Genomic DNA, 232160 nt, shown 5'->3' with positions numbered 1-232160 from the left:
TGTTACCAGCTTCCTTTTTGCTCTTTGCGCCGATTTCTTTGGCTTTCTCCTTTTTTAAATAATTCTACACTTGTACTCTGAACTATAACAACTAAGAAATCGATTTTTTACTAATAAATTTACAGTTTGACGTTAACAGATTATAATAAATGCTATATAATATATTTTACAACAATATCCAGCGTTAAAATTGTTTATTTACTGTAAAAAAAGGATTTAAAAAATTTCTTTGTTGAAACAGTACAGTTAGCTTGGATATTTATTAATTTATACATAATTTGATGATACAGAATCATTGTAGAGTTTTTATATATCACTGCGCAGCAATAAAAGTCGATAATTTGTCTATTTATTGCAAAAATAGAATTTGAAATACTGCAGTGAAAGATAATTGGAGTGGCGCCATCTGGATCGGACCTCTGTTTTTGACACCCAATCGCGACACTGGCGCCACCTAGCGGTGAAACTCTGGAACTAAAAGTAGGAGTTCGAAATTTAGTTCCAGAGTTTCACCGCTAGGCGGCGCCAGTGTCGCGATTGGGTGTCAAAAACAGAGGTCCGATCCAGATGGCGCCACTCCAATTATCTTTCACTGCAGTATTTCAAATTCTATTTTTGCAATAAATAAATAATTCCGGCGTTAAATATTGTTGTATGATTAATTATAAAGCCCCTTCAATTATTCTACAGTGAAATTATGGACGAATTTGTGAATAAATTAGTTTTTATAGTGAATGCAGGTTATTGAACAAACCATGTTTTTAATGTGCTTCAATATCACATAAACAAATGATTTCCTTACCTAAAGTTATTGCATAATACAATATAGAGAGCCGAGAGATGCAACAAATGCTCAGGTTTTATAGAAATGAATAAAACAACAGTTTATTAAATGATTTATTATGTGTAACCTCTGCACTCTTTTAAAGCCATTTCTTGTGAGTAATTAAACAATTTCTTTATTTATTGTACATGCATAATCATTTATTGACCTTATATAATACATCTACATCTTCACATTATAAATAAATTGATAAACAAATAAGTTTTTATTATTACAAATAGATCGAAACAGGCAATTTAGTTCAGGGATATCACCAGTAGATGGCGAGAGCATTTGTGTGTCCACAAAATAAATAAATTTGCATTATAAAAGGAATTACGATACAGTCTTTAACTAATTCTTCACTTCTGATTTCTACAAATTATTAAACAACTAAGATTTTCTTCAAAACACATTTTATTTAAAAAATATCAAAGAACAAACATTAATACAAGGTTCGCTGGTTCACAAATGAAACGAATGTTATCACAGTACAGTACACAACAGAGAATTCGTTGTTAACAATTACAATTTCTGTAACTCTTTACTGATATTTACAAACTAACTAACAAACAACCACAATATTGCATTTTCAATAGAAAATTAAGCCACAATGATCCTATGGGCTCACAAAGTACATACAATTATTCACTGATTCGTCGAACTATTACAAGCATGTAATTTCTTATCATAAAAACACAATGAATACACATCAAGGATGTCACACATCCTTAACGAACATGGACAGTATACTACGTAAATAAATAAGCTTACTAAAAGAAAATACAGTATATAAAAAAATTTAGAATTATATTTTATGTAATGACTCGCAGGTATTGCGCAATACCGCAGGTTTATCAAGCCGACTAGCTATCGATAGTGTCTTCTGATTCAACGAAATCTTTCAACCCTAAGTTTAATTAAAAACAGTTGATTACTTGGTTCACTGTGTTGATAGCCATAGATACAGATGAACCAACTTCTTAATCGCGTAATTTCGGTCGGCGAACGATCATCGTTCAGTTGTTTGGTGAGAGGGTTTCACGTCTCGTCTCAAAACATGGTTATCAGTGTAAGTTATTTGTTGTTTAGAACTGATCAACGCAAAAGTAGAAAATCTTTGATCATCTATCGTTCATTCGTATCTGTTTATATATGAATATTAGACTAATTTATTCAACAGCGCGCTTAACATTTTCTGCAAAGTAATCAGTCTATAATGTTTTTAGGTAGGTGATAAGCTACCCGCCGTTGACCTCTACGAGGATTCGCCGACAAATAAGGTGAATCTCGCGAAAATTGCAGCAGGGAAAAAAATCGTGATTTTTGCAGTACCAGGTGCTTTCACACCAGGATGTTCCAAAGTATGTATTATTTTTAAATATCCATTTAATAGGATAAATGTCCTGATGCATAAGCTTCGCGAAATTGAAAAAAAGATACTTACGATATTTATAATATTTTTTCAGACACATCTTCCAGGTTTTATTCAAAAAGCTGGAGAATTAAAATCCAAAGGTGTTGCAGAAATCTTCTGTGTTGCAGTGAATGATCCATTTGTAATGTCAGCCTGGGGTAAGGAACATGGAGCAGAAGGGAAGGTAATGTTGCAAGTGTTTTAGTATACATTGTACATATTTTTTATAGAAAATAGTAATGTATCCTTTTTCTAAACAGGTACGCATGCTAGCAGACCCTGCATGTCAATTCACAGATGCATTAGAACTTTCTGTGGACTTACCTGTTTTGGGAGGAAAGAGAAGTAAGAGATATTCTATGATTCTTGAGGATGGTGTGGTGACAGAGCTGAATGTGGAACCAGACAACACTGGCCTTTCTTGTTCTCTGGCAGAACATATGAAGTTGTAAAATGCATATTATTACATGTTGTGTAGTAAGTTCATTGCTTTAAAAACTACAGACTGATGCCATGTTCAATTTATCAATCCTATTACATGTTTGTATACATGATAGAATAAATATTCATTCAGTTCAACTATAAATTATTACACATTACTTGTATTACTCATTACAGACTAGATGCTATTACATGGAGTATTTATGTAAAATCACAATCAAATATTAAATAAAGTAAAATTAACATAATAATAATCTAATCTGGATTAAGAAATGTTATTTTTGCAATAAATCGTGTTAACGTCCTATCCTAAAATTTGTATAATCCAATGATAAAATACTATTTTATATATATGGTAAGTGGAATAGTCACAATAAATATGTGAAAAATAAAACTGTGAAAAAATATTTACAAATATATATATCGAAAGATACAGCTGTGTACGCGATAATGTTATGCGACTACCTTCAGAGCATATGGGCCAGAGACCAATTGTTGATATTTGATACTTGTTTGTGTTGGAAACTTTATGGCGCCAATTATGCCACTTCGTTGTTGCTCGTGAATTTTTTTAATTCTATCAAAAATGCCAGCTTTTTTAAAGCATATCGAGGTAGAGAATTTTAAATCGTACAAGGGAAAGCTTATTATAGGACCTTTGAAATCTTTCACCGCTGTCGTTGGGCCAAATGGATCCGGTAAGTTCTGTTTCTAACCTATAAAGAGTTAAACAGACTTCAAAATAATCTGAAATTTACATGGTATTATCTGCCTTCTTTCGCTACAGGTAAATCTAATTTTATGGACGCGATTAGTTTTGTTATGGGAGAAAAAACAAGTAGTTTGCGCGTAAAACGATTTAGTGAACTTATTCATGGAGCCTCAATTGGAATGCCAGTTGCCAGAAGTGCATCTGTCACTGCTGTATTTGAACTGGAAGATGGTTCAGAAAAAAGTTTCATGCGTTCTGTGCAAGGATCATCCTCTGAGCACAGAATAAATAACAATGTAGTCACCAGCCAAGTGTATCTTAATGAACTGGAACACCTTGGTATTAATGTCAAGGCAAAAAATTTCTTGGTATTCCAAGGGGCTGTGGAATCAATAGCTATGAAAAACCCAAAAGAGCGTACTGCACTCTTTGAAGAAATTAGCAATTCTGGTGCATTGAAAGCAGAATATGAAAGATTAAGAACAGAGATGTTGAAAGCAGAGGAAGAGACTCAGTTTTCTTACCAAAAGAAGAAGGGAATTGCTGCAGAAAGGAAGGAAGCAAAGTTGGAGAAGGAAGAAGCTGAGAAGTATCAACGCTTGAAGGAGGAATATGTAGAAAAACAAGTTGAATTACAACTATTTCGGTTGTTCCATAATGAGAAAAGTACAGAGAATTTAGAAGTTCAACAGAAGAAGAAGCAGCATGAAATAGAGAAGATTGAGAAGAAGAAAGAGAAGGCAGAAGAATTACTAAAAGAAAAAAAGAAGGAGGCTGGAAAATTAGGAAGAGATCTAGCTAAAATAGAGCAGGATATTAGAGAAGTAGAAGTGGAAATAACAAAGAAGAGACCTACATTCATCAAAGCAAAAGAGCGTGTTGCTCACATGCAGAAAAAAGTAGAGTCTGCAAGGAAATCATTGGCACAAGCACGTATTGCTGATGAAGCACATAAGAAGGATATACATGAATTACAAGAGGAGCTACGTCAGGTAGAGGAAGCTAAAGCAGCCTATGAGGCAAGTATTGCAGGACAATCACAATTACAAGGAAGGGATGTACAGCTGGAAGATGAGCAGGTGAGAGAGTATAATCGATTGAAGGAGGAAGCAGGCAAACAATCAGCAAGGTATTTGCAGCTTCTTGATTCTATTAATCGTGAACAAAAATCAGATCAAGATAGGCTTGATAATGAAGGAAGAAAAAAGACAGAAATAGAGAACAAGCATAAACAGAAAGGTCACATGCGAGATGAAGCTCTTAAAAGAGTAGAAAAATTAGAGGAGCATATAAGAACTTCCGAGGCTGCATTAGAAGATCAGAAAAAAATGCGAGCCGATTTGCAATCCGATGTCGGTACCTCGAAAGATAAGATCCAGAATCTTCAGCGGGAATTAGAAAGTATTTCAGAGCAACTCGGTGACGCGAAGGTGGATAAGCACGAAGTGTCAAGGACCAAGAAGAAAACTGAAATTGTGGAAAATTTCAAGCGACTTTTCCCTGGTGTATACGATCGTATGTATAATATGTGTGAACCCATTCACAAGAGATACAATGTTGCAATTACAAAAGTTCTTGGTAAATACATGGAAGCTATTGTTGTTGATACTGAGAAAACAGCTAGGCAATGTATTCAGTATCTCAAGGAACAGTATCTGGAACCAGAAACATTTCTTCCTCTAGATTACATACAGGCAAAACCATTGAAGGAAAGGCTCAGAAACATACAAGAGCCAAAAAATGTAAAGTTGCTGTATGATGTGTTACACTTCTCTCCCAAGGATATTGATAGAGCAGTATTGTTTGCAACAAATAATGCTCTTGTCTGCGAAACACCTGAGGATGCCAACAAAGTAGCTTATGAGATGGACAAGAAAGCGAGATACGATTGTGTTGCATTGGATGGAACGTTTTATCAGAAGGCTGGAATTATTTCTGGCGGTAGTTTAGATCTCGCGAAGAAAGCAAAAAGATGGGATGAGAAGCAAATGTCTCAGCTCAAAGCACAAAAAGAGAAGTTAACAGAAGAATTGCGTGAGTCCCTAAAAAAATCGCGAAAAGAATCCGAATTGAATACCGTCGAATCTCAAATACGTGGACTAGAAACTCGTCTAAAATATAACAAGAGCGATCTTGCTGCTACTCAAAAGCAAATCGCTGAACTTGAGACAGAATTAGATGCTCTGCAAAATGAATTGAATATGTTTGGTCCAGCAATAGCAGCGATTGAGAAGACCATGGCTGAAAGGGATCAGGAAATACAGAACATCAAAGAAAAAATGAACAACGTTGAAGATGATGTATTCGCCAGTTTCTGCGAACAGATTGGCGTGTCTAATATTCGCCAATATGAAGAAAGAGAATTACGATCGCAACAGGAAAGAGCAAAGAAGAGAATGGAGTTTGAGAATCAATGTAATCGCATCTACAATCAGTTAGACTTTGAGAAACAACGTGATACAGAGAGCAACGTTTTACGTTGGGAACGCGCTGTTCAAGATGCAGAAGATAAACTGGAATCTGCGCGACAAACTGAATCTAATCAGAAAGCAGAAATAGATCACGATGAGACACAGATGGAACAACTGAAGTCAGCGCGAAACGCGAAGAAGATGGAAGTTGATCAAAAAGAAGATGAAATAGGCAAAGCCAGACGCGAAGTGGGAGCAATTGCAAAAGATATACAGGCTGCTCAAAAACAGTTGAATGGCATTGAAGCTAAAATTGAACAGAAAAAAGCTGAACGACATGCTATCCTTATGCAGTGCAAAATGGAGGATATTGCAATTCCAATGCTCCATGGAAATATGGAAGATATAGCTAGTGAAACTAGTACAGCTAATGCTTCAGATGGCAATAATGATTCAACTGTAAGCACTCAACAGCAGTATGAACGTGAGAAGCGAATTACGATAGATTATGCACTTCTACCTGAAAATTTAAAAGATATAGATGAAGAAGATATTAAAAAAACTACTGATAAACTAACGAAAACAATAAATGATTTACAAAGTACTATTCAACGTATTCAAGCACCGAATATGAAGGTAAGATGCAATTCCTATCAAATATTAGAGAGTATTGCATTTTTTATAATTCTCATTTTATTATGATTTTGTTTAGGCAATTCAAAAATTGTATCTTGCCAAGGAGAAGCTGCAAGAGACTAATGAAGAATTCGAGCAATCTCGTAAAAAAGCAAAGAAAGCAAAAACACAATTTGAGAAGATAAAGAAAGAAAGGCATGACCGATTTATGACCTGTTTTGAACATGTAGCTAATGAAATTGATCCAATTTATAAGGTTCATACATATTGTATATTGCATAAATTTACATATGTTCATAATCTTAAACAATACAAAAGAGCTTGTATTATTTTAGAGCTTAGCAAAGAATCAATCAGCCCAAGCGTTCCTAGGTCCAGAAAATCCAGAGGAACCATATTTGGATGGTATTAACTACAATTGTGTAGCACCAGGAAAGCGATTTCAACCAATGTCTAACTTGTCTGGTGGAGAGAAAACTGTAGCAGCATTAGCATTATTGTTCGCAATTCATAGGTACTATTTATAATTTTAACTTCCTATATTCCTGATCAATTTTGCATTTATAATAACTTTATGATACTTGTAGTTTTCAACCTGCTCCATTTTTTGTCTTGGACGAAATCGATGCTGCTTTGGATAACACAAATATAGGAAAAGTAGCAAGCTACATACGTGACAAAACGAGTTCGTTGCAAACTATTGTTATATCGTTAAAAGAAGAGTTTTATTCTCATGCTGACGCGTTAATCGGCATCTGTCCTGATGTAAGTTTTGATATTTTGAAATTTAGAAGAATGTTATACTTCATGAAATAATTATATTTATATTTATGTTATAGGTCGGTGAATGTTTGGAAAGTAAAGTATTAACACTTGATTTAACTGCATATCCAACGCACATTAATTCGTAGAACATGTTGCAAAGCGATATTTATATATTTCAATTGGGTTTGTTTCGTATTAGATTTCTAATTTATATATACAATCACAGCGGGTGTTATAGGTAATATCAAAAGGAATCATATCCGGTTTCATCAGAATATTTTTTGGGCGGAATATCGTGTATTAAAACTGAGAAACTTTATAAATATTCCAATTATTATCTTCTGTTTGTATTTGATTTGACTATATTTTTTTTCTTTCTTAATAAATATTAGATATTATTCTATTATATGTGGATCGCGATTTTTGAGAGTTCTTATCGTTTAATAAAATCAATCTACAATCGAAAATTGCCTGAAGCAATGTTAAAAGGAGTGGCGTAGTTATGTAATAAATTATTAATATAAACGTATAGAGTTACTTGTTGGACCGAAATATTCTGTCAATTTTTAAGCGGAATAAGTGAAATATTATATAAAATAATTTTTACAATATGTATGTAAAAAAATAACGCACCTTTGTAGAGTAAAAAGTTTCACTATGATACTTCAAATGCATTAGTTCTTCAAATTACTTCCTTGAACTTCGCGAGTAATAAAAATTGCTTTTGTCTCGACGTTGGTAACAATGCAAATTCATAAAAAACGAATTCTGGCGTCTTCTTAAACGTTACGATTTTCTCTCGAATAATCTACTGTGCAAAATGCAAGTCCGTTTGGAACGTATTATCCTTTTTAACTTTAAATCCTTCAAGGGTAAAGTAACCATTGGTCCATTCAAACCATTAACCGCAATTATTGGTTCAAATGGATCCGGTAAGTCAATTTTTTAATTATCAACAATTCTTTAACGGAAGTAACCGTTCACGAGGCTTCGAAAATGAAACATTTCTAAGTTACTTTTAAACTGAACATTTTGATGGATAAGAATTTCAGAGTAAAAATATTCGATCTAAAGCCGTAAAAAGTTTAAGACAATAATTTGGAGTTAATAACACATTTTAGGAAAATCGAATATTATGGATGCGATTAGTTTTGTAATGGGCGAGAAATCTAGAAGCTTACGTATTAAACAATTAAGCGATCTTATTTACGGTGCATCTGTAGGCAACCCTATAGCGGACAGGTGTCAAAATTCTTTTTATTTTTTGTTGCATGTTCAAATTACTGTAGTGTATATATTTGCTAATTGTTTATGAATTTATATACAAATATATTAAATTACAAATTACGAATATTTTGCTAAATTTCTAATATTATATTATTTATAATATAGAGCACATGTAACGGCTGTTTTTATCTTTGAAGACAATAGTAAAAAAACATTTACCAGAGCTATTTGTGGTACTTCTTCTGAATATAAAATCAATGATCAGGTAATGTTCAATACAGTAGGAAACTAACTATTGGATTAATTGAAAATGTGTAATATAAAAAATATTGTTATAAAAAAGGTGGTTGCAGCTCAGTTTTACTTATCAGAATTGAGGGAACTGAATCTTAATGTAAAGGCTGGGAATTTTTTGGTATTTCAAGGGGGTATTGAGAATATAGCAACAAAAACATCAAAAGAATATACTTCCATGATTGAACAAATTAGTAATTCTATTGAAATGAAAGAAGAGTATGAGAGGTAAAATAGAATTCTTCTGATTACAAGTTCTTCACTTTTTCTTTGAATTATATTAATTTCTTAAACACAAAGGTTGAAAAGTGAAGTGTTTAAAGCAGAAGAGGAAGTTCAATTTATTTTCAAAAAGAAAAGAGATATTCTCATGAGAAAAAAGTTTGTCTTATTATCAATAGAAGAAGCAAATCACTATAAAATGCTTCATAAACAATATGTATGTATTTTGTATATATTAATTACAGTTTTAATATCATTCATACATTTCAAATACCTTTTTTTAAATTTTTTAGTTAGATACAAAACGTGAGTTGCAACTTTTCCAACTATTTCACATTGAGAAAGATATTGAAGATCTTCAAGAGACTTTAAGTACTGTAAAATTAAATATAAATGAACATGAAAGAGATAAGGAACTTGCAATTGACCTTTTACGACAAAAGAATAAATGTTTGAAAGAGAAACTTACAATTATGGAAAATCTTGAACATGACATTACAAAAATGGAAAATGCTTTTAAACAGAAAGAGGGGGATTTTGCAGAAGTAAAAGGAAAAGTTTCATATTGGCAACAGCAACTTGATACTACTAAGTTATTGTCAATAGAAGCACATAAATCCAATGCTGCTCATAGAAAAGCAATTAAAGAATTGCAAAATGAATTACTAGAAGTAGAACATTTGACGTCTATGTTTGAACAAAATATGATAACACAATTGTTATCTCAACAGAGCAATATAGAACTCAATGATGCACAAGTATGACTACATTTATATTTTTTATATATTCATTATAATAGTTTATCATGTACTATACCAATTGAAGTATATTTGTATTTTTTAAGGTACAAGAATACTTTCGTTTAAAAGTAGCTGTAGAATTACAATCTTCAGAAAAAATACAACTTTGTAATTCTCTAAAATCTGAACAAATTGTAAATCAAAATAATCTAGATAATGAAATTAGGAAAAAATTTGAGTTACAAACTAAATTAAATCACAAAAAAGATGAAAAAAATAAGTATCTCATAAATGTGAAACATGTTGAAAATATTAAAAATGAATTAAATGATAAGATAAATGCAAAGAATAAGTTAGAAGAAGCGCTTATTAAACAAAAGGAGGAACTGGAAGCTACACAATTGGAACTTCAACATGTATCTGAACAACTTGGCAATGCTAAATTAGATGAATGCATGATTTCGCGTTTAAATAAGGAAGCAAATACAATTAAACTTTTACAAAATTTATTTCCTGGTGTGGTATGTTTCGAACTAAATCACGCTATATATGTATTAATTATAAAAACTTTTTATATGTTTAAATATTTAATTTCAGTGTGGTCGTTTATATAATTTGTGTAAACCAATCCATTCTCGCTACCAAATTGCTATGACAAAAGTGTTTGGAAAGTACTGCAATGCTATTATAGTGTCTACAATGAACGTAGCAAAAGAATGTATCCATTACTTAAAAGAGCAACAGATAGGAATTGAAACGTTTTTACCATTAGATTCTTTGAAAACTAAGCCGGCAGAGGAAAGACTACGGTACGGACGAGATTTGTTATACGTCTTTATTTACTCAGCTCATTATATCTACTTTAATAATCTACCGTTTTAGTTCTATCACGGACCCAAAGAACGTCAAACTTCTTTACGATGTACTTGATTTTTCCCCCGAGATTAATCCTGCCATATTGTTTGTAACTAACAACGTGTTAATCTGTGAAACGCTAGATGAAGCGAGAATGCTTACATTTGAAGCTAATCTACAATATATACATAATGTAATGGCTAATATAATTTTATTGAGTGTAGAATGAGATCCAACACTACTTTATGCTTGCTACAATCGGAACAAAGTCAATTGTCTGATCTAAGTCACTCAATAGTTATTTCTCCCACTACTCTAATCGGTGTCTACCACCATTGTATTTGATTGTTCAGAGAAGGGAACTGGGCTTACCATAAATATTTCATTTTAAACACTTAATGATTTTGTTCTAATTATACACATCACATATCTATTTTCATACAATGCTAACAACACTTTTTATTTTAATGTAGTGTGTCGCGTTAGATGGCACTTATTTTAAAAAAGGGGGTCTAATTTCTGGAGGACTGGTTCAGTTATCACAAAAAGCTAAAGTCTGGCAAGAGCAAGAACTGCAAGAATTACGATCGAAAAAGGTTTCATATTTTCTGATTTCGGTATTGTACTTGATTTATCTGATGTTGCATTAACTTGCCATACATTTTAGATGGAATTAACAGAAAAATTAAGAGAAAAAATGTCATTCTTTCGCAACGAACTTGAAATGAAAGCGTTGGATGTAGAAATTCGTGGACTTACAAGTAGATTGAAATATAGCAAATTGAATTTAGACGAGGCTGCAAGTATCCGTCCTATTTTTAGACTTCAGCAAACAAGTGCATAATAGATATATCACGTTTACATATGCATTCCTCTTTTCACAGGAGAATAAATTAAATGCTCTTCTAAATGAAATAGACATTACTGCAAATGAATTAAAAACTGTAAATGCAAGTACTTCTTTTTCATTTTTCTTCTTATATCTACCATTCTGTTACAAAATTATATACATAATAAATAATTTGCACTTTCTTTAATAATGTCAATTAGAAAAATTTAACATCGATCAAAAAACTAATGGAGGAAAAAGAGCATGAAATTCAAATTGCAGAAAAATGTATTCAGGACATTGAAGATGAAGTTTTCAAAACTTTTTGTAGAGCTATTGGTGTAGATAATATACGCCAGTACGAGCAAGGAAATTTAAGGTCTTTGCTTTTTAATTCTATATTTTAATGTTAAACAATTTATCTGAACTTTTAATTTAATAAAAAAAACTTTCTTAAAAAATAGAATACATCAGGAACAAATGGAAAGAAAAATGGAATTGGAACATCTATATAATCGAATAAAAAACCAACTGGATTACGAAGAAAATCGTGATACCGAAAGTAATTATTCTTTGTTTGCATAAAATGTTTGACGAAATACACGGACCTCCTACAATTTTTTTTAAGTATGCCATTTGCAGAAGCATATAACTTGAACCTTCCTCTTCAATTCATAAAAAAGATCAACTCGCTGCGATTTTTTTTCGCAAAGTTACAGGACTTCAAAGTAACCCCTGCATTTTCATCATGTCTTGACACTACTCGGTGTACTCTAAAATGCAAGGGTTACTTTGATGTGCTGTAACTTTGTGAAAAAAAATCGTAGCGACATGATCTTTTTTATAGATTACAGGGGAAGGATCCTATTTTATGCTCCCTTGAACAGCATCTTCGAAAAAAATTTTTCCAAGTCTGTGCGTTCTATCAAAGTTGGCGATTTTCGCTACGACAAATTGCAAAGTTTGACAAAATGCAGGGTCTCGCGAAAATTTTTTTCGAAGATGCCGTTCACGGGAGCATAAACTAGGATCCTTCCTCTTCAATTTATAAAAAAGATCAACTCGCTCCGATTTTTTTTCGCAAAGTTACAGGACTTCAAAGTAACCCCTGCATTTTCGTCATGTCTTGACACTACTCGGTGTACTCTAAAATGCAAGGGTTACTTTGATGTGCTGTAACTTTGCGAAAAAAAATCGTAGCGACATGATCTTTGTTACAGATTACAGGGGAAGGATCCTATTTTATGCTCCCTTGAACAGCATCTTCGAAAAAAATTTTTCCAAGTCTGTGCGTTCTATCAAAGTTGGCAATTTTCGATACGACAAATTGCAAAGTTTGACAAAATGCAGGGTCTCGCGAAAATTTTTTTCGAAGATGCCGTTCCCGGGAGTATAAACTAGGATCCTTCCTCTTCAATTTATAAAAAAGATCAACTCGCTGCGATTTTTTTTCGCAAAGTTACAGGACTTCAAAGTAACCCCTGCATTTTCGTCATATCTTGACACTACTCGGTGTGCTCTAAAATGCAAGGGTTACTTTGATGTGCTGTAACTTTGCGAAAAAAAATCGCAGCGACATGATCTTTTTTATAGATTACAGGGGAAGGATCCTATTTTATGCTCCCTTGAACAGCATCTTCGAAAAAAATTTTTCCAAGTCTGTGCGTTCTATCAAAGTTGGCGATTTTCGATACGACAAATTGCAAAGTTTGACAAAATGCAGGGTCTCGCGAAAATTTTTTTCGAAGATGCCGTTCACGGGAGCATAAACTAGGATCCTTCCTCTTCAATTTATAAAAAAGATCAACTCGCTGCGATTTTTTTTCGCAAAGTTACAGGACTTCAAAGTAACCCCTGCATTTTCGTCATATCTTGACACTACTCGGTGTGCTCTAAAATGCAAGGGTTACTTTGATGTGCTGTAACTTTGCGAAAAAAAATCGCAGCGACATGATCTTTTTTATAGATTACAGGGGAAGGATCCTATTTTATGCTCCCTTGAACAGCATCTTCGAAAAAAATTTTTCCAAGTCTGTGCGTTCTATCAAAGTTGGCGATTTTCGATACGACAAATTGCAAAGTTTGACAAAATGCAGGGTCTCGCGAAAATTTTTTTCGAAGATGCCGTTCACGGGAGCATAAACTAGGATCCTTCCTCTTCAATTTATAAAAAAGATCAACTCGCTGCGATTTTTTTTCGCAAAGTTACAGGACTTCAAAGTAACCCCTGCATTTTCGTCATGTCTTGACACTACTCGGTGTACTCTAAAATGCAAGGGTTACTTTGATGTGCTGTAACTTTGCGAAAAAAAATCGTCGCGACATGATCTTTTTTTTTAAATTAAAGAGGAAGATCCAAGCGATATGTTTCTGTGAATGGCATCCCCGAAAAAAATTCTAGGATGTCCGTGTATTTCGTCAATCTTTGGAATTTTCAATAGGATAAACATGCGTCTAGATTTAAGGCACTACGGTAATAGAGGAGCACTTAACTAAAAATTAAGGCATAGCGTCTTACAGTCAAGACATCAGACTGTAAGTTTAAAAAAAGATCGTGATCCAACGAAGATTTTTCGCGGAGTTATCGTCAGTCAAAATTAGCCGATTTTTGCACAAAACTTTTCAATGCCATAATTTTTTTGGTCAGTGTATAAAAAAAAATTATCCATTTTTTTATAGGTGCAGTTTTAAAGACTGAAAAAAATATGAGATCTGCCAAACAAGAACTAGAAAATGCATGTCAAGAGGAAGCTATAAGAAAGATTATCATCAAAGAGGAATTGGACAAATTAAACAATTTACGAGTGGAGTATGATAAAGTCAAAGCTGATGTGACTGAAGCAGAGAAAAGTGTAAATCACTGCAGAAAACAAATACATGTTATTGAAAGAACAATTGTAAATGCTCATAAGGAACACAGTATACTTATGACGAACATCAGAAAGAAGATAGCAGAACATCACGCTATTATTAAAAACAGCAAGGCAGATAAATCTATAATAATGAATTTAAATTATGTAACTTTATAAAAACACTCATTTATATTACTTCTTTTATATCGACAGATTGAGAATATTCCGATTCCACTACTTTATAACAATAGTGAAGATGTACAAAGTTCCACCGTCACAACCGATGCATCTGTAAACGAAGAACAACGGCAACCAAGAGATGCACTTCCGTGCATCGACTTCAGTAAGCTCTCTCAAAGTTTAAAAGAGAGAACAGAAATAAATATTGATGATCTAAAATCTAAATTTACGTCAAAACTCGAAAAACTGCAGAATGAATTAAAGTCTGTAGAAAATTGCAATTTGAAGGTTTGTGCTTCAAAGATTTTACAATATCAACGTTTGAAAAATTTTCTATAATTCTTTATTTAAATTCTTTTATAGGCCGATATAGAAGTTGAGTCCTTAATGGAAGAATTAAAAGAAATAAACTCTGAACATCTAAGAGCACGTAAAAAAGTAACTACGATGAACAGAGAATTTGAAGTAGTGAAAAAACAAAGATGTGATCGATTTATCCGCGGTCTAGAACATATTAATACCCAGATAGATATAATTTACAAGGTAAGAATTTAATTAGGGATTGAATTTACAAATATTTTCGCGTTTTATACATGGCTTAAAAATGTTTCTGCAGTCTTTAGTTAAAGATCCATCTGCTCAAGCTGTTCTACTCGCAGAGAATCCCGAAGAACCGTATTTAGGTGGCATAAATTACAATTGTATAGCACCGGGGAAAAGATTTCAATTAATGTCTAATTTTTCTGGTGGAGAGAAGACTGTTGCAGCATTAGCTTTATTATTTGCTATTCATAGGTAAGTTTTCTAAGTCAAATAAGCTACTGCTAATTGATCGTTTAATCTATAATTATTTATTCATATAATAGTTTCAGACCAGCGCCGTTTCTGGTATTAGACGAAGTGGATGCGGCCTTAGATAACGCGAATATAAAAAATTTTGAAGAGTTTATGCGTTCCAGAATAAAAGAAATACAATTTATTATAATATCTTTGAAGCACAGATTGTTCGCACATACTGATGCTCTTATTGGAATATGCTCTGATGTAATATTACATCTCAAATTTTTTCAAATTATAATTAATTAGTTTTCCGATTTTCATTATGATGTTAATTATGCTAAATTTATTTTTAGCTCAGTGGAGAATATCCAGAAAGTTTAGTGTACACACTTTCGCTGGAGAAGTACCCTTCATCGCGCAAATAATAACATTTCATATTTAAAAATGATTAAAATGTATTTATTTACTTTCTATGTATTGAATTAGAATATTTATAAGCATACACTCTTTATAAAATAATCAGAACGTGACAATACATTCGTAACTTTTTCATTTGTGTATGTTTTCACGACTCTTGACCCTCTTGCGTTAGATGAAACGCATTAGAAAACTCATAATTAGGATGATACTGATGCATCGACCATTTCAGTATCTGTACATCTCATTAGAACGCATTTGTTGCAATGGTCATTAAACAGACATCTGACTCATCATCGAGGATACAGAAGATTGCAATTACTCAAGTAATTTTGCAACTCTTTCGCGCCAGTGAAAATAGTCGACTAACGAAAATTGAAAAAAAAGAACATTCTTTGAATCTAAAAAGTCTTACAAGCAACAAGATACAATGCTACGCTGGCCCAGTTGCGCGATTAGAAATAGTGGCAATTCTGATTTATAGTTGTTCGTAACGAACGCATAGACGCGGGTCAATGCAGCCTATTACGGTTAACGCTTTGTAAAGTAAGTCGCGCTCCGGGAATGCGGCCAAAATGATGATTGTCGTTTAATAAACTTATTAAGTGAGAACGACGCATCTCTGTGTATCCACGATGATCTCGTAGAACTAGCTGATAAAAATGACGGAGAACTCCTAAAGTGGGTCGACGGCCTGTTCGCGTGTTCTACGGATTGGATTCGCATCTGACGCAAGGACGAATCATAAGTTTGGTTTCTTGGTAACGGATGCTGCTTCTGTCTTATTAGATGAATCTAGCATAGAATAGGCATATGGAACATATAGAGACATGTGCAAAAAAATTCTAAATTTTAATCACAATCCTGATAAAAAAGGTAAAATCAAGACCAATCTGATTCGTTCTTATTCTAATGATCTTTGGAAGCAATGAAAGCATTCTTTTATGAAAAACCCTGAGGAGAACCCAGGAATGTAACAATCGATCATGTAGTTTTTAAGGCATTTAGCAGTACAAAGTTGAGGAAGACGGATAAGAAGAAAAGCGTATTGAAAAGAAAAGGGATCAAGGGGAGGGGTGAAATTGAACCAAGGCAGTGGGAGGACTGCATCTACATCGTAAAACGGAGGATGATGACCTCCCCCGAGTTACAAAGCATCTGGTAAATAGATGACACGACGGTTGTCGTAAGTCTAGTCGTCCTCGGCTTCAGACGAAGGCAAGTTGCCTCTAGGATCACGTTGCAGGGCTTTCTGACGACGTGACTACCTCATGGGGCTTAAAGCCCTTCAGCTGGTCACGATTATCCTCGTGGCCCAGCTTCTTTTGCTTCGGGTCGACGCTGTGAGGACCAGACTGAGGAAACAGAGGTCCAAGCCCTTGCAAGCTCAACAACCTGCCAATAGTGATTACGACTACGATTATGGTGGCTACGACGAGTACGAGGATAGAAATGGTAAGCATCATGAGTCTAAACATGATACACAGCTTTTTCATTACTTGACTTGGCTAGACAAATGGGAGATTATACTTTTACCTATTGTAACTTTGCACGTATGCTACCAGGTAATTTATGAATGAATATAGTGAAAGAAATTAAGGAGTTTTTAAGTTCTGACTGATCAAAATCTGGAAGCTTGATTGCTCAGAATCAACCCCTATAACTTTTTCGTTATCTTTGGCATAAAATATGTCTTTAATTATTATTCTTTACAAGCTTCCCATAAAATAAAGTGTTTTGTCCTCGGATCTATTAATTTCTCTAGTGATTGTGTAATAATCAGTTCGGTACATCTAATGATTGTCTATCATAATATACTATGCACGTCCTACTTTCTGCAACTTCTTCTGAATGAACTGCTAAGTTACAAATGTTATATTAATATCTATTATACAAAGTTCCTCAATGCGTTAAATACGAAGCAATTAAAGGAAGTATTAATAAACCCCGTAAGTGATACCGGAAGACTTGAATTGGATGCCCTTTTCAGCGTTTCCCATAATGCAATTAATCAATTGTGCTAATTGATAAAAATTAACAGTTGCCAATTGTTTTTATTGTTGTCCATTAACTAACACGCGGTTTAATGAAGACCGTACACTAATGCTTTCCGGTTCTATTAATTTCTTGCTCGACTCATCGCCTTTCGACATTAAGCACTCATTAGGACACTTCCTTCATTAACATCAATTATGAGACAATTAAACAGTCATGGATACTGAATGAAGTACCTTTTCTATAAATTTATTCAAGTTGTAATTTGTATTTATCAATGAATGTAATTGAGTATTTTTACGCTTAGAAGAATCAACTTCAACCACTTCGTTTCCTGCTACTTCATTCGGCACGAGTAGTGCAAGTAAGTCCTGATCACTCGATAAATTATTAATACAAAAAAATAGAAGCTTAACACTGATATAATTGAAATTGTATAAAGGCAGGAGTGGAGGATTACCGACAGAAGGATCGTTTTACAGACCAGTACTGCCTACAGATCAACCATCACCAACAACAACTCGATTCTTCAATCATGGTATTTCATACTTTATTTTTTTTTCCTGTGAATTGTTTAACTAAATGAAATCACATACCTGATTACAGAATCAACAGATGCAGTAGACACCACTCCAGAACGAGAACATGCAGTGAGTGACAAATTATTCAAAGTAGAATTGAGCCTTTACTGAAGAACATTTTCTCGCTTTTTTCCAGACCCCAACAGAGATCGTACCCGGTGAAAGCAACTTAATAAATTCAGTCGCTGTTACTGGACCTAGGGTAAATATTTCAACAGTGTTTGCGATTAAATTATAATTCACATTTGTTTTTTCACATTCCTCAGGGTGAACCTGGCCGACCTGGAGATATTGGTCGTCCAGGTGATTCTGGATTCCCTGGACAACCTGGTACACCAGGTGTTCCAGGACCTCCAGGACCACCAGGACCAGTTCCTGATGTAAGCATTCAACAATTAGATAATACATGTATTAACTACTCAAATGTTAATGTTCTAACTTCTATGAAAATATAATGTTAACAGGTGTCAATGTATTATCAGCAACTGGCTTTATCTCAATCGAATCAAGACAAAGGCCCAACAGGAGCAGCAGCCCCCTTATATGGTCCAGATGCTTATTTGCAAGCTCAAGTTGGTCCTGCTGGTCCACGTGGACAACCAGGTATAATTCGTTTCCTAACAGATACTCTTAATATTAAATTTTACGAACTGTATTAATATTTATGCATTTATGATAGGTCCACCAGGTCCACCTGGACCACAAGGGTTTCAAGGAGTACGAGGAGAGCCTGGAGAACCTGGTACTCCAGGTTCTGCAGGTCCACCAGGTCCACGAGGATTGCCTGGGTTGCCAGGAAAAGATGTATGTTGTTAAAGACTCTTAAAAAGAATATTAGTTTATTAAAATTGTCATTAGGGTAGCACTGGCGAGGATGGGGAACCTGGTCCTCAAGGATCGCCTGGACCAGTCGGTCCAAGAGGTCTTCCAGGAATGCCTGGGCTCCCAGGCGTGAAGGGACATCGCGGATTTCCAGGATTAGACGGGGCAAAAGGAGAGCAAGGTGCTCATGGGGAAAAAGGATCTGCTGGTGCCCCTGGACCAATGGGTCCTGTGGGACCGATTGTAAGTTTAGCTTTATCTAAGTAAGTCTTTGGGACTAATCAAAATTTATGTGGACAGGGAGCAGCAGGTCCGCGTGGTGAAAGAGGTAGAGAAGGACCACCTGGCCCTCCAGGTATTAGAGGTGTGGATGGGATCTCTGGGCCTCCTGGACAACCGGTACGTTAAACAAATGCAAAAGGACAAATTGCATTATAAGTAATGCGTGATTTTTATAGGGCGCAGTAGGAAAACCTGGCTCTCCTGGATTTCCAGGTAGTCCTGGTGCTAAAGGAGATCAAGGAGCTCAGGGACCAAAAGGAAGTCAAGGTTTACAAGGTCCTCGAGGTACGAAATAGATTCTTTTTTAAGTTATTAACATTGCTTCTTTCATACCTTCATTTCCATCTACTTTTTGTAGGAGAAACTGGTCGTCCAGGGCAGCCTGGAGAAACTGGACCACAGGGACCACAAGGTAAGGATGGAACTCCTGGAGAAAAAGGAAGCACAGGTGCGGCTGGTTTGGTTGGTCCTCCTGGTTTTCCTGGAGCACGTGGACAACCTGGGATACCCGGGAATCCTGGTACAGCAGGGTCAAAAGGAATGCCTGTAAATATTAACAGTATATTTTACATTAACTTTGGGTGGTCTAAAACCTATATTTTTTAGGGATTCCCTGGTGAAAGAGGATTTAAAGGCGATAGTGGAACTAAAGGTGATTCAGGAGCACCAGGGCCACGTGGCTTACCTGGCCCTCCAGGAAATGAAGGGAAACGAGGGAAAAGAGGAATGCGAGGTCCAATGGGAGCTCCTGGCTCCACTGGAGAACGAGGGGCTTCTGGGGCACCAGGTCTTCCTGGACCAGATGGACCAATGGGACCGAAAGGTAAATTCTGATTAAGTTAGTAGAGTCTTGACAAGCTGATTTCAGTTTCATATTTATTCTTATTCCACTTTTGCAAAATTTACAAGGCCAATCTGGAGATCGTGGGTTGGTTGGTCCACCTGGAGCGAAAGGTGCAACAGGAGATCCTGGTCGCCCAGGATCACCTGGACTACAGGTTTCTATTATCAATAATATTTCATTATGCTACTTATACTCCAACAAATCTTAGTAATCCAACAAAACGCAATATTATACAGGGTGTTCGTGGCTTAATGGGTCGCCCAGGGGCTCCTGGAAAACCTGGTAACCCAGGAGACCGTGGAATTCAAGGAGCTGACGGGAAACCTGGCGAACAAGGTTCACCTGGATTACAAGGCTTGCCAGGCCCAGTAGGCCCTCCAGGAGAAAAGGGATATCCTGTAATTATTCGTTCTATTTTTGTTTTCTATTTCGTTAAAAAAAATTTCAATCTAATAAAAATATATTGACTACTAGGGGGAATCTGGAAAAGCTGGTGAACCAGGAAATCCTGGATCACCTGGTCCTAGAGGCGACACAGGAAAAGAAGGAGCACCAGGGCCACAAGGTCCGCCTGGCCCGTCAGGTGCAGACGGTGAACGAGGTCCTCCAGGGCCATCTGGCCCTAGAGGTTTTCAGGTATACTTTCAACATGCATATGTATAATTACACTTTTATAAACACACCCAAAAACGGGATTAATAATTTAATATAACTAGGGCTTCCCTGGTGCAATTGGTAACCCAGGAACACCAGGAAAAGATGGAGAACCAGGTGTACAAGGATCGCCTGGCCCTCCAGGTACGCCAGGAAACAGAGGTGAACGAGGCTTTCCTGGTGAAAGGGGACTACCGGGAACACCTGGATCCACGGGGCCGAGAGGGGAATCGGGATCTCAAGGACCAGATGGTCCTCCTGTAAGTATATGAGTTTAAAAATGAATTCACCTCAAATCTTATGAAATATTTTTTGCTAGGGTTTACCAGGACCAAAAGGAGATAGAGGAACTCCAGGTCCATCGGGATTACAAGGGTTGCCTGGTCTACGAGGCGTCCCAGGAGAAGTAGGGTCGAAGGGGGAAAGAGGATCTGCTGGTCCTGTTGGTCCCGAAGGGCCACCAGGTTGTATGTTTAAAAATGTAACACAGAATCTTCAAGGACCATGGAATATCGAAGTATTTCTTTACAGGACGTATTGGAGAACGTGGACCACAAGGTCAAGTTGGTCCACCTGGACCACCGGGTGAGCCAGCAGAACGTGGAGACCCTGGATTGCCTGGTCCCCCAGGAGAAATTGGAGCTCCTGGAAATCCAGGAGAGAGGGGGCCACAAGGATTGCCAGGAATTCAAGGCTTCCCAGGGCTACAGGGACTTATTGGACTCCCAGGATTAAAAGGAGATCGTGGTTATCCGGGTTTGAAAGGAGATCAAGGAAACCCAGGCTCACCTGGTATGCGCGCAAATATATAAATATTAAAGCACTAAGGAGAATAGTATTTCACGTGTCACATGTTTAATTGTAGGTACTCCTGGTGAACCTGGGCTACAAGGTTTGATGGGACTGACAGGGGCCAAAGGTGTGAGAGGAGAGCCAGGTCCTAGGGGAGAAGCGGGTCTTATGGGTCCACCTGGGATACCAGGACCAGTGGGAGCTGCAGTAAATTTCTAACAATAATTAATATGTATCTTCTAAGTACAATAAAGTTTCTCTTATAATTTAAAATGTACATAGGGCCCACCAGGTTCAGTGGGACCACTAGGACCACCTGGATTACAAGGTGTGAAGGGTAGTTCAGGGGAAACAGGACGACCTGGAAGTCCTGGACCAATCGGCAGCCCTGGTTTACCTGGTGTTGATGGAAACAAAGGGGAAAGCGGTTCTCAAGGCCCACCAGGTCCACCTGGATCACAGGGTCCTCAAGGATCTCCTGGTGAGAGAGGTTTGCCAGGTTTACCAGGATCGTCTGGACCAGTAGGTGCTAGAGGACTACGAGGAGCACCTGTAAGTTTTCTCTTGTACCTGTACCTATTTAATTACATAGTGCGTTGCGAATTCTAATTGGTTTTAATAGGGTGAGACTGGAGTACCTGGAAAACCAGGAACAGAAGGTCCACCTGGGCCTCCTGGATTGATAGGACCAATTGGTCCAGCTGGACCACCTGGAGAAATCGGAGCAGAAGGACCCACCGGTAAGCCAGGACCGCCTGGAATAGCTGGTCGCCCTGGAGATAAAGGACCGCCTGGACTAACAGGACAAACAGGATTACCTGGTCCGCCCGGGTTATCGGTAATATATATCGAAATAAATTTTATGGTCAACGAGCATGTTCTTGCAAATTAAATAATCTGATCTTAATTAGGGATCACCTGGTCCAACGGGACCTCCAGGAACGCCTGGAGAAAGAGGTCCAAAAGGTGAAACAGGACCACAAGGAGTAGAAGGACAACAAGTTAGTTCTGTAATTTATTCTATCCTGCAAAATTAATTACGATAATTCGTAATTATTCACCATAATTTTCCCCTTTTCAAGGGACCTAGAGGGAAACCAGGACCTATAGGATTAGAAGGTCCAAAAGGTGATCGCGGAGAAGAAGGTCAAAAAGGAGTTAAAGGACACAGAGGATTTACTGGTTTACAAGGGTTACCTGGAGCCACTGGACTACCGGGAGAAAAAGGAATGACTGGACCTCCTGGATTTCCTGGTAAAGATGGAGAACCTGGTCCTAGAGGCAGTCCTGGACGAGATGGTAGTCCAGGGCCAATTGGATTAACTGGTAACCCAGGACCGAAAGGTCCTCCTGGTGATGAAGGTAGACATGGGTCACCTGGTCCACCTGGTCCTCCTGGTCCTCCAGGTCCACCTGGTGAACTGGGATTAGGATATGATGCTGCATCTTTAGCAGCCCTCTTAAGTAATTGTCTCTCATTTTTATAAAGCATATTTTTTGTAGTTATTATTGTACATATAGCTAATTTTTATTATACAATTAGGTCAAGGTCAAACTAAAGGACCAGACCCACTAGTTGGTGATGAACCTCCTAGAATGTTTAGCCAAGAGCTGACAGAGGAAGAAAGACAAGAACTTATTTTGAAAGCATACAACCAACTAAAATCATCTTTCCAAAAATTTGTGAAGCCAGATGGTGAAAAAAATTCTCCAGCTAAAACTTGTAGAGACCTTTATGCGGCTTATCCAGATAAACCTTCTGGTTAGTTTACATTACTGATAATGTTAGGATTTGATTAAATATCTGACTGTGAAGTCATTAATCCTTATAAAAAAAGGTCATAAGTAATACATTTTTTATTTCCTGAAAATACTAGGAGAATACTGGGTAGATCCAAATGAAGGTGATATAAGAGATGCAATTTTGGTACACTGTGATGCTAAAAAACGTGCAACATGCTTATTACCAAACCCAGTACGGTCACCAGAAATTACTCATATTACTGAGCAACAAGAAACCTGGTTAAGTGAAATAGAAGATGGACTAAAGGTAATGTTTTCACTTATGCATGAATGTTCATAGTCACTACCCCAATTTATTTTGTTTTGTACAGATTACTTACAAAGCAGATAGTAATCAAATTAGCTTCTTGCAATTGCTGTCAAGGAATGCTCATCAAAACATAACGTATCACTGTAAAAACAGTGTAGCATACTATGATTCTGAGAGAAAAACATATAAAAAAGGTATGAAACTCTTAACATGGAATGATGCTGAATTGACACCACGTGGAAATCAACGTCTTAGATATGAGATGATAATGGATGAATGCAGGGTATGCTTCAAATTATTTAATGACATTAAAATTAAAGAATTTTTAAGACTAATATTATACTTTATAATATTTATAATATTACTTTCCCTACAGCAATGGCCAGGAGAATGGGGTAAAACAATCATTTCATATGAAACTGATAAACCAATAAGATTACCTATAATAGATATCGCTTTTCGTGATATTGGAAAGCCTGATCAAAGCTTTTATGTTGAAATTGGTCTTGTATGTTATGAGTAGTACAGTAAATTCAATTAAAGAAATCTAAAGAAGTTTTACACATGTAAAAAAATACAAGTTTTGAAAACATTAATGATTAATGCTATAACTCTAATAAAAAAAATGTCTTCCACTATTTTTTAAGATGAATTACATATTTTATATGATGTAGTTAATATGTAAGTACATAAAAAATACTTAAAATATGCCTGTATTACAACACTACTATAATTATATTTAAGTCACTTAACATACACCACACTGCCAAAAATTAAATGTAAGCTAATTATATTGCACCTCTTATGTTTTAAGATTATTATATTTTTTCTTGTGTGCTTAAACAAGTAAGTTTATTAAATAAGCTATACTTAAAGCAATTTTATGTAAGAAATATTTAGTAATAGTGTACATACATATATAAACTTTCACTGCTAATTGTAATCAAGGATTTACCAGCCATATCATAATACTTATATGTACATACCAATAAATTCAATCAATTATAAAATTATTTACGAAACTCAAAAGATCAATAAAAATATTCCTGCAAGAGAGACATATTTTTTTTCGAGTGCAATGCATTCATTCTCCAATGAATTCTTAAGCAGTAATTGGTACTATCTTGTAATGGATTTGTATAATCAATAATGATTGATATTATCAGCAATAAATACCTATAACGCATTAGCCCGCCTAAAGAAGCCACATGGTATTTGAATTTCCACAGATTAATTTGCATAAGCCACGTGACGTCACGTGTATATACTTATACCTACACAACTCAACAGGTGACAGTAGAAGGGGAAAAAGCACGAGCTCAGGCTCCGAACTTTTTTTAGTCGGCGGCAGTGAGTGACTGAACTTCAGTCATATTTACGCGTTTGGTGCGTGTGGACGTTCGGACGGTTCGTGTATAAAGTTTCATGTGTTCTTTATCATGTGATGCAACAGTTGTGGCATATAAAATTCATTATATTCTGTAGTATTTCCGCGTGAATATTTACTATATATAGACAAATTCGAACGAAAAGTGTGTTAAATATTTCATCACTATACCCGAGGAACGTTCCTTTGAAAGGCATCAAACCTTACCAAATATTGATCGACAATATTCGCGCGCAATTGCTTTTCTGCCTCATCCTAGGAAATCAGCACGTTTCAAAGAGGTTAGTTTGAACGTGAATCATTCGAATATTTGATACGTGTCAATGTGCATGCTAGTCATCTTACTTTACATTAGTTACCTTGAATGAGATGAAATATTGATACACGATAGAAATAAAAGAATTTGTTAATTTTAAAAAATTTACGCAGGACTGCAGCTTTAATTCTGTAGTTTTCAATTAATCCATTTCTAAACGTATGAATTAAACATTTTTCTAGAATATCATATTTGATAGAATAATTGGAAACATTACAGATGTACTTTAATACATTTAAAGATCTAAGAAAGTTCATAAGAATATAGCATTGTTTAAGATTATTTAGTTATTAAGCAATTATTTCACACGAAGTAGGGCAAGCTATTATCTGTGACAATATCTCTTAAACATTAAATGAGACTTAAGTCATCACATCGGTCAATCATCCGCTAATCTTGGTCCAAGAGATAACTGATAATTTTATGTAATAATCTCTTGCCTCAAAAGTGTTGCATATTTAGTTATAATTTCAGTGAAAATGGGTAGAACTATCTTCTAAAAAATCTTGTTTTATTTTTTACTTACCGCCAAAACTTGCAGTTAACGGAACCATCTTCTCCGCGGTTTATTATTAAGTAGCCTTGAACTTATGTAATTTACATGAATCCGAATTTGCTACATTCCTACAGTACCGATTTTGAATTAAATATTCCAGCATCGATACCGCGTAACTTTAAACTCGTATCGGATAATAAAAGACGTGACGAAAGTGGAACCGTTCGATTAGAAGGGCAGACTGTCTATAAGACAAGCCACCTGAAAAAAGTATTAGTGTATTTAATTAGTTGATTCTATCAATACTCTAATAATGATAAAATACTGCATAAATTACCCATTCTAAACGAGCTGCATTTTGATAATCATCGTATAACCGTCGTTTAAATGGCGGCACATTCAAACGTTCTTGGAACATTTTTTACATGCATGCACGTGAAACGGAAATATTGCGTAAGCCAGAGCAACGGAGATTAAATATAGAGTTTGAATGTAGCGATAGTCTCCTGTTTTTCTTAGCATTCTCGTAAAGGTGTATGATTTCGCGTTTGAAAACGTCATTGACCAGAGGCAAGATAATAAAACTCGTGAAGTGCCATTTTGAACGTCATAAAGGTATGACATAATAGAAAGGACCAATAGCTTATCGTGAGGGTCTAATGAAGCCATTTCTACAGACCCACCTTCAGAGAACTGTTAACTGCCGATAACGTCACTATCGATACCACCTTTCAGCGGCAGAGTTCGTTGCGAATTCGAAGTTTCAAAAGGGTTGAAGAACAGTCACACGCCAGTGATACCTTGACCAATTGCGAACAGTGATAGACAAAATGGCCCTCTTCCGGAAAGCCAATGGTAAGTGAATGACCGTTTTAAAACGCTAATTCTTTTTCATTTAATTCGTTAAAAGTCAAATTGTTTTGCTTGTGTTCAATCAGGAGTTCGACAAATTACGTTTGTATAATAAAGTAATCTACATGTGATTTTTGATGCGTATATGTTTTCTGAAAATAAATTAAGTAGCTTTTAGTAGTAAGAATGTAACCAAGGATGTCGCGTTAAGATATGTTGATCGCATCTTTTGAGATTCGTTAAAACGTACTGAAGATGATCAGTATATGTTGTGGAATTCCTATTGATGTTCACTTCGAAATAAATCATTTTTTCTGTGAGTCATTTCTTTTCCTATGAACAACGAGAGAACTTGTTTTGAGTACTGTGTATTAACATTTGAATGCAAATGAATATGATACATATCATCATTTCTTTCGCATTGCTTATTAGATGTAGATGTATACAAAAATATGTGCTTTTTGTTCGCTAACGTTTTCTTATCTCTTGTCTCGTATAAACAAATAACGGCTCAAGTGTCCTGAATTGACTTAATGATCGAAATGAAACTTGTGTCTAGAAAGGTTTACGTATTGCGTTTCATCATCTGGAGATCGATGATTTTACGAATTAAATTTCGAATGACTTCATTTTTATAAGAATTTCAAACAGAATAAAATTGAATTCTATGATAACGTATTACTGGTTTTCATTTACGATGTCGCATATCGATTATTGCAGTATTTTTCTTGAGCTTGCGAAATAAAATACAAATGCATAAACATGTTGTATAATAGTCGTTATTTTTACAAAAATAAGAATATAATTTTTACATTGATGGTGACGCCATTTTTGCCCAAAACGGTTTCTTTTTTATGCTGTTTGCGCATGAGGCGATTTATTTTGGCGGGATCTTACTACGCATTGCAGATTCCACTATTATGGAAATAGCGCGAATAGAAATAACTATTGAAAGTCATCAACGTCATGTTCAGGTACAAAGATCAAATACAAAAATTTAAAATCGTATTAAAATCGTTATTATTTTAAACTCGATTTGCTATTCGAGTTCCACAAATAGCACGATTACATTGAAGAGGACAATCGTACTTATATTAAACGAACGCGTGCATCAATTTCAACACAAATTCATTGAAATATGAGCACAAAGGTCGAACTAATTGATCGAATTGCATTGCATTGGATTCCGATAATACCCGCGAATCGAATATATAAAACGTAATCTTCATCAGACAAATGGAAATTTTAAAGAAGCTTGACTGTTTAAAATTGCATACTTTTTTATAAATCTTAATGCAACATTAAATATATACTTATTTATGTATATGTTCCAGAGAGACTACCCCGAAGAGCAATTTTGGGGGCTATGATGTTTTTAGCATGTATGTTTTCATACATGATCCGTACAAATTTATCTATTACTATTGTTGCTATGGTGAATGTAACTAGTAAAAGTGGAGAAGGTGGTCCAGCATGTAGTCCTGCATCTGTTGGTAACAGCAGTGGCAAGGCTGCTGTGCTTAAAGATGTAAGGATAAAAAAAATATTGCTTAAGTTACACGATAGGTCAGTTTGTTACAAGTATTTTTGATATCTCCTAGTTTGGTGAACGATATGAATGGAATCAACATACACAAGGTCTACTACTGGCTGCCTATTTCTATGGAGTTCTTCCAGCAAGCGTACCTGCTGGTCTTTTAGCTGAAAAATATGGAGGCTCCAAAGTAGTAGCGTAAGTATATACTTAACATTTATATACTGTATTATTTTTACTAAGTTTTAACAATTTATACACTGCTAATGTAGATTTGCAACATTAATACCAGCAATATTAAATCTTCTGATGCCTTGGGCTTCTGGTCTTCATTATGGTGTGGTATTTGTACTACGCTTCCTGATGGGTTTCTTTGGAGTAAGTCTCTATTAAAATCTTTATATGTTGCTTTAGTATTATTTTATTGCTTTTTTATCAATGTGCTTAGAGTGTTTTAGTAAGTAGACATTTTTAATAAAAAAAAATAAATTTTTAGGGAGCTGTTTATCCTGCTCTTCATGCAATGATTGCAAGATGGGTTCCTCCTAGTGAGAAAGGAATGTTTGTGTGGACAATGCAAGGTGGTCCTTTTGGAACAGTAGTAACCTTTGCTTTATGTGGTCAAGTAATTAGTGAGCTCGGTTGGAAAGCCGCGTATTATGTCACAAGCGGACTTCTGTTAGTCTTTTATGCTCTTTGGGTTTATCTCATATATGATACACCTGATCTTCATCCAGGAATAACCGAAAAAGAAAAAAATTACATCAAAGAACAGATAGGCACAAGTATTTCTAAACAAAAGGTAGATGGAATTGTTAATGAATGAACGAATTGTTAAATGAAATGTTTTTTAACATTCTTACAAAATTATAGGCGCCGTTACCAGTGAGATCTGTCGCTACCTCTGTACCATTCTTAACTTTGTTGTGGGCACATTTTGCAAATATGTGGGGTATTTATTTTATAGCCACAAATGGACCAAAATATACTCTGGAAGTTCTTGGTTTTAATATGAAATCGGTACTGTTCTGTTTTTACTTTTTTTAATTTTTATAACAAACAAATTGTACATTTTATAAAATATTATTTAGGGAGGACCAATTACAGGATTACCTTACATAAGTAGGCTTGGTGCTGGAGTATTGTTTGCTGCAGCCGGCGACTATGTGCGAAGAAAGAACTATTTATCTCTGGGATGGATTCGAAAAATATTCATGCTTTTCTGTAAGTATTACATTGTAATAATAACGAGAAAAATATAGAAGTATAAATAGAAATGAAATAATACGTCTTGTTCAACAGCCCACTTGGGTCCCGCGGTTTGCTTAGTTATAATGACATATGCTGGATGCGATGCAGTAACTGCAATTGTCATGTTAATATTAGGATTAACCTTTAATGGCGCTGCATGCCAGACTAGCTTACAAAATCATCAAGATCTCGCACCAAACTTTGCGGGTTCTTTGTATGGTATTATGAATACCTTTGGTAGTTTTCCTGGATTTATTATACCATCGGTTATCGGTGCTTTAACTAATGAAAGGGTACGTTATTTTACTTAATAGTATCTATATTATATTTAATGTAAATTATTTCACATAGTACTTAAATTATCATGATTTTTATAGAATGGAGTCGAAGAATGGCGTATCATGTTTTGGCTCTCAGCTGGAATATTCACATCTGCAACAGTATTGTTTTGGATTTTCGGTTCAGCTGAGATTCAACCATGGAATGATTTAAATCCGTATGAACCACCGACACTTTCTACTGAAGAAAAACAAATGACTGAGTTACCTACTAAAGAATTACAAACAGAGGATGAAGAAGGAGAAAACGAACGTTTGTAGTTTTATAATTACTATTTATAAATCGTAGTAGACATTGAATTTACAAATGTATTACTTGAAACTGCATTTGTTTAAAATTGGAATCGAATTTTTTACTTGTTTGTTGCAATGTAATGGGATACATTGATACGGGAAATCAATTATTTTCTAAGCTAAGATAAAATCATTGCACTCATCCGTGCTTATTCTACGTAATTGCTTAGATCAATTATTTTGATGTAATTCATCTGTGCATTGAAAGTCAAGCTTACATAATAGCTGTTGTGTAATATAATTTGTCAGTTTTTTTACGGGATATATGCTGATACTCGCACCAGTAATACAATACTTTAATAGAATGATATATTTATACAGTTTTTAAATTAAAGACTACAATCTTAATTCATATGTAAGTAACTAATTTATCAAACGGTAAATCCGGGTCAATATTTCGACGTTAAAATTAAAAATTTCTATATTCTAGTTCCAATTTTAACTTCTTCTTTCATTTTACAGTATTTTAGAAAATTTTGATATCTAGCTATTTTTTTACACACAAACTTTTTTACTTTTACACTTTGTATGAATAAAACAACAGGCAATGATAAACTTATAATGTTTTATACAATATTTAATATATTCTATAATTTAATCTGTACATAAGTATTTGTACATTCATGATACTGACTTAGGATTAGATGTGCAAATATTAGTAAAAGTATTGGAACTATTATTAGGACATTAAAAAAAAAACAATACGTCGAAACAAGAAGAATACTCTTGACCGCATTTTTTGATTTCGTGCCAAATCATACTCCGTATATTTAATTAGAATCAATGTAGGTCATGGTAGTGTGCAGTGCTTGGCGTCATCAATATCTTGGCATTGCCATCAGATATTTGCTATGTCTTTGGTGTGACAAGTGCATTATTTCAATGACAGTGAATGTTCATTCATATTATGACTGTCGTGTGTCGTTCACGGTGGAGAGACTATTAAATAAGAAACAAAAATTTGTGGATACATGTGTGAAAGTAATGAATAATTTAGTGTGTCAATTACTACAAATATTAGTATTGTAAGGAATTTCAAAGAACTACTTTTGAATGTGATATGCATAGAGTGCTCTGTAAATACACACTAGCATTGTATATGCATTTATTTTTGCTAATTATTAAACTTCTGAAATGAAAACAATTTTAATTGTCGGAACTCTGTGAAATACATATGGGGATAATTTTAAAACCATCGCCACGTGATTTCGTGGGAACTTGAGAAGTGTTGTGTTTGTTGTAACTATTTGTTTTAGGTAAATGTAGTTTTGACAAAGGTTTACAGCTTTGTGGCGCACAACATGCTTGTTGTGGAAGCATTTTATTGACAGTGTTACTTTCACTCAAACAGATGCAGTTATCGTCACTTTCCTCAAGTACGCAAGGTTCTCTTAAATTTTGTAACGAAGCAGCAATGCAGGTCTCTTGATTACAGAAAGTAGCTTTCAATATTTGCAACGCATTTGCTGCTTGTGCATCTAAAGTACTCTGAACACACGAAGATTCTTGATCTGTCGAAATTACTGTTCGATTTGTAGCACTAAGGGATTCTGTGAAATACGATAATATAATATAACTGTATCTTACAACAAGTATTATATAATGTGATAAATTAGTGATAATGGTAAACCTTTACCTTTCACCGAACATGGTTTCATCAAGGTAGCATCAATAATGTAAGACCATTCATTAATGGATTCTAGAAAATCAGAATAAAATAAATACTTTGTTGGTAGACATCGCCAAAATAAATGTATAATTACCTTGTGCTTTAATCTTCTTTTCAGGCTGCAAGCATACATTAATTGTCCCACTAGACTCCTCACTGGAATATCTAAAAGTGCGAGCACGCGGTATTTGAGGTGGATGAATTTTTGTAATCGGTGGACAAGGCGGTTGAAGATCTTTGTTCTTTTCAGAAGCCTTTGTCACAATATAACAGGGCTTATACGCTAGCAATATGTCTTGTGTACGAAGCATTTTGGCCTCTGGCCACGGAGCACCTTCGCCTTCTTCGTCCGGCACACACCATTCACACAGTGACTGTCTCCTGCAAACAGAACACACAACTTCTGTGGATTCCTTTCTCCTCTTCACTTCAAAGATCCCAGCCAAACTTGTCTGAGTGGAAATTGTCTCGGTTTCCTTCTTTAACATCGACTCAAGAACCTTCTTTCTCCTTTGCTCCAGTTTCTCATCAATCGGTTTAGCTGCATGAAAAAAGGTATTATAAAAATTATTTTTATATTTTTATGATCACTTTTATATTCAAAAAAGTAGGTACTAACGCTTTAATTCTTTTTGAAGCTCTATAAGTTTACTGATTATAGTCATTGTTCGTTTGAGGATCGTGTCTGCAATATTTTTAGCTGATATAGGAGCATTTTTAGATACAGTATCACAAACCGCTTGCAATAGATCGTTCATTAAAGGCAGGACGATAATTGAAGCTTCTAAAGGATCCACAACCATGTCAATTCTTAGTTTCCTCAACACGTCTTCCTCTTTTTCTCCATGCAACTTAGACGCTATAGTCTGTGTGATCTGTTCTCTCATGGGATATCTGATTCTTTCAGCGCATTTATTAATTATTTCATCTATTGTTTCTTCTACTACAATTCCCGTTTCAACTCCTTTTGAGAGACAATCTTCCAAGAAATTCAATATCATGTTCTTCGTCTCCACATAGTCAGATAAAAGTGTGGTATTGGATTTTTTAGGCTCGCAGGTCAGCTCAGTTTGTATTTCACGGTCTGAGACAAGCGTGTTTGTGTGATAATTGAATTTGATACGAGTCTGTGTTTCTTTATCAGCTGTTTTCATTTCCTTTTGCGTCAGTGGATCAACTATCCAACATGCACGCGTTAAGAGAAAATTTAAAATTCCTGTAGCTTCTGTCTCTGCTTCTTCCTCATCAGTTAATTCAGATATGAATTCTTCAAGGTCTTCTTCTAGAACATTCGTACATAATTCTTCCATTACAAAATCTTCTACAGTTTCAGGCTCAAAGCTGAGTATCGTTGTTGTCGTGTTACTCATCTTCATTATAGGCATAGGACTTTCGCTCATGGATGCTAAAGACAGTAATAATGTAGATCATCGATTGAAATTAGATAAAAGAACAGACAAGTCTAGTCTTTAATAATCGTGCTAACATACTCATGATATCCCTGAAATATTTCAAGGGTGGGCATGGCGAACTCATATACATTGTTTGCAAAGCCTCATCTTGGTACTCAACAGAAATGTGGACGATCGGGGTTCCTTGTAGATATGTTTGATTTTGTGCATCCTGTTTTTGCTCTTCCTCTTTCACCTCTTCCTCTTCTACCTTTAACTTTTCTTCAGGCTCTACAGACTCTACAGTCTCTACAGGTTCTGTGGGTTCTTGATCTGATTCTTGAGGATCTACAAATTGTCTGTGAGTGAATGATCGTCTGTAAACAATGTTATCAGCATCAAGGACCAGTGATGTGTCCGATGTTGAAGATAATATAATTGCATCAGATATTTCTCTGAGCGTTGCATCGTCTTCGGGAGTTACTGTGATCAGGGTTTGAGCCCACGCATTATCTTCTGATGTCATCTAGGGTATACAAAGGGTAAAGAATAGCAAATTAAATCTGAGATTATTAGTATTTGATACACATATATAATATATACTTTGATGAAGAACTAAATGCAGATTACTGTACGTAATCTCTTCAGCACAATTTCGTATCGATAAAAAAACACTTTTGATATTCTGAGATGGCATCTCAAACTTGCCATACAACTTTTTCACAGTCTAAAAAACTATTCTGTAATTTTGTAACAAAAAATTTTACATTTCAGAAAGGTTATTAATTCTATGATCTGTCAAAAGCAGTCACGATTGTTTATACATTAGTGACGTGTAAAACACTGGGAGATAGTTTAAGCCACTTTTTTTTGAACTTCAAGAAGTTGCAAATGGTTTTAGAAAAGCTAGAAGATATATAATATTCACAATTATTATTTATTTATCTTGTAGATGTACAGTAAAAAATAGAAACATATAATATCACAAAATTATGAACAGGAAAGAAGAAAACAAATATGAGAAAGACGTGAGAGATAATTTAATCATTGATTATTAAATTAATCTTCTCGCGGTGCTGTTTTAAGAATAAATGTTCTTATTTCCATTGGTTTCAAGAGAATATTTATAGCATCTTCATTAATTTCTATCGGTGTAGCGGTCTCATTTGCTTGAAGGATATCGTTCGTTTCTGCTTCCCATTTCATACGATCCATTTCTTCCATCCATTGATTGCCACCCAGTGTAGTTTCTTTGATGGATAAAATCGTGAAGGTTGAAAACAGATCCTGTAATAGTGAACATTGAACATTCTGTTTCTGGTAGATCATTCTGTATAAATAAGTAAAATTACTTAAATACCTTAGGACAATTAAATGAACAAACCTTAATATTAATTTCTGTAGGCTTGGATAAGTGCTCGGTTTCACCTATTTCGAAAATGTGTTCCAGCCTCAGCAAAATTGTACCATCCTTCCATGGCTCCAAAGTTAGAATATGGACATTAGGCGGCAACCTTTTAGCAAGACCTGATCCCTGAAAATAGAAACATGATTCCTCATTCCTTCTTGCACTCATAATAGGGAATTCTTTATTATATTTTTATCAAAAAATTTAATAAAACATACTTGAGAGGTAGATACATAATTTTCAGTATTAGACTCTGTAGTTATCGGTGTAATAAAGGTCCACGGGCGGAGCAACATTTGAAGAGCTAAGGATTTTTCCTTCAATACAAACTCGTCCAGATTTTTAATACTGCCTCCGACTAGATAATGTGAACCTCTGACCACTAGTCCTTCACCATATGCAGTTTCGTTCAAAGCTTCACCTACACCAAATGCATCATCTCTTAAGAGCCTCCTATGAAGCTGTAAGTTAATAATTTAATTACATTGTGTTCATCAAAATTGTATATTTTACGCATTATAGAATTAATATAATTTCACCATCAGTTCAATTTCTCCATCTCTCATACTGGTACCACCTTCCGCTCGATCAGTTAGCACGCTGAGTTTGAGGAGCTTCTCCTCATCTTTCAAGGAGATTTTCGCAGTAACTGGGTAGTAGTTCCCGGATATTTCTTCCTCCAATTTCACATTCCATGTTGGGCGGTAATTCCTTGTTCGTTTCAACATCTCCCGACCATTAGAATCCGTGTAAAATTCTTGATTGGAATTCAAGCTGCTATGATACTTTGTTATAATCTCTTTGCCAATTTTATCCCTGAAATTATATCTAATATAGTTGTTGCAACGTAGCTTTCATTTTAATTGAAATAATTAGCAGTATCTTACTTGACAGGTATTGGCCCGACTAGCCAGTCGAATTCAATGTAATTTTTCGCATTATAGATTCGAATTACCTGGCTAATCCAGTCATTAATAGTTAGATGAATTTCTTTTACTACTGGACCTGTAGTAAAAGTGAGTCAGATTGGTTAGATAAATATAACTACTGGAGAATTTTATTGCTTTTGTATTACCTTTGTGGATTTTATACTGTTTAAGATTAGCAAAGTCCTTAGAGATGCTCCTCGGTCTGAAAATGTATGCACCCGATGATCTGTTTTCGAATACCTTATTGTTTCCCTCCATTCCTTCATAGTAATGAAATGATTGAGTGAGATTCATATTCTTCTCTTTTCTCCATGTCACGACCACTTGGCCGTCAGCGTTAATTGACACATTGTGAAACTAAACAAATATTTAGCTTCTAACTGTTCCAGTAAATATTTATTATTAATTAATCAGAGCAGAAGTCAATACCTCATTAAGGATGAAATTTTCATCAACTTTAAGTTGGTTTTCATGTCCATTATGAGACTTCTGCGTAACTTTGAAGGACTTGAAACCCAGTGGTGGTATCGTCGCCAAAAATACCAGTTCGTGCGTTGCCGTGCCTTCTCTTCCAGGTATTTCTTGTACAGCTTCAGGAATAGGTACTAGCTGTGAGACAATGGTCGAGTCATCTTGAAAGAGATTATCAACTTTTAAGTTTCAGACGTCCAAAGCTTCTGAATCAGTTCAAACGATTGAACTAAAACACATACTTGAGATATCTTCAACCATATATGGTGTATTTTGAACTGGAAGACGAATAGGTGTTGTGACTGCTTGACTCAAAGGATTATAGATGGTTAACATGAAATTTTGATTTTCTGTGTATGGACAGGAACTAATATTTAATTGCATGCAAGAATTCATATCCCGAGGTGGTTGCTTCTTATCTTCACTTGCATTTTTATTCCATTTACTGAAACATTACCAAGAGTAGAGTCAAACATTATGATTTATACAATATCTCCGAAATTTATTTCCGGATTTGCAAAGATTTGCATTACTTTAGAGCATCGGAAGCGACGCCTACTCCTCGTTGCATGGCATCGTACAATAGACGCGAATAATCGAAAGCAACTTCTTGTTTCTCGGTTCCAGTCACAGCATCATGGTGTTGCATTACTCCCATAGCTTCACGGAGATGTGTCAGTTGTTCCTCGTAGTTTTCGCTTAGACCAGTTAATACAGCTAGCTGTTTGCTAATCTGAAATGATTTAAAATAGAAGAAAAGTTCGAAATTTGTGGAGGGTATTGGTATCTTAAATTCTTTACTTGTAAGAGGTTGTTTCCCATTCTTTCAAAAAATTTAACTGTTGGTCTGGAAGAAAAGTATCCGGTCCAATACGCATGAGGATCACTCGCATAAGGGAAGAAATCATCGGTTTTCGTACTCCATGAGAGATTTGCATCGTTCACTGCTTTTAGGTAGCACGAGGGTGTGGAATAGAATATATTCACTTCGGTACCTTTCAGTTCCCTTACATATCTATAAAATAGAAAGCAACTCATTTTAAACGTCATTATAAAAGAAACCTCCAGTGTTATTATTTCTCATTATTTCCTTTAACCATCCATAATATGATGATGGAGACCATCTTGAACGCCTAATTGATTTTGCTTAGTTAAGACTTATTATCTAATTATCTATTACCTGATCAACCTATCCAAGTTAGTAAACCACTTTTCAGCATGTTGGTAATTGAAATCTTCACCCATAGTAAAAATAATGTTATTAGTCCTGTATGATAGAGCCTGATGACGCGCATAGGATACTAATTCTTCAATCTATCGATGATTCAGAGTAGATTTTATTTAGCATGAACAAACACAAATGTATTACTAGAACCACAAGACCTATTCTCTCCCTTTTTCCTGCGATTTAGTTAATCGCGTATAAAAATGTCTTTCTAATCAAATAAGTTTATTGAAATAGTACCTGATCAACTTGTCCATGTTATCGAAGTACATTTCCGCGTATTGATACGTGAAATCTCCTCCCATCGTTAATATCACGTTATTTGTACGATACGCTTTGGATTGTTGAACGACGTATTGCAAAAACGAATCAATCTATTTTGCAACAGACATTATTATCCACCAACAGTAACTTAAACTATTTAAATTAGTTAATTGCATAAAGTGATTTACTTTGTGCAAAAAAATGTAAGTTTAGCGAAAAGGAAAGAAATAGTTCTGTGAATTTTGTAAGATATGAAAGTTTCGACAAAGTTTATTAATAAGTAACATACCTTCTTATCAACGTTATAGTCTGGACTGTTAGGGTCATCAATTATTGGATCGTCTTGGCACAGAATATCAAAACAAAAACCAGGCGGTGGGGAGTAATTATTGTAGAGAGCAACTGTGAACAAATCTGCTCGAGATCCTGCAATAATGTTTAGGATTATATTAATTATAGGTTTCCTTGTTTTAAATTAACTTAGACTGTATCTAATTCTCACCTAAATTTGGACTTCCTTTCCAGATAAATTCCATGGTTTTGTTGGAGAGCCTTTTCACTTTATCCTGATAATCTAGACGACCAAAGAACATTCCATCGAATCCTAATTGGGCAAATATAGATGCTTGTTCTCTCGAATGACCGAAAGGATCTATTTGCCATCCTACGTGAGGTTTTGCGCAACTTCCGAAAGTATCGTTAAGACGCCTAACAAAATGATAAAACACAATGGATAGCTTTTTAGAAAGTAGGCGATTTGATTAAATTCTTTTCAGAATTGATTCACATTAACTACCTAAAGCCCCAAGTGAATTGATCCACAACAGAGTGGTAATGAGTAACTGCCTCGTCGTTCATACTCCATCCACCGCCAACGATCTCCAATCTCCCTTCGTTTATTAAATTCTTAACATCTTGCTTCACTCTGTCGTTTTGTCGCAACCACCATTTCCATAAAAAGGAGGTTTCAACGTACATAAACCTGGTAGAATAGAGACAAAGTATAATCATATAGCTGTATTCAAATATCTTTAATTATATCAAGAATAATAATTATGATGCACAATTAAAAGTTGATTGCAATTACTTTCTCTCAGGTTTGGCTAACAGAGCTTGAATAACGCTGTCCAAAATGTACTGCACACCCGCGCTCTGAATGCGTGTTCGACCTTGATTATACAAAAGGTAAGAGAAATGTACATTTTTATTTTTCTTTTGATTATTAGAATATACTTCAAGGCACTTACTTCCAAAATAATATTGATCAACTGTTTTTAACCAGCCCACATCATCATGAGAGTGAGCAACTAAGTGAATGTTCAATTTTGTTGGATCCACCTTGTAACATGCCTATAATAAAATTTTACTTTCAAGGGTATTCCGATTTTTATTATAAAATTTGTATTATATTTTTCTGACATTCTTCTCCACTTTCAGGGATTCACGGTGAAAGAAATTGGCGATTGATTGGCGTACCTGATAACCGCATGTTTCGCCTTCGACAATTGTTTCTCTTGGTATGCTCGCTGCTTGTCCATGAGCGAGCAATACCGCGCTGGACAACAACGCTATCAAGAAGCCAGACCACGTCATGACTAAGCACCAGCCGAGACACTTTCGGCCGCGACCAGCTTGAACTAATGAAATAATCACCCACTCTTCTCTACTTATGCTGCTTTTCCACGCGTCCACCACTGCGATTGCGTCGAAGATAAACGATACAACGATAGTCTGTTTGCTGCCGCGGATCCGATACACACAGTGGGTGCATCCAGTATCGCTACCGCTTTTGAAGTAGTTCACTAAGCGGCGAGTGGTACACGTATTTCAAACAATTGTGGTCGTACTGACATTCTTTCTCTTTATCTTAGACAGGAGCCATTGAATAAAAGAGAGAAAGAGGGAGGGTGTCGGTGCGATCAGAATTGTTTGAGGTGCGTGTACCGCTCAATGAGCGGTGGTGGTACTGGATACACTTAATGTCAACAGTATTGAAGAGGGTCGAAGAGATTCAGGTATTATCAGTTTTGCATTTTTCTATGGCTAAGGCTAGATAGTCACTATATATTTAATTCGCGAGGGTTATTATGCAAACTAAGATTTATTTTTGAGGACAGCAAATACATAGCAATAAATACAGTAAAATAACATGAAAAGCAGTAGATATTGAAGTTTGATTCGCGTAATCATTTACGCTTGTTTATGCCTGTACGTAAATATTATGAATTATGATCATTGATCTTGAAAGGGGCGTATCCTTTTACTTTATTTTTATTTGAGGGAATACTATGCTTTTAGTAAATCATACTTAAAAGTTGGGGCACTTTGTGATTTACATAATTCATTAAGAAACTGTTACTTAGTGTTAACAACTTATTTCTTCAGAAGTTTCAACTTAAAATATGAATATTATCTCGGGAACATTTCAACACGCGATTAGAGCGGACATGTTCTTAATTTGAAAAGTAGGATTAGCTATCGGTAGAACAAATAAACTAAATACAAAGTTATCTTGTTATTTAGATAGCACTTCAAAAATTAATCAGATATCTTACTTTATCTTATTTTGCATACTAACTTTCTAATTACGTTTGATAGAAATCAATCATGACAATCTCTTTTACGAAAACAACATTTATTCGCATAATATAATATTAATACTTTACAAAGTAAAATGCAATAACACTGTCAAATAAGCATAAATAAAGATCAATGATTTTAATAATGGGAGAGGTAGAGGTACATCAAGCAAAACGAAGCTTCAAAACGTGTGTATATAACGCTGTAGAATTAACGCAGAGTCTTCTTGGTCTCTTTCGAATCTTGAAATTCATCATTATTACTGATAAGGGAAGAAAGTCAAAATAATCCGAGTGATATTAAAATAGTGTTCGTCTGGTGAACAAATCCATAGTTGCATCTTTCTGAAAAAGATCCTTTAAACTTATTATATTTCATCATGTATATTTCATTAATAACGTACCTGTTTAAAAGAGGTCGTTTTAGTAAATACGCTTTAGTAAATCACGTTTAAAAATCAGAATAAACGATTTCCTGTGGCTTTTCAAATTTTATCGGTCGGTAGACGCCCAGAGACTGATTCCAGCCGCGAGGCGCCGTGTTGTAATTCGTTAAATTATGAACACTTGCTAGCTTTGGGCCTGTGTAGGTATTTTCGTAAAGTTTTTTACCTGAAACAGTATCAAAATGCTCTAACAAAAATATACAAAATAAATGTTTCGTTACATCATTTGAATCATCAAATAAAACTATCAAGCAGAATAGATTTAGAAGCAGCAATATCAGATCGCATGTATCAATGGAAAAATATTAAATAAAGCAAAGCGCATGCTTGTTAACTTGCCATCGTCCTGGCAGACGTTGCTGAATTTGCCATCTGGCGAAGGAACGCCATGCAAAAGATTGTCCAGAACTGGTGTGTTGCGCAAGTGTTTGATAGTCTCTAGAATATCATCCTGAGAAGCCAACATAGACAGTAACAACGACTTGGCCTCTGCTGGCACTTCTGACTCTGTGTTCACGAATTTCGCGTCCTCGTCGTTACAGAAATTCTCTACTTCCTCCGACGTCGCAGATCGACGTCTGCGACTGGCGTACTCCTCATGGAACATCGACGAGTACTCCTGTTCGCCATTCATCATGCTCGAGGTCTCCGATTTCTCACGATAGATCATCTCCTCCTCGTTATCGTAGTCATTCATTTGGGAGTCAGTCTCGTCGGTCGTGTATTCCGTGTCGTCAGTGGACACGTAACCATTGTTACAGCGATCTTGAAGCTTCATGGGCTCCTCGTACGTTTGCTGGCTAGATATTCTGTATTGTGATCGGTGCGAATGAAATTGCGATATCGCGAAGGTCTCGATAACATAACATTTAATTGTAATCGGTTTAGGGATAAAACTTTCTTCAGTTTTTGCACCTACAGGGTGTTAACAAGGTGTAAACGTTTAGATAATGAACTTTTGAATCATAAATCCATGCAAAAATATGAGATCTAAATTTTGACTGCCTGTGGTACGGGTTCATACAAATTTTTACATTGTTTTTCATGAAACCCTAAACACCCTGTAGATTTCCAGTCAGTTAATGAATTGAATTGAGTATCCTAGTTATTATTCCTACAGGCTCTCACCTTCTACGCTCCTCTTCAGGATTGTACTTGACTTGGGTGTTTCGCGTCTCGAAGAATCTGGCTATGTCACTATCAAGTGGACTATGCTGGATGATAGGAATAACTTTTGGACTGATCTGTTTGTATTGTAACACTGGTCTGCAAGTTTTCTCAAATTCTTGGATCAATTGTTTAACTGGCACTGGTGTATATTCATTTCCTTCGCTATCTATACGACTAGCCTCAGACTCCGTTTGATTATTCAGCACTTTGTTGTTAATCATGCTTTGCACACGTTCTTCTTTGACATAACTATTGACCTCTTTGTTAGTGGTAATGTTGCGTGTGTTAGAGTAGTTAGATCTGCTCAGCGAAGCCTTGTTATAATTGTGGTTGTGTCTGTTAATGTTAGCTGATGTTATCGCTGCACTTTCGTTGCCGTTAGCTCTGTGATAGCTGTTGCTGTATCGCTCAGCATTTGGATCGAAGGCCATTCGTCGCGACTTCTCGACGATCGACGATCGAGACTTGTCTACAGGAAAGTCATTATCTGTACCGACCGCTACCTCCCTCAAATAAATCTTTTTCACCTCGTGCATGTGGTTGCACTCATTACCATTGCATCGATATTGATTTCTGCCTGGAAAAGTTATTTTTAATTGAACTTCTAAATGACTCGCAGAAGATATTGTTCAACTTTAGAAACGTATTGACCTAGGTCAGATCAGCAAACGCGCCTCCGCTTTAATCGATTTAACAGATACAAAGACGTCGATTGGCAACATCGACGCAGATAGTTGTTTATTTTAGATATACAATAAAAAAGAATGCGGCGGTGGCGTCGCATCGATTGAATAACATCGACGTCGTTTGCCAATCGAAGTCTCTTCTGGGTCGTTGCACTCCCCAGAGAGGCTTTAATTTAAAACGTCGATCGTGTCAATGCCTTCGGGTCTTCAGGCCTTTTTTTAATCCATAGCTTGTTAGCGAATGCGAGAAGCTTTTGACAAGCAAAATGCAGTGGTATTGGCCTGAAATAAAGCGTGAAGCAAGACCCCTATCTCGAATTCGAGTCCTTGGAAATGGTTAGCTACTTGCTAGCGAATTGAAAACAATTCGAACAAACAAAAATATAATGTGGATCGTTGCCAGATAGACGTGCCAACCAGATGATCTCTAAAGACAGAGGACGTAATGCTGTATTTTACGCACCTGTTGTGGGAGGATTCGTGTCATCCAGAGACAAGTCCACGGTGAAGGGATTATAGAACGGCTTCTCGATGGTTGGCTCAGGTACAAGGGGTGTTAATGGAGACATGTTCGAGTACTTCGAACTGCCGTTCATTTCCTATACGTAAGACAACGCGTAATTGAATATTCTTAGACAATTATGCTGATATCTAATTTAGATCTTACTGATTTTCTTGGATAGAGGGGTGTCTTGGGGGTTCCTGGTGTGTTTGGTGTGTTTGGTGTCTGGGATGATTGATCCTTGTCTACCACCCATTTCTCGGACCTTTTCCTGCGTTTCGCAAATATCTCAGCACCTAGGAAAATCACAGGATTTATTTGCTATAACTTGGCTTAACTAAAGTTAATAAGGAATTCGATGAAAATTGGAGCAGCTAGCCAGAAGGAGGTATCATTGGAATTTATTTGCAAAGTGCTAATATAAATGTTACACTCACCTCGACCTCTTTGATTGTTTAAGTCACGAACAATATCGAAGAGTTTCTCGGGATTCTTTGGCATTGGTTCGATATTTACTTCTTCGCCTAGAGCCTGGATACCATGTATATCCAACACCTTGCCGTGAGGATTCATCATGCATTTTAGAGGAACTTTATCCTAGGAAAAGATTTTTTAGTCAAAATTAGAAGATTCATTCGGGTCCATAGATTTTCAGAAAAAACTGGAATGAAATACTCACCCTATGAACAGGGGTTGAAGGCTCTTCCGCATCTTCTAAACCTACAATACATTTATTTCAATGATTATTATGTAATCATCAAAATCCAAATACCAAATTCGTATTTTCCAGGAAGTATATTGGTATTCTTGTCGTGTCTGTCTCTAAGCATTCCGAATCTACTGAATTTATGGAGATCTCTGCATACACATACCGTTGCCGTCGTGAATCCATTTCACCGATCGTTTCTTTCTATTCACGTACATGGACTGACCCTTGCTTTTCATGTTCTTCACGTCGCTCAGCGAATGCGAAATTCGTCGAGCGAGTTCCACCTGATCCTCTACAGTAGGATGCGTTGGCGCGTAAAAGTACGACGACGCAAACATCTTCCCTGGAAATGGTGTCTTTATTTATTTGACAATCTGCAGACACGAATCTGTTTGCTCATTTCTCCTGTTTTACAACTTACTGTTTTTCGACTGCATGATACCCTGCGAATCTTGGGCAGGAGTGAGTAATTTTTGCAGATTCACTGGACCACTTTCATTGCTCTCCTATGAATTAGAAATTAAATAAATGAAACATTTCAGAACTGTTTGCTCTTTCTCGTTACTAATTCTTTTTTATTTTATCTTGCGCTTAGAGTAAATGTTTACCATATCGAAGTGCAGTATCTTTGAGGTCAGATGTTCAAGGAAGTTCCTCTTTACCGGGTCGTGCCTATCGGAGGGTTTGAAGCCGCGAGAACGTATTACAACATTGTCCGCGGAAACGCTTCGTTGCAAATAGTTTTTCTCTTGGGTATTGCTATAATTCACACTATACGTATATTCCGCATCCTTTGAATTTTCTGATGCAAAAGCGTACGACTTGTACGCGCTACTTAGAACGTTCCCCTTGGCGTTGCTGGATCTGTTGAAATTGGGATGAAAGTTTCCTCAGTAAACCATTGATAATGTGAACATAAAGAAGAAAAAGTATGAGAGACAAATCTACAACGAACGCACAAGTTTAATTTTTTTATTTGAACAAGTCATCAAATAGGATTTGAAATTTTTCAAAGAATTTTATATTTTAACTTCCAAAGAAAAAAAAATTATGTACTGTTTTTCCTTTGAAATCTCGCAAGCTACGTTACTGGGCAAAAATGAAAACGAAACGAAAGATTGCAATTCCGTTTGACGAATGCAAAACGAAGGTTCGACATCGTCAAATCGGATTCTTTTTATCGAAGGAAATTGGTCCTCTTCCAAGTGGTCAATTAATTCCGCGTTGCGGTATTGGCAGCGTTACAATGAGGTTCTGTGCAAAAGAACTGCTAAATTTATCTGTTGTAACGTAATACGCAGTAACAGTTCGAACTGTCCGGGTATACTACCGGTGCTCTATTTATCAGGATCAAAGTTGTAAAACCAATCACGGGTGTTAATACGAGGTAGAAAATTAATTTCATTTACATTTCTTTAGATCGGAGTTTGATTGCACGAGGTGAGTTGTGGAAGAGGCTCGCAAAAAAGAGTAATTACGTTCGTTATACTATCTTCATAAAAAAGAATATAATTAAAAATAGAGATAGGTATTTATCAATAACTGGAAGTTATAAATTGAAGAAAATATTTTACTCATTAATTTACGTGTTATCGTACCTGCGATTTCAGTAACATACTATCACGATGTGCTTTTATCAATATTAGAAACCTTATCGTTTCCATATTATTAATGATTAAGATCATTAATTAACTAGTAAGATGAATTATCGTTTTTGGTATGTCAATAACTTTTTGTGAGATTACTTAGAGATGGAAATTGATGTAATTCGTCTTGTCAACGTTTTAACTTCGCAACTTCAATGTTTGATACGATGCTTTAAATAGATCGTTCGGCAGAAGTTCGAACGTTTCGAAGATCAGCAAACTGACAAAGTTCAGAAGTTTGAAATAGCGACAATGTTTGCTCCTTCTAACTTTTTATCTTAATTTTCAGAAAATTATACTGATCTCTAAACTTGAAAAAACTTGAGATTCAAAATGTATTCAGAAATTTCAGTCGATAAAATACACAGTTAAGTGCAATCAAACTACATCTTCTTAATGACATTTTTTCGATCACAATTTTCCTTGTTTTCCTCAATTTCTTCTTGTTAGGAAGAGAAATGAAAGTTTACTTATCGAATGGTGCCCTCCTCATCTCGTTCTACGCGCAATTTTCTTCTCTCTCGTTTCTTTCCTCTCTCCCACTTTGCAACCCTTTTCCTGGTCGGATGTGCGCTCTTCTCGTTTTTTCTTTCTGTTTTTCAGCGAATTTACGTAACTCACGAGTGTATACTAAGAACGAAACGACGATCCGCGTACGGGAGACCGACAGATCTCACGACGAAGGCTCCCTCGCCATGAGAGACGAAATCGCATCTTACAAAATGTTCCCTGGCACGCACAGACGTGGCCACGGTTAAGTAGCAAGAGGTGGCCGACCAGGCACATACAGGCCACTCCGTCAGCGGGACGCACTAAGTGGCCAGCAGCCACCAGTATCGTCAGGATCTCCTCATTCATCAACAGAGAGAGATTTTTTGAGGAGGAAAAAAAACGAGAAAGAGGGATTTATTTTTGTACGTCGAGCAGATCTCGTACGAATATACTGTAAATTTTGTCGCAATCTCGTGACGGAGGTATAGTATGACGCCTCCAGTCATATATCGTTTTTGAATAGGAGCAAAACAGAAAGAAAGAAAAAAGAACGCTCAAGTCGTTCTCGCGTTTTCATCACCTACATACGTAAACTCTCCGAGTCCTCTTCTCGAAGTGAGTCGTCTCGAGAAGCTTGTCACTGGTAAGCTTCTGTTCCTCCGCTTTGCGATCTCGTGATGATCGGAACCACCGTTATTTGTTTTTCTTTATTGAGGAATTGTTTTCTCTTATCTGATACGAACACTTAGATGAGATGAATTACCGCACGGCTAGCACACGGTGCTTTATAATAGCGGCCAACCGTGGCTATACCGACTTCCCGACTGCCTTGAGTCGTCTTCGGTAAAAATAGACCATCAGAAAGCGACACCTCAGGAATCGGTGGCTGCTGCTGCCTTACGCGATGTAAGTTATCGCACCCTGTTCGATCACCGTCAGGATTACCTTCCAGAAAAGTGTCTTACTTCATCGCCATATTAAAATAACAATACTATCACAATGTTGTGAAATCTTAGAATTACTGAAGATGGAGTCTTCTAATATTTCTCTAGAAATTTCGACTATTATACGTACTAAATACTGCTAGGATATTCGCTTAAAAAGAAAACGCATTCGCCTTATAATAAATAATAGACATTCTTTTTATTTCTGTTTTAATAACCATGATTGAACATCTATCTAAAACATATAAAATACATTGAACTTTAAGAAATACCAAATTTACAATTACGTTCCTATATTCTTAGATTATACTTGTACTTAATCCCAATCGTCACTATTTATATCTTGTACAATATCCGTATTTTCTCGTGGCAAATCGATATCATCGATCTTCTTATTCATTTTTATTTTCTTCTTGTTCTTCTTCTTCGGCTTAGCAGGTGGTCCAGATTTCTGTTCGCCAGATTTGATTCGTAGTTCAAAATCACTTTCTTCATCGCTCATATCTTCGTTTATTTCGTCTCCTTCGCTATCTTCACTTTCTTCATTTGCTTCATCTGACTTTCCTCTCTTCGGTTTCCTTATCGTTGGTAAAGCGTACTCGGCTATTTCTTCGTTCTTTGTAAGCAATTTAAGTTTCTGTGATTGATGAATTTTTATCCAAGACTCGTAGAACTTTGCTAATGATGTTCCCTCCACTTTTATTCTATTTTCCCAATTCTTTATCTCCTGCATGTTCTTTAAGTCGATTATGGTTTTGTTGCGTTCCATTTCGATATATTTTCTGTTCTCTTCAATTTTATCCAATAGTTGTTTCATCTTCCTACTATAGTTTGCAACGTGACACTTTTTTACGAAGGCTTTCAACTAGAAGAAAAAGTTGAAAATAAAATTTGCATTGAGATATGAAATATAATTAGCGTAATTAAAGTTTTTTAATACTTAACTTACCTGTACTATACATGGTACGTATAAATCGGGGAAATATATCGTGTGACTATCTTTTGCTGCATTTTCTAAGATAAGTTTATATATGGATTCGATAACATTATCTTTAAAACCATTCTCCTGTAACTGAGACTTGGAAGCTCTTAATATGCAAATGAAAGGTACTGGTTTCATACTGACTGCTTTGTGTTTTTTATTGAAATCGTAAGAGTTTAATATCTACAAAAATAAAAAAGTCTTAGTCTATTTTTTAAATTCAAATAGTTCTAAAATACATACCTCTAATAAAAATGGTAATATAGGTATAAACGTGTCAGTGTGTCTGGAAATATCTATTAACATTTGTACACAGTGAAACCTCAATGGATAGTACTGCGGAGTTGGAATCAACTTTATTGTACCTATGATAATCTGCATATAAATAATTAAATTTTAGTTATTAACATTTTGTCTTTTCAATAGGTTATAAAGTTATAAGTATTTTTACGTACTTGCACTAGAGGATACAAAAGTGAACGTAACATAGAGTCGTGTCTTGATAATTTAATTAATTCCGACCAAAAGAGCAGTGAATTTATATATTGCCAATTATATACAACTTGGAAATTCTCCTGTAAAAATGTTAACGTAGAGAAACATTAGTAATATGTGAACTATCAAACATAGAAAATATCTGAGTGAATTACTACCTTCTTTTTTAAAGTCATAGCATTTCTCAAATGAATAGCCAATTGTCTAATATATAAAAACGCATGATTATAGGCAAGATTATGGTCAAGTAAATATATTTCAGCTAAAGAATGCCTCATGAAGTTTATTCCAGGCAGTGTCGTGAAAGATACGAATTTCGCATTTTCAACATATTTTACATACATTGTCTGAAACACGCGAGTTCTGAAATTAATTTTATAAAAACGATTTTCCTGTTTAGTGTTCATAGATTAGTCTTACCTTAAACAATGTATCTAATACTGATTCTCGATGAGTTGTTGCTATACGTAATATATTTAAAAAGGAAACAACACGCACAGTTTCTTCACCACTTGACCAAACTTTCAATAGAACCTTTAACAATGGCTTAACCATTGAAGAAAATGATTGTGTATAGGGTAGCATTTGATGCAGATGCTTTAAGAGCACTGTTAATATATTAGTTGATGTTACATTTTGCAAAATCTATAAAAGAATGTATTATAAATAACTAAATTCAATATTGTTTAATATTCCCAAATTGTAGTAATAACACTTACTTTTACTAAATCAGTCAGATATGATTTCAGGAGACCTTTCACTTTGCCAAATCTTTTGATTTTGTGAATTTCAGACTGTTTTTCTGAGTCTAATTTTAAAAACTGTTTAAATGCATCAGGCAAGTACAATATGCATAATTGTACAACACCATTAAACACTAAAAAATTTCGTCATTTGAAAATTCATTAAACAATAGATAGAAAAATGTGTTGAAATAAGTATAAGAAAAAGACCAACCTGCACTACCCTCTACCTTGTAAGGTAAAGATTCTGCTTCATCAGATTCTGATACTGTCTGCAATGCAGCATGGAAAGCATCCACAGCACATTTAATAGTTTTCAGTGACCTATAAATTTAAAATTAGTATCATTATCATTCCTTATTGTTTTTTTATCACCCTTTAAAATGAAGTTTTATGCTGTGAACAATACATTACTTGTCTTTCTGAATTTCTTCCTGCCATGTTTTTAACAACTTCAATGTGATTTTTCTTGTATCTTTTATTACACCAGTATCTTCATCTGGTTCATAATCACTTTCATCACTAGCAACCTCTAGTTCAATATTTGGTACATGTCTTGTATCTGAGTCACTTAACGAAGCCTTATCATCATCATCATCATCATCAATATTATCATCATCAGATACATTAAAATCTAATAAGTTTTTATCATTTTCTTTCAAATATGTATAAAATTCAGGATCTATATCCTTCAATTTCTTTAAGGATTTTTTATGTTCTACTGGGTCCATGTCACTTTCACTACTTGCTGCATCATCTTCATAATCATTTTTGTTTGCTATATAGCAAATTAAGCTTTATTTATTTACGCATATGTTTTTGAATTCCAAGTATAAATTATAGGAGACTAGATACCCTTACCTTTATCGTCATTATTATCGCTATTAGAGTCATTTTCAAAATCTTGATTAAAAAAATCGTCTGTAGTCACTTTGCTCAGATGTTTCTTTTTTTTCATACCAGGCTTCTTTGATTTCTTCATTATATTCTTCGTACTTTTTATTTTCATTGTTTAAAGCTAAAAAATATAACCTATGCAAAGTGGATGATTATATCAATCTGCCGTTGCAGAAATTACCTTACACGTTACACGTGTAAAAAAAAATATTCAGCTTAAGTTTATTTAATATTTATTTTTAAACTTTTAATATTTACGATTTTTTATTATTTTATAAATAATAGTACACTGTTTTCAAATGCCCACGTGCATAACCTGACATAAACACAACGTGTGGATAAAACAGGAATCATTGTTATCAGAATAATGATGATTCTTAATCTCGTCGTGAGAGGGCCACGAGGAGTAATCAATTCTCGCAAGCGTTATTCTTCACCAGATTCTGATAAATTAAAAGCTCTTCAATAATCTGTGGTTGTTGCGAAATTTGAAGCGTACACACGTTTGTGCAGAGCAAAAATTCCAGAATTCGATAAGTTCAATATTAGAAAAAGATGACGCGGAGTAAAGAGGTAATTGGTGCATAAAATCTACATCTAATTATAATCACGTTTATTCTAATAATTCATTATTAAATCTACAATTGCATTTATCAACGTACGTATACGACAGCAATTAAGATAATCGTAATGCAAACTTATGCATTAGTCATTACGTTGAAACGTTTAAAAGATACGTGAAACTATACTGATAAGAACAAGCAACAGAATTTCGCGGAATATTTTCCAAAGTTTCTTACAAAAATTGAGTTTCGAAACGAATTATTTCACGTTCCTTGAACTTTTAGAATACAAGAAGAAATAATTCTTAACTTAACCAAAGTAGTAGGAAGGAAATGTCCGTTACATGGCATTCACCAATAGCTCGTATACAGAATTTTCTTATCTTGTTATTTTAGGAGGGTCATGCTCTCAATTGCTTGAACCGGTTCGCGGGGGAGTAGGATTAGATGCGTAATATTTAGTTTGCAAAAATGGCTGAGACCTCAATTGACTCATAGAATGTTCATTATTGTTTATATACATATAGCATACTTTGATCTTTATTAAAACTTTTGTGCAGTAGCATTCGATCTCTCATAGCTATTAGTTTTCGTGCATAAGATATTCGCTCGTAGCAATTTTGTTTGCTTCGAAACGAGGCTGTTTTTCGATCTCATAACGTTCGTCAGTAGTAGCGTCATCGTCAAATGCGAGGGCTGCCCACGAGAGGGCCGAAAAACAATCGACGACGAAAAGACTTGAGACCGAAGTACGAAATTCGCGAACAGCCTCAGCGGTAGTGTAATTTATCGGTTTGTCCACTCTTGCGCGAATAATTAATGCGCGTTATGAAACACCCCGTCTGCGAGTGCGGTGCAGCGTCTGACATACCGAAGGTTCGTGTACAGTGGTGTACCACGCGGTTTCCCCAATTGCTCCCATAGACTCTCGACAATATTTACGAATATTTTATTCGTGGGATTCTCGTTTACAACTTTGGATATTCTAAGCAAATTTAAAGAGGAGGTATATCGTTCTTTTTTCAAAATTGTAAGTTCTGTAAGATTGAGAAGTGCTTATTGATATTTACGACTTTGTTTCTTTAGTGCAGATAATTTGAAATTTTCAAATAGTCAAATTTTCAAACATTCAAATTTTCAAATATTCAAAATTTCAAATATTCAAATTTTCAAATTTTCAAATATTCAAATTTTTAAATGTTGAAAATTTGAAATATGGGAAGCGTTTAGAATTGGGATCAACTGAAATGTTATCATATTATCAATGTTTCGCGCCTTTACCGCATACGGCCGTGAAAGAGACATCGCGCGCGCACACTCGCGTGTCCTCGGTTCGCTCGAACTTACGTATATAAACGATGCGTGCACGCTCTGTTCTCCTCGATGACTAAAACAGAGCCCCAATAGTGTCGGTATAGTTTATCGCGACGGTTTTTTCTTTACTTTCTTTAGTTCGCTTAATTTCGTCTTACGCTACTTCCTTTTTATTTGCATGATTTCACCAGAGACTGGCTGGGAAACTCGTGGCGCAAAATGACGAACGTTTCGCGCGTCGATTTCGTCGATCAGCTAAAGCACGCCGGCAAACTTTGGTACCTTATCAACCCCTACGAGACCGTCTTTGAATTCCCGCACCAAGTTCCTGATTATCAGCAGCAGGTAACTGATATCTGTATCTCACTTGTTTATATTTTCATTTTATATTTTAGTATTTATTTTAATTGTTTAATTGATTAATTGTTACTATCAAGTATTGCTATCCTCATAAAACAATAACTTTCATAATTAAATCTATTATTCATTGTCCATGGCACGACTAAGTGCAAACTATAAACATTTCAAGTCATTAAGATAAGATATTAATTCATTTCTTGTGTAGGTATGGCTCCCATTTTTCGTTCTTATCATTGTGGAGCAAATTATACTAAGAGCGAAAAACAAGAGCTTCCGTTTGAACGATCAAGTGACTTCGTTATCTCATTGGATGTTTCAAGAGACTGGCCGGTAAGCATAGGTAACGCTTTAAAGTTTTCAAATTCTTGCTATTTCTTTTTCTGCGGGAATCCCCGAAATTCATCGGGATGAAATTCTGCATGCTGTGAATCAAGTCTGCAGAACATCTGATGTTCCGTTTAATGGTGCGAAATCTATTTGCGTACGGTTGTTTTTGACGTGTATTCTTAGCCATCGCATTACTTCACGCATTTTTATTGTAACACAAGACACAAGAAAAAATGCAAAAATCCACACGAATACATACATTTTTATTCAATTAGATACTTCTAAGTTGAAAAGAATTTGTCTCTTGAATTTGATTAGGATACAAGTTTCATATGTTAATAAATCGTTAGAATTTCTAGAACTGATGCTGATATTTCTGAAAATTTTCAGGGTCTTCTTTCGTGGAGCCGAGTATTATGCGTACATTGTGATTTACGAGAGATATCACTGGTGGAATCTGCCGTGGAACTCAGCGTGGACATGGTGCATCACCGCCGTCGGGGTGGATTTCTGTTACTATTGGGTGCACCGCAGTAACCACGGTTAAAATCCTATCAAAAAAGCAATGCGTGCCATTGACGTCCCCCCCTACTTGACGAATCTCATTAGCATTATTCTCGCCCGTTTGCAGAGGTGCACTTTTTATGGGCTCACCATCAAGTACATCACAGCAGCGAGGAGTTCAATCTCGCGGTCGGTTTGCGGCAATCAGTTTTGCAACACTGGTGTAACTTCGTGAGTATCTCGCTCAAATTACACACCGATCGGGGTTCCGCCGGTGTCCTCGTGTATCCCACAAGCGGAAGTTGTCGCAATCGATGCTCTCTGCGGAGTTACGATCGTGTTCTCTTCATTCCATGAGAAAGCGATACGCCCAAGGGAGACAATATCTTTACTTAACTCGACTAAAATAACGAGGATCTTATATTTTTGATAAATTGAAAAATTTCATCCCAGGTTGTTGACTACTTGCATAAGAACGAACGATTTATTTGCAGATGTTTTACCTACCTCTCGCCTTATTTATACCACCGTCGCACTTCATCGCCCACAATCAATTCAACTTGATTTATCAATTATGGATTCACACGACCGTGATCGACGATCTTGGACCTTTAGAGTTGATATTTAATACACCAAAACATCATCGTGTTCATCATGGTGAGTATTTTACTGAAGAAAAAAGATTATTTCATTTAGATACTTTTTACAGTTACTGAAAATCTTTTTTTAGGTTGCAATTTGTATTGCCTTGACAAAAATTATGGCGGAGTTCTCATTATATGGGACAGACTGTTTGGTACATTTATGGAGGAGAAAGAAAAAGATGGAATAATCTACGGTTTGGTCACCAGCCCTCAATCTTTCAATCCCCTCTATTTGCAAGTGAGTAACTACAGTTCACGTGAGCCTTGTATATAATATATAACTGTTCTCTGTTTTTCTTCGATCGAACATACTGCTAGAACGCATGATCATACTGTTACATAAAATGACAATCGGTTATGCAAATACGATATATCTCAGTTGACATGATTTCTAAGGTTCTCTGCTTCTACTTTTTAATGAGCATTCGGTCTGAAGGAGAATGATTAGTTCGAATTACTCGAACAATTTCAACCGGATGAATAAATTACAAATCGAGATAATAATATACCAATATACCCTAATTACTCATTGCATGTATTTTTTATTTTCGAAGCAAGCTTTTTTCTGATGTACTTGTTCACGATAAATTATGTCCGTGATATAATAATTTAAAACATGTCCTTTCGTAATGAACTTGTTCTTGATCGAGCAACTTGTTCTGCAATGTTACAGGTGTTTTACACGGCGAATTTAATTCAGAAAAGTTTAAAGATGTCATCTCTTGGAGATAAGTTGGCCGTGGTATGGAAAGGTCCCAGTTGGTTTCCAGGCGGTCCACGATTAGGTCTCGACGAATACAAAGTAAATGTAAGTGTTCTGTTTATTTATTTCCATTCTATTGGCATGGTACTGTCGCTTATTATACTTTTATTCTACTGAACAAAATTCAAGTAGTAGTCTCTTATCAATAAAGTTAAAAAGATTAGTAGAAAGTAAAGCAAGTAATTGGCCTCGTTACAATGAAAATGAAATTCAAATACATCATCAGATAGCAATCTATTATTAAGAATACCAATGAACTTACATAATTGGCCAAGTAGCAATCGATGCAAATATGATATAAGTACTAGTTTCGAGATGCAGGGAGGTTGAGTAAACCGGTTTGATTTTACAAAGAAGCTTCTAGCGCGCTGACACTGTACGCTCGTATTTACGATAATGATTGTAGTAATGTCACCAATGTTTCCTTCAGGTCACGTCTAGAGTTAAATACGACACCTGTGTGCCTGCGTGGCAAACCCTTTACATAATTGTGCACTTTTTCCTGGTTTTCTACGACCATCTTCAATTGTATGATGAAACACGGGTGAGGATTACAATAGAACAAGCTTTCTTTGTGTTTTTTTTTTTGCTGGTGCGGAAATACCACGAGTTGCTATATTTGCATAAACGAGATTTGCCAATTTGCTTGTAAACTCAAATGAGAACTAGCAAAGAATTTACGAAGTTCTTTTGTTCGTAGGATCTCAGAACTGTCTCCTCTGGGTTTGTGATTATTAATAATCTGTTCGCTTTAACTGCGATCGGATTATTATTTGACAAATCGGTATACGCTGGCATCACAGAGTTCATCCGATGCTTCGTGTATGTATATTTTATGACGGTGCATGATTCGACGAATGTGTGCGTTTATAATGTGTACATTGTGTCTTGTTGTATGTGGATTTTGTACTTTCTTTGTAAAGCAAAATCCTGTGCTGTAAATATAAAAAAGTAATGGAGAAAGAATGGGATAACGTAGTCTTTAAAATCTTCGCTGTTTAGGGTTAGTGACTCACGCCATATTACTTTTATATAGATTTATATTTCGATCAATGAAATAAAAACAGAACTCTTCGAGATAAATGAACATTGTTAAAATCTCGATACAACATATAGCGCGCACAATCGACGATCGTACAATCGGAAATCGTTGGCAAGGGAAATTAAAGCAACGTTTGTCCTCGATTATTTGATTTAAAGTTCGCATACAAAATGTGTCTACAACGTTTGCGCATACGCGTCTTATTATTTAATAGTGGAGAATTGTGTACGTTCTTTTATTCGTAGCATCTTCTCCCTAATTATCTTAAACATTACAAGTTTTGCATATAAAATTTTCATTTTCTATTCAATTAATAATATATTCCGTTCTTTCTGTGAACACTTGCAATCAATAATATATATTAACGAGTAAAACACTTTTCAAAATCAGTTCATATGTTACGAGTAAAGTGTTCAGAACGTCTGCGTTTTAACATCTTAAAAAAGCGTACTCACAAAGACATCGTTATCGATCAGAAAAATTTACAAAACGCATGCCACATAATTCATTATTTAGTATCGTACAAGTAGAACATGTAAATAGCGTTAAAAATGCATCTCCCATTAATGCAACGCACGAACTTAATTACACGAACAGTCGAGAGAACGATCAAGCAAGATATCCGCGATTATCTTGAATAATTAAATCAAGATTACTGACAAATGGTATCTTGGCTTTTAGATAGAATACTAGAAACAATTAAGCGCCATCCATATTTCTATCTCATCTCGATAACAATCCTTATATATTAAAGATATCATCATAACTATCTTACTTAAGCATAATAAAGTAAACGTTCTTAGAATATGTTGCCGTTAAAACAAAGACAAATGCATTAATATTTTGTGTATGCACAACGCGCAAGTACCTCTTTTAAGTACACCTCCTTTTTCACTTTTATATAATGTTGTACACGTAAAGCATTCGAAATGGTTCGATAATACATCAGTATGGCCTTTCAGCCAATTGTGATGAATTTAACGGGATGGTCCACTACCTGTAATCAAACAGTAAGTAAAATTTAGTAAGATAATCAGTTTTATCTCTAACATCTAACTCTGAATGGTAAATTTATCTATTACTAATATATTAATAGTGTTTCTATAATTAACTTTCGCGTTCCGATAGTATATCGTGTAATATATGGGCCACCTAGACATATGATTAAGAAAAAATGTTCAATGGTCCAAGAATATTATTCCATTTTTTATACATTTGATGCGCGCAATATAAATGCAATAATTAATTAGTCACAATTGCAATTTTAAACGGATAGTACTCGCTACGGCGTAAAGAACAGTTATCATAGCAAATACCAATATGTATACGATTGTCGAATTATTTTAGAGATATTAATTTAACATGTATTTTATTATTGACTTACCTACGAAAGTATTCCTACGTATCGGTGCTCGGTTTTGTTCTCATTTTATCGCCTCTGACATCAGTTTTCGTGGTCTCTGACCTCTGCTCCAAAGAGTTATCCGATGGCACGCCATCGGAGTGGTCACTGCCTCTTTCCTGACCCTCAACATTCTGTTGTTCTAACAAAGGCATGTCGAGAGAATCTGAAGAAATTCGTCTAACATTGCTGGCATGTCCGCCTATGTCCGACTGCACCTCCTTCCCATCTCGTACATTATTCAGGGAGTCAGAGCTCAACGAGGGATAATCCAGAGTTGTCTTCATCTCCAATGAATCTGAACTTCGACAGAGAGGATGGTGTTTCTTATCCATGTTATCTTCAAGCTCCAGAGAATCCGTACTCGTCTCCATGATGTTGGTCTCCTTCTGAACAGACACTTCTTTTAGCTCCTCTTGTTTTACAACAGACTGCGTGGGTGCCTGCATCCCTGTTTTCTCAACATCAGTAATTTCTATCTGAGAGATATCTTCCGTAGTGTCATCTTGTCGATCAAACTTCTCTACGTTCGATTGAGCTATACGTATAATCTCATCAATCTCTTTGATTCTCTTCTCGTAGTCATCCGACCCTGATGTACTCAGGTTGAACGAACCTGCTAAACTCGTGTCTGCCCTTGTACGAGGCAGATTCTCCAATTTGTACTTATTCTCAGGACTCTCGTGCTCCAATAGGTCCTCCTCTTCCCTGGCTCGTAATTCAATCAAGTGCGCTTCCCTGCAGGCTTTCTCCAGCCCCTCAAAGTCTTTCAATGAAGATAACGAGATATCGTCACCGTGACCTGATCGACTGGTCATGTACCTCCTTGGAAGACTGCCGTTGTTGATAGAATCGTGTGAACCACTTTGGAATTTCTTTGAGTTCTCGGCAGCTACTGCACTCTCCAGATGTTCAAACTCTTGCAGTGAACTTAAAGACACATTATCATGATCCGTGGGTCTAACGAAGTACTTTTTACCTGTTAGAATATCGTAGTCAGGAGTACTGCGCATACTACACACGCTTCCTACCGATTCCTTGTTGCTGCCAAAGCTCCCGAATCTACTGCTGCCAGCTTCAAAGTCGGTGATCTCTTCTTCCTTTATATCTTCCAGAGGACCTCGATCATAATCGATATCATAGACTCGTGGATCCGCGTGGAATTGCATCTCAATCCACTTTTTACTACCTTCGTATTGCTCTTCATCCGAATACGACTGCGAGTACTGATCGTCATTCGAGGCTTGAGGAGGACTCTCCTCAGATTCGAAGTCGAATAATTCATTGTTTTTAGTAGTTTGACTTGAAGATACTTCAGAATCTTTCTTGGTCTCGGTTATCAGATTCTCGAGATCACGATCGTACTGCTTACTGCTCATTTGCGACATAGAGCTGATTTGGATGCTTTTCCCTTCCGAGTCATACTCTTCTGCTTCTCGACCTACTTCTTCTATGACCACGAAGTCATCGATAATGTCTGGTTTATCGACTATCTCGAAGGAATCGCTGTCTGGCGAGTGGCGATCCGACTTTTCTTTGCCAATCACAGTGTCTGCGGATACTCCTGATGCCGAAGACGTGGACATGCTTGCCTGTTGCATCATCGACGGCGTCGATGTTTGCACAGACATTTCAGGACTTTCACTGGAAAGTCCTGCTCCTGTATACTTTTGCTCCAAGCTATCAGGCTCGATTGTTTGCCCTTCTAATTCCGGTTCTGCATCCTTCTCAATAGTCTCTATGTCGGAAGTCTTTTCCTCAGACTTCGTCTCAGCTTCCGTCGTCACTTGCACAGAGCTTACTTGAGTGCATACGCTCTGTATACCATCTTCAGATACTCTGGATGTCATTATATCCACGGATTGAAGAGCCCCAGGTACCGCAGCTGAAGTGGACATAGCAAAATCAACACCCTTAACATCCTCTGGCATCGAGTCCTCGACGTCAAGACTGTTGTCACTTTCGAGGACTTGTGGGAAGATCATTTCCGATGATCTTTTCATTCGATATGGTATATGACTGTCGATCTTACCTAGCGATTCGTCGATAGGAATTTCACTGCCTGAAGAATCTGACTGCTCGGTGTGCTCCTCTTCGGGATCGATGTCCTCTGCGTCTTCTCTTTCTCCGTCAGTCTCAGAAGGCACCAGCGTTTCAGATAATTCACTGGTGCTGTCGATACTGCCAAGATGACCTGAGCTCAGGGAAGCCAAAGACTTCATTGATTCACGGGAGCTCATGGTGGTGGCTGCGGTATGGTAATCTTGAGAGGTTGGTTTCGAGGACGTAGAATGCTCCATGGACATCACTGCAGTTTCGTATTCTGAAGCTGTCCCTGAGGGAACACCGCATGAGTGCATAGCTTCAACGTCGGAAGAACTGGGTCTGCTACCACTGCCCATATCGTAGTCGCAAGATTGATAGTTGCTGCTGTCACCCGAGCTAGAACCAACATCTGCTTCGCTCTCAGAGGTGACAGCTTTTTTAGAGGATCTGCTAGGCTTGTGGCGTCTTCTGATCACTGGACGTGGCAAAGCCAAAGAAGAACTCTCGTCTTTATTGTCTATATCTGATCCTGACCTACTGGTGGGTCTAGGACTTGGACGCTCTTCTTCATCGTCTCTTATATCTTCGTGGACGGTTATTGCAGTCTCTATGTCAGACTTTTCGGTTTTGATCACAGGTGTTTCTGCTTTAATCGGTTCCTCGAAACTACTGAAATTAGAGTCTACATCCATTTTACTTTCAGTGAAATCCTTCGATGGTTCTTGTGACTCCTCTTTAGGAGACTCGTTCCTCACTTCTGCATCATGCTCAACAATTTCAGGGATTTGTTTTGGAGATTGTTCAAGGACTTGCTCAGGTGCTTGTTCAGAGACTTGCTCAGTGACTTGCTCAGAAGCTTGTTCAGAGACGTGCTCAGGAATTTGCTCAGAGGCTTGTTCAGAGACTCGCTCAAGGATTTGCTCAGAGGCTAGCTCGGAGACTTGTTCAGGGATTTGTTCAGGCATCTGTTCGAGGGATGGTGGCTTGTATAAAAATGGCAAATCGTTTGGAATGGACTCGGGTTGCAATTTAAACTGGAACTCCGAGGGTGAGTCTTTTATTTGAATGACAGTCTCGCTGTTCTCACTTAATTCTTCTATTAAATCCTGTTTTGCCGCTTCTAAGGACTCCTTCACTTCGGCGATTTCCTTTTTAACTACCTGATCTAGAACGGTAATAGCGTATCGTGCGCTTAAATCAACGCTAGGGAGATCATCTTTTTTTAGTTTCAAGGCACAAGTGTCGGAAGGAACTGTGGTCGATCTTCCAGGCTTACCGTGCTTCTCCATCGCTGTTTCTATTCGTCTCTTGTATTCCTCGACCATGGGTTTCATTTTTGACAAGTACGTTTCAATCCTCTCTTTCATCACATCATCGCCATGAACACTTTCATTAACTTCCGTCGTTTCTTGAGCTGCTTCCTCCTTCGACGGTTGCGTCGTCTTTTCCAATTTTAGTTCCACATCTGGCCTCAATATTGTTTCACTTGTCTTTACCTTACCCTCAGCTTTTGTCGTCTCTTCGCTAACTTGCTCAGAAGGTTTCTCAGCATCTGGGACTTCAGGCGCTGTTACCTCTGCTCCCTCCTCCTTTTTGTCAGCTTCTTGCTCCTGTCTTTCCGTTTCTACCACCTCTTCACTTGGTATCTCTTGTTGCATACTTTCTTCATACTCTTTAATGGGCGTTTTCGCGTCATATTCGCGCTGCAAAGTATCCATTAACTCCTGGCAACTAACGTCTAATTTATTCTCTACCAATTCGCTCTCAAAGTCTTGCTCGCTAATCGGAATTACTGTAAACTTACTTTTACTAACTGAAGCAGCGGTACGACCATCGTCAGTGACAGTGTCCTTAATCGACTCTATCACGCTGATTTCCTCTGAAGACTTTGTGCCCGACTCCTGCTCATGATCTGTCGATCCACCGTGCGAGGACAATCGTTCCTTGCGCATCGATTCGTAAGCTTCGAGCTCCTGATTGAAAATTTGAGACGGCTGTAACGTTTCGGATACTTCGATCTTCTCTTCCCCAATCATCCAGCTAACAGGTTTGATCTCAAGACCAGGAGCCTTCGATCTTGGAGATACCAGCGGTGGGCTGTCGATCTCGAAATCGTGAGACTTCGATCTTGGGGAAATCAGCGGTGGGCTTTCGATCTCGAAACTGTCTGCCCTCTTCGTACTCACTACTTCGTGTTCCTTGTGCGTTATAATGGGAAGCGAAGGTTCGTGCACTAAAGAGTAATCTACGTTCGTATCCTCTGATACGGTGCTAGGGCTGATAGTTATGTCTCGTTCTTGAGCTACTCTCTCGAATGAGTCTGTCCCCACGCTTTCATGTAGAGACGGAATTCCTTTGCTAGTTTGTTCAGATATTCTATATTCATCTGTTTCCAAGGAAGGCACATCTACGGAGTCTTGTCTGGATTGGCTTTCCACGCCAGGTTCAAGGATCTCTAGAACCCTAGCGCCTGAAACTTCGGACACCAGCTTGTCCTGAGGGAAACTCACGTCACTATGAAGGTCTCGCTGTAGTTCCATTTGGCTACTGGACCTATCTGATCGTTGTTTCTCTGATTGAGGGCTTAAAGTTGGTTTCGATATGTCTTCCAGCTCATTTGTATCTACGTCAATGGTTTCTTCAAAGTCTATCTGCTCAGATATGCTGCTGGGACTCATTGTGATATCTCTGTCTTGCAATTTCGCTTGCGAAGAAGATAGAGGAAGACTTTCTTCCCTTTCGTGCGGAGATGATTCCTCGTCTTTGGTTATATCCTCGCTTATACTGTCTCTGGTTGATTCTCTTTCGTCTTGTATAGAAGACCTCAGCCTCGGTGGCCCAATCATGCACTGATCTTTGTTTTCTTCAGCTTGCTTGGACGCTGACTTCTTCATTATACTCTCGAATTTGCGAGTCAAATCGTCAGCCAGCTTTTCATGGTCGCTTTCAGTACTTTCTCTCAGGATTTGTTCTAAGTATCCTTTACTGAGCAATTCTGTCTTCAAATCTTCAGCTGATTTCACTTCTAGTTCACTCTCGATTGATTGAATTAAAGTTTCTGCTATGGTACGCGCCTCAATCTCCTTAAACTTCTGTCTTTGCCTCTCCTCCAGACTCTCTGCTTCTGGACCAATCTGTTCTTCCAGCCTCTCAGTTTGCGTATCTTCTTTCAACAAGTCCTTTTCCTTTTCAGCTTTCTCACTTGGTGTAAATTGAATAACGTTGAAACTTTCTTTAGTTTCTTTGTGCGAATCTCTTTGCGCAAGTGTCTCGATGTGATCGGAGTCTGTGATAGGTCTAAATGTTCTTTCCTCTGCTGTTTCCTCTTCTATCACGCTATCCTCGGCAGCTTCTTCGAGGTCTCTCTTGATTCGAATGGCTACATCTGCATCGCTTTCTCTTTCAATGGTACTGCCTGCCTCATGAGTCATGACTCCTTCTTCATCTGAGAGCTTCTTGAACATCTCTTCCTTTTTAGTTTCAGCCCTTGATTCCGATGCACTTGCATCTATCACTTCTTTCGTGTCTGTCATGTTCATGGACAATTTCTGAATTGCAGTTCTATCCAACTCTTCATGCTTACTTTTCTTCTCTTCCAAGGTCTCAGTTGGTGATTCCTTCTTCACTTGCGATTCCGAGGATTTCTTTTTTTCTACGCGTTCTTTCTCCTCAAGAGTAACTATCTTGTCTGTGCCGCTGGAAATTTCTGAAGAAACTACTTCCTTTTTCTCTAGAGTACTCGAAGTTTTGTGATCAATTTTGGATGTAACAGTGGTGAAGTCTCCCTTTACACTATCCATGTCTTCAAACATTTTAAAGGCTTCTTGGGGATCTGTAAAAGTTTTAGAAAATGTTTGTGTTTCGCTTTTTGTAGTCAAATGCTCTTCTAACTTTGAAGTTACTTCTTCCTTTTTAACATGTATGTCTTTTTTACCAGGTTTATCAGATGTTTTAACATCAATAACGCGCTTTGGGATTCGAGACTCAAATTCTTTCTTTTTATTTGCTAGTGAACTATCCAAAGCCTCTACACTTGAATCCTTTATAGTTTCAGGCTTACTTGGAGCTTGTTTTGAGTCTGCACCACCTTTAATTTTTGCATCCTTTTGAGTTTTATCTTTATCTGCTTTTGCTGTGGAAATTGGAATACGAGATTCAAATTCTTTTTTAACATGTTTTACTTCATCTTCTTTTACTTTTATTTCTTCAGCTTTCTCTAACGTTTCAATATCTTCTTCTTGTTCTGTAGGTGTTATTTCCTCCTTAATGTCAGTCTCCAATTTTTTCTCTTCTCCAAACAGTTTCTGTATTTCTTCTTTAGCTTCTGGTAAAGAAATAGTTCCAAGCGTGACATCTTGAAGAGATTGTATTTCGTGGATTTTCCCTGAAGCATCCTGCTCAAATATTTTAGTTTCTACTATATTTTGAGGAATTTGAGTTAATGCTCCTCCATTATCGATTGCTCCTTCTACTTGAACAGATTTTAATATTTGCTCCTGAACTAATGTACCATCCTTTTGTACCTTGTAAATGATGGTCGTTTCCTCCGTAATGATACGCTTTCCACTCGACTTTTCTTTAATGATTTCTTCTGTTTTAATTTCTGGCGTTTCAGCTCTCTCTTTTTGTAAGCTCACATCTGTTATAAATTCATGCACTTTCGTCTCTTTTGGAATTGTATCTGATACCATTTCCTCAGTCACCTCTTGTTTTATACTCACTCCTGAAATAGGTTGTTCCACATCTACTTTTGCTTCCTTAATATTTATACTTGTATCTGTAATAGCTTGTTCTTCTTCTTCACTTTTAACTACTTCCTCTTTTACTTGAACTTCTGTAGCAGGTTCTTGTACTTCCTCTGGTTCGCTTTTAATTTCTCTAAGTATTTGTTCTTGCGAGCTTACGTCTGCAATAAATTCTTCTATTTCTTCTGGTTCCTTCTGTATTTCTTTTACAATTTCTTGTTGCTCACTGGCATCCATAACAGATTCTTTTACATCTCCCTGCTTTTCGTCTATATCCTCCATTATTTCTTGTTTTATACTTGTTTCGGGAATAAGTTTTTCTACTTGTGATTTTTTAATCTCTTCTTGTCTCTTTTCTACGCTATCTATAATCTCTTCTTTAATTTTTATCTCTGTAGTGATCTCTTTTACTACTTTTTCTTTTTCTTCTATATCTTCTGTTACTTCTTTCTTTATATGCACTTCTGTAACTACTTCCTTTTCTTCTTCTGGTTTCTTCTTTTCTTCAATTATAATTTCTTCTCTTGAACTAGTATCTGCAATAGGTTCTACTATTTCCTGGTCTTCTACCTTTACTTCTGCAGTGGCTTCCTTTACTTCTGATTCTTCTTTGACATCCGTTATCTCTTCCTTTATATCTATTCTTGATTCAGGCTCCTGCATTTTTGCCTTTTCTTTTTCTAGTGTCATAGAGCTTTCTTCTTCAGTCTTTGTACTCTCTGTCTTTATCTCTTCTACATGCTTAATTATTTCTTGTGATTTTTCCGTAGTAAATGACGATGGTTCAGCAACTGTTACTTTGACGTCTTTTTCCAACTTTTCAGGCTTATCTATTTTTTCTGTTGCAATTTCTTCAGGAGCAGAATGCATTATATAATCTTCCTTTTCTTTACTTAATAATTCTTCATTAACGTCTATCACAAATTTATCACTTTTGTCTTTGTACATCTGTTTGTTCTCGTCTTTTTCTTTTTCATCGTCAGAAGCCACTTTCTTTGCTTCCTTTGCTTCATCTACCTTCTTCTCTTTTTTGTGTAAAATAATAACTTCATTCCCTTCTACAATCGTTCTCACTTCACCTGAATATTTATCATCTCTTTCTGCTTTCCTCATCATCTTTTCCTTTTCTAGCTTTAACGAATCTTGGTGATAAAATTTAGGCGGTACTTTTGTCATTTCTCTCTGTATTTGCTCCTCAAAGTAATGTGCCTTTTCTGCCACCGAACATTCAGATATATCAGGTACATCTAGATCATCGAGTGTTTCAGACTTCTCAAGTTGTGGTATATTTTCTGTGGTATCCTCCGTGACAATATTCTGAATGTATTCACTGTCACTTTCGTTGGCTGTTAATTGCGAAGTCCTTGACACCTCCGATTCAGAACGTTGGTAACTGTCTCGTTTCCTCGATATGTCCTCCCAGAATTTCCTCTTCTCTGAATACGTCTGCCTCTCAACGGTGGGTGACAAATCTTGCTCTTGTCCGACTACTTTACTGGGATAACTAGCATCTACAGATTCTAGGGGAGAAGCCGCTTTTTGCGCAAGGGATTCGTGAATAGTAACAGCATCTAGAACAACCAAGAATTATGCTCATATTACTTTTTATTAAATAAATACATGTAACTCATAAAATACAGTACGTATATTTACAATCTCATTTGTAAGTTTGTAGAATTATGCGATCAAACTTCCATAATGAACACTTAGTTTTTTCTCTCATAATTTCTTTTTTAAATATCATCAACAGAACATTCATTAGTCTAAACTCTATTACTGTACACACAACAATTTGAGTCTAAAATTAATACAATCCCAAAATACTTGAATTTTTCAAACAGCAACAATAGTTTTTCAACATATAACATGCACGCGACGCGTATAATAGTGATATATATTTTTATATGTATATATTTATATAATTCTGAATTCCTTTAGATACTATGATCTTTGTTTTTTGTTACTAATATCCTTAAATATTAGTATCCTTCAAGATTTAAAATTAATATCCCATACGGTTGTCTATGATAATGTCGAGGACGGCAGTTCTGTCTGCAAGTACAAGTACAGAAAATTGCGTTAATATCAGACGATAATATTAAAGTGTAAATTCGTTCATGAACAAATCCTCCTTAGATATGACCGCGTATTCGTTTCCCTCTGTCTTTTTTATGTTTTTTCATTTTCCAAAGATAAATGCTTATCAATTTCTTCTACTTTCAACTAACTACAATTTCATTAAAACAACAAACTACAAACAGCAAAAGTTTTATCCAAAGCATGGTGCAAAAAAGAAAGTAAAAATTCATATAGAAAATTAATCGTATATACATAGAAAGAAAAACTACTGTTATGAGTTCAAAAAGAAGCACATGCAAATCTCATTTTCTTAATAATTCCAAGTTCTATAATTGCTTATTATAATAACAGATATGCATTATACAATAATATGATCTTGAACTTTGATAAAACCAGTCTGATAAATCAAGTCTTTGCAATTTGAATCATGGCTTCACTATCAATAGATTCTAAATTACGCTATTCAATCTGATCAACTTCCTCTACATCAGTATGACAATCACTACTGGCATCATCATTGACATCTTTAACTGTTAACATATTTTCCAGTTTATTAATATTCCTCATAACAATCTGAGATGCTGCAAGGACGTCTAAATCCTCGGGATACTCCTTTTGGTTGAACCAGGCTTCTTCTAGATCCTCCTCTTCAGACACAGCCATGTCTTCTTCATCGGTGTTAGGCTGAACCACAATGTCTGGTGTAGCGGCGTCATACGACTCATGTTGCAGTGTCTCTTCGCGATACATTTTGTTTCGAACCTCGACAGAGAACGGTCCATCACCTTCTTTAGTCGTTATCGTCTCTCCGCTGTAGTCACAGAATATGTCAGCTCTCAGTTCTACGTCAATCATCGTCTGGATTTCGTCGTCACCCTCGAAATCCTCGAGATCTGTTTCACCCTGGCAAGGGCTTTCAGCAGCCTTAATGACTTCGCTCTCTTTTTGTTCATTCTCTGTTTCACTTGCATAGATTTCATCAATGTCCGTGAGACTATCGACGAAACTATTGCGACAAGGAAGTTCTATGGAATCAGGTGACATGAGGTTCGAATAATCACTTGCTAGATTTTCTACATCGTCCGATGTTACAGAAATAACTGGTCCCGTTTGATTATCAGTCGCGTGACCCAATGTTCGAGGGAGTTGAGAATTAATTGTTGTTAATTCCCCTTCAGAATCAGTATCAGAGAAATGCAACGAAGCATTGCTGATCATTGCATTAAGTTTCTTACGCGTTGATCTCGATTTCCTTTTTACTTTTGTTCCCGTAGTTTCTTTCGTCTTCGTAGAACTTGAGTTTTCAATGATAATAGGTGGCAATTGACTTCTGTTCAGTTTTGTCTCTGATTCTGTTTGATTAATTTGTTCCAAAGGATCTGTGTCGGACACAGATTTTTCTGTGCATAATGCATTCTCGTCGTTCGTTTCCAAAGTACTACACTCCGCCTCCTCTTTTTGTTCTTGTTGTTCACTCAGTTCCTCCATGATTAAGGGCTTTTTTTATTAGTTACTTCTTTTTTAAAGACTTAGCGTGTAGATCTTAAGTGCAAATTATTAAAGAACTTAAAAAAACCTGAAACTGAAAATTTAAAAAAAGTGGAAATTAATGTTTAAGATGAACAGAAATACAGTAAAAATATGGAACTGATTTTTGGTAAATAAAATGAAAATAAAAATGCAGACGTTTATCACTCAATTTAAGTAAAAGAAACTCACGTCTATAGAATCGTTGAAAGATGATACTCAAAAAGAAGTTTTAGAAGTAACGTTTCCAGGGGTGGTTCAGAACAAACTAAACAAGTTTGTCACAGCTATTTCGACAGTTTGTTGATACTGTTATATATAATTGAATTAGGGAAGCCTTACTCAACGCTTGAGCCATAAGCAGATTGATTTTTTCCTCTTTGAGGGAAATAGTATTACATTGGAATTTCACAACCTCATTTTAAATAAAACTGCTCCAAAAAAACATCTTTTGCCGACATAATGTCAAATTTATAAAACTATTAAAAATGTTAATTATGATAGTATCGTTTTTTCACGTGTTATATTATAAAGTTAGCAGTGTTAAAATAATTATTTAATAACTGTATATAATATTTTCATTTTTGCACCTTGCACTTTGAACTTTCGATAAAAACAGTACCATCACGAACGAATGAACTTACGTTCAAAATATTCATGTTCTGCGGAAGCTGTGTAACATTTTTTTATTGTCGTATTTCAGAGTTCTTTTTTCTTCTGTAACTGTTCTAGTATCATCACCCATTCACTAAAAAAATTCTATGCAAAAATAGATATCATACCTGTACGTTCCTTTTGCAGAGTGTCGGTAATGAATTTCTGTTCTGAAGGTGAGGTATCCTTAGGTTTGTCACATTTTTCTTTCTGTTCCATCTTGTATTTCGATTCATACGAATCCATTTTCTGACTAATGATATTGGAGTCTTCATAAACTGCGACAAAAAGAGAACAGAGTTATCTTCTCATACTTATGTAAGACACGCATGTCTCGCAGATAAAAGATATCTCCCTTAAAATGAGAAACATTTAAGATCTTCACCTTTCGATTTCTTCTCAATTTCTATCTTAGACGTACTTTCTGGAAGAACAATATTCAGTACACAAATTGGCTGCTGTGGTGGTTCTCCTTTGGCTACTTTTGGTTCTCGCATGAAGAGCATTCTAGCTACAGGATCTAACAGTGGATCTTTCACTTTTACGTGGAAAGACAAACGATTCTGACGGAAAGCTCTGAAAGTGAACTTCAATTGCACGCCTGATTTCGTTACAGGTACCAAATTTCCACTAAATTCAATATATAGGTCTTTTCCATCGAGAGCCTATATAACATGCAATAATATTATTCAAGACAATGTTAGATGATTATATAATTGTATATGCATTTGAATAAGCTGAGTATATTTACTTCGACGTCACGACTTTTCACAATTTCAACAAATTTCTCTTGCTTTTCTAAAGTATGCATTCCTTCTTTCCCATCTGTCATGCACAGTATCCTCAATGTTGCTTCAAGAACATCCATTCGTTTTGAATAGATTACAAAGCTGTATAAAAGAGGAATATACCATTTTATTTGCTCCAAAATTGCAGTCAATTCGAACATCATCTCACTCACTTGATAATGTATGGTACATATAAAGATTCTTCATATAATTCCGTAGCCATTTTTGGTACTGCACTGATATTTCGACAATCCATTAACCAAAATCGAGCAGAGACTGTGGTAGTAAACGATACTCTATCATTCATGAATGTTAGTGGTGTTGAGCCTGTCACATCTTCCCATTGTGATTCACTTGTACCACCTGTAATGGAAACATTATAATCGAATGAGTATTCTGTCTAAATCTTATTTATATGGGATTATCCATTACGTATTATTTCTTCACTCACCTGCAATGCTACATAAAAGACGTAACGTTGGCGTTTCACCCCCGTACTGGTTGATCATTCCCTTATTTGCAGCTTGTGGTACTGGTATCGTGAGGGTAATTGGTTTATGGAATTTCCGTCTCCTTGGTTCTATTGTTATCACAGGAGATACGGCAACACAATTGCCAAGCAACTTTGCTGTAAGTTCTGCAGGAATTACATGGGCCTGCAAAAAAGAAACTCGTATTTTAGCAAGCATTCTCATGCCAGAAAAGTCACGTAGTTTTCATTATTTACTTGTAATCCAACTTTGATCTTTTTCGTTAATGCTCCGGGTGGAAAGACTGCTTGCACGTGATTAGCTACACTTGATATTAAAATACCACCTTCTGCACCAATTACGTGAACCTCCTGTTTAATTCTTGTTACTGCAGCGAAATATTGAGGAAAGTCTGTCGTTATTATGCGAGTGATTCTGCCAGAATGAGTAGCAACCATTTGGGGGTCTGAAAATTAGGTCTTAGTGTTGCAAAAAGGTCAGTTGAAAAAAGAATTTTTTAATATGTTACAATTTTCATATCATAAAAATACCATATGGTGTATTTAATAATGTATCATCATTATCTGCAGAATTGTCATGCTCTTTCCAGGTTTCTCCATTTTCACTTCTCAAAATAATGATCTCCCTTTCCTTGCCTCGGATAGATGCAAAGTGTGGTATATCAATTAAGACAGGCCTAGAGAGAAATGTATAATTATAAAAAATATTTGATCGAAAACACGTAAGACAGTGATGCTCACCCTAAAAAAGTTGCACCAACTGGTCCCATCTCTATGATACGAGTTGCTAAAGCCTCTCCCTCCATTAAAGGAGGAGGATTTGCAACTTTGCTGGGCTTTACCAATCTGCATGTAACACGGATTGGCATTGTTGCTCTTCGGGGTGGTACAATAATACGTACTCCACTGTGCCTGCACCCTTTCATAGCACCCCCACGTGCATCCACTAAGAAACTCACTAAAAATCTGAAAATTCAATTTTATTTATTACTCTCTTGTTACACTAACTTCCTTATCATCGCAATGGAATTTACTTACGATCTAAAATGAAGTCGCCTAAAAATAAAATATTTTTATTTTAAATTTGTACTGCTAGGCTTTTAAATTTTCTATCAGGTTCCATTTTTTATTATAATTAACATGTACATACCCTAAATTAAACCCTTCACTATCGAAGTTTTCTGCCAAACAATAATTATTGCTTTGAGTAAACTCCTGTTTCTCTTCTTTTGTGACTGCTTGTCTGTGAACAGGATCATCCCTTGTAACATCGATCGGTAGAGAATCGTCTCTTAAACTCTTCATTAAGTCTGCCGTGAGGTAGCGATATGGTTGCTCACTGATTAGCGCATCGGAGCCTAGAATATTTCATTTTTGAATACAATTCCATTTAAAAAACTTCGAAACACATTAATAATGAATCAAGCCTTACCGCCTTCATCATCAGAGTCAGACATGAAACTAGTCTCTTGTATACTTTCAGGTGCAATGACTTTATATTTTTCTTCCCAGTTTTTATTATCAGGCGTCAGTGTATCGTAAGATAATCCTTTTAATACTTCCGTCACAGATATGTATCCTAATTTTTGAGCTATATTCAATGCAGTCAAACCATCCTGAAATAATTCACATCGCTATAAGTTCATGTTTTTAGAAATTATTCAGGTTCAGAAGAAATTGTAATATCTTTACATTAGTTCTCGCTTTATGAGAAGCATTTCCTTCTAACAAAGCAGTCACGATATGAGCATGACCCTGTTGAGCAGCTTGATGAAGTGGAGTATAGTTTTGATTAGTTTTTACGTCAATACTCGCGTTGTGTTTCAAAAGGAATCGAATCATTGAAAGATTTCCAAAATGTGCAGCTACGTGAATCGGTCGATATCCAGTTTCAGTCTCGCTTTCCACATTTGCTCCATTTTTCACGAGAATGGAAGCTACTTTAATGAAGTCTTCTTGAGCGCATAGATGCAACGCCGTGAGACCATTCTAAGGAAAAAGGAAATGTTAAACTCAGACCATTAATAATGTTTCTGTTCACTATATTTTTTAGCGGAGTTCACCTTTGATTTATGATTAGGATCTGCTCCGTGTTCAATTAAAAGATTTGTCATATCATAATGTCCTTTCTGTGCACTCAAATGCAACGGGGTAAATCCTGCTTTGGACTCAGCATTTGCATTAGCTCCGTTTTCTAATAAAGTCGACGCTATGTCCATCTAAATATTTTGAAATTAATTAGTTCCTTGAAGAAAAATAGATGTATGCAGATTATTTACCTGATTTTTGCGAGCTGCTATGTGCAGAGGGGTATGCCCATTCTGAGAAGCAAGATGAGGAGATGCTCCTTCCTCCAGCAAAAGGTTTGCAACATTTGGATGATCATAATGACAAGCCAGATGCAAAGGAGAAATATCATTCTGGAATATTTTACATTTATTGTGTTAAAATCTTCTGTGCTAGCTTCTTAATTTTTCTAACTCTGCATGAAATTCATCATCCTTACCTTTCCTTGTGCATCTAACTTGCTGTCTCGTTGCAAGAGTATCTTTGCAACACTCATATTGCCATACTTAGCTGCTATGTGTAAGGGAGTAAAACCGTTCTTGGTTGTAGCCTTGAGAGAAGCATTATTTTCCACAAGAATCGTTGCAACCTGAATGTTAAAAATATTAATTCAATAAAAATACTTTCTTCGTGCCTGAAACTATACGATATAATAAATTAAAGTTAAGTAAATAATACGAAATGATATGTAGCTTACCTTCGCTGTATAATCAACTAGAAATGATAAATTTCATGGGAACTACATTCACATTATAAAGTATACACAACATAAAAACAATATAATAAATGATGTAAGTTGGTAATTAATGTAAGTGAAATTATCTCCTATAAAACAAGACATATAAAATACTAGCGGGAAACAGAAAGGGGATGCGATATAATTTTGCACTATTATGTTTAATGATGAATGTTTGAGGGAGGATCTCAGATTTCGGGCCCTGCAAAATTCAACCAGGCAACCTAAATCTCAACATAAATGCAATATTGTGATGAGAATAATAATGAGATGATATTAACTACTAAAATCGCATGCTAAGTATAATAACACTGAAATAAGGCAACGTAAAAAAATCAATGTGACGAAAGATTTTATTAAAATTCAATACATATAAAGAACATAAAATATAATGAACATAAACAAAACTTTATTTACAAAATGTGAAATGAAATGTAGATGATAAAGGAAAATATGTAACAAGAAAGTAACAAATTTTGATAATTACAAAAACCTATATAAGGTATTCGCGAAGTCGCGTCCAAAACAGATATATACTATTTTGTTTATTGATATAATCCGCTATTTTTGCGATTTCTTTGTACATTACCTCCTCCTGACCCTCCTTCGCGGCAATATGCAGTGCTGTGTACATATCTTTCGTCGTAGTATCAACTGCTGCACCATGTTGCAGAAGTAACATAACAATATCAATATTTCCTAATCGTGATGCAATATGAAGAGGTGTTTGTTGTTCCTAAAAACCCAATATAATTGTCCTGTATGTTATAGCCATGATAGTAATAAATATGTTGATAAGAGATAGGAGAAGAAAATTAAATAATAAGACTGGTTAATGGAATGTATGAAATTTGTTAGTAATAATGAATGCATGAGTGATCATTTATGAGCATATGTTATTTAATGAGAAATACTGATCTGAAAGTTTGAATTGATAATAGTAAAGATTGGTTCTTCTTCAAGTGAAACACATTATTTACTCACCCGCGCACGAGCATCAACTTTAGCTCCATTTCTTAATAAAATTCGAATAATATCTGTTTGATTAGCTCTAGCTGCCAGGTGTAGGGGTGTTTCACCCCTAACTGTTGGCACATCAGGATTGGCTTCATGTTGTAGTAGAAATATCACGATATTCATACATCCCATAAAACTGGCCACATGTAATGGAGTCAGTCCAGACTGTAAAATATACACAGATTTTCAAAATTTTCAAGAGTATTTTCTTTTTAAATACAACAATCTTAATAAACTTAGAACACATACAAATGATCATTCACATTGATCATGACAGCATCTATTAACCAGTCTTTTAGTAACTAAAAAATTAGGAAACACTAACATAATCATAAGCAAGTGAGCTTTTAACTTCATTTACCTCGGTTGTGGACTCAATGGACGCCCCATGTTTCAGCAAAAGCTCGACAACTTTTATTCGGTTCTTCTTGCAAGCGATATGCAGCGGTGTGAAGCCATTCAAAGCACGTGCATTCGGATCAGCTTTTCGGTCGAGAAGTAGTTTCGCTACTCTAACGTGGCCACAGTGCGCGGCTACGTGAAGAGATGTCAAATAATCGATCGTAACTTCGTCAACTGGTGCTCGATGGTACAGTAACACCCTCGCTGCTTCCACATGGTCCCCTTGTGATGCCATGTGCAGCGGTGCGAGGCCATTCTAAAAAAATATCGCATATCAGTTGATTAGAACATCTTTCATACGAACTACTATCGGTACCAAGAATCTCTTACTTTCGTTCGTGCACTGATAGGCGCAGAATACTCGAGGAGCGTTGTAATCACTTGTTCATGTCCAGATCTCGCGGCACAATGAAGCGGTGTTAAGCCGTCCCTGGTTTTAGCATCGATTTGCGCAGAATTTTCTAATAATACTTTCACCATATTGTTTTTGCCCCATTTTGCCGCGACGTGCAGGGGGCTTATATTGTGCTACATAAAGAAAATAAAAAAGAATATCAATATGGGTTTAGGTTCATTTTCATACACATAAACTGTATAAAAACCTTCGCTAGGTAATTCACGTCAGCACCCCGTTTTATCAATAGACGAGCTATCTCTTCGTTTCCATAATGAGCTGCTATATGCAGCGGGGTGAAGCCACTCTTCGAGGTAACGTCAGGCTTATGATCATTCTAAAACGAAACGAGTAACATGTAGCAACGAGTAGTAGAATATCTCAATAATTCTCATTCCTACTTACCTGCAGCAGTAGATCTGCAGCCTTGCAGTCATCTTTCTTGGCTGCAATGTGAAGAGCTGGAAGTCTAACTTTTCCTTTAGAATCGTTTTCTAAAAGCACGCTGACTACTTTATCGTGTCCTTGTTGCATCGCCACAGCAAGGGGCGTAAAACCATCCTGAGAAATCATTTTAATGCACACGATAAGTTGCAGCAAACTTTTATTGCACTATTAAGGGATACTCACCTCTGTTGCAAGACTTTGATTAGCTCCATTACTGAGCAACAACTTAACGACCTGATCGTGGTTCTCTTGAGCAGCCATGTACAAAGGTGTAAAACCATTTTGCGATTGAATATTAACTGCAGCTCCATACTGAATGAGAATACTGACTACCTCCGCTTGACCGGCTAAAAATGCATCGCACAGAATGAACTCGTTGCACATTTATTGTTTATCGATGAAATACTTACCCAACGAAGCTGTGTGCAATGCAGTGTTCCCTTTTTTTGTGGCTGCGTCGACCTTAGCACCTCTTTTCAATAATTCTCTTACTATCTCGACGTGGCCATCCTTCGAGGCTAAATGTAAAGCGTTTAAACCGTTCTGGAATGTAATGACAGAGTTGTAGTATAATTATCAATCATCAGTGAGCGTTGTATACTGCAATAATGCTCACCGAATTAGCTGTATTAATATCTAAGTCGGTGTCGAGGAATTCGACCACTTTTTCGAGGTTCCCAGACCGAGCAGCCCGAAGAAACGCTGTCGTATCGTCAGTCTGAGAATAAAATAATTCATTTCATTAATTCGCGTGAAATTTCCTTCCTAATATTTCAAGTCTCTGGTTCCTTTAGCCTTGTACCGATGACACTTGTGTTAAATAAATTGTACCGCATAGTGCTCTATCGCTTTACTGCATAGTCTTCCGGAAAACCGCATAATTTATGGGCTGACCTAATAAGTCCAACGAGTTCACAGAAACAGAGGGCTTCCAAAATTTCTTAGCATAGAGTAGGCTTTTCTTGTTAAGGAATTTAAAAAATGACGAAGTTTTAGATACTGTTTACTTTTTTACCGCCTGAAGAAATGATCTCTCCTGAAGAGATAGATTGAAATCTGCAAAGACGCAGTAAAAGTAAAATAGCTACTGTGCACACAGAAGCCTAATTAATTTTAAAACAAGCATAAGTAATTAATAAGTGAGACACGCTATTTCACCTGCAAACATAAAAAAGATATTCCTACAAGTTTAGTGATCGCAAGCATCACGAAAGCTTTAATAAAACATCATCCCACCCTTAAAGCCTGCCCCTTGCCTTTTTTAATCGCCGATGCTATTTTTAGGCGTCATAATAACCCATAATTGCGTTATGATACCACAAGAGGAGAACATGTCTGACACCTAGCAGCGGCTTACACGTTACAATTCACCGTGACCTTCACCCCATCAGAGCACCCCTGCTATCTTGCCCTTTAAAAACCTCATTTCCCTTAATCCTCCGGCAGCAACGGAGGCCTACTCTACTCATCATCGCCAGACCACCCTGAACAGCCAGTAGCCGGCTCAGGGAACCGTTCACCTTTTCGTGTATCCACCTTGCTCACGATCACCCCCTCCCGCGGCTTCTTTTCCCTCTATCAATAGCTATCAGACGAAGTCCCAAAAACTTAATCCCTTTTCATGTACTCTTCTCCATCAGAGGGATTTACATAACAGTCAGTTAAGTCTCTAACAAGCTCTTCGACCGCGTTGTCGAAGGAGAAGAGAAGAACGAGACCGTTCCTATGTGTCAGCCACGAAGTTCACACCCTTCGATCGGTCGGGGGAGGAAAAGAGAGTGCCGGCAACATTCCGGCACTTCCTGCCGCAAGGAATATACGCAGGACTCGTACCTGGTTCGCGTTGTCCGTGACCATCGTGCTCTGTAAGGGTCCAGCGTGTCCTCCTCGATATTCGCTCACCTGTCCAGCGGCCGCTGGACACGGAAGTTACTGTCTTTTTTCCCGGCACACGCGTCAAATCACCATTCATGCAACTCCTGGAGGGTAACGCTGAAGGCAAACAGGAGTATAGGAGCCGCCCCCGTACGCGGGCCAAGGCGCAGAATCGAGCGGCAACGATTACGGGGAAAAAACAGGGGTTGCATATCGCGCTGCCTTTCTCACCCCCACGCCCAATGCCACCCTCCCGCCAGCTGCCATCTGTCCTTGTCCCACTACTCGCAAAAGGGATGAGGGGTTTATCGTCGCGCATCGGTGGTCGCGCGCGCACGCGCCTACTATCAAAGCTGATGGATAACAGTCCCGCTCGCCCCTATACGCCCTCGCCACCCTCGCTTCCTAGCGTCGTGCGACGATTAGCCGAGGTTCGCCGTGTGTGAATTACCGGCGGAGCAGAGTGTCTGTATAGGGTGGTTTATTATTAAGGGGTAGTTGAGGTGCACAGTGTTCTTTCGATATAAGCTCGTGACTCGTTAGGAAGGGATCAGGTGAAGTAGGGGATGCTTTGGGTTTGGCTGGCCTGAGGGGTGAGGGAATGTGAGGAAATGGTTTTCAATTTCAAAGGAATTGTAGAAACAACGACGAGCTTATAATGAGAGATTATTGTTTGGGAAGGGGTGTTTGTATGGTGGAGGGAAGTAAAGTAGAGTATATATGTTTAGTATTGGATGCTTTTTATTTTCAACCTTTTTAAGTATTTGGATATAGAAGGTGAGGGTAAAGAGAGTCTCGGTAACTTTCGAACTTGAAGCGCGCCAAAAGAGTTGAAACAAATCCCAGTTACGTCTGTTGCATGACACTATATTTAATTTATATTAATCATACTCTTCTGGTCTCTAATATTAACTACTGATTCACCCTTTTTAGTGTAAGGAAATCGGCAGAGAGGCAAAGTAAGTAAAAAAAATTGAAGACTATATTCTTCGCAGTCATTGGAAGATATACAAGGAAGAATCACGACTTAGATGAAGAAATTTTTGAGATTTAGAAGTGAGTAAGTATGTTGTAATCAAAGTCTTAAAAATATAAATGAAGAAAGGTAAATTAATATCTGATATCTACTTCCAAAAATGATGTACTGTTAGCAGCCAATTTTTTATTGCAATGTTACTTATTGTCTCATCTCAAACACTAGCTGAAAAATTGATTAAAGAACCAACAATACGTTAGTTATGTGGATTATCTAAAAATAGTTATGAACTTCTTAACACTGGAGTATCGCCAATATCACAACATGAATACTATAACGCGAAGGATGACACATAATGTTATCTGATATTATTTAATTTCTTCTTGAAAAACACTGTCAATATCCGTCCTTGCACATGTCATTTTACTCAAAAAACACTCCCGATAACGCTGTCACAATATAAATATTGTTAAAAAATCGTGTATATTACAGTAACTTATACAATTAAATATTAATTTCGCGATATTTTGTTTATAAGGCGGAAGATATTTATTCAGCTCAGTGTACAACGAAAACAGAAATATCTTCAGAATGTTTTAAGTAAATTCTGGGTGTTTAAGCTCAAACCAGGAATCATAGCACAGCATTTGGTTCATGTTATTTGCACACATTTTTCTTTTTTACCTTTAATCTAATGATCGGTGGAAATGCTTCCTCCGTCGTCATTCTTAAATAATAAACTGTGTATTTCGTTTGACAGACTTTACATGCACGTATATTTTCTATGCCCCATGCTGAAAACGTAAGTCAAGATGTGTATTTATAGCATTCTGTTTTACTCTCATGAACGCCTTTGTGGTGCATCTGCTTTAGTGATTTGCATATACATATTCGTATCTAAGTCAATGGGACGTTTTTAATAATAATGATCATTCATTTACCATAGTGTTTAGGTGTGAAAAATTGCTCCCATACAATTTAAATAAGAACATACATATAAGCATATTAGAATAGAACGAAATAATTCCTCATTTTTATTACTTTTGACTCATTTATATTCAATTAATAATATATGTACAAGATTTCATTCAATAATTTCCTGAACATTTAATTCCACCAAAAACTAATTGAGAAGCTTGGAGTTAAGGCAGTTACATGATGCCACCACTTTGGTGGAATATAGAGCATGTTTCCTGGTTTTAAGTAACACATCCATCCTTTAGCTTTAGTAAAATTTGGCCATTTTTTATAATCTGGATTCAAGGGATCAACTTGTGCAGTGTTGTTAAGTAATCTCGTATCATATGGATATAAATAAGCTGTATCTTCTGGGTGATACAAAATAACTCTTTTGTATCCAAATACCTAAATATGAGAAGAAGTAATGATGAATAATATTTAAAATATGGTCTGATCTGTTGTAATATTCATGAATGTAAGAATTAACTTGCATACTTGACATAAAAAATTATTTTTGGGATCAAAATGCAAAGGTGAAACGGTTCCACCAGGCCCAAACCAAGCGTTTATGTCTGGTGGCTCTACTTCATCGTCATTGTCTGTAAAATTACAGTACTCAGGTACCATAAAATCATCTTTCAATTCAGGAACCTATGAATATTAATAGAACCTTATAAAATTGATATTTCTATAGATTAGATGACTATAAAGTAATAGAAAAGAAAGAAACCTGATTGAAAAGCTGATGTTGAGCCAAATAGCCAACTTTATCAGTTTTTTCTAATACATGTTTCTGTAAAAATTCCGAAAAATTAAGTAGCTGCTGGCTCCAATCTTCATCTGTATAACGCGATCCAATTTCAATTGGTACTGTTCGATTTCCAGCTACTTTACTTAGATAATTCAAATCTTGCCACCTTTCTAAGGCTTTCCAATGTTTAATGCAATCTAAAAAATGTAAAATATTCATTTAATTGAATTGAAAGATGAGATGTTAAACATGAAACCACCTTTTAATAAGGCTGGAACTTTTGGCATAAATATTTCTCTGTAAAAAAGCTCCATTGATGGTTGATTGTAATGAGCAATTTCAGTGAACCCAGGAAGTACAGAATCAGATAAATTATCTGAATTAATGATCAATTTTTTTGAAGCCACTGCCTCTGCTGAAAATATGACGTCAATATAAAAATATAAAGGTGCTATACAAGATGAATTTTTATTACAATACTCACTTGAGCAGTCATTATTTAATTTGGAGGCAATTTTTGGTAATAAATCAGACATATTTGGCAATGGTGCACCCAATAAAATGCCTCTATCAATTTGTTGAATCATTTTTTGTAATAAAGAAACGTTCTGCATGGGTTCTTTGATATCACTATCATTCTGAACTTCTAATAGCACTACCTACATGTACATACTTGCTAATAATTTAACAGGGTGTAGAATATTACAGATTTATAATTGTAATACCTTTAAGATAGTACACAATGAATAACAATATCGATATTCTATTGGAACAGACTGCCAGTAACCCGAATTTAATGTTTCCCATGTTTTATCCAAGCAGGCTTCAACTAGTATTACTGTATTTTCTATCCATTTTTTCCCCAGATCCCTTTTATCAAAAAAGTAGATTGTTATTGCAATATTCAAGTTGTGCTTCTAATCATACAATATACTTATAAATGTATTTGTAAATTTACATTATACTTCCAGTAATATCTTTTAATTTTGTTATTATTGCCATTAGATGTATCTTCATTTCAATAGGCAAGTAGTTTTGTGCATTTTCTTCCAATAAATCCCAAGGAATTAGCTTTGCAACATATGTATAATTACACATTTTCTAAAAAAATAACATAAGTTTTATTTTACTCATAAATAAAATGCCTTTTTATACACTTTGCTTAAGTATGACCATTGTACAAGTACATAATCAGCTAAATAATACAAAATTTTTCCTGTTAAGGATAATGTCTTCACTCTACAAAAGCTTTCAATGAATACTATAATTGTGTTTGTAATAAAAAATGCGTTAAACAGAAATACAATAATGCACAAAGGCACACAAGTCCCTGGACCATTACACAGAAGTAAATCTGGAGGATTTGACCATACAATTGGAATAGATTCCAATGTAGCATACATGGTAGTATAAACAGATGTGTAATATGATTGGTGAATTTCTCTGCTCCTTCGAATTTTAATCATTTTATAATCTGTATTATTTTTTTCTAAGTATTTTACTTTTTGTATGCTCATTATATCTGTCTCAGCATGAATATATATTCTTGGTGAATAGTTTTGAAAATTTAAATATTCAAGAATGCGTATCATTTCTCCAGTGTGCCCACCAGAGCCTAGTATTATCATTGTTCTTGCAGGATTAAGCCTAACACTTGTATGATGTTTTCTTTTACGTGTAAAAAATATCAGAAAACATATCCTTGTAACAATTGCAAGAAAAATAATGCTAAACGCATATAAATAATATGTTCCATACATTTCCTTGAAGTTGCCTGTAAAAATGAGTACAAAAAATAATAAAATATTGTTACTTCGATAGTTGTTAAGGTTTATAATTTGATGTTCAATAAACATTGTAATACTAACTCTAACTTATGCAACGTTTGTAATTACAATTCTGTATATTAACTACGACGTTTTAAGTGCTGTATTCAGATATTCAGTTGATAATAAATAAATTATTTACATCTCAAATATATGTAATTGTTTTAACTGCAAATCTTATACACCCCACGTTAATATCTGTAGCCTTCTTTCTATACAAGCTTTATATAATTAATAAATAAGATTTAAATGAAAAAAGTTATCAAGAATTCCATTAAAGATACTTCCGTCTTTTATTACTAAAGATTATACACATAACCAAAGAGTTCAGGTTATTCGCAGTATAACCTTATATTCGTTTCCTTGTATATTTACAATACAGAGGCTTAAAGTAATTAAAGAAGCTGTAAAAATGATAATTTACTAACATTGAGTAGTAAAAATTGTTAGTTTATTACAAAAAGAAACAATTAAATGAATCAAAACATGACAGCGAAATCGCCTAGCATCTAGCGGTGAAAACTTGAACTAGTGCCGCTACATCAGAGCCGGTACATCAGCGCCGCCAGGCGGCGGCTATTGGAACTAAGGGGCGGCGTGATGGACCTAGGGCGAGGGGGCGCGGGTGTGGAAACTCAAAAAATAATGGCGATCCAGATGGCGCCACTTGTTCGGAATTAGAAATCAAGAAAAGTAAGGATTGTATTACAAAGTCCTGGTGCCCCTTTATGAAAAAATTATTTAAATGTTTAGGAAACAATTGTTTAACAATATTGCAGCCCACAACGATAACAGGAGACCTTAATTAACAATAAATAATACGTAATTATAGGCAGAATGACATATAACATTGTAAAGAAGCAAACGAGAGTCTATGTACTGCACTTGTTTAAATAGCTAATTGTTTATTTAACTACGAATTTATTTGAAATCTATGCATCCTTCCCTATAATCTTATGTATGATTTTGCATTAAAAAAGTTCCTTTAAAGGTACTTACGCCTTTGATTAATAAATTATGATTAGACATGTAACGAAAGGGTTCCAGCTATTCGTAGTATATTCTTGCATTTGTTTATTGTTATATTTACAATACAAAGGCAAAAAGTAATTAAAGACACTGTGAAAATTATAATATATTAACACTGAGTAGTAAACATTCTTTATTTATTACAAAAAGAAAGGATTAAATTGATAAAAATTTGACAGCGGAATCGCCTAGCATCTAGCGGTGAAAACATGAACTAGCGCCGGTACATCAGCGCCGCCAGGCGGCGGCTGGTGGAACTAAGGGGCGGCGTGATGGACCTAGGGCGAGGGGGCGCGGGTGTGGAAACTCAAAAAATAGCGGCGATCCAGATGGCGCCACTTGTTCGGAATTAGAAATCAAGTAAAGTAAGGATCGTATTACTAAGTCCTAGTGCCCTTTTATAGAAAATTGTTCAAATGTTTAGGAAGCAATTAATTAACAGTATTGCAATGCAGAACGGTAATAGGCGACCTTAGTTAACGATAAACAATGTGTATTTATTGACAGAGTAACAAATAATGTTCTAAATAAAGAAACAATGGTCTATTTACTCTTTTTGTTTAAAGAGTCAATTGTTTATGCTCTTATAAGTGTAATTAGAAGTTATGCTTCTCGATCTATGAGCTAGTGCAGGATTTTGCATCAAGAATGCATAGTTAATTGCTTTTTTAATGTTTTAAATATTCTTAATGGGCACTGATCCCTGATTATACGGGCCTTAAGAAAACTCACAGGCGACAGCTTCGCCGCCTAGCGACGATGCTTGAACTAAAAATTATTAGTTCGCGGACTGCCGCTACGTGGCTATAGTGTTTCATTGTCCATGTTTTGACTATATTCTTTCAACGTCTTTTTTTATAATAAACAGCTTTAATTTTTGATATTGTTGTAAAAGGGATTATAACATGTAAATGAAATGAACATAGATTCTTTACTTAAATTTATTTACTTCTTTAATACAAAACGAAAGTACATACTTGAATGCTTACATGAAATATTAGGATGTAATGTGTAATTATGGTTTATTTTTCCTCTAAACGTTTACAGTTAACAAAAGCATTTAGTTTGCAGTAATTTCCATTCTCGTTTACAATTGTATCATTAATAATTAGTGCAGAATCAGTCAAAATAAAATAAAATGTGCACATCAATGAAACTTAAGCTATAACCATGAAAATGTATATTGAAATACACCACAAACCTATCTTATGTTATAATGCAGCATGCTTCTGCACTACACTTGTACATGTATTGCATTAAATTGCATTACTAACTAAGATAACTTTACCATGTATACGATGAAAAGAATGACTATAATTTTATAAGTTGTAGATACATTGCTTATTTGATATCAAAGAAATAAAGATGTAGCCCTAAAGTACTGTTAAGTTAGAAAGGTTATTCTAATATTCCTGGGATGCTTTATCACCTTTTCCAGACCCACCAGTGCCAGTTTTCTTAGGTAACAAAACTGCCTGGATGTTGGGCAGTACACCACCCTGTGCAATAGTCACGCCAGACAACAGTTTGTTTAATTCTTCGTCATTACGGATGGCCAATTGCAAGTGACGTGGAATTATTCTGTAAAACAGACAGAGAAACACATTGAGTTTACATATTTGAAAACCTACACACTAACTGAAGGTCAATTTCAAACTCATATTCTGCATATGACCTCTGTAACAGTGAAGGTAAATAAACTTTGCTCCAATACAAAGTTCAGAAATACAGAAAAAAATATTAGTACAGTTAACAGACAGGGAAGAATTATTCCGTTCGAAACTTAATATATTAATATGTTGAGAGAAATTTACTGAAAGAACAACTTCCTTAAATAACTGTAATATAAACGCACGTAATTAAGGGCGAGAAAAACGAAATCTATAATAGCTCGCGATACAGAGTAATGGGTGTGGGGAGAAAGCAAGGGTTGGGGCTTTACCAACCTCGTTTTCTTGTTGTCTCTTGCGGCGTTCCCGGCTAACTCGAGTACTTCAGCGGCCAGATATTCCATCACAGCCGCCAAATACACCGGTGCTCCAGCTCCAACACGTTCTGCATAATTCCCTTTCCTCAAAAGACGATGGATTCTTCCGACCGGGAACTGCAGCCCTGCCCTGCTGCTGCGGGTCTTCGCCTTTCCCTTGGTCTTTCCTGTAAAAGCGCAATGGTTCTTGCGTTTCCTCAATGGCTCTCGTTGCAATATTATCGCGAAAGGAACGCGATACTTACCACCTTTGCCGCGTCCTGACATCCTTTACTGAATTCTATCGAAGCTTTCAAGCACGAGCAACAGAACAACTTCCTCCGTTGAACAACCAGCAGCGAATGATCCTCTACCCTTCTTGACGACGGTTATGCGTATGTACGTCAGATATTTTGGCGGCGACAGTTGGGTTGGAGCTCGTTTGCGCGGGAACGCTACTCTACGTTCGCGATACTTGTGGCGCCGCCGTTTCAGGCATTAAAAGCCCTAGATCTGCTCGTAAATTATCGAGGAAAATAATTTGATCTGGCTTCTCTGGAAGAAAATCGACATTTAAAATGATGTATTGGGAAGGGGGGTATTCAATTTTCAATTTAAAGTATTCAAATGTTAATTATTTTGTCCGTTTTTTGCGTTAACGTTTCCTAGGACCTTAGCAGTGACAAAATTTGTGGTCCTATTATGGTAGACAGCCTGCAGAAAATGAAGAAACCAGTCAATATCCGGGGGGATAATACTAACGGAAAAAATTAGAAATTTTAATCCATGCTAACGGTTGAAACGATCCCGAGAAACGTTAGAACCAGTTATGCATGGTAGATGAAATCAGTGTTTGATGCTTTCAATATGGATAGGAATAAATAAACTCTTATGATTCGTATTTTCAACAATTTACTCCTAGGCTCTTGTTTTGGCCAGATCGAGACCAGCAAATAGTTTGCGGTCTCCCTTTGTTATACAATACATAAAAATAATGATATTTACAAATGTAGGATAACGTTAGGCACTCAATGAACAAAATGACGAAATTATAAATGGTTTCTTTCCCTATTATACATGCTGGAGGTGTTACGATGTATAATTGAACGACGCACTCAGAGAGCAGAGTGAGATACAAGTACATGACACCCAAAAATTAGAACAGCGTCTATTTACTTGTTACGTAACATATAAAAAAAAAGAAACGAATTTTTTTTATTTTAACAAAACGAATTTTATTCGCATTCGGTATTGTTTTGCGATTCGATTACGGTTTCTCGAACGTGTGGAATGTTAGAGGTCGGGTAACAAGCATATCTTCGCATGGAATGTGCTCGCACGATGTCTCACGTTTTCTTTTTCGTTTAAATTAAGTCACTTTTACCTATAATGTAAGTACCTCACTGCTGTTGTTATATTAAATGTTTCTTGTATTCACTGGCCTTTGCGTTCATTGCTGTGAACAGTGGACATCGAAAGGAAGGATCGCTCACCTACTCTGATCTTTCGAGATCAGACGTGAGCTTCCGGTATTCTACGAATGTCCGTAGACTAGAGTTATTTCTATCTCGAAACATCCTTTAAGTTAAAAATAATCGTTTATAATTCTACTGTTTCGACTTCTTTCGTTTTTTGTATCCCGTATTTATCGTAATCGCAGTCTCTGGTACATTTGAAATGTGCTTCGAAATCCTTCGTTTCAACACAGAGCTTACATATATCATCGTTTACGCGATGCAAAATGAAAAAAAGTCACAGTCTATATACCGGAGTTATTTTGTTTCGATTATCACTGAACCGACTCGATGAAAATCGATTTCCCGTTCTCTCTGTCTCCCTTTCTCTCCCTCTCTCGCATTCTCTCTTTCTTATGTCGATTAATATAACGATCGGCTCATGTACAAATTGTGACATATCATTGTTTCAAGTTATCTGACATGAAGTCCACATTACGCAGAATAAAATAAGTTACACGATTTGTCTATTTTTCATTAAAATATTATCATACAAATTACAATTATTTATAGTTCAGGGTCTAAGAGCCGTTAGTTGAAACTAGAAAATCTTTATTACCCACCTTCCTATGGGTAGTTAAGAACTGCATACATATGTTTCAGTACAATTTTCTTTTGTACACTGAATCTTATACGTATTGTTCTCGTACCGCTGATATGGCTTTCCTCGTAATAATATTTCTAAATAATTCTCGTCCATGAAACGTGAGGATCTAGAGGTTTGTCGAACGTCACCTCGATTCCTGTTTACTGAGTTTCGTAATTCTATAACGTGTATATACTTAGTTGCAAAACAATACGAAAGGCTGCTGTACATTTGGTCAATAAAACTTCTCTCGCGATCGTTCGTTCGCCTAAGTTTTTACTCGGTACTATGTGCTAACGACCCTTAACCCTTTGATAATATCACAGATGAATGAGTTTCCGTGTTGTGCGTTACGCGTCGCTACCTAAGGTTCCTAACAAGTGCGTTGATCCTTTCAATCTTCTCGCTGAGCACTCGCCTCTCAGAATCGAGAGCTGTTTTAGCAGATAAGAGTTCGTATATCCTTCGTTCCAGCTGGATAGTTTCGGAACGCAAATTATTCGACTGTATCACTAGTCTTGATGTTTCGCTCGTTAGAATTTTCTTCTCCAATGCTTTATCTGCAACCAGAAACGATTCAGAAATCTCAATAACTCATTCCTGCACAGGAAAATAAAAATAGATGAACTAGATGTATGAACAAACCTTTGGAATACTCTCTATACGCAAGCATAATATCCTCGATTCCGTTCCACTTAGGTTTATCCTTCTTCCCACCCACGATCTCATCGCTATCATCCATGATTTTGATATCTACAACCTTGCAGTGCTGTTTCACGCCGTTCTCACCAGGCATAGGTAAAGCAGGATAACACATTGGGACTATGTTCGGAACCAAAGGTGGTAGAGGCGGTGGTCGTTCTGGAACGTGCTTCACTTTCACTCTATCCAACAGCCTCATCTTTTGCGGTGGTTTCGGTAACGTTGGAGGATTCTTTGAATAAACCTTGGCAATTCTTTCGCAGTACGCAGTAACAGAGTTGGTGCTCTTGCGTTTCTTACGATCCTGCAGAACGTACTGCCAAGTTACCTCGGCCTCTGTAATGTTAACACAGAAAAGATTCATTCGTTTAAATGAGTCTTGGAATTCATGTAGTCCAATAGAGGAAAATGCATGATACTTGCCGTCTCTTCTATTTGGAGGCATTATGTCGAGGCCTATGGTCCTGAGGAAGCCAACTTTTGGTTCAAAATCTGGCGTGTGAAGTAATACATCTGGATGGTCGCGCGGTATTGGTAATACAGATTCGACTACTGGTTCCGCTTCCAAAGGTACCTCCGGTGGATCAGGGTTTAATCTGTACCTTTTCTCTACTTTGCAAAGCTCAATTTCTGCAAAGAATGATCAGGTATTATATCACTGTAAACCTATCACTAAATTCAGTATGTATATTCTTACCATTTCTCGTGCTCAAAGTGGTCAACCCGAACATAGCGAGGAAAGCCAGCTTCTTATCGGAGTACTGCAACTTGGCTGGTGGACCTTTGGTGATCCACAGATCCATATCTTTCGTCTCATCTTCACCTTCAGAGTCGGAACTGCACACCAGACTCGCGTTTCTCTCCCGTTTTCGTTTCCTCCTCCTCTCGGCTAAATCTAACGAGGACGTCAACTCTTTCGGCTTCTCAGGTACAAGAAAAGACTTGTCGCTCGCAACGTCCTGTTTGACTAGAGCCTTGCTCAGGTCAGGCACGTTCAGCACCGCTGGCTCGCACTTCACGGAAATCTCAGTCAAATTATTGCACTTGTCGGTGAAACAAAATGCGGTCTTTAGCTCGTTCGAGAAATTCAACAGTTTCTCTTGGTATTTTGGTATCTGCAGGAGAACGTTGGAGACGTTCTGACAGGTACGCAAAACCTCCTCAGACTTGATGCTCTGCATCAGCTGAGTCGTGTCTATAGGCTTCTGCGCGATATCGTTTATACTGAACTTAAAACTCGGTTGAAACGATAATGTGGACAAAACGTTGTTCTGCTCGTTCTGCGTCTTAGACTCTACCTCGGTTTTACTCTCTTTCTCGACAAGATTCAAATTCACAGGCTGAAAGCTGGGAGGCCCTTTTCCTTGCTCGTAGTTCAAATGGCTCGCCTTCTCCTGTATCGAATTCTTCCCTAAGTGATTCTGACTCGCTGCCGGCTGTTTCGTATGATTCTCAATCTTCTCGTTGCAAGCATCAACTTTACTATCCTTGGTCAAATTTCCATCGCTACTCTTGTGATGCAAATTCGCATGGTTCATCAGCTTACTTCCACTCCCATGACTATTCCCATTATAGCTCACGTTCCCCGTCGTCTTTTCGCCAGAGACACAATTCACAGCGTTCGCTGGAGAACTTTCGCTCTTCTGAGATACTATCGCCGTCTGATTCGATTCGTTGCTATGATGTGAGCTCTGCTGTTTCGTGCAATTCGAATTGATCGTGGTAGCATTACTACTACTACTACTACTGCTGCTACTAGTCAAAGTGGGAACGTTGATCTTCGGCTGAGAGTGATGCTGATGAGTGGATGAGGAAGAAAAGTGCGGAGGTTTGTACAAACCAGGTACATGCGAGACAGGAATATGAGGATGGTGAAACTGTTGCGGCGGTGGGTATGGAATCGGCTGCGACAGCGACTGAATGTTCATAGTCTTGTTACTATCAGCGACAGAGTTATCGGGTATCAATTGACCAATAGTCTGAGACGTCGTCGTCGTCGCGATCGACTTTATCGGCGACTCTGGATGAATAAGTTGGTTCGTCACGCTGTGATTATGGCTGTTAACGATGGGCCTCTGCTGGGGCTTGGACGAGGAACGAAAGGAATCTTCGAAGGGCCTAACGAAAGCCGGCTGCGACGTGGCTGACGTACTCGCCGCGGTGATAGTGGTCATCGTAGTGGTAGTGATCGACGTGTTCGCCGTCGTGCTCGTCGCAACAGTCGCCACGTCTTTGCTCCTCGACGTGTGGACGTTATGAGACAACGGCGGCGACTTGTGCGTCAAGTTAATATGATTGACGCTGCTCATGGTCGAGGGTACGGTATTGGACGTCGTCAAAGTGTGCGTCGCGTGCGTGGTAATCGTGCTGCTCGAAGAACAGCTGGTTGTTGCAGTGCCACCCGCGCTGTTGCTTCGTTGCTGGTGCTGTTGCGACGGTGGAGGTGGCGGCGGTGGGGGCTGTGACTGTTGCACTTGTGATTGTTGCACTGGTTGTTGCTGATGGTATATAGAAGTTGTAACCGTAGTTGTTGCGCTGCTCATTATCGTAGCTGCATGCTGACTAGAATGAATAGTTGTGGAGGGTCCAGGGGGTAGGTGGAGGGAGGGTATAGAAATGATTGGCGCCAGCGGCATGCTTAAGGACGGAGGAGGCGGGGGTGGTCCTATTACGGCCGGCGTTAAGGATGACATAGAGGCTATAGAGGGTATGGGGGGAGGACCGATAGGCGCGGAGCTTATAGCTGGCGGTGGTCCAAGGTTCAGAGGGGGCAAAGTAGAAGCCAAAGGAGGCGGCATAGCCGCGGAACTAACGGAACAGATGGAAGCCGAGGCCAGGGTAGGCGGCGGTCCAATGGGAGCCGCTGGGTTTGGGAAGGTTGGCAAACGAGAGTGGTAAATGCTTCCTGTCGCTGTTGAATCCGTTGGTGGTGGCGGTGGCGGTTGCGATGGTGCTGGGGCAGCTGCTGCAGCGGAGGACTGCTCTTCCTTTCTGGACTGGTGGTGATTGCTGCCGCTGGATCCGACGTTATTGTTGCCATTATTGGCGGTTGCGTTGCTGTTGGTACCGGTGCTACCACTTCCGCTCGGCCGTTCTCTGTTCTCGCGTTCACGCTCCCGGTCGCTATGCATCTGAGCCGCTATGGTCGGCTTCCTAGCTGGAACAAATCCCGAACACAGTGCTTGGTAATCTTCCACTGATCTACTGCTATCGAATTATTTGTTAAAGGAAACGAACCGCCTAGCTTTTGGCTATCTTTTCGTAGGTTCGTGCGCGAGGAGAAGCGTTAAATCGATCTTTGAATCAGATGGGGTGTCTTGCACACACTGGTTCGAGACATCGACCAGCTATTGTCGCGACAAAAGTTTTCGAGACGAAAGTCGTTCGGAAGAACGCATAGAGCTGTAATCTATCGCAACGATCGTTTGTCTACTTCAACTTACCTGAGCGATCCGTAGACAAAACTCGGTTTTTATCAGAAGCAGCTTAATGTATTCACTTCAAAGTATTGGGGATGATTGTCACTAGAGTTCCAATGAAATTGGTCAACGTATAGATCGAATGAAAGAAATTTCGCTAAGTAGTGGGACGGTCGCAGTTGACATTCTGAATATCGCACGGCAAAGAACGTAATGCTTTTTGAAGGGGCACAGAAAGTGCCGAATCTTCCCCAAAACTGTTTCAGAAAATGAATCGAGGGTCAAGAATTCCAAGTCAATCAGAATTTTGATCACGTTTTTTTGCAATGTTTATTTTCAATTATAGTCCAAATATACATGTTTACATAATAAATTATATAAAAACGATATAATTTTGATAAAAGAACATGTTTGACAAAGTTATATACATCGGTGGATTCAGTCAATAGTAGATGAATTACGTTTACTACATAAAGAGAAATTATTCTGACATTCAGCGTTTAATCTGAAATTTCTAAAACAGTTGCGGGAACTAACGCAAGAGTGCACTTCGCTTGGGAAAAGGAAATCAATCTTAACGATCGGAGTGATTCGTATAAATCTTTCGCGTAAGATGATTATCCGTTATTGTCGCGATGTTACCACTACTTTTGTTAAACAAAGGAGGAAGAAAAGAACAGAAAGAAAGGAAGACTTAAAAAGAGGAAGAACATTAGAAAAAATAACGAGAGAACTCTAGATACCAATACAAGCAGGATCGACAAAGTAAAGAGACATATTTGTCAGCGACTGACGACCACCGATTGTCATGTTTCAATTATAACGTTCGCGTTAACATATCGTACGCACATGTATGAAAAGGTAAGGGATACAAAGTCGACTTAACAAAGAAGGAAAAAGTTCATAAGGAAAAAAGAAGTTAATGTTGTACAACGACGTAACACTGTCCTTCGAATGGGGATATCGATCGTAACAAGGACAAAAATAACTTTTTCCATACAGACTGTGCACTCTCAAGTTGAAGTTTCGCCGTAAAGGATGTTACTAACTATAAAACGATTAACTACATAACGGACATTGTCATTGTACATGAATAAGAGGTTTCATTCCAACACTACAAAAATTATTTGGAACACATATGCCTTGAATACGGTATAACTGGATAGACAGACAGACGGCCGACCGAAGGCCGACTTACTCTTCCGACTTAAAACAGAGGACAGTCGTGACTGCCGAGATAAGTCTGACTTCGGTCTAACAGATAAACGAAATCGTTGAGACAAATCGGACGACGAGAAACTCTGATTGCATTTCGTTCGCGTTCGGTTGATCCTAGCCAATCTAGGATCCAAAACAGCGTTTCTTTGCTTCTCTTTTCACCCTCTCGACTACAAGAAAGCATTCGAACGAGTCCCAAGAGGGTGGAGAACCGTGTTACGTGACCAGCGGTACTGCATCGAATTTGGAAAAAAAAAAGAAAAAAAAAAGGAAAGCCGAAGGACAAACGTGAAAACGTAACTCGACCATCGAGCCTGTGCGCGCTTACCTAGAAAATATATCGATCCTACCTCCATACGAAACGATTAACTATATGACTATAACTTCGATTATATCTAGATTAAAATTAGAAGCGTAGTATGTTCTTTTGTTGTCGATCTCATTCACAGTCAGGTATCATTCTACAACGACTTCTCCTCGCTTGGTTCGCCGGTTCATCCCAGGGGATGAACACTCTCTGTCGCAGTACAGATCACGCGAGCGTAGCGTTACCGACGACCTACGTCGCCGGAGGTTCGATCGCTTGGCACCGATTATAAGACTAAAACCGAGAACAAGATGAAAGATTCCTCTGGAAAAACGAACTCTGCGAACGAATCTGATCCAACGAAATGGGGTTCGCGAAGAAGGGAGGAAACAGAAGGCGAAACGAGACGCGATGGAAAAAAATGATATCGCGGGGCGGGTGCGCGCGCGTGCGCTTCACCGTCTGAGGAAGACGAATGCCGATGGGAGGAGGAGAAGAGGAGGAAAGGATGGTCGGGCTCGAGCCTTCAGCCTCCGAGCTGGAGAACACGTTTGAGCGATAATACCGCGCGACACGCTCGCAGGAGGCTAGAGGAAGGTTATTTCCGCGGAAGAGAAGCGACGGCGGGACGGAAGTCTCGCGCGATCGCTCGCAATCGATGCATTCTTTTTAATGAAAGGCAGTGGGGGGTGGAGCGACTCGCTCACCTGCAGTATCGGCGGATGCAGGTGCAGGCGCGGGTACCGGGGCGGCAGGAGCAGAATTTCGTGCCACTCTTCTCCTCTCCTCCTCCTCCCGCAGTGCAGCTTGTTCCCGTGCTTGCCTTAACCGATGCTCCTCCTCCAGTTTCAGCCTGAAACGAGAATCGTATCGCCGTTTACAAAACCGCACTGTCCCACCACCAGGGCCACCGATTTTCCTTTCATTTTCCACTTACCGCTCGTGCATCACGGGAGACATGAGTCCGAGGGATGCGGGCGGTAGCATGTCCGGGCTATATCTTAACCCGTACAAGGGGTACGAGGGTAGCCCGGGAAACAACGGCGGTCTCAGCATTCCACACCGTTCCAAATACAATTGTTCCTCTAATCTGTGCGGGCCAAGAGAAAAGGTTCACGTTAGAGTCTCGCTAGATACCCGAAGTTTCTCGAAAGGAACAAGTCCAAAAGCAACCTTTCACCCCCTTTCATCAACTTCCCATTTTTCGACTTATTCCCTTCTCAACACTATTCATGGAATCAGAGTCGCGAAATTACCTATAAGCGTGTTGGAGGTGTGGCGGTGGGTAGAGACCGGGATGATAGGGACTATAGGCCGCAGGATCCAAGGCAAAGGCCGGCGGAGCGTGGGCCGGATGGTGCTCAGGCCGATAGGGCTGAAAACCAGAACGGGCTAACAGCTCGGAAGCTGCAGCCGTAACGCTGTGCTTGCTGGTATCCGCGGGCCTGGCAGTCGTGTACAACGAAGGAATCTCCTCGGGTCTTCTTTCGTGAGTGGACCGTTCCTAAAATACAACAAACACCCCGTGTTCGTTAGTCATCGCCAGGGACTCCCTTCTTCCTGACTACAAACGCGTTTAGGAATTCTATCTTTATCGCGATATTACGGGACCGTCCGTCGTCCACGGATTAATAACTTATTTCCTTTCACCGAGCTCTTCTTTCGCCGCGTTTAAATGCTACGTTGCGCCCGCAGTTTGCCGCAAAGTCTCGCTGCGAAGTCGTGGAACGAACCGGCAATGAGTTGCCGCTCGGATGAGCTCGCCATGGAAATTGGCAGGAAAGACGTACCTCCGGTCGCTGCGGTACACCGGAGCGTGCCTTGTACAGGCTCTTTCAAAACGACTGGCGCAAGCGAGGCAATCTCTCTCGATAAACGTGGAACAGTATTTTTTTCGCGGGAACGTTCGGTTATTATTACGCGCGTGCAGTGACCCTACAGGAGGGGGAACTTTGTTTCATTTTCGAATTGGACGCGCTCCAAACGTTTAGTCAGCCGAAAGCGCGAAAGTAGGCGAAGGGGAATGGGGGAGAGCAGAGGTCAGTGGGATTACTCACCTTGGCAGGGGAAGGACCTCTGACCAGAGGTGGCGGCGCTCGGTTCTTGGGACTGGCTCGAGGCTCCTCTTCCTGAGGCGCTGGACCTGCCTGTTTGGCCAGGTTCCTCAAGGCAGCGGCGAAGCTCCTGCTGTTCTGTTGACCACCGGGACCAGGTCCAGGCGTATGACCCTGAGGTAACACGCCGGAACTAGGTCTGTGCGACTTGCTGATCGTGGTCGGTTGCGCTTTGGTGCTGGCAGGCTGGAGACCTGTAAAGAGGTCGAGAGTTCAACCAGCGTTCTTCGAACTGTTTGGCGAGCCGCTATTTAAAGTGGCTTACGAATCTGTGCAAAGAGGTCTGTCGCATGAATCGTTTTTTCTGCTAGCTGCAGTAAACCGAACTGCCGCTTTTTATCTCATGGCAAATCGAATGATATTGAAACGCGTTTAACAAGTATTCCAAGATGATATGAATATTTTAACGAGCAAGATCGAAGATCGTCGGTCACAAAAAACATGAAAAGTCGCATGGAAATTGAGACGCGTGGTAATCGATATGCAATTAGAATCGAAAAGTCAGATAAAAAGCAGTATTTTCCTCGTGTTTTTAATATGCAACAACGTTGCACGCGGTGACCCTGTGCCCGCTATATTATGAGAAGTAGCTTCAGTGACGAGCAAAAAGAATACCATTTAAATGCCAGAGTCCGATAATTTTTTGTTGCAAGAATTAATCGCGAATCGTGACATGTAAATTGAATGAAATTATCGGTTAATCTCGCGTCGAAGGTGCCTGGAGCAAATGTCACTAGTCTCCGTAAAATCAAGTCCTCATTTATGACCGCCAGAATTGTCTTTTTACAAGTATCCAATCGCTGACAAATAAGGCGAACGATAAACTCTGACTTTTACGAGAATCTCTGCCGCCTGAGTGAAGTTCTCCCGTATCATTTTCGCGGAACGAATCACAGAAATGAAGAACGTCGGTAGAAATTAAAGCGTTTGGATCAACCTTTCTACCACCGTTATTTAATACGGACGTCGACGGTCTGATATCTTGGCTCGTTTAAACGACCCAGATAAAACGTGCAATCTTCCTACTTAAAATACAGTCGATACTTGGATACCGTCGACCTCTTTGATCCTGCTTTTTCTGAAAGAGAATGTATAATTCGCTGGCGCGATGACGATAACCGCAAGGGGAAGCATTAGTCGAGCGATAATGGTGTATCGTTCGAGCGTCGCAGGCATTAATTATTTTCTGCGACTCCGGGGCGAATATTAATTGCAGCTTTTTAATCTCTGCCGCGAGTACGACAGCTAACAATACGTCAATTACTCGATGACGTCATGGGTAATCAGAAATTGCACGCGTCGATATTTTCCAAAGCCACAGTCCCGCCTTTTTTCCCTCTCGATTGCGAGACCAGCATCCACCGCGATTACACGGCATACGGCGCGTTTCCTGAGCGATTGGAAAGAAGGAAACGTCTCTTTGATCTTCGAGGCTTTTTGCAGCGTTAACGCGCGATAGGAATCTAGGATTCCGCGGAGAACCCGATAAGAAGTGTAAGCGGTTCGGAGGAACTTTCAAGCCGGATTCGATCTCTATCGTAAAGACACTGAAGCGCGAATCCGCTCCTCGTTTCGTTTTTTTTGACCCACGATCTCCTTTCTCTTTTTCCTTTCTCTCTTTTTTTTATAAATCAGAAATGAGCTAGCAGGACACGCCGGCATCCGGGCGCTCCTTTGTCTGGGACGGTACCCTAGGAACGCTCGTTTTCTCCTCCTTGCGCGCGCGAGCGCGAAAAAGCCCTCCGGTTAAAACGAGAAAATAACAGGGAGGAGGAGAATACCCGATGGCTCTCCTCTCCGCGGTGATTCCGAGGATAGTTTTCACCCTCCTTTCAATTCCTCGTCAGCACAGCGCACACACCATCGCTTCCTCTCGACGGACACGCGACTATTCCGCCCCGTGCACCCCTCTCGCCTTTCCCTTCCCGCCATCCCCCGATTTCACCCTCCGCAAACGCTCGGCTTCGGGAACGCGATTTCTTTTCATCCCAGCGCCCCTGCCCTCTCTCTGACGTCGTCTTAATAACCTTTCTCTTCGCCCCTCAGCCCTCCAGCTTCCTTTACCCCCGCGTTCCACCCTCATCGCTCTGGCTCGCTCGGAAGGACAAATAATCTGGGAGGAAGCGAAATCGGAGTATTACGGAGGGATAATCGAAGCTCTGTTCAAAATGACTCCCGTTCTCGCGTGCGTCGTTTGCCTCGAAATCGCTTCCCCTTGATCGGCCTCCGATCGACTGCTTTCCTTTCAAATGCTCCGTCGAGTGGATATTGCGTGGGAAGGAGGTTCAGCTGGTTCCTCGACGGCCGAGATACACAGGAAAGAAGAGCCGTTTGACCCCTCGTGGAGCGCCGGGCAAAAACGTGTGTGGACGTAGTCGAGGGTGGCGGGGGGCGTGAAGAGGAGAGCAAAGGGAAAGCGACATTCGCCAACGCGAGCGGCGGGAGCAAGGGTGGGTTGACTCGACGTCGGAAGCACAAGGATTCCAGCGAGTGGAAAGGGTGTAGAGGGTGGTGTTAAGCGGCTTACAGTCTGTTACCATGGTAACGCCACACCACTAAGACAGGAAGAGCTTGAATCCAGCCCGCCACAGTCCCCGTGACCCTCCGTGTATACCCTCCTATCCACGATGCTCCTGCATCCTGCGGAAGAACGAGGGAGAAAGCAGCGATACAACCGAGGAGCAACGACGGATAAAGAGGGAGGGATTACGTCACTAACTCTGTTTTTACACCAAAGTATTTTCACCGAGCTCTTCCGATGTACACAGAGTCTCCTGATTTGCGTCGCGCTCGAAAATGGAGCGAAAGGGGTGCTAAGTACAAGTTCGAGAATTTTTAGATCACCGATACTCAGTGCGGAAGATTTTTATGGAGGTTTCGATCCGAAGGAATTTACTTGATTTAGAGTTGAGAAATCAGGGGAGCTCGATGGTTCCCTAAATTACGGGACGCCCAGTGCATAAGCGCTGGTAGGGTCGCTCTAACGAATTTACGTCGCGGGAAAATCGAGAGGCTGAAAATTCAAGCATCGCTATTCCTCTTCCGGAGAACTCGTGACGCGAACGCGTAATCGCTTAATTAACCGTTTCGAATTAACAGCCGGCGAACCATTTTGCGTGTTTCTCCGTCGCTTTAACGATCCCGCCATGGAGTAATCTTGCTCCTGAGAGCCGATTATTTTAAAATTATTACTAAAACTTTACCTTCCTTTCATACATTTACGAATTGCATTTCAATTTCGTCTATAATCAGATTCTTCGCGAATGGAACCGGAAATTAGCAGGAGAATCTCCATCGAGAGAATGCCTTGGAGTTCAACGCGGGAAAATGATCTTGGCAAACGACGCGATACAAAGTTGCGAATGTCGAGAATGGAATACTGAAATGCGGACGCTAGACGGCTGATGAAAAAAAGCAGGGAAGGTACAGCAGTGGGAAAAGTCCCTTTTTCCTTGGATCATATATACCTTCTTGGATGGATGGAAGACGGGGGTGAATACGCAATACCTTTTCTTCCTTTAGTTGCAAGACGATAAACAACAGGTGGGAACTTTGTCGTTTTATTGCACGGAAAAAAAGTGAAACGAGAAGCTGAGGTATAGAGGAACGAAGGGAGACATCTGTTTTATAAGCAGGAGAACGAAATTCCGACGGACAGGCGCGCACACAGAAGCCGAGTGCTCTTTTTCTCCCGCGAACTGAGACCTATCGATTTTCGCCATGCGATAAACGAGCTCTGTTTCGACGCGTGTATAAATCGCGACCGGAGGGCCAAGCAAGACGGGGGTGTCGCGACGCGGAAATAACTCTCCTACCCTTTGCCCTGGCACGCTCGTTTGCCGAGTTTCTACGATCGTTTCAACCTCGATCAATGGCTCGGAAAAATCGCATAAATTCGGCGCTATGCAGAAAGCGTTCAAGCAATGCACGGGACTTTATACTAATCCAATTAAGGCGAGACGTCCCACCTTCAACCGTCCCTCTCTCGTTATTCTCCCATTCGATATGGGAAAGGAGCGAAGTCGTTCTCCGTGACAGAATTATTCGCGATTCAGAGGCAGGGTAAGCGACTCGTAAAAGACTGAGGCGTGTGTAGAGTGTGCAAAAAAGCCAGAGAGCTCTTACGATAGAGCAGGTCTCGCCTTTTGCTCTTCCAGATTTCTGCCCGCTTGTGAGAAACACGAGGGGGCTTCTTCGTGGAAACGCAATCGAGCGACCGAATATTTCCTCCCCGGGCGGCGTCGAGTGCCAAAGGTTTCGAGTAGTCTGCGGTCGCGTTCGTCAGCCACGATCGTTTCCATCGGAGTCACGTCGCGTCGCAGGCGCGGCTTCTGCGCCTCGTAAAACGTTTAACGCGGATCGTGAAACTTCATTCGTAATCGTGTGATCGAACGCTCTGAGGGGGCGGAAAACGAACATAGGTGAGAGGAGTGGAGGGAAGGAAAGAAAACGTATAAAAAGAGCGATTTGAAGCGGCAGGTAGTGGGTCGAAATCTGGGAACTTGACGAGGCGGAATCGTAGTTGAAGAAGTATGGATGCGCACGAGTTTACGTTCCACCGAATTTTCGGCCGTCGTAAATTCCAAGCAATATGCACGCATTACGCCTGGCGTCGGAATTCTCGCATTCAATGCGCGCGCGGAAGTTCTAGTATACAGGGTGTCTGCTAATGTACTGAACGAGAGATGTTCTGTGATAGAAAATTCAGAGGTTTTCCATTGCGTACTGAAAATACGATTTTTTCTCTCAGCAGAAACGTGTGTCAACTGAGGAAAGGGTATCCCATTCAGATACGAGAACAAGATAATCATAATTCAATACTGGGTATTGTTTAAACGAGCGCTGCTTGACCACTAGGACCATCTGCCTCTACTAGTGGTTCCAAAAACGAGTCCAGCCAACTGGACTAACCCTTGGTCTAGCCTTAAACTGGCGCTTGGGCCTAGATCTACCCCCTGGACAATAGTCTAGAACCACTCCGTAGCATGTATATAGAGATAAGTGCTAGACGAGAGCAACCACCGGCGGTTCGTGTCAGATCGTGGTTGACCTTTTCCCAGTCGAGCCCCTGACTGCGCTCCTCCTCGTACCCTTCTGACTTGGCTCGGTCACGGGAAGCCAGGTTTCGCGTGAAAAATCGATGCCGGAAGGACTGCCGCCGCGGCAAATTACAGAAGGGAAACGACCTGCCGGTTAGGGCGAGTAACCCCGCAAACAGGAAAGGACAGAGAGCGAAATGTATTGCCACGGTGCGCTGCATCGATGCCCTTTTGGTATGGCCACGTAAATCCGAGGCCAGAAGGAAGGGGCGGCGCAACAACCGCTTCTCGTGAAGCCTCGCTCGGTCGGGCTGTAATCTTTCGACGTATCAGCAATTCGTTGATTTTTAATAGGCTGCTAGTGGTTTGACGTCGCTTTGCCCGAACTAGGACGGTCCTCTTTTGTCCGTGGACGGTGCTTTGTGCGGTTGGGAACAATCGCTGGTGAACCTAGCCGCTCGACTCGTTCACCCCACCCTACCCCTCTGACCCGTCACTCGAAACCACTCATCGGCACCCAGTCCCCCAGATTTTTCTGTCGCGAGGTGGGCGCGTGTAAATTGCAGCTTTTACAAAGGGTTGCCACACGCAGTTAGATCAACATCTGTCGCACGGTCCGCACGAATGGCCATCGATCCCCCAGTCGCGTCAAAATCGAGGTCGGAAGGACGCGCGGCGTCATCAAACTACCCCTGTTAGCGATTGAGCTGTTACCATTCGCGGAAATAAAAGTTGGGGAAACGTGCCGTTTTATCTGTCCAGTGAAACCCTATTGGGAAGCTGTGCAATTGATTTGCCGCCGATCGGCCGTGCATTTATCTCGACTTTTGCTCGCCGTATTTTCGCCACTGCCATACATCGATAACGTTGCGGAAGATATCGAATAAACGGTTACCGTTTTGTCCCTATGCAATCTGGTTCGACCAAACCGCGGATCGCTTTCCCGAAGCGATACCGTTTCAAAATCGCCGCACGTCCACTATGTCTTTGCGAATCGCGTTAAAAAAAATATTTCGATTCCAAGCACGGCGTTGATAAAAAAAAAATTCGCTGCCAGAGATTTGCGAGAGGGCGTGAAACGCGTTGGTAAAATGTTCCTTCCAATAACGGAGGCGAGTCGAAGCTTCGCGAAACTCGGGCCACCCTTACGAGTCCCTTGACATTTTGCCAAGCACCCCCATTGAATCACCATATAAACGACTCAGGGGCCCGCGAGCTCAACCCCTGATCCGCCCTAACCTCAAATATACGTTTCATTTTAGTACGGTCGTAGCCGTGCCACTCTACCCATGATCATGGGCGTCGAATTTCCCCCTGTTCTCAACGTGAGCGCGCAAGGACCTGTCGGATCTGTCAAAGAAGGGTTCTTATCGCGTAAAACCTCGAGGAAACGAGTCGAAGGGGTGATTGAAAAAAATGTAAGAGCAAGGAGAAGACCGCGGAGCCTCGTGTCTCTCCCACTTTACTTGTATAACAATTTAAGATCGCCTCTTTTCCCTCGACCCCTGCTGCTCGCCTGTTTCGAGCGAAAGGAAGCCCGCGAACGAGGGAAAACGCGGGGAACGTGCGAGAGGTGAGCAGGAGGGAATACGAAATTGAGATGGAAGAAAATCGAAAGGGCGCCGCCGCCAATGCGACTGGATCTCCTCCCCGTCGATGGTAGCGCGCCGTTCCCAAGGGTGCCTCTGGGATTTTTGCGTCAACGCCCCGTTCGTTCGTAAGGTGCTTTGGAATTTCCATATTAATTCGTTAGATCGCGGAACGTGACGAGAATCTACGATTTAATAACGTTTTGTTCGCGGCTGACCGGTAGAGCGGTCGTAAGTCTGACGACCTCGGTGCTATCCCCTACCAATCTGCTCCTGGCGTGAGCGCGGAAGGAATGAACGCGCTGATAGAGCGTGGCAAAAATCTAGACAGAACACAGTGTCTAAATATGAAGTAAAAGCAAAGGATGATGGATCTCGGTAAAAAGGCAAGAAGAAAGAAGAAGCGAATTTCTTCTTTTCCTCCCCACTGCTGGAGCCTGTCGTCAGAAATGACAGAGGCTAAAGGTTAGCAACGAGGTGGCGTATCGCGTTTCGATGAAAGCCAGGGGTCTGTCGAGCGTCGGTATAGGGTGTCTCGACATCGCGTCGGATCGTTTCCCGTCCGGATAGCGTCAAACGTCGTCCGTGTCGTGTCACTGGAGTGGCAACCCTCTCCCTTTCGGGCAGCGCCAACCATCGACGCTACCACACCCAGCCGGTCGGTCGTTGCTGAATAAATTCCCCGGGGTAAATAGTAAAATGAAATCTGCACCGGCACTCGGCCGCCGTGAAAACACGGCCCCTCATTAATTCCGACCGCCGCTATAAAACCCCGGAACAGCGGAACACATCGAGTGTAGCCCAGTCCCCAACCCTTCTTCTTCTCATCCTTTGCCCTCTTCCGGCCGCCGGCCGCCTCCCCCCTCCGTGCACCGTGCACCGTGCACCGTGCACCGTCCACCGTCAACACCTCTGCCTCTCATCCTGCTCGCGCCCTTCCCTTTCTCCGGGGCCACTGTGTCGTGAGCGGAGAACCATGCTGTACACACCACCCTCGGTCACGTATAAAAGCCGCGTATTCAATTACCCGGCATCGACCGCTCGAATAACGAATGTGCACGCCATGGAAAATATTCCCCCGATCCGCTTTTGCGCGTGCACCGGCTAACCTCGTGCCGTTTCAATCGCGCGAACTGCTACGCGAATATGCGCGAAAAGTTTGCGGCTAAATGCACGACTGCCGCGATCGACCGTCGCGTCGCGGGGGCAGGAGCGCGGAATCGAAAAATAAATACGGAACGAGGTGAAACGGTGGCGGTTCTTTTAATCTCCCCCGGGATAATCGTTTTCCATCGTTCTCCGTCCGTTCTCTCCTTTCTTCTCGTTTTTTGTCCTAGAGCGGGTGGTGCTCGATGGCGCGTAGGAAATAAGCTTCGAATTAGGAGTCGATTTGCACGGGGCGCGTTAATTGTCGCTGCCCCTCCGTGTTTCTCGAATCCCCACCGGCTACTCCCCCAACCACTGCCGCCGTCCGCTGCCTCCTCGCCCCTCTGCTTCGTTTCTTCGTCCCATCTGTCACCCCCCGTGGCGCTCGGCCTTCTGCCACCGCACACAAGGGTTCGCGTGTTTCCACCCTCGTGACTCGGCAAAGTAATTCGTTGATGCGAGCGCGCGCGCGCGCGCGCCCACGTTCGCGTATACGTGCTCTCGTATACGTGCGCGTCGGCCTCGTGCGTCGAATTAGGGATGAGAAAATCGCTAAAACGGCTTCCCTCCACCCGCTGCGACGTCCCGCAGTTCCGGAGGGGTCGCAGGGGTACCTGTTGGAGGCGGCGGGCACCCAACCGTTCGATGAGAATCGACAAGTCGCTTTCCACGACTCCTGTTTTCCTCCTTTTATTCGTGTCCAGGCGGACTGCGAATCACGCAACGAATTTATCTCCCGCTTTCAATGCGAGCGAGGGGATTCGAAGATAGCCGATTGAACGGCTGGAAGCGCTATCCTGTTTGCATGCACGCAACATTACCGCCGCGCATGCCAACGAGGACGTATCGCGTGCACCTACCAGGCGTTTTGTCTATCGCGAAATTGGCGGAAAGGCCTTCCATCCGAGAAACAACGGGAGCTCGTTACCATCTCACTTCGGTGATTGAGGCACTTCGAGGCAATCCTGGATCGACTAACGACAGCGATTGCTGACCATCTCCTAGCTCCTCGCCGCCACAATGTATGCAATCGTCCGAGAGCCGGTTATTTCCCTCCATTTGCAGGATCGACGCAAATTTTCTATCCACGCGAGCGTGTTCGCTTATGGGAATGCCCACGTCTATATCGATGTAATCAGTTCGACTTAAATGGAAATTAACCCTGGCCCATCGGCGATAATAAACACGAGAGCCAATTGATTTCTCCGCGCCGCGTCAGGAGTCAGGTCTGTCAGGTTTGATTTCGCGAGGAGATTAAAAAACATTTTTCGCCGGCGGGAGCTGGTCGGCTCGCGGACAGTTCGCTCGCTCTCCACCCCTTCCGTGAGCTGCAACGTTTTGATTTCAATCGCAATCAGCCCGCAAACGCGAATCGGTTTTCTTCCCCTTTCCGCTTCTCGTATTTTGCCTCTGCTCTATCTGTCTCGTACTCCCCTCGAATATCTCGCTCTATCTTTCTCTCTCTCTCTCCCTCTCTCTATCCCCCTGCTTCTCTCTCTCGGCGTGTCGACGATCGAGCGAACCGGAACAAAAAGCTACGTTCGAGGGAAAAAGGAGAATCGGAAATATAAAAGAGGCAGGGTGGGCCGCGGAAGAAGGAGGAAGAGAAGCGGAAAAGGGGAGTTTAATTTCTCGCGTTCCCGCTCTCTTGCTTCAGCGTGAATTTTCATTCCATTTCGCGCGACCACCTAGTCGTTATTTCATTTCGTTCCGTGCTAGGCCACCATTTCTCCCTCGGTTTTTATTATGGCCGCGGAGAAATGCGAAAAGAGTCGTCTCCTTTAAACCACGACTCCGTCTCCAGCGGCGGACTTTCCCCGCGTCGCGTCGACGCGATTCCTTCCACCGTAATTATCGCGTCGCTTAATTGTACTGGGCGCGGTGGTTTCGCGCCAACTATTCTTTCGAACGCGAAGGAAATTTCGCGAAATTCGCTCGACAGAGAGAGGAGTGACGCGCGACAGGGACGCACGGCTCGCGGCTCGCATACAAAATGCTCGAGGTTGATTGCGAAGCTGGCCGTTCCATCGAATGGTTTATGGCGCGGTCGCGTCCCCTTTCTGCTGGGGGTTGAATTCGTAGGCGTTTCACCGGCATGTCGGTGGTTCGCTGTGGTCGAGACGGGAGCGAGGGATGAGCGGTGTTCGTGTTTGTGCACGTGGCAACTCGTAAACGGAAGGCAATATGTGTATCAGTTAACCGCACGCGATGCAACCGTGAGTCCGCAGCGGGACGCGTAAATATGAAGCTGCATACATCGCTGGCGCAGCGTCACGGGCCATTTCGATTCTCTTACAGGCATTCGCGCGGATGGTGGTAAAGAACGAGACAGGGAAGGCTATTAGAAAATACGGCACGATCAGCCCGATCTCGACAAGGGTATCGCATGCATCACGCGCGACTGCCATTGCTCGCAATGTTCGTCAGCGCCGCGAACAGTGCGTGCCCGATGCGCCAGAGATACACGTGTATTTGCGTATTCGATCGGGACGATCGTTTTACACGGCCACGCTTAATCCCAGGGCACGCTGGTATCCGGTCAATCCGCTGTAAACGTTGGAAATGCTGCACATGATCGCGCCACCCCCGCGCGCTACACGCCAGATCCGTTCCAGAGGGAGAGCCTCGATCTCTCGCAAACACGGCACATCGAAATCGATAAACGGGATTCCGAGCTGCGCGGAACCTCGGAGAAATCCGATTCCTTCGACGCCTCCGTTTTCACCGCGATACACGGCCAGCAATTTCGCTCCCGCCGATATCCGGGATCCCGTAATCACCGCGGCAGAACGTTTAATGGCTTTTAATCGTCGGCTCGTTTAATTGATCGCGCCGGGGAAAATAACGGTGCAATCGAAATGACCGAATATTAACGAAACGAATACGATTGTGGTGCACCGACACGCGATGTATTAACAGAATTCTCTCCCCGTCGATAGCTCGAGTCCTGACTTCACGATTCGTTCGATTAATGATGCATCGGAGACACCAGGCCAGGAATATTTTACGAAAGGTAGCTACGGTGATCGCGCGTTACGTTAGCGGATGAACGAGTCGGGGCTCGTTAACGAAGGTTCACCGAATACGAACAAAGCCGACGATTCTCGCGAAACGTAGACAGGCAGCGGGTGAAATTTGCGTAAAACCTTTGAAACACGAGCGAATGTAACAAAACCGATAACACTTTTGTTCGACCCCTGTTTCAATCCGCGGCGTTGCGCAAGTGTCGAAGAAAAGGATCCCCTCGCGTTTGTTCTACTAGAATGTACCTACATATAGATTAAACAAGTAGAGGTAGGTCTACGCAGACTACCGAGCATGTTAATAAGATACATGAAATTACCAAATATTTTTCGCCGACAAAAGTCTCTATTTCTCAAGATTGTCGTGGGCGGAGAGAAACAGGGGCGTCAAGGAATGTCATTAACCGGGTCGACTTCTTTTCGCAGACGTTATCTACGCGTATAAAGTTTGTCGATGTTCGCACAGCAGGCTGTTAACGGTTCTCCCTGGCAGAAACGGAAGGATAATCTCCTTCTCGTCGGAGCCCCTTTTTTTCACGGTACAAGGAGTCCGTGAAAGGAAATGTTCGTTGATAAAGTTAACAACGCTGGCACAGATAAAGCAGATGCGAAAATGAGGCGGAGGTGAAGGAAACGACGTTACTCCTTCCCTCGGTTTTTTTTTTTCTACGAGCCAGGAAGCAATGTTCCCTCGCAGTATTCCATCAACCGTTCTCTCCCTTTCGAGTCACCGGACCAGAAGCCGGTCGCAATTTTCTGTCGAACGGAAACTACGGACACCGAGCGAAACCTTGGATCCGCTCTTCTGCGCGGCGCTCGGGAGGAAAATCGATTCTCCGAATATCGGGAACGCTGTGCTATCCCTCCACAGACTCCAGATGATCGTTAAGGTCAACGAGGGACCTTCTCCCCCGCTTCTTCACTCCGAGGGAACTTTATGACTGCCTCTTTGAATACTTTTCGTCGCGCTCGGCTCTCGACAAATGCAGCGGGTAAACAGAACGCTGCGCGTCGTATTCATTAGGAAAGTTGGAGCCGAGCGGCGGCACGTCGAAGGGTGGAAGGGTAGGATCGAGTGGTGGTGGCGGCGGCGGCGGCGGCGGCGGCGGTGGCAGGGCTCTTTCATTTCCGTACGCGGGGAAACCGGAACCGCATCGGGTCGACCCTTTTCCGATAGGACCATTCTGGTCCGCCGTTCGAGCCGTCGCTGTACCGCTATCTCCCACCAGCCGCCACGTTCGGGCTTCGAACTCCGAGCTTTAAGCGCTCCCCTTCCTCCCACCCCTTCCTGCTCCTCTTTCAACGACTCGTCCTACCTTCTCCTGCCACCTTCGCCCCCTCAGCCCGCCGTTCGGCACACCCCCTGTCTCTTTATTCGCCAAAGAGGGTTGCAGGAACGGGGGTAGCAGTTGCGAAACTAGTTGCCTGGCTTTAAACTCGGCTATCCTCCTTCTCTCTCGTCTGCCACTCCTACGCTTGCCCTTTCCTCCTCCCCCCAGGCCGTCGAGAAGAGAGTCATCCCGTTTCGTGCCAACCAGGAGGGTGGTTGGAGAGGATTGAGAGGGCAATATGTTCCTGAGAAGCCTCCAATTTCCTTCGTACAAGCCCGCTGCGACCCCCTTTTCGGGAAAAGGAGCGGGGACTCTGCTCTCGCGCCAGCAATCCACTCCTCCCTCGGCGTCGGTGTTCCCTTCTTCCGCCGACGTATTCCTGCACGCACTTAAGGGGCTTCGGGGCCGAGGAAGAGAGGGAAGAGAGGGAAGGGAGGGAAGAGAGGAAGATCCGGAAGGTTGGCCGACTGAAATAGCGAGATTCGGTGAATAACGACGGCGTCAAGCACGCTCGAACGCGACGTTAAGCAGAGATTACGTAGACTGGCGCCTCCTCGTTTCTATCCCGTTACTCGGTTTCGCTGTTTTATTCTCTATCGTCCCCTGACTACCTGACGCGGACAGCGTTCCACCGACCGAATAATTTCCCCGAGCAGTGCAGCCTCCGAGGAGAGGAATGCGAGTTAGCGAGCTCTTCGGGGAATTTCGAGATAATCATTTTTCGTGAACGCGGCGGAAGCGAGCTAGGAGTCGTTCAATTTCCGCGGCTGGAACGAATTTAAAGGGTGATTAGCGGCGACTAACGGCGCGGAAAAGCGAGCTACCGCGACCCTCTCTCCTCCAGGGTATCCGGGGTAATCAAATATTTAGGCGACCGTGATGTCACCGCCGTTAATTAATATTAACGAGCTGGAGAGAGCTGCCAGGGTCGAAAGGATGAATCGACCTACTCCGTGTCCCTCGGCGAGAGTTTCTCGATAACGACCAGCGGATATAGAGGACGAGATAGATTATCCTATCTAGGCGATCTACCTGCTCCAGAGCCTCGTGAATTCACAAAACGAGGGACTGGGAATAACGCTTTCGAGGGAGTAATCAACATTTTCGTACTGCAAAAAAACATTTTCGTACTTATTAAAACACTCGTGTCTTTGCTAGAAATAGGAGCAAGAGAAAATTCAACAAGTCGATCGACTTCTCCCACATCTGTTTACCGATCAAAAGACGAACGAGATTTCGCTGGAGATCAATAGGAGCAGGGATCGTGGATACGTCGATCGTGGATACGCGTTCCATCAGAAGTTTCTGGCGACGACGCGAAAGAGAGATGGGAGAGAACACGAAGCAAGAAGTCCCGCACCGGCAATGTCGTGTCAGCGCTCGCGCTTATCTCGATCGAGTCCCGGAGTGGGCGAACGCTCGTTCCTCGAGCGGAAGAAAGAAATACGAGGCCAAGCAATGTTCTCCTCGGAGCGGCCGATAACAAAGTCGGCGTGGAATAAAGGATCGTTCGGGGGTGACTCGAGTGCACCGAGCAATCGATATCGGAGACCACCTTCCATCCACGGACAGATTCCTATCCACTTTCGGAGCGCCTTTCTCCTTCGATGCATGCACACGTAACCAATTGACGTAACTCTCTTTTCTTCGAGCGACAGGGAGCCAAAAAGCTGGAATTTCCGGAGAAATTAAAAACCGTGAAGCGTCTTTTTCCTCGAGCCAACAAATATCTCAGAAGCTGGGCAGACTTTATAAGCTGGCTCGGTAACCGCAGTCAACGTTTTTCCTTCCTCTTATTATTTATTCGGGAGGGCAGGAAGTTTTGCGCCGCTGTGCGCGGAGCTCGATGGTCGAGGTAAGGAAACGCGGAGGAAAGCTTACTTCTATCTACCCTCTGGCTTCCGCCATTTCTCGACGAAAACTTGGTTGGAGGGTCTACGTAACGCACGATAAACTTCAAGAGGGTGAAGATTAACGGGCACGGGAACTTTTCACGCCAAGTACACACTACACAGCCTTGCCCGTGGGATTTGCCAGAGTAAAAGTGGGAAAGTTTCTCGGTTCCTGCCTGTCTGACCCCTTTCGCGATTTCCAATCTCTGCGAGTCGACGGTAATCTATCGGCAAACGAATGGATCCACGAATGGATTGCTTTCTACAGTATCAATTTCCTTCTGTCAAATCTGTATTCGCATAAAACTGAGACGAATCCACCTCAGCTAGAGAAATATGCTCTGGTAACGTCCGTCACTTTGGAAACACTGGCTGCAGAAAGAGATGGAGCAGGGCAGAACAGAAGAGGCGGCCCGTGGCATTTTGCTAGATTAATTTTTCCTAAAGATAAAACGCAAAGAATTTCAATCCCTGTCCCCTTCAACTGGTCCCATTTCTCGAGAGCCATCGTGCCCCCTTTCCCCTTCCTCCTCGCTCGACCATTCCACTTTTCAGAGATATTTTTAATAAAGCATTCGGTCTGGGTGCTCGACTTATCCATCGGTTCCCAGGGAAGCAGCTATAAAGGTATCTATGGTACCGGCGACGATTTCGATCCCAGCTCTCTTCTCTCCTTTTTACCCTCTGTCGTCTTCCAGTCCCTTTCTCGTCCCCGAGAAAGACTAGCAGCAGTCGGTCTTCCAGCGAGAGCGACGTGGATCGAGATTTAAAAGCCGCATTTTCCGTAAAAAGAACGCCTCCGCTGGTTAAAGCGAGGAAAAGGACGTTTGCGATCCTTTTCAAGCGCGAAGATAGAGACGCTCCGCTGCTCCGCTGCTCCGCTGACAGAAAGAAAGAGGAGAGACAGGGGCGAAGGGGTGGAGAGCGAACAGAGGGGGAAAGCAGGCGCGCGAGAACGGAGGAACGCTTTAATCACTCGTCGCTCGGAAAACACATTTATCTGGAAATCCTTGGCACCGAAAGAAATCCTGGCATTTATTCGCGGATTGCGTCTCAACCTGCGCGCGTCGTTCGAATTCTTTCGAAACGTTCGCCTCGCGGTATCCCACGAGCCAAGGGAAACGCCACTCGTCGCCTCGACAAAATCGTTTTCGATCGCGGCGAGGCGAAACTATCGCGTGTATAGCGCCCACGTTCCATGGGATATACAGTGCCTTGAAAATTCCAGCTCTTTGAAGGCGAAGTGTTCGAAACGAAACTCGAGAAGGATCTCGTTTCCAGCTGCGGCCGAGAGGGAAAGAGAGGGAAAGAGAGGGAAAGAGAGGAAAAGAGTGGAAAAGAGAGGAAAATCGAGGCAGAAATCGGGAGACGGGAAAGCTTCCACGGTGAAAACGATGACAATCGGAGGTGGATTCGACGAACCGGAAGGGAATAGGAGCCGGAATAATCGTGGCCGATGCGCGGCAAGCAATCGGCAGCCTCGTTACCAGCTGCTGGCTCGTTAATTAACCGCGATTACGGGGGCGGCGGTGCATGCGAGAGAGCATGCCCCCTCTCGCTCCTCCGCCACCCTCGCCGCCCCGCCTCCTCTCTCGTTACACTCGCCACTTCTCCGCACGACAACCTTCCGTCCGAATAATCGCCCGTCCGTGAAATCGTTACGACTCCGCAACTCTGCATCGGTAAATCCTCTTTGCACGTTTTTCATCGCCGCGCCATTCGAACGCCTCGAATCTCCACGTGCCCCCAATTCGCGTGAAACAACGCCGATTCGTCTTGTTCCTCGACCATCTCTGTGGAATCGTTTTCAACGTTCAAGGTTCTCACAGAACTCTGCGAATGGAAATCGCGGCATCGTGGCATCGATCGTGTACCGTTAGATATCCAGCTCGAGCGAACTTCGCTCGACGAGCTGCTGGGAGCGAGCTCCATCAGGGGATCGACAGGTTCACATTTTCATAAGCAAAACTGAGAAACTGTAAGGAAGTGCTTGAAGATTCGAAAAGATAGAAGACTGCAAGGCTCTCGAGCGACTGAACGCGTACGCGGCGGTTTCGTAACGAACTCTGGGACAGGATGTCGCTGGCCTTGGATGCGTTGAAACAATTCAAGGAGATGGGCTTGATAGCGCTAAGAAAATTGCTAGAATACTGTGCTCGATACTTAAGCGTCGACGTGTCGCTCGGATCTTGGAAATTCAAAGACCCGCTGCCATCTGCGATAGACACGCGCGTTGAAATTAATTTATGCAGGTCAACGCGCGAGTAGGGACGCGAACAAAGAACGCCTCGCTGTTTATATGCGAGGAAGCGCATGAACCAGGGACAACAGCGATTCAGGCGACAGGGGATTCTTATACAACGAACGATTAACTCACGATCCTCTTACCCCACCGTCTCGATCGGTCGTTCTACCAGCTTACCTGAAACAGACAAGAAAAGGCGACGGTTTAAAAAATGAATGCAACGCGCGTTGCGTCTGACTGGAATCAAAAACGCCGGATAATCGGGACGCGAGGGGAAGATCGATGCGGCGCGCGACCGTCTCGTCGCAAGTGGTTAAGTTAACCAGACAATTGAACCATCTCGATAACCAGCGCCACGAAATTGTCCCTGGCCGGACGCCGAGATATTAATTTGACACGGTAAACGCTGCGATGGAACGTGCCGCTGAGCTGCGTCCAGCCAAATATAGCTCGTGCGGATATGCGTGTCAGTCGTTACGCTCCAGCCGCTTGCCAGCTCGCTCCCGAATCGCTGCACGATCGGTGCACCTCCAATCGACCGTATATTCCTCTTTTCGATTACTTTCACAGGCCGCAAAATGCAAGAAACGCGGCAGAAACAATTTTACCCGGGCGAGGTTCGAGCGAGGAAGGCCGTAAACACGCTCGAACGTAATTCGTATCACGCGGATTGTACGCGCGCTGAGTGGCGGGTTAACTGGTGTCACCGAGCCACTTAACCCGCGATCAATGAAACCTCGGAATTCTCGGATGAAGAATTCTCCGTAGGTGCAGCGGGAATCAAAGGCGAGCGAGTTCACGCTCGACTACGAAACAACGTTGTAAATAAGCGATTCTTTGTCCCTGCACCTGCAGCTGGCGAGCCAAGTTACTTCGCCGATAGCGTTATGGATGAGAAGCTGAGGGAAAAAGTGCGACCTGGATCGTACCAGAACGCGTCAGAGCTCCTTGGAAAAATGAATCTCATGTAGGTCGTGCCAGCGATATGACCCGAGCTAAGTTTCCTCCTCACCCAGCAGTATCTCCTCTCGACCTCCACGCAAGACTCTACGTCGTAGACGCTGCATACGAGAGAAGAATGGAAAAACTAGCGACGCAGGTTCGTTTCTCGAGGACTGCTGAAAGTGCAGCAGGAATCTCCTAACAACCTAACAAACGTAATGTTATCGAGCGCATCGTCGCAAGTTCGACTGTTCGAGATTCGAAGCGCGCTTCGACGGGTGCATTGCATTACTCGGCCACGGCAAGCCCTTCTCGAAAAACTGTCGCGGCAAAGCAGACGCAAGTTTTTGTTGCGGGGACCGCTCTGTTCGGCATGACGAGCAACGCGAGCAGATTACACGGCACGCGACGAGTTCTTGCGCCAGCTTTCTCTAACCCCCTTTTCCCTCCCATCGGTCTCGGCGTACTCCGTCGTCATTCTTAACTCTCCTTATCGATGGTCGTTCATAGTCGACGAGCCATCGACCTTCCAAGTGTATCGATAATCGAGTTTGCGCAGACCGTCGCCGCATCAGCGCGGCCCGGTGCGCTCGCTGGCGTCGCTTTGTCGTCGGTAATTGATTTATATACTGTGCCTTTGATGTCGGTCCGCCGCTTCGACGTCGACACCGACGCCAACGTCGACATTCGCGATGAAAGGGGACGAGACTGCGTTCCACCCTCCCTCGCCTCCCTCGCCTCCCTCGCCACCCTCGCCACCCTCGCCACCCTCGATTCCCTCCCACGCGTCCGATCCTCTTATCGGAGGCATCGCCGATTAGGCATACGGAGGATGAACGCCAGCGGGATTTCATTCGATCGGTCGATCGATCCTCGTCGATAAGCCGCTTGAGAAGCGGGCGTGACGTGACGCAGCACTACGTGCCACGCAGCGCGGCACAGGATTGCTGAAAGCCTCTCGTCGACGCTCGAACCGTGCTCCGAATCGCGAAGACTGTTAATTGCTTCAGAGATCGAGAGCATCGGCGCAGGTGAAATAAATAATCGGCCCTGACGGACGGAATTCGGTGGGCGGCGGGATCGAGCGAGAGAGGCGACGATTAATTATTTCGCAGCGTTCATCGTTGAAAAAGCGCTCGGTGAATGGGCGCGGCGCGAAAAGAGAGGCGACGCGGATACCGAGAAATTCAATGAAACAGGGACACGGGACGAGAGCGCGAGTTCCCGGGAAAGCGTTTCTAAACCGAGCCCCGCTCGTAAAACCGCGGGACTTCCATGGGTTTACGATCAATTACGGGTGGAGACGAGGAGCACGGGAACGGTCCGTGGTGTTTGTTTTGCGGCGTAAAACAGCTGTACGCGTCGAATAAGGGGATCGTTGATTTCGATTCGACGCGGTTTTACGCCTACGAATCAGGCTCACGCGAGACGCCAGAAAGAAGCGGTCGCAAAAGGCGCTGGGAGCGAGGCGATTCGCTGGAAACTGCTGCGCGATGCTTCTTCTGTAGATGCTTGATAAGATACGGTTCACCGAAACGATTTAGCGAACGTATCTGGTTCGATAAAGGGTAGGAGTTTTTCGCGGAAGTAGGAAGGGCTAATTAAGCTCTCAACGAGGGAGACCGCACTCGACTGATCGAAATTTAGTTACTTCAGGCCATGATCATACCTTTCTACTGTAGAGGACAACAAACTAAAGTACTGCATTTCACGCAATAGTTACCAATACAGAATTTTAAAGAGTATCTGAGAAGTGTGCTCACCACGCCCTTATTTCTAGCGTCTTAAAATATGTTGACGTAAGGCCCTATTGACAAGTCTCTCAACGAGCACTGCTCGTCATACCAGTTGAAGGGTTAAAGAGACCAGAGCGCGCGGTTCCCGGCGTCGATGAACTTAGCGAGAGACAGTACGCCGAGGAGCAACGGTAAAACGCGAGAAACGGGAGAAAGCGAGCGGGAGCGGATTCCAGCGGGTCTCGAGCGCGCCTTAAACTTCGTGGCCCGAATCAATTTAGCGGATCCACGGTGGAAGTTACCGAGAGCTTCGACGCACGCATGCCAAGGAGCTCGTTTGCTCGCTCGCTCGCTCGCTCGCTCGCTCGTTCTCTCCTCTTGGGCTCGCGTGCACACGAGTGCGTGCAGAGGGAACGCGCGAGCGACTACGTGGAAGCGAGGAGTCCGTGCGTGGCTGCCTGCTTCCACAGAAGCACCAGCGGACAGAGAGGCAGAGAGAGGGACAGGGTCTTTGGAGAGAGGCAACGAGAGGCGAGAGCACGCCTGCCGGATGATTATGGAGGGCGATGAGGCCAGGGAGCAAGTTTAACGGGCTGGTAAGCCGATGACTCGGAGTCATGACAACGCGTACAGTGGGGTCAACGAGTGCCAATTGGGGCCAACAGTGTCAAACGACTCCAATAGGCTGTTGGGAAACAAACGTAGCTGCCCTGTCTCTACTAGTCGTTCTCTGCGTCGTGCTCGCCGTTCTCTCGGTATCCTTCGAAATATCGCGACACGAGAATAGGATCGAGCGCCGCGAAGCCCGAGCGTGGTCAGAGGTTCGTTAATTAGCTTGTGAATATTATAATCTCCTGCAGCTGGCCATCTCGATGCGGGAGCGTTAATAATTTCATCCCAACAACCGAGCCGTATCTCGACGCTTGATCAGCTCCAGGTTATCTACTGTGTTCTTTGTCGCAGGACGTACGAGCGCGTGTCGGTGAAGAATCGCGTACCCCTCGAGAGCCATACCGCAGCTATCTTATCTATCGCGCAAGCGATCGGTTTCTTGCGGTGACGCAAAAGGCGAAAGAATTCTGGGAGGAGGGTGGAACGTCAAGGAAATTCGACATGGGAAATGCTCTCTTGTGAGATACGAGAAAAATGGAGGAGTTATAGTCGTTGCTCTAAACGAACCAGCGCCAGGCTACTGGTCTCTCGAGATCGCGAGACTGGGAAACCTTTGATCGTACAATGCAACTTCCGCTTCTCTCTAGTCAACTAACCACCGAGTGCATCCCCAGCGACATTCGACTCGGCGAAATCGATACGTCGATTGCCGGAAGGGGTGTGAAGCGCCTTCCCATCCCTTCCCATCGCTTCCCGTTTCCCATGGAGCGTAATGGCACGGACTCGGCTCGAAACCGGTTAATTCTTCTCCTTAGCCATCAAGGTTTGTTTGACTCGTCGAATCCGAAGACGATCGCAGCTGTCAGGGAAATCGTCGATCGGTTTTTGTATTCAGCCGAGAGGGTCCGAGGGCCTCGTGCCTGGAATCGCTAATGCAAGCGTCTGGCAACTGCTGAATATTCCGACAGGCCCTCGACGAGATTTAAGCACCCGATTCCATGCCATACGTTTCTCTTAATCGTTCTCATTCGAACCCAGAGCAACATACACTTTCGCCGAACACAGTCACGAGCCGAGGATCGAGCGTAAATCCGCATGAAAAGATTGCCACCGCGAGATTCTTCCTCTCCCTGTTACGATCGAGTACGCCGCGGACTTAATTTACGCGTTGGCTCGGAAATTCCAGGCGAAACTGGTAGCTAGCAGGCCCAAGGTCCGCGCAGCTGTTCGATATTGCTGCAACGATTAACGCTGGCCAACGAAGAAGCCAATTATCTCGCGCAACACGCCGGAAGATGATCAAGCGTCTCTCGGAAGCTGAAAGGTTTGCAATTTCGAGGCCGCAGCGCGATCGGGGCAAAGCAAAATGGAAACTCGAGGGAAAAAGGGTGGAATAGGTGGGCCACAGGTTGTTGGGCGGTCGTAAAGCAGGAAATTTCGAGGAGGCGTGCGTTTCGGAGATAACGTGGTCAACGAGGCCCAGAGGGACGACATTTTAGCGGCGTGACGCGTTCGACGAGCTCGCGCCGTTATCCAGGCGCGATCGACATGGAGGGCGTCGATCGAAAACATTTTCTCGTTAACGACTTCGCGGGGGTGGGCTCGGGCAGAGGAGGGACTTCCCGTGGAAGCGTTTACATCGTGAGAGCGTACGCACGGCAGGCCGCGCGGACAGAGCACAGAGGTTATTAATTTCGTCGGTTGGCTGGGTAATCGATCGACCAGGGCTATAGTGGCTCGCTCATTAAAATAATCATGGGCACGCGCGCTCCTACCGTGTTGGAAACCGAACAGGGGATGGAGGTTTAACATGCACGGGACCGCGCATTATTATTAATTAATCCGTTTAGGATGTATAGGACATATCGCTGCCGTTGTCCTACACAGAGCTTCCGAACATGGGATAGCGAGCATGGACAGAGGAGGGGAATCACGTTCAGCAGCAGGGCGAATCGGAGAAAATGAGAGGTGGAGTCGGGAGGTGGCAAAAACGTTCCTTTAATTAGCCAAAATTGATACGTCTATGCGAGAGACCTCTCTGTGGCTCGACGACGATGGAGAAAGATGAATTTTGGGCTGGGTCCAAAAGGCTTGCCACACTCCGCCACGTGTTACGATTTCCCGTGAATACGCTCGTTAACGAGGAGCTCTCTCGGCAACCGGTCCGCTGCGGGAGTGCTCGTGAAATAGGCGTCTGGCTCGATACGGCCTCGAGAGTCGTAATGCTTTGCTGAAACGCGTTAAACGAATAAACGTAATCGCGGGCTTGCACGGCTGGACGGCAGAAATACTCGTCGGCGAAAAAAAGAGTCTCAAGGTAAGAGAGACTGGCATGCCTTGACGAGATCACGTTTGTCGGTAAGAGCCGATCGAAACGGGCAAGGGGCTTCTAAACGAGAGGATTGGAGTGGCCGCGTACGAATCGTGTCGGGAAGCCGGAAACAGGTTTTCTGCTGGAATTCGTTCTTCTACTAAGCATTCGGCGAAGAACGGATGGTGTGCAGGCGTGCGCTAAAGAAGCGAACAATGTGCTCGACTAGGAGAAGTTTAAGAGGACTCGAAGAGCAGTCGGGAGAGCCTGTCGTCTCCTCCTCGCATCGCTCGAATAACCTACTGTCTCGATAGACCCTCGCCTTGTTCCTCGCCTTGTTCCTCGTCCGCGCGGCGAATAAACGCCGAGTGGCTCTCTGTTTTACGAACCAATAAACTCGGGCTACAAATGTACGTATCCGCAATTAAGGGACGCTCGAGACAAAATGAGCAAGAGCGGACGCGATCAGGCAAGGCGAGCGTCGAGGAATAACGCCGCCTCTCGATGAGATCACGTATCGCGATAAGAATAGCGCGAGTCGCCTGGAAACCACGAATCCGAGAGATTGCTTTCGCGCCGTAATGACTAGTCACAACAGCGAATTCTCTAAGCCGCGCGGAGCACGAAATTGCAGACAGACCTAGGGAAATTTCTTATCGGAGCGGTGCAATTCAAATCACCGTGTCAGAGGCGACGAATGAAAGGGTAGAGAGGCTTGGCGGCAAGTTGCTGGTTCACCTTTCTGCTCTTTGAATCGGGCAAAGCCACAGGGAGGAGCAGAGGGGAGTGGAAAACAGATATATCTTGAGGCTCGTGAAACCGGAAACGAGATTCTGTAGATTGTTCTCGCGTATGTCGCGTGTTCGGGGATAAAAGCAAACTAAAACGGGCTAACAGATGTGTGAGATATACGCGCTGTCATACCTCCGGAATTGAGCACGATCCGGGAGCAGAGAGGGCAGGCATGGAGACAGGGAGGGAGGAGAAGAGGGAGGGAGGGAGGAAGGAAGGAAGGAAGGAAGGAAGGAAGGAAGGAAGGAAGGAAGGAAGGAACAGGTCCCCAACCCCTGCTGAATTACGTGCTCGAATAACGCAGTGGCTCGAAAGTCTTCTCGAACCCATTTCCCAAGGCGGATAGCCAGTCCGTGGCGGGCTTTTATACCGACTAATAAAGACGAGACCCGAGCCGATATCCACGCGAGCATCGTGAATTTCCGGGAATTATGAGACCCGCGAACACCTCGGCCAGTAGCCAACGATTCGCTAAAAATGTTCGCTACCATCTTCGACCGTTGCTTCGGTTCGGCCTTTCTCCTCACCGAGGGTGATTCGATCATAACTACGCGTTACTACGCTCGTTTATGTTCTCATCTCGAATCGTCGAGGCTGAATACCTCCCGAGAGAATGAAGCAGGACCGAGAGAGCACGAGTAATGAAGCCAAGACAAAGAGGGTCAGAAGTGAGAGGAGGAAGAGGAGAGAGGGGCGGGAAATTTTAACGACTCTCGTTGCTCTCCAAGTTGCGGCGATCCGCTCTCGGCTTAAGCAAATTGCCGAGGGAATTGCGCGCTTCAGCCACTTTCCTTCTACTCCCTTATTCCGATAATTCCCTGCCCAATGACGGCGAAAAAATGCTCAACTTCGCCGACACCGTGGCCCTCTAAATCGGAATTTATACGACAGCCATCGAATAAAATTCCCGCGACGAAACCGCCGGGACGTTTGCCGCGCTGGAATTTCACGCGCTGCTACGCTCAAAAATTAGCTTGGCGGACACGAAATCTCGTTACTTTTTTTTCAATCGAACCCGAATGGCTGCTCGAGGACGTAGATGCTCCTCGTTCTACCACCCGCGTCCCCGTCGCGAACGTGACAAAAATTTCATACCGCGCTGCCGGTTGCCGCCCATGAAAAATGGCATCAACTTTATCGTAAAGCGGGTCGGTTTTCCAGGCGAAGCAGCTCGGGCTCGCTTTGCATAAATGTTTATACATTCGCAGCTTCCTCTTAACGCTGCCGAGAACGTGCGGAACGTACACGTGGATCGTATAGACTGGGATCAAAAAAGCAGCAGCGAACGAGGAAGGAAAACGGAACCGAGAACAGAGAGGAAGGAGCTGAGGGGAACCGGTTTAATATCTTCGGAGTAAATATCAAAGATGCGAGCGATCGCCCTACAGATTTATAAGCCGCAATGATTTAGCTTCAACAAATTGATTCTACCGATACTCCTTCTTTTGCCCCGCCCTTCGCCTATTCTAGAATAGGCTAGCCGCGCTGTCGAATTCGAGGCGTTCAACAGGATGGCTCCTTTCTATGCGCGGAATATCGCGGCGAACGCGACGGATCTGTGCACGTAGCAGGACTGCCATATAAGAGAAACACAGCCTACGCCTGCACGTTCCTCGTATCGCGTGTCGCGAGGCGTATCAAGTTATTGTAACGGAATAAGTTCCACGGGCTGATCGAGCGATCCATTAATAAATGCGCGAAACGATATCAGGCTCCTCCGCAGGCGTGCAACGCTAGGGCAATATAAATTTCAATTAACGCGCGTGGTTCGTTTGAAAATTGATATCTCAAAGACGCGAAAACGCAATCGCGTGGGATTAAGGGCATCGTCTGCCCATACAACAGGCATTCTACTCGGAGTACGCGCCGCGATCACGACCAAGACGAACAGGACACGGACGACGAGGTCGTTTGATATGCCAGCCGAGCAACGCGCGTCGCCGCAATTCCACCGGTCTCTAGCTGGTTCCGCTTCGGAATTTTTCGGGTCACGTTGATATAACCGCTGGCAACTGGCCATCGGGTCGCCCCGTCTGTCCCCTCTTCCACACCCCACTTTTCTACCCCTGCGCCCGCTCCTAGAATACAGGGTGGCCTGAAATTCCTGCCACTTGACCGAAACTTCATCTAACGAATTTCGGAGCACTCTATGTCTCGCGAAGGCGATCGAATCGAAGGACAGACAGTCGATTTCTCTCCTCGCAGAGTCGTTCCCAATGCCGACCCTCCTCTGGGGAAACGTTTCCCGAATGGCTCGAGAGAGAGAAGGAAAGTTCGATACTTTAACGTCGCCTTTTCCTCGCCCTTTAGTGTCCCAGCGTCACCCAGAGCACGGCGTAACGACAGCAACGATACTTCGAGAACGGGGAAACTGCTCGTAAATAAACGAGGTCACGATCGTAGAAATCGCGACGGGAGATGCGAAATGGCCGGTACCCTCGTCCATTTCGAAGAACTTCATTTCGCGGCGCGGTGTAAAAATCGTACCGAGCCGCGCCGTGAAACGAAACCGCGTCGACGAAACAGGGTCAAGAAGCAATTTGTCGGACACGGTCGTCGACACTCGTTTTACAAGACCATTGGAATTTACCGCGTAATCGCCGTAAAGTTTGCGACTCGACGATCCGCTGAAAGCTGCCCTCGTCTCCCTCGAGCCTCCGATACGTGGCCTACTCGCGATCGTTTAACGCCCGATGATAATCGTAAAGGCGACACGGCAAAAACTACGAGGAGAGGCCGCGAACGACGGGGCGAACGATTATTACGAGTGTCGCGAGCGCAAACCAGCCATGAAAGTACACGAACCAGTTGCGTGGCATTGGTCGGTGGACGGGATATAGCAAGGAAGTTGCCTGGAGGTACCCGCCTGCAGCTGCAACTGTCGTGAAACGCGGTTAGCCAGCCCATCAATTTTCATTACGATCGAAAGGCGCGGAGCTTCGACCGCGCCGCGTCGCGCCACTTGACGCAGGTTCAAACACACCCGAAGTGTGTACCAGTCACTTAACTCTCGCTCCGTTTTTCGACCAATCATTTTATAATCTGTCCCGCTACCGAGGCTCCCAACAAAAATATTCCCTGCCTTTTTCAGACCGAAAGTGTTTACTCGATCGGGGAATGGAAGCGTGCAGCCTGAAAGGAGTTTCCCAAATCTACTCTGACTAATTTCAAAATGGCTAGTGTCGTCGCTGAAACAAGAGACGGTGAAAAGAGCGAGCGAAAACCGAACGTCCCGTTAACCGAACTTCAAAGTTAGCCAAATGGTACAATAGTCGCGTTAATTACCGACACTTTGAAGTCTCTTTGCTCGGACCACTCTTTTTTCTCGCTTTATCAGCGTCGGCAACAGTTAAATTGGCCGGCACTGGAACAATGCCAAGATGGAGCGCGCGAGCGACGTAGCATCGGTGATTAATAATTTCCAAAGGAAGAGGGAAACGGCGGACGAGGGACAGAGGAACAAAAGCGAGCGAGCGAGACGGGGAAACTTAAACACGGTTAGGCACGCACAGAATAGTATTGGCTAGGCTCTGACTCGCTCCCTCTTCCCCTCTTCCCCTCTTCCCCTCTTCCCCTCGACCCGCAGTTACCGCTCCGAGGGAAATCCTATTCTCGTTGGGGTCTCTGCCCGCCAACCACCGTTCTCTTCCCACAGGGTGAAACAATGGGCAAACATGGAAATCTCCGTGTTCCAGTCCGCATTCTCTAAGTAGCTTATCGACGCATAAATACGGTTTACGTCCTGCGAAAGGGAGAGTAGGGTACCGCGGGACGTGACCAAATTATGATAGGACGATCAAGGGCTGACAGAGAAATTGGTCTTCGGTGAAAAAACGAAGATTAATGCGTGCAAAAAATCCCAGGCAAAATATGAAAATGCTAACGAACGGTTAAAGGGTGGATAATCGCGTTCGCGCCAAACCTTGGACATCCCACGCGGAGATGAGCAAAGCGGGTTAGAGGCAATTACGTTTCACCAGTATCGTCCAGCGTATATATCTGGTGCGTAAAACGCGCGATGATACGATTAAACGTTCTCGCGAGGGGGAAAAACAGAGCGTTTCGGTGGAAAATCAAATACTACGGAAGCAAGGAGCAAATAAAAATTAGCCGATCGATAAAAAGCGAGCAGCCCGCGATACTTCGACCTTCTGCTGCAGGATGGTTGTATGTACGCGTGGGCGGTGGAAGAGCCGCGTTAATTTCATTGCAATGATTTCACTGGCCATTTTTCCGATCCATTTCTCCCCGTCGGCCTGGCGGTCGCGATCGTCCGTCCCATTCGGTGCATCGGATGCGAGCGCGCCTGCGTGGCCGCGATTGAATCGTAAATTCGCGTAGTAATTGAAACGCAAACGCCGTTCGCCAGTTACGTTAATCCAATGAAATACAGCGCTCGTTGCAGGACTCCGCGCGCCACTTCCATAACCACCGTCACCAGCGGCTCTCCACCGGAGCACCCACTTTCCCACCCTCGGCCGCGCAGCAACCACCCCTCATGGTTATCAACTCGCAGTGAGAAGTCAACATGCGAACCCGTCCCATAACGGCTCGCGTGACTCTAATGATTACGAATTAGCCATAAATTGTGCGATCATGTAAAGCGGCTGTAATTTATAACGGCAGCTACGAGCGACGTCAGGCTTCTCTCTTTTTGCTGAGCCGTCGGCCAAAAAAGAATAGGAAAATGATGCTGGGGAAAAAATGAAGGCGATACTTTTACGATCGTTCGCGCCTGTTATCGAAGCTCCACCCAGTCGTTTTTTTTTTTTTTTTTTTTTTTTGAGGAGAAGTAGGGATGGAGCAGCACTCTGCAGAGTAGAGGATTCGAATTTGAATATCGTGGAATTCGGGAAACGAGGAAAATTGCGAATTCCTGGAAAATGATGTTCTCGGTTTCCTTCGGTAGAGAAATTTTCATTAAGTAAAAAAGCATCGAGTCTGTTCGCGTTGGAGCGGAGCCACTTGCCCAGGAGCAACGATGCGTGGCAGAAAGGGCGCCACTTTGCATCTGGCCGTTCGAACGGACCAACTTAGCCCCTTCAATAAAGTTAATGCACAGCGTTGGAGTTCGGAAGTTTCCTGCTGGAGGATCGATTGAACGCAAGAAGGAGAGAGTGGTTCTCGAGTCATCGAGGAAAGATTGACATTTAATCGGCGCTCGTCAGCTAATAACCTGACCGCCACTTTCTGCGCAACTTTGATTTTCAAAGTACGTTCAAGCACAGTAATCGTACGAATCCTGTAGACGATCAAAGAGCTCGGTTTAAAGACGATCTCAGAGGGACCACGTAGAGACGTAAAAAACAACAAAACCACTTTCCTTGGGCGCAAGGGGATTTGAGCGAAAGGTCAAAGGGCCAGAAGAGCCTCGGGAACGTTGATAAATTAATTTAAAAGTGATTCCAAGCGTGGCAACTCGTTTGCCGAGGACTATCTTCTGATTTATATTCGACCGGTGGCCTTTGACTCTTGGAGGGTGTCTCTGGAAGAAAAAGAGACGAGGAAAGGTCGAGAGGGAGTTTGAAAAGGGACGAAAGAAAGTGGTGTGCAGCCCTTCATCCCTTCTCCCGGCACCTACGCTTGGGGTATTGATCGAAATCGAAGGGGAGAGTTTCCAATGTGGGGTGGGTCATACCTAATTCATAGTCCTTGGGTTCTTCCAACCCTCCTCGGTGATTATTTCACGGCGGATGGGGCTCGAGCGCGGCGGTCGTAGAACAGGACGCGGGCAGAAAATTCACCTTGCCATCCAGTATCGAAACGACTGATCTTCGTGTCTGGGAGACCCACACAGACGAGGCTTTGTCAAGACGAGCCGCCTGTGTGGCTCGTCGCTCCCTCTTGGGCGAATTTCACCGCAGGAAAACCACGTACGAATACCTTGCGCGTTATCCGAGAGGTGTAATTTCAGCCAAGGACAATTACGACCCGTGGAAGAATAACCGCTGTTTGGCAGATGACTACGTTCCACCATGCGTCACTAGAGACGCACCAGAGACACGCATAGAAAAAGAAAAGTGAGAGACCAAGCGAAACCGACGCCTAATGGTATTGGCAATTTATAGCAATTTAATCCCTCTTCGGCCCAATGGCTCCGTAACCTTGGCAGTTTATGAGTCCGCGCCTTTATCGATTAGCTGGCAAAACGCGCAACCAGTATTGTCGCGCTTTAAACTACAGAATCTCAAGAGGTACATCATCCGCAGACATTTTCCATTCCTGCAAACAATGAAATCGGAACGAGCTTTCCTTTTTTCCAGCGAATTAACTCGAGTGCGCTTCGAAAGTAAATTCGCTGCGTACTCTTGTGGGGTCGCAAAGTTTCGCTACGTGTCGCGAAAGTGGAAGCTTCTGCGGCACCTCGACGCGCAAGAACCGCGTTGGAAGCGTTACTAATCGGAAGTAAGAAGTTTCACGGCGGAAGAAAGTGGACGCGCCATAAGGCGCCGCGTTCCGACGATAAAACACAACCCTTCTCTTTCCTCTTTCGCTCAGGCCCTCGTCCTTAGCTTCACCCCTCGACCTCGCCATCCACCCACTCTCCGTCGTAGCTCGGGGAAGGCGTGCGTCGTGAGTTATATAACAGGAAACACTCGTGTCGGGAAGGCGGCATGCATTTTACATGCGCGGCTCGGCCGCTCGAACTCGCGGCCCATCGCCTGCCTACCAAAACCTTTGAAAGTCACCACGCGTGGAGGAACAAGAAGAAAGCTGCCGACTGAATTGGCGAAGAGAAGGAACGACGCCAGTCACGGTCGAGGAATAGAATAGGACGCGAACGAAGACTTGAAAAGAGGCTGCGAGTAAGCGCGTACGCCTCGGAGAAGAAAGAAAAAGTAGCGGAAGCACTTTTCACCGAGCGTGCTCGAAGCAGCAGGGTGGAAGCTAAAACATCCAAAGGCACGTACACGCGCACCCTCGATGGCGACACGATGATCCTTCGACCTGAGCGTGAACGCGCCTGCGTCCGAAAGGAAGCTGCTTTGAACGGGCCACTGAGGCTGCCACGTTTTCGTCAGCTCGCGCGGGACTCGAGTAGAACGAGCAGGTTTTAGGATTTACGGATCGACACAGGGTCAGCCGAGATCGACCGTGGACGAGAGGGGGTGAGAGAGAGAGAGAGAGAGAGAGAGCCTCGAGGAGAGGAAGATCGACGACGGATGCCGAACGGTGCTTGTAAATACGGCGAACGTCGAGACACAAAGGGTACACAGGAGGGTAAGGGTTGAGGAGACGGGTCAGAGAAAGGAAAACGACGGGGAAGCGCATCGTGCGACGGTCCAAGAGGACAGACTGGCAAGCTCGAGGAAAAGAGAGGCAGGAAGGGGTTAGGTAGAAACACAAAGGGTTATTTTAACAGCCCTTTGTCGAGCGTGGCAGAACAGGAAGAAGAAAAAGTAACGCCGCTGCCTTGCAATTATTTAGCGGACTGCGGAGCGAGAGAGATACCGAGGGATGGAATAAAGAGGGAGGAAGGGTAGTGGGAGGGAGAGTTCGAGCGCGAGGGGCAGAAAAAAGGGAAGGAGGAGGAAACGATTTTCTATGAGAGCTGGCAGCAGGTTAAAGTATGAAAATGAACGCAAAGAAACGGGCCCTGAATTTCGGGGCTAGCGCGAGGGGAGGGTGGCGAGCCGCGGGAAGATGAAAGGAGAAGACGCATGCGAATTCAGCGCGAAAAGTGAAGAGGAAGAGAAATCGTGCGGAGAAGGTAATGGACTTTATCAAACCGATAGGTGGTCGACCTTCCGTTTTTTCCTCTCCTCCTCCTCCTCTCCTCCACTCTCTTGTTCCCTCTCCCGAACCGCTCTCTCCCTCGTCCGACCGCGGACCGTCCTTAATTGTCTTCCACTCGTTTTTACGCCCGTTCCACTTCGTTACGGTCCGAGTACCGAGGAGGCCTTGCGAGACATTTACAGTGCCGCACGGGTGGGCCGGATAAAAACAGGCCGGGATACCGACAAAAAAGAAAAAACGACAAATGGAACGCGTACGCGAGCATATCATCTCTTAGAAACTCGTGCCGAAACGTCAGCAGATCTTCGCGCTCGTTATTGCTGACTCGGCTTTCCTCTGTTCATTCACGGCTGCCCAGCCCGTCATTCGTCTCTCGCCTCGACCTACGTGCCAGGCAGACGTTTTCAATGAACGTAGACGCGCCTGGCGAAGTGTTTACATCGGACTACGGGAATCTGGGAATAGGCCCGAGCCTATTCGGTCCAGTTACTACTGCCGTGTATACATGTGTACGGCCACGTCACGGAGAGGTTACGAGAATTAGCCAAGTTAGACGCTGCTAGGCGACCACCCGGATCGGAGATCCCGTAATGGAACTGGATTTAACCCCAAGGCCTGTCAGTGGGGCTTCGTCGCAGCCCAGGACTCCCGCAGCCGGCGCCCTGCACAGCCGCACTAATCTAACCACTACCAACACTGAGCCAACACTGTGTCCGATTTCGCCGTACACGTGCAATTCCTCCAACTAATATCATTGTAAAGCAGTGGGCCGAATAAATGATGTTTCATTCGAAATTGCTGGCGAAAGTTTCCTAACACCAGTTCCCTGTTTCCGTATCTAATGATATGCAACTTAAATCGTTCCCCGAACACGACAACGAGCTATTTTTCGTATCGTCTCATTATCGAGGCTTAAGGCCACAACGCGCGCAGAAATCAATTAGAATAATTATCTTCGCGTTGTGTTGCAACAACCGCTTTGGCGTTCAGTATTGACCGCGATAAGAATTATCTTTAATGGCATACAATTCGTAACAATTATTGGCAACAACAGCGGCGGCATTTTCTGTGTCACAATGCAAGAGCGTAATCTACGAGACGGGCGAGTTGCATGCGTAAAACCGCCTTGAAAGATCGTTAAACGCCGATAACGACACCGAAGTCGAAAAGTCAACGCGCCGCTCTCGTTCGAACAGCCAAAAAATTTCCGCCGATTTCACGGAGAATATCCGCTCGAGAATTTCGACTCTCCTTTAGGAATTACCTTCATCGCGAGCAAAAACAGGTCCCCGTTGTTTGCACTCACCGACTCAGCGGCAGAGAAACGGAGCAGAAGAAGAGCAGTGCCGCGGGAAGAAAGAGGAGCATCGTTCCTCTCCTGAATAACGGTAGAGCGATTTACGGTGGTGATAAATGGTTCAGAGGAGAGCGGGACGAAAAAAGTGTGGGCAATTCGGCTGACCGCGCGTACACCGAATCGGTGCAACAAATCCACGCATATATAAAGCTTCATTGAAATCTGATATTTCCATCTCGGCCACTTCCGTCGGTTTAATTTCGAATTCAAGATAATCGCACCGCGCTCGACTATTTTCGTTGGCCACGCCAGCGCGCAGGCCCGACGCGATTTTCCGATCCCTGGGAGGAAAAAAATGGTCGGCAGCGCGAGACGACCGACCACGCTTCGAATCGCTGCTCGTCACCGACAGATAATTAATTTCTCGGTGGAAAAAGCGGCGACAAGCGGGGAGGCGGAGGCAGAGTTGGCACGGAGGGAATATCGTGGAAGCGACTGGGGCTTCGTGTGTGGTCGCAGACACGATACCCGATATCCGTTGTTCGACCGGCGTACAGGAATTAAAACGGACTCGTCGTCCTCGGCGTTACGGATGTCCAGTTAGTTTTATCGTCCCTGGCGCGATGAAAACGAATAACGAGGGAAAGAGAAAAAAAAGAATGGAAGAAAACGCGCGCTTGCATCGACGTTTAAGAGAGCGACAGAAACGCGAAGAGAGACGGGGAAGGGACGAGAAGGGAGGAATGGAAAACGGTGCGCTTTGGATGACCATGCGTGAACCGATACGCAGGTTCGACTGACGCGCTGTTCCAATATTTACCATCGAGCCTCGATTTCCGATAGAGGGAAAAAAAAACGATCTGCAATTAACAACATGACGCTCGGCTAATAATGATCAGCGACGCGACAAACGCGTCGCTCTGCAGCCTTTGCACCGCCAAACGAAGTATCTATCGTCAAGGGGTATCTCTTGCCAAAGCGATTACTTTTCCCGCTATGGACGACGACACGGGCTCGCGACTTTGCGAACAACTATTTTAGCAACTAGGGTCGATATCTAAGCGCGGCAACTTGACGTTTGCGACGACGACGCGACGCGTCGCGTTAAATAAATTATATGACCACGCACACGTACATCGACGTTGGGTTTCTCTGGCGTCTCTCGAATATTACGGTGGCGATAACTTAAATTATACTCGCGGCGACCAACCGGAGGCGAAGTACGGCGAGGTAGTTAAGAAAATTGCCAGTACTCCAGGCTGGCGCGCAGTGGCGAGCGAGTTAAGCGAACTCGCGCCTCTCTCTTCGAGGCGAAACCGCTGTTTTTTATCCCTCGACGAGTCACCGAGGCGGCACCTCAATCGCGGATGCTAGAAACTTTGGTGAAAGCCAATCTCTTGATTCGCGGGAAGGTGACGAAACCGTGGCTGAATCGACCCGATAGGAGGTTTTTCAGCGCGAGTTTTGTCTCGCGTGTCGTCACAGCGATCGCGTTTCGACCTTTTTTTTCCTGGCGAACGATAGAGCTGATAGTCACGAATTATCTATTAGACTGGCAAGCGCAAAACCTGCTCGATGCATTTCGTGTGCATCGATCCGATGCAATTTTTACGCGTTGCTCCGAACAAACGAGAATCACGCGAAGCTTTAATTTGATCTTTGACCGCAATGCGATGCACGGGCGACAAGGGGACACGACTGATGTTCGTTCGTCCAGGTATTCGAGTAGTCCAGCTGGAAATCTGGGAAAATTGGAAGAGCTAGGGTGGTTCGGTGATTTGCTGTACCTGGATAGTAGTAGGGGTGTCCCGCGTGCGAGGGATGCACGAGTGGATGCGGCGCCCGGAAGTCCATTCTGGATGCCGTGTCAGAGAGCTAGCTCCTCCTCGAGGCGAATGCACGCGATGCTGCGGAGCTAGCAAGAAACTTTGGCACGAGGCCGCCTTTTCTCCGTGACCTCGTCCGATCGATCGAAGAGCATTTTTCAACATCCACACCGTCCTTCGATCCGTCTTCGTCGATCTGTCTTCGTCGATCTGCGATCAACGCACACGCATTCCACGCACTTCTATCACCACTCCGTTTCTATCACACGAGCAGGGTTCTACTATCCACGCGCTTGAAACTAAGTACACAAGAGGTGTGACCAGATCCCTCGCTGGCTGCTTCGTGTCGCGGGCAATTAGCGGCGATAAGAAGGCTGGCCGATAAAAAAGGCGACGGTTCCGTGGGTGAATCGGCGCAGCTGCACTCTCCAAATAGTTCGGAACGCGCGGCAAAACGTTACTCGCGCGGTATCATCATTCATCGCGCATACTCCCGCGGTGCTGTCCGACGTCGACGCGTGATTTACAGCTCCGAGTGGATCGCGCTACTGTGCGCGTCGGCGGCTCGCACACTCGCTCTCGTCGCCGACGCGAAAGGAGAGGCGGTCGGTGGACGGCGACAGAGGCGAGAGGGAAGGAGGCGCGGAAAAGAGAGAGCTCGGTGGGCCGTAGGTCCAGCTTCCGAGTTGGCGCAACGGAGCGAGAGAGTCGGCTGTCGTCCAGGCCGCGCTCGTCCCGCGACTGGCAGAGAGGCAGCTCCGCGCGAGAAACGTCGTGCTCGCGCGGTCTATCGTCGAAGCGGCGCGCAAAGAGCGCGAGAGAGATACGTGTGACGGTAGAGTTCCGCTCCGCGCACTAATCACCACTTAATTGGCCGAGACCGACGCGGCAGGTCGTGCCATTACGGCTAATTGACTGAATGCTTCGGCGCTACCGCCAGACGGCCAGGATATATTTTCACGCGCGCGCCTCGCAGCCGACGGAGACCGAGCGGCCGACCGCGCGACACAGACAGCCAAACAGGGAGGGACAGAGGGGGCCAGAGGGGGACAGAGGGGACCAGAGGGGTCGAGAGGGGGCCAGAGGAGGGCAGAGAGAGGAAGCGAGAAAGAGACGGGGAGGGAGTGCTCTATGACGGGGCAACAGGGAGAAAAGAGAGAAACACGAGGGTGGGAGCCTTCGGGGGCGAGGAGAGCGGAGGAGTCGACGCTTTTAAAGCGCGTCGGTATCGCCGTCCTTTGTCTGCGAGGACGCGCGTTGCGCGTGCGCTCGTTCCTCGCGTTTTCCACCGACCAAACGACCGCGACGGACCGACGACCGGCTTACGCACCGTACGAGAGAAAATCCATCGTTAACGAGCCGCTCGTTCTCTCTCCCTCTCACGCATTCCGTACGAGAGCGCATCGACCGGGCCGACACGACAGCAACGGTGGCTGGTACTCGACTGAAGAACCGAGTCGCGCGTTCGACGCGCTTCGTTCGTCTTCGTGTCCCTTTCCCCCCACTGGTGTGCTGCTCGCTCTATCGTTCCCCTGTGTATATCGTACGGTTACCGTGCTCCTCCGAGCAACTTGCTCCGATCCGTGCTCGAACGAGTGGGGCAGGAGCGCGCAACGAGCCGGAGGACGGCCGCTTTTCGGCCAATGGAACCTGCCGCGCGATATTACACCCGTCTTTGCGAATCGCTTTACGAGCCGCCGATCCTCTCCCTCCTTTCGCGAACGATCCTCGTTCGAGATCCTCTCACGTACCTGCTCCGCCGGCTATGGAATATCGCCGCTACTTTTCCCAATCGTGCTCGGAAGTGACTCCTCGCGGCAGGTCGTACGTGTCCCGTGAGCGGACCAGTTCACTGGCCCAAAGCAACCGAGGATTAGAAATGCTCGGCCACTTTCGCTTGCGCTTCTCATGCCAAACGCGAGAAATTTTCTGCCGAATATGTCTCAACTTATCTTCCTCGTATGCTACGTCTCCCTCGTTGCTGGCTGGGGTCGTCGGGGTATTCTGTGCCTTCACCACAATCTAAGAATACCGCCGACACCCTCTTTCACTCTTCTAGCTCTCGGAGGACCTCCAAACCATTTCGAAGAACCTCCAGACGCGCTGGCGAAGAATTTAATGAAATCTCGGTGTCGAGAAAAAATGGTGATGTATTTGGGAATGTTGACTACGTTCCGTTCCTTTTCTTCCCGCCCTCTTGCGTAACCGTGCTCGCCTCGGGGTAATAGGCGAGAAGAGGGCACGTATACGGTCCACGATCCCGCTGCTCCTCTCTTTCTCCCTGTCTCTCCCTCCCTCTCCCTCCCTCTCTGTCGCACTTCGAAAGCCATCTGGCGCTGAAGCGGCACGCGCTGTGAAACCAGCAAGCCGCTCTCGGTTTTCCTCCCTTCCATCGCCTAGTCACCGATCCACCCTCTCCCTGTTTCACCACCCTCCTCTAGCAGCCCCATTCCCCTGCCCCCTGAAATCCAGCCACTTCGTCGAGTCTGACCGTACCACCGACCATCATCCCTCTGACCCTCACGCTACCCTCACGCTACCCTCGCGTGTAACTCGCACGTCAGACGAGCCGCGGAACTTTGTAAACGCGGGAAGCGAGAACAAGGGGGTGGTGAACGGAAGTGGTCGCGGAAGAAGCTCGTAGATACCGTGATCAATGAGTCACCGCGCGACTTTCTAAATGATCCCCTTGCTCCGATACTCGACGACTCCGCCGTCTGTGTCGTTATCGAAGGCTCTTGATAAGTGTATCGAGGTCGCGCGTTTCGTCGCCGCAAAAACGTGCCACGAACCGTTTCAATTTCTCGGGCCGCGGGCACTCGAGTCCGATAAGTTCGATGATCGAATTAAAGATAGGTCCGTGAAATATGGTCTGACGCGCGCGTATATCGCCTGACCTCCGATCGGGCTAAATTTACGCGATCTTAGCAAACAGCGGGATAATGGTCACGATTGACCTATTCGGTGGCGAGTGGTTCGTCGCGGAAAGCTTGGTGCAACGATCTGAAAGCTTATTACGCGCGGAAAGGAAACCCTAGGGACAGCCGCTTCGAAGCCAAAGTTCAATGTAATTTCGTCGCTTGCGGCATATGTACGCGCCGTTTTAAATTCATTCGATACGCGGCCGATGTTTACGTAAGATGCTTACCAATGCAATCGCGACATTTGCAACGGTATCTCCAGTCCATTAGCGCCATTACAATGGAATAGCATTGATACATGACAATTACACCGAAGGCTAAAATTTAAAACGGTTTAACACTCGCCAGCAAATGATTAACTTGCCGTTACATTACACGGGCCAGCAGAATTACGGTGGCATACGCTGCGCGCGTTCCCACGTCACACGACATTTCCCATTCGATGCGTAATTAATCTCCCCCCTCGACGCGGAACGGAAACGCGAGGAGGCTCGTGGACATCGAAATGCCCGACCCAATAAACTGATACGGCTATTAAAGGTTATCGTCGACCCAATAACCGCCAGCGTATTCTTTCGAATCGGTTCGATTCGCGGATTAAGCGCGCAGGGATGCACAGGACACGAGCGACGATTGTTTCGCGTGGGCGAATCAATATATTTGTTTCGGCCGATCGACCAGCGTCACAGCAACAAGTATCGCCGCGACAAGATAACAGGAGGGTTTTTGCGTACTCTACTAACGTTCGCAATAAGAGTCGCGTCGTTCTTCGAGAGAGGAAAAAGAAGATTGGACGCGATAGGCGTCGCGTGGACGGAGGAAAGAAGCTCCGAGGGGAGGAAACGCGAAAGAAAGAGGGCGAGAAGAGGGCGAGAAGAAGGCGAAAGGAGGACGGAAGGGTGTGCGAGCGAGCGTACCCTCGGTGAACAGTTAGGTTCTCGAGTCAGAGAACCCAACAGGCGGCTGTCTGTCGAGCAAAATCAATGCGTGGCGGCGACAGGGAACTTCCCCCTCTCGCCCTTCTTTTTCCCCCATGGTTCACCATCCTCTTCCACCTCTACCCATGACGTGGCCAACCCTCTTCTCTCGCCCGTTCTCCTCTTTCGGTCTTCCTCCTCTCTTTCTGCCTTTCGTTTGCTCCCTCCTGCTGAACCTCCGACGTACAAACGCGCCCGACCGTGCTCACCCTCGCTCCAATCCACCACCCCGCACGCATTCACGTTCACGTTCACGTTCACGTTCACGTTCGCGTTCGCGTTCACCATCACCCTCCAAAGGCACAGCCGACCTCCTCGGGGCTAATAAGCTGTATTATTTTTATCACGGTTGCGCGAGGGTGATTTCACATGCGACGTTAAAGACGATTCGCCCGTGGCGCTTCTTCCTCGTCTCGTATTCTTTACAGATAACTGTCGTAGAATCGAATTATGATATTGATATCCATCGATAAGATGCAGGGCTTATTTATCCTCCTATCGTGGAGACATTTGAATACCCATCGAAGAAGGGAAAAAAGTTCTCCAAGGCTCTTCAACAGAATTTTCTCATGCGATAGAGAGCTATTTGCACAAGATCCAAAAGAAACAGCCGAAAGTTTCGCAGGCGAAAAAACCGGGAGAAAAGACAGCAAGTTTTACGTTAGCTGCGCCAGCGAGCAGAAGAGAGAGCGTAACTGGAATGTTACTCGAAATGAAACGAGCCGTGGAGTTGGCCGCGAGTGCTCGCAAAAGCTCCTCGGCACGCCAGTCGGTGGTTAATTATTAACACGAGCCAACACAGAGACCGCGCGCGCCGCGCTAAGAGGGCGCATGCAGAGCAACGCGCGAAAGGGTGTACACACAGGTACCGTCGTGGCATTAACCCGCGAACCATCAAAATGTAAATATTACCGAGGCTATCTGATTAAAGCTTTCCGCGGCTCGTCGAGTTCAAAGCGGGAGCGCCACTCCATCGACAAGTTACCGATAGACGGGCTAACGATCCCGCCTCGCTTCGAATCGTTCATCCCTTCCTTTTCGAGGGAGGGTAGAAAATGGGGAAAAATCGCTGCTGATATACCTATCGAGTCCGAGGAGAGTCGATGCATGCGAGAAATTCGAAACACGCGAACGGTCATCAACGGGCAGGAGTTTACGTCGGTTGGTCGGGCAGGAAGACGGGGTCGCTTAAATCGAGACCTGGCACCGATTTCGCGGTAGAAAGTATACGCCGAAATCGAGCCTTTTGGCTGCGCGCCTGCCGAGAATACGTGAGCAACTCCGATGTGGTACTTCGAGCGACAAGGAGCGAGAAAAGCAGTCGATAACGTTGATATCGATCCCCAAAGGAAGGGGAAAACGAGCTCTTCACCTCGCTCCCTCTGATTGCTCTCCCGGTGAGAGAGAGCAAAGGAGGGTCGTGGTGGATAGAAGTTACCTATGTATGTATATAGATATACACGCCTTTGTGTGTATGTGTATATGTGTGTATGTGTGTACACACCAACCTGCACATACGCATTCTCTCTTCCACTTTCTCTCCTTCCCTGTGGATGTGTAGGTATAAGGAGACGATGATGTCCTGTCCGTGGGTTTACCAGGACAGGAGAATCGTGTTGACGAGAAACGACAGGGCTGGCTCCCTAATTCGAATTTAGGTGTTGGGCGGGTTGGCAAGTGGGCGCAATGCGGTGTCATGCTGCGGGCGTTTGCTCTTTCTCCTCCAACCCCTCCTTCTATTTCTCCATTGCACCCTCCTTCCTGCTTTCGCTCTCCTCCACTTGCCCCCTTTCACTATGAACGGGCTCTCTTCTACCCCGTCTACCGAACCCCCGGTTAAGTCCTCCCAACACCTCGAACCACCTACTCCGTCTAAGCCAGATCGACCGACCTTAATCGACCTCCTGATCTCGACGATCGTGTTCCATGGAAACGTCGTTTTCTCTCAAACGGGCACACGCTTCTTGCCCTGGAATCTCTGCTACGACTAATTTGCTCTCGGTTACTCGATCAATCCCTTGGTCCTTTTCCAAGATAGAGATTTCGAAACGTAACGTCTTCGAAATCGACGTGCTTTCGATTCGATGAAATTTAAATAAAGCCTAGAACCTATTGCCAATATACTGCATACAATTCCGCGAGATAAGACCCTTGTAGGGGAAGAGGATATCTTTCTTGCTCGCTTTGAGAAACTCGATGCCCTTTGCTACGAGTAATCCCAAGGAAACAGACTTTGCGATACGAGATCGGGACTCGAATGTCTTAAGAGAAACACTCACACCTCTGGTTTCAAGTGTACAAGCGTACCAAGTGTACCAACCTTGATATACTAAATGAAATAGTAGAGGATGATTAGTTAAGGTACTTTTGCGAAAGTACAGAATATTTCTGTTTAAAAATTTGAGAGCCAATACACCTATCTCTAGTTATATTCTGCTTCTACGAGCTTTTTACAGGCTTGAATTTAAAGGAAAAATAGCACGCGCCATGGTCAGGCTTGTCGAGTGTAGGTTTACGACTTCTAAATAGCAGACCGGCGCAGTGGCGTTACACGATCACCGGCGTAAACTTGAAGAAACTTACCTTTTGGTACAAGAGCACGTACATGGCCGGTGAACCAGTACGATAAAAAGAAAAGGAAGAAGAGAAGGTGTTATGGACTAACAGCGACGAAGCTGGAAAGTAGCCTGCCTGAGCAGGATTTTGTCTCTTGGGAAAATATACGAGCCTCGAAGGGTTTAAACATTACAGAAAACTTTCCTGGAATTGCCTTGCAGATTCTTTAAAAAGTTTCAACATTTTTTATGATACACGTCACGCGCCTATTCACGCTTCGAGCTAAACGCCTCTGTCTTTAAAAAAGCCGATGCGGTTTTTGACCGATCATAACCTGGAGTAAGTCGTATACGAAGGAAGATATTTTCTTGCTCGTAATTCGAGCTATCGAAGAGAGAAACAGGGCAGAGAAGAGATAGAAGATAAGAGCAAAGAGGATTAAAAGAGGAAGGAGCGAATTCACTCGAACGCAAACCATCAGGCCCTCCTCTTGGACGGTTCTCAACCGTCAGTATCCTTTTGTCTGTTGGATTTTTAAGAGCTCCACTCACGTCTCATCCACTCACCCCCTGTCTCGATCCCTGCTCCGCTCTACCGTCCGCCCCCGCGTCACCGCTATGTCCTCGCTCTGTCTTTGTTCAAGTACGTATATATGTATTCATTGTATGTATCCTCCCTCCCGTACGTTAAACTCCGTAGGAAACGAAGATGAAAAATGTGCCCGTTGTTTTAGCGCGAGCTACGAAAAGAATCCTACCTTTCCCCCCCCCTTTGTTTCCGTCTCGATATAAAGCGCGAGTCGACGAAACTTTATACCATCCTTCGTCGACTTAATGCTCCGTAACGATATCGTGTAGCCAGAATTCGAAATCAAATAATTTCTCAGAAATATTATATCGGTACGCAGAAACTGTAATGTGTTCGACTCAAGTGACTCTAGAGAGGTGAATGCGTAAGTCGGAGATAGTGGTAAAATATAGATTGATAACCTCAACGTGTCTGGCAAATGTTTGACCACGGAACATTTTTCGTTATCTGTAGCACTTATACGCGTAATCTTCTGGTACATACACATGGATCTACGAAGGAAGGAAAAGAGTGGTAGTAAATAAAGAATGTCGTTCACTTCTCGATGCATCATTCGTGCTGCTACCTCTCTTTTCCTCCGATCAAGAACTACAGATCAAATTTTTGTCACTTACCTTGTTCTTTTTCCGGGACCTTCGCTGGAACCTTCTTGTCCGGCGCCTTGGGAGAACAATTTTTCCGTGCTGGCCTAACAGTTAACGTCGATGGGACCTACATCACAGAGGTTTAACAGATATTAGCGGACTATTTCTTCAACAACAACTAATCAATGAGAATGCTTAATCTTTAGAAAGAACTCACCACCTTCTCGGATCTTTCACCAGACGGCAATCTAGCAATAGCCGCATCGGGACTATCTTCCGGGGGTGGAGGCTGCACTATCCAGTTGTATTCGCGTTTCTCAACAGGCAAGCCCCATCGTTCGTATTCGAGACTTTGAGTACGCAAGGTCTCGTAACAGTCTAGACAGACTACCGCAAAGTCTCCATTTTCTAATAGCAAACTCTTCTCCGGTTGTCTGTGGTACTTCAGGAAAGGGAAATCCTTCCCAAGCAACGCCCTGACTCGTTTCCTATACGTTGTGATACCGCAAACGTAACAACAGTAGTCATGGGTGTTGTACTGTCTCTCTGCGGCGTTTACTTGTTGACCACTAGGAAGAGATTCGTATCGACGCCACTGCGCCAGAAGCGAGTGATAACAGAACGTGCACACCAATGCTGAACCATCCTCCCGAAGTTGTTCAGCGTTTGGTGGGGATTGGTGACGTAATAATTCGGGAAAAAAGGGTGCGTTGCGACCTTGAGGGCGACCATACAACACTCTCGCAAGCGTCAAGTCGCTGTGCAAGCCACATAGGAAACAATAGATAGAACTGCTCGACGTGCCTGGATTACTACCAAACGTTCGATCTGAACTAGAACTCGGTGGGGTGGCGATTGACCGGTTCACATCGCCATTTGGATGTGGACTAGGAATATCATACCTGGAAGAAAGAAATTTGGAAAGAAGGACATTAAAAAGAAAGTCCAAATAGAGCGCATATAGTTGGAAATTAGGTATTAATTTTGTTAACTAACCTGCGACGTTCTAAAGGAACTCGTTCGGCATCCATACTTTCCCATTGCTGGGCAAGATGATTTACACAATGACTACATGCCAACACTCTGCCGTGGCTATCCATACAGGCATTCTCGGATGTGCGTGCCATCCCCCTTAAACACGGGAAGTGCATAGCGTGTGAGTTCATACCCTCCGGACTTGTAGATAACCTTTGAACAACGATACGATCAGCGGTGTTTTCAAAGAGACACACAGGAAGTTATAGTCATCCGAAAATCATACCATTCCATATGATTACGAGGATACAGTCTCTCACAAATATAGCACCTATAATTTTGGCCGGGAGCAACGGTACCATTTTCAGCGGGGCCGTTATTTGGAGAATTTCGCTGGCCAGGCGCGGGTCCTTTTACCGCAGCGCTGCGCTGCTTGTTTGTGGCAACGGTCGATTTGTTCAAATCATACGGTTTAAAGCGAATATCACTGCCAGCTGAATTAGCTGGAGACTTAGCCACCGCAGGTCGTGGCGAAGGACCCTGTTGACGAAAATCCACGCTCTGCCCAGCGGGTTGTGCCTCGTGATTTTCTCCGCCGAATACTTGCTGCTTTTGCGGTATGGCTTTGTAACATATCGAACAAACTTGCACCATTCCCTGAGGACTAATAGGACTAGCTCCTGGTGGAGGTCTCAGAGAATAAATAAAAGGGTAGTACGCCTCCTTCTCTGGATTAGGACAGCAATAGAGAAGTCTAATACTGGATGAAGGGTACTCGAGTGCACAAGTATAACAAATGAAGGTAGTTGTATCCATTGCAGGTGCTTGTCGTTTACGGAGCGTGTAATTCCGATCACTGTGAGGTACACCCTGTTGAGTGTATGCCTTCCATTGTAACAGAAGGTGATTTTGACACGCTGAACAAGCCTGAAACGATAAGAGACAATGTTTCTATTCAGGGAGCAAAGATCGAAATCTACGATATACTTGATATACGATAAGAAATCGAAGAAAAAGAAACATACCTGTACACGACCAGCACTGTCCATAGGGCGACTTCTACTTGGCCTTGGATGAAGCATTAGGGAAGGAAAAAACGGCGGGGGACTGGCGGATGGATGTGGCGGAGTTGGCAGTGGTTTTGCTGCAATATGACTAAGTGACCCTCTTTTAAATTCATCCCCACATACGTAACAGACTTCCGTAACTGAATTTTTGTCTGGCATCGATAGATCCAAGATGTCAGTACCGACGCTTGACGAAGATCCACCACTGTAAATCGCTGTAATCGTACAACGAAATGAATATAGAATATTGCAGCTACATCTACCTAACATTTACCAAGACTTTAAACCTTTCACGTGTCACAAAGAAACAATACTATCGTATTGCACGTGGCCTACTTTAACAGTATATTTTTCACGATTTTATCGCTTTCTTTTACATATGGAACGAAGACAAATTTGTAATTCGCGATTTCCACAGTTTCCTCAGTTTGATTTCAAATGACCTACTTATCAGTAAAACAAGTCGACTAATAAGTATCAGATCAGCTGTATTAAATCTCGAAGAGGTCGAAGATATACAAACGTACACGAAGTTTGATATCAGAATTTATATTAAGTGTATTTTTATCGTTTTATCTACGGAAATCTTTTATAAACACGGCTTTATTTATAAACGTATACTCTATTATACGGGAAAATTGTATCTCGTACAAGTCATTCTTGTTCTATCGAACTACTATGACGCGTGACTACCTTCCGTGTTATAATTCTTTCCAATTAATTTATGTATTCAAAATAAAAACTCACGTTGCGGCTGCGGTGGTAGAGTTGGTTGTGGTGCAGGCGAACTCCTGGGTGCGTGTCTTAAATCCAGTGCAGCTTCATTAGATATTCTTGAATCCTCTACTGGCTGCCGCGGACTTTGTAACCTTTGATGGGGTGATTGCAGTCTTTGATGGGGAGATTCCATTGTTAGCCTTGCTTGTTCTACATGTCTGTGTGTTTCTGCCGTGTTAGAGTGTGGTCTTGGCAGTTCAACAATTGAATTTGAAGGTGGCCTCGTCTGTTCCACTCTAGGGGATGGTGAATTTGGTGGAAGTCGCGGGGAGATACCAACAGGCCGATTTTCTGGTCTAAGCTGTGGTGTTTGGTCATTAGTCAAGCCTAGAACTTGCGCTGCATATTCTCCTTGGAGGGCCATCTCAGCTCCAGTAAAAGGCCCACCATCACATCGCTTCAGCCAATAAATTCGTTGACTATGAGGTCTAGCATCCTGCTCGTAACTTTCCCACTGCTGTATCAGTAAGGCATAACAAAGACTGCACGCTTTAATGGCACCACTTCTGGCTCCTTCCCCACGATAGCCAGCAGGTGGTTCATGGGACTCGAGAAATGGGAAGTAAGGTTCGTTTAGGGCACCACCCGGGCTTGGCTTTACTCTCAACCAATACTGCTCTCCATGGCCTACCGTACCACAAACAAAACAAACCCTAGCACCGCCACTATCTTCAGGGGGTGGATTTGGTTGTGGAGTAGCAAGCGATTGCCCATCAAGTCCCGGCTCATTTTTCACATATAGTTTACTTTCCATTATGTCAGGAAACCATTGGGTCTTCAAAGCCCTTTCATATATCTTTGTTTGGCACGCATACACGATCACAAGTCAATATGATCAACAGAGTTCTTAAACTTTGCGCATATCTGAAAATAAAAACATTGCTTAGATTAGTTAAAATCAGTATGATTTCGTTTGAGAGTACATATATTAAAGAAATGTGCAAAATATAATGATATTGCATTTATTTTCAGAGGTACTGAATATAAAAAAAGATATTGTGTAAAAATATTCAAAAAATTTCATTGCATGTAAATTACTTTATTCGCATGTTGCAATGATCTGATTCTTTATTAAATAAACAATTGTTCAATGTGTCAAAACAGGTTTGCCTTTTAATTGCATAACATCTATTAAGAATTCAAAAGAATTTCGATATCTACTGTCTAACGCTTCCTCTTTAACTCTATTAAATGCAAATGTAACAGCAATATTATACACTAAATTTTACGGAGATGTTAATAATTTAATACAAAGACTATTGTGTCTGAAAATGTCTATGAAGTATACTGCACATTATATTTGACACTGAATTTAATTAAAACAATAAAACAGCACCATTATATTTTACAGAATGTTTATTTCCAACAACAAACAGAATGCATCGTTAATCGTCAAACTCTTATCGTTATTGAAGCATTGCAACGTGCGATGCTTTTAGAATACCGTAACATGTGGTATTTTTGGAGCATTGCTACATCGACGTTTACCGACACCGACCATAAAACACTTTCTCGGACATCGGTATTAGTAGAAAAACCTCTGAAAGAATTCTTTGTTTAACTGGGTACACAATAATTCCGTAAAAGATACGATTTCAACACAGCCAAAAATGAAACACGAGTAAACCACGAAAGCAAGCAATTTCAGGCAAATCGATCGAGATACGCGAACTTTCGAAAATGAAAACACCCCCGGCATCAAGAACAATAGAAAAATACTAATTTCAAGAAATGCCTTGATCGTTTTTCCGTCAAAGATTAAGAAAACGTGACTCGGTCGAGAATGTTTAAACGCAATGGTGGCAATGGTTCGTTAGAATCGTCTTGTATATCATAATTATTGCTGTACGAATTGAATCTCACGCGGTCATTGGGTATCGGAACGATTCTTGGGAAAGGGGAGAAAATTTCGATGGGAAAATAACGAGGGGAAATGTAAGAGGAAGACTGTTAGAAATCACGGACAAGGGAGTCGTACACTATTCTCGCTACCGAAATACGCAGCCACGGCACTTTCGTACGCGCACTTTAGATTTTCTACGAAACACTCACATTTTCACAGTTCGGGAGGACTGGCCGCCGCATCGCTACTTCGTGCTCGTGATTTCGGCTGGCGGTACGTATTGCTTAGGCAAAGTAGAGCTTCCTTATCTCGGATTCTAGTCTCTGCCATACGTGCTCGAGCACCACACCGAGCTGCAGGGTGTCACCTTCCAAGTAATGTTACGCCTCGTCACGCTCATATTTACATGTACCGTGCACTGTACGACGCGTCTCGAATCCGTATCACACTGTCGCATACATGAAAAGTATAATAAAACAGGTCGCGCGACTATGAAAAATACATTTTCTGATGGCACAGCACCGCGACTTTGGCTCAATTCACCGCCATGTTGCAAAATTGCAATCCGCTTCCCATGATGCCACGCAGCTTCGTCATATGACAGAGCCGCCGTCTCGACCAATCAGATCCCTCGACACATGCGCAGAACCAGCGACTTCCAACCGAACTGCCGCTGAATATTTTAGCGCGAGGTTTGAAATTTTTTTTCGTTAAAACCTGCTTATCGATGCAATTTGCATTTCAATTGTATTATACAATCTTCATTGGTTACTACGTTTCGTTTAAACGATTATTCTTAGGCGTTTGAACATTCACGATGGTTGCATAAGTCAAAAATGCAATTCGTTCTAGGACTATTAAAAAATGTCAGCCATTTTTCTAATGACCAATCAAAGCATCCGTTTGTTCTTCTAATTCAGTTGTGTATTAAGGGGCAAAGCTTCTTAATCGAAAGTGAAATGTGTGTTTTTTGTGAATTTTTTAATTTTTGAAGAATTTTGAAGGAGATGTCGGGTCTCTACTCACCATTCAGCATCAGTAAGTTCTACAATATTTCTATTTTTGTTGTTATTCACTGTAGTAAAGAAACGAGTGCAACAAAGGGTTAATAAAGTACAGACGATAGTCGATATTTCATGGTATTTAATCAACAGGTTGGGACATTGTACCTTTATAATGCTAAAAATGATTTTTCGTAGATTGTGTTGTTTTTATATGTATATGCCACTATTTAAGTGGAATCCTGATATAATACTAAAAAATAATTGGAAATACTTTAAAAATACTCTTTGCAAATGATAATTCTTAGAAATTCATTCTCTCCGTTTTTCTTCTCTACCGTACAGATCTAACACCTACGATTATTTCGAATCTTTTTCGTGTACATTTTTTATACAGAGAATTAATCAGAAAAATTATTTTTATTATGACGAAGTTATTGTTGCTGCTGTTACTGTTATTATCGTTAATCTTACATACATTGAGTAAACGCATAGTGATGGTACAAATTCTTTTCTTTTTTTTTTCTTTTTAAAGATCGCAAACCACGATAATTTACAAAACAGCGTGTCTTAGCTCTCACAGTAATAAACGAACCTTTAATACGTAAAAGCTTATTGACGAATGCCAGTTGAGCGAGAAATTTCTCGAGAAAATATTCATGTTTTCGATATCGCGATATTAACCTGGCACGGTACTGTACCAGCAACACGTAATCCTAACATTCAATTCAACGTTATTGTACATAAATTTGTTATTGCATTTAAATCTAAAAGATCACTCGAATCGATCGATATTTGACTTATAGAAGCAGCGTAATCACGATTTTCTTAACCAGTAGGATATAAAAATACTAAAGGGAACTAAGGGATGTAGTGTAATGACGATGTAAAGCGGTAAACGCGTCAGGAAAAAGGGGATTACGCTACACTGACTTAAAACGAGAACATTGCCGGTAGTCGACGTTAAACGCAGTAGCATATAAAAACGCTATTATCCATTTTCTTATAAATAATTATATACTAAGGTCTGCTTTGCATTGATGAATGACTACAACGATTTTCTTTGTCTCATTCTTACTATCCATCCTCACTTTGAACATGCATCCAAGATTCATAAAATCCTACTCGTAGATATTCAAAAGTAACTCGACGTAGAGAGCTTTCGACGATGGTAACAATAAGAGTGTTATCGATCGAGGATAAGAAAGAAGGACGAAGAGAAAAAATAAATAATAATACGTGAATCTTCGCGCGTTCCTTCGGGCGAACGTTTGCATCCTCTATTTTCTCGTTTTCTGATTGAGAAACTGCCTTCTTTTATACTCCTTTGGAAAGAAAACACTGCCGCCACCGCGCCGACCGCTTGTAGAATACGATAAATTATCTGTGTTGCGCATAAGCCGCGCATCAATTAACGCATATTTCTTTTATTATGACTCACTTCGAGAGATGGCAAACGAGCGCGGCGATTTCGTTAATCAGATTTGACATTTGGTGAACTTGTGACTTTTACTCGCTCGACCCTATCGCGGGTTATCTCTCTTATTTTTTATGTACATATAAACAGATATATTACTTTAACAAGGTTTCCTTCTCGTATAGGACGTTTCAAAGGAAAAAAAGAGAATAATATACGCAACGCATTAATTAATTTCCATGATCGCTTCATCGTTATCGAACAAATTACGCACGCGAGCAGAATTATACGAAGACGCTTCGCATAGCGATAAACGAAATAATCGTACGTATTAAAGGGCGGTATAATTAAACGATTTGGTTGAAGATTTTTGCTCCCCTTAAATGAAACATCCTTTACAAGGAGGCCTGGTATAGCAGCCGTCTTGTTAACGATACTGCATACGCATAATGAATAATGTGTACTATATTAAAAATATGAAGGGTCACTGGTTTCGATAAAACATTTTCTCCCGAGTGTCCTGGGATCGTATGTAAATGAGAGTTGATAAAGATAAAAAAGTCGTAGCGTATAACCTATATAAGAGGAACACAAGTATCAAGAAGTATTATAAACAACAGTTAAATAAAAAAGAACTTATTGGTCCGATTGTCGATAAAAAATAAAAATCTATACACGACACATCGAATTTTGCATTGATATAAATTATACTATGGTTACGTGAAAATAACGGCAGCACTGTTTGACGGAGATCAATGCTGCTAATAGCACTTTTCGGTCGATCAATTGAGAAGTAGCGCTAACACCGTCACTACTCGATTAAGGAGATAGCGATAACATCGTTATAAACAGGTAGATGGGGGTTTAAAGGATAGAATTTTCATTAGTATCGCGAATCCACTCGCCGTCACTTTTCAATCACAGAACCAACTAACTATTCGAACCTTTCTCGCGATGGTTGAGAAATTGGATCGTCCAATACATAAAATTGTCCACAAAGCAATTACTAGATAATCAATTTTTCTTCATTTGCCACAATTCGTTTTGCAACGTCTTTCAATTAAAAGAAGAAGAAAAAAGTCGATAATTAGACGATCCTCTTACGCGCTGGTTGAATACGTCCTCTCGATTTGACAAGTAAAGATTCCTAAGAACCTCTGAAACACGCTCAACCTTTGCACCCGGCGTTCTCAAATATCGCTACCATTTACCGCAGACACGGTCCCTAAATTTCTCTTCTGAATGTCTTCTGTGGACCTCTGGCCGCCGAAAACAGGCCCGATAGTATCCGAGAGCGATTTTGGAGCGTGCTTGTCGAGGTGCGTCAGCTCGATGGGAAGATAGATCGTTCGACAATGGTCAATGTCTGCCCGACAAAGTGGACAACGCTCGCATCGTCTGGCACAGTCCAAGCAGGCCACCGCGTGTCCACACGGGAACAAGGCAGTATCTAAGCTGCGATCCATGCAAATCCTGCAGAGCATCGCGTCCAATAATCTTGCGAGACATTCCCGAGATTCCTGCAAGTTAAACAATCCCAAACAATTCTCATTGTTCGCGCTGGTCAACTTCCAACTTGTCCGCGTTACCGTGAACAATTTGTCGAAGTACTACCTTGCACTTGGGATCCTCGCAATCACCGCAATCGTGCCTCTCTAAGATTTCCTTCTCCTCTGGCAAGCTGACGGTCGCAGCTTCGCAATACAAAGCTCGCCGTGCATTGTCGTAGACTTCTCGGCACGTTCGACGAATATCAAACACGTACTTTTTCCCTAAGGTCGAGTCCTCGTTGAAGATAGAGATTATGGTGCCCTGTGGAACGTAGCGAATTTATTTTCACCATTCGTGAGATTTTAGAATTTGTTTAAGTTCGTTGCGGAGACCTACCTTTAAGTCGCGTATAAATTGAGCGGTGACTGCGCTTCTGACCGTTTCGCAACTGTAAAATGCGTGTTTCTCGGTGATCGCTCGATATAGCCCACTGGCAGACTGACTTGAATCCAATTTGAAGTTCAGGGAAGTCTCCTCACCGTCGAGGGAAAGGTAAACCAAATGAAACATTCGACGCTGAGACGTAGCGCTTTGTATGGCCGTGTATGGTATACTGGAAAATAAAGAAAAAGATATTATACTGTGCGTGGGACTTGAAGCTGCGGAGCTGAAGTTTCAATAAAGCCTAGATTGCGGAAATTCTCCCCCTGGCTGTAGCATATTTTATTGAAAACCTTGTGCAGCGACGCAAATGTCCAGAGACTACTTTAAATGAAATACTGCTCGCTTATCTCTTCGGTTTCATAAAGAAATAGGACAAAGTTGCTTGCAACGATGAGAATTCGCGAAAGGAATATTCGAGCACAAGTGGTGTCTTGGCTTCGAATCGATAGCTTATAAAAGGACATAAGTTACACCAGAGTCAAATGGGTAAAAGTGGGTAATTCCTTTCGTACGTACTTTTGCGTCTCCTCGTCCTGACTGCGATAAACTGTGATGCCGTGAGGTCCCACTCCGATCATTGATACTCCGTTATAGCCAAATTTGCTGTGAAACATTTCCTGACCAAAGGTATCTAGATTGGATATCTCTTTTAGTAGCCAATATTCAGCGGTTGAGCTTTTCATGCCCTGGACAAAATACGAGTATTAAAAGAGAAGTAATTAGGATCAGTCACACGGAAGGAGGAAATCGATAGCTGGGAAAAATGATGTCGAACCTTGATTTCTTTATGCTGTTGAACTATTCGGTGCAGAAAATCCTGAGGTTTCGGCTCGCATGGCTCTGCAGGCTGTATTTGACAGCACTGGGAATAAAATGCATGCGGCGGAGATAGTGCATCGTAATCACCGGCATCGGCCTGCGCTATCAGGGCGACCAGACGCGCCACGGAGCCCCAGTCCGAGACCTTTAATCTACCCTCGACCAGCTCCAAACGAGAGTGCAAGTAGAACTGATGCCTGTAACCGAAAAAAGAGAAGAAGCGTTAAAGGATGTATCGACACGGTCGAAGCAATTAATCGCGATCAAGCTGGAAACGGGACCCCCGATAACTTGCTCCCTCTTTATCCAGCAATCGCCAAGGGAGGGTATGATTGATCACCGCCTCTTTATAAAGCGAAACAATGCGGTATTTTCCAAGAAAGAAATGAAATGGCCGATGATAAATGTTATTAAATGCGGGCAACGATAAAATAACGTTTTGACGAGACAACGAACCGCGTAATATAATCCACCGCGAAGCACATTTGTTTGTGTCTCTGATATTTTTTAGCTCGGCCAATTTTCCTCCCGCAATGACTTTTGTTCAATTTTATACGCGTTATTCGTCCCCGCGAAATATTGAATAATTGAAGTATCCTCGGTAATCCCGCTCGGATAATATTCTTTTCCAGAATGATTTACTCGGAGCTTCCACAGAGCGGCGGAAAAAATTTATTGTCGGTACTTTTATCCAGGAGGGTAATAACGTCGACAGGGGTTGCGCTAGCTCTCGGTCCGGGCCACCGGGACCACAAACAACGACTACTTTGCGGATCCGTTTCCACGGTTGCTTTACTTCGGACAGTTACATTAATGGAAAATGCAACAGGAGATCTTGACGGGTAATCCGCGGCGTATCTAGGTACCTCGTATCCGCGAGAGAATTTCATTTGTATAGATACACCGAATCAAGGTGGAAACGATCGAGGAAACTACTTCGATGCGGTTTGTAGCTGGCCACTGTCGGTCGAATTTAACGACTGATCGAAATCGACAGAGTTTCGTTGAGTTTCGGTAAATCCCAGCCGCGTATCATCGACGAACAAATTCGAAAATAAACTGAAACGTCTGAGTGAGCGCAATTACGTTCTAGTTCCGAGCAACGAAATCGTCGATCGGGAATAAAATTGAATTGGATCGTATAACATCGACAAATTAATGAAATTGCCGAACGTTTATGCACATACCGCCTGAAGCGAAGCAAACTAAAACTCTGATTGGCTGTCTTCAAGTCATTACACGCCTTAACGAGCCACTCTCGAAGCGAAAACGCCAGTTATGTCCTCTGGCTAAATTAAACAGCTTTTTCGCAGTAAACTTTCCACCGTTTCGCCAGAAAATAAAACGGTTATTTACAGTCTCGTTTGCCTGAGTGTTAGACTCTTAAAAGGAGCGAGCAGACAGCCGCGACTTTAACAAAGATATCGGTCTCGCCAGATGCATTTATTGTCGGCGACACAGTTCAATAACCGTGACCTACGTCACAGGGGAAGAGGAGCAACTTGCACGGACCGAGTGACATTTGTCATCGCGAGAAAGATATTGGTTCCGCTGGAAACTCTCTCGTTGAGTAGCTTACTGTTAACGACTGCACCAAAGCAAATTCGCTGACGAAAGTCAGAGAATTTCATTGAGTCTTCGAGGTCGAAACGCAAGCTCGTGAAATGCATACGGACACAGATTATAAGAACTTTGAATATTCTCTCTTATTTATCTTCGATCGATGATTCCCAAGAGTTAGAAACTTGCCAAATAACCCGACTCGCTCTTCGCTATTTCCGTTTGCTTTTACATCGCGCGTTCATCTCGAGCTTTGCGAGTTTCCAGCGAGAACCAACTTCTTAAACTATTAACTAATAAAGTAACCGCACTATTCACCAAGAAAATGAACGTTTCGAGAAGCCGTTCTCGTATGATCGAAAACTTTTCTTCGCGTTTCGATTTAATAGGATACTTGCTTGTAAAATGTACGTATGTTGGAAAATTTTAGCGTAATTGATTTTATACGATTTATTTAGACTTTTAATAACTATTTATAGGGAAATTGTGTTTGAAGGGTCATACAGGCATTTGAACAAGTAGTCACGTGAGTCCTACTGTGCATGCGTGATCGCCACCTCCAGCAGTTTGGAACATGTGCAGCCACATGTTCTCTGTCAAATGCCTCGCACAAGACACGCGTTGTTGCTTAACGTATCAGCCTTAATTGCGTGTTATCTCTCTGTTTTGCCGCGTTGGGCTTTCGAGCATCGACCACAAAAGTTGCTTTATTCCCCAAAGGGAGGACGACATCAGGGAAGTTGCTGGCAGCGACTGCGTTCTCGTGTACGTAATTTAAGGGATGAGGTCGTGTCATTCGAGTGTGAGTAATTTCAAAGCATGCGTTTCCACCTCGATTGATCCATGCGCGCAACAGCTATGAATTAGCCAACTGCCGCAAGCTCTTGCTTTCTTGCTTTAATTGACTAGGTAGTAGAATCCGTGGTTGTTCTAGCATACGATCGTGGAGAGTGTAAATCAACGTTTACACCGATAACCAGGGGCCGTGTCAATGGCACGTTCCGACAGATGTTCGGGCTTCGAGCCGCATAAATATTCAGAAGGTCGTTAACTGATAATTTCTCTGTTTATCGCGGCAAATGCATTCTCTGTGGCCTAGTTGATCGTTCGAGTAGACCTGAACGAAATAGATTTCACCAGGTCGAATCTCATTCTCAGCCAATCCATTTCTCGCGTTAACTTTGACCACGATTTGATCCAAGTTTCGGCAATGAGTTCGACCACTAGGAAGTTTAACCGTGCATTCTCTTGGCCTGGAGGAATCCCAGTAACCTACCAGTTACGTTCGGTTGCTGCTTAACCGACCAACTCCGGGAGGAGTTACGCAACAATCTTCTCAGCTTCTCGAATCTCTTGGAGTTTTTCAAGTGCAATCCATAAAATAGCCATCAAACATTTTTCACGACTACTCGATGTCGCCTTGTAGAATTATGCGGCAAGCATGCAAAGTAACGTTGGCATTCTAATTCAATTTGAACACGAGTACAACATCGAACGGAGGAACTCGATTTACTCGACGAAATTCAATTCCGAAACTCCGATTGTATCTCAGTTTCCAACTGATACCGCAGTTACGGCCTCGTTTCGTTTCATCACTGAACTCCTGTAACTCCTCAAACTTTGTCATCTCACGGTTGTCTTTGACCAGTCTTGTTGCACAAATGTCGCAATATCGGGATTGTCAGTTACCCTTGTTCTAATAGGATTTGATACGATAATGGCGTTCCAATGAGAATCTATAGAAACGCCTATCGAGTATTGTCTAAGTACAGTATTTTAATGAAATCGTTCATCTTGTTGTAGAAAACGATCAACTGCTTCGTGTAACATTCAACAGGTTTCACTCAGAATTTATGAACGTTTTCTTTTCTTTTCTCCTCGTCCTTTATAGCTGGCGCACGCTACGCCATCCTGTATGAAATTTTTATATCATAATCCAAACAAATTCTTCGATATTATTTCCACATTATAGACCGATGAACCGATACGGTCTTCCTACTAAATTAATGTTCAGGAGGGAACGTATAGATCGAGGCCACTGGTGCAGTTGCGTCCGACTAATGGTGTCCCTATTCTACTTCCATTGCAAATTCACCATTCTCAATTGCTATTTCTTAATGCAACTGATTAATCCACGAACTAATTATTTTCGCTCTTCTCGCGTCTCTCTTCTCAATAAATTTTGCAGGAAAAAGAGAATGGTCTCTTTTAGGAAACTGGTCAGTATCGATAAGACAGGGCTTTACGTGAAGTATGGTAAAGAGAAGGAATATTTAAGAGACGGTTCGTTAAAGCAGAAAGAGTAAGAAGTCTATGTAAGGCGTCAGTAAATCTGACAACCGTTTAACCCCCCCAGACACCGAGTCTCAAGAACAGCAAACAGCTTCCAAGTATTTAAAAATGTTTAGAGAGTTCCGGGAAAACTCAGCTATGCAGGGAAGACTTTAATATCAAAACTTGCCCTGGAGGACTTACCAGAAACTACGTATAAAAGTTTAATGGTTTTACGATCGTTCTTAACCGGAAATTTCGCTCGCATCAGATTAGAATTTCACGTTTTACTCCTCCAAATGGCTTTTAAAGATCATGAATTATCGACGAAAGTAACTCGCTCGGTATTAAAACGCTATCAAACTGTAGGAAAATCATATCGATAATGGAATGCATTCATATCCCCGTATAATAAAGTCTTCTAATAGCTACGTGAGTCTGAGATCGAGAAAAATCATATTTTAACGCTTGACAGACAGTCTGTATTTGCATCATCGTTATGATTAAAATTTCAAGAAAGTATTTCAAGTATCCAAAAGCTTCCAATGCAATGTCCACGTGACATAAGTATGTATATAGATGAAGTTGCGTCGATTTCGCCAATGCAATTTTGGTGTTTTGCTACATTCCATAAACAAACGAAACGACAAATTTATGAAGGCGCGGGAGGATATCCGTGTTTCAGACGGTGGCTGTTGTTGGTCCAAGTGTAAGTTATAGTCGAACTTTGTGTTGGTTGCACTTTTCCACTGTTCCGACGCCCTTTCTGTACTTGGCCCCAGTTTAGCGTGCCAAAACACGTAAATTCCTTCCAATTTACTCGGTCCAATTTGTTGCGGACAGTAACAATGAATAGTTAATATTACAACCATGACCGCATTGTAGTTCCCAGATGAGCAATTTACATCTACGAATGGTTTTCGGCGCAGTAATGTCTGGTTTTCTTCAATTATGCATCAACCAGATTCTCCTTTTTTTTCCTCTTCTCAGCGAACCTGGCTCGCCACGTAGCAGCCCTGTCGCGATCCAACAAGGTCTTGATCGCGATAAATTATGCACTTAGATCCGTGTTACAGAACGCGAGGCCGAGCTTTGCCCAAGTTAACCAACCCGAGTTTCGAGTGGGCATCCATTCGAGCGCGAGCTCTGAAAATCGCGAGTTTATGCAGACTGCACTCCAGCCCAGGAACATCCTCCAGCCCTCTAGATTTCCTAGAGTATGTATATAATACCGATTCAAATATAACCTAGGGGGCAAAGGGGCATTTCCTTTAGGGAACTTACGAGATGTTAATACGTAAATTTGTTTTAATAATTTGAATATTTGAATATTTGAAAATTTGAAAATTTGAATATTTGAAAATTTGACCGTTACAAATTTGAATATTTGAATATTCAGCCCTTGCATATTTTAATATTTTTTCGAAGTCAAGTTACTTCACAGACTTCTAATTTGAAATATGTAGAGCCAAGGATGCTACATCCTTTTCTGGCTCTCATCCCTTCGTTTCCCGCTTTCTAAGAGTATGACGAACGACGCTAAAGCGATTCAAAATTTACGAGACCGAAACAAACGTATTGTTTCGCATCGGTGACATTCAATATCGTGGAACACAACGCGGTCACGCGAGCGCGGCGATCTCGGTATATTCCGCGACAATACCATTGTAATAACCTCTGATTTATATTCCTCGAAGCAAACGCCCGCCAAATCTCAACCCCTGCTCTGCGCTACCCTGCTCGTTTCCGCGACTACGCTCTTTGTTCTACGCTTCCGGAATTCGGTCATTCGGCAGCGCAGTCCCGCCTTTATAGCTCCGATTTCCTATTTCTCGTCGATGCCATTTGTTACGCTGTACCTCGTTCTTTTAAGAACCGACTGCAACCCGAGTTCTTGACCCAATTAACGATTATCAAGGAACACAACGGAGAAAAGGGTTGACTTTTGAGATTTTCGTCTCCGACCTTCTCCAGAAACGTTAGTCGGTAAATGATTCAGGTCAGTCGGAAACTATGCAACCATTGGACGCGCTGTCCTCGCATAGAATTCACCCATAAAGCATAGCACAAAGGCCAGCTCCCGTGTATCTCCAGCTAATGTCATAAAGTAAACGCGGACGGAAATCAATTTTGCCTTAATGAAATTTTAGCGTCGCTCACCGAATGCGGGCGTAAAGGGTGTCCCCATTATTACAAAAAGTACCAACCCTTTTTACCCATCAGCTCCCGTTTCACGCGTTAGATTTTAATGAGTCTCTGGTAGTACGTCTCCGACATACTCTCTAGTTTGCCACGACAGGGCTGAGCAGTAGATAACGAGATAAAATATTCATACGGATAATTCGTCCCTAGAGTGGACGACATGGATATTTAACCCGCTCCGAGAGATATTAGAGGAGAAATATTTGAACGACGTTAATTCAGTTTCCGTGTTACCTCGTGCTACGACACGGCTGTCTCGTGAAATGCGTACGACGTACTATATTGAATTAATCCGAAGATAAAGCTACGATAGAGATAAGCGTCGGCGTGAAGCTCAAGTCGCTGCAAAATACCGCGCTTCGCTCGGAAAACTTTTCACAGATGGGCTGGATTCCATGCGGAACTGCATGGCGTCGAATGCGTTCAACCTGTACATAGCACAGGATTAGACAGGAATTTTCTGTTTTTCGACATCCGATCGTTTTAATAGATTACTCGTGACTCTGGCGATCCTCAGACAATTCAGAAACGATATTCCTCGTTAAGAATGTTTCGCGGTGGTCTATTTTATGTTGCTCAACGATCTTCGGAGTTTTTCGCACGCGGTATTGGAAAGCTGCATCCGATGGCGTAAATCCAGGAACACGTGTTGCTGGACGAGGGTGTTGGTAGCGCAACAAACGAACGAACGAATGGTTGTCGCGTCAGCTGGCGCAATTACCGTAGCCCCGACTCGGCCACGAATTAATTCGCGTGTCGGGCGCATTACTCTCCGCGCGTTTACCTTTGCCAGGGCCAATTCGAGCGACCGCGATTAAATCGAAATTACGTTTCGATCCGCTGAAACCTTTTACCGAAAAGGTGCCTCGGTCTCGCCCCGGAAGAACGCTCGCCATTAATTACGAGCATGCCAACTCAGCTGCACCGCGTTTATTCGCGTTGATCCCGTCGAAACTTTACTCGCGTCACTCGGTTCGCCAGTTTTGCACCAGTCGTTACTCAACCCACTTCGAGTAATTAATTGTCGGTTTTTCTCGCGTCGTTCATATTCCCCGACTCTATTTGCCGAACACCCTGTATATTCAGCAATGATAATACGCGGTGCAATCAGCACGCTCCCCTCTCTCGACCCCGTCGCGCAATTTTGTACGTGCTCGGCCGACAATCCGAAGAGGAGGAAAGCTTTTTCAGAGAACGATCGATCGATCAATCGTCTGCTCGAATCTAGCTGATTCTCGGCCACTCGATTCTCGAGAATAGAGAGGATTCTTTCCACGAAAACGATTTTCAATTCGAGCAAATCCAGGCTGCCGCCTTCCACTCCAACCTCTTCCTTTCGAGCTACAGCGAAATATTTTGCGTCTACATTCGGCTGCGCGACAAAGGATATAACGAACGAATTGAATTCTCAAACGCCCTTCGTATTTCGTTTCCTCCACTCTGAGGCGTTGCTAGGAAACTACCCAACAACGCGTAATTGTAGGAGGTCCTGTTTCCAAGTCCCGAGTAACCTTTTAAAAGGAAGAAACAAGCTTCTTACCTGGTGGCTTCCTGCAGCAACAGGTGAGGTGGTACCCAAAATTTCACTCTCAACGCGAACCTCAGAGGCGCCACACCGCCACCAGTTTGCCTCTCTATGGGATTCCTCAGATTCAGCCAAAGTTCCTCGCCCTTCGCGTTCTGGTACTTTAGCCCGAAGTAGTCGCACTCCTTGCTAATGCCCAGACAGTCGCAGGCCTGCAAACAAGACGAAGAACGTGTCATTAATTATCACTTTGAACGGTGAGCCTGTTTGTTCTTGCTCGCTCGTAATCAGTTTGAGTGTTTAACACGGTAACTACTGGTCTATTTACGCGCCAGTAAACTCACAGAGTTAGCTGCAACTTTTTTCCTAGGCTCGACGTCCCTCGAATAATTAACCGTTTACTGGGGGCGCGAGGTTCGGTTAATATGTTCGGAAACCGCGGACCGATTCGCAGGATATAGGAACGCGGTCGAGCAAAGCGTGTAATAAATAGCTGGCAATAATTTAGAAAGTTAGCTCGCCACCCCTGCTGACCACGGCTCCAGCCAACCGCACACGCAGACGTTTCTGAACGGTGTGCAGTTGTCGGCGTTCGCAAAGTGTACTTTTTCCGTGCCTCTATATTTCTCGAGCCATCTTTCATAGGGACCTCTCGATATTCGAAAAAATTCAACCAGAGGAGCGCCTTAGAACGTGACCGATATTCATAAAATACACAGCAGGATTCGCGCAAACGATCGATCGAATCGTTACACGTTTCCTATTCTATTTTCTTCTTTCACGAGGACGAGAAGTCGGTCACGTGCGTCGTGATAAGGAAAATTCACGGGAAAGGAAGACCCCTTGGTCCTGTGGTAATAAATTTTTCACCGTGATGTTAGTTCAGCTTTTTACGAGTTAAGGAGACCTGGAACGAATAGTCCAGCGAGAAGAATTATCTATCCATGTGCAAAGTTTTCTTTCACATACACGTCGTATTTAGTAACATAGACGTAAAAGTTTCAACTTCCGGGTTAATTCCCTTCCTCTCTCTCCCTCGATCGCAAACGACAAACGTTTACTCGGTCCTGATTAGCTGGAGAATTCGTAATGTTCTTCAACCAGTACTCCCTTTCGTAAGAATCGCAAATTACACTCGAAAGTTTGTCCCGAATACTTTATCGTTTCTCGAACTATTCGCGTTTCCTTTCTCGGTAACGGTCCGAGGAATCCATAGGAAAAAGTTTCGCGTCCTTGATGCTTAAAATCTATTTAAACGTGAAAGTTTCGCACGTTACGTCGCGATACTTTAATCGAGGAAAAAGAACGTCGAACCGCAAAAACCGCAAATGGACCACTAGTTATTACCGCGACAGTGGCAGAGCTAAGCAGCAGGTACTTCCAGGTGGAAAGTCTTGCAAGATGAAGCGCATTTGTTAACCAGAGACTAGGCTTTAACATCTATTGACAAGAGCGCGGGTATTCGAGCTTTTGCAACACCTTTCGCGTCGCGGTGCTGCTTTTCTCCCTCCACTCAACGTGACCGTGTAATTCCAAGCGCGATTATTTCCGCGAGATGCCGAGCGCCGAGCGCCGAGCTTTTCTTCTCGTATGCAAGCTGTCGCGCAAACGCAACGCTCCCCTCAGGTGTGATGCACCCTGGCACAGGGATGCGTGCACGCGCGTACACACGGCGCCGCTACTTTTCATGAATATTCAGCGGGACGTTCTGAAAAATCGCCAACACAATATCTTCAGAGTGTGGGTTCCCTCCTCGACACGGAACTTGTGAAAAGTGGAAGCGAAAAAGGCAGAAAACGCGAGCGAAAGACAGAAGTCTGCAGCTGCGTTGACAACTATGGTAGATACATTACACCAACACAGCATTAACACGCGAAAAAAGTTTGGTTAGTCTGCCCCAAACGCTGTGCCAACTCCGAAATTTCCTCACGCGAGGAAATGCGTCAAACTTCTCGCTTAAACGAGATCCTCGTTGCGTAAAACATGGTCCAGAATTTGGCTATATTTTGGTAGAAAATAAGTGAAAAAGCCAGCGCGCCTCTACTTTGGCTATCGGACAGTGAATTTTTGGCTGGCAACTCGGCCAGAGAAATTGAATGTAACCTACATAGACGCGTGCAGAGGCGTGGCGTAGTGGTCAGAAGATCTTCCAGGCTCCCAGCCAAATATCTCACGCGGTCTTTACGTGCACGCGCGTAAAAGTAGCATGCATCGACGCTCGCGCGCACCACCGTGGCCTCGGAATGAAGCAATTTGCATTCGCAGCGGGAAAATTAATATCGCCGGCGGGTCGAATTAAATAAACTCGTTACCCCGACGCGGCGCCAACAACAAACGAGGCTCGTATTGTTTTGTCGGTGAATTTCTGGACTTCTCGCCGACAGATTACGCGCTCGTGGGGCGACCGAAAAACGAGCAACGGGGCTGGAACCGAGCTTTTTATCCCAGCAAACGCCGCCTTGCTGTGCGCGAGTCCGCTTATCGATTTCCCGACGGTTACCATTCAAATTACCAGAGGAAGATGCAAATATGCAGTCGCTCGCAGACAATAAAACGTTATCGCTCGTCGCTCGTCGCTCGTCGCTCGTCGCTCGACGCCTCTGTCTTTCCCTCCCAAATATTATTCAAACGGTATTCGCTTTGTCCAAGGAGCTTACCGCTCACGACGCGACGTAACGAGGTTTCGCTTTGCAGTTTACGGAACTGGATTTCCAGTTGCTTTGGTCCGTACCTCGGCACCGCAGCGACTCGCAACGAGGGGATTCTCCGTTTCGCGCGTCTCGAGACGTGACCGAAGTACCTGATGATGGAGAGAGGATGCGCGCACGCGATTTTCTTATTTGCCTCTGGCTTTCGGGAAATTTCAATCGAGACCTCCCTAGGCATCGTCCTCGACGCACGATTTTCTTGCTCACGAGTGGAAAACATTCCATGCCTCTCTAGAAGAGAACGGAAGTTGTCGTATAAAATTAAGGGGACGGTTAATTCTCCTTTGTTCGGTTGGCTACGCCGTGCCTTCCTGCAGAATGAAAGCATTCGGATTCGAGAGCGTCGGAGACCGAGTGACCGAGGGTTACTGGCGTCATTTAGTCGAGAAAACCAGGCGCTGCAAAAAGACCGAGGGAAAATAAGAAACGACGCGAGTTATTAGAGAGCCAGCCTGCCTTCCATCTACGCAACTACACATTTCTGCCGCTCCAGGCTGCTCGTCCAAGGGGAAATCCAACAACTGAGAGCTTGCTAGGAACCGTGGATAGTTACTAGCAACAAACACGGGCAAAGTTGTTCTATGAAGCCGACCGAAACTGCACTTGAATAGCTTCTCCCTTTGGAAGATTGATACTTTCTGACGGGACGCTCCTGGAGCCTCCCTCTTCCCGTCCTTGGGTATCGCAATTCGCGAAGCAAATATTTGAAGAGTTGATCGTTATTGCGAGAAGGCGGCGCGAGGCATCGAAGGAAACGCGATAGGAATTGCAAATATGGAGGGCCAGCGCGGTGCACTGCCCTCTTGGAAGGCCGACTTTGTTTACTGCGTTATCTTGCGCAAGGAATCTCGCTTCTGGCTCTCAGGGACGACGCGACCGACAGACTCGTTCCTCGAAGCCAATTACGAATGGATTTGCGTCGAGGAAACGGCAACAGTTGCCTCCGAAGCAGACTGTTTTATTTAATTTACCATTTGCCCACGCAAATGGCGTAGTAGAAGTTACCCGACGAGGTGCATCCGTCGTTGAACGTTGCAATTGCTCACCTCAATCCGCAGCCGTGGCGAGGAAAAATGTTGTAGCGGTGAATCGAGGAAAAAGACGTGGAAGCAGGTAGCACTGGCGAGGAATTTCTCCTCTCGTCAACTGGGAATCTTGCGACAAGAATCGCAATGGCTTGTTGTTCTCCGACAATCTCTCCCTCTGCTCGCCTTCTGCCCTTTCTGGTTCCTCTTCTCCGTTTCTTCGCGAGTTTTTCTCGAGCACTGTCAGCTCCGCGATGGACGACGGCTTAATGACCGTCGCATAATCGGGGTTCTTCTAAGACGATAACACGGTTCGTCGGAGCTCTGACCACTTCGGCACGTACCGCAACTTTTTCGACCCGCGATCTCGTGTCCGTCGCCTTTCCTTCCATTCCACTTTGCCCCTTCTCTCCTCCTTCGTAGTCGTCTCCCTGTGCCGACTGCTCGAGAGGGTCGTTAGGGAAGCCAGGACAAGAAGGTAAAAACTCTCGTAGCTGTCTCTACTTTTTCCTCTCCCAGGCGAGGACAAAACCACTTAGCTTCCGATTTTCCACGCGCCTAAATTGTTCCTCTCCCACGCGTCGTCTTCCTCTGTTGCTTTCTTTAGATTGCAAAATATCCGCAACCTCGATGCCTCGAATCTCGTCAAGGACGTAAATTCGACGACGCTGTGGCAGAGAGAATATGTTAACTTATTTCTCTGAGTCCGCAGCGTTTCGCTATCCAGAAAAATGCCGAGAATCTCCAAACGGATTCTTCTCCTCCTGTGAGTATTCCTGCAACCGTTTGAACCCCACTTTGCACTCGGCACACGAAACGCGTCAGAGATTTGTCACGCGTTTTAAAACTAAAACGTTTCCATCCTCGATGGGGAATATGTATTTTCCTAGTGGATAGTGATAGTGGTTCAGTGATAAATAAAACGTCAAAGCTGAAGCGACCCACTGGACGATGCACAGTGACGTGGAAAACTCGAGAAATATGAACCTGTTAGAGTATAGGCTGAGAAACTTGAGAAATATATTCTCTGATTATTAAAGCTTGGACGCGATAAGGAATTCGAGACGATGGTACTCGTCTCGAAGAAGCAACGTGGAAATTTTTCGTGGAAATTTTTCGTGGAAAAGGACCAGAGCTATCATCCACGACCTCGACACGGTTGTTTCGAGACGTGGTTCTCGTCAATTTGTCGCGACTACTCTCTTCCCACGGTGTGAAAGTTTCAAGTTGAAAGTCTCCCTGGTCGGTTGTAGGGGTAACAAGCTCGCGAAGGATCGCAATTGTACGATCTAGTTCCTCTATCCTCTTCGATTCCCTCCTCGTTCGATTCAGTACTTCGTTGCAACAGATACGCGTCCCGATAATGCAGGAACAGCCGTGAAAGGGGACGGAAAATAAGTGGAGGCAAGTTGGGAGAGGTTGAGAGAGGTTGAGAGGGAAGTCGAGGCGCGAGGTTCGTGGCGTATTGGTTTATGCGAAGAAACAGGTACTCGGCCGGAAATATGATAGCATTCTTCGCTCTCTGTCGCGTTCTCCGCTGCTTCTTTCTCTCGCTTTTCCTCGCTTCGAGTTCAATAGGTATCGACTTTGCATTTAGTACATCGATACAGCTCGTTTCTTGGCTACGGCCACTGGCTGCCGCAACATGCTCGCCATATTTCACGCGGGAAGACATTTTATCCTCCGTGATTCGCAATCGACGTTATTGCTCTACCTCCGCCTTGGAGCATCTATAAGGAAGAGTTATAATAAGGGGTTTAACAATCGAGTGGCATTAAAATGAAATGATACTTCAACTAGCACGTAAGATGGCATTAATTTAATTAGCATCCTGCAGGTGGCTTTTACGTTGCCAACTAATGCTATCGCTTTCCTTAACAATCACTCCCATTGCATAATATCCGCGGGATTATGTAATGCACATGCACTGTTATTCGCGCTCGATCGTTGCGCAATCTATTATGTGTTGCGTATTTTCTTTTTGTTATCACTGCGCCCGGATGATGCATGCGTTCACGTTCGAACGCAGCTAAAGCCAGACAAAACCCGATTGTTGCTGCAAGTGCGAGCAATTGAATTAAACATTACACGCGGCAGTAAGCTGAAAATGCAAACATTTGTTACCTTGTATCTCATTTCACGTAACCTAAATTTGTTCTCTGACTTGTTCGCAATATTCGGTTTGGTTCGTTCTTTACGAATAAAATACAGGTCGATGGTAAACAAGTCGCAACTGTTAGCTTTAGCGAATCTGCTCGAAAACAACATTTTTATTTTCCCTTTTATACGCGCCAGTTCTTGCATCCGGTCAGATGGATTTTTATTTCCTTTCTGCACTGTTCGAGATGTCAAGTACATGTCAATTACTTAAACCGCGTATAAATGTTCGCGGTAAATAATGAAACATCTGCGTTTACAGCACGCTAGTCGATTAATTAGGCCGACAACCGTGTACGCGGTACCGACTGGTTAATTAGAGCTTTACAGCTTTCATCGATGTATGCCCCACTCATTACTATCGAGGATACTATTTATATTGCCCATTGGAAGAGTAGAGTAACAAGAATTGCACATGGAACAGTGGCTGCCCACTTCCTCTTCCCTGAAAAATTTCTCTAAGAATTTATTTTCTCAGCGCCATTAGCGTAGAACTTTTTTATTTGTTCCCCGGGTCTCGTAACCGGTCGCTCAAAGCTCGAAGGCTCGATAAAACGAAAACGGAGCAGCCGAGCAAAGTTTTCATTTCTTTCCCTGCAGGCGCAGTGCTTCCCTCGTTCCATCTTCGACTCCGCTTCTAATATATCGGCGACAACCAGAGGAGATTTCTGCGCCAGAAAATTGGCCTTCGAGGTAGTTTTCGATGACGCTCGACGTATAGCTGAAATTCCGCGAGGCTGGAATGGACGGGGCGAGTCGGAAAGGAGGAAACTTTCTTCACGATAAGAACGTCCACTTCCCCGATTTCTGCTGGGAAAAATCAAACATAGTCGGCCCTCCTCTCCTAGGCTATATCACGCTGCTCGAACGTATCTTCGAATTTAATTTGCGAGCCACAGTTTCGAACGTGCCCGCTCCCTGGATCTGGCTGATTCGTAATGGCGCGAAGGAAGCGAAGAAGAGAAGTTTTCCTCTTTGCTCGCAACTTCGAGATCGTTGCCTATGAAAGGGGAACGTCGTACTTCGTTCCTTCCTCTGCTCCGAGACAAACTTTCCATTCGCGTGGCATTATCATACGTAATATATGCGCGCAAGGTCTGCGGCAAAAAGCTTGGCCAAAAAAATCGAAACTTTCACGCTGAACTTTCTACGAGCTATTTTGTCTCGCGTTTCGAAAACAGAACGACAGGCGAGCTAGCTGGCGGTCTCATCGGTGCTCCATCGTAAATTGCAAACGCTAACTAAAACATTATCAGGTTGCGCTGCGTTTATGAAATTCAATTAACATCGAGTTTAATGTCCTGTTTTAATCAAATAGTTCCCATCCACCTAGAATAGCTCGTACAGAGAAAACAATTTCAAAGCTGTTTATTTATTTCGATGGTAATCGAGATACGCTTCATTATGCTGTGGTAGCCATATTCCTCGAAAAGTAGCTCGTAACAACGAGAATGTGGATATTATCTAGAGTTATGGGAAAGTAAAGTCCAACAATTATATTTTGCATTGAAATTTCTCCTCAGACAGTAACGTTTTCCCTCTTTCCACGCTCGTATTTTACGCATCGACTTCACCGACGGGCTTTTTGGCCCGGCGAGCTAACAGCGTGCAATATTTCATCCTTGGAGAAGTTTCTTAAGTGCAGCCGCCCGCGGTTTCGAATGCAGTCGGTGGCTTGCGCGGCGAAAGAAAGGTTCGGTGGGAAAGAGTACCGTGGAAAAGCCTCGTTTCCCTCGATGGCCCGATTTTTGGTCCCGCCCCCGAGTGCTCGGCACCTTTAAATTCGCGCACGCCACGATACCTCGAGTGCACTCAACCTACGTTTCTTTATCGTTCAGGGAAACGCGTGTCAGATTTGCATATATTCTTCTAGTTCAAGCGAACGATATATGTATACTTCTTTTTGTTTCATACTCGAGACAGAAAGCTGCATTTTCTTTCTCCTTCGAACAATAGCTCACTGCTTCTCCTAATAATTCAGCAATTTTATCGCTTATTTTATAGAGAAGCGGGACGGTGGCTGTGAAATGGATACCTGCTCTCTCTGCCCCCATGCCACGAAACAATCTCGATCTCCGTTCAACAGTATGAATCGATCCCGCCATTTCCATACCGCGACTCCCTTTAAGCGAATCCTTTCAGGCTTGGCAAGGATGTGCTTTTATCAGGGATTCCTTGAAAGCCAACCGTCTCTAGCGTCGCTGGTTGCAAAAGAATCTAGAGGGGTATCTTGTTCCGCCCCCCTAGCCCACAAAAGACGCTCGAAACGAGAGAAAATCTTCCAGCGAGACGGCATGCTAACCAGACAGCTCCCATTTCTGACTTCCAACGACGATTAAGACGGAGAAGGTTCTTGGGAGAATTATCGTCCCGGGGATAAAGGCGTTAAATTGTTTCCTTAGAATAAATGTAAAAGAAAAGGAATCCAGCACAACGTTTCGTTACTTTTATATTTGTATTTAGAGGGAAGAACGAGGATGGACTAAGCTATTTAATTCTGTGGAAAAATTTCAAATATTTAAATTTTCAAATATTCAGAAGTTTTATGTCTCTTAATTCTCAAGAGCTATATCGGTATACATTCTTCAGAAACAGAACCAGTTATCTAGCAGTATCTCTTCGCTTCCCAAGTTTTACGGTCCATAAAAATGTTGTGTGACAAGCGTACCGTGTATCGCTTTTAATATTTTATTCCCATCTCCGCAACAATTCCTGTCATCTTTCTACGATATTAAATTGTCGAGTGATGAAAACACGATCGAACAAATCTGAATAGTCCAACACTGTCGAAAAGTCAAGCGCGACAGTCTCCTCCGCTGAGAGGAAAGTTAAATTTGGATAGATATTCTGATGGATATTTGAAGGAGAGAGGGGAATCGAATAGAAGGCGTAACAGTGGGCGTACTTCAGCGGATCGGTGGGAAAACGAAAGAGATCTCAATATATACACACGAAACGCAATTCTCTGAGCGGAAGATTCCAGAGCGATCGGTATCGAAAAAAGCCCGTGGCCCGAATTAAGGAGCCGATCGACACAGCAACGCAGACAGAAGGCAATAAGATGTAAATCGACGAAATAGGGAAAAAAGACGAATGGAGGTTAGAAGGAAGAAACGTTCAGGGGCTACGAACCGTTTATTCGGCTCGAATGCAACGGAATTCGTGTTCCCCGCTCGTCGATGCACGTAGTCCGTCTTTCTCGAAGGTCCATCGGTTCACGTCCAAGCGTATTTTCGCCCCTGGATCCCCGGCTGCTTCTCGGCACTCCATTCCGCTTTGCACCGAGCCCCTTTATCCCCGACGTGACACACGTTTCTCTCTTATTCGCTAATTCCTAGATACAAGCGAAACAGCAGATTGCACGGGCGCTCGGAGTTCGCCCAATTCGTCAGAAATTTCGATCGAATTCCAGTCGACGCGCCGATATCCCGATTGAAATTTATCGTCGGCCCTACAGTCACCTCGCGGTCAAATTCTTCGCGAAATTCGAGCAACGGCCATTCGCGCATAATAATCGACGGGGTGAAAAATTCAGGGGGACTGGATTCGAGCGACGAAGAATTCGAATTGGCCGCGCCGCTTCAAAATCATGGGTTACGTGTTCGATTTCTAGAACGACGATAATCGATTTTATAAGGCCTTAAGTTATTTCGAGCTGGGTAGACAGTAAGAGGATTTGCGCGTATTTGCATAATCTGTCCAAGAGGATCCGTATTGAAGATGGGAGGTCGAAGAGCCATAAGCGCCTTTGTCGTGTTTCAATAAGGTGGAGTCACGAGTCTGGCCTGACGAGCTTAATGCCGAATCTAGAGGAAAATTACTTAGTTATGACGCTGGTGTAAGCCTGCGAGCATTTCGGGAGCCTGTTGAAAATTTCGCGTTAGGCTGACTACCGACGAATGCAGGGTAATTAGCTCGAGGGGGTGTCGCACGCAAAGTTAGACTGGCGCGAGTCGAACGATAAATTATCCTTTTTTTCTCTGTCCCAGCCTCGCATCTGACACACGAGTAATTGCACAATAGGAGTTCGTCCTTCGCATGAGCAAACGGAGCACAATTCCGAGATTAATGTGTGCTCCGGCCGAGCTTTCGGTATGCATTAATTATCCCCTCTAATCACCCTAGCAATTACGCAACAGAGACCACCAACTGTTCGTCTGTCTTCTATGCGCCACAGAATTCTGCGTAGTCATTCTATATAGTAACCGAGCCGTCTGCTGACGAAATGTGCTTTCACGATTAATAACATCCCCCTTCGACAGCAAGAAAATTCGTCAGCAGCGAGAAACCCTGTCGATAGCTCGATTCGCGTGTCTCGAGAAGAATCGCTTCCATCGAGTTCGCCCCGTGCGCAAACGAGAAAGTTTAAGCGGCAGCTCGAGCGAGTAAATGCCTAAAAGCGAATGTATAATTTGAATTTCTATAGCATGCAAATAAACCAGCCAGCCTGTTGGATATTATTTTTAGAACATTTTATGAGCTCAAGTTGCTCCTGTGAAAAAGACAGATAAAAACAACGAACGAGCAGGGCAAAGCGTAAAGCGCAAACACTGGACGGGCCGCGTGACTCGATTAATTTTCCTCCCTTTGTCAAGATGAATTTATGCTCGCTAAGCTATGCAAGAAAATCTTGGAAAATACGGAAAATATTACCGTGGAGAGTCTCGAGCAGGTGATTAATCGCTGAGAACAGTTCAAAAGTCAGTCTTCGATATTCGCGAGAGCTGTTGCTGATTGCAGTCGTACTGAACAATGTGTTATAGCTGCAAAAAAACGGTTGACCAAAGACTAGGCAATTAACTGGCTAAATTGAATAGGATCTGTGGCCACAATGAGTGCAGTGTTCCTCGACGTCGTGTTTCAATTCGATGAGGACAGAATCGAATATGTCTGTGCTAGAATTACCTACTCGGGATGAAAAGGACTAAGAGATTAAAGGAGGTATATAATAGCTCATACAGCAGTTTCCACGTGCACGAGTCGTGGCTACATCCTCTGCTGCAAATGTATTGCTCCAGGAACATCTACTATGTACTCGCATGCAATTACAGGCATCCATACGCGGACAAGGCGCCGCCTCTGACTGCGAGAGCGCAGAACGTGAGGCATCTGGACACTGGTGAATTAGTGGCTAGGTACCTGTTAGTCTGTATGGCTGCTAATTAGAACGTGTCATTCCGGTCGCCACCACACCGCTGATTAAACTCTGATCGTCAATAGAGGAGTCGAAAGATGGAGTGGCTCTGCCGCTTGCCAGAAAACTGAATCTTAAATTGAGATAACAGTTATGTCACGCAGACTGCGGAGACGTAACGAGAATTTAATATAAGAAATTTGCGAGGGCACAAAGGACGACGCATTTTGCGAAGTGCCTACGTGCAGTTCATGCCAACGTTGCGTTTCAATATGAATGGCGCCACATAAGGAATCCTTCTTGCATTTCCAGTGCATTGTCGTGGATATGATTGCGTACAGTTTGCGTCCAATAAAAGTTGAAGGACACTCTCGAACGTGTAGTATTAAAAACTTCAGAATTTTTAACCTCCATCGATACTTGGACTCGTTATTTTTCTTGGAAATCTATGGCTCCGAGCTGAAGAGCGTGCATTCGTGTCCCGTGTCCGTGTTTCAATTTTCCGGCGCCAGTATAACGACGTTCTCGATTGTAGTGCTATTCGATTGATTTCCAGGGCGTTCGAAAGGTTTCTCGTCGCGCAAAACAATTGTCGACTCGTTCGAGTATAAATGCGAACTTGTCTGCGACATCCTAGCCTGTTTCGCGTTACGCCTCGCGTCCAGACACAAAGAGGAAAGAAGGGTAAGACATACATGAAAAAACAATCTATTGTTTCCCTTTATCCCAGTCGTTATTCTTTCCTAGCTTTCACTGTAAAATTAGGCACAGAAGAAAGTCCTGGCGAATAAGGGACGACGAAGCACCGATTTTTCTCGTCTCTTGTAACGCCTTACACCTTTCTCAGTCTACTAGAAGACGCTACAGGCTCTCCTGTTTCGATGGGAAAAACGAGAAGGCTGTCGTTTCGTATTGCACATCCCAGCTTCCATGGAAACTCAAAGGTTTCGTGGAAGGCACTGTTCTGTCAAGATTGATCGGTCGATTAGGAATCCTTAAGCCTTCTCCTGTTCTCGCTGTCCCCTTAGGTGTTCCATTCACGGTTCGAGAACTGGCGACTTCGTAAATCTCTCGCACGAATGGCGACAAAGAGCGAATGTTTATCAAGAGCTGCAGGTTTTTCAACCCTATCGTCCCGTCGTCGCGTCCCCTTGATGGCTGGATAGGTTTGGAAGGGAAACCGAGCGTGTAATTCTCGATACACTGCACTTTCGATCAATTGAAAAACAGAACAGGAGCCGAACATTCGTGTTCATCTTTTTGTTTGAGAGGAGGTTGCACCCATTGGTCGACGGTATCGATTAACATGCACTTCTATGGAAACTGGAGGGAGGAACAAGAAAACCGTGCTGGTCCTCGGTTGTTATAAAATTGATTTCCCTCTAGCAACCATCAGCGCGACCTAAACTTCCAAAATAGATGCAACTTTGCGGAGGAGTTTCCTGTAGAGTCTGCGCATGGCAAAGTGTGTCACTCCTGACGCAAATAAACTTATTTCCATTGACTATAAGCGGATCAAGTAGGCAAGAAGAAAGAGTGCTACGAAGTACGCGTTGCTCCAAGATGGAACGCAGTGAACGGAGGATCTCCCTAAGGAGATTTTACACTTCGAAGATGATTTACAAGCTTCCTCGCTTTCCCCACTTATCCCCCTTTTTCTTTGCTCCGGAGAATCATTAATTTCTGCCTTTTACGTGAAAAGCGGGAATTCGAAAAGCGAGAGAAATCCGACGGAAATCCTTGACCACCAAGGAGATTCGTTTCGTGAAACTTTGTCCGATTTATTTGGAACAATTCCACTGGCGAGAGTTCCACTGACGATTATCGCTTCCGACGTTGTAATCTTGATATTTACGTTTCGGTTACCATCGCGGTTTCCACTGGGCATTCGATGTACGATGCAAAAAGAAGGAAACGACGACGAACGCGGATACGAAACTGCATCAAAATGGCCAGGAAAAACAAATACAAGGACATCGGTGGATTTGGTCTCCCGAGGTGGAAACTAGTACCGAATTTACATTAACGAAATAGACAACGCTATCGATTCCCGATCGACGCGGCTAAAGAGAAAAAAGGAAGGAATGGTTAAGAGAAGAGGGGGCGCGGAGGAAGACAGAACGATAAAGAAGGACAGGATAAATCGAGGTAGCACAACGGCAATCCAGTTAATTGAAATCGAGCTTCTGAATTCGTTCCCCTTCCCTGAAATAGGTACAGCGAAAGCTGTTGAAACATCCACGCGGATTGGTCTACCACGATGGTCCCACTAATTGAAATTATTAATTAAGTTTTCCTTCAGTGTATTTCTCGTTGCTGCCGTTTTCTGTTCCTTCCCTTGTCGCTCGACAAATCCGGAAATTCGCGTGCGATTTGCCACGCTCTTTCATTGCAGATTGATCTATCAGCGATGGTGCGTACAAGCGCATTAAATTCGTTACAGTCTCGTGGCTTCATTGTTTCGATGAACGCGTGGTCAGGCGAGCGGAAGGAACGATTATCGCCGCGACCAAGAACGACCCATCGAAACTCGCAGGGGTTGGACGAGAAGTAATTGAAACAGCACGAACGACGTGCATGAATGGAATTTTAATATCGCTGGCGAGAAAACACCGTAAATTCCGCGAGCATCGAGCTACGTTGAGATTTCACGCGGTCCCAGCCGCGGCGCAAGAGGCTGCCATGCGCTCTGAATATCTCTCGCGAGAAATCAATTGATTAACGTAATTGAATCCTGCGAGGAAACGCCAAGATGCTTGGAGTCTAGCCTCTTTTCCTTCGTCTATTGTAATACGCTGGAGGAAAGACTATTCAGTCCTCAACGAAATCCCTTTCTTTGTCACTGTGAAAAGGCAATTCGTTGGACTTTAAGTTAACTGGCGGATTTGTGTCGTCTTCCCTGGATATACTCCAGTGCTTGTGCTTCATTCGCCAGCAGAAGAATTTTGCTTTGTTCGTAGCGTGCACGGTCCTTTTTTTCACCGCAAGTTAATGGGCGCCGTGTTATCCCTCCGCGAACACGGAGGAAATATTAAAAGCTAGATTAAAACCTTCTCGAAAGGCACGCGATGAAAGGCGTTATTATGAAAGCCAAACGAGACGAAACAGCAACTTAATGTGCCAGCTTTTAGCGCATACAGTTTTTATACGGTGATCGTAGACGATCTCTAAGGAAAAAAAAGGGTTGCTTTACGCGTCGCGGCCCTAAAAGTACAGAAACTGTATTCTCGCAAATGCACCTCTCCAACTTTCGCTCGAGGGTAAAGCAAGTTATTCGTGACCCTTTTTGCGAAACGCTTCAAACTACGGAGACACGGGTTAAAGCCACCGCGCCGAAATGAAATTTAGGGGAAATTTCGTCGAAATTTAGAAGTCGATGCTCGGGGAAATCTTTAGGGAAAGGGAGAAGACTTGTTCTCCTAACGCTCCGTCGAATCAATGAAGAAAAATCCCCCCCTGGCTTACGTATAAGGCGCTCACGTAGAATTAAATTTTACACTCGGCTCGCTTTATGAAATTTCAAATCAACCGTGCCACGAGTCTTTTCTTTATTAAAACTTCGAGAAGCTACCTCTTTACCCTTTTCTACCCCACCGTTTAATTAGATTTCAATACGATCCATCGGTGCAGCTTCTATCGAGGAGTAAGACGGTGCCTTGCTCCATTGCTTTCTGAAATGTTCAGGAAAATTCCGGTCGTTTTCCTATTGGATGAGCACAAAGGTCTCCATAGTTCTCAGGATGTGCTTGACGCAGGTTCACGCAACGGGATGGAAAAGGGTTGAAGCGGAAGGTAGCGGCGTCCTAAGGTTGCTCGGCGGAAAAGTTAATTTTAGTTAAGATTATGCTCTGGCTGGCAGGCTACGCTTGGCTCGCGTGCGCGCAACCTCGCCGCAAGCAAATTAGCGGCATAAGCAGCTTTTCGTATAATAAGCCCTGAATTACGATCTCGTGTACTCGAGGTGGTTCGATAGAAAAGGGAGCTCGCGTTAATTACCGCTCGTTTAATTGACGTCTTCTGCGATGAACTACACAAACTACTTCTGAACCAATTGTTATCGTCGTACCTTCGCTTTAGCTTCTGCTCAGAACGATAGACGTGATTTTACTGTTTCTTTAAACTCTATTTCATAATTTCCTACTTGCCTGTTAATCGGCGAGTCGTTGACACTAACTGAGCGATGCACCTCGTCATAAAAGTGGCGAATGGCTATTGCAGACATCGAGACGATCTATGAGCGACGCCGATGTCAAGTTCAAGTCAATCGTGGTCAAGGATGCTTCCCGTATTGCATCGCTTGGCAAGTCGAGAGGGAAATCTAACGTTAAACAGTGGAAGCTGCATATCGTAGGAGCGTAACACTCAGATAAGAAACCCCCTGCGTGTTTCTTCGCAAACTTTTATCCCCGCGAAATCCGCAGGAAGCTTAGGAACGTAAGTAATCGCGTTAGTTATACAGGGCTTAAGCACAGCAGCGCCTCAGGCAGAAATCTTTTTTCTTCTGTTTCCCAGAGCAGGCGAAATGATTTTTCCTTGGCAAGATAATCCGTAAAAAGAAATTGCACGCGGGACCTTTTGACTTTCTGAGTCGCATTCGGTGCTTCGCTGGCCGCGAGGTTTATTTAACCTGAAAAAGCTAAAAATATCGCGTTTTAAAAAATCCTCACAAGTAATTAGTACTCGAAACTTTGTAAACAAGGAGCGTCAAGCATCAGGTAGATACCGATTACAATGGTTTATAAAGGATTAGCAACAAAGAGGATTTGTTGGAAATTTACGCGCAGGAACGCGTAAATAGCCGCACGAACCGGCGATACAAAATACATGAACGGTAAATTCTAATGCTTCTGCAGCTGCTATGTCGAAGCATTCGAAGCTATTTATGGTCCTGGAATGCCGACAGATTGACGTTGAAAACCAATTTCGATGTGCTTCGGCAACGATTCTTCTTTGCCCATATACGTTATTTACTTCGATCGAGGGAAACGGTGCTGGGAGCTTTTCGATCAACCTAACGAGACGCGCAGCTTCCGCGCTTTGCAATCTTTTATATCGGGACGTGGTATCGTCGGCTCTTCGAATTTCGAATGCATCGTGAAATGAATCGTCGAAAAAAATACGAGGATCTCGATATCCGATTTTGCAGCGTTCGAGCTCTGCGATTTATTCCAGATCCAGGTGATCGCTCCGACGGATGGACTTGGAGCATAGAAGTTGATTTCGCCAAAAAAAGGCTTCGATAGCTCGCTGTTTGCTCGTCTCGAATCACAGGCCAACAATGTCGATCGATTTCTGCAAAGCGCTGCTTTTATTGACCAACGCTCTTCGTAGTTTTTCGACACGATTATGGAGAATGGCCCAGCGAGTCGCTTCTACAGCGGTAGATTCGAGTCCACCATTTGCCCCATCGATTCTATGCTCCGTACCCTCGATGTTCCACATTTTTTCTTCTCCTCGCTGCTTTAAACCCCAGCTTGCTTGGTCCTCGAGGACAGGGAGATTCTTCTCTGCGGCAATTTTCACGCGCAGAATCTTTTCGTACATTTATCCTTGCAGAAGTGAATGGAACCAGCAGCTCGAAGCGAGGGAAAGGATACGCTAGGGAGACGAGACCTCTCTAACCCAAGTATATTTCACGAGATGAAAATCAGATCTCGTAGCTCGGCGCAGTCGCTGCGATACGCCGAGGTTAGACATCCAGGAAACTCGTGGATCGAGAGACGAATGATTTTATATTCATGACGCTAGAAAATATCACCTCCGAAGATTTATCCGCTACTGGCGATGAGATCTCGTCGTTCGGCGCTCTTTCCCTCGTTAATGAGACACTTGCCTTTCAATGAACGCTCGGATTTCTTTTCGGACAAGTTCGATATCATAACAAAAAGGAAGCAGTCGGTGGATTTACGGATTCAGCGAGAATAAGAGGGAAAAAGGAATGGGAAATGTCGACGGCAAATGTATTCGAACTAGGAAGACAATGGCCGATGAAGGAAGAGGAAAAGGGACGAGACGATCGATATCCAATGAAACTGGGCATTCTCGCGACTTCTACCTAAGGGCGTGTGCCACTTACTGAAACCTTGATCTAAGGAAAAGGAAGCGAAGAAAGAAATACGACGTGGATGGAAAACTGTGATCCAATGGATCCTCCCCCTGCGCTTCTGGAAGCAAAGCAAGTGCTTGTTCGTTCGGCTTAATTAAAGCAATTGGATGAAAATAACGTTTGCGTCTCAGTTCAATAATTGCGAGTAATGCTTCTATTTGTAATTAGCTGCCATGCTTTCATTGTAATTTTAATTAACTCGCAGGACAGAAATGTCTGAGATCACGGAACGAATTAGAAAAACTCAGAGGCTTGGTTTTGCTTTTATACATTTATAGTCACGCATTGCGTGTGAACATTAAGAAAGATCATTGGGAAATGGTGACTCCTTTGACGCTCCGTACCTCTCGATACGATAATATCGCGACAATCCCGTGAATAATACGTTTGTTTAACAACGTGAATATGTAGAAACTGAAGGAGAGGGAGAGAAACGGTGTGTGATGGCTTCGACATAATCTGCTGGATACATCGAGCTTGAAGAGCGATCGTTATGATGCGACACGCCCAATGGGCGCATACGGTTATCTGCTCGTAATAGGAATCGCGATCGAGCACACCCTGTCCAACTACACTCCAAAGATTTATAGATGAAACTTCAGAACATCAGCATGAAGAAATTGATCACGAAGACAAGAATAACGCTTCTCAGGTGCCTCAATCTAATCGAAAATCGAAAGTTTGCGCATCGAAATTTTCCAGACACTGATGGCATTCTCTAGGAAGCACACAGTGGGAATTATAAAGAGGAAATGAATTTTGAGGAAGGCAAAATTGATCTGGAGAAGTTCCGTGCTTCTCTGCTAGCAAACGGGAGAAAAAAAGCAGAGAGAAGGGAGAGCAATTCCAACCTACTTCCATTTCCTTTGTCGAAGCGCAGTGCACACACATTCCTCGCCACGGTGCGCGTACTTCACCGCGAACGGAGCATTTTCCAGCCGCGACACCCCGATCGTTCTCGTCCTACTTTGACGCGTCTCGTCGATTCAATTAACGATAAGTTATTCGAGAACTCTTGCGACAAAGATCGCTCTAAATTATGCAACCGTCGAAGTGGGTGCGATAAGAAACGACCAAGAAATCGAGGGGGAAGTTCGCGTAATTTGTCGCCTGAAAGGGGAGCCCGTCAGAGCTAAGAGTAACTTTCAGGATCAAAGAGCACATTTGCCTCGTTATTTAGGAAAGATCCGAATGAACGAGCTTGTCCTGTCTCCTGCAGAGAAATAGGAAAGTTAATACGTTTCGCGTATATTTTTAATAGTATCTTTTAGAGCTATATATAATAGGCAGCTGCTGTCATTTAGAGTTTAGACTTCCATGCTGTTACCTCGATTCGACGAAACTGATACTCTCTCGGAAATGGTAGAGTATAATAAAACGAAAGTAGAAAACAAGAGTGGGCATCCGCAAAGAGGATCTGAAAATTACTTTTGTCGGGTGAGAACCGCGTCGTTCGTCACCAGCTTCTCCATGAGATCCAACACACGGAGCCGTGCGAACAACGGAGCGCACAATTTCAACCTATTTCCATTTCCTTTGCCAGCCTCTTTTCCCAGTGTAGCTCGCGTCGACTGAAGTAGCGACGCGCTTTCCGCGAGAGAGCCATTTTCCACCTATCGTCCTCGCGATTGTTCGCTCTCTTCCGCGGCCAGCCAGAAACTCACTTTTATTCTGTGCCCCTGTGGATACGCGGTAACTTTCAGAGACCGCTGATTTTCGAGCTGCTTCCGCGGAGGCAACTTTCTAGCGCAGAACTCTGCCGAAATAACGACGTGCCCGCTTCCCTTTTACGCGATAGGCAAATAGGGAAAGAGGTAACGATGAGGTAAGACGAGAACGTTGTTGCAAAATTAGAAGCGAGGAGCTTCGTGTGCGGCAACCGCGTGGAAAACCCTATTGCTAACCGTTGAAGGAAAAACAATTATAATTTAGAATATAATCGCAGTCGGGAGAATTAAGCTAACGAACATGGATTCGCGCAAGTTGATCCTTTCTTTTTGCTTGCAGCGAGAAATGAGGACGAATGCGTGAAAATATGAGGGAACGCGCGGCGAAACATGGATGCAGGGAACCAGGGAGAAAAATGAAAAGCAAAGAAACAAGGAGTGCTCTCTACAACGTACGAGTAAGTATGCGCTGTGCAGATATGTGTAGTGTAGGTAAACGAACCAATTTCTCCTGAGAACGAATCGACGGGTTAAACAAATCTATGCTGCTACGAGGAACTTGCCATACGTTAGTCAATTGCGGTTGTTCCCCTGCAGGAAAGAATTCAATAGAAACTGTGTGTCGTTGGTTTAATTCGTTGAAAGGTAATCACATTTTCTAAAGGTTTCACTGACGAATCGGAGGGCGTTTAGAAAGCAAAGACAAGAATACACTAGGAAATAGAGCGCATTATTTGAAAATTTAAAAATTTGAATATTTGAATATTTGAATATTTGAAAATTTGACTGTTACAAATTTGAATATTTGAAAATTTGAAAATTTAAATACTCGAAAATTGAAAAATTCACCAAGCTTGTTCTCTCGCTAATATTTTTGCTCTCTCTTTTTTTATCACGTTTTCCATCAGTAAATTAACGCCAACCGCGTTCATCCGGGCATGAGCAGGTGCTGTTCGTGTTTTTCTTGTGGGGTGATGCGCGGATATCCGAGAAAACATGTCGTGTTTCAAAAACCGGAAACAGAAACAGGAAAACGTCATGCTAGAAATCCACCTCTTGATCCGGGAAATCCTTTGTCCCATCTCCGATCCCCGTTATTCCTTTCTTTCCATTTCTCCTGTCGGGGCTCGTTCTATTCGATCTCTTTTCGCCTTCGGCCAGAATTCCTGCAATTTCCATTCACCATTTAATACCTACTGCTGTTTTGTCTCAAAGCTCCGGGAATTCGGCCGATAGAATCGATTGGAATCAAAACGAAATTAGTTGGATTAAAAGGGTATTTGGACCAGTGCTCCCGTGGAAAGGATTACGATCGTGACGATGTGCTTCGGAACAATTCAAGGGGCTATACTATCGAGGAAACGACTAAACGCGCGTTTATAGAGTTGCGTACTATCGAGGGGATAACTTCACGCCTGGCCGGGAATTTCGTTTAGCTGAGGAAATTACGGTGAAAATTATTGGCAAAAGAGGAAGCATAGAATTAAGAGTGGTTCGATGCGTGTAAGGGGATAAAGGTTTACGAGCTCGTAAAAAAGAGCGACAATCCAGTAGTCTGCGAAGTAGTTTCCGGAACTAATATCCCCTAGTGGTGCAGCGAATGGCTGACAAAGAAATGATGCAGCGTCTGGCAACACTTTCCGATTCGTCCTTTGCCAAACAGAGACGTTTTTTATACGCCTCCCCCGCCAACAGAATTTACACGACCATGGAACTCGGAATCGAATTTTCTTCTCCCGCCTGACAACTCATTCGCGCGAAACTTAAAGTATTAAACCGTCGCGTTCTCCGAAACATTTGCATATTCCAGGCGAATTGGCTCGATAGAAGTTCTCCTGCCGTCGAGAACACGTCGATTTCGACAACGGGGACGACTCGAAAACAGGAAAAAACATTCTATTACGCGTGACAGATCAATTTACGCCACTATGGCATGCACTTCGCGATTGTTCGTTCTTTTAAGCGAGAAAAGCGAATAAAATAGAATGACGCGATAGAAAATATAGAAACATGATTTAGCTGAATATTAATTAATAACAACGAACCGGAGGCTAGGAAAAACAAGAGTAGTCAATCTAAAATTTGTTGAGCTAGCATGTACGCAGTAACAGATATCCACAACCAGTAGTAGCTTGATTTCCTCTGTTTTTCTCTTTTAAAGGACACACTCTGACAAGCAGTAATTCTTTTTTATTGCATTCGCATCTATTTTTATCTGCATGTCGAACTCAGCCTATTGCGAGCAACGCTTGCAGATAAATAAGACTCGAATTGCGAATCTCCATAAATTTCATTACGCTCTAGTCTGAATGGACAGACGTATCAACGCGAAATGAGAGAAACTTTCCTTTTACCTTCCACGTTTCACGTAGTTGATCGCAAATCCGGGAAAATTGGATTGTCATCGTTAGGTAAAGGGTAGCGAAAGGTTATTATCGCGTTACGCGCGTTTGCGTGATCATTCAACGGAGATATCGTGCCGCATGCAGATGCATCCGGAAACTCGGTGCAATTGCAATTCCAACCGCGACTGGTATAACAGAAATAATTATATGTACATATAGGTATATATATCCATTTTCGATGATGCAACTTCTTCTACACGAAAATCCCCCTGGTCGACATTTTTTTCCACGTTGCATAATAAAATATGCACCTTGTTCGATGCAGGCTAAGCTGAGAAGACATAATTTGCGTGGAACAGTCTGGGGACGTAATCCGTGCAATTTACCCCTTGTCTGCGTGCGTTCCCAGAGTTTAGAGCGAGTTGGTAATCCTTCTTTAACGAACTACGTCACGCTTAACTCGTTATGCTGCATTTTTGTAGGTCTTGCTGTGTTGTCTCTCGTAACGAAATTCGACAACATACTATGTAACGAAATTTCTTGAAAAACGTATTAATCAAGCCATCGCGAACAGTCGATGCAAAGAACACTTTAATTAGTATTCGTCAGAAAGACGTTTCGCGAATGGAAGAAAAACTGAGAGATATAGAAGAAAAGAAAGCGCATAAAAGACTGAGTTTTACGTTTCCCGATGAAACGGTTTCAATTAATGCCTTTGTGCAGTCTGGTCGGCCCGTTCGTGGTTCAATTAATTACCGTTACGGTACCTATCGATACCTATCAATGCTGTTACAAATTGATCGTAAAAGCATCGCAAAATTTCCGGCCGGATATTTGAGATGCGCTCAAATTGAAAATGAATCCCAATCGGCTGGCAGAATACATCAACTGCACGTTTCATTGGAAGGGAATTTGAATCAATTTATGAATGCAATTGCGCCAATTGAAATTAAGTTATATACGCTGTAAATCGTTATTTAAATTTTTTTCTTTGCGACACCATTTTCGTTTATTCTTATTTTTCTTGCAGTTCCTGTACACATTTACTAATACGTAAACCGATAACACGGACGAAGAGATAGGAACAAATCTCATGGGAGCAACGTTAAGAAAAGATCGAAACGAAGTAGAGACGATAGCAGTACATCCATCTTGCCTGTCGATCCGTCGCTAAATGAATTCGCGAGTCAATCGATTAATCTTTCCACAATGAATATCTCTCGGCGAGGGATCTCCTTGCTCCCGAGAATTTCGAGCGTTTCGCGTTCGAGGCTTTCTTCTTGCTTGATGCAGGGAATCGTATCGAGTAATCTAATCAAGATAATGGAGTGTCTTGCTACTCTCCCGAGTTTCTTGCGCATTTTTGCCCGCATTAAATTGTTCCGCTGTAAAAAATTCCTCCAACTGCGCTGCAAGCATTCTCTCAGCATCGAGAGGCGAGTGAAAAAGTAACACTTTCGCAGCCGAAGAGAAAAAGAGGCGGGCGATGGCTCGCCGTAAACTTGGAGACGCAAACAAAATTAGTCCCACGAGCTCTTAGGAGCGGCGCGCTAATTAAACTCAATTTACGTAATCACAGTTGCCAACAAGTTCCGTCATCTTCTGCGAAGTTCGCTCTGTACGTAATTTCTCGCGCGGCACGTTGCTCGATATATCAGCGTTATCCGCCTAGCAGAAAAATTCGCCCGTTTCAATTATTCGATGCATGCCTTCGCAATTTTTCTCACGTCACAAGGATCAGCCAAACGATTAACGATCGTGGATCCGACGTGCACGATTTACGGGAATATTTCACGAACCCGTAAATTTCGGTTACGGTCAGATGTTTCGCGACAACTTAATGTGCTGTGACAAATGAACACTCGTATCCCTGTTGTCGCACATTCTCAATTGCAACTGTTGCGCGTACATTTCAATTAATCGTCATTCGTTCGTGCGGTCGCCGAAATTCCGAAGCAACCGAAATATTTTTCCTCGGGAACGAAAGTGTTCTAGGGTCTGGTTGTTAGTTACAGGTGGTCGATTAAGCAATTCGCGAGTAGAGAAGCAGTCAGATAAGATATCAAGTTACAGGCATAGTACACACACTCCACGGACCTCGGTGAAAACCGGCTTCTAATTTATTAGCGAACCTATTAATCGATATCTAGTCATAATTCATAACGAACAAGCAAGCCACCGCCTGCCAGGTAATTTCCTCGAAGCCCATTAATGTAATTACACATTCACTGTACCTACCATCACTGGTTGCCCTGATGCTACTGATAGCCAACATACGTTAACCTTTGATCTGCTTTCTCACAATTATACCTACAAAGGATTCCTCTAGTAAAAGTCCTTTAACGAAAGAACGAAGGCATCGATTGCCAGAAGTCCTCATTCGGATTCAGGTTTAGGAAATCGACCCAATAGAACACGCATAAACGCATTAGTCCAGTTTCACACGTTTCACTGGCTTTATCCCATTATTGGTCGAGGTTGCGGTATAAACGTTGGATAATTGGGTTGCCGACTGTGCCAGCGAAGAGGATCGTAGGTGAATGTGGAGGAGCGCGAAGGGAGATAAATGACAGACGAACTAGCCCAGTAGTCCAGAGCGCCGATGCACCCGTCTATCGATTCGTCCTACTGCTAATTATATGCATCGTTATCCACCGCGAGGACGAGTCGCCTAAAATCACAACTTAACGAGACTTGGAGGCTTATTAATTGCGCTAGATTAAGTAATTAAGTTAAAAGGGAATAAGAGCAGCGTTGAACCTCCTGGAAAGCGAAGGTGGAATGAAGCTGAGGAGAATCAGCGTGTTTCCTTTGATGAGCAATAAGGATGGCAAGGCGTGTTCGTTAGCCAATCTAGACGATGTGTAACCGAGGTAGTTACGCTGCGAGCTCGGTGTATAAAGGAGGAACCCGAGGGCGCTGTGACAAAGCCATACAACCTTGTCAACCCGCCTGTTACGGATACGACACATGGTATCTTCCTGTTCGTGGAATATGTCTAGGATCTAGGCGTCCTTCCCGTATCTACTGCGATACCTTTTCAGGAGAAATGCAAGCGGAACCGACAGAGAGCCTTGGACGCCTCCCAACTTACAGATATTCTATTATGCGGTTAATTGATCTTTCTTTTCACTTCTTTTTCATTAAGTCCAACTTCTTCAATTTCTACTCCATCCTTCGCTGAATCTCTAGCACGAGTTACCGAGTAGAACTTCTTCGTAAAAACAACCAAGTGTTTAGGTTTAATTTCCAAGCGAAAACAAGATCGCAGGATGCGGGCAGAGAGTTCACGGAACTGTGTAATAAATAGAACGTCTAGCTGCCCGCATCTTGCGAGGAACTGGAGGATTTGCGAGGCATAAATTTGCGCAGTTCTTTTCCGTGCAAATAACTATTTCATGACAATTTCACGATGCTACATTAAACTTCGGTCGTTATTACGTTTCAGTACATAATTAGCTCGTTGAGTCATCGGTACGCAGTCATGTACATTTATGAAACGCTAAAAGCACCAAAAGTTCTTTTACGTTTCCCCGTATCGCAGAGATAAGAGCAAAAATTGAAAGCGTAATTAGCATGCTGGGCTCTGTCGTTTGCGAAGGTATCGGTAAATACTTCCCCTTCTGCACACGAGGATTTTATGGATGCAAATTTCGTTTCGAAGAGAAATAGGCAACAGTTCGTGAATTGCTGGTAATCAACGGTATTTGGACTTTGGCACCAAAGGCATGAATTGCCTCGAATACTCGCGATCGCAATTAAAAACGCGTTAGTCGACATAACGAAAGTCAGCAATTATTATCGCACGAGTATGATAATAAGACAAAAAAGACAATTTCGCTGACTTGTACTATAGTTCCTTCATTCCTGACATTACTCTAACTTGCAAATTCATGGAAATTGCATTCACGAGGCGTGTTAATTACGGGAAATGAGCTTAAGCGATTTAACAAGGTTTCGATTAACCGAGCAGAGAAAAGTTGGCGCTCGGGAGAAAGACATCGATAATTCTCAGGTTATCTCCAATTTAGGCACGCGACGTCGATTGTTGGAAAGTCGTGACCGAGTCGTTATTCTCGTGACCTGAACCAAGAAATCCAGAGAGTCCGAGGGAAAGATGCGAAAAAAAGATAAGTTCCACTGGGCAACTTTCCGCGAGTTCGAGTTGAAAAGGTGGAACGATACTTCTCGCGCGGGCACCGAAGGAAAAAATAAAAGAAACGCAAAGACGAGGCTGTAAGTTGGTCGTGAGGACCTAAAACAACGACAAACAATCCCTCTTTCCCCGATTCCGATCAAGACCACCTACCCTGTTTGCCTCGCGCCTCACACCTCCCGATTCTTTAATCGTTCCGAGCTGATTTCTATCCCAAAGCTGTTCAACCCTGCAGACACTCCGTTCTTCTGCCTCGATATCCTTCCCTTCCCTTTTTCGAACCCTCCCTTCGGCATTTACCGAGGCTAATCAGCCCTCTCTTCGACAGCTGAACGAACGTGCTTTCTTCTTCGCGCTTCCAGCTAATTACACCTTACGAAACATGCCAAGGACTGAAATAAAGAACATCAATTACAGAGAGTTTCATCGAGAACGTCTTTTCGCGATCGATGTTCGATAGTGCAAGCTCCGTGGAATTTAGATAGATTTAATTTCCCGCTCAGTTTAATTCGTTACCGATATTGCGTCAATTGTGTAATATAGGAATAATACTTGAACGAGATCCACAAGTAAATCGAGTCTATAACTTTCTTTAGATCACTTAGTAAATTTTCCGTGAATAAGTTACAATGAAATTTCGTTGAAATATCAACGAGTGACCGTGTTATCAGGTTCAAGCACGGGTGCACGCGTTCAAGTGGTTTCTCCTATCGTCGCATAGTCAAGGCATTACTTATAAATATGCTATACAGTTAACAAACTTGTGCCGCACTCTAGCTCGTTACTTTAGACTTTAGATATTACAGTGGGAATACCAAATAAGTCTTATTAATATTCCTCTGCAAGTAATCGTCAAGAGCGGTTCAAATACGTCGTTGCGTGAATCAGTCGATTGAATTTCTTGTAAATTCCTTCGATATTTCATTCGTAGCTGATATACGAAACGTTGACGGAACGAGGTAACTTTTGTACAGTTACATAAACGAAATTGCTCCTAATGCCAGACACAACAGAACACGTTGAGTGAGAACGTGAGAGGGGCACGTGATCCAGCATTTCGCGACACGTTCTATTCGCGTGCTAAACATAGTACACGTTTGCATATGCGTACACATCTACCGATAGCTCAACTGCTAACATCTCCCGAAGCATTGACCGTGAATTGAAAGCAGCACGTGGAAATGTGGAAATCGCACAGCTGATTCATCGCTTATTTAAGCAATTAGAAAAATATTTTTTCACTGCTGGCTATCAGTAGACTGATAAGGACAGTTTGTTGGTTTGTGAGCTTATTAAAAGCACTCTGAAAGCACGTGTCGAATGATAACGTATGTAGCATAAGAATCTTTAGATCGTACATTAATGCTTTCCTGATTAATGAGACATACTTCATCTTCAACTTTGTGGAATTTTTCTGAAGACGAATTAATAGTAGGTACGATACATGTACTCGATTGGACCCATCCCGTGATTATCTACGTTACGATACGCAACGTGACCGACGACGTTCACGGTGCAAAGTCCAAAGTCCAATCGAAGCCGTACACGGTAGAAACGTGGAAAACAGCTTGAATAAACGGCAGGGATCGTATACGTGAAACGCTTCATTTCCATAAATAAGAACCAAGGCCTCGGCCTTAATAAACTCCCCCCTCCGAAACACGGAATAAATTAATTGAATACTTTTCACCTGCAGTCTCCATCAGCGCCTGTACAATATTCAAACTAAAGGCATCATTATTTCGAAAACCAGTTCTTTATTACATCCCTCTTCAATAATAAAAGAAAAGGTCGGTTTTCAAAACCGCATCAAAGTTGAATCGCGTTTGATATCTCGAGGAAGCCAGGATTCTGCTTCGGTCGGAGTGGATAGTAGCTTCTTGTTTCACAAAGACGTTTCCTAGATACGTCGCGGAGGTAGCTGCGGGTAGCGTGCAATTAGCTTCACGAAATAAGTACGCTAGGAATGAAATTGCCTGGCGCCCAGCTCGTCTCGCTGAATTTTTCACGAGGCACAACCAGCTGAGGAGGAACCAGAGAAAGTGTACCGCCAAATGAAAGGGTGATTTGAAAAGGGTCCAACCGGCGGTTGACCTAAGTAATTGCCTGCTCCCCTGACGGTCTTCATCTTCCTTTCATTCAAGGCAACGACTTCGCAGCCACCAGCCGACTGCTATCGACTTCGGGAAAAGTCAACAAGAATTTCTCTGCCATCTTTCTACAAGCGAAAAAATCGTAATAACGACAACAAAGGAACTGGTCGGCTACCCCTTGCTCCTTTCGCCGCGATCTCAGAGATTTTCCTACGGCTCCCAACGTTTTTCTCCGCGAGTAAAAAGGAAAAAGTGAGATATAAAAGACCTGTTATCGATGTATCGCAGGAAATGCCTGTGGGACGCTAGTTCTCGAGCAGAGCTGGTCCTTTTCCAGAGAAACATCTCGTTCGACGGAGCAATACAGAAGTTAGCGATGCTTAACGAAAGAACGTACGTGCCAGCGTAGCCCGCGGAGGGATAAACGCGTGTACGTGATGCGTGACTCACCCACTGGAAAATTTCTTCGTCTCGTATAGAGTAGAGAGCAAATCGAGCGGCTACGTGCGCGACTTTCTGGTCATCTCGTGGTTTTCTGAAGTTCTTACCTGAAAAGAGAAAGACAGTGGCGTTACAAGGGAGAAATGAAACGAATTAAAGCATTAGGAGGAAAGGAGGGAAAGAAACGTTAATCGACAGCATCGTTTCGCGAGAGTATCGAAGACGTTCGCCGAGGTCTGCTCATACCCATTGAGTCGATGAACGAAGTCTAGTTACAATTGGTTTTGTCCGTCGCGTCATTTCCGGCTTGGCCCCTGACGTAATTTCCTGGCCTGGTTCAGCGGCACTGTTCGTGACTTTCAGGCCGTTAACCGATGGTAAAATGCAGTTCCAAGTAGTCCCCGATGCATTAACTGCTGTCGCGTACACGAGCCTCCAACGCTGATTACTATTCGCTGGCAAAACGGTTATAAATAACGTACGATAATCGTGCTAATAGAAACTCTCGTTTCCATCGAACGTCGTTACTCTCAGTTTGCAGTTTTAATATCGTTTAGTTCGCCTCGTTTGCCGAGCTACATACTCTCTCCCTTATATTTACCGTGCCAACTCCCAAGCCATTACGAAAATGAATTCCGTAAAAAAAGATTCTCTTCCCGCTTCGTTGCAGAGACCAAGCATTCCAATCGCGAGGACAATGCTATCGTTCGATTTGTTATCGGCCCAACTACGAAAATGGAGTTTCCGACGAGTTCAACGAACACGGGTACAATATCGCGATGCTATGTACAGGGGACTCCAATGATTCGTTCCATAACCGAATCCCGTGCGAAACGTGACGCAATCGACGGTGTAACTTTACCATCGCAGAAAGAAACGCGTTTCTGTGGGGCAACAATTCGTGCCTTCTGCGCAGAGACGAGAAGCTCGGGAAGAGAACAGTTCCTGAGCGTCGATGAAATCGAAATCGATTAGCAACGTTGCTCGGCCGTAACTGTTTTAGCTAATTCACGTCTATCCCCGTGTCTGCAATCGACAACTATTGTTACGCTATATTAGCGCGATTGTTCGTGAGTGGGCGCACGTTCGTGTAACCCATAATAGACCTCAATAGCGGTCGCTGCATTGATTTCCCATACAGTGAGCCGTCGAAATTGCCTGTTAGATTTTCCAGAAACGGCCGCGACAGTCGGTGTCCGTTGCAAACGCGATATTGTGACAGGTAATATTTATTACGCGGCCCGTAACGATTCGTCCCGATATTATTTGTGACCGACCACGAAGACCACCCCGTCGAATTCGGATTCCTTTTTTCGGGAACGATTTTTCCCTGCCGCTCCTCCGAAAAGACTCGCTCGTTTATCACGCGGGCATACTGATACACCTTTTATCATTTATTCCATGTTCCATTGTGATTCGAGGAAGAATGGCGACCGCGAGAAACGTTCAAGGAAGAAATAAATTTCAGTTATCGGGCGAGGGGAAGAGGCGAGGATCAACGAGCTCCCGCCTGTAAAAATTATACCCCAGCTCGATCGGCTGGTTTTAATTGAAAACCATAAATCTCGAGCCGAAAAAATAACGGCCACATGGATTCTCTGGATATTTCTGTCGGTGCAATACCCCGTCACCTCTGATCGAGCTGGACAACTAGAGAGAAGAATTCTGAAACGAGTGGATACAAATTTGATTCGACGCTGGGTGAGGAAAGTTAAATCAGGGATAAAAATACAGGTCGCAAATTACCGTTAATCCTGCTCTTCTGAGCCAAGTGTGCTTCAGACAAGCTACGACGTACGGGAATATTGAACGTTCCCACGGGAAATTTCGAAAACGATACGAGTACTCGCAAGTCGGATCGAAATTAATCAACGTCACTCCGGCAGGTCTCTTTATGAAAAATTCTCATGTCCCTGGGCAAAAATCAACGACCCACATATTTGTTCACGCGGAAACTGCTAGATAATCACGTTCGAAATGGACCAAAGAAGTACGCAATCCAAGAGGCAACAGGGTACAACGAAATGTCACAAGTAAGCCAGGTTTTGATTGCGTGAACAGACGGCAGAGATAGACAGAAATATTTAAACGTTTCACTGTGCCTGTTTTTAACGAATTCTTTGGTTTATGCAAGCGGTGCTACGGGCCAGCTGAAATAGAAAATGCGTGTCATTCGAAGGAAAACTAGTGCAGGTATCTCCGAGGGATGAATAAAAAATAGAACGCTTTCGAGGGACAATATGAGAATGTTGTTTTCAACTCGCGATCATCGAGCAGCAATTTAAAAACGAAGTCGTGCTCATTTCACGATACGAATAAACACCGACATAAATATTCACGATTGTCCAATCGATAGTCGCGTTTCTACAACCGGTTAACCGCTCTCGGTATATTTATACGGTGCTATCGCGAGCAACGAGAACTTTGTTAATTTCATTTATCGACGATAAATTAAAACCGGTAACGATAAAACGCCTACAGGCGGCGTGCTCGGCCCCTTGCTCCTTCGGAGCTGGCGCAGCGCCAACACTTTGTCCTCCAGATACACTTTGGAGATGCGAAATCAACGAAGACCTTCTGTTTACTTGGAAGCTCGAGTATCGACGTCAAGATGGTTTGAATATCATCGGGCTGCGTCGTCCTTCGTGTTGCTACATCGCAATTATCCAGTCCACGAACGTCTCTTTTCTTTTTAATACTCGAACTCTTTAATTATCGAATCGCGAACGTGCCGAATCGTCCTTTCGTCAAAGTCCAAAACGTCGAGCTGCATCCAGCTTGAGGATAAATTGAAGAGATTCGAGTGGAAGCGACGTTACTCGGTGAAGATGTAATTCGGAGAACGAAAAGCGAACTGACGCGATGCGGCAGGGGATGCGACGAAAATGAAAGCTCGCGATATAAATCTCTCTCGCGCGAAATGCAGTCGCTGGCGCGATCCGACTCGCGAGAATGTTTTCCAGTGTACAATTCGGTCGACGTTCTGCTAAGAGGCGGCGGTAAAATTGCTTCGTGACGTTGCGTTCCGATTGCCAGAGCACCCAGGGATTTCTTTAAAAAACGCACAGAGACGTAAAAGATGCGATACCGTTTCGGAAAAAAGTATCACAGTTTTTCTGTGTCGCGTATGTGCATACCTTTCGCGTGCATCACCCTATCTCTACTATTCTAAACTTTTATTGCGTTATCTGAAAAGAAATGAGCTTTCATGGGATTCTTTTTATGGGCTTATGGCTCTACTGGGACAGTCAAGCATACCGGATTATGCTGCATAATGTCCTGAACGTCCATTTTAAGAAGAGAAAAAATGAATGCTGACTGCATTTCTTTACCACGGAATTGCATAAACACGTTGCTTTTATAGGAGAGTGAATTCCACTTCATACTGTTTTAAAATAAATCCAGGAATAATTTGTTTGCTGAAGTCTTTCATTTCAACAGCTACTGCTTATTCGAAAAGCTCCTGGCACAAGGTGCTCGACGATAGCCAGAGAATTGAGAAAAATCCCTTATACTTTCAGTTTGGCTACTCGAAAGGTCTGGACCGTTTTTTTCCCACGGTACTTGTAAAACCTAGAAACTAGTCAGCCGCTAATTATCTCAGAAAAGATGGAAACTTTTCTAATTCAAGGAAAACCCCTCTTCAGATGATTCGCTTTTCAGCTATGTAATAGCACGTCACTTTCCGTCTGAGAATCATTTACCTTTCTACCCCATAACTGCCGGAAATTTTCTAAAAAACGCCTCGAGAAGGAGGAGCTACCCGCAAAAACTGTCGTCTCAGCATCGCCCAATCAACGTTGAGGCTTTGCAATTACCTAGCCGGTAATTAAAAGTCGAAGGATAGAAATTTTGCGAAGTCTCCTTAACAACTCGCGAGCAAGCGGACCATCATTAAATATCACGTACCACGCTTAGGTACTAATCTTTCCTATTTTCCATTTTCCTGCCAAGCACTATTTTTTCTCTATGTCTCCACCTAATTGATCAAGCATACCGAATAAATTTGCACCAGATGACTGAAAACAAATGGTTCCCTCATCCAAGTCCCACGAAATTTCATCAAACGTCATTCCAAATAATTAACGGGAGGCTGGGCTGCAGCTAAATCGTGAATATCGTCAGATATCGAGCAAACGTCAACGCAATGATACTCCTGTCCCTGTTGCTTCCACGCGAACTATTCTGCTCCTCTGTTTCTGGTCCCAGAGGAACACGAATTACGCTTAGCTATTACACACGTGTCGCTCTGAAATTTGCGTGCACGAACCACTGGATCCTGGAACGCGTTCTGCCTGTCCTGTTCGCGATCGCGTCGCGTCCCTTGCCGTCTCCCCTTGTTTGCGTAGTTTTGCCCATAGTTGATGCACGCTGCTCCAAAATGTTGCTAAATGTTCGGATGCGTAACGCGATAACGCGTGTTTCGCGGCGAGGTATGGGTTTTGCTTGCGAAACTCTCGTTAGGAGACATTCAGAGGAACGGCAAGTGTTACTCAAGGAGAAAAGATGTCATTGCTTGGCAGAACTTTCGATTCCGCAAGGATCTCTTCGCTGACACTCTTCTCGAGTGTAATATTGAGGTCACGAGAGATTAGAGGCAAAAATATATGGAAATTTCCCCCACTATTTTGTGCAGCCGTCTGACTATCGTCACCTCCAAATGATATCTACTGAAACCTGTTTTTCTGGTTCCTCCTCAGCTTAGATCTTACGGGTTGAAAGTCTAACAGTTGTTATAGGTAATTTTGAAAGTTGCCGTGAAGAAGGTAAACAACGCTGGAGCACTCTACTAGCCTAACAATGAGAATTCTAAATCAAATTGTAGTACTCGTCGAGATTTGAACTTTTAAGCTCTCCTTCGTCGAGTTCCAGTCCCCAAACTCGTCGACAACTGGACTTTAACTTCTGAACTCTACTTACTACAGTTTCGGTGCTAGGTGCTGCTCACTCACTCGCCCACATTTGATCTGGAACTCTCATTGCTGTGCTATTCATTTGAAGCTGCATTCTTCTCTGAAATCTCCTGCACTTGGCACGCTATGATCCATCACCACGGTTCAATTTCTCGACGCAACTGCTCGTATTTTCTCGAAGGCACGCCTTATTTCAATGAATGGAGTGACTCGCCTCCCGAAAATGTTACTCGATCGAATAGCCAACGCTTCATCGAGCCAGCGCTGCAGCGCACAAAACTATCTCGTGCAAACGACAGGCCAGAAATTCGGTTTGCGAACGCGCAAATTGCACTTTTTCCGTGCAATCCAATACCCCTGGCCATTTCGCTTTATCAGTTTGCGAGCACAAAATTGATGCTAGTGGAGTATTAACAATTTATGCCGAAGCTTGAGACTCTCCCTCGCGCTGACTTTTTTGCAAGAGACTAAAGTCCATGCGCTGTCAAAAAGAATGACGTTGATGCACTATTTACGCTCAGAGGACATTTTTGCAGCACACAACGAATCCGTAACCACTGTTCGTTAACCCTTGACACCTCTGATTTATGCGCATTTCGTAGTACCGGAGTGTGTAATGTCATTGTTGTCTCGCTTTCTGACACTTCCCTGATAGCATCGATGCACTTTGGTTCCCGCAACTTATTCGGGAATGCACCTTCTTCGCTCGAATCGTTCAGATTTTCTGAGGCAATCGTCCGCAAGGTTCGGATAGAAACAGAAACGGACGAAGGGTAGGAGCGATCAACGAAGAACGCATCATTGCTATTTATTCAAGCCATTTCGCAGCTGCTGCCTACGGCACGCGCCACCAGGAAATCGAGTTTTATTTTCATTGTTCGTATTTACCATAAATTCGATACGTGCACGCCACGATAATGGAGGATTCGAGTTGCGGCCACGCAGCGTGTACCCGGATATCGCTTCTCGAAAAATAGCCACGCGTGACGCTGGAACGCTTGTAAATCCTAGCAATTCCACGCGTTTTCACCTGCGACAATCCTCTCTTTTACTCGCGCGACAGGATTTCAAACTCGTAAATTCTTAGCGAAAAAGAGAATTCTTTTTTCTACCAATGGCCCGAGGCGAAACAAAGTCTAATACCTAACAATTTCTCGTTCGAAAATTCGCTACTTTATTATACTACTGTTTGCAGTGTTGCTATCAACGCGCACCTACGTCGCCAGAGTTGATCCGTTTAAGCAGGAAGTCCTGCCATTTCAGCCAATTTAAATGAATCACTATCATAAAGGGCTGTTCAATCAAGCACAGCATGCGCTCCGAAATACTTGTCCCCGTTCCTCTTTATACAGCGTCGGCATAGAGTTGCAATGTTTATCACTGAGTGATGAAAGACCGTGGAATCGTTCGACAATAATGAATCGTGGATCAATGTCTCATGCATCCTGCCAGTTTTTCAAAGCGCGGGACTTTGTTTTCCCGATGCAGTTCCATGACACTCGAGTCGGTTTACACTTTGAACCGGAAATGAAGCGAGAAGAAGGCGATTTAATGAACTAGCTACAGGCAAAAGACAGGGTGACGGCGCGGCGCACGAGGAATTTTAAAAACGTCGACAGTCCTGTATATCGACAGAGAAACGATTTATCTTCCTCAGTCGCCAACACGGACGCGACGCTGTATAAGATTTCAATTGAAACACCTTTATCGCAGCGTTAACGCTGTAACAGTGTAATTTCGAAAGCAATTTCCTCCGAACTCATAATCTTATCCATCCCATTGTATATCCTTCGGGATCTCGTTGAGATTTATGCTGCCCCCTGCCACAGGAAAGTAACTGCGATGAACGGTCGGCAATTACAGCGGATATTAATATGATCCTCCTTTATGAAGGCATAAGGAGGCTTCGTTAAGCCGTTCACTTAATGAATCCGAATGCACGAGTCGCGGGCATATTAGAATTCGCTTGACATCACCCTTAAGCAATCTTCGCGATGGAAACGATCTCAGCGTGGGGAAACTGCCACGGTTTAAACGAGGCTACGAAGCAGCAATGTATATCTGCTAATGCTCTATATACGCGTGGCTTGGCCGTGGAGGGATTAACGTGTCTACAGCGCCCGAGCAACGAACTTCCATTCGAGCTTGTGAAGCCTCTTGAAAACCAGCGTCGCGACGTCTGGCTACTATCAAAACAGCTCTTCAGAGAATCACGGGTTTCACAGAGAATCACCAAATATGTACGCGGTTTTACTATTCCTCATTTCTTGTACGCGTTCAACTCCGACGAGAGCTCGAACATTCCTGGCTAATTTGCCGCAATACACGGCGAACTTTCGCGTCAAGTCAGCCCGCCATTGTGGTAGCTCGAACAAAGGATTTAGCTCGAAATGGTGGCGGGTCTTGCAGGGCTGAACTCTCGATCAAGAATTTAAAACAGTCGATAGTATAATATTGGACGCGTACAGACAGTCCGGCACCGTAATGGTTGCACTTTATGTCACCATTTCTATTGTAGTTCGCGTCAAGACTAGGAACTAATCTCGGCTACCGATTCGCCGGCGCCTGGAATGTCGCCAGTGCGGAAAGTATAGCGCAAGTTCGGTCCATTTGTAAAACGGAACAATCGCATACTGTCGAAGGGCAATACGCTGGCCTCGAGTTTGCAATAATCGTCCGCCACAAATTTTCCACCATGTTCTTGGTTATTTTGTCCGAGGAGCGAACGCCGTCTTGCCAGAAACAACTCCCCCTCGATCTCCCATATCCTCGACGGAGGCGAGGGCGTGTAGTTCAAACCTGAGTCGACTTCACGAGCAAATTTCGAATCCCCGTTGTTACCAACGCGAATGTAATTAAATTTGCTAGTCCCCCGCCGCTGTAACCCAGTTCAACTACGTAATTACGCTTCCATCGATGAAGCCCACGGATAACTATGGTTTCTCGTATGGTTAGCCAGAGCTAGAATCAGCCTAGTATCCCGGCCGCGGCGAGTCACGACAGTCGAGAGCTCGCTGCATTGCATAGCGCTCCCCGCCACGTTTGGGTAAATGTTTGCGTTCTTCCTTGCATTGTCCGATCCTAACCAAAACCCAAACTATCGTCATTCGATCAATTCCATCGGGCAATGCGGACTAATGAAGCTTTCACGCGCGATCACCGATAGACTACGCAGTATGACGTTATTTCCACAGATGTGACTCTCAGGATGGGAGAAAGGAGCAGACGAGCGATATCTCTTCCATTTCTATTTCGGTCTGTTGAAAAGGAAATGGTATTCCCCGTCAGCGTCTCGTCTTTTCGCATGTCTTGGCGAGACATCGCAACAGTAGACCACAGAATCGCGGTTTCGCGATAAAAACAGACATAGTGGTTCGCGGAAGCAAGGCGCATCGGTGCTGAGCGACGCCTTGAATTAGCACCATGGATCTCGTATCGAAATTTACCGTCGAAAAACATTCACCAAGAGTCTTGCAGGTGCGCAATGAATTCTAGCGCACAATCAGTGTCAGCGCAACGAGAAAGCATTTATCGACAGACCTCGGCAGCGCGTTCGTTTTCGGCTTCAGAAAAGCTCTCGGGCGGGCAATTGCCCGCTGCATTCTGGACAGCACGGTACGTTAATGAGGTAACCGCGCAATTAACAGAAAAGTCTCGACCGCAATTAGCAAGGAAACGTTTCCACATGCAGAGGCTGTTGCGTGGCATAAAGCTAGGTGTTCCGACAATTTCCCTTAATCGCACGTATCCTGCTCCTCGGCAGGGCAACATAACTCGCTTTTATTTGCCTGATGGCGACAGCTCGAACCTGAAGCGAAATCTTCATTGGCAGGATTAAAAGGTTCCACTTATTCCCAGCTGAATAACGAACGAGCTTAATGAGGTAATTCACCGTCTAAGGGACGCTCGTTTGGAAAAAAGATCCCCGTTCAATCGACGTGGATTGTTGAGTGCTCATGTGCCGCTGCAGTTCAATGATCGATCAAGTTTTCCTATCTTTTATCACTCGATGATTTCACTGAGGCGTTCAAGTGATTATCGAGCAAATTTTTGATCAATTTCAAGGGGATCTGTTAACGCTTCACCTCGCTGTCGAGTCCTTTCTGTTTCCCAACTGGATGCGTAGATTTTGACGGGCACTGGGCTTTTCGTTTCGACACAATTGAGGTAGCCACGCCGATCGATCGAAATCGCGTTAAAGGGCATAGTCGAAACTAGGCAAAAATTGCACTCTCTTCGAATAAAACTTCTGACCGCTTACAATAACGTTTATCCGACAATTGCGCCTGGATTACAGTCGGCGAGGAGTTGCATTTGCATGGATTAGCCTATTGCCATTCAAGGCTTTATTCCGGCACATATGCGTGCTGTATCTCAATAACTAGATTCCAGCGTGTACCAATCGTTGATACGATGAACATCGGCTACTTCTATCACGAGAATACTATTTTCTACTTTCACGATTTCGTTGAACCCAGACGCCTAATTCTCGTGCCGCCGTATTTCTCGCGAGATAAACAGTTATCGTCGAAACTAAAGAAGCTTCGTCATTGTCGAAACGGAATGAAGAAGAATCGCAGATCCGAAGGTGGAGTAGCACCTGGCCTGCGCTGCAGAGTATCTTCAACGTCCCGTCCATCCAATTCTTCGGAGAGAGGCAAAGCTTCCCGAGAATCGGGCTGACAGGGAAAAACAGCAAAGATAAAAGAGTGGAAAAAGAAGCGCGGCAGGAACCTATTACCGTATAACTCGATTTCCCCTTGAACCAAGAGAAACCGCTCCAGCACTTCTCTTTCTCCCCTCAGAAGCAAAACCATCTCTTCTACTTGGGAAGGGCGAAGAAAATCCACTTGACGTAAAAACCAACTGTCCACGGTTCCCGCCAAGTAAATATCACCCAGATACTCAAGCGCGGCTTTCGTCCCGAGCACTTGCGGTAAATGAAAGCGAACAGTATCGCGTGTTTGCTTCGAACTCGCACTCAGTTCGCGGATTTTCCCGCGTTTCAGGAAACTAACGTTAATCTCCCAAGATCATCGAAAGATAACTGTAGGTGGTCCAGAGAATATCGACCAGGGAAGTAAAGGCAATTACAATATAGATGCAACATTTATCTTCCACTTTGTCTGATGCAGAGTGTTACTTCCCTATGTGTATGTGCAGTGGCTATCGTAGAATGGGCGTTTCGTGGATGATATAACAAACGTTTCAGTAGCAGGTATCGGTGGAAGAGATAATAACGCCGCAGCAGCAATGCGGGCGATGTTGCGAGGATCCCACCAGCAGCCCATCGATGTTCAACTTCGCTAACGTTTCTTGCAAATCTCATGGGGGTATGTAACGTGCACGCTCTCCCAACTGTCTTCCTATTCAGAGATGCCTGCTTTCGGGGCATATGTGTCCCCCAACGACGCGACGCGACGCGACGCGACGCGACGCCGAGCTTGGATTAATTCGTTCCAACTCGTAAACAGAAAATTCGGGATCGCGAAACTTTGGGCTCGTTCCATAGAGACAGCTTTGAGCTCGCTCGTTCACGAGTTCCAAACTTATGTCATTTCCTCCGCTGTTTTTTCAACCTGGCCTCCAGTCAGACTCATGCAATTCGACGAACTAACGATAATTCCCTGAATATCGAGCTATCGGAGTTTGCGGGCAAATCATTTGACTTGTGAGAAGGACTGCTAATGGGAAATTCAATGCTCTTAATTAGTAAAATTCGAGCGTGGTCGTCTAGGAGAGCCTTGCCCACCGATATCTTCCTTAGACTATTTGCCCACCGACATTTCGTAGATATGGACATTGCCTGGCAAGATAACGAGAGGCAAGGTATGCACCAATTCCAAGGGAAGACTCCTACTCTAATGGAGAGGCTAAAGCGTACGGTTTCGACCTTCCCCGATCCACGTAGAAGAGATAATAATGTCAGTATAGCGGCAAGGTATAAACGTCAACGTAAGCATTCCACGGGGTATTCCTATGTGCTCTTCTGAACCTACAGTATTTACCTCTGAACGTGTTCGTTCGAACGCACTAACGGTCGTGCGCGTACACGTGTGGGCGGGTTGTCTATAGATATGGGAAACGTAGGAGCGGACGTTACATATGCATGCGAGAGGGGCGAGCAAGGAAGAGAGAAATGGGTTTGACTAAGGTCGTTCCCTCAGGGCTAAACTGGTCCTGAATACGCTTTATGATTCTGTACGAGTTTCCTATAGAGTTCCCTACCAGGGACCGTGCTTTCTGTCTAGCCACTCCACCTTCTGATACCTATCACTGAAAGAACGGACACATTGCACGTGTATGGAACTCGCTGGATCGTCTGGAAAAAGGACTTGGGACGTCCTACTACTGTGGCCAGCCGTATCGGCCAACTGACGTCCGTTTCGGTGGCGTTTTAACATCCCTTTTACTGGTTCATATACCTCTATATTTCTAGGTATCGTGTGTTGGTACTTTACAACTCCTCGTAAAGAAGACCAGTGGCTAGGGTTTTAACATTTCACGATTGCTTTCATCACGCATCTGCAGAACCATTATTTCCCACTAACGGAGAATTTCTGCGGAAAGGCCAGCTCTGTGTTAACACGAACAAACGATAACCGAAAATATCATTGTATCGAACTGTTTCCGTGATCCTTCGCGCGACGTCGCGTCAAAGATAAGCCTGAGTTATGGATGGACGTAGACGTAGTCTCGATGCGATAAGCTGCTCTTGATATCGGGCAATCGTTGTGGATTAGAAAGCGAGCGGAGTTAGCAGGGAATAGTGGTTCAGTTCCACGAAACTGCTGTCCTTCTACCTCGAGATATCAACCAATATACCGAGGCACGTCGGCGAAATTCTCAGAAATACCATCCACCCACCTGCCACAGTATTATTCTTTCATTCTCTCGTAAAGATCATTCGGACGACACGCGAAAACCATCAGCGAAATATTTTATTTTCCTCAATATTTCTCTCGATTTCCTCTCTGTTTTTTTCGACGATCAAAATATTTCGTCTCGATAGAAATTCTTTCACATCTATTACCGCGTCGACAAGCGAGAGAGGGGAAAGAAATAGAAGAATGGTGAGAATGCATCACGGAAAGTATGAAGGTTCCGCACTGGTGAAACGTCAGACCACGTAAAAATTGTCGACGAAGCAGACAGTTTCGCGATATGGTTCACTGTAGTGCGTAATGCGCAGAGATTGCAGACGCAGAAGAAAGGGGAAAGAATAGGAGATGAAGCGAGGAGCGATTCGAAAGGATGGTACACGAAGATAATACGAGAATGGGAGTCGACGAGGGCTGTGCAGCCGACTGTTTTCGTCCAGCACCGCTTCAAATTGCTGCCATATTCCGGAGCAAATGAGAGATGCATAATCCACGGCTTGTGCGAACCTGCGCGCGTAGTAGCTCGGTGTAATGAAGCGTTTTAAATGCAGCTTTTAAATCAGCTGAAAAATGCGCGAGAGATCTATGGGCGAAAGGGACCCCAGCATTCGGTTCCACGGAAAACCGATCCTCTTGCAGGGATTCCACAACACCGCTGGATGATAATCGCTGCCTTTCAATTGCGACGCGCCCTTGCCGAGAGGAGATGAAATTTGCGATTGGAGCCTCCTCTTCCTTTGGTTAAATTCCTAATTTCCACCCAATTTCGAGACGCGCGCGTGTATTGCGAGCATCCTCTAATTTCGCGGTTGCCTTCACGATCCGCAAAAAATTGCGAATGCTTCGCGGTTGTTGTAATTTTCTCCGTAAAACAACAGCGACCTCGTTCGAGAGAGAAATTTGAATTACGTTTCGCGGTTGAACACTGAAACCGCCGACATTAATTCCTGCCGTGACGAATTTCCAGGGAGCTTCCATCAGGAAAGGGATCGTCTATTCTTTGCTTGTTTCGTGTTTTCGAATCGATATTGGGAAAACAGATCGTTCCTCGATATCGTGGAAAAACTGCCACTCCCGATTTGTGTCTGAATACGTTTAATCTAGGAGTAGGCAGCAGTATAGTGCAATGATTCTAATTGACGGGGATCTTTTCATTTCCGTCTGTCACGTCTCTCCCAATTTAGCGTATTTCACCCAATTTCCGTTTCGACCGTCAAGAATCCAATCACCGTTAACGCTTCATCTAACTTGTTAACCCAGATATTGCTATTTTTCTTCTTCCTCCTGCTTTCCCCATTCTAGGACCGCGCTGCAATTTCAGAAATTTCTTAATAGTTGGTGGTAATCGATCCACAATGGCCAGCCAATGTATCGCGCGAATCTTCGTCGCTAATTCGCCCGCTGCTTTTTCGCTTTCAAACAGTAATCTCTCGTTTTTCTTCGCAAACTTAATTATAACTTTATCCGTGCGAGAATTTAATTTACCGACGGTGTAGCAGAAGTGTGCAAAAGAAAAAGGGGAACTTGTGCTCTTCCTTGATTCTCCGCCTCTTGATTATCCTCAATGTTAATAAGTGGGTCGCTGAAAATTTTCACCACCTCATTCAACTCAATTTCGCTATTATCATTCGCGACCTCGCGTCACTGTCACCGTCTTTTACCGGTAGAACACTTTACTGTCTTAGTCAATTGTCGAAAATATTACCCTGGCTTTTGACGGTATCAAAAATGTCGAAAAGCTCGTGCCTATCTTAGAGCAATGTCGATACGAGATTCGAATGGTAGCAGACATTCTTGCGATGTGCGTCGACCAGGGTAGCCTGGAAACATTCGATCCGTGTTTCATCGCATCTGTATCGGAAATCCGATCGTTGCTTGACATCCTATGAACGTATACTTCGAATCTCTCCGACATACGTACCGATGTTTCTCGTACACGCGTGTCTCTGAATGCTCGTAATGTTTCATACCAGAGCGGAGAACAGGGTGTATCGAATTTGCGAACAGGAGTCAGCCAATCAGAGGATGCTTATCGTGACACGCGTGATTGTTCCTCGAGATTAATTGAATTTGTAAAATAACGAGGGTGCAAATTTCCTGATCCACCCCTATTTGTCATTTTACGATCGATAATTAACAGTTCGAGTAAAATAGTAGAATCCCCCGCGCGCGATTGGAGCAACGTGGCGAGTTCACGCGCCGTGCGGAACGTAGCGATAATAACAGGTCATTTGCTTTCTTAATGACATTCAATCGCGTACACCGGAGATCTTTATTACACGTTACCATGACAAACGACGTAATCACACGTCGTATAATATCTGGTCATGATTGACGTTGCGGATAAGAGAAGGAGAGGGTGAGAAAGAGGTCGAAAACCGACAGACGAGGTCTTGGAAGCATCGTCCTCGGCGAAGAACTTGGAGTTCTTGACAATTTTTCGAGACAACCATCCCCCATGATTAATCTCTCGTTTCCTAAGAAGTAATGAGTGTCTAATGGAATTAGAGGCGAAAGTGACAGGAGATGGAACCGATGTTAAGATGAAGTTCACCTGTCAGGGAAGAGCGACGAGCACAATAGACGATCGAGCGAAGAGGAGGGAAGGAGATAGGAAGACGCGGGTCCAGCAATTTCCCAATGCAATAACAGGCCCTTGTTCGTGCAAAACGGGCACTATAAAGCCTCAGGATATTGCCTTATTCAACGGCCGTTGAACGCGACGGAGTGGCTGCAAAGAGGCTTTGTTGCGCTCTCTTCCTTTTCCATCGTTGCATGAAAAAGAAAAGCTCGCGGGTCTACTTAACCCTTGCAGACAAAAAGATTCGGAGGAGGAACCTATGGAGGATAGAATACACGAGAACAAAAGAATAACGAAGGAGTAGTGGGAGGATGAGAACGGATGCAACCAAACAAAGATTTATTCGTCAAGATCTGAATATTCCCAGACGCATCGAGACGTGCCAGCCAACTCGAAGAAGCAGTGTTCCAAATGAATTCTATTTCACGAAATTAATTAATATTCCCAACCCTGAGGATTCGTCTCTACTTTGAACCCTGTTCCTCTGGCTAGCAAGCCTCAAGTTTTTCACTCTCGTACACGCGACAGTGTGCAAAGAAGATTGACCATGCGAATAAATGTGTTGTCGACGAGAATGTTTCGTGTAATGAACACAGAGCCACCCCTGGTACTGTGGGGTACGGATGAAAGGGTAGCAAAGTTCTCCGTTCACTGTGCTCGATTTCAATTTACTCTAAAACCGAGAGTATGGTGCAGTCGCGCTGGTTCTCGTATGTCCTCGTCGAATGTTTTTTCGGTATTTTGAATGGAACGAAGCACGGGGGCAAGCGGGAAATGTACGCTGTACGCGCATGGAAACAGAAAACAAGGGAAGCCGAAAACCCAACAAAGGGCCATTTAGAATGACAGAGTTGCTAGCGCAGAGCGTTTCGCGAGTATATTTTTTTCGTCGCGTGTCCTGGGAGAACAAACGAATGGAAATGGAATAACGAGGAGGTCCTGGGCTATCTATGGAAGGTACGAGTCCCATAGGTTCGTGTCGCTATAAAACAATCGATGAGGTACTCCCGAGCGCAAGTACGACCACCACTAAAAGTTTTAAAACCCACAAAGGAAACATTTAGAGGTGCCAGGCAGTGATGAACGAGCTTTCTGGATCTAGTTGCTAGCTCCCACCGCGGTCTTCGATGTTCCTTCAACTATTTCTCTTTCTCTCGGCGTCGATTACTTTCCTAACTTGCCCTAGAGAGACGTAAGTTCAAGGAGATCGTTTATTCGATGCTTTATGTTCTTCTACCTAACACCGATGCTTTTATTCTCTTAAGCTCCCCTTCGCGGCATCATTAGACACGATTTAATCGAAGCCCCTGTCCTCTACCCTGTTTCAGCAAATTAATATTTAATCTTCTTTGCAAGGGATACTCGGAGAAACCAGGTCACAATTCATAACTGTGTACGCGGTGAATTGTGCGACACAATGAAAAGGAAAAATGGCAGAGAAAGCTGACGGTACTTGGTAGAACATGGGGGCAAAGTTCTTAATTAATCCTATTAATTAGACACACAGTTGCCGTTACACCTGACGACGCGCCACACCCGACGAGAACTCGTTGCGACTACATGAACTCGCAGCCTGCACGGATTACGACGAAACAAGTAAAACAACTACAGCAAAATTATGTCGTCCCTTTCTTCTTTATGTTTACTAACAATATTATGGAAAAATGGAAAATCGAGGACTGCTGCCTTTCCTACCGGATTTGTAAGAGACGACAAAGGATTTGCTACTAATTAAAAACAAAAGGACGAACGGATTGACTTTTAGCGGGAAAATAATTTCACTTCGAGCAGAAGTGTCGGAAGAACTTGAAAATAGAATTTCTCGGAATCAGCCACGAGAAAGGAAGACGATCCCAAAGGAAGAAAATGGCTAGGAGCGCATTCGGCGACGGCAGGGATTCCTGTGGAACGCAATTAAGTGGCGTAATGAGATTCCTGCTACGGCCATGCTGGATCGGCCTCTTTACAACGTATGTTCGCGGTTTCGTATGAATTTAGGAAATAGTTCAACTTAAATGAACATTCCCGCGAACGTCAAAGAAAATTCGACGTCAAACCTACACTTAATTAATACGTTCCAAACTACGTCGCTCATTATCAGTTAAGATACACTTCGAGGAAAAACCAAACGCTGCGCAGCAGGCAACGAGGCACACAGGATGTGCCAGTAAACGCAAATTAGATATTGAAAATGCCTGCTACGCGTTCATTGCATCGACTCAAAGACACAAAGAGACACGTAAATATAATTTCGAAATCGAACTCCTACCAGTTTCGACCTAATTTTCTCGAAGCTGTCTTGATGGAAAATCGAAATAAAAGAAGATACTTATTTTGCAGATAGATACTCGTCTATTTCCCTTTCTTACATGCTCGGTCGAATTACTTTTCACAGGATGTAAAGAAAGTTTGGGTGAAGGTAGAGATGACAATGACGCACCGATACTTCACGGTAATGATGCAACAGCCGAGTCATGCTCGGGCAAAAGACGGACCTTCCGCACCGAACTTTTAATCTACTGACGGAGGAACGTAATCCTCCCGTAATTAGGAACAAATACTTTCGATAAGTAGCTCAGAGATCCTTCAAGAGAACGCCCTCAGCCTGAAAATAAATCTCCTCGGCGACCAAGCGGCTTAAACTAAAAACACGTTGGACAATTTCGTCGTTGTGGGCGAACATCAAGCATCTAATAATACGGTGCTCAGTGAAATTGCGACCCAGTTAGGCTCTGACCCACTTGGTTGCACCGTAATCATCGTCGAGTGCTCTACACGGATTGATGTTAGAGGTAAACATGCTGCTGCAAGACTAGATGCATCTAGGGTCTCGTTTGCATGGGACATCAGCTTGCTTGGTTGCCTTCGTGCGCTTCGAACGTGTACACTTCGTTCCAAAGACATTTTGATACAATTATTACGTTTCGTTGAATTTCGAGCGATCTCCGCGCCACGGTGAATTTCTGGAAAACACGCGCCATGCACCGAGCATGGGAATTTTTTAAGTATCACTGGAATCGACTCCTCCGAAAATAAAACACGGAATAATCGGTCTATCAAGGAGCGACCGGAGTAGGAAGCAACGACTCGGCGATGAGCGCGACACGAGCCAAGCATAATTTACTTTTAAAAGAAACCGGTGTTCTAAGTCGTTGTTTGCGTAAGTGATATCAGTTATACGAAGAGCAAACGGGTTCTTACATGCAGGGTACACAATAAACGACCAACACGAGCGATAGCAGCCGAAGGAAGGAACAAGGCTGCTTCACCTAACGTATCTCGTGCATACGCGCGACTGCCACACTACACACTGCAGGCAACCGATGTATCTTGCATCTATAAATAGAGCTAAACCCTAAAGAAGAACAGAGACATCGGCACTGGGGGAACGACCACCGAGGTTGTTGCGAGGTCACCCCAGGTCGGGTATAAATTAAATATACGATCGCTCATTCTTCTCGTCGATCAATTTCGACATGGAGTGGCAGGAGATAGACTAGGTTGTCAGTGGAAAATGGTCCACCAGCTAGGGAGGAACCTCGTGGTGACAGTCGGCGCGTCGAACACCGAATGAACACAGGTAAATCCGTCGATAAGTATATATCTGCGTAATTTGCATGTTCCTTAGTCGGTCGTCCACAGAATCGAGTCGCAGACGTGAAAAAAATAACGCTAAATTCGAGGTCGTAAACATGGTCATAAATTTGATGGAGGGCAGCGTACGACCTTGCTTCTTTGCCACCAGTATGCTCAAATTTCGAATTGCACAAACGAGTAGCCGAATGCTTTCGGAGCATCTGTTGCGCACGTGAGTTACGAGCTAGCCGTAAGGCACCGTTCACACAGCCTTCGTTTCGCGACGGTACGTTTCCGCGACCTATCCACTTTGCGAACAGTACGTGCAAGAATCAATCATTTGTTGTTGGAAACTTATCAGAAATCAGCAGGAAACGTTCGTTTCACCGATAGGCTTTAATATAGTTCCACAGGGGATAATAGAGTCGACAAAGAGTCGCGATAACTATCGGTCTGTTATTGTTTACAGTGGAAGAGATAGCGCTAGGACAAAGGACCGCTCTAACTTATTTACTTTGATACAGTTCGAGCTTTCTCGTTATCTCTACAATTCACGTAGTTATCTACAAAATACTAGAAGTAACAAACCATTTCCACCCGATCGAAGACATTAATATCTTTTGAGATCTCGTGACATTTGAAACTGTTTGGTAGCTAAAGAGAATGATCGAGCAAGGGTGACGTTGCAGAGAAAAAGACAAGAGAAGGTACTTAATTCTCTTCCAGTTTGATGATGGTAACAAAGGTATAACAATAAAATGACTCACCTTTTCGAGACACTCCTGACCAATGGCTTTGGGGTCAACTTGCACCTCGAGGATGACGGAGTTGGCTTGGCTGACGAGACACCACATCTTGTAGCAGGTTGTATCCAAGGTGATTCGGTAAACACACACCCTTCTCGCTCGGCAAGGCTTGCGACACGACTCCGAGGGGCCAAGGGGAACCAAAAACCAAAACGCACCGTTCACACAGAACTCTCGATGCGTTTATTTACGAGGATTTTTTCTTGGGAACCGCGACTGGTCGGCGACCGGTCTCACCCGGTACGTTCTTAATCATAACAGATTTAAAACGCGTACCCGTGCACAGCTGTCACTACGTCCCCACACACGACCTCGTATGTCGACAACGTGCTCGCGCTACAACTACCCGAACGCGTCTCGTCGGCTTCCATTTCTCGGTGCAGAATGGCACACGTACTGACTGTTCCGCGCTGCCACGATTAGTTCGCGAAATCGAATCACCTTTCGGTCTCTATAGAGTGGCGCTAGTGTTGTGAACGCACATCGCACACACACGCACTACGCGAAACCCAACGACCCATCGTCCGTGAGCGCGAGTCCTCGAGTGAAGGAAGGCTAGGTCTATACAGCTGATCCTCCCACCACCTCTACAACACTTTCCTTTCTACCTGCCCCTTTGACCAATCGCAGCTGTTCGAAACGGAAGCAACCAGTTACACCACACCTCGAGCTCTTTATTCAGCTGAGTCTGCGTACTGAAATAGAGCCAATTTGAAACGCAAGATACTTGCACGAGGTATTTAATTCTTCGCTTCAAGAGGTTGGAAATATATTTCTCAGGTATTTGTGTTACTTGTATCATTGCGTCAGTTTCTTACTGAAACTCTTGCTGCAATAGCCAGTGGTTCTTCGCGAATATTGAACAATTGAGAAGGGTTTTATGCAATGACGCGGGTTATGCAATTATAAACGAGATTTTATGTTATTTCTATTTGGAGGTCGACTAAGTAGATTTCAGTATCTTGATATAGTAAAAATTCCGAATAACATTTCAATAGGTTTTCGTTGGTTTTATTTTTGAACATTAATACTGTACAGATTAACGAGCTTACAGTGACAGGGTATACACATGAGGTAAAACTAATTGTTTCATCTAATATAACAATTAAAAAATCTGAAACAAACAAATTGTATTTTGTACACCGTCGCGAGAACCACGTTCGACCGGGAGCTTGTCTGTGATTCTTGGGAGGCTGTACAGAATTTTATAATTACTTGTGTCCTCGATGTAGCAGAATTATGGAATGACATCTAGCGACATATATTTTATGATGTACAATTTTTGCCACCACCCTAAATTGTAATATTTTGCACGTCATTCCAATATATCTAGGCCTTGATATATCACAATGACGACGACTCGTTTAATACATTTATATTACTACCGTGATACAGCTACTAATAACCTTTAAACTTTCCAATATGGTGGTAAAAGCTCAGCATAATTACGGTTACATTTATTGTCGTGTAGCAACTGCAGGAAAAATTCTAATTATTTCAGTACCACCATCTACGATTAAACGGTATACGCTTTCTCTGATAAAAGTACAACGTAACAGCAATAGATACATTTTAAGATATGGTAAAGTAAAGTACTTAATGTACATTTATAGCATAAGATGCAATATTTATAATTAGTCGACAGTGTTTCATGTGACTTAAACTTCGATGCGGTAATTCTTGTGCAACTCTGGTTTTATGTCATACACCAACTCCAAAATTTTAAGCATTACCTACGCAACACAAAATCATAGATATCAAAGACGTATTAAACTCTAAGTCACTGTAAGTTAAATGTATAAATTTTACACAGACTTACATTATTTTTGTGTACAATTACAGCTTGATTCATTTCTTCTATTTTGACTTTTGTATCAGCCTCTATACGTACAGCAACATCCTCTTTTGATCCCATGTGCTAAACAACACAACACAATACTGCTTGTAACACCTCTTATCCTCTATCTAAAGAACATTTCGCTCAAAAATTAAGTACCTTAGCTTCAAATTCACGAAACTGCTTTTCTCGTTCTTGTCTATATTTCTCAATTTCATCTTGAGCTTCTTCCTTTGCCTGCTTCAATCGGCGTGCTTTGCCTGTTGAAAAATGCAACAAGATCAGCAATTCCTTTTGCAGATTAATTTATTAGATTACACTAACAAAGGTTAGTTCAATTTTGTCACAAAAAATCACTCAATATTATACATGAATACCTACTAAATAAGTCATCACAAACAGTTTCACTGGTAAGGATAATCTTGGGCAAATAGATTGAAATACCACTTTTCAGTGCATTTAGAAGGTTACACCCATTTAAAGCCAAAGCTCAGGGTCACAAAGTAGTTGATCACAGTGCGTCGTACGTGCCATATATTCACATTAAAATATGAATTATAATGGTTAGATAGAAACTTACGTTTTCTAGCATCCGAAACTTTCTCTGCAGCTCTTTTTTCGGCTGCCAGAAGCTGCTGAATACCTTGCGTCTGGCTGGCCATCTTTGCAACGAACAGAGAGAACTGTGTTCTGAAGGAAAGAATCACAAATCGATCATATGACTTCAGAGTTTCCGTTGTTTGCCCCGCCTTAAACGGTGGCGCTTCGTCTCGTGCCCTCACGTGGTCACCGGTTCACGCAATTAATTAATGCACGAAATAACAATCAAACAATAAATAATAAAATCCACATAAATAATATCTAACAAAAAATTAGTATAAAAAAATATACAGTTCAGGCTATGCGATATGAATAATAATGTGTAAATTGTGTTATAAATTCTGTGATTTCGTTTTGAGGGTCAACTCATCAAATCGTTTCTCGCGCCATTCGATACTTCTTTCGATTATCGAATCAGTTTTTGAGTTGCGGTGCTGGTAGAGGAATAGCGTCGTTTCGGAAACTTTTTAATCGCGTTATTTTTTATCTGTGCAGTGATATTTCAAGAGAATGTTGGCGAAAATGTGTTCAATTAGTGGCAGAGCAACTTTGGAGATGAAAATTCGACTGCAAACGTAAGTTTTATTACAAATATCACGTATAATAAAATTTGCCCATTCGATCGTTACATCTCTAGATCGCGATCGGTCTTTGAGTCATTTTATACTTATCTATACTAATTCTAATTTGATATGGATTACTAGAAACAATTAAAAAGATATATTAAATATATTTAATATACATACAAATATCATACGTAATATACAATGATAAACGATGGTAAATTGTTTAATGTACAAAAAGGAAAGAATTTACATGTTAAAGTATACGATTTCCTTGTATATTTTGTCTATTGTTCAACAAAATCTTTTCTTGGCGTTTCTTCTCCTCCTTAAATGCTTCAGTGTTAGCTTTTCGCTCTACTCTCCTCTCCTGTAATTGATAATTCGACAATTAAATATTAGCTTATATCATGCCAACTCAGAATTATCAAATAAATCTTGCCTTTCTATATTCTTTAAGGGCTTTTTTCCTTTCTTTTCTTTCTTCAGGAGTTTCTCCTTTAGGTCTTACACTTAATGTACTTAATGTTGATTTCATAGTTTCTGCAATTGACTTAGGTCCCTTTGATTTACAATCTTCATTTTCCTGATCAAATTGAGCTAAAGTTTTAGCTGTTAGTTTACCAGATGCTCCATCTAAGACATTTTTTGGAATACCAGTTCTTGGATTGACTTTAATTTTTCCTGGATTCTGTAAAGAAGTTACTGATTGTTCATAGTCCTTTTAATCCAATTAAATTCTATTATCTAATGACATACCTTGGGTTCAGAAATTAGCTTAGGATGATTGTAAATATTACTGTATGTGCTAATTATACTTTCACAGTCCAATTTATCTCTTTCTCTTGCATCAACAACAAGTTCTTCTAAACTATTTTCATCCTCAGAGCTAGAATATTCTTTATCTAAAATTTTCATTTTATCTTTCATAAGTTGTGTCACATTCTCTGCCTAAAAAAGATATAAAAAAGTAATTTTTTTTACTTTGCAAGTACATTTCTAATACTTACATCCTCTTGTTGTTTCCCCTCAAATTCTGCTGCACACTGAAGGACCAAATCTGAATTTGGTTCTACATACCCCTCAATTTCATCACAATCCAAAGCACCAATTTCATTTTCATCATATGCTTCATACATCTAAAAAAATAATAATATATTAAACACTTCTTTTAGTTAAAAATATTCTGTATAATATGCAGTACTGACTTTCTCAAATTTGTTATCAAGTAGTGTCAGCTGTTCATTCCTTCTCATAACACTACTGCTCATTGAGTATTCTGTGAAACGTGACTTTGTTTCTTCATCTTTGAAAGTATACTGAGGTCCATTCAAACTATGCACTTCATCTTCTTCCTCATCAGATAAATCCATGTGTCCCTCAGATGAAATATCAGATGCATCATCTACATGAGTCATTTCATATGTATAAAATGTAAATTATTATATATATAAATATTTTTTACATACCATCATCTTCTTCTTCTTCATCTTCTGCTAACTCATCATCAGCATTAGCTAATTCTATAAAATTGTCTTCCAATTCATTATTTGGATCATTAAAGTCAAAGTCATCATCCAATGCAGCGACCACATCTGGATCCAAATCTAATTGTAATCCAGATACAGGTGCTGCCTTATTAAGAAGTCCAACTTTTTCCTCCACATTTGAAGCAAATACAGAAGATGGTAAATTAATTCTTGGAGCATCTTCTTTTTCTTTTGTTTTTGACTTATTTATACATTCTACACGCTGCCACTCTGCTGTCAAATTGTTAACATCTTTAAGATGTTGCAAATAATCATAGTCGTCGTCAAAATATATGCCATATTTTTGTTGCTCCTCTTTGCGTTTAGTATCGTCTACGTTTTTCTTTTCGTGTTTAGCGGCTTGAGTATCTCCCACAGGAACGAGAACACGTTGAGGTGCTGTTTCGTCGGCAATCAACGGATCTCTTTGTGAACGATGAACCAAATGAAATGTTACAGAATTCTTCTTGTCAATAAATTTCTTCGTTTTTCCTTTAGGCTGCAAATTTGATAAAAGTTTACATGTAATGTAGAGGTAACCTAGCATTAGGTACTTTGACCTATCACGTATTTAACAATTGTGCTTTAAAACTTACCATTTTTGCAACACTCCTTCTTCAATGGAAAACGATCCAAAATGTATTGATGCAAAAACAATTTAAATTGTTTACAAAGTGAACTTTACAGTCATTCCTACGATAAGTGTGCTCATGCAAACACGCACATGTGTTTCATCAGTGGTTATCAACTTCCCATAACAGTAGAATTGATACAATTGAAAGGAAAATTATACGATATTAATGTTGGGAACAGTTTTGTAATTTTTACGTAAAATATTAAAATCGAAGGAAATGTGGAAATTTGATAATATTCAAAATAAGTATAATAATTAACAAGAGAAAATTAGCCTTTGTTGTTATCCTTCTCCGTCGTTCAGATACTCAATGTCAACAGAGTTGATTATTGATATTCAATAAACACGTAACAATATTTTAAGGGAGAATAAAGGATGGGACTCTTTGACCGTTTAGCGAACCTTTTAGGTCTTAGGAAAAAAGAAGTAAACGTTTTAGTAGTGGGCCTTAACAATAGTGGTAAGTCGACGGTCATAAATAATTTCAAACGCGAGGATGACCGTTGCATAGACATAGTGCCCACTGTCGGGTATAATGTTGAAAAATTTTCATGTAAGTTAAAGATTGACGAGTGAACGACGTTGTTGAATGTTAAATTGATATGCTTATAATAATAATAATGTTACTTGCACTTGCATTGTTATGCTGATCAATTCCAGCACTAATTGTTCTTATGCAAGGAATCAAATATTCACACAGTGCTATAAAAGAGTTTATTTTTGCAAAAGGGAAATATATACATATACAAATGACATACAAAACAATAGATACATTGTAACTCGCTACAAACTACATAAGAAAATTATATATTATATGTTTATGTCTTATGTCTTCCTCATTTTTTATGAGATGTCTTTTTTTTCAATTGAATTGATTTTTTCCCACCTAAAGGCTTCACATTTTTTGTTGCTTCGTTATTTATCACCTTTGCTGGTGCATTCTCAGTTTTATTATGTTTAGTTCTTGCATCCAATGGATTTTTTTCAATAATTGTTATACCACTAATATTATCAATATCAGTAGCTGAAGAGAAATGAGACTCCTGATTCTTTCGATATGGAGTACTGGTAGATGGTCCATATAGCTTTGCAACTGACTTTCTTTCAGAATCTACTGCAGAAGGAATATTATTCTCTTGTTGCAATTCTAAATTGTTTTTTTCAAGCATTAATTTTGTCTGTTTTAATGTCTTTTGCTTCATTCTATTTTTAGTTAATGTAAATTTTGTAGTTTCAGTTCTTTTTTTATAAACAGAACTCTGCTTTTTAGCTTCTTTATTTTTATTTTGAGGAGAAATAGATTCTGCACTATGCTCAAATATTTTTAAAATATCTGAAGTCTTCTTTTTACTTTTTTTTTTCATTACTCTACTTATTTTTCGTTTTCTCTTTTGACGTATTGAAGATGTCTTTTCTGAACTTAGGAGTGTCTCCAAAAATCCTTCTTCCTCCTCACTGCTTAAATTCTAAAAGTAAAAATGATTTTTAGTCAAATATATATGACTTTACTTTATATGAGTTCAGGTTTTCAACATACATTAGTTTGTAATATAGTGTCATCATTGCTTAGTTTTGACCATATAAAAGGTTCTTTATCAAACATACAATCAAATGCTGCCTGCAGGTCTAACAATTGAAAAACCTGTAAAGAACTTTGTAGTTGCCGTCTTAATCTTTTATTTAATTTAGGTCTTCCTATTGTTGAATCCACTTCAATTTTGTATGGTCTAGTTTCATCAATAGCATATATAAGAAATATAATTATGTCTACATATGATTCATCTTCAACACAGTATACTCCCCTTAATTCTAAAATAAAGTCAGTATATCCAAAACTTGTTTGTAATTTACAGTCTTTTATATTAGAAACAGTGTCCTGAAACACAAAAATGTTTTTAACATTTTGTTACATGTATATCACCTGAACAAATGAATGAAAAATGTATACCATTAATGTATTATATTGTTCACATCGTATAAAGTAACAGTCAATATAATTTTTACACATTCTTAAGAAATGGGGTAAATTTTTTGGGTCATCAATAGAAAATTCAATTTTTAAATCATCTAAATCAATGGACATAGGCATTACCCATTTGCCTAAAGTACCTTTACCATCTTTAATTAAAATCTGCATACCAAAAGTGTTTTTTATATCATATTTATTTGACGGTGAAAATTTAAATACATATTCATTTTCCAAAAATTTAGTACAATAAAATCCAGCATATCTGTACAGCTCAGATTCAAAAATGGTCTGTACATTTACTACTTCATGAGCATATGCATTTATCTCCTCAGGATCAGTTGGTTTAGTCACAACTTTGACATCTTTGAAGCAGTATATATTCAAATTGCATGTCATTTCCATATTTATAGATCTCAGTTCCTTTATCTGCTTTCTCAGTTTATCTTTTACCATCTCTACAAATTGGATGATTACAAAATACAAGTTGTATTCATTAAAAATAACATTCTAGGGTTAGATTTTTAAGACTAGCTTACCTATATTCGTCTCTGGATTTTCTTCATTATTTTCAGCATTGTTAGTATGTGCCTCCATATTTACACTTAATTATTATTTTGTTGGAAATAGTTTAATATTAGTTTTAAATAATATCCCGCCAAAACACATTCACCCTGTTGTTATTCAGTAGTTCTCATTCATGTTTATGTTCGGCAGTCATGAAAGACAGGTGGCGCTTATTTTCCGAGAAGTCATACACATATGTATGTACTTCTCTGTCAATGTATTGAATGTATGTGTATATATGTGTATATTTAGCAATATACTCTTTATTTTACTTAATTTCTCGTCGTTCAACTCCATATTTTACAACTGCAGCATTATTACGATAATTTACATGAGGCGTTACTTATATGTAAATGACTGATTACTTCAGGATCTACTGTTCGTTTTCAGTTAAAAATGTCAATTTTACGGCATTTGACATGTCAGGTCACGATCGTCATAGATCATTATGGGAGCACTATTATAAGGATTGTCATGGTATTATTTTTATAATCGATAGTAGTGATAAGTTACGATTGGTTGTTGTCAAAGAAGAGTTGGATATGCTTCTGCAACATCCAGACGTAGCAGGTATACAATATTTATGTATTGATCGACGTAAAGAGTTGAAAAGTGTTCTCAATAATGTGTTCTATGTAAAACATTGTAGGTCGTAAAATACCAATACTCTTTTTGGCAAATAAAATGGATTTGCCAGATTCTCTAACTACTGTAAAACTTGTTGCTGGTCTTGGTCTTGAACGTATACAAAACAAACCTTGGCATATAAGAGCAACAAATGCAATTAGTGGTGAAGGATTACAACCAGGCATAGAGTGGCTCACAGATCAAATTCGTGATATCTTCATTAATAAAAGATAAAAATAATTTCGATATATTATAAAACACATTCTAACTTACGAATTTTTCAATCGTCTACGTTGAAACTTACTATGACCACGTATTCACCTATTTTAATAATTAAATCTAGTCATCAAGGAATCCGTCCTGTATAAGACAAATTTGAATAAAATTTTTTTTACAGCAATTGTCGACTAAATCAGCGTTTTTTTAAATTTGAATGTTTCCTAGAATTTAAATATTTGAATTTGAATTTAAATATTTGAATTTAAATATTTGAATTTAAATTCTACACTTCATCAGCACTGTAATCGATTTCCTAATCTGTTGATAACATTGTGAGTGATTCAGAATTGACATCTAGAGCCACTAAAAACTGGGGACAGAGAAAAATATGGGATGATATGTCTATTCTCATACTTAGTCAATGGTGATAGGAACTCTGATAAGATGATAAATCTAGTAATTATGTTGTTCGTGGTTTTATATACATTCGTGGCACTAGATGTATAGTATCGACCCGTAGCATTTGACAGGTGTAAGCGAATTTGAGTAAATATTTGTGAAAAGATTTTAAATGTTATTTAGAAAAATGAAAGGAAGCTATACACTCACAACGAGTGTTTTTCTCGTAGTGTTCTTCATGTTTACAGAATGTAGTAACGTGAAAAAGTATGCGTTACTTATGCCAAATGTTAGACCAAACAAGGTAAATACATCTAATAAATATGTAACTACATTCTGCATTTTTTTCGTAATATTAATGAGATGCATATTATAGTATTTGTATGTTGTTTCTGTGATATTGCATCCTTTGCAGGAAGAGTTGTATTTATGCACTCCAGTTAAAGTAGATACATCTCAAAATTACTATGTAATAGGATTTGAACCTAATGCAACTATGGCTACTGCCCATCATATACTTTTATATGGTTGTGGCAAGCCAGGTAGTTCAAAGCCTGTATGGAACTGTGGGGAAATGGGGCATCGTTTGGATGACAATGAAGATGCAATGGTTCCTTGTGCAGAAGAGTCTCAGGTATATGAAATATTGGAACATATAATTTCTAGACAATATCATATACCCAGAAATATTTATAACTAATTAATTTCATTGATATTTTCATATAGATATTATATGCTTGGGCTAGAGATGCACCAACACTAATTTTACCAGAAGGGGTAGGCTTTAAAGTAGGTGGAGACTCTTCAATAAAATATTTAGTTCTGCAGGTCCATTATGCCCACATTGATCACTTTAAAGATGGGAGAACAGATGACTCTGGTGTATTTCTTCATTACACATTGCAGCCATTAAATAAATTGGCTGGTGTTCTTCTCATGGGAACTTCAGGTGCTATACCTCCTAGAAGCACAACGTATATGGAAACAGCCTGTATGATAAAAGAGAACAAAACTATACATCCTATTGCATATAGAACACATACTCACTCTCTAGGGAAAGTAGTCTCTGGGTATTTGGTAAAGCCAGATTTTACATGGATAGAATTAGGCAAAAGAGATCCTCTAACTCCTCAGATGTTCTACCCTGTATATAACAAAGTTGCAGCAAGGCAAGGCGATCAAATAGCAGCGCGTTGTACGATGCAAAGTACACGCGATAGTTGGACGTACATAGGTGCAACTAAAGCAGACGAAATGTGCAATTTTTACTTAATGTATTACGTGGAAAATGATGAACCATTATCCATGAAATTCTGTTTTACTTATGGTCCTCCTAATTATTATTGGAAAGATGCTGGACTTTTTAACATTCCTAATGTTGAAGCGTCTAGTTTATAGTTTAATATCGATGTAAACTGTGTGGGATAGAAATTGGTATGCACAGAAGACTGTCTAGAAGGAACAGAGCATTTTATTTAATTGGTGCTATAGACTGGAACATGTTCTTTGACTATGACCTAATTTAGCGTGTATTTCGACATAAGTTCTGTCCAGTGTTCATGTACTTAAGTTATTGTTTGTCTTTTAGTTAGTTATTATTTAAAATTATTTATTATTTAGTATGTATTATATGTACTGCACAAAATAGTATTTCATTATACCATTTAACGATGCGTGTAGATGGTTATAGTGAAGTAACAGTAAGGTTTACCTTCGTTACGTCTTTCCTTCTTTAATAATAATTAATTACAGTATTGATTACTGTCCATGCACAATCAGCGACATTCCGCGACTTCCCTACAATTTCTGAGGATCTGCTTTCATTGAGATTTTCAGAGAGACTAACAATCTACAAAATACATTTTAACATAATATAGAAAGATTGAAAATCAGAAACATTCTGAACCATTTTAGCCAGTAATATTTTTTTAAATTAAGCGGCACGCTCCGAAAGTGTCTGTACATAGTAGAATTTCTGTAAAATCTTTGAACGACTGAAAGTAAAGCATATCCATAACATCCCTTAATACCACTTTACATCTAAATGTAATTTATAAAAATTATTTTCGAGAACATACAAAAGATGCGCAGGTTCGTTTCTATAAACTTGAACATATTCTATCAATATATTAATAAATGATGCATATGACAAACTGTGCGATTTACTCAATCCTGACTGCATTTATTTTTGAGCATTAGAATATAATAAACCATAAAATTTGACGGTACTTATGAATGAACTGACCTTTGATCACCGTTACAAGATCGTATTCGCTGAGTGTAAGATTACATTCATCGAAGCCGGTGAAAGGAGGTTCTGTAAAGTAAGTTTTTAGATAGGCCTGACCGGTTAGGATTAATTGACTCAAAGTAAACTTCCGAATTAATTAATTGTCGTGAAACCATTGTAAACGTCGCGTCAGTTCAGGTAGGTCAATCGAACGTAATCCTCGATGCAGAATTATATACTCACAAATGGAGTAAGTGTGATTCATTCATTCTAGATATATCCCTAAGAAAAACGAAAGAATTTGTTTCCTCTAATTTGATACACGAGTATGTCAGTATTTTGCAAAGTTTATTGTCCCGTAAAATGGGTCCTCATTAAAAGTATGTCGAGGAGCGCGGACGTACGTTTTCGGAAAACAAATGAACGGAGAAAGTGCAGTCACATGTAGAAGAATCTAATGAAGGTGTGGTTGAGCACTTCAAAATTTATTCAATCAAGCGCTGTTAGAAGAGTCGATACATACTATTTATTTATTTTTTACTGCGGGAAACCTGGCATTTACGTTTCGATAGATGTTTAATTGCTTTAAGATTCATAGTTATAAAAATATATTGTATTTTTTATGAGTTAATTGCACTGGTTCTCGAGTTACCATTTGCAAAATTGGAAACCGGTTTCTCTCGTTTCGTCGTTCATGTACAGGTCTTCTCTTCAAGAACGATTTAGTGTCAATGTTCACGCGTCTCGCCTATTACCTCTCTATGGAAAACAAATTATTCCTTTTAAAGCAACGTATATATAGAGGTACACTCTTTCTTTTTGATACGAGCTACACAATTTTTTTTGCGTTTTCTACTTTGGTCTATGAATGGATAGAGATGATTATCGCGGCCACAATTTTATATTCTATCGTTGAATAGAAAATCATATCGATTTCTCGATGAATTAGAAGACTATTACCGAAATAATATAACATTATGAAAGTAAAACTGACACGTGGCGGTGGCACGCTTAACTCTTCTGGCCCTCGGTGGTCTTCTTTTGTTCCCTTTCAAATCAGTAGTCGAGGTCAAGAATAAAACTCTCAAATTTAAAAGTGCTAGCTCATTGAAATTATTATATCGAAGACCTTTGGTATTTTATATTAAACTTGATCAAGTTTAACGGTACATGTCTGTTCAAACACTTCCCGTTTGAACTGGTAATGCAACTGGTGCCATTTGATCGTAGAAGATTCCAAAGCGATATGTATTGGACGTATAATATCGCTAATGTAGTTCTCAGAGAAAGTTAGACAAATATTGAATGCATCGATCGCGGTGAATATTTTTTCAGACGATGTGTTTAACTTTCGTTCCAGATTTCGTAACGCGCAACGTTGAAACGAAAACGAACTCTGTCTTGACGGGAATAAATAGCCGGAACTCTCTCTGCTAATGGAATGGATTTTCCTGATTTCAGTAATATTTTATCCTTTCTCGCGCGTCAGCGATCCCGATCTCCTGGATGGGTCTATGTCGTCGTCGTTCGACAGACAGGGTTCGGTAATGCGTCAATGAAAACGGCACGTCACGCGCACATAAAAGTATGATCGTCGGTAAAAGCATGTCTCGTCGTTAGGAAAGCGACTGGAGCACATGCAGCCCGATTGACTGAATACTCTGCAGGCAACTTCGAAAGTAAGGCCTCGATCACGTTTTGTTCGATGTCAGCTTGGCGCACACACCAAGTAGACACGGCTTGAGCTTCGTTTCCATTTTCTCTCTCTTATCGGCCTCTTCTTTTCGGTCGTGCCAATTCGTAAACCCCACTCGCTCGAACCTTCTTTTCGTTCGGTCTTACGCAATTTCATGTTCCGTCTACCATGCGTACTCCACCTGTCTGTAACAGAGAACCAGCTGGAAATTTCTTTCGGTAGAAGTTGCTACATCTGAAACTGATTGATGCAAATTATAATTTCGTCCCAGTATCCTATCTTCTTTATCGTAAGCATGGTCTCTATAATAAATCGAGTTTCCTGTTTGAAGGGTAATGCACATTGGGAGGAGTCGTATTTTACTCAGAGGAATAGTCGCAGACGTTAAAGTAGAGTGCTTTGAAAGTTTAGATTTAAAAACATATCTTGTCCATTAACGGTGAACGAGGCTACATTGCGTCGCCTTGGATGCGCGTATTTGTCAATGTGGCACATCTTCGAAGAATTCTCGCGAGAATAAACGAGCATTAAGCGCTCGCCTCTCGAAAACGTTTACGCGTTTTCTTTTCCTTTCAAAGACGGCAAATCGTGCGAGTATACATCAGCCTCCTGCAATCCCTTTTCTTTTCCAACTCGATCGATATTACTCCGGGCTGTGGCTGGAAAAAGAAAATTGGAAAAGTAAGGGGAAAAAGAAAAATTGGCTGGCAACTAGGGTGGAGCAACTTCTCGAATTTCCTATCTTATTTTTTCCAAGAGTGAAACTAGACTGCCGAGAACGCGCAAGAAATAACGGAAAACTATCAATTTTCCAGGAAAGTTTATCTACGCCGTCGCCCCGTGAAACTGCCAAGTCTTCGGTGGATAGTCAAGCTGCGGGGGTATGTATCTACGGGGGATGTAGTTGAACCTGCCAGCGATAGCTCCATGGAGAGTGCGAGATCAGAGCCGAGGAGGGTGATGGAAAGGAGAAAGAGAGAGAAAGAGGCACGTGGGACAAGAGAGAAGTCGCGATTGGTTAAGCCGGTTGGAAAAGCCCGCCTGGCTGCTCGACCGGCCGGCACTTCGCTCAGTTCTCCACTGTGCTCCGAGCAAACCGGAGCTTTCGCCAACCAGATTCACCGAGATCATCGCACCTTTACGCAATTCCTGGACAACGTCACGCCTCGATCATCGATCGATCGATCCACCTCGTCGATCCTCCACCATCACGCGACCTCTCGTCACCTTTCCATCAAGGCAAATTTCCCTGAAAAGTCTCTCCACCCCTTGCGGTCCTCTCACGACCCTTCAGAGTAGAATCAAACGGAGGAGAAGATAGAAGAGGAAATTATGCTCACGGTGTAGAACGCGTCGAGAAACTGCCGTCATCGAGTGGCGAAAAAAGGGATCGCTGTTACGAGGGAAGCAATTTACCACGGCCACGGTGAGTTTTCATACTTTTTTCTACTCTCGTTTGCTTTTCAACTTCCTCTGCGTATTGATAGAGCATGTCGAACAGTATTAGCTTCGGTAATGGTTTCGGTGAAAGCTGTGAAACAAAAGCAAGACACTTTGTTAGAAGCATTGATTGCACGAGTGATTTGCAGGCAAGAAGTGCTAGGTGAGAGTGGGTAAAGAAACGACGAGGAACGGGTCGCGGAAAATCGACATTCTGAATTGTCTGTCCCATGACATGCGGGTCTCTTGTCAGGAGTGTATTCGTGTTAAAGTAGTTCGTGTTAAAGATCATTTACCAGCTGTCACGGAAACCAGGGTGCACTTAATTTAAGTGCATCTTCGTGTACGTTCGATTAACGCTTTAATGCATGTTTTTCGTTAAGCACGGTATTGCGCTTATATCTAGGAGTAGCTTCTATTCGCATAATTATTAAGGGTGAATTAATTTAGCGGGCAATTGGATTGATTATGATTCTCAAAAAATTGCAAACTCAGTCCTAGAAATGTTAGCGCAAAATAGAGTAGCTTATGAAGGATTACACAGCCATTCACGACTTGCGGTTCTGTTCCTGCGTATCCCTAATCGCTTTCGGTTTGTGGGTACCTATTGATTTCTCGAGTTAACGCGATCTCGAATTCAGATCGCGGAATCGCCTCTTGATTGGCATTAATCACTCGAACGCGTACACTCGCTGTTGGTTTAGATTGACAGGAACGTTATCCACAGGAGTCGATGTCAAAAGGCTTTTCGATTGCATGACAAAGGGCGCGTACAAATTTCCGCGGGCTCGCGATTTCCGACTCTTTTTTTACGCCCGACTGTTCATCGTGCAAGTTTGCTCGCAATCTGTACCGCGGGGAAACGTTGTTGAGGTGAAGGCGCGTCGCAGCTTTTCACAATACGCGAAAGTTTCTTTTATGTCGAATACGACTCGCGACACAAACTGTGACGTCAACATGGCAAGCTTTTACTAAAATCAGCTCTTTCATGCGGATCAGCCTAAACGACGTTCACGGATAACATATATAGAAACTATTCGAACTGGGTCGCCACCTTTTTCCCTCTATTCCGCAATACTCTCCTTGTATCCAATCCGCCCCAACTCTTCGCGCGCACGATATTGCATCTGTTTCATCGGCATTCAGGAAGAGTGCCAAACTTTCGTTTCTCGTTGCCTGCAGGATACACTCTGTTCTTCCTATCGATTTTCTTGATGCATTCTCCCGATCGTACACTCATTTTGCAACTTTTGGAACGATTTCGAACAATACTTCGGTATTTATATAAAAGCAGAAATACGCTACCGCGATTTCGTTTTTGTGCACTGTAATGGAAGAAGATGAACGTTGGTTTTGCCAGTACATACTGTCGCACAAAATGAAATTTTCAATCTGTGCGAGATAGCTTTGAGATAGCTTTGTATTTTCTCAGTAGAATGAAGCATAATACGTGCATGTACAGATACTATGTTCTCGGTTGAATGTACGATGTCCCATAAGGTTCATATATCTCCCTTTACAACCAGGAAACGCGCATGGTCCCTTTGCGCCGAACAGCATTCATAAATCCATGAGGAAGTTGAGTCGAGAGGAAGGACATGCTTTTTTTCTCGCGAGGCGATTGGAACTTGCCTTTCAATTAAATACCCTCTTGACGTTCGCGATAACGCGGAAGAGTCAAAATTCTCGCGGCGAATCCGGCCACTATTAAGGCCACTGGATACTGTTATTACCATGGGTACGAAGATTACGCGAGAGCAGGTTAAAAACGCTTGAAATTACCCGAGCTTCATTTTTCGCGGGCTGCTTCCCAACGCTTTTATTTCTCTCTGTGGGTTTTCCCGACTGGAATGGTGGTTGCTCCAACAGGCTATGGAAATATCATTTCAGGACATTCGCATCGTACGAATATTTCATCGAATTTACCTACGAAAATAGAAAGGGAACGTTACACATATTATGTACGAAGCCACTGGTACGTGTGGCGTGCAATTTTGATGCAGCTGTACTTTATTCTCGCTAAATGCATTTTTAATGAATTCTCGAGTGAACCGAGATGGCTGTAGTGGAGGCAGATGAGACACGGAGGTGAGAACGCGAGGTCGCGCGACGTTTTCATTCGAGTTTTCGGTTTCCGTGGGAGTGCTGGCCTCTGTCTTCTTCGACAGAGTAATTAGCGAGCACGTAGCTGCGAGGCAGTGATCAGGGACACAGGATATATCCAGCTCGTACGAAAGACTCGAACATTTCACGAGAATCGGTAAATATCCGGTCGAGAGGTCATCGAGTGCATCGATCGATTTTTGTGAGAGGCACGGGTCGAGTGGGGCAGCCGCATCGACAAAAATATAGAGACGCGTTGCCCTTATATTATTTATGGCAAAATTCCAAGTCCCTTGCAAATCTTCCTCGTCACCCGTGGTCGTTTTTTCCGCAGTGGTAACGCTAAGGAAGGCACTCGACAAGGTGCAGTAAATTATAGAGATTCGAAATAGTTGGCTACTCTCCCAACTTGTTACTTCGCTGAAACGATTGGTCAACTCGTTTAACCGAGCTCCCTTTTTGACCTGGAACACCCGAGTGCAAAGTGCATTCGTCTGGTGAAACGCCAATGGTTTCCGCAATGATCGCAACGTTTGTATGCAATCTGCGATAAAACCGAAGTTATTGAATCGCAATAGTCGATGAAATAGAGTGCAGGTTTAAAGAGAAAATGATGGTGCGCACATATACGATTTCTTAACGCGCATCTCTGTCTCGTTGCCGTAATTTATTTCATGGGATTGATGCCGCTCACGGGAGCCCATAACTTTCGTCATTTCTCCAATCAGGTGGAAGACCACCTAGAAAAGAACTGGAGAAATTCTCATCGATGTAAGAAGCGAACACATGTAAATCGTGTGACCTCTATTCGGGACACGACTCCGACAGAAGTACAGGAATCCCTGCGAACTGTACGAATTTGCTAAATTCTTTCGCCTGAAGTCCTTCGAGGCGTGAATGCTTTCCTCTGATCGTAGCAAAATTGGTAAACACACGCACCTTAAACGTTACGCAATCCTCTAAAATTCACTTGAACGTGAAAGTATGCGCGTCGCGGGTATCTGCATTTATACGCTTCCTTTGCTTCTACTCATGTATCTCCGAGCTAACGTCACCTGAGATTTCCTTCGGAAATTGAAATTTTATTGCCGCGCTTTATATCTATGGTATGCTCAAATAACCCAAAAAGGATTAGCCAGGGAATAGTGATGCGGAATGGGAAAAGTTGCGATTAAAACGAATGTTAAGTCTGCGAAATTTACACAATAAAACGGAAAACGTTTCCAGTATTGCGATCGTAAAAATTGCAGTACCTTTTGTCGTTTTACGAGCATCGTAACCTAGATGGAGACGCGAAGCTGAGCTGAGGATGTTTAAATTTTCTCGAAAACCTTGTTTCTTTTCAGTTTGATAGTTAAAGGGGTAGCTTAATGAAGGAAGAAAGGAAATAGTGTCGACCTTTTCCTTTGAGTTCCTTTGAGCGTTACAATAGCGGTTAGGTTAAGTAGTAACAAGTCGAGAATCGATTCCTCGGATGAAACTGTCGGGCTTATCTCGGCGTCTTGGCGGGTCGAGTCCAAGACCTGCGGACCGACTACTTTTTCTCGCTTTTGCAGGCTTTTATTGCTCGCGCTATGCTGCGTTAGCCCGAACGATGAACATTCGTGGGACTGCGTATCGGTACGGTTTCGCATGAGCGTATCCCGTAAGGCCCAGCCACGTATCCCCAGCCACGATGAAAATTTCATCGCACGCGAGAAGAGGAGCGGTTGCGAGACCGAACGGCCTGCATACGTAATACGCCTTCTTAGCTAATATAGGCCGGTTTCGTTTCGGGGACACGTCTCCCCTCGTGGCCCTCTCATCGATGTCTCGTTAAAGGTTTCTCCAATCGATGAAAATAACAATTGCTTCCGATCGATCCACCGATAGGGTGCCATCGAATTATTCTCCCTGCGATCTTCCAGCTGATATCACTCTTCAATTTCTTGTTATTCGGTTTTCCACGAGATAACGCCAACGAGTGACGCGAATGTGGAAAATTGAATTGATTAATGCATCCTGCAGGAATAACTGTTTTAACGTGTAACTTTTTTACTCCGCTATTAACCTCGATAATTTGTGATCTTCGAATCGAAAGATACCGAATGACCACTTTCGTTCGATGCGCAAGGGTTTCGTTTCCCGGAAACCCGCGGCGCAAGTTGACGGTTAACGTCGATCATTAATTCCCATCAGCGTAGTCTGGATCCCGTCGCTGTGCGTCGATACTCTTCCACACACGTACGCGTCGGAGATTTTGCACGCGTTTACATGCGTGTTCACACGCGCACGATAATCTTGTGTGGTCCGCAGGAGAGAGATAAAGTGAAACCATGGGGCCACGCTGTCTCGCGATCCAACCTCGATCTCAGGGCCGTTCGCGCCGCCCGTTTCTTCCCGCTCCGGTTTTCGTCCTCCCCTCCTCGCCGAATAAAACTCCTCTTAATTCGCCTATATCGCATCTTAATAGTAACGTTTTACCAATTAGCGTCCTTACGAATTTACCTGACCGTTCTTTCCACTTGATTCCTACTTGATTCCCACTTGATTCCCACGTTGTTCAGCTTTTTTTGCACTCGACGTAAAGTAAAAGTAAATCCAGAAAACGCTTGCCACAATTTCGCTCTTTCGATGTACAGTTAATTGTAGGTATCTTTGATCGAACCTCGAAGTCCATCACGGTTTGGTCCACAATCACCTTGTCTAACTGATCACAGAGAATGGGATGATCTTTCCTCGTTACCGTTCCGATCGTTAATTATCCACATCCGTGATCTAAAAAGTAATTCATGGAGTCGCTGAGTGGTCTCTGTCGACACGGTGATAAAAGGATCTTTAAGTGCGCGCGGAATCGATGTTGCTTTATTAGCCACGGAGGAGCACGTGGTTAGTTAACGAGCAGTATGTTCACTGTTCCGTTCGGAGCGTGAATGCATATAAGCCATCGGCTGATGGTATTCGATCTATAAATGTTAAGGCCAATTCAAAGCTAAACGATCGAGAAGAAGCAAATCATGAGCCTCGCCGATAACTTTCTAACGATGTAAACGGTAATTATATATTGTGCATGGCCAGTCGGCAAGAAAAGATACATGGCTTCTCCTTGTGCATACGCTCTCGACCCTTTTTGTTGCAGCCTCGTTTCTTCTCATCGATTTACACCGTGAATAATACGCGGTAAGTCGAAACTCATTCCCGTAATGATTCACTTCCACCTGTGAAATTACGAGACGGGCTCGACAATCGACGAGCCACTCCATACAAGTCTGGAATAATTACTTTACTCATCGATTGTCAGCGGGCAGAACGAGTTCACGCGGCCTGGAGTAGAAAGCATAAATATACCTCGGAGAATTCGTTATGTCAAGGGGTAAACGATTACACGTAAGCTCGACGGTCTCCGTAACCATCGAGACGCATCGATTGCTTAGAAACATTCCGCCTAGTTGATTCTCGTGCGTCGACAGACCTGCCGGCTTCTCTCTGTCTACTTTCTCCGCTCTTCCTGTTTTCCTTCTATATCCTCCAGGCATTCTATCCGTGCGTTCATAAATTATAGCTAAGTAGAGTTACGACTCACCAGGAAGGCAATAAATATTTAAGGGAGTAGAAGGCAAGGATCGTGAAAATTGACATAAATTTTCAACGTTGAGTTTCAGGAGATTCATGAAAGAGTCACGAACCCAGATGTTCCGTTGCCACGCGTTCGTGAGAAAGTATTTACTCACGAAACTTTTACGCGATTAGCGAGCCTTCTTTCATCCTTCTCTTCGTTTGAATACCAAGCGTATCGATTCCAACGACGCCTGGAATTTTTCAGCTAAATTTTCCCCACTTTCCAGGCGCGACGCCTATGCGCGAGCCTCGGGAAATTTTAAGACGACCGTTCTCCAGGTCGACTCGAGCTTCAAGGTCGGATCTCGCCGAATCTAGAGGCGGCCTCGCAGAAGGCGACGATCCTTTGCTCGCTCGTCCATGCCGACCACGTTCTTTCTTTGGGAATCTTACTCCAGAGAGAGAGAGGAGATCGGCGCCCGAAGCATCGTCTACCGTTACCACGTGTCTCTCGATGTGCCACGATCCCACGTGCAAATACGATGGAAACCGCTGCCAGCAGGCTTTTCGAAGCCCGTGCGAACAACCATCCCTCCGTTCGACCTCCTTTCGGTTTCCGAACCTTCGAAATCTTTCTATCTCGGGACCACCGAGTTCACACGGTCGAGTCAGAGGTGACTCGACGATTTAGAAATTAGTCAGATCCTCCTCAACGAAACTCTGCGACAATTATGCTCGGGGTCACTCGAAGGAGATTTAAGCGATTCCTGATCCCCATTTACGAGCTTCTTATCGGTAAATAGAAATCAGCAGGCACACGTAAACGAAGTGGATTCGTCGTTGCGTGAACCTTGGCTGCGCGTTAGCAAAGTGATTTGCACGTGTCTTGGGTGAAAGTATTACCGTCGTTCGACAGTTTTGGATTCGAATTTACGGACATTTGCGCGTCTGAGAATTTTGAATGTCTCTGGCCCACCTGGTCAGTCTCCTTTCGCGGAATATATTAATAAGTTGGAAGCAAACGCGATCGACAGGATAAAGTTTCTAATTTCTTGGAAACGTTCGACAGCCCAGCGTGTAAAGGTTCAATTCAAAGTTTCGTGTATAAATTTCTGTCTTCTCACCTTGTCTCGTTAATCTTGCTCGTTGTAGCTTGCGAAACGGTAAGTCGATAATCTAATAGTAGGTACCTCGCCGTTGAAGTGCTCCTTATGACTCATTCGGTCGGATACAGAGATAATTTCCATGCTAACCAGCGTCGCTGTGACAGCACTAATTAGTTCTACCGCTTATCAGCACGTAGGATCAATCGCGACTAGGTAAACGCTCGTTCCAGCCCAGCTCCTGTATCAAAATAGCGGAGTGCAATTTTCCTAATTAGTAAATGCGAAATTACTTGTTCCATCGATCTTAGCCTCGCAATTGATTCTAATTGAACTGCTCCTGGATCTTCTGGCATGTAGTATTGGCTCAGAAGAGCGCTCACAGGTTTTATCGCCCAACTTAAGTCACTATCGTCCCATAGTAATTTTCACGATCGAATCTCCCGCTTCTCGAGCTCGCTCCATTCAGATGCGTTATCAGCTGTATCTCAAATGATCGTCGATGAAAGGTATCGACCGAGCGGAACGGTTTCTCGACGCTCTCGAAAAAGAATGCCAGGTCGTGGATGTCCCGATCGTGGGAACGTAATTCGTGGCTCGGTTCGGATAGGTCGTGACCCGTCTCGACGTATTTTCAAGATCTCCAGACCATGGGTCGACAGAAATAAGATACTATTATATTCAATATTATAGGATTCGTTTTATAAAGCACGTGGAAGATCCATTTGAGTTTGCTAATGCTTGACCGAGGTCTTTGATGGAGATAGGGTTAGCGTCTAAGAGATACGACACTTGTTTCTCTAAATAAAGAATTTTTTGTGTCACGAAGCCATCGAGGAACTCAATTCAATTTTTGCTGTTTCAGATGATGCGAAGAGGATCGATGGATTTGTGTAGGTGGCTACTCTTGGCAGGATTCGTCTGTTACTCGTCTTGCCAGAGCGTCTCATCCACTTTCGAGAACAAGACCGGTGAGTCCACAATCACGCGCTATAAAGTCGCATTACCCATCCTCTTATCGATTTGTAGTAGACTAGTAGTAGTACGTATGTTTTAGCTGCATTTAAAATAGTACAGGTATTGCTAAGTTAGAGTATAAAAAACTGAGTACAGCTATGTCCCGTCATTAATCTAATCAGGATATAGTAATAAATTAATGGACCGAAAGGAAAAAAGTATGAGTAAAATTACGTTGAAATTATATGTGACCACGAAGTAGGCTAAAGATGTGATGATTGTAGTAAAATGAAAGGACAGGACGAAGACATAGTAGATGTAGATGTATAAATGTTAGATTATGCAGCTCGTAGTGCATCCAAGATCGCGTTTATACAACGAGACCTTTGAATAGTCGGCTTTGCGGATACTTCGATCGTCGTATTGCAGAAAGCTAGGGGAAAAGGTTGAAACGGGCACGATCGAGGAAACTCGAAGGCAAGTTCGCGCCTTCCGGTGCTCGAGGGGAACCACAACGTAAAGGTGCAATCGCGGGCTTGCGATTTTATTTGCGCAAGGAATTTCAGAGCGGAAACGTAATTTCCTACGATCTCGTATTCCCGAAGGTATAGATGCAAGGTGGAATTTGAAAGCGCTATCGATCGAGAAGTTGGCTCGACACGCGAAGCGATTCGTCCTGCATTCGATATATCGTTCCCCCCATCTAGAAATAGTTGAACATCGGTAACTTAACCAGGGATATTTTTGGGTTCTAGGGAATACTAATAACAATATATCGCTATAGCTGAGAAATTTTGTGTATGCATGTATACGTGTTGACTGAGCGTGTGTGTCGGGTCAGTAGGTCAACTCATCTCAGAGCTAAGAGAACACTCACGCGTGTCGATACACATACGACGTAGGTAAATGCTTGTACAGACGGCTCATTTGATTCTGACCATGCACATAGACACAGAGATGTTACTCTACCTATGTAAACTTCACACTGCTCAGTTAAATCTACTGAGAGTACGGTAATCGAATGGCCAGTAACAAACTTACAAAAAGACTTATTTTGAAATATCCAAATTTTTAAATATTCAAATTTTCAAATTTATCCACGCGAGGGAGCTAATTTCTTTTAAAATATTAATTACTATGCGAAGTCTAAAATCAAGTGCATTAATCATCTGCATTTTTCTTAGCCCAAATGTAGCAAAATGTAAGACATTTTCAAAATGATAATTGAAGCGACATCGGTACACCTCTTAGCAGCAGTGGTTCAAGACTCGTCACAATAAATCCGGGACGCGGAAAAAATTTGTTCCTCTCGTCTCGACGACGGCACGAACTGCAAGCTGTTAACCTTAATGAATCTTTGCTCAGTCGTTGACGAATGGAGCAGTTCTTTCGAAAACAGCCAGCTCAACGTACCTTCGTTTACTTTCGCATGCGCGCGATGCCTGCGAGGTATCATCGCGACGGGTTTCGTCTGTGATTATCGCTGAGACATTTGCATTTACGCGACATTTGCTAGAGACGAAGAACCGATGATCTTTTTTCACACAGTGCCTTATTTCCACTGGTTATCCAATCGGCGATCTGCCCATAAAGCAGAATAATTTCTTATCTGAAACTCGCACGAAATGTTTCTCAATAATATATGCATCGCAGAATTTATGCGACTAACTAGGACGGGGAATACAGAGAAAGGAAGAGAGAGAACGTGTTGCTAAACAGTGTTCGCTATCCACGTATGTTTCCGTGCATCGAGCATCTTTGCAACTGTGTACCTCGCATGACACATGTATTTATGCGACATGACTCGAGTACTGGCGCCTGCAGGCCGTTTCGTTCCCCTGGGACGTTAGACACCAGCGAACCTCGACCCTCTCGGCTTACCGATGAAACATTTATCCCGTCTGTCCGTGTTCGTAACGAGAAACTGGAGGAAGGAAAAATGAAGACCTCGGTACCAGAATTTTCTAATATTTCGCGGGACGCGTTCTTTTTCCAACGATCTTGAAGCGTGTTTTGTTGCGAATGTTTATAGGGAAATTACAGTTTGAATGGTCAGCTGTCTATAGGCTCGTAAAAGTTTCGAAACGCATATCTAGCGTCGGAATGGAAGCATTCGTGACGTATCGAATAAAGGAGGGATGCGGTTGCGCGTGTACATTCCATATCCCACGTGGAAGCTTACCGATAATGGCTCTCGAGAGCACGCGTTTTCTCCTGCATTATCGAGTCAGTCAACGTTTCTATTTCTACTATCTATACTGTGTCCATAGCGGACGAGAGTATCATTTATGTTCGCGAACAGAGCACGGTTGCATACAAAATGCGTCAAGGTGCGTTACGTTTAAACGCATACGGAGAAGAGAAATCTTCTTCTCGTAATCAACACGAAGTTTATTACTTCGTGAGTGTCACTTTGGGATTGAATGAATGATGTATTGCGTTGTGTAAAGTGATTGTAATGCGATCAAATTTGCGAGTAGTTTGAGCAGCGCTAATATTTTAATTCAAGCTCTCACAATTGGACGAGTGTGTTAAAGGAAATGGATGTCAAGAGCGTGGATGGTTTGTATGATACTTGGGAATATTTTGATTGTCCAGTAAAAATTTGTAGCCGACTAGCAAAATTGCTATGCGTGCACGTTCATCTGTTTTCACATTCTACTAAGTTTCAGGCTCGAATGCGCGAGGTGTTCGATAAATTTATAATCATTGGAGATTCGCGACGTTAGCAATCCACCTATGATTAATCAGTCGAATCACAGGTCCGGTAATAGGCGGAAACGTGTAATAAAGCTCGAATCAATTAATCATGGTGGCGCGCGTCATTATTCAAGATATTACCCATTTATTTATGTTCGAGCTACGAGGTAATGTAATCGATCGCTTCGAATTTATTACGTTCCATCTGACCACTCACTTTACCGTTTGCCATTGAGTCACGAGAGTGACCGAAATATTTCTGTTCGCAGGTCAAGATGAGAGCAAACCGCGCGTATTTTCACCCCGAATGGATTACGACGAGTGGACGCCGCTTGGTCGCGGGGACCCTTTGAAGAACAATCCGACTTTCGATTACGTACCTCCCGTACTCGATAGAGTCCAATACTGGTTGGATTCCCACACAACTGAGCCTTCTGCGAAACGTGATATTCTTGTTCTTGGCGTAACCGCGAAGAAAACGAGCCCGAAAATACCGGATCAGTTCTTAAAGTTCGTCGACGGGCCAAAGTTCGCAAGGCCGAGCCAAGACGGTCCCTTCAGAAACGACTTCACTGGTAGCACTGGTGCAGAGCCGCCAAAAATCGTGCGAACGACGAATTTCAGGAATGGGCCCATCGATTACAGAAACCAAAACAGAATACAGGCGGTGCCAGCTAGCTATTACCCCAGTCCATATTTCAACCAAAAGACGAAGCCATACACGATGATGCTACCACCGCCATTGGTCCAGAAAGATAAGCTCGTGAGCTTCGTTGAGCCAACTCAACAGTTCAGTACGCAAACAGAGGAAGGACCCGTGCTTCAGGACTCATCGTTCTACGCAGTACCTTCGAAGAATTATAATCAACCGCCATCGCAGCCTCCGACCAAACAGTCTCAAAACTCGTTGAAGACTCCGAGCAAAGGTGTCCTAGTTTCTCAGATTGAGACGATAAAGAGCGTGTACACTCCTTCATCGCCGCAATCTACGAAATCTCGATACGAAACTATGACTACTCCATCTGTCTCCTTCGAGAAATCCAATTTGATTTACCAGTCCACTCAAACGCTCTCCGGTGGGTGGCCAGGCAGTAACGGTCCTGCGTCGACACCTGCAACCTGGCAGACGCCTGATTACTCTCGCGATCAGTATGACATCGACCACCACGTCGCTGCATCGTCGAATCACGAGGTTGTAGTCGAGCAAAATGCCAACATTATCGTTGATGGGGAGAGCAATGAGAACGAAGAAGTAGTCGTGGGTCAAAAGGAAGCCGCTTCGTCGGAGAAGTTATCTCCAACGAGTGTAAACGTTGTTCATCCCTCTACGAATTCCTCCTTTGATAGAAATAAGGAAAATGCAGCGGATGAATCTGTGACCAGTCAGTCTGCCGAGAAAATGCACATCGTTGTCGCAAATTCTCCCGCCAGTCTAGACCCCGAAGCGAGCAAATCGAAAAAGGGACCTGTGGCAGTGGTCATGCCAACCAATTACTCGGAGAAGAAGTTGAACTTTACTTCTCAAAATTCAGAGGCATTGGATTTCACGACGAGTATACCGGAACATTTGACAACTCAAACGGAAATGCCGAAGGAGAAGATCTTGAAAGCTCAAGCTCAACTAGTTCGCAACTCCGTGACTAGTTCCCCAATCTTCCTCGAAGATTCGCAATCTCCCGAGTCTCCTCACTCCTCTGCCGTGTTGCCAAACAGAATGATTTCGTCTCATCATCAATCCCTTCATCCTCAGCCAACTCCTGCTCCTCATTCCCGACATCCTGCTAGCCCAGTCCACGCGTTTGGATCCCCCCAAGCTGCCCTTCAATCCATGATGCATCCGCAACCTCGGCCGAACCACGCGATGATGCACTTTCTCGGTATGCGCCCAAGCGTCGGTTTCCGATTGCCAGGCTCGATGTCGATGCTTCCACCGATGACTCATATGCACGCGCCACTGCCTATGAAGCCAATGACGAATCACATGGGACCACCGATGGACCAATCCCATCGACCTCCACCGATGCCAGATTTCCCAGTGGCTTTCACCAATTCGCCATCACCTTCTATAACTGCACAGGCGATGGGAACTGAGGATCACTCCTTCGATCATCATCGATCTCGTATCCCAGATATAACCACCTTGACGACTACAACCACGCCATTTTTCCCAACACTTTCTTCGATCGAGAGTTCAACGCCAGTCACCATTATGAGCAGCCAGGGTCCAGAAACAATCAATCATTCTCCTGTAGGTACAGTCCTGAACAAAGAGAAGGAAAATAATATTAAGGACGATATCGCATCGACGACCACATCTCCTCAGATCACTACTGTGCCGAGTCTCACGACGGATCCCATCTTCTCACACTATAAACAACCAGCGAAACCTATACGTGGCCCGATGTATCTCATCATTCAGGGCCACTCGAAAGTGAAGACGTACAAACCAACAGTGACCAAGCACGGTTTTCCTATAGAGAACGAGATCCCAGAAGGCGTGACGGAGAAGCAGCTGTCCAAGTTCGAGCAGTTTATCTTGGAGAACACGAAGAGCGGAAGCGTGAACCAGGCGACTGCGGAGAAGAAGAAGGCCGAGGAGAAAGCTCGAGCTGAGAAGCTCGCGCAGGTTCGTCAGAATAATCTGATGAGTCTAGTCGAGAGCGGCTTAGGCAGCTTCACAGTGTCGCCTTCGTCTTCCGCGACAGAGGAAGAGCATCAGCCGAACTCTGTGACCATGATCGAGGTCAATGGCAATTAGAGATCTTTCCACTGGAAACGTTTCTCACAAACGCTTTGCATCGACCGAAGGAGGAGTCAGTGTTAGATGAACCGGGCTGGCCATCGATTCTGGAATGTGACCCGAACAATTCGGTTGAGCGAAAGCGATTCGACGAGCACGCGAATCTGAAAATTCGCGTGTACATTCGGTTGATGGAGGCGGGTGAAGATTGACGCGCAGAGCGTCTCTTGTTCCGCAGACCCTTCCGTTTGAGGGTGATAACGGTACTTATCGTTGAATCGTAATCGACGAGACCGCGTTTCGTGCGCCTAGTGGTTATTTCGTGAAAATCTCTTACTATTTTTACGTTTCTCGCGTTATTTATTATTTTATCGTGTGATTTCCCAGTCACCTTCGTAGAGGCTCAACGTGGTAGGTTTGCGACCAACCGATCCTGCCTCGGTCTCATCCTCGATGAGAGAAGCGCGCCAATTTCTAATGTGCCAGTATACATATACATATATTTATATATAAACATATAAATATATTAATGTACTCACGTACATTCATGCATACATACATACATATATACACAATTATACGTATATCAAATATACATAATAGGTCACTCGTCGTGACGGTCTAGCGAATTGCTCAACAAACTCCGATGGAAATTGCTGTGCGGATAATCGTCGTCGTCAAGATTGATCTCTTGCTCCGTATCTCTTTCACCGCAGACTGCTAATCCTTTTAATCTAATTACAACACATTAGTTACAACGATCTTATCGACGCACGGCTATCTGAATATTTATCGAAGCTGAACGTCAGGGACGAGCTTCTACTTAGAATCGTATTTATTATATTAGCTAATGATTATTGCGATCAGAGTATTTATTGTATCGTTATGCTGATCCACGAGGCGAGGAAAATCTACGATATTACGGACATGCTCTCCGGACTTCACGCAGGCACAGTTCAGGAAACGAATCGAGGATCGGTATAATATCCTGTGGATTTTGAAGTCTACGGTAGCCAGATTAGCATATAGGTCGTTATATCCGAATACACGTTATTTACTATTATTAGACGAACGATATGCTCGATGCGACTTACATTATGTTATTAACCCTAGTCTTACGCTCACCAGTTACCACACATATCGCGTATTTACTAACATCAACTTTGTACCCCACTCTTTACCCATAGAAATTGGTAGCTGTCGATCGTGTCCGCGCTATATCACCGTTTACTATTACGTCAGGCGTGTGTAAGAGAAAAAAGAAAAGAAAGAAAAAAAAGAACAGAAAAGAAAAGGAAAAGGAAACAGTCGCGTGTCTGGGTTCTTTATGGTTATCGAGGCGTGTACACGAGACAGTTTGCGAGCATTGACTTCGTACTATAGATGTGTACTGTGTTACATGTAATTATTGTACCTGACGGTCACACGTTCTGTTGATTTTTCCGTTTGTCAATAAATTATCGCATTACCGACATTAACGTTCTGCACAAGCCATCGATAGTCGATTTTTAGTTGCACAGTCCTTGCCTCGAAGATGAAATAGCTTGTTGCTCCAAAATACTGTGGTAGTTTGACAAGCTCCATTGCTCGTATCGAAGAAACGGCAATCGATTGCGCGGCCCTCGTATAATTTATCGCGGAACAGCCCCTCGGGAGCATCTGCAAGGGTCAAAGCTGCCGAAACGGTACTCCGTCTCGATTTATCGGTGCTAATGATCCTTAATTTTCGCCCTCGACTTCGAACCACCTTCGTTTCTCCGAAGCTTCTCCAACCAAACAGCGCTCGCACCTTCCTCTATAATCAACATGGCAAATGAAAAGCTATAACTCGGAATGTGACGTGTCGTCTTTCGAAACGGATGCCGACTGGAGCATTCGGGTTTATTTGAATCCGTGAGAAATTAAAGGAGGAAAGTATGTACGCGCGAGGCGGCGGGAGGGACGCGAAAAGCGTGTGGCGAGGTTGAAGGGCGGCGGAGGGAAGTCAGAAGAAGCTGAGGTGGGCAGAAAGAGGAGGTCGGGGTGCACCGAAAGCACGAATTTAAGGTTAATTTATGGCGTAATTTAGTTTCAATGTCGGTAGCATAAATCTCCCGTGGAGGACAGGGGTCCGGGCCCTGCGACGTGCGTGCCGAGAAAAAAGTCGACGAAATAAAGTTACCGGCACGTAGAAGCCGGCCGACTGCACCGGTATCTCTCTTCTCCGCATATCTCCCCTCTTTTTCTTTGTTTCCCCCTTAATGATTTGGTTTCGCTTAGCTCCGTTCCCATCGAGCCTCGCCTCGCCTCGCCTCGCTTCGCCTCGCCTCGCCTCGCCTCGATTCAATTTAATTTAATAATTAGCGATTTAATACCCAGCGGTATTACAAAGAGGCTCGCCAGCGAGAGGCGAATTTTTCCACGTTGCGATCGAACCGAAACGCCTCGCGTCGCGATGGCCGATTCGTTATCGATTCTAGAGCAACGACCATCGCGAGTATCGGCGGCGAGAGGAATGCGAGAAGTACCGAAACACCACCGAACGTAGATTTCACCTGAGATTAAGCGATTCAGATTCGAAAAAGGGTGTTTCCTGACAGCTTGAAAAATTACGTGCTCAGCGAGAAAAATGTTCTTGCAACAAAGTCGCTGGAAGAAAGTGGAGACCGGTTCGCACCTACGATGTCGGTCCCTTTCTTCCTTTCCTTCCCCTGAAGATGAATAACGAATCAGAGGATTCAGTCGGCCCGCGTTAACCATTCCCACCAGAGATCCTAGTTTCTCAAAAAACCCAATTTTCAGTTCTGGTTGCGAGTAACTTCACGCGGAGAATGTCGGCGACAACGATTCGAAGTAGAACAAACGACTGAAGTCAAACGAATTGGAAAGATCCATAGGCTTTCCAAGGAGCATATGGTCACGACACGGTGTACGGTGCTCACGTATCTATTCGGAGCTCCAAAGGATGCGGAACGTGAGAAAAATTTCAGGCTGTAATGCGTTGACACGTAGAGAGAGAAGCACGACGAAAGGTCATACTTGTCGACTTTAATGAAAGTTAAATGCGCGGGGATGAGTTCGCGCACCATTATCTTACCGTTAGCAGTCCTCGCGTGCGGACCGATGCCGAGAGGCCCAACGGCAGCGCGGAAAAATTCATCGCGTTCATGACTCGATGATTCACGATTGAGTGGCACGACGAAATAGGCATTTTCCTCGGTGAGAAACTCGAGATTTTTGACGTTCGTGCCAGCCTGTTTCGCGGCCCCCAGGCCGAACGCGAAGCTCGTTCCCTCTCTCGAAAGAGATTTTCAACCGATACACGTCAAATGATTCGTGAGAAACGATAGAATCGAAGCTAAATCGAGAGAGCGTTATATTTATTTCTAGGGGAATCGCGGAAAAAGTTGTTTGGCCATTTCTGGCCGATCGAATGCGCCGCTTGCATCCTGTTGTAGTTCAATCTATCTTACACACCCTTCGCTCGGTTTTTGCCCATATTTTTACCGATAATGACGTCTAGAAATAACGCGTTATATGGCATCATTGGTTTCGCAGGAATTCGCGATAGGATTGCAGATGAATCTGCTCGAAAATCTCATTTCTCTTCCTCTCTTCATTTCTCGCGATTAGAACGAAGTCCTCTTCTAGCAGACGACCGATTAAATTTGCTCGAATTAGAAGCGCGTCGAATATAAATCGGATTTCCCGTAGTAGCAGATCCATCTTCGACGACTGGTAAACTACTTCTTTTTCTCCATTCCGCGTCCTCGTCCTCGTCCTCGCCGCGTCGCGATGCGACGCGTCGTGAGTTTAATCTGGAACGTGGTGGTCGTCTACGGGAAGCACAGGCCTCATTGCACCACTGTGGAAACTAGAAACTAGTTGCAAAAACTAACCTAATATCGGTGTCCTCGTACCCCCCTTGGCCTCTGTTCTGGTACTTGGAACCCACGCAGCTGGCATCTGGTTCGGACTTGTTCTTACGCAAAGGAGATCGCGAAACCATGCAGGAAACGGAATCGGGGAGAAAAAGAAGGGTCTGCAACAGAAATATCTCCGGTTGAAACGAAATTTATTCAAGATGTGCTCTCGCAGCACCGATAAGCACGAAGGGACACGCGACTTAATCGGATTCATTATTGCACACCATCTGTCACTGCTGCTATACGCTTTTCTCGCTTCTGTGCTTTCACGGTCGTTTCTTGGACTCAATTAGAGGCGCGGATGTGGCTACCGTCTTTCACGCGTACTCTCTAGGATTTCACTCGAATAGGTCGGGCATTTGTATGCTGCTCGCAGCGAAAAGTGCAGCCAGTTGCTCTCTCATTTATAAAGAAAAAAATACACTTTGAAGCAAAATTAAAGGATCGCTAATTGTAGACAGTAAAATTGTCGATATTTCAGCGTCTTTACACAGACATTTAAGCTTCTGTACAGAACTTAAGAAATTTTTTTCGTTATTCTGTTTAGGGTGACATTAAAGGGGGAAGTCTACCCTATCCAATGAGACCTTAGAAATTGATCTGCGATTTTTTTTCGCTGAGTTATCCCTGTCTGAATGAAGTGTTACGTAAGGTCCAGTTTGAATTAAGTACTGAAGGCACACTTTTCATTCAGGCTGCGATTACTCGACGAAAAGAAATCGTAGATCAATTTTTAAGGTCTCGTTGGAAAGGGAAGGCTTCAGACTTGTACCTTGCAGCAGAATAAGACCCGGAAAAAATTTATTCAGATCCAGAGAGTAGCTTGAATTGGGCAAAGATTTTGGTAAAACTCATTCTCTCTTACTCAACTTGCAGCTGAGCAGCAAAATTTTTTTGAGAAGGATCAATTCAGGACGTAGAAAATAGGAGCCTTGCCCTTTAAAATGAGACTAGGCTCATCTCCCTGCGATTTTTTTTCGCAAAGTTAGAGGCTCTCAAAGATTAGCAACTTTTTCGACCCCTCGTTCAATGCGTCATTCCGATGACGAAGGCACAGTATTCATTCAGACTGCGATAACTCGGCGAAAAAAAATCGTAGATCAATTTTTAAGGTCTCGTTGGAAAGAGGAGGCTTCAAGCTTGGAACCTGTTGCAGAATATGACCCGAAAAAAATTTATTCAGATCCCGAGAGTAGCTTGAATTGGGCAAAGATTTCAGGAAAAAACGCTCTCCCTTTATGGACTTGCAGCTGAGCAGGAAAATTTTTCTGGGAAAAATCAATTCAGGGGCTAAAAAGTAGAGACTTTACCCTTTAAAATGAGACCAGGCTGACTCTCGTACGATTTTTTTTCGCAAAGATACAGGCTCTCAAAAATTAGAAATTTTTTTCAATCCCTCGAAGAATAGAGCATTCCGATGACGGAGACACACTTTCCATTCAGACTGCGATAACTCAGCGAAAAAAAATCCTAGATCAATTTTTAAGGTCTCGTTGGAAAGAGGAGGCTTCAAGCTTGTAACCTGCTGTAGAATAAGACCCGAAAAAAATTTATTGAGGTCCGGAAAGTAGTTTGAAGTAGGCAAAAATTTCGGGAAAAATCACCCTCTCTTTATCGACTCGCAGCTGAACAGAAAAATTTTTCTTGGTAAAATCGATTCGGTGTGCTGAAAGTAGGAGCTTTGCTGTTTAAAATGAGACTAGACTCATCTCCCTGAGATTTTTTTTCACAAAGTTACAGCAGTCCAAAGATTGACAATTTTTGACCCAAAATTAGTGATCCCTTAATTTTCTGCGAAGCGCAGCATGGAAAAAATGTTATCTCCTACTGAAGCTGAATTTTTCAGACGTCGATCTACTTAGCAGATACAGTGGAAGTTAGAGGGCCGCGGAAGCTGTGGGACTGTCTTTACTAGAGTTGTTTAGACCGGTAGGTGAGCCCATGGAAAGAAACGAAAGAAGGAAGGTCCGACGTGACGCGCGCGCGAGTCGTCCGAATGGTACGTGAGTTCCAGAAACACACTGACAACTCGTCGATTCCCCGTACCGATAGATGCGCCTTGTCGCGGTAGGCTTTGCTGGCGAGTTCCTTGTCCGGCATGCCAAACGCTTCCTGTCAAGCGAATACCGTCCGATCCGTTTCTCTTTGTCCCGATCGCGCGCATAACCCGCTCGCCTAGCCGCGTTACCGATTTATCTGACTTCTCCAGTTTCATTCACCCGCGGTGGCAATTAAATCGGAAACGATCGGCGATGCAAACGCATAGGCAAAGTTGCTGGAAACGTCGGAGGCTGTGAACTGAGGAGGCAACGGATGCTTTGAATGGGCAAAGGTCGTGACTGCTCGTTGGAAAAATGAATCCCCCAGTCAGGATGTTCAAAGGCGGGCG

The 232160-nt window shown here is 42.5% G+C and overlaps 21 protein-coding genes and 1 long non-coding RNA gene across 39 annotated transcripts; 9 read left to right on the top strand and 13 right to left on the bottom strand.

Annotated features, from left to right (window-relative positions):
* Nucleotides 1-1254: 1254 nt before the first annotated feature.
* Prx5 (Peroxiredoxin 5) lies at nt 1255-2926 on the top strand. Its single transcript, XM_076382963.1, has 4 exons — nt 1255-1895; nt 2053-2187; nt 2293-2424; nt 2501-2926. The coding sequence occupies exons 1-4, from the start codon at nt 1794-1796 to the stop codon at nt 2690-2692; spliced, it is 561 nt and encodes a 186-aa protein (XP_076239078.1). The 5' UTR covers nt 1255-1793; the 3' UTR covers nt 2693-2926.
* A 271-nt stretch (nt 2927-3197) lies between these two features.
* Smc1 (structural maintenance of chromosomes 1) lies at nt 3198-7863 on the top strand. The gene is made up of 6 exons (XM_076383250.1): nt 3198-3379; nt 3469-6440; nt 6517-6696; nt 6776-6954; nt 7028-7205; nt 7280-7863. Exons 1-6 carry the CDS (start codon nt 3268-3270, stop codon nt 7349-7351), a joined length of 3693 nt encoding a protein of 1230 aa, XP_076239365.1. The 5' UTR covers nt 3198-3267; the 3' UTR covers nt 7352-7863.
* Nucleotides 7355-15736, top strand: LOC143182040 (structural maintenance of chromosomes protein 1A-like). The gene is made up of 39 exons (XM_076382782.1): nt 7355-7388; nt 7432-7502; nt 7598-7701; nt 7738-7817; nt 7884-7943; nt 8033-8137; nt 8250-8258; nt 8327-8495; nt 8598-8712; nt 8776-8954; nt 9027-9165; nt 9242-9706; nt 9793-10239; nt 10286-10497; nt 10571-10736; nt 11017-11160; nt 11211-11381; nt 11428-11493; nt 11594-11751; nt 11837-11934; nt 12015-12079; nt 12200-12333; nt 12401-12457; nt 12593-12679; nt 12774-12825; nt 12946-13079; nt 13147-13198; nt 13319-13452; nt 13520-13558; nt 13720-13776; nt 13831-13845; nt 13893-13907; nt 13941-14014; nt 14052-14389; nt 14438-14692; nt 14768-14947; nt 15021-15199; nt 15271-15448; nt 15538-15736. The coding sequence occupies exons 1-39, from the start codon at nt 7355-7357 to the stop codon at nt 15607-15609; spliced, it is 5109 nt and encodes a 1702-aa protein (XP_076238897.1). The 3' UTR covers nt 15610-15736.
* Nucleotides 15737-16839: 1103 nt separating this feature from the next.
* Nucleotides 16840-24147, top strand: LOC143182309 (uncharacterized). The gene is made up of 28 exons (XM_076383249.1): nt 16840-17056; nt 17907-17964; nt 18046-18134; nt 18203-18243; nt 18314-18379; nt 18444-18557; nt 18642-18780; nt 18857-18981; nt 19036-19242; nt 19300-19398; nt 19458-19566; nt 19640-19827; nt 19888-20104; nt 20191-20279; nt 20362-20523; nt 20600-20761; nt 20842-21039; nt 21099-21243; nt 21311-21571; nt 21645-21778; nt 21854-22123; nt 22194-22409; nt 22483-22572; nt 22654-23035; nt 23115-23333; nt 23449-23621; nt 23686-23907; nt 24001-24147. The coding sequence occupies exons 1-28, from the start codon at nt 16873-16875 to the stop codon at nt 24145-24147; spliced, it is 4506 nt and encodes a 1501-aa protein (XP_076239364.1). The 5' UTR covers nt 16840-16872.
* An 876-nt stretch (nt 24148-25023) lies between these two features.
* LOC143182659 (sialin) lies at nt 25024-32039 on the top strand. 4 transcript variants are annotated; one of them, XM_076383834.1, is made up of 11 exons: nt 25024-25292; nt 26559-26678; nt 28010-28203; nt 28277-28407; nt 28482-28587; nt 28706-29011; nt 29083-29229; nt 29301-29433; nt 29512-29753; nt 29838-30051; nt 31880-32039. In XM_076383834.1, the coding sequence occupies exons 2-11, from the start codon at nt 26654-26656 to the stop codon at nt 31951-31953; spliced, it is 1572 nt and encodes a 523-aa protein (XP_076239949.1). In that variant the 5' UTR covers nt 25024-25292; nt 26559-26653; the 3' UTR covers nt 31954-32039. The 4 variants fall into 4 exon arrangements, with proteins under 4 accessions (XP_076239949.1, XP_076239952.1, XP_076239950.1 ...); XM_076383837.1 differs by lacking the exon at nt 31880-32039 and having other exon boundaries at nt 29838-30366; XM_076383835.1 differs by lacking the exon at nt 25024-25292 and having other exon boundaries at nt 26524-26678.
* A 2037-nt stretch (nt 32040-34076) lies between these two features.
* Lmanii (Lysosomal alpha-mannosidase II) lies at nt 34077-39069 on the bottom strand. Its single transcript, XM_076383833.1, has 17 exons — nt 38926-39069; nt 38697-38799; nt 38537-38618; nt 38246-38431; nt 37952-38157; nt 37739-37875; nt 37426-37559; nt 36762-36975; nt 36494-36693; nt 36203-36405; nt 35919-36121; nt 35636-35846; nt 35448-35565; nt 35100-35376; nt 34779-35021; nt 34537-34686; nt 34077-34439 (listed from the first exon to the last, which is right to left on the bottom strand). The coding sequence occupies exons 1-17, from the start codon at nt 39040-39042 to the stop codon at nt 34212-34214; spliced, it is 3012 nt and encodes a 1003-aa protein (XP_076239948.1). The 5' UTR covers nt 39043-39069; the 3' UTR covers nt 34077-34211.
* Nucleotides 38934-55170, top strand: LOC143182660 (alkylglycerol monooxygenase). Of its 4 annotated transcripts, none has more exons than XM_076383839.1 (10): nt 38934-39464; nt 51809-51962; nt 52183-52307; nt 52695-52846; nt 52936-53039; nt 53303-53465; nt 53539-53690; nt 54126-54260; nt 54646-54759; nt 54916-55170. In XM_076383839.1, the coding sequence occupies exons 2-10, from the start codon at nt 51837-51839 to the stop codon at nt 55168-55170; spliced, it is 1326 nt and encodes a 441-aa protein (XP_076239954.1). In that variant the 5' UTR covers nt 38934-39464; nt 51809-51836. The 4 variants fall into 4 exon arrangements, with proteins under 4 accessions (XP_076239954.1, XP_076239956.1, XP_076239955.1 ...); XM_076383841.1 differs by lacking the exon at nt 38934-39464 and adding an exon at nt 44849-44981; XM_076383840.1 differs by lacking the exon at nt 38934-39464 and adding an exon at nt 44855-44928.
* LOC143182664 (uncharacterized) lies at nt 40064-45895 on the bottom strand. The gene is made up of 12 exons (XM_076383846.1): nt 45658-45895; nt 44150-44405; nt 43963-44047; nt 43705-43884; nt 43512-43552; nt 43270-43429; nt 42998-43128; nt 42794-42929; nt 41603-42221; nt 40814-41283; nt 40433-40640; nt 40064-40373 (listed from the first exon to the last, which is right to left on the bottom strand). The coding sequence occupies exons 1-11, from the start codon at nt 45678-45680 to the stop codon at nt 40480-40482; spliced, it is 2262 nt and encodes a 753-aa protein (XP_076239961.1). The 5' UTR covers nt 45681-45895; the 3' UTR covers nt 40064-40373; nt 40433-40479.
* On the bottom strand, nt 46818-50028 carry Noc2 (Nucleolar complex protein 2). The gene is made up of 10 exons (XM_076383178.1): nt 49705-50028; nt 49258-49621; nt 49058-49167; nt 48820-48977; nt 48521-48745; nt 48259-48447; nt 48061-48180; nt 47849-47980; nt 47573-47788; nt 46818-47488 (listed from the first exon to the last, which is right to left on the bottom strand). Exons 1-10 carry the CDS (start codon nt 49850-49852, stop codon nt 46940-46942), a joined length of 2211 nt encoding a protein of 736 aa, XP_076239293.1. The 5' UTR covers nt 49853-50028; the 3' UTR covers nt 46818-46939.
* A 945-nt stretch (nt 55171-56115) lies between the features above and the next one.
* LOC143182656 (uncharacterized) lies at nt 56116-77948 on the bottom strand. 9 transcript variants are annotated; one of them, XM_076383823.1, is made up of 28 exons: nt 77844-77948; nt 77587-77696; nt 74668-74769; nt 74462-74594; nt 74235-74398; nt 74010-74165; nt 73813-73941; nt 73541-73738; nt 73170-73466; nt 72776-72973; nt 72381-72527; nt 71495-71644; nt 71268-71408; nt 71052-71207; nt 70681-70977; nt 70421-70604; nt 70139-70346; nt 70027-70044; nt 69730-69954; nt 69520-69665; nt 69226-69434; nt 68950-69154; nt 68672-68861; nt 68462-68600; nt 68096-68375; nt 67839-67988; nt 56642-65021; nt 56116-56254 (listed from the first exon to the last, which is right to left on the bottom strand). In XM_076383823.1, the coding sequence occupies exons 2-27, from the start codon at nt 77626-77628 to the stop codon at nt 56656-56658; spliced, it is 12630 nt and encodes a 4209-aa protein (XP_076239938.1). In that variant the 5' UTR covers nt 77629-77696; nt 77844-77948; the 3' UTR covers nt 56116-56254; nt 56642-56655. The 9 variants fall into 9 exon arrangements, with proteins under 9 accessions (XP_076239938.1, XP_076239942.1, XP_076239941.1 ...); XM_076383827.1 differs by having other exon boundaries at nt 56642-58544; nt 58692-65021; nt 77587-77852; XM_076383826.1 differs by having other exon boundaries at nt 56642-59870; nt 59982-65021; nt 77587-77852.
* On the bottom strand, nt 77946-80942 carry LOC143182662 (bifunctional peptidase and arginyl-hydroxylase JMJD5). Of its 2 annotated transcripts, XM_076383842.1 has the most exons (8): nt 80868-80942; nt 79572-79714; nt 79339-79483; nt 79098-79272; nt 78873-79028; nt 78593-78810; nt 78358-78513; nt 77946-78267 (listed from the first exon to the last, which is right to left on the bottom strand). In XM_076383842.1, exons 2-8 carry the CDS (start codon nt 79709-79711, stop codon nt 78010-78012), a joined length of 1248 nt encoding a protein of 415 aa, XP_076239957.1. In that variant the 5' UTR covers nt 79712-79714; nt 80868-80942; the 3' UTR covers nt 77946-78009. The 2 variants fall into 2 exon arrangements, with proteins under 2 accessions (XP_076239957.1, XP_076239959.1); XM_076383844.1 differs by lacking the exon at nt 80868-80942 and having other exon boundaries at nt 78873-79025; nt 79572-79711.
* Nucleotides 79744-80936, bottom strand: Alg14 (ALG14, UDP-N-acetylglucosaminyltransferase subunit). Its single transcript, XM_076383845.1, has 2 exons — nt 80482-80936; nt 79744-80387 (listed from the first exon to the last, which is right to left on the bottom strand). The coding sequence occupies exon 2, from the start codon at nt 80371-80373 to the stop codon at nt 79744-79746; it is 630 nt and encodes a 209-aa protein (XP_076239960.1). The 5' UTR covers nt 80374-80387; nt 80482-80936.
* Nucleotides 80943-82473: 1531 nt separating the features above from the next.
* LOC143182430 (histone H2A) lies at nt 82474-83859 on the bottom strand. The gene is made up of 3 exons (XM_076383406.1): nt 83701-83859; nt 83415-83622; nt 82474-83049 (listed from the first exon to the last, which is right to left on the bottom strand). The coding sequence occupies exons 1-3, from the start codon at nt 83720-83722 to the stop codon at nt 82872-82874; spliced, it is 408 nt and encodes a 135-aa protein (XP_076239521.1). The 5' UTR covers nt 83723-83859; the 3' UTR covers nt 82474-82871.
* A 2035-nt stretch (nt 83860-85894) lies between these two features.
* Nucleotides 85895-139625, bottom strand: Px (MAP7 domain-containg protein plexus). 2 transcript variants are annotated; one of them, XM_076382876.1, is made up of 15 exons: nt 139310-139625; nt 137228-138121; nt 136439-136695; nt 135700-136340; nt 135435-135626; nt 134656-135340; nt 134469-134565; nt 93238-93488; nt 92437-92684; nt 92118-92270; nt 91888-92033; nt 86934-89393; nt 86660-86866; nt 86180-86572; nt 85895-86094 (listed from the first exon to the last, which is right to left on the bottom strand). In XM_076382876.1, exons 2-15 carry the CDS (start codon nt 138009-138011, stop codon nt 85895-85897), a joined length of 6714 nt encoding a protein of 2237 aa, XP_076238991.1. In that variant the 5' UTR covers nt 138012-138121; nt 139310-139625. The 2 variants fall into 2 exon arrangements, with proteins under 2 accessions (XP_076238991.1, XP_076238992.1); XM_076382877.1 differs by having other exon boundaries at nt 134659-135340.
* A 2325-nt stretch (nt 139626-141950) lies between these two features.
* Dnr1 (E3 ubiquitin-protein ligase defense repressor 1) lies at nt 141951-198978 on the bottom strand. The gene is made up of 7 exons (XM_076383341.1): nt 198381-198978; nt 151846-152042; nt 144229-144469; nt 143970-144139; nt 143406-143622; nt 143133-143330; nt 141951-143038 (listed from the first exon to the last, which is right to left on the bottom strand). Exons 1-7 carry the CDS (start codon nt 198465-198467, stop codon nt 142709-142711), a joined length of 1440 nt encoding a protein of 479 aa, XP_076239456.1. The 5' UTR covers nt 198468-198978; the 3' UTR covers nt 141951-142708.
* Nucleotides 171426-179684, bottom strand: LOC143182380 (uncharacterized). Its single transcript, XR_013002429.1, has 2 exons — nt 179672-179684; nt 171426-171793 (listed from the first exon to the last, which is right to left on the bottom strand). It is a non-coding gene; the product is annotated as an uncharacterized LOC143182380 (long non-coding RNA).
* Nucleotides 198979-199414: 436 nt separating the features above from the next.
* Vha13 (V-type proton ATPase subunit Vha13) lies at nt 199415-200979 on the bottom strand. Its single transcript, XM_076383471.1, has 4 exons — nt 200837-200979; nt 200416-200516; nt 200239-200337; nt 199415-200152 (listed from the first exon to the last, which is right to left on the bottom strand). Exons 1-4 carry the CDS (start codon nt 200916-200918, stop codon nt 200078-200080), a joined length of 357 nt encoding a protein of 118 aa, XP_076239586.1. The 5' UTR covers nt 200919-200979; the 3' UTR covers nt 199415-200077.
* Nucleotides 200980-201438: 459 nt separating this feature from the next.
* On the bottom strand, nt 201439-203681 carry Ltv1 (LTV1 ribosome biogenesis factor). The gene is made up of 7 exons (XM_076383434.1): nt 203545-203681; nt 202889-203447; nt 202628-202824; nt 202430-202558; nt 202179-202370; nt 201862-202110; nt 201439-201789 (listed from the first exon to the last, which is right to left on the bottom strand). Exons 1-7 carry the CDS (start codon nt 203545-203547, stop codon nt 201676-201678), a joined length of 1443 nt encoding a protein of 480 aa, XP_076239549.1. The 5' UTR covers nt 203548-203681; the 3' UTR covers nt 201439-201675.
* A 192-nt stretch (nt 203682-203873) lies between these two features.
* Nucleotides 203874-207086, top strand: Arl6 (ADP ribosylation factor-like 6). Of its 2 annotated transcripts, none has more exons than XM_076383436.1 (3): nt 203874-204042; nt 206506-206685; nt 206765-207086. In XM_076383436.1, the coding sequence occupies exons 1-3, from the start codon at nt 203958-203960 to the stop codon at nt 206974-206976; spliced, it is 477 nt and encodes a 158-aa protein (XP_076239551.1). In that variant the 5' UTR covers nt 203874-203957; the 3' UTR covers nt 206977-207086. The 2 variants fall into 2 exon arrangements, with proteins under 2 accessions (XP_076239551.1, XP_076239550.1); XM_076383435.1 differs by having other exon boundaries at nt 203874-204135.
* Nucleotides 204283-206225, bottom strand: LOC143182445 (uncharacterized). The gene is made up of 4 exons (XM_076383432.1): nt 206088-206225; nt 205531-206006; nt 205120-205458; nt 204283-205048 (listed from the first exon to the last, which is right to left on the bottom strand). Exons 1-4 carry the CDS (start codon nt 206143-206145, stop codon nt 204419-204421), a joined length of 1503 nt encoding a protein of 500 aa, XP_076239547.1. The 5' UTR covers nt 206146-206225; the 3' UTR covers nt 204283-204418.
* A 369-nt stretch (nt 207087-207455) lies between the features above and the next one.
* On the top strand, nt 207456-209514 carry Phm (Peptidylglycine-alpha-hydroxylating monooxygenase). The gene is made up of 3 exons (XM_076383011.1): nt 207456-207664; nt 207776-207994; nt 208087-209514. Exons 1-3 carry the CDS (start codon nt 207533-207535, stop codon nt 208756-208758), a joined length of 1023 nt encoding a protein of 340 aa, XP_076239126.1. The 5' UTR covers nt 207456-207532; the 3' UTR covers nt 208759-209514.
* Nucleotides 209515-212372: 2858 nt separating this feature from the next.
* LOC143182440 (uncharacterized) lies at nt 212373-225885 on the top strand. The gene is made up of 3 exons (XM_076383424.1): nt 212373-212712; nt 220335-220440; nt 223396-225885. The coding sequence occupies exons 2-3, from the start codon at nt 220335-220337 to the stop codon at nt 225882-225884; spliced, it is 2595 nt and encodes an 864-aa protein (XP_076239539.1). The 5' UTR covers nt 212373-212712; the 3' UTR covers nt 225885.
* The last annotated feature ends 6275 nt before the right edge of the window (nt 225886-232160 follow it).

The sequence above is a fragment of the Calliopsis andreniformis genome, chromosome 8, assembly GCF_051401765.1.
Source record: "Calliopsis andreniformis isolate RMS-2024a chromosome 8, iyCalAndr_principal, whole genome shotgun sequence".
Taxonomy (NCBI): domain Eukaryota; kingdom Metazoa; phylum Arthropoda; class Insecta; order Hymenoptera; family Andrenidae; genus Calliopsis; species Calliopsis andreniformis.
The sequence above is the reverse complement of the archived record's forward strand: the minus strand, read 5'-3'. Positions and strand labels throughout refer to the sequence as shown.

Excerpts from the sequence above, each read along its gene's own strand:
- Prx5 (XM_076382963.1), top strand. The coding sequence starts at position 1,794 with ATGAACCAACTTCTTAATCGCGTAATTTCGGTCGGCGAACGATCATCG. Across the intron at positions 2,188-2,292 it reads TCACACCAGGATGTTCCAAA|ACACATCTTCCAGGTTTTAT; the intron begins GTATGTATTATT and ends ATATTTTTTCAG. Across the intron at positions 2,425-2,500 it reads AACATGGAGCAGAAGGGAAG|GTACGCATGCTAGCAGACCC; the intron begins GTAATGTTGCAA and ends TTTTCTAAACAG.
- Smc1 (XM_076383250.1), top strand. The coding sequence starts at position 3,268 with ATGCCAGCTTTTTTAAAGCATATCGAGGTAGAGAATTTTAAATCGTAC. Across the intron at positions 6,441-6,516 it reads TTCAAGCACCGAATATGAAG|GCAATTCAAAAATTGTATCT; the intron begins GTAAGATGCAAT and ends GATTTTGTTTAG. Across the intron at positions 6,697-6,775 it reads AAATTGATCCAATTTATAAG|AGCTTAGCAAAGAATCAATC; the intron begins GTTCATACATAT and ends GTATTATTTTAG.
- LOC143182040 (XM_076382782.1), top strand. The coding sequence starts at position 7,355 with ATGTTGCAAAGCGATATTTATATATTTCAATTGG. Across the intron at positions 9,166-9,241 it reads AAATGCTTCATAAACAATAT|TTAGATACAAAACGTGAGTT; the intron begins GTATGTATTTTG and ends TAAATTTTTTAG. Across the intron at positions 13,080-13,146 it reads TCGATACGACAAATTGCAAA|GATCCTTCCTCTTCAATTTA; the intron begins GTTTGACAAAAT and ends AGCATAAACTAG.
- LOC143182309 (XM_076383249.1), top strand. The coding sequence starts at position 16,873 with ATGGGGCTTAAAGCCCTTCAGCTGGTCACGATTATCCTCGTGGCCCAG. Across the intron at positions 21,244-21,310 it reads TGGTCCCGAAGGGCCACCAG|GACGTATTGGAGAACGTGGA; the intron begins GTTGTATGTTTA and ends ATTTCTTTACAG. Across the intron at positions 22,124-22,193 it reads GAGGACTACGAGGAGCACCT|GGTGAGACTGGAGTACCTGG; the intron begins GTAAGTTTTCTC and ends TGGTTTTAATAG.
- LOC143182659 (XM_076383834.1), top strand. The coding sequence starts at position 26,654 with ATGGCCCTCTTCCGGAAAGCCAATG. Across the intron at positions 28,408-28,481 it reads GGAGGCTCCAAAGTAGTAGC|ATTTGCAACATTAATACCAG; the intron begins GTAAGTATATAC and ends CTGCTAATGTAG. Across the intron at positions 29,434-29,511 it reads AAAAATATTCATGCTTTTCT|CCCACTTGGGTCCCGCGGTT; the intron begins GTAAGTATTACA and ends CTTGTTCAACAG.
- Lmanii (XM_076383833.1), bottom strand. The coding sequence starts at position 39,042 with ATGACGTGGTCTGGCTTCTTGATAGCGTTGTTGTCCAGCGCGGTATTG. Across the intron at positions 36,122-36,202 it reads TATGGTTGAAGATATCTCAA|ATGACTCGACCATTGTCTCA; the intron begins GTATGTGTTTTA and ends ATCTCTTTCAAG. Across the intron at positions 35,377-35,447 it reads GTCGGGCCAATACCTGTCAA|GGATAAAATTGGCAAAGAGA; the intron begins GTAAGATACTGC and ends ATATAATTTCAG.
- LOC143182664 (XM_076383846.1), bottom strand. The coding sequence starts at position 45,680 with ATGAGGAGGGCACCATTCGATAA. Across the intron at positions 43,885-43,962 it reads TATCATGCAGTCGAAAAACA|GGAAGATGTTTGCGTCGTCG; the intron begins GTAAGTTGTAAA and ends CACCATTTCCAG. Across the intron at positions 43,430-43,511 it reads CTTCAACCCCTGTTCATAGG|GATAAAGTTCCTCTAAAATG; the intron begins GTGAGTATTTCA and ends ATCTTTTCCTAG.
- Noc2 (XM_076383178.1), bottom strand. The coding sequence starts at position 49,852 with ATGAAAATAAAAAGTACGAAGAATATAATGAAGAAATCAAAGAAGCCT. Across the intron at positions 47,981-48,060 it reads TTTTGTATCCTCTAGTGCAA|ATTATCATAGGTACAATAAA; the intron begins GTACGTAAAAAT and ends ATTTATATGCAG. Across the intron at positions 47,489-47,572 it reads ACGTACCATGTATAGTACAG|TTGAAAGCCTTCGTAAAAAA; the intron begins GTAAGTTAAGTA and ends TTTTTCTTCTAG.
- LOC143182660 (XM_076383839.1), top strand. The coding sequence starts at position 51,837 with ATGACGAACGTTTCGCGCGTCGATTTCGTCGATCAGCTAAAGCACGCC. Across the intron at positions 53,040-53,302 it reads TGCAACACTGGTGTAACTTC|ATGTTTTACCTACCTCTCGC; the intron begins GTGAGTATCTCG and ends ATTTATTTGCAG. Across the intron at positions 54,760-54,915 it reads AATTGTATGATGAAACACGG|GATCTCAGAACTGTCTCCTC; the intron begins GTGAGGATTACA and ends TTTTGTTCGTAG.
- LOC143182656 (XM_076383823.1), bottom strand. The coding sequence starts at position 77,628 with ATGACGACGGAGGAAGCATTTCCACCGATCATTAGATTAAAG. Across the intron at positions 74,399-74,461 it reads ATTGCACACAGCTTCGTTGG|CCGGTCAAGCGGAGGTAGTC; the intron begins GTAAGTATTTCA and ends ATGCATTTTTAG. Across the intron at positions 72,528-72,775 it reads AAGTTGATGCTCGTGCGCGG|GAACAACAAACACCTCTTCA; the intron begins GTGAGTAAATAA and ends TTGGGTTTTTAG.
- LOC143182662 (XM_076383842.1), bottom strand. The coding sequence starts at position 79,711 with ATGTGTAATTATACATATGTTGCAAAGCTAATTCCTTGGGATTTATTG. Across the intron at positions 79,484-79,571 it reads GATATTACTGGAAGTATAAT|GGATCTGGGGAAAAAATGGA; the intron begins GTAAATTTACAA and ends TTTTGATAAAAG. Across the intron at positions 79,273-79,338 it reads CATTGTGTACTATCTTAAAG|GTAGTGCTATTAGAAGTTCA; the intron begins GTATTACAATTA and ends ATGTACATGTAG.
- Alg14 (XM_076383845.1), bottom strand. The coding sequence starts at position 80,373 with ATGTATGGAACATATTATTTATATGCGTTTAGCATTATTTTTCTTGCA.
- LOC143182430 (XM_076383406.1), bottom strand. The coding sequence starts at position 83,722 with ATGTCAGGACGCGGCAAAGGTG. Across the intron at positions 83,623-83,700 it reads GTCAGGACGCGGCAAAGGTG|GAAAGACCAAGGGAAAGGCG; the intron begins GTAAGTATCGCG and ends GCGCTTTTACAG. Across the intron at positions 83,050-83,414 it reads AGAGACAACAAGAAAACGAG|AATAATTCCACGTCACTTGC; the intron begins GTTGGTAAAGCC and ends TCTGTTTTACAG.
- Px (XM_076382876.1), bottom strand. The coding sequence starts at position 138,011 with ATGGAAAGTAAACTATATGTGAAAAATGAGCCGGGACTTGATGGGCAA. Across the intron at positions 92,271-92,436 it reads CACCTCCAACACGCTTATAG|ATTAGAGGAACAATTGTATT; the intron begins GTAATTTCGCGA and ends TGGCCCGCACAG. Across the intron at positions 86,095-86,179 it reads GTATAGAGAGTATTCCAAAG|ATAAAGCATTGGAGAAGAAA; the intron begins GTTTGTTCATAC and ends TTCTGGTTGCAG.
- Dnr1 (XM_076383341.1), bottom strand. The coding sequence starts at position 198,467 with ATGTGGTGTCTCGTCAGCCAAGCCAACTCCGTCATCCTCGAGGTGCAA. Across the intron at positions 144,140-144,228 it reads AACAGCATAAAGAAATCAAG|GGCATGAAAAGCTCAACCGC; the intron begins GTTCGACATCAT and ends TATTTTGTCCAG. Across the intron at positions 143,331-143,405 it reads AATTTATACGCGACTTAAAG|GGCACCATAATCTCTATCTT; the intron begins GTAGGTCTCCGC and ends TACGTTCCACAG.
- Vha13 (XM_076383471.1), bottom strand. The coding sequence starts at position 200,918 with ATGGCCAGCCAGACGCAAGGTATTCAGCAGCTTCTGGCAGCCGAAAAA. Across the intron at positions 200,338-200,415 it reads TTCGTGAATTTGAAGCTAAG|CACATGGGATCAAAAGAGGA; the intron begins GTACTTAATTTT and ends TGTGTTGTTTAG. Across the intron at positions 200,153-200,238 it reads TAATTGTACACAAAAATAAT|GTAATGCTTAAAATTTTGGA; the intron begins GTAAGTCTGTGT and ends TGTGTTGCGTAG.
- Ltv1 (XM_076383434.1), bottom strand. Across the intron at positions 202,825-202,888 it reads TGAAGAAGAAGAAGATGATG|ATGATGCATCTGATATTTCA; the intron begins GTATGTAAAAAA and ends TGACTCATGTAG. Across the intron at positions 201,790-201,861 it reads CCCTTAAAGAATATAGAAAG|GAGAGGAGAGTAGAGCGAAA; the intron begins GCAAGATTTATT and ends TATCAATTACAG.
- Arl6 (XM_076383435.1), top strand. The coding sequence starts at position 203,958 with ATGGGACTCTTTGACCGTTTAGCGAACCTTTTAGGTCTTAGGAAAAAA. Across the intron at positions 204,136-206,505 it reads TAATGTTGAAAAATTTTCAT|TTAAAAATGTCAATTTTACG; the intron begins GTAAGTTAAAGA and ends GTTCGTTTTCAG. Across the intron at positions 206,686-206,764 it reads GCAACATCCAGACGTAGCAG|GTCGTAAAATACCAATACTC; the intron begins GTATACAATATT and ends AAAACATTGTAG.
- LOC143182445 (XM_076383432.1), bottom strand. The coding sequence starts at position 206,145 with ATGGAGGCACATACTAACAATGCTGAAAATAATGAAGAAAATCCAGAG. Across the intron at positions 206,007-206,087 it reads AAATCCAGAGACGAATATAG|AGATGGTAAAAGATAAACTG; the intron begins GTAAGCTAGTCT and ends TCCAATTTGTAG. Across the intron at positions 205,459-205,530 it reads AACAATATAATACATTAATG|GACACTGTTTCTAATATAAA; the intron begins GTATACATTTTT and ends TTTGTGTTTCAG.
- Phm (XM_076383011.1), top strand. The coding sequence starts at position 207,533 with ATGTTATTTAGAAAAATGAAAGGAAGCTATACACTCACAACGAGTGTT. Across the intron at positions 207,665-207,775 it reads CAAATGTTAGACCAAACAAG|GAAGAGTTGTATTTATGCAC; the intron begins GTAAATACATCT and ends CATCCTTTGCAG. Across the intron at positions 207,995-208,086 it reads CTTGTGCAGAAGAGTCTCAG|ATATTATATGCTTGGGCTAG; the intron begins GTATATGAAATA and ends ATTTTCATATAG.
- LOC143182440 (XM_076383424.1), top strand. The coding sequence starts at position 220,335 with ATGATGCGAAGAGGATCGATGGATTTGTGTAGGTGGCTACTCTTGGCA. Across the intron at positions 220,441-223,395 it reads CACTTTCGAGAACAAGACCG|GTCAAGATGAGAGCAAACCG; the intron begins GTGAGTCCACAA and ends TTCTGTTCGCAG.